At 40.6% G+C, this 223,060-nt stretch overlaps 2 protein-coding genes and 1 long non-coding RNA gene across 4 annotated transcripts; 1 reads left to right on the top strand and 2 right to left on the bottom strand.

Annotated features, from left to right (window-relative positions):
- Positions 1-7,635: 7,635 nt before the first annotated feature.
- Positions 7,636-29,579, bottom strand: LOC115653790. Its single transcript, XR_004001007.1, has 3 exons — positions 29,569-29,579; positions 23,433-23,439; positions 7,636-7,765 (listed from the first exon to the last, which is right to left on the bottom strand). It is a non-coding gene; the product is annotated as an uncharacterized LOC115653790 (long non-coding RNA).
- Positions 29,580-34,017: 4,438 nt separating this feature from the next.
- TTC39B (tetratricopeptide repeat domain 39B) lies at positions 34,018-146,944 on the top strand. 2 transcript variants are annotated; one of them, XM_030566475.1, is made up of 19 exons: positions 34,018-34,085; positions 71,472-71,506; positions 112,936-113,040; positions 117,061-117,192; positions 118,929-119,005; positions 121,404-121,471; positions 123,568-123,632; positions 123,771-123,876; positions 125,510-125,575; positions 127,468-127,576; positions 128,681-128,748; positions 128,843-128,902; positions 129,313-129,474; positions 130,327-130,418; positions 131,106-131,226; positions 132,190-132,301; positions 141,761-141,878; positions 145,403-145,519; positions 146,715-146,944. In XM_030566475.1, exons 1-19 carry the CDS (start codon positions 34,041-34,043, stop codon positions 146,809-146,811), a joined length of 1,755 nt encoding a protein of 584 aa, XP_030422335.1. In that variant the 5' UTR covers positions 34,018-34,040; the 3' UTR covers positions 146,812-146,944. The 2 variants fall into 2 exon arrangements, with proteins under 2 accessions (XP_030422335.1, XP_030422336.1); XM_030566476.1 differs by lacking the exons at positions 34,018-34,085; positions 71,472-71,506 and adding an exon at positions 87,405-87,625.
- Positions 146,945-161,090: 14,146 nt separating this feature from the next.
- LOC115654090 (bone morphogenetic protein 7-like) lies at positions 161,091-172,664 on the bottom strand. The gene is made up of 4 exons (XM_030568050.1): positions 172,397-172,664; positions 164,875-165,472; positions 163,093-163,173; positions 161,091-161,221 (listed from the first exon to the last, which is right to left on the bottom strand). Exons 1-4 carry the CDS (start codon positions 172,662-172,664, stop codon positions 161,095-161,097), a joined length of 1,074 nt encoding a protein of 357 aa, XP_030423910.1. The 3' UTR covers positions 161,091-161,094.
- Between the last annotated feature and the right edge of the window lie 50,396 nt (positions 172,665-223,060).

Here is a 223,060-nt window from a genome sequence, read left to right as displayed (position 1 = left end):
CTTTGTGAAAGACCCAAAGCAGAAGTTCTCTGGCTTCAATCTCCCACAAAGCTCATGGGCAGCTCTAAACCATATCCGCACAAACCCTGGCAGAGGTGGATACTTGCTGCATACATTAAAAATGTAAAAACTCTCCAATGTGTGACAGTGGCCACCCAGAACAGACTATGGAACATATAACAACTCAATGTCCAATTCACAAAACGGAAGGAGGCATCACAGTTATACACTCTGCTACTTCAGTTGCAATTATCTGGATTAATCATCTAAATATAAAGTTATAGTTGTTGCACTACATTTACATCAGCCACATGGAGAAGACTCTTTTCTTGCCTCAAATTAAAGCCTCTCATCTTCACTGTTGAGGCTTTGCAAAATTCTGTTTCCACTTACATCTTTTGCATCCTCGTTCTATATGCTGTGCTCATAGCTCATCATTTGCTTTTGACTGCTCCCTCTGCATCACTCCCCTGCTGTTGCATTTGTGCCACTCTTTAGGCTTGCAACAGCCTCTTGATTAAAGGTTACCTCTTTCTCCCCGTTTATAACGCTCCCCCCCAAAAAATATAGATGTTTCATGAGTCATTCATTCCAGTTTCAAAAACCACATCTCACTCTTTTTTCTTTATCATGTAGTAACCTCTCTTTGATGCAGATCATTTATCTCTGTTGGACACACATTACACATTGTGCATCACCAGCACTACATGAATAATAATACAATCTACATACTGAAAACACAGCACCATTGAAACATAGCCACCTTTGGGACTGAGGATGATGGCCTGGCATAAAACCAACACATAGCATGATATTGTGGTGAGCAGAGAGGGGAAATTTTGGCCAAGGAAATTGGGGTAAACTCCATGTCTTATAAAAAGTTCCCTGGATCTTTAAAGTCCATGCAGAGCAAACAGGATATTGGTTTTGAAGTTCTTCTCCAAAAGACCCAACACAATAAGAGGTATGGAAATCAATGGGTGTAATCTATCCTAAAGTGAAGAGAAAAGCCATCAAGGACTTTGCCAGCCCATGAGGGTTCCTCTGTTGGAACAGAGCTGTCCAGACATGAGGTCTGTGGCTGAAGCCTTCTGTTCTCTAGTATTCTTGCTGTTGAAATGCTCCCTTGAGGGTTGTTTCAGTCAAGTGTATTGTAATTAGGGTTGCCAACATTGTATTTAAAAAATAAGGGACTGTTTTCTTAGCACCCCCATCCCACCTCTCCTACAGATATTCTTATTCATCTTTATTATAATTATTGATTATCGTTGTTGTTGTTGTTGTTATTAATAATAAGCAGTACTCACCTACACTCGCCAGGGGTATTTTGTGCTGCTTTTTGTAGCACTCAGCAACTCTCCATCTTGTTATACAAAGATGAAAAAATATGGCACATCTCTTCTAATAAAGGACTGCTGGCAACCCTAACTGTAACCAAGTTATTGTGCTGACTGGGTCTGTGCATGTGGCATATCAATAGACTGCTCCTCCCAGATGGGAAGTTCTCAGGAAGTAACACTGGGAGGAAGATCAGGGGAGAGGGTGCTTCCTGCTCAGGGGAAGTGAATGAAAGTATTTTGGAGTCAACAGTCCCAGCAGCAGTTGGGAAGCTGCCTCTGTCCCCTCTTTGGTCGTTGTTGGGCTCATGCCTGCTTGTGCTAACCCACCAATAAAGAGACCATGAGGTCACACACTATGTTAGGAGCCGTCTCCATCCACACCTTGTTTTTATTGTGGAATTTCTTTGTGCCTCCGCCAAAGAAGTAACTGAGTTACAAAATACCAGTATTAACAGCAAAGAATAAAAACCAGGAGCAGTGGGAGGCAGTGAGAATGCACAGATGGAGGTGTAACCAAGCCAAATTTCAGTGAGTGGCATTGCAGCCTGGCTCATCCAGGGTTGCAACACCACCCAGATTTGACCTAAGGCAGCTGGCCCAAGTGGTATTGTGATCTGCCACACAGGGATTCTGTTCCTGTACAGCGGTGTATAAGGGAGCCAGCTGAGGACTCTACTCCTGGTGACACTAGCTTGTGCACCTGGTGAGTAAGAAAGAAGGAATACTTTCCAGCTGAAGGAGATCTGGGGTCCCTGGGGGCAGACCAAGTACCAGAATGGGATCCCAGTCAGGGGAGGAAGCTGAAATTCTCCTCCTTCCAAAGAAATATCTGATTTGGCACCACTGGTATTATCCCCATTTTCCAGATGGGAAGCTGAGGCATAGAGAAATTAAGGATCTGGTTTTTGGAGCTGTTACTTGTCCACCTGCAGTTAAGGAAAGCTGTGGGAGCTCAGACACTGATAAGCCAGGTCCCAAGTGACTGACCCAAGAACACTCAGGATGTTTATGGCAGAAACAGGAATTGAACTCCTCAGTTCCAGGCTAGTGCCTTAACCACAAAACCATCCTTCCACAGTTGATGCACAAGTCCTTAAAAATATAGACTCATAGACTTTAAGGCCAGAAGGGAACATGATGATCATCTAGTCTGGCCTCCTGCACATTGCAGGCCACAGAATCTCAGCCACCACTCCTGCAATAGACCCCTATCCTTTGGCTGAGTTACTGAAGTCCTCAAATCATGAATCCACCACTTACACTAGTTTAAACCTGCAAATGACCCATGCCCCATGCTGAAAAACTCCAGGATCTCTGCCAGTCTGACCTGGGGAAAAATTTCCTCCGTCCTGACCCCAAATATGGCGATCAGTTAGACGTGAGTATGGGCAAGACCCACCAGCCAGACACCTGGGAAAGAATTCTCTTTAGTATCTCAGAACCCTCTCCATCTAAAGTCCCATCTCTGGCCGTTGGAGATATTTGCCACTAGCAGTCATAGATCGGCTACTTGCCATTATGAGCAATCTCATCATACCATCACCTCCATAAACTTATTAAGTTCATTCTAGAAGCTAGTTAGGTTTTTGGAAGGCTGTTCCAGAACTTCACTCCTCTGATGGTTTGAAACCTTTGTGTAATTTCAAGCCAAAACTTGTTGATGGACAGCTTATATCCATTTGTTCTTGTGTCAACTTTGGTGCTTAACTTAAATAACTCCTCTTCCTCTCTGGTATTTAAGCCTCTGATGTACATATTTATTATGTTTCATCGCATTTCATGGTACTGCTTTAACATTAATCACAGTAACAGACACAGAGCCCCAGCACACTGTCATGTTACAGCTGGTGAAGGGATGGTAATGTAGTTAAGGTATAAGTCTGGAAATCATGTGACCTATAGTATATTTCCACTTCTATCTCTGAATCACATTGTTAAACTTGGGAAATGTTTAAGTACACTGTACCTGAACTTCCTCCTCTGTAACACTGGATTAAGAATACTTACATAGTTCACATAAGTGTTGTAAAACTAAGTTAGTTAATGTTTGTAACAAAGCATGTTAAGATTCTGTGGTGGAATACTATAGGAGTGCAAAGCATTGTTATTCATATGCAAGTTAACAACCAACTCCATCTTTGATCACTGGCTCAGTCCTGAGTCCTGTAATGTAAACAACTTTTTTTGGTATTTTGTTTGGCTTTTAGATGTCAAGGCAGGGATATGAATGATGACTCTCGACACAGTAATATACATGAAAGCTGATGGCAGCAGGTCTCACACTTTGTTCTTTTTTTGTTGAAAGCCCAAATGGTGGTATTTATAGCAGATTTATTAGCCCAAACACCTGTCTCAAATGTTTGCACCTTCTCTGTTTTCACATATGTGCAACACTCCAGCCTATTCTATCAGCACTCTGGAAAGTCCGTCATATACCCTGAGTGTGTCTTTTGTTGCAGTCTGTTCTGATATTCTCATAAGTTTCCGTGACCGGGGTCCTAGTGGGGGCTAGCTATGGTCATTCAATTAGGATGCACTGCAAAGAATGGAGCAGCCAAACCCCCGAAAGCTGGTGGATATTCCAATACTTAGATTCACTAATGCACCATAAAACATCTTTTTTATTATCTTACTGGTTACTCAAAAATCCAAACAACAGTTACCTTTAAGTGATCCAACCTCATCCATTCAAATATGGTGCAAATTTTTGTAAATCTTATTTCATCATATAAAAGAAAAGGTTCTACCAATCTCAAAGAATCAGACACATTACCTCCCAGGTTAACGAATGTTTCAGATCTTATCCAAATACACGCTACAGCCAATTCTTATTAACTAAAATCTAAAGGTTTATTTATAAAAAGAAAGAAAGATGAGAGTTAAAACTGGTTAAAGGAATCAATTACATACAGTAATGGCAAAGTTCTTGCCTCAGACTTGTAGCAGGGATGGAATAAACTGCTGGCTTAAGTCAAGTCTCTGGAGTACATCCACAGCTTGGATGGGTCATGCAGTCCATTGTTCAGATCTTCAGTTGGTAGCAAGGTTCCTCCAGAGGTAAGAAGCAAGATTGAAGACTAAATGGAGAAGATGCAGCTGCCTTTTATAGTCTTGCCATGCAGCCTGTGCTCCCTTTGTTTCAAACACATAATACAAAGGTGATACAAACATATAAACAAGATGATCATATCTGGCCAATTATGACATGGCATATCTGGATGATTACTTCGTGGGCATTACCCCAGGAGCAAATATTTGAAATCCAGTTACAGAGCCAATACTTATAACTTTAAATACAAAAATGATACACACATACAGCTAGCATAATCATAACCAGCAACTCATAACCTTTCCATAGACATCTTACTTGAGAACCTTTGTACAATATTTTCTGCAAATATATAACGGTGGTTTCAACAATGATCTATATGGTCATATTTTAATCAGATAACGTCAGTTTCATTAAAAGGCAGTGCAACGAAGGAAGGAAGGAGAAAGCTGAGGCATGGAGAAGTTAAATGGCTTTCCAAAGTTTAACTGTGAAATTTGTCATATGCAACCCCAGGGCCCAGCAGTGTTCTGATAATAACAGTGTATTTTGCTTTTGTTTGGATTCGATTTATATATTTTTCCTTAGTCTATATCACAAAGCCTTTGTTATGCTGTTGCCCAGTACTATATGTACACAGAGGTATTAGTGGTGATAACTTACATACACGTGGTTCTGTTTTCTTCATGATCTTCCACTGCACAAACTATATTGTTGCCCCTTTGGTCCAGGTAGTTACAATACAACATCCATTTGAAACTGTAGGGGAAAATAGGTAGGAAGTATGTAACCAAAATATAATTTAGACAGGATGCCAGGGTTAACATTGATCCTTGTGAAAAGTTGTATATGATTTTTAATAGCCACAAGTGGTCTGGACCTTTATCTTACATCTCCCCAAAAGACAACACTTCCAAAGCATAGCACTTTCTGTTCTGTTCTCACACAGCATATTCAGAAACGGTTAAATAAAATGAAGACAGTTTTTAATGTCCTTTATTAGATTACTTATTTTGATCTTGAATTATAGCATAGATGAAGAATGTTACCTGTGTTATCTGTCACAGATGAGAATATGGATGTGTTCAATCCAGTTTCCCTTAGTGGTTTGATAAATGTCTTATTGTTCATTCCAATATTGCTAGCAGTTTAAAAATATATATGTTGGTTAGGGGATTTGCAAGTAGGAGTATTTCAGAGTGTACAAGATTATTTTTTAACAGGAGGAAATAGTTTTATGGTTAAAGTATGCAGCTTAGTTACTCAGGAGCTATGTGTTTTATTCCCATCTCTACCACTGACTTAGTTACTCTGTGACTTTGAAAAAGTCACTTATCGATAAATTATGTATAATGATATTTTCCCACTCTAGAGTAGTGTTTTGAAGCTTAATTAATTATTGTAATCTGTTTCATGATTCTCAGGTGGCAGAAGTCCAAATAATTAAGTGTACAAGAATTTTAGTATAATAATTGTCATTGTTCACTTGTCCCTTAGCTTTCCCAATTTTTTTGTTATGATTTCACCAATCTTCTTCAACTGTTTTCCATATTTTTGTTTAATCTCTTCTTTTTGTGTCATGATATTTTACATTTACCAAATGTGTAAAAGTTATTTACATGGTTACGTTCCACATCGTCACAAGCTTAATTAATTGGCTGTGGAGAAAATATATTATTTTCCAAAATACTTTTATTTATGTTGTAGCTAATATAGTTTCTTTGAACTGTGAATAAGACCATTTTCAGTCTAAAGTTAAAGTGAGGACTCAGTTGGCGACAGCTCAAGAAGCCATATGAGTGTCTTGTTACTGTCTCTGATTTGTATTTTTCTTGTTAGATACGCTAATTGCTCTGTTTATATAATCACAAGACCCATTACAAACTAACAGTGCCAAGGAAATGAATTGAGATTATTTGAACTGGAGATGTAAGGGTAATGAACAAGTTCATTGTCATCTTTCCATGTTGTTGTGAGCAAGTAACATAAGACCTGATCCAAAACCCTTCGAGTAAGTGGAAGTACTCCCATGACCTTCAATGGGCTTCGAATCAGGTCCTTTATCTCCTTGAGTCTCGTATGTAAAAATGAGGGAATAAAAAGGAATTGCTGTACTGGATCAGACCCATTTTCCATCCAGTCTAATATCCTATCTCCAGCAATGGCCAGCATCAGCCACTTCAGAGGGAGAAGCAAGAAACCCTAGAGTAGAAAGATGTGGGATAGTCCTCCACAGGAGTCTCTTCCTAATTTCTATTAGTTAGAGATTGACTTGAATCCTGTCACAGATTGATCTGACTCAGTAAGGGGAGTTGGACTTGTTCTCATCTGTAAGTTATTTATCTAGATCATGACAGTAATGTGTTGGGGGATGGATTACTTAATGATTGCTTGTTCTGTTCATTCCCTCTGGGGCACCTGGCATTGGCCGCTGTTGGAAGATCGGATACTGAGCTAGATGGACCTTTGGTCTGACTCAGTATGGCTGTTCTTATGGGGTAGCATCCAGGATGGATGACTAGTCAGGAAGACTTGATTTAATCATGGATTTCTACATATAAGTGCATTCTTGTTGGTTGTTATAACCTTAATACATATTTTTACAATTCAGAGATAGATGTAGGTTTCTTTTTTAGAAGGTAGACACTACACATTTTTAAAGTAATTTATTTTGAAAACTTTTCAGAGTAGTTTTACAGCTATATCAGAAAATGAATGATTGGTTATTTCATTTACCAAAGGTAAGTGAAGCAGATATTTATTAAGCCATTGGGAGGTGAACTATCTCCAATTCAAAAGGTTAATCATTAATATTTGGAGGATTTTCTTGCCATGTTGTATTAGGAGGAGAATATCACCACTCAGACATTTAAATTGTTTTATTTAACTAAACCAACAACGTTACATATTCTGGACTTTTTTCTTATATAATATTTTAACAAAAGAAGCATATGAATTTTTGAATTTAGTTAAACATTCAAATTTTTTAAAATCAATTTTTAAAAAATTGTTTTAACTAAAATAGTTAAATATTAAAAAAAATAATTAAACTGACTATGTCAACATGAGAAGTTTAAAATATTAGCTTCTGCAGCTAACTCAGTCATCTTCACCTTTGTTTTCCTGTTTGTTCATAATCTGGGAAAGGAAAACAAGCTTTCCTGCTTTTTCAGGTTCCAAACAATTTCTCAAATTGGAATGAATTAGTCCAAAGGAAGAAAATATCCTTTCCCACTGGCAGAAAAAGCTACTGCTGTTAAAAGTGAGTTTATCACTTCAACAGTCTCTGAATCCAAGTGCTTAAGTGACTTCCACCAATTCACTGGGGTGACTTTCTTTAAAGCATCATCAGCAAACTTATATTTCTTGAATGGTTCTTATTCCCAAACTGGGTCTCTCTTACAGCCTGTTGCCATTATATGTTTTCCCTTCTAGTGAGAAAATGGTGTAGATCTCAAAACAAGAAGGCCACACTCAGAAAGACCTCAAGACTTCTGGAATATGCTGCTCAAACAGTTTCACTTTTGTTTCTACTGTCCCTCCCTTCTCACATTTATCTCCAGACTTCTTCTCCTTGCCCAGATCTATTCCGCCCCCCAACAATCTTCTATTCACTGAACTTTTTGAAACTTAGAGAGAGAGGTAAGGGATTGACTCTGTGTATGCAAATTTTCAGAGGGACAATAGGGTTCAGGTCTTTTATTTCTTACCAGTTATTTGTTGTTTGTTTAAAAACATTTTTGCTGCTAACAAGCATGTTATCTCTGGAGATACAAATCCACAGTTTGAGAACTGCAAAACTAAGCATCTTTGATGGTATCTTCTAGACTGAGCACTAAGTCCTACTAGGTAGATAGAAAGATTAACCTAAATAATCTATACAGAAGCCCCTCGAATCCCATACGATTGGGTCCCTAATCCAAGAACTATTGGAACTCATTTACAAAACTTTTCTTAAACATGACATGAATATATTGCCTATACTATAGAATTAGAATTTGTAATCCCTATTCCATGATGAGATATCTTTGAGCTATAATATATATTAATTAAAACTATCTTTAGATAGGTTTTTTCCCTCAAAAAGCAGTTTGTCAACAAAATTCAATTTAAATAAAAAAAATCTGATTTTTTTTTTTAATCATTGATTTTTATCCACCCTGGTAGCATCACAGAACCAAGGTCTGGGGAAGGATTGGCAGTGGCTTCCTGGCTGAGAGAGTTGGTGAAGGCTCCTAGGAAGGGTGGGTGCTTTCACACATGCATGCACATTTCAATTTAATTATAGGTTCTTGCTTTCCCCTAATCTTCTGTATCATAATTTAGAACTGGATATCTACTCATTGCACACTACAAAAGTCCCTTTGGACCGTTACATAAATAACAGACAGTCACAGAGGCAGGGCTCTAATCTGTGGCAAAAGTGGCTTAAAACATTAAGGGCCATGTCCTTAGCTGTGGCTGATGAGCACTTGGTGCAGCTGGGTATGAGGCACTAAAGTGTCCGTGCTGCCCAATTTTGAGTCTACTCTGAGTGGGCTGATCTCCTGACCAGATGTCCCAAAGGCCTGTTTTGGCAACTGGGTTGCAAAAATCCTTTATCAGATTTAACATTTTTAGAAAATGCTAAAAATGAGGAAGTATAAATGATTGTGCAGATTGTTAAAAGAAGAAACATAAGAGAAGAACAATAGTAAGAGACTCAGAAAGATAATAGGAGACCAAAGATAAGCAAGAGACAGAGAAGGCCGGGCGGAGGGGAGGGGGGGAACCTCATGAAAAAAGCCCTGTGCATCTCCCTGAGGATTAGAAGAGGCAATGGTAACAGTGAAGATGTCATCTTTCCCTAAAGAGATCGGAACTTGGAATAGGTCTAGTACAAGATATCCATGGAACTTAATGTGTAGGCCCTAATTATGTTCAGTGTTTTAAATCTAAGCAGGATGGGAACAATTTTCAGACGTGATTGCATAAATTATGCTTGCACATCCTATATTTGCATGTACAGATGGTCACATAGGCATGCAAAATAGGCAATTGTGTGTTTAAATTAGATTCTTCTTCTCTTCCACCAGAAAAAACCACTGTTTTAATGAAATGGAAATGGCACACACAAGTCGATACAGGCATATGGGCCAGGCCTTCAGTTGATGTAAGTCTTCAAAGCAGCTATATTGATTACACCAGTTGAGGATCTGGCCTTGTCTTTCCAGTATTGAGCCCCACATACACACAGATTGAGGCTCTTTACCCCGAAGTACAGAAAATAGTTTCATATCACAAATACTTGGGAGATAGAGGTTCAATTTTCTCTCTAGGTTCCTGTCTCACAGATATGTTTGCTCCCCCTGGATATTGGAACAGTAGATAGAGCTTCAGCAAGAACAGGAAAACATAAAAAGGCAATTAAAGGAAATAAGAAGATGAGAATATACATAATCCATACTAGTTTCAAATAAAGCATCAGATCAAGAGCAAGGGCCCCAATTGTTGATTTATTTGTGTTTTGTTCTTTCAGATGTGTGATAGTCCTAGTCAATCTGAAGAGTATGTTGAAATAGGTGTGCACAAACCTTACATTACTAAGGCCTGCACTGGTAACTTGCCAGAGTCCTGATTGCAACACCTAATTTATGCAGACTTGAATATTTAATTTAAAAAACAAAATAAAAAGATAACCATGATTATTGTTTGTACTTGAGCTCTGCTGTGCTGCTGATCATGTTTGCCCTCAATTTGTAGTGACCTGTAGAAAGAAACTGCTGGATAACATAGGACATATTTGGCTCCAATGTTGCATTGTGCGAACCCCCAAGTAGGACATATGTACTGTTTCTGAGATTCATAGATTAAAGATTTCCTTTCACTCAGGATGTGCTCTTATTAGGCAGACTACATTCTCCAGGTGTTAGGCACCCTTCAGTATTGATTCCCTAATACGTATTCAGTCAGGTCCTACTCAAATGTTTAATCCATTTTCTTTTTGCCAGACTGCCTTTTGATTTCCAGAACTTCAGTTTGAGGGAATGTTACTGTGACAGGTTGGACCTCCCCTTTCTGGGATGCCACCTGATTTATGAGGGTTTCACTGAGCCCCTCCTGCTCCACCAGTCTGGATTCCCTCTCCCTGTTTGGCTGCATTAGATTCTCCAGCCTCATGCAGCACACACACAGGTAGGGCCGCACCCAGCTACAGACAAACTGAAGTCATCTATATCTGTGTGAGAGGATTCACCCAGCACTCATATGCACACCCCTTTTGGAGAATAAATCCAAAATAATACTGTCTTGCACTATATAGAAAGATCTGCACAGCACAAACTCATAAAAATTCCCCCCTCCCTCAATGTAAAGAGAGATATGCACAACTTCTTGCCCCCCCAGTTAGAAATTGCACAAACTGGGTTTAATAATAAATTTATTAATTATAAAAGGTAGATTAAGTTATTATAAGAGCTAGCAAACAGAACAAAGCAAATTACTGAGCAAATAAAACAAAACACACAAACTAAGCTTGATTCACTAAAAAAACAGGTTGCAAAATGTAATTTCTCACCCTAAATGTTGAATTAGGCAGTATCAGGGCTGGCTCCAGGCCCCAGCATGGCAAGCGCATGCTTGGGGTGGCATGCCGCAGGGGGCGCTCTGCCGGTTGCTGGGAGGGCGGCAGGCAGCTCCAGTGGGAGGTCCACTGGAGCCGCGGGACCGGCGAGCGGCAGAGCGCCCCCCGTGGCGTGCCGCTGTGCTTGGGGTGGCGAAATGGCTACAGCCAGCTCTGGGCAGGATGTAGAGTTTCTGTAGCTCAGATTCCAGTTATTTCTTCTTACAGACTGGACCCCATCTCAGTCTGGACTCACCCTCACCTTTCCCTTCAGGTTGGTTCCTTTGTCCCTTCAGGTACTTTCAGCAGTCTTTCTTCTTGGGTAGGCAGTGGAGGAGAGTCCAGATTAACACCCTCCCCAGCCTTAAAAAGGATCTTCCTAAGGCAGGAAACCTTTGTTTGATCCCCATCCCCTACAAAGGAAAAGTACCAGCAGGTCCAAGGTGCTATTTTGTATGAAATGATCTTATCACCTGACCTGGTAGTGTCACAGCTATGTCTCAGGAAGCCTCTCAGGAAGAAGAGAGATCAGTAATCTTCACAGTTTTATTGTTTCTTCCGAACGGCCCATCAAGGCTGTGATGGCCGGTTTTCTGGCGGGTATCTTGCAAATATACACACATAGTCAATATTCCTAACTTTAGATACAGAAATGATACATGCATACAAATTGGATAATCACATTCAGTAAATCATAACCTTTCCAATGGTACCTTACATGAGCCATTTTGCATGAAATATATCCTAGTTATGCCAGATGCATATCATACCCATATTTCTATGAAAAATATGGGGTGTAACATCACAGTTCCCATAGACAATGGACAAAAAAATGAGAGGAGGAACATTTCAGACAACAGGGTAGGATATTGTTACAAAAACAGCTCATCATAGGAGAGTAGCATGGTATAATAATTGTGTATACAATCAGTTAATTTAGTTACTTATTCTTGGGGTTCAGAACCCCTGTTCTGCCCTTGGGATGTCTGGATCCTGTTTGTCTCCCATGAACAGATGAGCCACCATGGTGTAGATCCTGTGATTTTTGTGCAGGTCTGTCACACACTGCTATTCAACAGAGTAGTAGTATATAATAAAAACATATCATGGTCACTCTGGTGCTGGTCGTGTCAGTAGAGAATTTCTCCCCTGAACCCAGCTACATGTACCCTTTTGATCACAAACATATTAAATTAATTTATTGTCTTAAATTTCTCAGCTGGTTGATTTTCAACATTTTCTTTATGTTTAAACAAATTCCAACTTTGGGCCAAATTAATCAAAACTAGTGAAGAGAAGTGCAAAGCACCTCCCAGGGTTGCCCTTGCACTAGCCAAGTCATTGTGTATGTACTCTTTTTTTGTTACTACCTGTAGTGGGCAGGACAACAAACACAGCTTACTCATTTCCCATATTTAAAATGCAAAGGTTAGAGTCCCTGGACAACACACTATTGTGGACAGTATTTCACACTAAATATTAATGATGGGTCATAGTCATAAAAAACACACACAGAATTAAGAATTCATCAGGTCCTTAGCTGAGACAGTCATTACAAATGAATGAGGAGTACTTGTGGCACCTTAGAGACTAACAAATTTATTTGGACATAAGCTTTCATGGGCTAAAACCCACTTCACTGGATGCATGCAGTGGAAAATACGGTAGAAAGATATCTATATATAGATATAGATATAGATATATACACATATATATATACACATATATATATATATACATATATATATATATCCCATCTACTATATAGAGAACATGAAAAAATGGGTGTTGCCATACCAACTATACCGAGACTAATCAATTAAGGTGGGCTATTATCAGCAGGAGAAAAAAACTTTTGTAGTGATAATCAGGATGGCCCATTTCCAACAGTTGACAAGAAAGTGTGAGTAACAGTAAGGGAAAAAATTAGAATGGGAAAATAGTTTTACTTTGTGTAATGTTACAAATGATGCACATATATAGACAGTGCTCTTTATATCCTAACTTTCATAGGCTATATTATTGACTTCTATAAGCTTGAGAAAAATTCCCACACTTAAGCAGTGTTAAATGTCATTATATTTCCTTAGAGGAGTACACTTGGAATTTCACACCTCATTAATGTGCCTGCTAAATCTAAGTGTCTCAATAAATAAAATAGTGGAACAATGGTAGAACCATACAATTCTGATGAAGAAAAGTCAGTTCTTTTCTGGGCTGAATTCCTGGAAGATGTCTTCGTGCCACTGGCTGTTCTGCTAAAAACCCATCCTTAGTGCTTGGAGGGCTAGAGTAAGGCTCTGGGGGTCTGCAGATGGATTTGTTCCCTTGATGGTAGATGGGTTTGTGTCCTCAGGGAACTGCTCTGTGCCCTCGGAATCCTGGACTCCTTGGCTGAATCATTATAGTGTTGTCTGTAACTCCCAGGATGTCTGGATCTTCCTAGCTCTCTAGTTACTTCCATTCTGGAATCTGTCCTGCTGTTCCAAATAGCAACATGCTCTGTGTACAGCAGTTAGCTGCCTGACTGGTTCTGCGTCACCAAAGGCTCCTTATATAATGATGCCTCCTCTGAGTCAGTGCCCAAATTCAGAAAGGGAAGGGGAGGAAACAATTGAGCAGCTGCTGCATTGCGAGCTGTCTCCCTGCTTCCTTAACTTCCCATCATCTAACAACACAGCTTTGGTGTATGGGAAATAATGCTTTTCTTTTAGGTGGGCTATCCACAGATATGTCACCTCTTTGGAAAGTAGCAGTTGTTTCCATCTCTGTGTCTCAATTTTTTTCCTGGGTGGTAGAGGGGGCAGCTTTAATCTCTTCTGGGATTTAGGGCTTGTCTACATGTAGAGCACTGCTGAGGTGCAGCTGCACCGCTCTAGCGCTTAGTGAAGACACTACCTACGATACAGCAGTGTAGAGCTGCGTCCATTGGCATAGATACTCCACCTCCGCGAGAGGCAGTAGCTATGTTCCCAGGAGAAGCCCTCCCATCGATATAGCACTGTCTAAGCCAAGGATTAGGTCAGTATAACTGTGTCACTCAGGGGTATGGAAAATCCACATTCTTGAGCAACATAGTTATACTGACTTAAGTTTGTGGTATAGACCAGGGCTCAGTAGGAGTTCCAGCTGCAGGAACCACAGCACAGAACAGAATGACTACATCTACTCTCTGGCCGAACCCACTGCTGCTAAGACCTCCCACTTTTCAGCCTCTGCTGTCCCCTTACAGCTGCCATATAAGTAGTTTCTATATCTCTTAGGTATTACATAGCCCCCATCACCATACTAACGGAGCACATCACAGCCTTTAATATATTTATCCTCACAACACTCCTGTGAGGTGGGGAAGTTCTGTGGTCCTCATTTTACAGATAGGGAATTGAAATACAGAGGCTAAGCAGGGAATCAAAGCAAGATCTCTCAAGCCCCAAGCTAGCATCCTAACCACCAACCATCCTTCCCCTCTAGAGTCAATTTGTCCTGCTGCAGTGTAGTTCTCTGCCTTATTTTCTGCCATAGATGACCTATCTTATGCTGGCCCACACAGGCATAAAATCTTCCACCAAGATGTGCACATACACTAATCTGGCCTTTTGTCTCTATCATAATGTTCTTCATTTAAATACAAGATTTAAATTGAGTAACCAGATAGCAAGTGTGGAAAAATTGGGACAGGCGATGGCGCATAATAAGTGCCGATATAAGATTAAAGCCCCAAATACTGGGACTGTCCCTTAAAATCAGGACATCTGATCACCCTAGCTTTACAGGATGCAGATCCTGCAACTCTTGTGACTGGAGTGAGTAAGGGATACAGGATCAGACATAGTTTCACTCTTAAGATTTGCCTTGCTGGGCCTAAAATTCAATCTATTTTTTAAAATGTTCCAGTCCAAAAGGTCTTATTTTAAGGACTATAAGCATATATTTCTCCTCTTGCTAATCCTTGCTTCAGTGGGAAATAAAAAACCAGCACATAAGTGCTTGACTTTTCACTGTGACCTATTGTGTCTCACAGCCATCTGTGTTTACAGTAAGAACTCACCCACATGTGTTGGTCTGTAAGCTGTACTGAAAAATCAAAGCATTTTATCTGTTTCCCACTCCAGCGGCAGAGATCGGTTGCATCTTAGGTATAAATGTCTATGTAGCTCACATTTTGAGTCTAATGAACTTGGCAGTATCCTCTGAGCAAACATTTCAAACCCTTCTTTGCATTATTTGTAGTGGAAAGTATGCTACTAAGGGAGTATTAATTAGCTGATTCAAATACCTTTTGTTGCACCAGCAAGATTACATAATCAAACTATGAATAGCCAGGCAAAAAGCAAGTGTAAAAATAAGCAAAATCATGAATTCCTTTAATGTATAAAGTGATATGTTCCTATACTGGCGATCAGTGCCTCTCTATTTCTCTATTTTTGTCTCTTTCTCTGCTGATTCCCAAGTTATCAGAAGATAGCCTTTGTGACTGTGGAAAATAAATCCTCTAAGCTTGTTCCAAGTACAAATAATATTTTTGCTGGACCATCAATCTGTATGAATTTATAGCTAATATAAAATAAACAAAATAAGGCATTCTCTTTGGCATAATATGAAATTGGAATTCATCATTTAAAAAAAAAGAGGACATGAAAAGGAAGAAAAACAGGAGTACATTAGCGAAGCATATTTGACTCAGCTACTCATACCAAGATCTAGGTCTCTATGACAATTAAAGACCTAGTTGAGCATCCATGTATGTAGAAAATGTATAGGGAAGAACTGTTATAGAGGCTGTGCAAGAAAAGAACATTAAAGACAGACCCAGCAGAAAAATTTCATAAGTGTCTCAACAGAAACTAGGACATTGATACTTGCTTTAGCTAATACGTAGAACAAATACAATCACCTTTAAAGTTCTAATTCTATTTATCTAGGACTCGGACAGCTTCTAACACATTTCTGGTTAAGTTCCAATTAGGAATGTGGGAAAACTTCCATTTTGAAACATGATGCTGGCAAAACTTCCCCAAACTTGTCAAGATTCAGTGAACTGGGACAAGACTTGGGGCTTGTCTACACTACTGCATGGGGTAGATCTAGAGTGATCAGATAGCAAGTGTAAAAAATCGGGACAGGGGGTGGGGGGTAATAGGCACCTATATAAGAAAAAGCCCCAAATATCAGGACTGTCCCTATAAAATCGGGACATCTGGTCACCCTAGTTCGATCTAAGATATGCAATTTCAACTACTTAAATAGCATACCTGAAGTCAACGTACTTAGATCTACTTACTGCGATGTCTTCACTGCGGTAAGTCAGCAGCTCCTCTCCATGGATCACCACCTTGTAGTGGTGGAGAGGCTTGCGTGTCTCAATGATCCCGAGAGCGATGCTGCCTGGAGTCATGTACTCCCTTAGGGTCACCCATGGCAGAACAGTCAAGGGTGACGTTCCAGACAAAGTGTAATCCAAGAAGTCCCTAACAGCAGAGCAGACAGAGAATAACTGCACAATGGAGGTGAAACTGTTGCATAATTATACAACGGCTGTGAAGGTGGATGAAGGCTGCAGCAAATAGAGGATTTCCAGTCATGGTGTCCATGCCATTGTTAAAGTCCTCTATCTATCAAGGGTGCTGTGGTGACTGTTGTGCACCAGTCTCCCCACTTTAAAAGATGTCCTGCACAGGCATCTTCCGGTTTTCAGGACAATAACATTTGCACAAGTCAAAAGTCGGGTGATGATCAGTGAGTGGTAATGAGAACAGGACAGTGAAATCCAGAAGTTCCTAGTCACAAACCTACACACAGGCAGTGAGTGTGTGATACAGTCATCTTGCTCGAGGATTGAGGTGGGTCGAGCATCTCGGCAGTTGCACCCACGACCGAGCAGTCCTTTTTAAGATCCACTCTGCTCACCTCACATGGGGAGAAGGTCAGAAAAGGTACTCTAAAAATAGTCTTGCCTCTGTTTCTCCTGGCTGGATAGCCACATCCAGCGGGATGACCATCTTAGCGGTTGAAAATGTGAGAAACTTTTCAACTTTGGAACTTGGAACATACGTACCCTGATGGACAACTCAAACAGCAACCAACCAGAGTGGCGTACAGCCATTATTGCTTGTGAATTGAGTCGGTTTAACATCGATATTGCTGTTTTGTCTGAAACTAGAAGAGCTTATAAAGGACAGATGAGGGAGGAGAAAGGAAGATACACCTACTTCTGGAAGGGAAAATCTATAGATGAACCCTGATTGCTTGGAGTGGGCTTTGCTATTAAGAACAAGATCGTAAGGTGCCTCTCTGAGGAACCAGTTGGTATCAATGAGCGATTTATGACACTCCGAGTGAGGCTCAGCAAAAATCAACAGACAACTATTGTGAGTACCTATGCGCCAACACTGGATGCCAATCAGAATGTAAAGGAAGATTTTTATTCTTAGTTTGAAACCATTTTATCAGAGACCCCTGCAACAGACAAGATCATCCTTCTAGGGAATTTCAATGCATGCTTTGGATGAGACTCAGACCTGTGGAAAGGAACAATTGGGAAAGAAGGAGTTGGTAAAAGTAATTCAAATGGAATTCAGTTCCTGATCAAGTGTGCTGAACCTGAACTTATTATTACGAACACCCTTTTCCGACAAAAGGAAAAGTTCAAAACATCTTGGAAACGCCCATGGTCAATGCATCTCCTCGACTTACATCATAGTTCGTACCCGAGATCGTAGTGATGTACTTCTCACAAGAGCAATGACAAGTGCTGATAACTGTTGGACTGATCATCGCCTTATTCGGTCCATAATAAAAAGTAAGATCGCTCCCAAATGGAGGCTGCAAAAGAAGCAGATAAGACCCAAACTAAAGATTCAAAATTTGAGGGGCCCTATTAAGTGTGACCACTTCCAAGCAGTCTTAGAAGAAAAGCTCCCTTCAGAGTTTCCAGAAGAAATTGAGGAACATTGGAGCCAGTTGAAAGCAGTAATCATCAATGCCTTTGAGGAAACCATAGGCTACCACATTAGAAAAAATCAGGACTAGTTTGATGAGAATGATGCTGAAATTGAGTAACTCATCAATGAGAAGAGAATGGCATTTTATGCTTGGCAGAATGACATAAATTGTAATATAAAGAGAGAAGTCCATGCCAAGGTGAGGGTGGAAGTACAACTTACAACCAGAGAACTTAAGAACAAATGGTGGACTGAGAAAGTGCAAGAACTCCAACATCTCGCGGATATCCACAATACATGTGGTATCTTTAGTGCCATCAAGGCTGTTTATGGGCCAGTTTGTCATGGTCTGAATCCTCTTCGCTCTAAGGACGGAACCACACTTCTGAAGGACAACAAAGCCATCAATTCTCACTGGAAAGAACATTTTGAAGATCTCCTTAACTGTAATTCTGTGGTTGTAGATGAAGTCCTTGAGCAAATCCCTCAACAACCATTTAGGAACGAGCTCAGAAACCCTCCCAATTTGTATGAGGTGCACAATGCCACCATGCAGATGAGGAACAACAAGGCAGCAGGTCTAAATGGGATCCCCACTGAAATCTTCAAAAATGGTGGACTAGAGCTAATTTGGCAGCTTTACCTGCTTATCCTTAAAATCTGGATAAAGGAGAAGATACCCAGTGAAATGAGGGATTCCTTGATTGTCACCCTCTTCAAGAAAAGGGATAAAGTAGTTTATGGAAATTATTGTAATAGAACTTGTGGTTGAAAGATTGGGCTTATTAACCACCTGAGGACCCATAAATCCCATGGAAGATGATCATACTTGGTAACGAGTGATCGCCTATCATCATCAAGTTGACAGCTGACGCTCTTCGTTCTGGTGGAGTACTGGAGTTGATGGGAGGGCACTCAGAAGTCAATTTATCACGTCTATACTAGATTCGATAAATTGACCCCGCCGATCCGGCTGGTAGTGTAGACAAGCCCTTGGTCTAATCTGTCTCACCATCACCACAACAGTTGAAGCTGACAGGAAGATAAGTGGGGATAGAAGCAGCATGGAAGGTCTTAGAAGGTCTGAAGAGGAAAGTGGTTGTGTTTAAGAGGGAATGGAAGGGTCTCACAAGACACATGGGCACAGAGATACTGCTATAAGAAGGGGTTCGAAGTTCACTCAAGTTTCCATACAAAACAGACAAGTTTCACAGGTTAGCACCAGTTTCATTTGGAATTTTTGTTCACAAGAAGCTGAAATTGCAACTAGAACTCAAAGAACAGGAGAGTTTGTGATTTGTTAACTCTTGCCAGTTGAAGTCCCTCGTTTTGATTCATAGACGTAGACGTTGACTCCATGAGTACTCCGGGGCTGGAGCACCTCTTTGGTGCACAAGTGTAGAACTGATGAATGAAATTGTTTTTAATTGTTCACTTTATTAATGTAACTTCATAAATAAAGTTTTACGAATGAAACAACGTTCAATCATAAAACCGGTCACCCCAATAACTGGCTAATTGACAATAAAAATGCTTGTTCAGAGCCATAGCTGTTCAGTCAGCTGCCTTTGTAAGTTTCACTATCAGTCCAATTCCTGCTTAAATCACTGAGACTTGCAGTGTTTCAGTATTGTAACTTCTATTCACCATTTATTACACTTGCCTACCTTGTAACTTCTGTTTACTGTTCGCCATCCACTACACTTGTCTATACTGTAACTTCTGTTCACCATTTATTACATTTGTCTACGTTGTAACTTCTGTTTACTGTATGCCATCCACTACACTTGTCTATATTGTAACTTCTGTTCACTGTTTACCATATTGTAATTCAAACCCCATTTTAAAACGCTCACTCCATTTTGTAAAAGCTTCCTCCAACTTTCATTTTTGCAAATCCTGCTGTACTCTTATTAGTTTAGTTTAGATGTGTGACTGAGATATGTATGGATGATGGAATCAACCTCCAGCCCCAGCCTGTCCTGATGAAATAGACTTCGAACACCACTGGCTGAAGATGCAGACAAGAGCCCTAACAAAGTAAGAAGAGTCCACCCTAAAAAGAAAAGGTACAATAGAAGGAAGATCAAAGCCAGGACCCAGGCTGAAAGTCACACCTGCAATTGACGGGTGATCAATCACCAAACCCAGAGGCAGCGTGACACAGCAAGACCTATAGACTCCGGATTCAAACTAAAGCCTACAAAAAGGATGGGTGAAATGGAACACTTTGGAGGGTAACATTCTGCTGCCAACATGAAAGGGTATTGGTGCATGCCCAACAGAGACCCAGCTCATCCTTGTGCCCGGCTTTCCTGGCCAGGTAGCCACCACAAGCTACGAATACAAGCTGCAAAATCAAGCCATGAACTCAAGCTATGTTCAGGACTGGTAACTATGCAGCAGCTGCAGAATATCTAATGGATGTGTGTGTGTGTGAGAATGTGTGTGTGTGTGTGAATAGGTATTAGGTATAATGTGTGTGTATAAGGATTAAGATATTAGTTATTGGTCTTAAATCAAATTGTTATCATAATAAATGTGGCATCTTTGTCTTCCCCCCTGAAAAGATCCTGTGTAGTTTTGCCTGTATAACTCAAGGAGCCCTGGTGAAGCACAGCTCTGGGCAGGGCGGCTCCAGGTTGCCCACCACTGCCTTTAAGTATGTAAAGTGCTCAGATACTATGGTCACAAGGACCACAGGAAACCATATACATAAAATAAACAGTATTTAAGATACCCATGTGTCATAAACAGATAGCTAAGGGTTAATGTCTCTTTCACCTGAAAAAGTAACCTGAAGCACCTGACCAGAGGACCAATCAGGAAACAGGAGTTTTTTCAACTCTGGGTGGAGGGAAGTTTGTGTCTGAGTTCTTTGTTTTCTGCCTGTATGCTCTCTCGGATGAGGAGTGATTTCTATTTCCTGCTTTCTAATCTTCTGTTTCCCAGTTGTGAGTACAAAAGATCAGATAGGATTTATATGTTTTTTTTGTATTTACATGTCTATAGTTGCTGGAGTGCTTTGAATTGTATTCTTTTGAATAAGGCTGTTTATTCATATTTCTTTTAAGCAATTGACCCTATATTTGTCACCTTAATACAGAGAGACCATTTGTATGTATTTTTCTTTCTTTTTTATATAAAGCTTTCTTTTAAGAGCTGTTGGAGTTTTTCTTTAGTGAGGAACTCCAGGGAATTGGGTCTGCATCTCACCAGGGAATTGGTGGGAGGAAGAAGTCAGGGGAAAACCGGTGTATGTTAGATGTACTAGCCTGACTTTGCATTCACTCTGGGTGAGGGGGGAAGAGAGATTGACTCTCGGTAATTCTGTTCTCCAGGCTGGGAACGGGGAGGGTGGAATCCCTCTGTTTAGATTCATGTAGGTTGCTTCTGTGTATCTCTCCAGGAACACCTGGGGGGGGGGGGGAAGGGAAAAGTTTATTTCCCTTTGTTGTGAGACTCAAGGGATTTGGGTCTTGGGGTCCCCAGGGAAGGTTTTTTGGGGGACCAGAGTGCTCCAAAACACTCTAATTTTTTGGGTGGTGGCAGCAGTACCAGGTCCAAGCTGGTAACTAAGCTTGGAGGTTTTTCATGCTAACCCCCACATTTTGGACGCTAAGGTCCAAATCTGGGACTAGGTTATTGACACCATGGATTTGGGAGAGATGGGAGGGGGTGCAGTAGGGTTTTCCAAAAGAGTGCAGTTCTATGGAGGCTATATATTAAGGGTACTTCAGTTAGTGTAACTAAACTAATATATTTCTGAGTGTGAAATATCGTGTGCTGTTACTAATTTGTCCTAAATAATCACAAGATGTGAATGTCTTGTGGATGTTCATCCTGAGTTAATGCCATTTAAAAATTAAAGGAAGTTATTTAGTATAAATTGGAATGGAAATGCTCTCTGGCATGTGGAATTACTGGACTATTTCTGTCACAATACTTTCTTGAAAACTTTGAAAGAGAGCAGAAAATTAACATAGAAGTAACTTTGATAAGATGCTAAAATGCTTTCCATGTCTGTCAGCTGGATAACATTTCTGAGCATCCCTGACTGATTGATTTGCAAGGTACTAATAGGCAATATTATGCAAATATACATTCATTCCAGGCTCCCTTTGCCTCATCACAGCAGAGACTATGTGCCCTATCTTCTTACAAAGTCTGCTGTGCTCCATTAAGAACTTAAGAACATAAGAACAGCCATACTGGGTCAGACCAAAGGTCCATCTAGCCCAGTATTCTGTCTTCTGACAGTGGCCAATGCCAGGTGCCCAGAGGGAATGAACAGAACAGGTAATCATCAAGTGATCCCTGTTGCCCATTTCCAGCTTCTGGGAAACAGGGTAGGAACACCATCCTTTCTCATCTAATAGCCATTGATAGAGCTATCCTTCATGAACTTATCTAGTTCTTTTTTGTACCCTGTTATAGTCTTGGTCTTCACAACATCCTCTGGCAAGGAGTTCCACAGGTTGATTGTGCATTGTGTGAAAAAATACTTCCTTTTGTTTGTTTTAAACCTGCTGCCTATTAATTTCATTTGGTGACACGTAGTTCATGTGTTATGAGAAGAAGTAAATAACACTTCCTTATTTACTTTCTCCACATCAGTCATGATTTTATAGACCTCTATCATATCTCCCCTTCGTCATCTCTTTTCCAAGATGAAAAGTCCCAGTCTTATTAATCTCTCCTCATGCGGAAGCTCTTCCATACCCCTAATAATTTTTATTGCTCTTTTCTGAACCTTTTCCAATTCTAATATATCTTTTTTGGGCTGGGGCAACCACATCTGCATGCAGTATTCAAGATACCCCCCGACCGACATAAGTTTCACCAACAAAAATGTCGGTGTGGACAGTGCTGTTAGCGGAAGACGTTCTTCTACTGACATAGCTACTGCTACTTATTGGGGGTGGTTTAATTGTGCTGACAGGAGTTCAAAAAAGGAGCATAGGTCCATCAGTGGCTATTAGTCAAGATGGTGAGGAATGCAATCCCATGTTCTGGGTGTCCCTAAATCTGTGACTGCCAAATGCTTGGATGGCAGGGGATGGATCACTTGTTAATTGCCCTGTTCTGTTCATTCCTTCTGAAGTATCTGGCACTAACCACTGTCAGAAGACAGAATGCTGGGCTAGCTAGACCATGGTCTAACCCAGTATGGTCATTCTTATGTTCTCATTTAACTTTATTGAATTAAGTGAAACCTTATTGAATTAGGATTCATGTCTTTGTGGTAAAGTGTATTAAAAATGCAACTGTGTATGTGCTGTGGATTTGCATGCACCTTCTCTCGCATGGAAGGGGGACATTTATGAACCTCCTCTGTTTTCAGCCTTTGAAGCCACCCTTTTGGGGAGATATGCATGTACTAGTTCCAACTGGATTCTCCAGAGACCAACAGGCAAAGAAAATACTGTGGATGTTTTAAACTGACACAAGGCCTTCTTCCTGATACAGCAAATGGACAGGAATCCTGGTCCAGGGAGGACCACGCTTCTTATGGGGAAAGGGCTTGGGCTACTGAGGCCTCATAAGATTGTGTGCTTGTTCTGAGTTGAAGCTTGTAACCGCAAAAGAAACCACTTGGGTGGAGTGGTGCCTGGTAAGCTTATTAGAATGCATGTAGGTTCTTTTATGGTTTTTAATATGTTTAATATGTTTAGTGCTTTTTACCTTGCAGATAAAGTCAGCTTGCTTAGAAAGAACTGTGTGGTAACTTTAATCTGTAACAATCACACTGTTATCAGACTCTGAAAATTAAGAGAAAGCAAGCAGGTCTGTTTAGGCAGAGTATCTTTGCTGAGCAATACACAGTGAAGGCAGGGAACTGTTTAGCCTGGGAATACCCCAGTCAGAAGGGAGAGAAATGCATGTCTCTGTCCAGAAAGGCAACAGCTTAGAGGACATGGAAGCAGATAGTAGGCACCCTAGCTAAACCACAGAAGGGAAATACAAGTATAGTTGCCCTGAACTGTGTATTTTCAAAGAAATTAGTATTTGAGTCTCTTCCACACATCCCCCCTCGACCTTTCTAGCTAATAAAGGGCTGGATATTAGCCCAAAGTTTCTATATATTTAAAACTCATGGAAAATTATTTGAATAGGTGATTTTAAAATAGGTTGTAATTAAGCAAAGTTATCAATGATTGTTGTTTATAGCTGTTAGAATTAGTCAGGGCTGGTACAACAGCTCAAGCCATTCTTAAGTAGAATCATTAATTCTGATGAAAGATTGGCGTGTGGGGAAATGTACACGTGCACCAAGAGTTTTCATTGGCAGATGATGTTATCATTTGTACAGATAGAGAACATGCATTGGATTGGCTCCATACCCTGGGATCTAAGTCACTGGGCTGTATCCTGTTCCCCTGCTGCAGTCTTGTATTGATGAGTCTTGTCAGAGGCTTCAGAGCACATATACTGCTATATTTCTCCAGTGGCAGAGTTTTCACTCTCTCCCACAAGGAGCATGTGATGGTATCAGGCGTGTCACCTCTTGTGAAAATGGTAACAAAATGATCTGGTAAGAGATGCTCCCATACATCCATTCTGCAGGATTTTCTTTGTTTACAAGAAGCTTATGTTTAATATATGTAAAATTTGAACAGAGAATTTTGGAACACTTAAAAAATTAATAATATCCTTCTGAAAAGAAACAGGCTTCCTAAAATATGAATTAAGAACCTATGGCAACAAATTCTCCATTTGTATACTATTGCCACCTGACTGACAACATGGAAGTTATATCCATAGAGATTAATGGTAATTCCATTATGGAAAGTAGAGCATTTTTTCATTTATGTGCAATTTTGGGTCTGTTTATTGTCTTGTTTGCATTCAGGCATTTTCATTCCTTCGTGATGTGGGAAACTGCGCAACCATCTGCCCAGATTACTCTGTTCAAAACATATTATATGAGAGAGGACAAAACCAAACCAGGAGGCAGAGATGAAATAGTTGTTTCCTCTCAAACATTTTATTTTTATTATTTTTACTTTTTGGAAGTGCTATACAGAAAATTCCCATCAGGTGATGTCAGCCTAGTTTTCCTCTTCTTTATTTCATTTTCTGTGGATACAAACAGTACAACAAGACAAGCACCGAACATACCTGAAAAGGATTTAGTGAAATAAATATGCTGTTTTAAAGATCTTGTCAACTCCACTCACTAGACAATTTGCAGATACATTTCTTCCTTTTATGAAGCTAATAAAAACATCACATGAGAAAGGCCAGTATTAGTTTCTAGTGGGAATCAAAGGGATTCTCATTCTCTGCTGCCTTTCCCTTTATGTAGTCTTTCATTCCTGTGCAGAATGGCACTTTACAACACTGAAACTTTCTCACTCAGGGGTGTGAAACCCTCCCCACTGAGCAGAGCAAGTTTCAGTGCTATAACATTGCAGTGTAGACAGTGCACCAGCGCTAGGAGAGCTCTAAAAAACCCACCTCCACGAGAGGCTTTCTTCCCAGCCACGGCAGTGCTTTAATATTGCCAGTGAAGACGTGCCCTTAGTGTTACACCCACTTTGCACAGCTGTAAATGACTACATAAGGTACGCAATAGTGGATGGTTCCACCATGTTACTAATTACATATTATGTCATTAAGTGAGAATGTAAATATATACCTGCTTTTCAAGCTGAGGGAATTTTACAAAGGTTAAGAGTAATTACAGTGGTCCACTTCACATTTGTTCATAATTTGTTTTCAGATCTTTTCAATTTCACATTCTCATGCACTAGCACAGTGAGGCAATGTTTGTCTTCCACGTCCCTAATGTCATGTTGACTGGTTTTTAAAAAATGGTGTCCTTTTAAAAAGAACTGTAAAATCATGTTTACTTTTTATATTTGTAGTTTTTCAATAACTGGTTGAAACAAACACTCAGAACATATATTCTTCTGGAGGTGTAATACTTTGGTTTCATCTTGGTTGTTGAGTAAGTGTGCAAATGCTGGGTGGCCTGTACTTTATAGCAGGTTGTAGAACTGATAAATGAAATTGTTTTTAATTGCTCACTTTATTAATGTAACTTCTGTTCACCATTCACTACACTTGCCCACACTGTAACTTCTGTTCCATATTGTAATTCAAACCCCATTTTAAAACACTCACTCCATTTTGTAAAAGCTCCCTCCAATCTTCATTTTTGCAAACCCTGCTGTAATCTTATTAGTTTAGTTTAGATGTGTGAATGAGGTATGTATGAATGACAGAATCAACCTCCAGCCCCAGCCTGTCCTGATGAGATAAAGTTCAAATACCAACGGCTGAAGACCTAGACAACAGCCCTAAACAGAGTAAGAAGCATCCACCCTAAAAAGAAAAGGACAACAGAACAAGAGAAGGAAGATCAAAGCCAGGTTCAAGGCTGAAAGTCACGCCTGCAATTGATGGGTGATCAATCTAAACCCAGAGGTATCCTTCCCTGCGGTGTGCTCAGGTGTTCCCCGACCCCCACTCCAAGCAGGCATCCAGCCCCACGGTGTGCTCAGGTGTTCCCCGACCCCCCCTCCAAGCAGGTATCCTTCCCCGCGGTGTGCTCAGGTGTTCCCCAACCCCCCCTCCAAGCAGGCATCCTGCCCCGCGGTGTGCTCAGGTGTTCCCCGTCCCCCACTCCAAGCAGGCATCCTGCCCCGCGGTGTGCTCCGGTGTTCCCCGACCCCCCCTCCAAGCAGGTATCCTTCCCCGAGGTGTGCTCAGGTGTTCCCCGACCTCCCCTCCAAGCAGGCATCCGGCCCCGCGGTGTGCTCCTGTGTTTCCCACCCCCCCCAGCACGTAGGCAGCCCCACGGTGTGCTCAGGTGTTCCCCGTCCCCCACTCCAAGCAGGCATCCTGCCCTGCGGTGTGCTCCGGTGTTCCCCGACCCCCCCTCCAAGCAGGTATCCTTCCCCGCGGTATGCTCAGGTGTTCCCTGACCTCCCCTCCAAGCAGGCATCCGGCCCCGCGGTGTGCTCCTGTGTTTCCCACCCCCCCCCAGCACGCAGGCAGCCCCACGGTGTGCTCAGGTGTTCCCCGTCCCCCACTCCAAGCAGGCATCCTGCCCCGCGGTGTGCTCCGGTGTTCCCCGACCCCCCCTCCAAGCAGGTATCCTTCCCCGCGGTGTGCTCTGGTGTTCCCCACCCACCCTCCAAGCAGGCATCCTGCCCCGCGGTGTGCTCTGGTGTTCCCCAACCACCCTCCGAGCAGGCATCCAGCACCACGTTCCCCCCCCCCAGTCAATTCCCACTCCCAAGGGGAAATCGGGGCAAAACCACTCATCCCATTGCTCGCCATGACTTAGCTTGCCTGCCCTCCCTGTGTTATGTGAGGTATGTGAGAAGGATGCTACCAAAAGTCTAAAAAGTCCTTCAAACTGTGATAATAAACAATGATGCCTCTGTGTATTACATGGTTCTATCTCTCTGTTTTCTAGGGATCTTGACTACTGCAGCCGTATCACCGGCCTCACGTAGGTTGCAGAACTTGAGACGGAATCCTAGGAAATCAAAAGAGGAATTGATCAAGTCTGTAATGAGCCACTACAACAGAGAAAGTAGGAAGACAGAATGGAGAGAGAAGACCTATGAATGGAGAAGCAGAGTACATGAGTGGAGAAAGACTGTACATGAATGGAGAAAGAGTGTACATGAATGGAGGCAAACAGAAAGCAGGAGAAAGGAATTATCTGCCAAAAAAACCACAAAGCAGATGATAAGCCTCCTGTCTCACCAAACTGAGTCTTTCGAGTCTCTTGTAGCCATGCAGACAAATATGTACCGTGGTAACCCACAGCCCTCCCAAAGCCCTCTTCCTTGTTCCCCAGTATTTCCACAAAACAACTTTCTCCAGCAGCCAGTTCCATATTATCCCCAGCTGCCCCCAACCCCTATAAGATCACCTACCAGCCCTGACAACTATAATTCTTACCCTGTTCACTCCACCCCCATTATTCTGCAGCATAGTAATGCTGAAGTGCAGCAGACAGTGAATATTGATCAAAATAGGACATATTAAAACCTGTAAATGTACAGTCCACCACCCCTACCCCCTTGCCTGTTATGTATTGTATATTGAATAAAGTTTTTTTTTCTATTTCTTTCACTACGTTTTATTGTTGCTGGAAGTGGTAAATATTACACAGCAAGGTAAAGCAAAGCACATCAAATGCATCAAACATTACTGTTGGCTCTCAGCATCAAATTGCTCCCTTAAAGCATCCCTAATCCTTGAAGCCCTTTCCTGGGCCTCCCTATTAGCCCTGCTCTCTGGCTGAGCAAACTCATCCTCCAGGCGTCGAACCTCGGAGGTCCATTCCTCACTGAATCTTTCACCCTTCCCTTCACAAATATTATGGAGGGTGCAGCACGCGGATATAACAGCGGTGATGCTGCTTTCCATCAAATCTAGCTTCCCATAAAGACAGCGCCAGCGAGCTTTCAAACGGCCAAAAGCACACTCCACAGTCATTCTGCACCAGCTCAGCCTGTAGTTGAACCAGTCCTTGCTCCTGTCAAGCTTCCCTGTATATGGTTTCATGAGCCATGGCATTAAGGGGTAAGCGGGGTCTCCAAGGATCACAGTGGGCATTTCGACGTCCCCTACTGTGATCTTGCGGTCTGGGAAAAAAGTCCCGGCCCTCAGCCTCCTGAACAGGGCACTGTTCCGAAATATGCGTGCATCGTGCACCTTTCCAGGCCATCCTGAGTAAATGTCAGTGAAATGCCCACGGTGATCCACAAGCGCTTGCAGAACCACGGAGAAATACCCCTTGCAATTAACATACTCTGATGCCAGGTGGGGTGGTGACAGAATAGGAATATGCGTCCCATCTATTGCCCCTCCACAGTTAGGGAACCCCATTTCTGCAAAGCCATCTACAATGTCCTGCACGTTCCCAAGAGTCACGGTTCTTCTTAGCAGGGTGTGATTAATAGCCCTGCAAACTGGCATCAGCACCATTCCAACGGTAGACTTTCCCACTCCAAACTGGCTCGCCACCGATCTGAAGCAGTCTGGAGTTGCCAGCTTCCAGATTGCAATAGCCACCCGCTTCTCCACAGGCAGGGCAGCTCTAAATCTCGTGTCCCTGCGCCGCAGGGTAGGGGCGAGCTCAGCACACAGTCCCATGAAAGTGGCTTTTCTCATCCGAAAGTTCTGCAGCCACTGCTCATCATCCCAGGATTGCAGGACGATTTGATCCCACCACTGAGTGCTGGTTTCCCGAGCCCAAACGCACCGGTCCACGGAGCTGAGCACGTCTGTTACTGCCACAAGCAATTTACTGTCTTCACAGTGAGGCGATTCAATATCATCGTCTGACTCCTCACTCTCACTGTCGCTCTCACTCTCATTTTGCAGCTGAAGGAATAGCTCCACTGCCAAGCGCGATGTGCGGGCAACATTCATCAATAAGGTCGTCAGCTGCTCAGGATCCATTTTTAAAAAAAAACGCAGAAAAAGCGCTGTACAATCACAATGCTGCCACACTGCTCCGAATGTGTACCAAAGCACCACGGGGCATTGGAACAGGAACAGGAAGTGGAAAGACAATCACACTTCCTTCCCCTTCCCACAAGCCACAGCGCCGAAATGGGACGAGGTGCTCTGTGGGATAGCCGCCCACAATGCACCACTCCCAACAGCGCTGCAGTGTGGCCACATTTAACACCACTTGCAACGCCGGTTGCTGTAAGTTTGGCCACTCTGCAGCGCTGGCCCTATACAGCTGTACTAACTCAGCTGTAACAACCAGCGCTGCAAAATTGTAGATGTAGACATGGCCTTAGATTTCACCAACTAGCTGCAGCAAGTGCAAACTCCTCAGGCATTTTAACAGCCTTAACATGGAGTCACAGACAGTCCTCTTGGATACTCCAGTTCATCTTGATATGTGAGAGTATCTCTGTGACAGATGGCCCCTTAAGACAAAGAATCACAGCAATATTCAGGTTACTCCAAGCCTTAAAAGGTCGATTGTGCCTTAGATCTCACACCATGAATAAAGCTTGTAACCAATCCTATAATAAATTATATTAAGATTTATTAAATAGGAAGCAAAAATTACAGAATTATTTACAAGGCTAAAGCAAGTGAATGTAGACACATGAATGAGTTAGTCTTAGGATTTAAAAGGTAATGGAGGCTTTTATAACCAGCGAGTTTTGTTTGTCCTTTAGGGGTAACCCATGCTAACCAGAGCAATGAAAGCCCACCTTCCCAAAAAGCAGCTCATGGAAGCTGGGGAAAAGTCAGAGCTTCTGAACCAATAAAAAGCCAAGGATCTTTTCCCCAAAGGGAGATGGTGTAAAAGACTGAGGGGAAAAGTGTTGCTGACTCTTCCCATCTTCAGATGGAGGGAAATGGAGGGCTCAGCCAGAGCTCTCAGCTTATCCTCAGTAAATGACAGATTCTGCTCATACCAGGCACCCAAGACTCTGCATACTGCCTTGGAAACATTTGCGGGGCAGGAGAAAAGAAGTGAATGCTAGCCAGAGATGCTCCTTGCTTGAGCAGGAGCCAAGTTCGTAAGAAGAAAAGAAACAATGAGTGATCTGGATAATGTCGAGGCATCCTCATGTGTATACTTTTAATCCTCCCTTGTGCAGAAACCCAGTGGTTTTGAAAGGATCTCTATGCTTTTGTTTTCTGCACCCCTCTCTTCTTTTCCAAATGGGATAATTAAGTACTGCATTCCTAGCTACTATGTTGGCCTTTCTGTAGAGGGACTTATTCATTGGGGTGGGGAATGAGGGAAGGTGACCTTGTGGGATCCGGTATACTCCTTGTATTAATTACTTAGTCAGTCCTTCCTTAGACTTTTCTTCTTTTTCTTACTCCACGATAGTATTCTTACCCCAGAACTACGGGCCTTCTATGTCTAACTGTGTTTTGTTGGCCCTTTAGATTGTAACCACTATTCTCATTTGAGTAAGGGGGTTACTTGGGTTTCCATTAACGCTTCCTGCGGTGAACTAACATCTGCACAGAGTTCAGTGGAGTCCCACCAACGATGAAACAAGGGTTCTACTTGTCCATCTGAAAAAAGGGGATACAAATTGGTTAGTTATGAGAAGTAACTAATGTAAAGCCAAAAAGTATTCTGCATATGAAGTGTAACAAGTTTAGGTGGAGCTGGGAAAGGCCTGTCAATTTGCACATGATGCTGAAAAGTTTGTGTGCACTGACTCAACTGGAAGGCATGTATTGGCCTGCAAACTGCATCTATAGAGTAAAATAGCACTCTGTATTTTTCAGATCTGTCCTAGACTGCTATACTGGTATTGTTTAAAGATGGGTTTTCACTGGCAACTTGATGCAAAAGCTTTCTTGCAGAAGACTATATAAGAGCAGCTGGCAGTTTACTTATTCATCCATACTCTCACACCTGTGTATAGCTGAATCTAAGAAAAGATATCAGATTATTTTTTCCTTCATGGTTAGTTAAATCTGAAAGGCCTTGGGGGATGGGGAAGGGAGAAGGAGAAGATGACAGCCATGCTCTCCGCTGCTTATGAAAACAAAAGGTAACTCTTTGGAGCCCAGCTGGCAGGGATAGGGGGTCATGCAACAGGGAAGTGCTAGCTTTAGGGCTATACTTCTCTATCCACCCCTTCTCCCCCAACACTTTTTGTGAACTCCACTTTATCTAGCTTGGGATGGGCAAGGAGCAGACAGATCTCTTTTCTCTGGGATGCTGTCTGCCTACTTTTGACTGCTGAGGACCTGAGCCTTCTGGGTGGTGAATGGCTTTTCCATACGTCCTCTGCTCCCATTGACAGAGGGTTCAGGGAGGTCTGCTCTTGCAGTCTGCTCTGCAGGGAGTTGCAGACGCTCAGAACATGTTGAGATTTGGCCCCTGGGGTGGGGTTGGGGGTGGTGGGGGACCCAAGTAGTCCTGCTAATGAACCATTTTAGATGTGGTTTTGTTAACAGCAAGCATTCAGTCATGAGACAGGTGGCAACATGAAACTCAGAACAACTTAATCTTATTTGCCTTATGGTTATTGAACTGTAAGTTTTACAAGCTTTTCTCTGCAATCAAGAGAGCTAGATTTTTTTTTAAAGAGTCAAATTCTCATGAAATTACCTGGTTATAAGAAAATCACCAAATACTCCAAGACTCATGATTGCTATGAGTTGACAATACTAGCAGAGCCAGCGCTACCATTTAGGCACCCTAGGCAATCGCCTAGGGTGCCAGGATTATTGAGGGGGCGGCATTTTGCCGGGGCGGGGGGGGCAGCAGGCGGCTCCGGTTGACCTGCCACAGGCATGCCTGCGGAGGGTCCGTTGGTCCGCAGCTCCGGTGGAGCTGCCGCAGTCATGCCTGCGGCAGCTCCACCGGAGCCACAGGACCAGCATGGGGGGCGGCGAAATGGCCGTGTGACTAGGGCATGAGAAACCCTGGCACCAGTCCTGAATACTAGACTTACATATGCACAGCCCCATAGAGTTCACTGTATGATTGGGGTCTGAATAAGGACATTAGAATTTTGGACCATGGAAAGAGGGAGTTTTCAGTCCTCCAAACCAGTAATAAAAAAAACCACTTCCATTAGTTTGTCTCTCTCTCCACCCCCCTCATATTCTAATGGAAGCAGCAGTCATTGATTTATTTTAAACAAGCATCCCAAACATTTTATCATTGGACTAGTGAATAAGTGTCCAAAACTCTGGAAAGTGAATGATCATGAGTGAAACTGACTAGTCTATTTTAATTGTCCACAGCAGGGATACCAGGTTAAGCCCTCTAGCGGGCTGGTCTGGTTTGTTTACCTGTCATGTCCGCAGGTTCAGCGGATCACGGCTCTCACTGGCCACGGTTCACTGCTCCAGGCCAATGGAGGTGGTGGGAAGCGGAGGCCAGCACATCCCTCAGCCTTTGGCGCTTCCTGCAGCCCCCATTGGCTTGAGACGAAAACCGTGGCCAGCGAGAGCCACGACTGGCCAAACCTGTGGACATGGCAGGTGAACAAACCAGCCTGGCCCGCCAGGGGGCTTACCCTGTCCAGCCGAGTGCCAACGGTTGCTGATGCCTGATGCACAGGGAAGTCCCACCAGTAAACAAGGCAGACTTTAGAAATTCTTGTAGTTGTAAGAGCTCTGTGTAAGCTTGAAAGCTTGTCTCTCACCAACAGATGTTGGTCCGGTGAAAGATTACCTCACCCAATTATTCTTTCTAATATCCTGGGAGGGACACTGCTACAACACTGCATATGTTACTAATATGTAAACTAATTTTATCAGTGTGTAAATTGTAATATGTTAACATGTTATCCCCTTCTTGAACTGCTGCTGTTTTACCTCAGGGGGGACTGCTTTTTAAAATTGGCTTAAAAACAGAAGATTTTGTTCAATATGGTTTATCTTTCTTTGCTCCTGACCTTTCTGACCCTTTAGGATGCAGTGGGGGGTGGTGGTGGTGGTATGCCTGCTACAATCCTGAGAGCCAGCAACTTCATTTTCATTTTCAAACGAAAGCTACTTGGTGGGCAGCCAGTATCTTGCAAACTGAGGCTTAAAAAAGCGCCTCGACTTACCAGTCCAGTGGTGATAAAATTATGCGAGCTGGCAGCAATAGTTGCAGCAGGGGACAGAGCTGCAGCACGGGGAGACGAGGCGCTCGCCTCTGGCGCTGTCGCAGCTGTGATTTTGAGGCAGGCTGCTGGAGGGGGGACAGGGGTGGCTGTCCCAGGACAGGGGCTGGAGGGGCTGTGGGACGCCCTCGTGCCCTGAGGGGGAAAGCTCCATTCGCAGAGCAAAGTACCTAGAATGTCGGCGCCCGCCTGGGGGTGGGGGGGACTTGGCATGCAAATGAGGGGGGGGCGTGTCCCAAATGTAGGCAGTAGAGGGGCCAAGTCGCAGGAGGCTGCCCGGGGTTGGCTATGCAAATGAGGGGGCGGGACAGGGCCGTAGGAGCGGCTCCTCTTCCCTGCTGGACCGGCGAAGGGTGGCCGGAGACTCCGAGCCGACGACTGCAGGGGAGGGGGCGGTTGGTAGCTGGCAGCGCCTGGCGCGAGGGGGGCGCCGTCGCGGAGGGGCCCTGCCGGAGGGAGGCGCCGCCAGCCGGCCGTTGGGAGAAGCCGGCGGCCCCGTGCGCGGGCAGCGGGAACATGGCGAGCGCGGGCAGCGCAGCGGAGGAGGGCGCTGGCGAGGAGGTAACGCGGGCGGCGAGTCGGGTTCCCCGGGGCTCCGCGCCCCCCGAGCCGAGCTGCGGTCCGGCCCCGCGCCCCCAGCCGCTGCCCTGTCCTGTTCACCGGCGGGGCGGGGGCCGGGCCAGCGGCGGGCTCGCGGCCAACAGGTGGGGAGAGCGCGGGCAGGAGGTGCCCGGCGGCGGGGGGACGCGGGGAGGCCCGCCGACACAGCCGCCCCCTCTCCCCCGGCTATCCTCGGCAGGGAAGCCCCGAGCCGGCAGCCCCAGGGGGAGCGCAGGGCTGCCCCGGGACATGCCCCAGCACCAGAGGGGCTGCTAAGACGTTTGGTCTCCACCGTCCGCCTCCCTCCATCCCTGCTGCCGCTTCCCCTCTCCCCCGTTCGCCTGCGGTCTTCCCCCGAGGATGTAGCACTTCCCCCGGCTGCTCGGTAGGGCGCTGCTGGTAACCAGGCGGCTGGGTCAGCGCCTGTCAGTGGCTTTGGTCGGCGCTATAGAGTCGCCGTCAAGCGGGAGCGTAAACCTGAGAGAGTCGGGGAAAGGGAACTTGATGTTGAAACTGACGCCACCTGTATTTCACCGCCCCTGTCATTCTGTGTAGGCGGCTTAGAGGGGCGTGGGCAAACACTGCCACTTCTTTCTGAGTCACGCACCTAGGTTTGTTATAAGCAGTAACTTTTCTCCTCTGATATTTTTAGGCGTCTTGACTAGTGAAACTGACTCTCCAGAGTAATGATAATTTGCATAGACTTTCCTGTTCTCGCAGCATCTTTTGCTCAACAGAGAGAAACATTTAAAACCAAGAAATAAAGAAATACAGTAATTGGCAGGGCTACTCCATAACAGCTATAGTACCAGCTTTCAACTCTTTTGTCTCTTATAGTCTGTTTACTCTTTAAAGGTGGGTACAGGGAGAGTAAAAGGGGAGTGGGGATCCCCCCTATTAATCCTGACTGTTATGGCTTTCATCAGAGTGTTTACTGATTAAATGTTCATGCTATTTTTGGGAAAACATGAAGTGTGAAAATATAAGAATAGGCACTGAAAGAGCTGTTGGAGTCTCCTGATTCAGGGCAGCCCTGCGTTGGTTTTCATTTGGCTCTCATTTTGAGGGCTAGAAACCACGTCAAAACAAACACAAAACTGAGGTTCTGGAGCATGGTTCGGTAAGCAGGGGTGGATTTGGTGAGGTAAGGGGATGGACACTGAATTCTTGCCTTGGACTTCTCTGCTTTTAGCCTTTGCTTTAATTTTTTTTTTATTTCCTGTCTTGCTGTGGGTTGCTCCCTGTCTCCTTGGTTCTGTTATTCTCCCTTCTTTTTGCAGTACTAGTACTTAGGGCTCCCTTTCTCCTCCCTGTCAGTCAGAGGTTAGCTTATGCCCTGAAATAAGGAGGAGTTATCTTATCTTGTGTGACACTAGGTGTTCTCATCTATATAAATGTTTAACTCTTTGATTTCTGCTAAGCTCTTTGCTCCAATGATATTTCATGGTAGGCCAATTATGAGTTTTATTTTTAAACAAGCACTTTGTTCCATTAGTTTTAAACATATTGCCTTTCAATTTAATTGAATCCCCTACTCTGTTCCTATAGTTTATACTGTTCTTTGGATAGCCACCTCACTTAATCCCCTCTGAACTAAATTGTCCTGATTTTTTTCACACTCTTCAGACAGCCTCTCCATTCTTCTGATTACTTTATTTTCTGTTTCTGGACTTCTGTTTCTGCTGTATCTCCTTTTGAGATAATGGAACACTATTCCAGGTGAGAATGTACCATTTTCTTTTAATGTTTTTCTATTCCAGTCTTTAAACATTCCAATATTAACTCCTTTTTGTAATTCTCACCGACTTTCAGCTAAAACTTTACCTCGGGAGTTCTCAGACTGGGGGTTGTGACTCCTTATGGGGTTGTGAGGTTATTACTGGGGAGTCGCAAGCTGTGAGCCTCCTCCCCAAACCCCGCTTCACTTCCAGCATTTATAATAGTGTTAAATTTAAAACATTTTTTATATTTATGTGAGGGATCACACTCAGAGGCTTGCTGTGTGAAAGGGGTCAACAATACAAAAGTTTGAGAACTACTGTTTTAATTGAACTATTCACAAGGGTGCCCAAGTCAGCTTTCTGAGTGGTTAATTCTTTTTAGTCCTCCTGATTTCCAGCTTAAACTTTGATTTTCTTCATGTTCTTTTCTATTGGCTTCACTTTCATTTTCTGAAGGATGCCTATCTAGTGTAACCCCTTGACTTTTGCCATTCAACCATACTGTCTCCTCCCCCCAACCCCTTACCTGCTGTGTTACCAGCATACTTACTCATACCACAACGGTCACATGGATTTTAAGGCAGTCCTGACAGGGAAGCACAGATGAGCCTTTTTATAAAGGGGAAGAGAGCTCAGGTAAATGTGTACCTATATTGTTCCTTATAAGCATTTTTTTACTTTTTATTGCCCAAGATCTCCTCTCCCTCCTTTTCCCCATTTGAAAATGGCATCTGTCCCATCTGCAAGTTTAGAAAACAAAGGCATTGGTGTTTAACTTCTCACTTAAGTTCTAAAATATTAGAAAATCAGTATGATCAAGTGCATGAGGTAATATCTTTTATTGGACCAACTTCTGTTGGTGAGAGAGACAAGCTTTTGAAAGGTGTGTAAGCAGGGGTGAAAGTAATTTACAGGACTTACCTGTACTGCAGGAGTCCTGAAGGGGGCATGGCCTCATCTGGAAGAGGCGTAGCCTGAACCGGCAGAGGCAGTGCCTCTCAAGATTTAAAGGCCCTGAGGCACTGGCTGTGGCTGGGAAATCAACCTGGGACTCCCAGTTACAGAGATGGTGGGAACCCCTGGGGCTTAGGAGAAATTAAAGGGCCCAGGGCTCCGGCCGCCACAGAGCTCTGGGCCCTTTAAATCCCCACCACAGCTCTGGCAGCCGGAGCTGTGGGCGGGATTTAAAGGGCTCTGTATTGCCCGCAGCTGCGGGAGCTCTGAGCCCTTTACATCCCTGCCGTGGAAGCCGGTGCGGTCTAGCACAGTGTGCTGGCTTTTGCCAATATGCCATGCCATACCATACTGTACCGGCTTAGTTTCACCTCTGTATGTAAGTTCAAAAACTTCTCTCTCACCAACAGAAAGTGGTGCAATAAAAGATATTACCTCACTGGCTCTGTCTAATATCCTGGGACCAACACAGCTATAATGCACAACATAGAAAAATATTCGGATAGTCAGAATTACAGTCTATATAAGATCATTGTCCTCAGTTTTGATAGAGGTAGAAGAAAGGTGGCATCCACTTTTCCATTCTTTGGCTCATTGGATTAGGCTGCTGGGACCACTTGGAGTTCTTTGTTCCCCTGAATAGGGCTGTCCCTCTCATCCTTTTGAGCATCCTTGCTGAAACTTTCATGGAGGTACTCTGCAATCCTCTCCCAAACATTTCTGGGAATGGTGGCTTTGTTTCTCTCCTTATCACAGGGGAACTTTCCCCTACACAAGCTGCTGTGAACTGTGCTACCACTGGATTAGCCACAAGGCACAACATGTTTTGTAACATGAATGAAATGTTATATGAATATGTAAATGTGAATATTTATTTATTTGATGTTTTTAAAGTATGTCACCCGTTTAAAGTGCTGCTAAAATGTTTTAATCTGTTTCTTTGCATACATAGGGGCCACTCTGACCTGCTGAGTCAGGCAATAAACATTTAATTTGCACTCTAGCCCAGGCTTGGGTGGACAGTACTCTCAGTCAGTGGCTCTGGCCCTCCAGAGTAATAACCATCAGGTAGTCTTTAGCCCAGCTTTCTGGCTAAGGTGGACAGTGCACACAGTGTGAAGGCTTTTTATTTCATTTTTTTAATGTGAAGATATACCTATCTCAGAGCTGGAAGGGACCCCGAAAGGTTATTGAGTCCAGCCCCATGCCTTTACTAGCAGGACCAAGTACTGATTTTTGCCGTAGAGCCTGAAGTGACCCCCTCAAGAACTGAACTCACAACCCTAGGATTAGCAGACCAATGCTCAAAACCACTAAGCTATTTCTGCCCCTAAGGCTTGCAGCCTTCTGGCTAGGGCAAGCCACAGACAAGGCAAGGCCTTCTGGCCTAGAGTAAGTAGATCACCACCCAAGGATTGGGGTTAGCAGGAGGAATAGGGGGATCCAAGCCCACCTTACTTCACAGGGTCCCAGCCCAGGGCCCCTATCAGTGGTAGGGGATCCCACCATTGGGTCAGCAAGGATCCTGCCAAAACACACTGTCTCCTACTGCACCAGCACAATCTGACCAAGGTCTGGTTCCCCTAGGCTACTTCCTGCCCTAGTCCATTGGTAGGTGGCTCTGTGGCTTGCAGGTCCTCAGTCTCCTTGGGGTAAGTGGAGTACAGCAGTCCCGGAAGCTCCTCTCCACTCTCAACCTCCTCCAAGGGCAGAGTGTCTTACAGCTCAGGGTCTAGTCCACAGTCCTACAGCAGGCTAAAGACTGCCTCATTCATTAGCTCCAGGCCAACTGAGTTGAAGGGCTCTTATACTTCTTGTCACTCCCCTCTGCCTCCAGCACAGGGGGTGGCTGGATTAGCTCCACCCACAAAGGAGAGCATAGTGGTCCCTGTGTCTCAGGCTTGGAGGAGGCCACTCCACCTCACTAAAGCACATAAAGTTTTATTTTTGGAAATTCAGAGTATATTTATTAGTTTACACCAAGCATAATTGCTGCATTACATAATTCATAATGGGAGTCAATAAACTCATCCACATTTAAATTCTGTACGTACAAAAGCACACTATTTCAATATACAATGCTACTGTTACTGACTATTAATGCTTTTTTTAAAGCACAACCTCTCTCAGCCATATAGCTCCATGGTTCGCTGTTCTAAAAGCCCTTGTGTCTGGCTGTTCAGAATTAGCAGGCAGCCAGTCCACCTCACCCTCTGCCTCCTGTCGTCTTTTGCCTCACACATACTGTGTAATACACAACATGCAGGTATGACAATGAGGATGTTTGCCTCACTGAGATCCAATCTAGTCTGTTACCACTGCCAGTGACCCTTTAATCTACCGAAAGCACTTTCAACAGTCATCCTGCACCTGCTGAACTGCTAGCTGAATCTTTCTTTAGTGCTTACAGGATGGGGAGTATACAGCTTCAGGAGCTAGGAAAGCAAAGGGTAGGCTGGGTTCCCTGAATCACCATTTCAACCTTTCAACTTTGTCAGTGGGAATGCACCAGTTGGGGAAGAATAGTATCTCTGCTTGCAGCTTTTGGAAAAGTTCTGCATTCTAAAAGTTGTGAGCATCATGTACCTTCCCTGACTAGCCCACATTGTCATTGAAGTACCCTCACTGATTCACTAGGACTTGCATAACTGTGAAAAATACCCCCTTCTGTCTATGTTCTTGCTAGCAAGGTGGGATGGTGTCAAAATAGGGTTGTGTGTGTGCTGTTTATGCCTGAATTTGGGCACCCCATTGCTGCAAATCTTCTACTCTTTTCTGCACGTTGCCTAAAGTTTCAGTCATGGGCAGCAGGATATGCTTAATGGCGATGCACACTTGGGGGACTGTGGATTTTTGAGCTCAAAGTGAGTAGCCTCTGACCAGGGGCAATCCAGCATTGCATGACTGCCAGTTACTTCTCCACTGTCAAGGCAGTTTTCAGTTTGGTTTCCTTGCTCTGAATGGCTGAGGTGGGCACAGAATACGGATCCAGGAATGTGGCCTTTCTCATCTGAAAGTTCTTCACTATTGCTATCATCCCTATGATACAATCCCATCTATCGGTGCTTGCATCTTGGGCTCAGAAGTGACATGAATAGCCAGCAGCAACTATGTCCATTAGTATCCAGTTATTGTGATTGAACATCACCGCTTCATCCTCCTCGCATTTACTGTTGTAGTAATATTCATTGAAGGTATGCAAGTACAGTAGAATTACACATACTGTATTACCAATGGTTATTAGAATTGTGCTGAGCTCTGCAAGGTCCATGCTTCTGATAGAGAGATGGCAGAGACCAAAAAGCACTATACAGTACTATGGGAGTTTTAAAAAAGATGCAAAAATTATGGCATACAACAAGCACTATGCTATGTTGAAAGTAGTATGGTGGGAACTTGGTCCCCTAGTTTCCAGGAATCCATGGGCAAATTGCTGGCTTTCCAGAAAACAATGTGAAAATATCCTATAAGACTTTGTGCCAGATGAGCTTGCACAGCATGCTGGGATACCTCCCCATTGGCTCTGCAGTTTTCATCAACCTAACCCAGGGGTCGGCAACCTTTCAGAAGTGGTGTGCTGAGTCTTCATTTATTCACTCTAATTTAAAGTTTCACATGCCGGGAATACATTTTAATGTTTTTTAGAAGGTCTTTCTCTATAAGTCTATATATTATATAACTAAACTAGTGTTGCATTGTAAAATAAACAAGGTCTTCAAAATGTTTAAGAAGCTTCATTTAAAATTAAATTAAAATGTCGATCTTACGCCGCCAGTCCGCTGCTGGTCTGGAGTTCTGTTCCACTAGGCCGGCAGTGGGCTGAGCAGGGCCTGTGGCTGGGACCCCCTCTGGCAAGGGTCCGGCAGCCAGAACCCCAGACTGGCAGCAGGCTGTGCAGAGCTGGCATCCAGGACCCCAGACTGGCAGTGGGCTGAGCGGCTCAGCCCACTGCCGCTCAGGGGTTCCATCCACCAGCTCCTCTTCAGCCCATTGCCAGTCTGGGGTCCCGGCCCTGCCCACATACACTGGGTACCTACCTTCTCCCTGGTTCTGGCCCATTCTCCTCCTCTCTCTGCACTGAGCTGAGGGTGGGAGTGCACTGAGCACAGGGCTGGGGGTGAAGGGTCTGACCAGGAGCTAGAATGAGGGAGGGGGTTCAGGGTTGGGGCAGGAGGTTTGGGTGTGGGGCACTTACCTGGGCAGCTCCCATTTGATGCGAGGGGTGCAGGTGGGAATGTGGGTGTGTGTGTGCAGGAGCTCCCGTTTGGTGCTCAGCGTGGGGGTGGGTTTGTGGGGGGGTGCAAGAGTCAGCTCAGGGTCACATTTTCTCATCCTTGCATATGAAAAGTATCTAAAGTATACATGCCAACATTCGTGAAAGAGATTATTATTATTATTATTATTACTATTATTTTTTAAAGGATGCAAAAGCACCTATCAATCACTGAGAGGTTTTAAACCTTAAAGAAAAAAAAGCTTGCAAAAATTCACTCAAGGTTACAAAGAATCAACTGCAAACTTTAAAAATGGAGTTATGTTGATATTAGAATTACTTTCCCCACTTGCATATTCTTTATTCTAAATCCCTCTCCACAACTTCTGCTGCTTTCTGTAAATAAGTATCTGGAATTTATTTTATAGTTGTCAAGATAGGCTGATAGCAACATAAACAGTTGTGTTGCTGTCCTATAAACCCAGTACTGAAGAAAGTCTATCATATAGATAATAACAGCAAAAGTTTGTGGATTTTTCTCTTGCCCACTCTGCTTCACCTCTGTGTTTAACAGGGTGGGTGAAGATGTCCCCTTCTCAGAAGTAAGAAGAAAGACATGCAGGAATTGAGTACTTGCTAGCTAGAAGGGAATGAAGTGCAGCCTTCCTAAATTTAAATACACTATGGCCACCTTAGATATGTTTGCAGCTATTTCCCAAATGCAAATACAGTGGAACGTGTATTTACACGTGACCTTTGGGGTCCAAAAAATTCTATCATGCTAAATGCGGGGTTGTGGTATAGTGGGGTTTCAAACCAGTCAGTTTTTCAGTGGTCCCCAAAAGCAGTGCATTGATGTGTGCCGCCTAGTGCCCCTAGTGCCTAGCAGGGGAGCGGAGCCGCGGCCCCCCCGCCTGCCAGGGACAGAGAACTCCGGGGCTGCGGGTGCTGGTGCTCTCTGTCCCCAGCAGGTGCAGGGTCGCGGCTTCTTTCCGGCTTCAAGAGAAGTGGGAGAGAAGCTGTGGCCCTGCGCCTGCCGGGGACAGAGAGCACTGGTGCCTGCAGCCCCGGAGTTCTCTGTCCTTGGCAGGCGGGGAGCCGTGGCTCCTCTTGAAGCAGGAAAGAAGCCACAGCCCCGCACCTGCCAGGGTCAGAGAGCAGTGGCCCCAGCAGCTTCAGAGAAGCTGGAGAGAAGCTTCGGCCTTGTGCCTGCTGGGGACAGAGAGCACCAGCGCCAGCAGCCTCGGAATTCTCTGTCCCCGGCAGGTGCAGGGCTGCAGCTTCTCCCCCCTGCCATGGTGTTGGGGGCCATTGGTACAGTACTGTACTGTATTATACCTTAAAGGGGAGCCAACCTGTGATTGCATTATATGCAATTTCGCATTATGGTGGGACGTGTTATTGCGAGGTTTGACTCTAGATAATTTCCAGAGAAGTGTCTTGGAAAGTCTTTGGGGTGTGAACTATAATTATTTGTGGAATGTGACAGACTTGTATTGCTAGAGGAATCAGAAGTCGTTTTATAATAAACTGTGTATCATTAATAGTGTGTGAACATAACTTGTTGCTTTTAATTTCCTAGTAACTTGAGGATGCTCTTTTGTATCTCTAAATTATTAGCCCAGGATATGGTGTCTTTATAACCAACAGGAAGCATCCTCAGGTTCTAACTTAAATAGACTTTGACAAAAGAATGTTCTACTTCTCTAAGGACTAGGACCAGATGTCTTCTCCCTACTCTAGTCCAGGGTAAATCTAATGCAAGGGTTTCTTCAAGTGCTTAGTATTTTAGTTATCTCAAAAACATAGTAATTATATGTTCTTGAAGCTGATTATGGTTTTGAAGCCTGTCGTTTAGAGGCTTTCAAGAAGCAAGATGGCTGGATTAAAGATTTGTAGATACATTAATATTGGAAAGTATGGTTAGCACTCCAAAACTCAAGTGTAAGACTTCTGGACACAGCAGCTGGTGCTTGGAAGTCCAAGCATTTGGAATTTGGTCTTCTTTTAGGTAGTGATTTCACCGGTGTAACAACTTGGAAAACAGATCTGTAGATGGAAGTATACATCTCTATAAGACATATCTATGTACTGTATGTGAACTTGTAAGAGAACATACTGTATATTGTCTTCCACTAAAACATAGAATCATAGGACTGCAAGGGACCTTAACATTGGACACTTCTATATGGAAAATGTAATATTGAAGGGATACTTTAAGCACTTCTCTGAGAAGAATAGTTGGATAATCTTTAGACAGACTTTCATTTTAAAAAAAATCTCTAGTTATCTCACTTGGAAAGATGCACTTAAACCTTGACGTGATTGTTCTATTGCCTGGGCAGAGCTTAGAACATTGGGCCAGATTTGCCTACCATTAAGTTTACTCTGTGCTGCCCTGGCATTGTAAAGAAGACTTAAAGACAGCTTAACTAGTTACTTGGGGATTCCCTTTCTATAGAGGGATCTGTGGGCACCTATGCCATTTCCCATTGGCCTTTATGTAGATGTGCCCATCCAAAAAGGAGTGTGGTCAAGAAGTGTCTGGCTGCTGTAATGACCTTTTATGGTCATAGCATTCAGTTTTAAGGACTGAGTGGTGAGCTGTAAAAAGTGGCTTATGGATATGTCTCTTAGGCCCCAGACTTGTGCTAAACACAGCCTGTTCAATGAATCCATGCCTCTAGTTCTAAGAATTCATCTACATAGCAAATTTTGCCTTTTTCAGGGGATGTTGATGTAACATGTCCAAGTGGAGGAGGGTAAGAGCATGTTGGTTTGTGATCAAAGATGCTATATGGACTGGCTCTGAGAGGTGGCATCTACACTTTGAGCTAGGGGTGTGATTCCATTGCTCATGTACACTTATTTGCTCCTGAATCAGGTGGATATGTACTCGGCATGGCTCACCCATGCCTATCCTGCCACTATCCATGCTACCACGGCTACACTGCTACTTACACTTATGCTAGGTCTTAGCGTGAATGTGCGTACACGAGCAAGGGAACTGCAACTCTAACTCGTAGTGCAGACATAGCTAAAGGGTGAACAGCTCCATTTGTGGTGTTGATGTGACCACCAAAGCACAATGATAACTTAAGTGTGGACAACTATTGCATTTAGCTAAACAATTCAGCAAAAGCCTTGCCAATTTATCCATTAGCTGGAGGAGTAACAGATACTTTAGGGTCCAGTTACAGTCATTGTCCTCTGCAATAATTTAAAGTGTAGTGGTGGAATCCTACATGCTAGGCTTTCTCTTCTTTACTCATAAGAAGACAGGCACAAGGAACTTGCTTGCTTAGCCCTAATCCAGAGAAGTGATGGGAAGGAAACTAACCACTGCTGGGATTCCCTCTCCAGTCGGTTGGAGAACTGAGAAACAGGCCACTGTGGATCTCCCTTATCTAGGGAAAGAGAGGTTTTTAGGGTCTGGATGCCAAGAGAGAAACAAGTGCCACTTGAGCTTTTTCCCATGAGGGGAAGTATGTTTGCTAATGCTCCTGACTTGGCTTGGACTGGTCCAGAATTTTTTTGTACTGAGTTTCAGGCCCTGCTTAACTGGAGAAACTTGGACTCTTTCACTTGTAGTTCTGAACTCATATCAGCCGAGGCTGCTATCAAGGTTGTGCTTTTTTTAGCCCAGTGGTTCTTAACCATAGGTATGCATATCTTTGTGGGTACGCAGATCTTCCAGAGGTTACATCAAGTCATGTAGAGACTTGCTTAGTTTTATAAGAGGCTACATAAAAGCATTACCAAAGTCAGTACAAACTAACATTTCACAGAGACAATGATTTGTTTATACTGCTCTATATACTATACATTAAATGTAAGTACAATATTTATATTCCAATAGATTTATTTTATAATTATATGGTAAAATGAGAAAGTAAGCAATTTTTCAGTAATGGTGTGCTGTCACACTTTTGTATTTTTATGTCTGATTTTGTAAGCAAGTAGTTTTTAAGTGAGGAGAAACTTGGGGATATGTACGCTAGAAATCAGACTCTGAAAAGGGGTACAGTAGTCTGGAAAGATTTGAGAACTGCTGCTTTAGCCTATCTATCCTGCTGCTTGTTTTGTTTGGCCCCTTCTCAAGTCTCCCTGTCTCACTGCAGCACAAAAGTGGAGAGCAGTAGAAGGGAGAGTGTGCACCATATCTCCAGCTATCCATGGGAAGAAAGTTGGGGAGGAGTGGAGAAGAAAGATAAATTCTGTAGGGTTGGAGCAGAGTGACAAAAGTAAAATTTATTTACACCTATGTAACTTTTCTATCTTGGAAGTGGGCATGTGGTGCTTCGTGAGACAGTATAACTCGATTATTCCTCCTCATTTTCAAAGTACAGAGGCTCCTCTATCTCTTTTTAAAAAACAAAACAAAACAAAAAAACCTCTTTAGCTTCACAATATATGGTCAGAAGGTGGAGCTGTTCTGAGGTCTGACTCGCTCCCTAACTCCAGCCAAGTACCCAAGCTGAGAAGACACCATAAATTCTAATGAATGAACATTACAGAAGATTAGCCATCCCCAGGCAGGATACTTTATCTACATATATATTTTTATACCAAAAAATGACCAGACACAAGGTATCCTCAATATTTGAAAGGAGTAACATTTGCAAGTGTGCATGGCTCAGCATAAGGATATCCAAAGAAGCAATCATCTGAGAGACTCAGCATAATCTGAGCAAGGCTCCCCACTCCCCTCTTTTTTTCTTTTTAAACTGGAGGGGGGGATGGCACATACAATATGGATATTCCTTTTTGTATTGCAGCAGAGTTACAAATAAATATTTGTATCATGCCCCAGCCTGAGGATTACAACACACTGCAGAAACCTTAAGGAATATGATCAATAGCACTACTCTCCCCCAGAAAAAAGATAATTTGAAGGCTTTACAGTAATTGTGAACTTTAGTAAAAATAACACACTTTTAAACTTCAGAATCATGCTTTGCCTTAAGGTTGCATCAGATTTTTCAGGGACGTTTAGAAACTACATTTTAAAACCACACGTGAGAAGTCAAGCAGAAGTTTACATAACTGCAGTGTTATAGTAATTCAATGTTATGAGCTACAAAATTATTGTTAAGAAAACTTAAACCTTATCTTGAGTCTAATAAAAGACCCTCCCCCACACACCTGTCAAAACAATTTGTTGTATACTATGTTTAACTATCCATTGTCCAGATGAAAGGTCTCCAGTGTGAAGAACTCGTGCAACCCTGAAAAATCCAGTTAAACATATTTGCCTGTGTGCTGCTAATTGACACTTAACACTGAAGTAGCTGGCACTATTAAGCTGTGTTCTACTGAGCTTAACCAAAGTCTGTCTAAAACCTTGAGAAAGAGAGAGATTCAATAGCAGCTCAGTGTCTGTGGTGTTTTTTTTTTTTTTTTTAAATGTAATTTGGATTAAAGAGCTATTTATGGCCACAGCTTGCTTTTATCAGTAGAAAATACAGGATGGCTGTTGGCCAGTCTATTTTAGAAGAGACATAGGGCTGTTAATTTGACAGTCTGGCAGAAGTAGTAGCAGGATGGCATATCTAAAATAATATGGCTGTAATGAAATGAAAGACTTGCTGAATACATGGATACTGTACACCGTGACATGTATCTACAGAACTCATTTAATTCTAAAAATTTCATATAGAAAACTTTTTTCAAAATTCTAACTGAACTCCACGGTAGGACAGTTAGCTCTTGCCTCAGAGCTTATGTTGGATTTTTGTTCAACTGTAAAAATACTTTTTGTAAGTCTTTTTTTGCTCTGTACAATGTTCTTTTAAGCCTAAGAATTTTATTATAGTTCTGAATTGCCTTACTGTCTTTGAGTGTAAGGGCAGGACAAAAATGGTAAATAAAATCCAGTTGTTATAAAATCACTCTGAAGTTTCTGTCTAATCCATTTTCTACCTCTGCCTCAGCTTACCATAGTGTTGTGTGCTGGGAAACAGTTCAATAACTAGTCTTCCAGGCTAATAAACTTGATCAGCATTATCAGTATGTTGAGCAGTTCATTTCTAAGCTACAGTTACATTATTAGTACACATAAATGTCTGTATGATAATCACATCTGAAAACAATTCATCAAGGTGAGAGAGAGGAAGGAGTAAACTTATATTTGCCAGGCAGGCATTTGACAAATATATTGCTTCTTGTAGACATATTGCTGCAGATGAAATAAAAATTACTGCACAAATACTGCATCTTTAATTGTTCAACTATTTGATGCTTAAATACTGTAGTGTTAGGCACACTAGAAATGCTTGTGATAGACGTTAAGAAGTGGTGTCTGACTCTTGGTTTCCTTTTTACATCCAGTCAGCCTTTAAACTTAAGGTTACTTCTCCTTCCTGTTTTAAGGACTGTGCTTGTTTGCATATACCAATTTCTTCTGTGTTACATTGTATTGTTTCTCTGGTCTGTAACAGGTCCTGGTTACTCAGGAAGAGCCAAAGATGACTTCAGAAGTGCTCCCTCCCTTTTCTATTGTCAACATGAGGCCCAGCTGGCTTGGCTGATGGACATATCAGTCTTCCCCCTAAACCACCTAGTTCTCTTTTGCCCAAAGGGGCAGGGGCTTCATGAGGTTTTGCATTGGCTATTATTATGACCCAGATAGGAGTGATGATATGGCACTCCTAAAAGGATTGATATGATGCAGGCTATTGGTGGTGGTTAGAATCTCCTGTTGCTGTCAGTGTCATGAAGTCCGTAAATTTCAGCTTCAGACTTAAAACCCTTCTATTTTTTAGAAGGTCTGCTGGTTGTTTCCTACCTCCACTGGGCCAGATCTGCTCTGTCCACTCTCTTCTTCAACTAGAGAAAAACATAGAGCATTTAGGCAGCAGTTCTGTGAGGATATTCTGGCATCTTTAAAATATGGCAGTCACAGAAGTCTTAATCTGTTGTTGCAGTAAAAGCACAAAGAAAGCAATCTTCCAAACAGTTATATTTTCTATTTTAGTAATCACATAGCCCTAATCATGTTATCAGAGCACCAGACTAGTTTTGAGTATGGCAAGGATATAATGAAGAATCTAATGGCAACTAATTTTGTATATCTTTTGGTTTTGTTCATTGTACTTCAAACAAGGATTCTAAAGCTCACATGAATTGCCCATTACATGGATGGAGAAGCAAAAGGGCATGGGAGCAAATGCATTAAAAACCTGCCAAAAGAAAATACATCAGATTGTTTCACAGACCCCTAACTTTACCAGAACTCAATGCACAGAGTTGATGAAATCAAAGCAGATACATAATCTGAACATTTTACAGAATTTATTTCTGATGTTTTGATCTTTACTATAGCAGGAATTGCTATCAGTGACAGTTTAATGAAAGGTATTTTTCCGGGAGTGGGGGGCATCATCATGTATTATGCTGTTTGGGGGCATGGTTGGTGAAGAATTGAAGTGAAGGGGACAGGAATAACAAATCAGGAATTCATAAAAATTACATTACAAAAATCTGTTAAATAGGTTGATAACATAAGTTATTAAACACTATCTGATTACATATGCCTCTGGAATGATTCTGATTGAAACTACATGCCACTTGATGGAAAAACACTTCTGTGATGGATGCGTGCAGGACCTACAAAGGTTTTTATTCTCTCCATGCTTCTGCTCAAAAGTTTTTGCCTGGACTGATTGCTTCTGTTGCTCAAGGGTTGGTTCTTCTCTTAAGTTCTATTAACCAACTATGTATTCTAAATGGGGCACCAGTACCTTTTGATATTAGGCATTATTCTCTAATAGCTTATTGAAAAGACACCACTCTAAAAAGTGTAGATATAGATTATAAAATCATTGTTTTCCTTACTACTATGAAAATTGGCTGTGTCAATTTGATTTTTAAATGGGTTTTGCACCCCACCAATAAAATTTTTAGTGTCCAGTGGCATTGTGGAAGTTACTTATGCATTCCTAGGAGAGTTATTGTAGGGTTTTATTTGCTGTCTTCATTTTGTTGTAAACAGGTTGGCTCAGGACAAATGTCATGTTAATTAATCCCTTATCAGAAGGAGCTTCTGTAATTGTACAGAACTTGAGCTACTAAGCATGTTGCTGTTTCAATATTGCAGGCAATACTGTTGACTGGTCAGAAAAACGTAGTCTACAGAGACTCTTTAAAACTCCATAATGGCGACATCATTATCGCATAATAAGATTGCAGCAAGAATTACATCATGACAAGCCTTTCTTTTAAAGGAAATTAAAATTATGGGGATGGAAAAACGTTTAAACCATTGACCACCATGAACTGGAATTTCCCACTGCTAAGTGGTACTAAATATGTGGTGAATAATATAACTAGTGCATTTTTGTGGATACATGTATAAAAAAAAATGGCTTAGTTTTCTATTTCTGCCTACCGTGTTTGACAGAAGGCAGCCAATACCTAAGCTGGTAATATTAATGTTCTTTTCATACTTGATATTTTTAAATTTGTTTCTGCCAGTCATGAGCAAAGGCAGCCTTTCTGAATCACTCTTGTAGCATATTAAGTCAGTTTATCCTCTTGTTTGGCAGTTTCCTCTGAAAAGTATTAATAAAAATTATAAACTGATATTTTTTTACTCAAATGTCTTTTCATATGTACACTTAAAAAGGAAACCTGACTTTCTAATGACAGCTGGTTGCACTGTAAGAGATTTGTGGGTTCAAACACATCACATGAAGGAGAACTAAAATCGTGGGTGAATGGCATTTGTATTGCTATAGATTTAGCCCAAGATGCATATGTACATCTGTTTAAGTATTTTGTACTGTTTTTCTTGGTAGCTTTAGAAATCTATAGAAACTGTGAGCATCTTTACTTGTAATTGGTTTAAATGGTATAAAGTTCAGGATAGGCAATGAGCTCCTCACCTCAGCTATTGATATTCTACCCTCCTTTAATTTTGCCAGGAAGCAGTCTGTCAGCTTGACCCACTCCCTCCTTTGTAGTCATGCTACAAATCAGGTTTTCAATTCATAATTGCAGAAGATAACTCAAACCACCATTTCCTTATCCCTCCTTGTGTGTCTGGGTGACATGTTTCTTGAAATCATTCTCACATAATGTGATGTAGTAGCTTTCTTTTATACGTAACTTGCTTCTGTATATGTTAATTGTTACAGTGCACTGCCTGATACAACCACCAGGAATTAACAATTAAATATTAAAACTCCTTTTTTTTGTACCTGGTGATTTTACCTGTGACCAAGTTAACATTAGTAGTTAGTAACAGAAGCACAGCAGTATTTTGGGGGACTACGAAGCAGTGATTAACAAGCAATGCTTAAAAAAATCAGATGTTTAATGTACTATATATGTTTTAAAAAAAACTCTACCAACAAGTGCTTCCTTAGCACAGATGGGAGGATTGAAAGTGATAAACCTTGCCCTGATTACTAATTGTAATTATGTCAGACTAGTTGAACCTGGTGCCTTATTACTTATTAAACTAAAGGCTGAAGAGCAAGTTCTAATAAGCTGGTTCTCCAGCTGTTTCATTCTCTATACCATGCCATATGAGTGATCTTTCATGAAACTCCTTTACACAATTACCTAGGGTTAGGTAGAACTCCTGTTCTAATAGAGAGAAATTGAATGGGGCAGTAATTTGGAAAAATATTTGCCTGATTAGCTACTTTCTCCCCTAGTAAATGCAAATACAAATAGCCTATTTAAACAGCCAGGTTTTATACTAGGGATGGATGAAGTGATTCGGTATATAGCCACCTTTGCCCTCTACCTCCTTGTAGATTGGATGCAGCTCAGAATCAAGGCTGTAGTATGGAGAGGGTGTGGTACAGTGGATTCATGTACAGCAGAACCTCACAGTTACACACATGTTGGAGATGGAGGTGATTCATAACTCAGAAATAATAACAACTTTCAACAAAACATTATGGTTGTATCAAAAGTTTACAATTGAACATTGACTTAATACAACTTTAAAACTTTACTGTGCAGAAGAAGAATGCTGCTTTCCCTTTATTTTTTTTAGTAGGCTATGTTTAACCCAGTACTGTATTTGCTTTTCTTATTTTTGTCTCTGCTGCCTCCTGATTGCATGCTTCTGGTTCCAAATGAGGTGTGTGGTTGACTTGTCAGTTCATAACTCTGAGGTTCTACTATACTACGATTACAAGACACTCTAGTTCCTATCAAGCACTGGTCTGGTCTTCAAATAATCAGTTTATTACCACAATAAAATTGGTGGTTCCTCTGCTAGCAAGGCTGTGCAGACAAGTACTGCATATCAGTCTTGAAGTTCCTTAGGAAGTCTCTAGGGGAAGACTGCAGAGAGGAAATCTCTTGGCTTAGTAGTTATGACCTGTATATCTTCTAGTATTGGTCTAGTTCATTCATCAGCATACATATTTTGATTTGGACTGTTTGGGTATGCAGTTACAGGGCAATCAGTCCTGGTTCTGATTGATTAAAACATGCCAATTTTATGAGGAGCTGGGCTGAATCCTGAAGACTTGCCCTTTCGTGCACTCTAATGTGCTGTTAGATAACATGGTAGTGCCTTGTGGTGTGTAACTTGGAGTGACGATGATTAGGAAACCTCTGTCTGTGAGCTGGGCAGATCAGGGGATGAGGAACTTCACCAGGAGATAAATTGCTGGGTTTGGAAGATCTCTCTAGGAGAACTGATTCAGTATTCCAACACTGCTGTGCAGTCAGCAGTTGAGCTGATTTAGGAGGAGGAATCTGCTGGTGAGGAACACTTTTTTTTTTTTCTTCAGGAAATAGCATGTTTTTATTGTAAAATGTAATGATAGGGGCTAACCCCTGTAGGGTTAAGGTTTGGGGAATAAATTCTCTGTTCTTAGCATTTTTAAAAGGGAGATACATCTCTTGCCCCTTGGTCTGCTCTCAGTCCCTTCTGTGTCTGGCATTTTCCTTCCTCTTTCCACCATTACAGCATGAGCAGCAACAGTTGCTGATTGCATTCCTGTCACCTCTTGGTTTGGTTTTCTTGCTGTTCTCAAGTCTTGGCATTTCCCCTTGGGTGGGTAGGAGGGGCCTTTTGGCTTGCTCCTGTTCTTGATCCAGATGAAAGTGCCTGACTAGGCAGACAGAGTAGCTGTTCTGATCCATGCTATGTATCGTAGAATTGGAAGGGACCTCAGAAGGTCATCTAGTCCAGCCCCCTGCTTAAAGGCAGAACCAATCCCCAGACAGATTTTTGCTCCAGATCCCTAATTAGTGCTCTCCAGGATAGAACTCACAACCCTGGGTTTAGCAAGCCAATACTCAAACCACTGAGCTATCCCCTCCTCCCAGTCAAACTCAAAATAAGGGACAAGCAGGAGCAGAGGGTAGACTTCATAACACAATGTAAATAACTTAATCGCGAGAAACTTAAAGGATTCTAACCAAAGTATTTGTTATATTGTCTCTGCTGACTAGATTGTAGCGCTGAAGTAATAATTCTACTTCAGTCTGTTTGGTTAATGTATGTAAATATCCTGACCAGATCCATTCTGTTCTGTGAAATCCCTCTAAGCAATGTAAAGCGAAGTATGTGCAAATAGTAAAAGGATAAGGGAAGAAAAGTGATATGCGTGGGAAGGACAGACTGTTCCTGTGGGAACTGTTGTGTTTTTTTTTATTTTTTTTTATTTTACAGAATAAGAACTGACTGCACTTACATTGTATAGTATCTATCAGGAAAATAGTTAAGTGGATTGACTCTTACTTTGTGTCAGGAGTCATGTATCTCCAACCCTGGTCCACAGGCTCCGAGGATGCAGTATGTTCAAAACTGCTGCCCAGTGACGTGTTAATAGTCACCAGAACTCAAAGCACAACTCTGACAGAGAAGTGCAGTCCTGGGATCTGACTGGTGGAATTCCAGGGGTCTTGATTTGTTCCCTGGGTCTATTTAAACCAAGCAGAGGAACAGGGAGTCATTCATGCAGCTGGGTTTCCCCTGCTTAGGACTACTTCCTCTGCGCTACCTGCACCTGCTGCCTGACTCTGACCTCATGGTAATCTGACCCTGCCAGCCTCCTGGCTGCCAACTCTTGTTCTAGCCACTAGGCATGACCACCCATGTCCCATTCATGATAGTTTGCATGGACCACATAGGCCAAAGGAGTGGTCCTGGTGGTGGCAGAAGGATCCAGCTCCCCAACTGCAGCTTTCAGGTCGACAACCAACCCTGCAGGCCCATGTCATCCAACTATTGCAGGAGCAAGTAAGACAGCTATGTGCAGAAAATGCTGCACTCCATTCACTGCCCATGGAGCCCTGTTCCCCAGTACATCTGCCTAAATGATTTAACAATGATTGCCAGGTATTCTGGTCTTATATTAACCCATTGTTGCCTCCTGTTCATCTCCTCAGTCCTGTACTACTGATTGTCCCTCCCACTTCCTGGAGTGCGAGAGCCTGGTGCTGTCAAACTGAGAGGCCTTTCTCCAAGCCATGTCAGTTCTGTTTGATCTGAACCAAACTTGAACAGTGGAGGCTGCTTTAAGAAAGCTCTGACCACAGCCTATGCAGCATGTTTCTGCTGCCTCACCATTGATACAGATTGAAACTAGGTGGGACAGCTGTATCAGTTCCAGTGGGGTCTTTGAGAAGAAATTAAAGATGAATTGGCCTGGATAGAAACACATGCGAGTCTGAATACCCTTCTGGATCTCACCATCTGTATAGGCAGTTGGTTATAGGAATGAAGGGAGGAGAAGAGGGGGATCCTGCAACTCTCCAATCCATGTACTGTTACTGTTCACCAATACCTTTCACGGAACCAATGCAGGTGGCTGTCGATGGCTCACTCCCATAAAGGAGGAATTACATTGCCAGCACCATCTCTGCTTTTAGCGTTGGGTCACTGCTTCTCTGTATGAAACAAGCTGGCCAAGCTATATTAAGGGGGATCAACCTGGGTCCTGGAAAAAGAGAGCTGCCCCACACATTGGTCTTGACCAGAACACACCCTGAGCTCTGTTTGGGGCTCCCTGCTTATGGGTGCAAGTCCAGTTGTACATATCTGGGATGACCTCGAATATTCCTGTCCTACTGGCCCTCAGGCCATGTCTACATCTAAAACTTTGCAGCGCTGGTTCTTATAGCTGTATTAGTACAGCTGTATAGGGCCAGCGCTGCAGAGTGTCCACACTTACTGCTAGCAGCGCTGCAAGTGCTGTTAGATGTGGCCACACTGCAGCGCTGTTGGGAGTGATGCATTGTGGGCGGCTATCCCACAGGGCACCTCGTCCCACAGCGGCGCTGGGGCTTGTGGGAAGGGGAAGGAAGTGTGATTGTCCTTCTGCTTCCTGTTCCTGTTCCAACGGCCAGCGTTGCTTTGGTACACATGCGGAGCACTGTGGCAGCATTGTGACTCTAAAGCGGTTTTTCTGCATTATCTTTCAAGAATGGATGCCCAGGTACTGAATACCTTACTAATGACTATTGCCAGCACATCTCGCCTTACTGTGGATCTAATCCTTAGGCTGCTAAATGTGCGTGTGACTGACATTGAGGAGTCGGACGATGGTACTGAATCGCATCAATATGCAGACAGTACAATGCTAGTGGCAATAACAGACGTGCTCTGCTCCGTGGATCGGCGCGTTTGGGCTCGGGAAACCAGCACTGAGTGGTGGGATCACATCGTCCTGGAATCATGGGATGACGAGCAGTGGCTGCAGAACTTTCGTATGAGGAAAGCCACTTTCATGGGACTTTGTGATGATCTCGCCCCCAACCTGCGGCGCATGAACACGAGATTCAGCGATGCCCTTTCTGTGGAGAAGCGGGTGGCTATTGCAATCTGGAAGCTGGCAACTCCAGACTGTTTCCGATCGGTGGCGAACCAGTTCGGAGTGGGAAAGTCCACCGTTGGAATGGTGCTGATGCAAGTTTGCAGGGCCATTAATCGAACACTGACAAGAAGAACCGTGACTCTTGGGAACGTTCAGGACATTTTAGATGGCTTTGCAGAAATGGGGTTCCCTAACTGTGGAGGGGCAGTAGATGGGACGCATATTCCTATTATCTCTCCACCCCACCTGGCATCGGAGTATATTAATCGCAAGGGGTACTTCTCCGTGGTTCTGCAAGCGCTTGTGGATCACCGTGGGCATTTCACTGACATTTACTCTGGATGGCCTGGAAAGGTGCACGATGCACGCATATTTAGGAACAGTGCCCTGTTCAGGAGGCTTAGGGCCGGGACCTTTTTCCCAGATCACAAGATAACAGTAGGGGACGTGGAAATGCCCATCGTGATTCTGGGAGACCCCGCTTACCCATTAATGCCATGGCTCATGAAACCATATACAGGGAAGCTTGACAGGAGCAAGGAACGGTTCAACTACAGGTTGAGCCGCTGTAGAATGACTGTGGAGCGTGCTTTTGGCCGTTTGAAAGCTCGCTGGCGCAGTCTGTTCGGGAAGCTAGATTTGATGGAAAGCAGCATTACCGCAGTTATATCCGCGTGCTGCACCCTCCATGATATTTGTGAAGGGAAGGGTGAAAGGTTCAGTGAGGAATGGACCTCCGAGGTTAGACGTTTGGAGAATGAGTTTGCTCAGCCAGAGAGCAGGGCTAATAGGGAGGCCCAGGAAAGGGCTTCAAGGATTAGGGATGCTATAAGGGAGCAATTTGATGCTGAGAGCCAGCAGTAATGTTTGGTGCATGTGTTGTGCTTTGCTTTACCTTGCTGTGTATAATTAACCATTTCTATCACCAATAAAACATATGGAAAGAAATACAAACCAAAACCTTTTATTTGTCATACAGTAAAAAACAGGTAAGGGGGTATGGTTGGTTCACAGTACATTCAGAGGTTTTACTATTTCCTATTTTACTCAATTGTGACCGTCTGATGCAACTCACCATTACTTTGCTGCAGAATGATGGGGGTGGAGTGCACTGGGTAAGAATTAAACATATCTTGGTTACTAGGTGATGTTATAGGTGTTGGGGGCAGCTGATGATAATAAGGAACTGGGTGCTGCATAAAGCTATTTTGAGGATACACAGGGGGACAAGGAACAGTGCTTTGGGAAGCCTGTGGGTTATCACGGTATATATTTGCCTGCATGGCAACAAGAGACTCAAAAGACTTGGTTTGGCGAGACAAGAGTCTCATCATCTGCCTGGCTATTCTTTTGGCAGACAATTCCTGTCTCCTGCTTTCAGTCAGTCTCCATTCCTGTACAGTTTTTCTCCACTCCTCAGTCTTCCTATTTTTCCTGTGTAGTGGTTCAGAACGGTCTTGATCAGCTCCTCTTTTGATTTCCTAGGATTGCGCCTCAAATTCTGCAATCTACGTGAGGCTGGTGACACAGCTGCATTACTCGAGTTGTCTAGAAAAAATAGAGATAAAGACATGTAATACACAGGGGCATCATTGTTTATTATCAACTTTTGAAGGACATTTGAAACTGTAGGTAGCATCCCTCTCACATACCTCACATAACACTGTAGAGTTCAAGAAAGCTAAGACATGTCTAGCAATGGGGTGAGTACTTTTGCTTAAAATTCTCCCATGTTACTGGGATGCCTTGGTTCCTGCTTGGAAGGGGGGCCGGGTGAGGAAAAAGCACCCCGCAGGACAGGGTTCCCGCTTGGAAGGGGGGGTGGGGGACGGACAGAGCACACCGCAGGGCAGGTTTCACCCTTGGAAGGGGGGGTGGGGGACGGACAGAGCACACCGCAGGGCAGGTTTCACGCTTGGAAGGGGGGATCGGTGAGGAAGAAGCACCCCGCAGGACACGGTTCCCGCTTGGAAGAGGGGGTGGGGGACGGACAGAGCACACCGCAGGGCAGGTTTCACGCTTGGAAGGGGGGGTGGGGGACGGACAGAGCACACCGCAGGGCAGGTTTCACGCTTGGAAGGGGGGATCGGTGAGGAAGAAGCACCTCGCCTGGATGCCTACGTGCTGGGAAGGGCGGGGGGGGTGGATTGGGGCAGAGGAAACAGACCGCCTTGCGCTGGGGAGCCGTGCTTCTAGCCACCTGCCCTCAATTATCCCTAAACTATCCACAGGCTTTCATAATGCCAGACATATCACTGCTGCGTGTTACCAAGGAAGAGCGGGAGGGTCTTCTACAGGAATGCGGATACCGCCCTGGCCCCTATGCAGCTCGCCTGTGTGCGGCCATGGTCCCCCCACCCCTCGCTGCACAGTGGATCGGACGAGTTAGCCTGACCGGGACAGGGACCACGGTGGCTCTACCTATAAACTTGCTAAAGCACATTGCCCAAGATCTAGCTGCAACTTTTCAAGAGATTACTCAGGCAGATTACACAGATGTCATAGATCACATCAATGGGCTATTCCAGGTTTAGGCATGCATGCAGTCAGCCATAACGAAAATTCTGCTATCACAAAGCATTGCAATCTACTTACCATGAGCACGATCCTCAGCTTCCTCATCAACGTCCGCTTCCAGGTGCTGCGACTGGCTAGTCTCATCAGGGCTGGAGAAGAGCTCCTGGCTGCCAGTGTCCTGAGACTCCGGGGTGTCCCCCTCAACGCCAGTAGCATCACTGTATTCATCCTCTACACCATCCCCCACTTCTCCCTGCTCTGAACTCTCCATCGTGCTCCTAGGATTCACGGTGGGGTCACACCCAAGAATGGCATCCAGCTCCTTGTAAAACCTGCAGGTTGTGGGGGCTGCTCCTGAGCGTCGGTTTCCCTTATGGGCTTTGCAGTATGCACTCCTCAACTCCTTAATTTTTACTCTGCATTGCAAGGCGTCCCGTTCGTGGCCCCTTCTCATCATGGACTGCGATATCTGACCATAGGTATCGTAGTTTCTCCTTCTGGAGCACAGCTGTGTTTGAACAGCCCCATCTCCCCACACACTAATTAGATCCTGCAGCTCTGCATTGGTCCATGCTGGGGCTCGTTTGTTGCATGGAGGCATGGTCGCTGAATGATTGATTGATTAATTGCACTCCACGCCTGACTGAGCAAACAGGAAGGTGATTTTTGAAATTTCCCGGGGCATTTAAAGGAGGGGTCAGGTGAGCACAGGGCAGAGGATTTTTCTTGATTACCAGAGAGGTATCCTCAGGTATACTGGGATACCTGCTTATTCCACGGAGGTCAAGAAAAGCGCTGGTAAGTGTCTACATTGCATTACCAGCGCTGGATCACCAGCGCTGGATCCTCTACACCCGAGACAAAACGGGAGTACGGCCAGCGCTGCAAACAGGGAGTTGCAGCACTGGTGATGCCCTGCAGATGTGTACACCTTCAAAGTTGCAGCGCTGTAACTCCCTCACCAGCGCTGCAACTTTCTGATGTAGACAAGCCCTCATTGACTCGGGCATAGCTGACTGCTTTATAAATGCAGTGGTGGCCTGGATCCTTCAGGTTCCCCTGCAACACAGAGCCACTTCTAACCTTGTAGAGACTATTGATGGCTCCCCTTTATCCTCTGCTCCAGTAACAGAAGAAACAACTCTCCTGGAGGCTGTGATTCAGGGACACTGAGAAACATTACAATTCAGTGTGATTCATTGATTCAGCTTGATTCACATTTCCCCCTGATTCATTGTAGAACTGATAAATGAAATTGTTTTTAATTGTTCACTTTATTAATGTAACTTCTGTTCACCATTCACTACACTTGCCTACACTGTAACTTCTGTTCCATATTGTAATTCAAACCCCATTTTAAAACACTCACTCCATTTTGTAAAAGCTTCCTCCAGCCTTCATTTTTGCAAACCCTGCTGTAATCTTATTAGTTTAGTTTAGATGTGTGAATGAGGTATGTGTGGATGACGGAATCAACCTCCAGCCCCAGCCTGTCCTGATGAGATAAAGTTCAAATACCAACGGCTGAAGACCTAGACAACAGCCCTAAACAAAGTAAGAAGCATCCACCCTAAAAAGAGAAGGACGACAGAAGGAAGCTCAAAGCCAGGTTCAAGGCTGAAAGTCACGCCTGCAATTGATGGGTGATCAGTCTAAACCCAGAGGCAGCATGACACAGCAAGACCTATAGACTTTGAATCCAAACTAAAAGCCTATAAAAAAGAAGGGTGAGATGGGTAACATTCTGCTTCCAACATGGAAGGACATCAGTGCCTGCGCAACAGAGATCCAGCTTGTCCTTGTGCCCGGCTTTCCTGGCCAGTTAGCTGCCACAAGCTACGAACCCAAGCTACAAAATCAAGCTATGAACTTAAGCTATCTTCAGGACTGGTAACTATGCAGCAGCTGCAGAACATCTGATTGTGTGTGTGTGTATGTGTGTATTAGGTATAAGGTGTGTGTCTATAAGAATTAAGATATTAGTTATTAGTCATAAATCAAATTATCATAATAAATGTGGCATCTTTGTCTTGTCCCCTTTAATAAGATCCTGCTGGCTTTTACTGGTCTAATATAATTGGTATAACATCATTCCCCACATTTCCCCCTGATCCTTTGTTTTTCCTGGCTGACCTTCCACAACACACTCATTCGATGGCAAGTGCAGAAAGTCTGTTTTCCCTCAGAGTTTTGTCAACTGCACTGTTGGGGACTCGTAGATCCTGCCTGAATGTCCAAATCCCAAGAGGCACAGGTGTGGGCAGCCATCTAGGCAGAACCTTCCATTGAAGTTACATCAGAACTTTTCTTGAAATACCAAGACTACTTTGATGTTTTTGAGAAAAGGAAGGCAGAAACTATGTCTCCACGCCAGGACTATGACTGACCAGTGGAACTGCAGCCAGGAGCAAAAATACATTTTAGATGAATTTATGCTATGTCAGAACCCAAGTTGACAAGTGCTCTGAGAATACCTCCAGGAGAACCTGGTCCAAGGGTTCATCCACAAGTCGACCTCACTGGCCAGTGCACCAGTTCTTTTCATCAGGAAGAAAGATGGTAGTTTCTGGCTCTGCATTGACTATCATAGATTGAATCAGATAACTATCAGGAACCACTACCCCTGGGGGCTGCCTGTGTACTCACTAAGTTGGACCTCTGGGGGTGTACAACCTTGTTGGGGATGAGTGGAAAACTGCCTTCCAAACCTGATATGGTCACAATGAATATCTGGTAATGTGCTTCAAGATGACCAATTCCTTGGCCACGTGCCAACATTTTATAAATGTGTTCTAAGACACTTTAGACCAGTATGTAGTTATTTATCTGGATGGCACATTAGTCTTCTCCAACTACTCTGGACAGCATGTTCATGTTCAGAAGCTCCTGGAATTATTGTGGCAGCATGACCATTAAGCTCGAAGTGTTCCTCTGATCAAGCCTCCGTAGAATTCTTACCCCGGAAAGGATACAGATGGACCCATGCAAAGTCCAAGCCATCCAAGAGTGGTTGAATCTGCACTTGGTGTATGACTTGTGATGCTTGTTCAGGTTCACTAATTTTTATCAACGATTCATCCGAAATATTTTTAAACAAATCAAGCCCCTCACCACTTTCCTTTGGGAAAATGTCCAGTTCCACTAGTCTCCTGAGGCCCAGCATGCATTCAACTAGCTAAAATGTGCCTTCACCACCACGCCCATATTGGCCCATCAAATTCATGCAAGCCTTCATTATAGAAGCTGATGCCTCCAGTATGGAGATCAGGGCTCTCCTCTCCCAACGACTGGTCCTGAACAAGTATTACACTTGTGTGCTTATTATTTGAGGAAGCTTACCCCCTCGGATCTAAACTAAGAAATACTGAATAAGGAACTTCTGGCAATAAAGACTGCCTTTGCATAATGGTGGCTCTACCTGGAAGGAGCTCACCATCTAGTCCACATATTCATTGATCGTAAAAATCTGGAGTACCTGTATAGGGCAAAAGCCTTAAATGAATGGCAGTTCTGATGGGTCCTATTTTTCTCATTATTTGATTTAATCATCGCATATCTCCTTGGAACCAAAAACAGCAAGGCCAAAGTCTTGTCCTGAAGATATGGTACCAATCCACGAGTCCTCAGCCAGGAACCAACCCTCATTCTCAAATCCTGTAACCTTCTCAGCACAGCTCTTCACCAGGATATACTCCCATAGATACATTCTTCCTCCCCCTGGGGAGTTCCGCCCGATGAGCAAGCCATTGTCAATAAACAACCACATGACTCCTGGGAAGGTATCAGATATGTAAAGGATTGCGTCTGTTCCTCTAGATCATGCCAAACTCGCAGTCCTGCAACTATGCTATGACTACTATCAGAACACCTAGGGCACTTTAAGACCCAACAATTAAAATCCCAGTAAAATCAGCTTGAAAACGTCTGCATAGAGCATTGCTAATTTGACTGCAAGCTGTGTTAGTAAATGTAGGGACAAATATTTGCTCTGCTGCATGTTGATTAATATCAATCTGATTCCCTTGCCACGCTACTATTAACTGAAAAATTTGCCTTTGGTTTCACATATTCAGAATGCTGTCTGCAGATACGATTTTTATTCACTGAAGGGTTGCTGCTGTCCAACTAACCTCTTCATGTTGCTTTCAGTCCTCCAAATAGTCATTCCACCTCCTGCCCCTGTGGATTATATTACTCAATCTGCTTATCTCAAGATTTGGGTAGTAAGGAAAAGGCTTTATCACCCAGGGCAAAAATGCCCAGAGTCACATTTCATAGATTCCAAGGCCAGAAGGGACCATTGTGATCATCTAGTTTGACCTCCTGCATAACACAGAACTTCCCAAAAATACTTCCTACAGCATATCTTTTAAAAATTGTCAGAGATAGAAAAGCCGTTGCTACGAAAGGAGTAACACTTCGTGACTGAGTCATAGGGCACTTGGCCAAAGCGCATTTGACCTTGGTAGCTTTTGTGGGACATGTCCATTATTGGGACATCTGTAGAGCAGCAACATGGTCTTTGAATCCTACTTTTTCACAGATAGTTCATAATGTCTGGCAATCAAGAGAGGATGCATATGTAGGTAAGGCTGTCCTACAGTTCTTGTAGGATTGTAGGACAGCAAATCCCTCTTCCAATGAAACTCTGAGCCTTGCCCCCGGACATAACAGCTTGGTACTCACCTACAGTGTAAAGGACACATGCAACCTCTCAAAGGGAAAAACGATTGCTTGCTGCCTTGTAACTATTTGAGAAGTGTTGCATGTGTCCATTTCATGATCCCCTCTCCTTCCCTGATTCATTGGAGTCTATCATGTTTTCTGGTGCAAAGAAAACAAAGGATGAGCAGGGTGACTGTCATTTTATGCCCTTGCTTCAGAGCTTGAGGAGCTCTTGATGGTGGGCCGTGCTACCCCAACAGGTACTGCTACGAAAAACTTTCTAGCACTGGTGCATGAGAAGGTAAGTAACATTTTTTTTGCCCTTACCTATTCTAAATCTCTAGTACAGCCTTGTCCTACTAGTCTTGTGTTAGTCCAGACTCAAAAGTGGTGTTCCACTTGTTAAAGATCCCAGTTCAACGCACAAGTCTACTTTAGTGGTTGTGTATGACTCCTATACGATCAACTCTGTGAGCTGCTCATCTCCATCTTTGGCTCTCCACATGAGCTGTTGGAATATTTTTCACTGCCTCAGATGCATCTTGCAAAGGCTCCAGGGGGAAACTTGAATTCTAAAAGATATCAATGCTCTGGTAATGGTAATTCTAAACTCCTGAAAAAATGAATGCAAGGTCTACTAGTTAAGTAGCTTTGGGGTATGGGAGATGGTATGATTTCTCAGTTAAAATCAGGGCCGGCTGCAGGCATCAGCACAGGAAGCAGGTGCTTGGGGTGGCCAATGGAAAGGGGCAGCACGTTTGGGTCTTTGGTGGCAATTTTGGTAGCGGGTCTGTCAGTCCCTCTCAGCAAAAAAGCTGGAGCCAGCCCTGGTTACAACTCAGTGAGTTGGAGTAGTGCTAATGTGCTAGTCTGCTTATGTCTCTCTGCTGGTTTTCCCATACCAGTTAAATTGTTAGGGCTGTTCAGTTAAAGCATTTTCTATTTCATGGGCCCTGTGGTGAAGTCTCTGACCAACTCTGTAGAGCAGCTGTGTTCTTGCTGAGCTATTGCATCTGATATAATTGCACTGGGTGAAACAGTATTTGGGCGGAGAGTGCTCAGAATAGTCCTAAGAGTTTTAGGGCTGCTGCTATTTTTGGGAGGAGGGAATAGTTCCCTTCCTGTTTAGCATCCAGATAAACCTACTCACTTTTGCCTGATAAACTTTTACTGGCTATATATTCATCCAAATGAAGTAAAACAGCCCTTCAAAATACATTTCAGTTCTTATCTTGGATACTTTGCAACAGAAGTATTGGAGCCTGATATTCTGAGTGATATTCAGAAAAATGGCATAGCACAAACATTTTTTTTGGAACAAATGAAAATTAGGATGCAAACTGTTCCATTCCAGAGTAAAATGGGACATTTGAGAATCATGGTCATATGAATCACACTCTTTCTTAACACTTGTTTTTAATATGTAAACAAGTAAAACTAGCCAGCAAGGGTAGCTGTGTTTTCCTGTCACTGCCCATTTAAGTAACCGTTGAATTCTGTCCTTGTGTGACACGATCATTAGATTGTTAGCACATAGAGGAAAGGTGTCCATAATTGTTTCATAGCTCAAGTTCTTAAAATTTGCTTTTCTTTTTTTAGTTGGTAACAGCTTCCATCCTATGCTCATAAGAAGTTAATTAGCGTCCCAGTAATCTGTAGACACATTATCCTATTTCTCTCATTAAAATTGAAAACCAATCTCAGTTTAGGCCTGTATGCTTATCTTCGTATTTCTTTGCCAAGCAGTATTAAACCTTCCTTCTCCAACATCAAACATCCAATAAACTACAAGCACATCTCTTCTAAACCATTTCCTTTGATTTCACTAAAGAATTGGCTAAAAGTAAAGAATAATTAGTTCATTTTACTATAGCAATTGGAAGTAAGGTATGGTATGTAAGTGCAGGGTGTTAATTTGACCACTTGTGTCCTTTTGGTGTCCATGGAAGTCTATGCCTCCCTTTCACAGAAAGGAAGTCACTTTTAGTGCAACATGAAAGCATCTTTGACACTCTCTCTTTAAGCATCAAATATATAAAAATATAACTGTGTAGAACATAATACAGACTTTTTCCTCACATTTTTAATCCTCCTTATACAAAAGATGTGCTGTCTGCTTAGTCATTTTCTGTTAAGGAATCGTGATACAAACTACCTGAAGGCTCTCTTGTTGCTTTTTTTTAATATCACAGTAAGCTAGTTTTAAAAATGACTAATTTTATAGATTTCTCTAATATCTTCAGTTTTGGCTTAAACAATAAAAATTGATGCTGAAATATAGGGTGCTAATAAAATAATATACAAAACTGTGTGGAGCAGTTAGGGTAACTATATGCACAACACCTGACCCAAACCCACAAAAGCAAGGGAATGAAAAGAAAGTCATCTAACAGAACAGGACATAACATCTTCAAACACAGGCACACACCTTAACATTAACTACTGTATATGCCATAGACACCACAACCATAACGCCCTCCTTTTCAGCATTCCTTTCTCTGTATACTTATTTCCCAAATTACACTTTCCTATTGCTTTGGATGTGGTGGTGTTCTGTGAAGGGATAGTTTTGTAAAGGGGTTTGATGGAAGACTGGCATGCCTAGGAGGGCACAGTTGAGGTTATCAGTTTGAGTCACAATAGAGTTTTGTTTTTTGTGGGTTTGTGTTGGGTATGTTAGGTGTGTAGTAACCAAAAGTGCTTCACAGTTAAGATAATCATATATTAATTTCCTAGTTTTTTAATACTTAAGTTAGGGTTTGACACTGCACAAAGGTGGGGGTAGGGGTAGTTCTGTAGGGTGGATGTAAGTGTAACTGCTGATGAAGATGACTTTATGTACTAACAGCTGTTGCACAACTTATGTTTCAGAATCAAGAGCTGTAATAAAAACATTCTCTCATATAGAGCAGGTGCACATAAAAAACCTTATGCATCAGCAACTACAGATCTCAAACAACTGGCAAAAATGATCTGAAATCCAATTTAAAAAAATACAAACTCCTTGTTTGCACCAAATCTACTTTTTCTAGATAAACAATCAGCTTTGAGCAGGGGGTTGGACTAGATGACCTCCGGAGGTCTCTTTCAGCACTAATCTTCTGTGATTCAACAGAAGGATGGCCTCCAAAGGAAAAATGTTTATTCAGAGTCAAAATTCAATATATTTCTATTAAAAATATAAGAACAGAAACCAAACTGAAACTCTACAGAAAATTTAAAAGGCTGTGTGTAAAAAATCACACCAAATGAAAATGTATTTTTAAAGACAACTAAGATTATGTGCCCCCTTTTAAGTTCATATTTAGAATTCAGCCCTAACTTAAGTCACTAGTAGGGTACTTCCATAATTATATAATTTACACTTTTACTTCAGTACAGATTCCCACTCTCATGATGTATGAAAGGGTACCACATCCCAGAGCCCTCTTGAAAGATTTTGGGCTTTTGGAGTGGTTTGGACTGTATCTCAAGCATCCACTCTGACACTTTCGACTGCTGGAGCGGCAAGTTGAAATCCCATGCATTTTCTTGACCTTCCTGCCTGTCAGCCATTTTCTTGTTTGTTTTTTCCTTTCTTTGTCAGGAGGCTTTTTATTGTAATTGAAAACTTAACTTCTCCCCTAAATTAAATTTTAGGGATAAAATGTTTATTGGTTCTATAGGGAATCATTCCTCGTCCCAGTAACAGTGATTTGTTTTCTACTGTGCTAGCAGAGCCCTGGAAGAAAGCTGGATTTCAGACCTGCCCTTCGTGTTGTGGGTAACATGTCTAACAGACCTCTATAGCTGATTTATTTGCTGCTTAGATGAAAAGCATTTGCCCAGTAAATGTTGTTTAATCTGCAGTTTACTAAAATTTACTACTATTACCCATGACTTTTCCCATCATCCCTGGACAGAGTCAAGCTCTTGAAGCTTCTAGAACAGATTTAGAGCCTGCTTAGGCTCTTCTTTGAAGTCCCTTCCTTGGGATAAATACTTTACATTAGGGCTGTCAAGCGATTAAAAAATTAATCGTGCTGCTAAACAATAGTAGAATACCATTTATTTATATTTTTTGGATGTTTTTCTACATTTTCAAATATATTGATTTCAGTTACAACACAGAATGCAAAGTGTACAGTGCTCACTTTATATTTATTTTTTATTAAAAATATTTGCACTGTAAAAAAGAAAAGAAATAGTATTTTTCAGTTCGCCTAATAAAAGTACCGTAGTGCAATCTCTTTATCGTGAACGTTGAATTTACAAATGTAGAATTATGTACAAAAAATAATTTCATTCAAAAATAAAACAATGTAAAACTTTAAAGCCTACAAGTCCACTCAGTCTTACTTCTTGTTCAGTCAATTATTCAGACAGACAAGTTTGGTTACAATTTGCAGGAGATAATGGTGCCCGCTTCTTGTTTACAATATCATCTGAAAGTGAAAACAGGCATTCGCATGGCGCTGATGTAGCCAGCGTCGCAAGATATTTATGTGCCAGATGTGCTAAAGATTCATATGTCCCTTCATGCTTCAGCCTCCATTCCAGAGGACATATGTCCATGCTTATAACGGGTTTTGCTTGATAACGATCCAAAGCAGAACGGACTGACACATGTTGATTTTCATCATCTGTGTCAGATGCAACCAGCAGAAGGTTGATTTTGTTTTTTGGTAGTTTGGCTTCTGTAGTTTCGACATCGGAGTGTTTCTCTTTTAAGACTCCCAAAATCATGCTCCACACCTCGTCCCAGATTTTGAATGGCACTTCAGATTCTTAAACCTTGTGTCAAGTGCTGTAGTTTTTTTAGAAAATCTCACATTGGTACCTTTTGCGTTTTGTCAAATCTGCTGTGAAAGTGTTCTTAAAAAGAACATGTGCTGACTCATTATCTGAGACTGCTATAACATGAAATATATGGCAGAATGTAATACAGAACAGGTGACATGCAATTCTACCCCAAGGAGTTCAGTCACAAATTTAATTAATGCATGATTTTTTTTTTTAATGAGCATCATCGGCATGGAAGCACGTCCTCTGGAATGGTGGCTGAAGCATGAAGAGGTATACAAATGTTAAGTTTATCTGGCAGGTAAATACCTTGCAACACCAACTACAAAAGTGCCATGCGAACACCTGTTCTCACTTACAGGTCACATTGTAAATAAGAAGCAGGCAGCAATATCTCCTGTAAATGTAAACAAACTTGTTTGTCTTAGCAATTGGCTAAACAAGAAATAGGATTGAGTGGATTTGTAGGCAATAAAGTTTTACATTGTTTTGGTTTTGAGTGCAGTTATGTAACAAAAAAAAATCTACATTTGTAAGTTACACTTTCACGATAAAGAGATTGAACTACAGTACCTATATGAGGTGAATTGAAAAATACTATTTCTTTTATTTATCATTTTTACAATGCAAATATTTGTAATAAAAATAATATAAACACTTTGTAATAGAAATCAATAAATTTGAAAATGTAGAAAAACATCCAAAAATATTCAATACATTTCAATTGGCATTCTGTTGTTTAACAGTGTGATTAATCACAATTCATTTTCTTGAGTTAATTGTGTGAGTTAACTGCGATTAATTGACAGCCCTTAAAACACTATATAAAGTAGATATAACTGCAGTCTACATTAAAGCTTTCTTGTGGTCTCGCATATTGATTCTTAGTGTACATTCTTAACTTCAAATGATTTGTCATGTTTGGGGTTTGGGTGAAACCTTGTTGAGGCTGGTGGGCATAACAGCTGTGCTTCATTCAGAATAGGTATAAGACGCTTGGAATAAGATAGCTAAAACAATAAGAGCCACTACACAAAACACAGGTCCACGTACACTGCTCAGGAATCCGAGCTTTGTGGGAGGAGGCTTCACAGGATGCAAATGTAGGCAAATAGCTATTGTTTGATGGAGAAGTGCAAATGTGAGAGGGAGACACAGCAGAAAACCCAGAGAAGCTGACTGAGAAGGCAGCAAGAAGGCACCAGTGACAGAAAAGCACTTGTAGCATGACCCTGCGAAAAACTCAGAGAGCTTTTGGGCAGTGTTGGCTGGAAGGGGACTTGGAATTTCGAGGAAAAACTGTCTCTAGTTGTCTAATTTCTACTGTGTTCAGGGATACAAGACTTTGTGTAGATTCTTTGTAAATTAACAGGATTGCATTAAAAAAAAAAAAATCTGATTCCATTATCAGTTTCTCACTGTAACTGAAACAACGTGCCAGACCCAAATATTCGGTATTCTACTGAAACGTATTGTTGCATTCATTTATTCCCTCATTGGTGTCCGCTTTCTTACTTGGGAGAAATGGTAGTGAAGATGCATGTCAGGAGAATTTTCTCTTACTTATTTTATTTCTTTACTCTTCAGAACTGTTGTAAAAATACTTTCTCACCAGTCACAAAACCAGACTATCAGACAAACTTAGATTCACTTGAATGCGACTTTAAAAATACCTGTTTTGTGTTAGCCATTTTTATTACTGTTAAAACTGTGGTTATCTTATGCATCCAGGGCAAAATTTAAAATTCAGTTCATCTTATAGCACTAAGGGGATGTCTTATTGGCCCATTACTATGCAACTCTGGTGTTTTATGAGGCATAAGGCTCTATGCCATAGGCCTCCAGCTAATAAAGACCAGTAGTAATAGACCAATGAAACATGTTCTGCCATTCCTTCATATAGTTCTATGAAAATCAGATATTAAAAAAAATCAAAAAGGATTCTTTTAAATATATGTTGATAGTGGAAAATACAGTAGTGATGGAAGGAGAGAAGACAGTAGTACTAAAAATCAATAGATAACTAAGTGTTTAAAAAGTCACAAGAAACTACTTGATCTGTCTTTTAAGCTATTACTTATCCTGCTTTTATTTTTCCTCCTTTTTCTTCACTCTTGCCGCCTCTCATGTCCAGCAGTTTTTTTTACAGGCTCCTTGGATTTCTGTTGTTGGTCCATGTGAGCAACTTCTAGAGAGCCTGTAGATTAGGGATTTAAAGGCAACTTTCTTCCCTGTGTACAGGCAAGTCTCATCTTATGCAAGGGTTCTGTTCCGCAGTTAGCAGATAAAGCGAAAACCACGTATAGTCAAAATTACGTTGAGCTGAATAATGGGCGGAATCGCCCACACTACAGAAACAGTATTTAAATTGTAGTTTTTCTCTTTGTTTTTTTGTTTTTGCTGACAGCGTAAACCTGAAATCGCGCATGTTAAATGTGCGTAAGATGCGACAGACCTGTACTCATACCTACTTATTCCTTCCCTGCAATAGTGCTTTCTTGGTTCATGTATACTCTCTCTCCCTTCCTCTTCAGTCAGGATCTTAAAAAGGTAGACTCAAAAGCTGTTGATAAAAATGTGAAAGCACAAAGTATTTCATAGCTAGGAAAGCAATATTGAAAGTGGAATATTAAGTGGGAAGGAGGCAGCAAGCACCGCAACTGGGTACAGGTAGTGCTTTCTCCTTCAAAGGTAACATCCAACTGATTGCACGGTGTGTGGGTGGGGAAGCATTACAAGCAATGGAAACTCACCATTTTCTAATGTTTTCTGTAGTGCAAATAAAGGCTTATCCTACCCTTCACTAATCTGTAAATCTAAACTCTACAGTAAAATGTTACAAGTGTAGTCACTGAACACTAACAGCAGAAGAACAATGAAGAGTCCATCAAGAGCAGATTTTCTCCGCATAATCAATTTTTTGATAGATTTGCAAAATAAGTGGATGAAGGAACAGTTGATTGTAAAGCATTTGATAGTGTTTCACTAAATAATTTCAAACACTAGAAGGAACAAAGAACTAATACAAATATACCTATACAGAGTAGAAATTTGGCCAGAAAAAAACAAAACTGGAGGACTAGAAAGGGGCAAATATAGTGCCAATCTATAAAAAAGGGAAATAAGGACCACCCAGGGAATTAGAGGCCAGTCAGCTTAACTTGGAAAGATGATAGTGCAAATAACTGAGGAATCAATTTGCAAACACCAGGAAGATAATAAAGTGATAAGTAACAGTCAACATGGTTTGACACGATTTGGTCTTGACAAAACCAACCTAATAGTTTTCTTTGACAGGATAACAAACATTGTGGGTATTAAGGAAGCAGTAGATGTGGTATATCTTGACTTTAGTAAGTCTTTTGATATTGTCTCCTTCTCATAAACAAGTTAGGGAAATACAGCCTAGATGGAGCTACTATAAGATGGGTGCATAACTGGTTGGAAAACTATTCCCAGAGTAGTTATCAGTGGTTCACAGTCAAGTTGGAAGGGCATATCAAGTGGGGTCCCGCAGGGATCAGTTCTGGGTCCGGTTCTGTTCAATATCTTTATCAATGATTTAGATAATGACATAGAGAATACATTTATAAAGTTTGTGGATGATACCAAGATGGGAGGAGTTGTAAGTGCTTTGGAGGATAGGATTAAAATTCAAAATCATCTGGACAAACTGGAGAAATGGTCTGAAGTAAATAGGATGAAATTCAATAAGAACAAATATAAAGTACTCCATTTAGGAAGGAACAATCAATTGCACACATACAAAATGGGAAATGACTGCCGAGGAAGGAGTACTATCTAAAGGGATCTGGGAGTTATAGTGGATCACAAGCTAAATATGAGTCAACAATGTAACACTGTTGCAAAAAAAGCAAACATCATTCTGGGATGTATTAACAGGAGTGCTGTAAGCAAGAGGTAAGAAGTAATTCTTCTGCTCTACTCTGCCTTGATAAGGCCTCTGCCGGAGCATTGTGTCCAGTTCTGGCTCTACACTTCAGAAACAATGTTGACAAACTGGAGAACAGGTTAGCCAAACACCTGTCAGGCATGGTCTAATTATTACATAGTCCTGACTTGAATGCAGGGGACTAGACTAGATGACCTGCAGAGGTCCTTTCCAGTCCTACATTTCTATGACTGCTTGATTTAAAGGACTGGGGGAGAGGAGGAAGCAACCGTGGGAAAGAATGGAGAAAAGATTGATGGGGAGAGTAAAACTTTAAATGGCCTCTTCACTAGTTAACAAATCCAGTTGCCCTGTATGCACTTTTAGCTCCAATTTTCTATTAAGTATTTCCAGTGAAACTTTTATATTTATTATCTAAATATATTATTTATCCTAAGTATAGTTTTTATAATAGGAGGTGTGAGCCTAAGGTGACCACTGGACCATAAACTTCAGCTGAAAGGGCAGCTCTGCTTGTGGGGTGTGATGAAAATGGGAGGTCTCACTAGTTCAACTCCATATTCTAATGGCAATAAACCATGGTAGGGTATTGGTTAATTAGCTAAAATTGTAACCAAAGCATGCACCAGTAGCTTACTAATAAATACCCAATTGTGAGTTTTTTCTATAGTGGTAGAATAAAATCAATCTGATTTTGTAGCTGTGTGGCTTTGTCATCACTTTTATTAAAAAACAGCACACATGCACACTTTGTATTTATTGAAAGGTCATTCTTGGCTTATTATTTTGCAGGAAAACTTTGAAGATGCCTTTGAAAGTATCCCAGTGTAAGTACAATTTTACTATTTATATTTATTTTCCATTTTTAAATATAGAGTCATACAGAGTGCTAAATTATTGTTGCCTAATATGCACCACACATTTCTGTGTGTTCGTAAAATCAGCTATTTCACTTGTACACATGCACAGTGATCATTTATATTTCCAAACCAATGAAGCTCTTAAAGGTTGAGAGAGGCAGCATCAGCCATGGTGTGTATATGAATATAAAGCATTTGGTGTTTCCTTACACTCTTCCTTTATAATTTTCATATTTGTTGGCAAAGTAATTCAGTACCATACTGACAGCTCTGGGAATCTCATGAAGAGGTGCAGTATGAACAGTAGCAAATTTACCATTAAATAGCCTTTTGATGGAAATTACCTTCAGGCCCTATCATTCTTTATCATATCTGGCCAAGCAAGAGACCTTGAGCAGGGATTGTTTCACCTATGCCTGGCTGTGTGCAGACTTCCCTTCCCCATGCATTGATGGAAGTGGGGTTACATGCGCAATAGTGGCACAAGATTCCACATAAAGAGGAGTGATCAATTCCACTCCAACTGCCTGAGCACTACATAAGAGTTAATATTTCTTCTTGCTGTATTAAATAGTGTTGCAATAACATGTCTGATAATCTCTGTTACTATGCAGCTGCACACTCAACAGAATCAGACATAGCCATCCCTGAGAGGAGTATAGGTAGAACTTCTAGTGGTAAAGAGCTGGAGTTATGGCTTCTATACCACTCTCCAGTCCTGCTAGTAGTGTAGACGGTGAAGCTGGATGGTGGAAGAAGCATGGCCTAGACCAGTCTTAAGGCTGCTCTATATTATACTGGGAGAACAGCCCATCACAGAAAGGGATGAGGACTAGGGCAGTGCAGAGGCCAGCTTTACACTGGAGATGAGGCTAAAGAGGGCAAAGCTCTTACATTCTGATACCAGTCATGGAAGCCAGCATCGATGGTCTCAGGAGGATCAGATCTGAACTGGGCAGGTGCCTTGATCCTAAAGCCAATTTTGTTAGGCAATGCACAAATCTGAGAGCTCACAGGATGAGCCTCTGATCCCATCCTTTATGGGTCTGAGCTCTCTGAGAAGAGCATAATGCCTTCTAAGGCAAAGATGGGGAGGAGTGATAGATAAGGCTGCACTTCTCTGAACCAAGGAGGAAGAGCTACTATTACTAAGCTTAGGAGAATGCAGTTTGAGTAACTGTTGTACTGAGCTCTCTGACTTGTCCCACCATTGTCTAAATGAACAGACATGCATAGAATTTAGCAATCATCTATGCTGTCATTCCTCAGACTTGGTTTCCCATTTAACTACAGTTCACATCTAGATCCAGGACTTCTTGTGTTTCCTGGCATTCAAGCAGACTGAAGGATGCTCAGACTGCAGCTTCCTCAACATCAAAGACTCAGTGAGAGGATCCAGGTTCATAAATCCATTGACAGGCCTCATATGTGAGATGTCAGCTCTTCAGTTTAGAGAACTTCTACACCAGAGAAGTTACTGATCCCACAGGAGACAGTGTTTAAAAACTGCTGGTGTAGATGTGGAACTAGAGTTAGATACCCCATAAGGGAATGCTGCAAAAGTAGGAGTTTCAGGTGGCACTCTGGTCATATGATTTATAGCATGTAATCTTGGATTTTTTTTTTCTTTCAGGTTAATTTTACCAACTAGATGAGTGGCATATGACATAGACACATCCTAAGCATTAATTGAATTACAGACTAAGGTCCAGATCCCCAAAGGTATTTAGACAGCTAACTCCCATTGAGTTGAGTTAGTTGCCTAAATACCACTGGGTCTAACATGCTAATCTTGAAGGCCTGTATTACAGAACCAGCTGTTGGCACAAATGAGTATCAGGATGTTTCATTATCACAGGACTGTGGAAGCTATCTGTTTTTCACCAGTGACACCATTACTGCTATCTTGCTATCATTACTAGACTATTTCAGACAGTTCCAACTGGTAGGTGAATTTTGTATAGGCCTTAAATATCTTCATGTCAACCATACATGAGAAAGCCCATAAGCTCTACAATGTGTTGGAGGTGAGGCAGAATGGGAATGTGGTCCATTGATAAGTGTCTGCTAGGCCCTAAAAATTATTAGTGGTGTACTCTGTCCTTTTCCTGCTAGGATTCAGAGCCAATTGATTGTATTGAATGCTGTGGTGGGGGTCTGGGTATTTGAATAGCTATCCTTTTCTGGGTTCTTTATCGGCATTGACCATGGCTGATAAAGATTAAAAGATGGAAGCTATTTTGTTCAGTTTATGTGCAATAGAGCAATAAAAATAAATGGGGATCGTCTGAGTTGAAGGCATACTCGTTGGCAGCTTGCTCTCTGCTTAAACAACTACAAGGCCTGGGACAGTCTCTTTTTCATTTGTTCAACCATCTTCTGGAGAATTTGAGAGAGGAGGTGAGCCTGGATCCATGCAGCAAGAAGATGTCTAAGGCATGGTAGAGAGGTTCAAGATCCTTGGGCTTCTACAATCCATCTTCCAGGATGAGAAGTCCTTCAGACACTCTGGATGCATTTATCTGTTTAGAAGCAGTTGTACCCAAAGGAAGTCTTTGCTTAAGTCTTCAGTCTCAACTTCCCTAGTACTATCTTTGATTTCAGCGTTCAAACAGCAAATTTGATGGGGCACCAGCAGGGACCCTTCTCTTAATCTAATGACATGCTGCTGTTCTTTCCCTTCACACCGTAGGGATTGTCATTCTTTCCCTTTGCCCTATAGGGATTGTCATTCTTTAGACTCTTTTTATATACAAGGCACAAGGAATTTGAAACTGTGGTTTGCCTGAAATAGTAGAGTGGTTAAGCAGTTCAGTTTCATGCTGCTGCCAGTCCTCCCTCTCTCTTCTCATCCCATTTTGAGGGGCCCTCTTATGAAAAACTGATTTTTATTGTTGATATTTCCAGTGGCTAAAAAGAGAAGATTTTCAAGCCAATTTGCATATGAATTTTATGAAAGTTTTAAGCTCCATATGGTGAATTTGGAATCTGTCATTCCTCAATCTATAGGACTGGGTCAAAACTCTTGACCTGGAATGCAAAGAACAGCAACATGATCAAGTAGTGCACAAGAAATACTTGAAATTCTTGGTCATTAAGGAATCATTTGGAAGCCATACATGCATATCATCTTCCATATAGAACATAGGTGTTTAGTTTTTGAATATACTAACTGTAAACGATTCTTTTCAATGAATGACATGTCTACCCACATGTACTAGAGCCTCTCCCTTCCTAATAATTAAACCTAATATTAAGATTAGTAGGGGCACCCTTTGAGCTATTGTGTGTGTGTGTGTGTGTGTGTGTGTGTGTGTGTGTGTGTGTGTGTGTGTGTGTGTGTGTGTGTGTGTGTGTGTGTGTCTCTGAGAAATGTTTCCTATGTATCTAGTTCCTCAACTGTCACTGGTGTACAAGCCTGAAGAGAGTGAGTGAGATAGATCTAAATCTGGTGGTTTATCCTGCGTATACAGTGTTCTCTTAGGGTAAACTGCCTTGGTGTCCACACCACTAGTTTCTATCAGGAGAGTTTCCAACAAAACTAGTTCCTCTTTATCTGGCATTATTCACTAAACGTCAGGGCTTACTAGGAGAAACCAGGTTGCATATGTTAGATGCTAAATGGGTGATGAGTTATCTAAGAGGGTAAAATCCTTCCCTAAATCTCCAGGGCTCGCTGTGGTGTTTGAGGACAAGTCCAAGGGGAAGCCAATCTCTGTTCAGATTGGCTAAATGGATTAGATAGATTCTGTATCCAGATTCTTGTATAAGGATCTTTTACAGATGTTCAGTACCACAGAGGTGAAAGGTTTATTCAGTCAGACATAAAGCTGTATTTATGGCATGCCTGAAACATCTCCTTCATAGGTATTTTAAAGGGCTGTCATTATAGAACTCTCTCTAGATATATTTTAAAACCAGAAAGGACCATTATGATGATTTATAGTCTGATCTCCTGCGTAACTCAAGTTGTAGAATTTCTCTAAGTGACTCCTCCATCAAGCTCATTTCTTGTTACTTTGAGTGGAAAGACTGACACATTTCCTTATATAGCCATGAGGACTCAAACGTTCAAATTTGAAAGGGGGAAAAGGGGCATGTATGCGATCCTAACCATCACAACTTCACTTGTGGTAAACACAACTATCAAGAGTCAGCATGTTTCAAGAGTAACAGCAAAGATTACCAGTTACTTACTTGTGATAGGAGTTTAATCTTCCTTTTTCTTTGAAAATTCAAGCCTCTGACCGTTACTAAGTTCAGCATGAGCTCAGGACATTACAGACTACTTCTTCCCAATCCTTTGCCCCACTGAAGAAGACAACTCCCTGCTTGTGACTCCATCCAGTTAAGAGTCTCTGCCCCTTAGGGTGCAGTTTTCAAATGTCTTTTTTTCCACAGTTTGTTTAGTCAATTTAAGATCTTTGCACTTAACTTCTTGTATTCCAAAAACATAATGGGTGCTTTACAAACATAATGTTGTCCTCAATCCCAAAGAAATTTCAGTGTAAATAGACATAATTCAGACAAAAGACTGAAATAAAAGGATGTAACACATTTAACTTATGTCTATATTACTGATTCTTGACTGAAAGCTTCACTTTTCTTATAACTTTATGAAAACCTAGTCTATCGTCTGTTTTAATTATCTAGTAAAATTAACCTTTAACGTCTGCAGTTTTTGACCCTCATTTGTATGCTTTCCCATCTTCTTAGCTTTTCCTTGAGCTGAACAGTTCTTGAATCATTCGCAAACTTTTTTTCCCCGTTCTCTAGGGCAGTTAGAGATCCATGTCTTTTACTCCCAGATTCAAATGAATTTTCTCTGGAAGCTTGGAAGCTCTTGTTTTTTAATTATGAAAATTAGGTAAAATTAAAAATTGTGGAAAAGTCAAATCTCATGATCTCACCCAAATTTATGCCAAAGCCTGACATAGACTAGCACATACAGCTGGTCTTGCTCTCCCCACCTCATCCCTGAGTCCTTTGCCTTTAGAGCTTGTACAGAATTCTCTTTAATTATAGTAATATTATCTGTCTCTTATCCTGTGTACCATTCCCTCGCTTTCACCTAAATGTGTGGCCATAAAAATACCCTGTAGATTACCTTTAGATTGTCTTTGGAAGGAAGTACGGTAGCATGCATATGTAGAATCCAACCTCTTAGAAATAAACCATGACCATAGAGAGAGTTCCCTAATCATTTAGTTTTCTACAGCAATTTGTGATATGAAACACTGGATTGTGGTATAGATGAATGTCAATTGTAGGGTGGTTTAGTTTTTAAATACATTATCTGAAGCAATGATCAGAAAGGAAAAAGTGGGAAAGGAGGACTTAACTTGATATGAATTTTAGTAAAGGATTTTCAAAAGAATTCTTAAATTTGTCAGTAGCTCTTAATTTTAGAGGTGCCAGTAGGGAGGCACATAATTTACTGGTATCAGTTATTGTCCTTATTTTGCCTCTCCTTTCCCCACCCAAAGCTGGATATTACTAATCCATGATCCTACCAAAGCTGCTCTACATGGTATTACTGGGGTAATAGATTAAAGGCCAGAAGTGTTTAAAGAAGTTAGAAGGTTATCCTTGTAATCTCAGAAGTGTGGTTAATGTTTCAGTTATACCTGCATGTGTGTTTATCTGTCAGTGGATAAAGCACTGGTAAGCAGCTGCGGGTGAGGATGGGGAAGACCCTAAATACAGGTTTTGTCTAAGACACTTAGGAAAGTCCATGCCTGCTGGGAGGGGGAATCCTCAAACTTCCCCAAGCAGTGCTGTAAAAGTAGATATTCAAGCATACCTGTAAGCAGTCTAAGCTTTTTCTTATGTTTGGTACCTGGACTGTTAAGAGTCAAGTAGAAGACCAGTCATTAAAAAGACATTTTAAAACATTACAAGTCCATGAAAGTCAAGTTCAGAAGTAACATTTTAAAAGGAAGTGATATCTAACTAAATAGGCACATTAGAAAATGACAGCTGGCTTGGCCTTTTGTCCAATTCAGAGAAACCATATTTGGCTTATGAATCGTAAAAGAGGAACCAAGTTAATATAATTTGAAAAATAAGCAATGTAAGCTGGCCTTATTTATGTCTGAAGTTATACCATTTGAGCTTTATTGAGCAGAATCTGTCATCAGCATGGATGTTTGTCCCCTGGAATGGTAGTTGAAGAATGGAGGAACATATGAATCTTTAGCGCATCTGGCACGTAAATATCTTGCGACGTCAGCTACAACAGTGCCATGAGAATGCCTATTCTCACTTTCAGGTGAAATTGTAAACAAGAAGCAGGCAGCATTATCTCCTGCAAATGTAATCAAACTTGTTTGTCTGAGCAATTGGCTGAACAAGAAGTAGGACTGAATGGACTTGCAGGCTCTAAAATTTTACATTGTCTTATATTTGAATGCAATTTTTTTTTTACATAATTCTACATTTGTAAGTTCAGCTTTCATGATAGAGATTGCACTAGAGTATTTGTATTAGCTGAATTGAAAAATACTATTTCTTTTGTTTTTTACAATTCAAATACTTATAATCAAACATAAATATAAAGTGAGCACTGTACACGTTGTATTCTGTATTGTAATTGAAATCAATAGATTTGAAAATGTAGAAAACATCCAAAAATATTTAAATAAATGGTATTCTATTATTAACAGGTGTGATTAATCGCGCTTAATATTTTTAATCGCTTGACAGCCTTAAAATTTTCCTGTATCTTGGCTATAAACTTGCCCCTAAAATAGGTACCTATTTAAAAATTGTGTGTGTGTGTGTGTATGACTTGTGTAAAATAATGGTGAAATGTGCAGAAACACAAAGAGCAAAGTTTTATAGTCCCAGAGTTCACAATCTAAACTTTTATAAGACCTATGTTTTTATTCAGCATAGTATCATTTTGTGGTGTCAGATTGCCACAAGGAAAAGAAACCAATTCAAGAGAAGAAGTGTCTCTGAAAGGAAAGCATGCCCTGAGGCAGGCTCACAGTCAGACATAACACAGTACTTGTCCATATGCAAGTGAGGCGCTTTGTTCATCCTTGGCAGTGGCGAGCACCATTTATATAATTGGTTTTATTTAAACTTGATCAATATGAAGAATCTGTATAGGAGTGTAAACTATATGTGCCTGGGGGATCTTCCCTGGAAAATATCAAAATACCCCATGCGATTTCCTGAATGTTGGAAGATGAAGATCTTTGAGAAGAGCGGTTTAGACACTCACACAGGTATTAACTTATCTGCCATTTAACTTTTACTTGAGAGTAACAAGATTGGTCTGTCTTTCTCTTTGTTTTTGTTGCCCTCTCCTTTAAAAAAAAAAATGTGCACAAAAGCACCAACTACACTTGTAAATTTCCATCAGAGATGTACATCAAACATGCCAAATAACAAAACTACTAACTGGTTACATTTTAGGAATATCAAAGCTGGTTCCCCTTCCCTTGTGCCTAAGAATATGGAGACCTTGTGTTCATTTCCTTTCCAAAACTAGATGTCTCTAGATTTTCCTTTCACTATTTTATCCTCTGAATTTTAAATCAAACATTAGTGTGTGTTTCATTGTAATATTTTGACAATGAAATTTCTAAACAAATATATTTTTTTGCTATGTCTCCTGAGTTTTCTTGTTAATTCTTTAATTCGCTTCCCTATTTTCATTTCTCCTTCCATCTACCTTTCCGTTTCTCTTGGTGTTTCAATTTTTCCTTTAATTAATTAACTTTTTTATTTCCTTTTCTTTCCCATCTAAATTTCTCTGAAAGAGGGTCCTGGGTCCTTTGGCCATATATTCAGCCCAGCATGTCTGGACCTTATGTTATGAACCTTACCACTTCAAACCTGTGAATTTTGTGAGAAGTAGTCCAGAGTGGTGAATGGGGAGCAATCATTTTACCTATGAGATATAGGCAATAAAAGGTTTTTTATTTCAGAAAGGATTCAGCAGACTGGGAGACCTATAGGAAGCAGAAGGTGTTGGGGTAGGCTCTTCTTTCCCTGCCCTTTCACTTCCCCTAAGTTACTCCTCTTGAACTCATTCGTCCCCATCTGCTCTGGACTACCACAGAGGAGAAAGAGCTGATGGATGTTTTAGCTAGGCCTGTCTCTTCTCCCTGAGCAGAGACTGGAATTTTAATTATGAAAAGGGCAAACCAATGCATTGTTAAACTTCTAGAATCTGGAGACACGCTGAAAGAGGATGTCACACCTCAGTAAAGTGAATTTTCCTTATGGTGTTATCTCTAAAATCTAAAAATAGCCAGTATTAACATTTAAATTGTCAACTATTTCACTGTTGATCTTAAGGGGGGAAAAATCTATCTATTTGTGCAGCATTAAAGATGCCTCTGAACAGGAAGATTAAGAGGATTTAATTCTTCCTTGTCCTGATGACATTCCTTTCTTTTTGGAGGGAAATCATTTTTCCTCACAGTTAATAAAGTACAATTTCCAATAAAATCAAAGTTCTGATAATTATTTTGCAGGAAATCCTCAGCATTTCATTGGAGTGGTTTCAGAATGGAGTAATTTTTAGTAATTGGGGAAGAGATGGGAAATGAGTCAAGGGTAGGTGGTCCAGATGTGTTTGCAGAGTGTATGAATAAGGCCTTTGTAAGAAGGTTCTGGAGGCATATCTCCCTTACTAGTATTTTTTTTAAACACATGCCAATTGCTGCAATATGGAGGGAGCTAAAGGTTCATAAAAAGTTCTTCAGGAATATCTTTATGAACCAAGTTCTCTGTCCCCTGTTTCTCTCAAAATAAACTCAGGCTTGGTCTGTGCTAGGAATTCATGTCCATATAAATTGTCACTCCATATCCCTCAGCGATGTAGTTATAGCAGTCTAACTCCAGGTATAGACAGTGCTATGTCAACGGGAGGGCTTCTCCTGTTGACATAGCTACTGCCTCTCGGGAAGAAGCCCTCCTGTCAGCATAGATATTGTCTTCACTGGAGCACTACAGCAGTGCAGCTGCATCACTGTAAGTGTAGACAAGCCCTTAGTTTCTCCCCTTACCCAAAACATTAGATCACTCCTTTCCAAATCATTCTTCTCTCTTGTTTCCCCCAGCTGCTTTTGCCAGACTTCCACTTTGGGTTTTACCCAGCAATTCCATCTTGCATTTCTGGCTTCCCACCACAAGATTCCATGTCTGAGGGCGTTTCTTTTCTGACTTGAGATTGGATTGGAGTAGCGGGGTGGACTTCTGATAAGCGAAGAAGCATGGAAGGTTGGCAAATTGCTGCTGGCTTTTGGAGTGGAGCAGACTGTTACTCAACAAAACTTCCTCTTTACTCACTGCCTGTTGCAGGTCCATCCTGAGCTCAGGAGACTTGTGATCCCATGCTTTCCTTGCTGGTTGCTTGACTGGAGAAGAATCAAATCTGAGCTAGCAAGCAGGGCTGTAGTTTGGCTGGAGACCCTGGATTGTAGTGTAAAGCAGCTGACAGCAGATGGCTGCATTGTGTACTGCAGTCAGTCACATCACCATCAGCAGTCTAAAGCAGCCTTCACTTATCACTTCCAAACAGTGCATCAACGTGTAACCGGGGGAATGGTCCCGCTATTGTGGGGAACTTTCCTGGCTTCTGCACTATCCTGGTGAAGTGGGCTAGCGAAAGGATCCGAGTCCTCGCTCCCACTTCCTTTACCCAGAGGCCTCCCTGCCCTTGAGGACTCACTCTCCTGTCTGGCAGAGTCCTCGTAACCCCAGCAAGGCTGGGCCTAGGATTCCTGGGGGGCTCAACCCCCAACCCTGCTGTGGTCACCCAGGACAGGGGCTAGGGTGTCCCCACTCCAGGGTACTCTCTTTGCACTGCGCACCTCCCTGACCCACTGATCACATCGTACAATTCAAAGCAAATACAAGTTATTTAATTAACAGTTTTTAAAAAAAAGAATAAGGAAAAATGGGAAAGGTTAAAGGAAAACACATCACCCCGCTCTGTGGCAGGGACCATCACAAACAGTGTCTCTGGACATCAGGGCACTTCACAATCTGTTCCTTGTAGGTCCCAGGCCTCCTTCTCAGGCCCTGGCTGTGCTGCAGATCAGATAGTTGCTCCGGCAGTGGCCACACACTCTCAGGCTCTGGATGGCAGGACCCTTCTCCCCAGTGTCACCCCTGCTCTGTCAGGGTTACAATCCCCCTCCAAGTCTGGCCTGCAGGGCCTCTTGGCTGAGGCGTCTCCCTGTGCTGGGCCCACTGCCCAGGGTCCCCCTTGCTCTCCCGATCTGCTCACCGCACCCAGCTCCTGACTGCTCCAGCCCCAGCTCCACACTGCCTCAGCACGGCTGCTGCCACTGCTCTGCCTTCAGCTCTCTGGGCTGCTTCTCTGGCTTCCCTGGCTCCAGTTGCTACAGCTCTGCTCCCAGGACAGGTCTGCTCTGCAGGCTGCTTCTGTGTGTCTCTCTCTCAGCTCTCACCTGCTTCCTGGGCTGCTTGTCTGGCCCCGGTTGCTGCAGCTCTTCTCCCAGGGCAGGTCTGCTATCTCTGGGCTGTGCTCTGGCTCTTTGGGCTGCAGCTCTGCTCCCAGCAGCTTAGCTCAGCCCCACTCTGTCTGACCCAGGAAATTACAGCTCACACAGAGGACGGGACCCCCCTGGCCTCCTGACTCCTTGATTAGCCTGCCCGCCCTGTCAATCAGGCTGACCTGGAGCAGTGGCCTCTTGCCATTGTTCCTGGGGACTGTCAGTCTCAGGGTCCTGATTTGCCATCAATCCCTCCCCTTTTAGTGCTGGGAACTAGCAACCAAAACACCCCCACTGAATGTTAGTAAGAGGATAACAGTCCCCTTACAAATGCATTTGCACAGGGACAAGATGCTGAATGGCCCTGCAATCAGTCAGTCTTTGGAACCAGTTAGTCAGGGAAATGGTGAAGTGGCCCAGTTTGGACCTGGAGGCCGTTGTTTTGGGGAAAATTATACATAATATTTAGGGCTGTTGATTAATTGCAGTTAACTCACGTGATTAACTCAAAAAAATGAATTGTGATTTAAAAAAATGAATCGCAATTAATCACACTGTTGGATAATTGAATACCAATTGAAATGTATTAAATATTTTTGGATGTTTTTCTACATTTTCAAATATATTGATTTCTATTACAATATAGAATACAACGTGTACACTGCTCACTTTATATTATTATTTTTGGTTACAAATATTTGCACTGTAAAAAAGAAAAGAAATAGTATTTTTCACTTCACCGGATCCAAGTACTGTAGTGCAGTCTCTTTATCCTGAAGGTGTAACTTACAAATGTAGATTTTTTTTGTTTTGTTTTTTGTTACTAAACTCCACTCAAAAACAAAACAATGCAAAACTTTAGAGTCTACAGGTCCACTCAGTCCTACTTGTTTAGCCAATCGCTAAGACAAAACACAAGTTTGTTTACATTTACAGGAGATACTTCTGTCTGCTTCTTATTTACAGTGTCACCTGAAAGTGAGAACAGGTATTCGCATGGCACTTTTGTGGCCAGCATTGCAAGGTATTTACGTGCCATATATGCTAAACATTTGTATGCCCCTTCATGCTTTGGCCACCATTCCAGAGGACATGCTTCCATGCTGATAATGCTTATTAAAAAAATGCATTAATTAAATTTGTGACTAAATTGTATGTTTCCAGTTCTGTTTTGCCCACATTCTGCCATAATTCATGTTATAGCAGTCTTGGATGATGACCCAGCACATGTTGGTTTTAAGAACACTTTCACAGCAGATTTGACAAAACGCAAAGAAGGTACCAATGTGAGATTTCTAAAGTTAACTATAGCACTCGACCCAAGGTTTAAGAATCTGAAGTGTCGTCCAAAATCTGAGAGTTACAATGTACGGAGCATGCTTTCAGAACAACACTCCAATGCAGAAACTACCAAAAAAAGAAAATCTGCTGGTGGCTTCTGACTCAGATAATGAAAATGAACACGCATTGGTCCGCACTGCTTTGGATTGTTATCGAGCAGAACCCATTATCAGCATAGACACATGTCATCTGGAATGGTGGTTGAAGTATGAAGGGACATATTAATCTTTAGCGCATCTGGCATATAAATATCTTGCAACGCTGGCTACAACAGTGCTACGAGAATGCCTGCTTTCGTTTTCATTTGACATTGTAAACAAGAAGAGGACAGCATTATCTCCTGCGAATGTAAACAAACTTGTTTGAGCAATTGGCTGAAGTAGAACTGAATGGACTTGTAGGTGCTAAAATTTTACAATATTTTATTTTTGAATGTGTGTTTTTTACATAATTCTACATTTGTAAGTTCAACTTTTCACAACTTTTTACAGAACACTTTGCGTTCTGTGTTGTCATTGAAATCAATATATTTGAAAATGTAGAAAACATCCAAAAAAATTTAAATGAATGGTATTCTATTATTATTTAACAGTACAATTAATCGCACAATTAATTTTTTTAATTGCTTGATATCCCTAATAATATTATAATTATGTAAATTTTTATTTTTAGCATAAATATTTGGCCTGGTTCTACATTCCTCACTCAGACCAAACTGCTATTACTTGTAGTGGGAATTCTGCCTGAATAAGAATTCTAGATTCAGAATCTAGAAGCCAGTCAAATGACTTGAGGCCAGAGGAACTGTTTTGATCATCCAGTCTGACCTCTTGTATAACACAGGACATAGAACTTCCGCAAAATAACTCCTTTTGAACCAGACCATAATTAATGTTTTTTTAAAGTCCAATCTTGATTTTAAAATGGCAAATTATTGATGGCTTTCGCTAAGTAGTTGACCTGGCTCTGAAGGCAAGGTTAGGAAAATATTGTAAGGAAATATTCCTGAGATTGTTTATAGATGCTTTTCCCAAACTTTTAAAAGTTGAGTGTCCTCTTCAGGAAGATGAACCCAGTTGCTCATTCCCCTTTCTCTCTGTAGCGCTGCCATACGTTAAAGACTTACATGCCTTAATTCATACATTTTACACACTGCTCTGCCTGGCCTCTGACTTTTCCTATGAGCCCTCCACCACTTTGGGAAATGTTTGTGTAGACCTTTATAACTATGTTCTCTCTCTTCTTATGTGTTTTGAACAGCAAAATAATTAATTATTTACTTTTAAAATATTGTCACTGGCATTAAAGTTAGCACCCATTGAAATGAATGAGGAAGTTCACACCTCAGAGCTCTAGTGTCTGGTTGACTCTCTGCAAACTCAGAGAGCATTGGTGATACTCAGGCTATGTCTACACTGCAGTTTATGTCTGCATAATTTATGTTGCTCAGGGGTGTGAATAAACCACCCCTCAGAGTGATATAAATCACACCGACATAAGTGCTGGTGTGGACAGTGGTATGTCCTCTCTCCCACCAGCTTAGAGTGGTTACTGTAGGCTTTGTCTACACTAGCACTTTTGTTGGTAAAACTTTTGTTGGTCAGGGCTGTGAAAAAACCACATCCCTGACTGACAAAAGTTTCACCAAGACAGGTGCTGTGTAGACTGCTCTGTGTCGGCAGGAGACGCTCTCCTGCTGACATAGCAACTGCCTCTCGTTAGGGGTGATTTAATTATGCCAATGGGAGAGCTCTACACAGGAGACTTTACAATGGCACCGTTGCAGTGATACAGCTGTGCTGCTGTAAGGTCCATAGTATAGACATAGTCTTAAAGAACTCTAGTGTAAACTCTCTAATGTAGCTATGCCCTCAATTTATGTTTTCAAGTTTTCTTTGCAGCCATAACAGTTGAAGTCAGTCTCTTTTTTTAAAAATGAAAGCTGAGACTAGGGATAATGATTTGGAGATCTGTCCATGTCCCTTGGCTTGTGCTTTGTGTCCCACCATATGGACACTCTTCACAGTTTTGAGAAATACTGGTCTGTAGTTATGATGTGGTAGACAAACTGCACACTGGCTGTTTGCTGTGTGGGAGGTATCCCAGTCATCCATAAGCCTCTCCCCTTTTGAACTCTTGAAGCAACTGTGTGGGATTTTGATCCTAGTGTAGGGGATGTGGGAAGAAAAGGGACTGTCTTTCTGTTCTATATTTGTACAGCTCCTAGTACAGTGGGGTCCTGGTTCTTAACTGGGGCTCCTAGGTACTACAGAACAACTACTACTACTAGGGTCTCTGAGACTTGCTGAGCAAGAGTGGGTTAACAAGGGCTTATGGGCTCAATCAACCCACCCCAGTTGCAGTAGGCGTCAAGAGTGGAGAGAGTAGTTAGATTGATTGGTAGCTGATCCAGAAAAAGAGGAGACCTCTAGGCTTCTTTCACAGAGCTAAAAGTGATTGCAGCCAGGAACCCGAGACAGCTTGTTAGCTTGGTGAGCCTCCAGGTGGATGGAGAAACTGGGCGTAGGGAGACTGGCTGACTGACCATTTGTTTAAAGAGAGGCCCTGAAGGAAAGGACAAGGTCCTGCTGAAGGCTTGCTAGACAGCCCTCATTTTTTTTCTTGTGTTTTGGGACTTTGATACCCTAGAAGGAATGAACTGGAGAGTGTCTTAGCCAGAGAGCTAAGGCTCTCCAGCACCAGATTTAGCTGAAGGTAGTGGTCAACTATCAGAAACCCCAGGATAGAATGAATAGTGCCATGTTGGGCTGCAAGGGGACACCCCAGAGGCCCTTCCACAATAGTGTATTGTCTAAAGTCAGGAGCGCACTTTTTTTTTAATTGCCCTTATCCTTGAAGACGACAGTTGCTGAGAATTATGTTAATCTGTTAGATTTGTTTTTGCTTTCACTGCTAGAATCGTATTACTGTGTGAGGGAGAGCTCCGTGGCTTGTTTTCCTTTTTCAAAGAAATAGTCTTCGCAAGAAAGAGCGAGAGCACCAAAGCCCCTGTCTGGCAAGAGCAGTAGTTAAGAAGTGGATTGATCTCTGGGACTTAGCCTTTCCATGAGAAGCAGTCTTTCCTCCCTTATTGGCAGGAATTTGATTGGAGGAGGCTCCTGTGCCTTAAGAATGATTCTTTTGAAGAAAGTACGAAAGTTATTCACCTGTCACAAGAGTAGTGGTCTTCAGTGTGTACAGGGTTAGCCACACTCAGCCCAACTGGAGAGATTTCAGAGGACATGGGCAGACCATTGAGGGTTTTTTTTTCCCCCAGCTGGTACTGGTCTGCTCTTATTGGGAACCAGCCTCTTGAGATGAGCTCCCAAAGAGCTGCAGTTGGTTGTTCTTCCCCCACTCCCCCGCCCCCGCCTGCCCTGCTTTTCTGGCTTTCTTGCTGCTGACTGCTACTTCCTTTCATTGACCTTGTCAGGTTATCAGTAATGATGTCTGATGTAGTATATTTTACCCGTCTCTGTGTGTGTTGTTGTTTTTTTGTTTTGTTTTTGGCCATGTGAGGAGTTGTTGTTAGCATCAGATCAGATTTTTGAGAATTCACACGGTAATATATACTATATATTTTATTTAACAGTTTATAACCAAAGTGATTTTGTTCATTTTAGGGCCATGTAGAATAGGGCAAAATAAAATATGACTCCTGTTACTGTTACTCAAATTGTAAATTGTTACAAGCTGTGTTGTACATTTTTACTTTTGCATTGGTGTACTTCCTTTTTATCTGGTTCTTTTCTTAAGGTAGCCCTTTTAATGTGTTTTTTAAGGTCACTTTTTAAGGTACCTTGTTGTTCAAAGGAGAAACACTGAGGTAACTTTTTTTTGGTCCCTTTAAATGTAAATCTTTTTGTATTTCTCTTGTTTCCATGTTGTCCTTGCAGTTAGGCAGTGATAGATTAGAATTAGACTGCAGTACAGATTGGGAAAATCTCCCAGCATCCTCTGCCTGCAGAGGCATCAGCAACCAGCATTGACTGTAGCTGCTGCCACTCTAATTGACATTTCTTTTAAATTCTGATATGGAGAGCTCCTGTGATGCCAGCTGCTGTCCTGTGAACTTTGTCTTTTTTTTCTTTTTGCTTGATATCTAATTAATGAGAACCCCATGGGTATCGAGAAATAAAACAGAAAATTGAATATTCTCTGTGCTAGCTTTTCTGTGTCTGGTAGAAAAGAGAATAAGAGAGACTTATCCTTGCATTGAGAGGACTCCATTTATTCACCTGAAGTTATCTGCTGATTTCATCCTGTAAGTACCCTGACTCTGTATAGTAGTCCCTGAAATCATGATTGCAGTAATCATATGTGTAGATGTTTATCTAGGGAAACCTGCCTTTGTAGAAATGTGCTCTATTGAAAACATCTATAGCTTAGATGGAATTTGTTCTACATGCTTACAGTACGTTCAAAGGGGGAAAATGTATTCAGAATGATTTATGAAGTAATTGTTTTTTCTCCGTACTTAGCAGTGGTGAATAATGCTTCTAGTGAATATGAGTTTCTCTGCTGATGTCAATGATTAATCAGCTAGAATACTGTAGGTTGCAGAGTACTGCAAGATGTGCATTTTGGGATGCTCTTTTTGAAATTGGCAACATAAAAACACCATCAGTGTTATGGTGGCTTATTGCATTTGCTGATATTTTTCCCTGCCCTGGCAGCTGTTATAATTTAACCATTTATACTACTATATATGTTTGGCTTAACTATAACAATGTATAACAAACCTTATGCAGAATATTGTTAGATTTTAGAGGCTGCTCAGTAATCTAAGATTTTGCAATATTAAATATACAGTATCAGCTCTCAGTATAACACATCCTAGTAAACTGTTGTGAAGTTAGGAAAAATGGTTTTAGCAATAGGATCACTCAGTCCTAATTGTGTGTTTGGATTAGAGCCAGCATCTGTGTGACGCAGTCATAGTACCATAAACATCTGGCCTTATTTGCTGTCCTACATGCTGGATGATTGGATTTTTTTTCCTAGAGAAGTTTTAAAATGAATTGTGCTTTATTTTGTTAGAACTTTATCAGTGAACTACCATATTTTTAACTATGTACGGTTTAAACTGTAGTTTAACTTTATTTTAGAAGGATTCTTGTTTTCAACTTTATTGTTTTTCAGTACTCATCTTTTATTTATGCAAACTCTTTCTGCAAATACATATAAACAAATTTGTCTTATATATGTGAAAAGATTAGACAGTAATTTGGGATTGCTTATTGTTCTTGGCCAGATTCTGATACCCTTTCTTATATTGAGTAGCATCTAACATTGATTTCAGTTTGACTACGCATGGAGTAAGGTATTTCTCTGTGTAAGTAAGGGTATAAAAATCTGGACCTCAGCCTCTAGGATTACAGAAATTCTTATTTTAAACTGTAAAGACTGATTATTAAAATCTCTGTCTAAAAATAGTGTTAAATCAAATTACTGAACTTTCTGTTTACCAGACAAACCTGATAACACATTAGCCTTCTGTTATTTTGTACTGGAATATCATGCATCCTGACAGGTTTTTTGATGCCCTAGCATTTTCATTAGTTTCCAGCAGTGTAAAACAGATTTTCTCCCACCTGCAGATAAACAGCTGTCATGGGTTTTATTTTATTTTCTTCTCTTGAATATTGGGTCATTTTAAAGTGCTGCTGATCTGAATTTAGCTACTACATATGAAGCCTGAAATGCCTGATGTAACTTCTAGCTGTACCATTGAATTAAAGATTATGAGCCAAATTCATCCCTGGTGCAAGTGAATTGACTTCAATAAAATTACTCCACAACTTCCACTGGCTTACGTCAGGGATGAAATATTCATTTGGTGTTTTACATAAGTAAATAGTTATCCATATACTTGGCATTTTTTGATTTTTCTCACTATATGGCTGATTCATTAATGGAAAGTTTTTTGGATCTTGCTTACTGCGCATGTTGTGCAGTGCTATTGTGCCTATAAGACTTTTTGCACTTGACTTCTGCAGAAAGTGATGATAGTCTCAGTTAACACTGTTTTAGCACTCCTGACTCATGGAATGACTTCATTGTTGGCTCACTGAGCTCCTCTCCAGCCAATCAACAACCAAAGTGCTACAGCACTTCCATTTTGCTCAGAGAGCTGTCTTCCAGTTTCCAGAATGCTGGGAGAGTCTGATTATCTTGTGACGTTAGTTTCTCTCCTGAAGGAGGTTATTTTTGTTAAGGTACTTGGGAGACCTGGGTTTAATTCCCACCTCTTGTCACTAACTTCCTGTGTGACCTTATCACCTGTCTCTCTGTGCCTCAGTTTGCTATCTGTAAAATGAGGCTACTGATACACCCTTACTTTGCAGAGATTCTTACTCCTGGGGGGATTCTGAGCCACGCAGAATTTTGCAGAAATTAATGTTGTACACGCAGAATATCTTTTCTTCCCCGCAGAATATCTTTTCTTCCCCACAGAAATGGGCTGTCATGCTGCTGTCCACCATTATGGGCTCATGGACCCAGCTCACAAACAGCAGACAACGGTGGGGGAAGGGAAGGGAACTAGAGAGTTCCCAGCAGCATGCAGTTTCCAGGATGCCCTAAAAGGAGGCCGCAGTGGCACACAGGAAACTCCATGCAAGCCTAGGAACCAGCATCTGGCTGTTTCTGCCTCTGGAACCCTGGGCTCTGAGAGGGTAGAGGATGTGTGTGTCTGGGCTGCGGAGGCCCCACAGCTGGCCTAGGGGGTAGGGGATGCAAGTATGTGGGCTGGGGTGAGGAGGAGGAGTGTCTAGGCTGATCATTGCTAGGCTGTGTGTGTGTGTGGTGGGGGGTGTTTCTGGGCCAGGGGAGGCTCCCCAGTTGGCTTCTGGGGGGAGGGGATGTGAATATCTGGCCCTCCCAGCTGGAGTCTGTGGGGACGGAGATAGAGAAACAGGAACTGGTTTGTCATAGGGGTTTTTTTAATTCTTTACTCACAGGCAAATTTTTTGTGTGTCTGTATTGTTACAGACATACTTGCTGACAGATATTTAGAAATAAATTACCAAAATAATTGAAACTTGTTTGATTATATAATGTTATTTTGACAAATAAAATTTGCTAAATTTTAAAATATTGTGAGCAGAATTTTAATTTTTTGAGGGGCACAAAATGCCCCCAGAGTAAGAGAGGTTGTGCTGATAAATTCATTAATATTATGGAGATGTTCACATAATGTCGTGAGAGGGCCATAGAAGTAAGTAGATTCCCCTGCCTTGTCTTCATATGCAAAATAAATGTCCAAAGTTACATTTCAGCAAAGATATATTTTATAATAATTTTATATTAGAACAATTAGTACTTCTATTGGTATTTATAATACGTACTTCTGAAATGAAGACACCATCCTTGGCCTTCTGGATGGAAATCATGGTGCTTTTAGGTTAAAATACAGAAGAGAGAGAATTAGGATCTTAACAAAATAAAGGAGAGGGGTTGTCAAACTTTTGGATGTGAGGATGGAATATATTTCAGAGAAATTCTCTATTCTCTACTGTCCTGTGGATGGATTTTGGAAGGGTATTCCCAGCATAAGAGATAATGTGGGAGAAAGCACAGTGGGATTTGTGGGTGAAGAAATGAAGTTGGAGAGGGAGCACAAGAAAATGTCTGATGCAGACAGACTGGTCTCTTTGCTTTCTTACATATTGTAACAGCCGAACCTTCCCTAATATTGTTGATACTTTATCGTAAGGATTGAAGTTTGCAGGGGACAGAGAATGGTAATCTTCTCTCATTTTCCTATTTTCTAGGTGGTTCCCTCCCTTATTGCTGTAGCATTCTGCCCCGTTTTCCCTTCCTCTGTTCCTGGGCGGGTGCTATCCCTTCCTCTTCCTGCTCTATTTTTGTTCCTTTCTTGTTTCCTTTGATGGCTTCCGTTCCTTTCCTGCTCCCATTTTTCATGCTTCCATCTTCTTTTGAGGGATCCCGCTGTGCTATTCTTTTTTTTTTCTTTTTTTTTTTTTTCTTGATGGATGCTTCCTCTCTCCTTCTCTCCTCTGGTCGCTATTGGCCCTCTTTCGCCTTTTTCTCTGATGTCTGTCTTGCAGCAGTGGTAGATAGGTAAAGATAAAGGGGGGGGGGACAACTTTAAAAGAAGAAAATTAGTCCCAAAGATTTAGGAAAAACATCCTAATGATTAGATCTATTAGATTGTGAAATGTTCTCACCAGAGAAGCATTGAAAGTCCTATTGTATGAGACATTTAAAAAATGGACTGGCTAAAACACCTATGGGAAAACTCCTGCAAGAGCTCCAGAGGATGGATAGTATGATTTACCTTTGTGTTATCTAACCACAGAGGATGAAAACATTAGCGTGATATTTCTGCTAAAATAACCACTGAAATAGATAACAATGTTGAGACTTAAATTGTCATCGTTAGGCTTTGTAGATAATACTACACCCGAAGGGTCGAATGGGGCGCAATTTTATACTGTTTCAGATCTATTGTTTGCCTGTCTGCAGACTTGGAAAGAACGCACTGAGTTGGTTCACATTTGGAATATTATCTTCACAACTATGAGAGTTGGAATCTCATTTTTAATAAGTGAAAGCTTAAAATAGGGAGAAACTGCTGAGGCTACCAGTGAAGTGCTGAAACAGTGTGGGCTCACTCAAAGCCCTGCTTTTTCATATATTTAAGAGAAAAAAATTACTACATTTCAAAATCTGGTTTATGATTTGTTAATAAGGTCATGCATTGTGATTGCACCTTCCAGGACCAAAGCACTTAAATGATGGATAAACTTCCTCTTTTTGAATATGCACTGCAGACCTCTGTTTATATTTTCTACATTCATTTTGTGTCTGAAATCCCCATATACGTGAAAGGGAATTTACATATGCTGACTCAGTACAGAATTTGCAATGGAGAATAGATGTGCATGTAAGAGATGTATTCTGTGGGTAGGATATGTTCACACTACCATTCCCCCCGAATACAATAACCTGAGTTGAGGGTGGCAGCAGTGTAAAAGTGCTGAGCAATACTGCAGTTGAGAACAGGAAGTGAATTTTAGTGGAGAGGAGGTAAGTTTCTTATAGAGCATTTGTAGGGAAAGTGTCCAATGGCTAGGACTTAAATTTGATGTGTTCTTCTAAAGTCAGCACTTCAGAAGCACAATGCCAGCTGGAGTGACTAGAAGAAAAACTGCTGCTAAATCACAAATACACTTCTTGTAGTATCTTGTATTTTCTGTGGAGGTCTTTCATCTGTATACAACCAGGCCCATACTTGCTTAGCTTGTGAGCACTAAGTAAAATTTGAGGTTTATAGGGGAATATCTGTAAATGTTGTGGAAAACATGTTCTGAATAGAACTTGTGAAACCCTTGATTTTCTTCAGGTGAGCATCCAATGAGCATCTTGTCCCTGTGGACGAAATCTGTAAGATTCATAGTAATGATTCACAAATCAAAATATAGTTATGGGGCAGATTCCAGTATCTTTTAATTTTGTTGTATACTAGTCATTGATATGAAGTATCCAAAAACAATTTATAGTGTAGCGGTTCTCAGCTGGGGGTCTGTGGACCCATGGGGGGGGGCATGAGCCATTTCAGGGGTCCCTGAGCCCACCTGCCCCACGGGGCTAAAGCCAGGAACCCAGAGCCCCAAGCCTCAGTGCCCTGTGTGGTTAAAGCCTGGAGCCTCAACTCCTTGCGGGGCAGGAGCCCCAAGCCTGCTGCCTGCAGGGCTAAAGCTGGGAGCCTGGAGCCCTGAGCCCCAGTATCCAACAGCCCCCTTGTGCCCTGGGGCTAAAGTCCCGAGCTCCGCGCCCCCCCAGGGCTAAGGCCCTGAGCTCCCTAGCCCTGCAGGGTTGAAGCCCCAAGCCACCTATCCAGCCGCCGAAGCCTGGAGTCCCAAGCCCCTTGCTCATAGGGCTGAAGCCCTGAGTCTCCACCCCCCATCAGCAGCTGAAGCCTAGAGCCCCAAGGTCCCCCTGTGGTTGAAGCTTGGAGCCCCACCCCCGCTGCTGAGTTTTGGAATCTTTATAGCATGTATGGGGCCTCAGAAAAATGTTGAGAACCCCCTTAAGTGTACTATATAACCTCTCAGTTATGGAGCAGCACCTTAGCTAAGTTTGAGCAGAGCTTCCTAGTTAGAGCTAAAAACTATCAGTCACACACACATTTGTATTTTCAGTAGGACTAAGATTATATGTACTTAAATTGCTTGTTATATTCTCCCTTCCCCTTAATATTGGTGTAGAAAGAGCATATATAGGAGAAAAATAATTCATCCTTATGGATTCAGCCTCTTGGTGTTTTGCCCTATAACCGGGGATGCAGCATTGCAGATTTGCTGGATGAAATTCTGTGAATTTCTTCAAAAGTTTCTTGTTTAATATAGCACGTAAGAATTTTTGCTTGCAGTGTTTTTTTTTTTTTTTGGTTGTTGGGTTTTGACGCCTACTTGTTTGGAAGGACTAGCAATATAGAAATATAGATAAATGTAAATCATTAAAATCTCTTTATTCTAGACAGTGCAAGATAATGCTATCTATCTGCAAGAAACCACAAAAATATTGTGAGAGATTTTCTTTATCCTATTTCTGATTCACATTTCTGAGTTGATTGTGAAGGCCAAATTTGACCTTCTCAGTCAAATAAATTTTGGATAGTTTTGTTAGTTAATTGGTGCATCTGGATCTTCCTCAAGTTTAGTTCCAGTTGAGTTTTTGTATTAGGCATTTATACACAGCCTGTTTGAAATACTTGGTCTGGCTAAAGATTTTAGCATGGTGCAGAAAATCAGTGGAACTTGAGCATAAAATCAATGAAACAGTGTTTATTGAATGGCGATAATGATGGATAAAATGGGATAAGTCTCACTAATGAATTTAAAATATAAGATACTATAAAAGGTATTGGTACAATAATTTGATACTGATCCCTTTCTCTTCTATGTGTATTTAAAAATGAGACTTACTGTGCTATAAATCATGGCTTATACAGAGGCTCTATTTAAATGCTTAACCTCTTAATTTTACTTTTATATGAATAAGTTATCTTAATACAGCTCTTTTGTGGTACCCACCAGCAGCCACTGTTTCTAAGAATTTGACTCCTCTGTAATCGGGGCCGGCGCTTCCATTTAGGTGACCTAGGCAGTCGCCTAGGGCGCCAGGATTTGGAAGGGCGGCAGACTGCTCCGATGGGCCTCCCGCAGGCGTCCCTGCGGACGGTCCGCTGGTCCCGCGGCTCCGGTGGAGCATCCGCAGGCACGCCTGCGGGAGGTCCACCAGAGCCATAGGACCGGCGAGCTGGCCCTGTGCCTAGGGTGCCCAAAACCCTGGCGCCGCTTCTGGCTGTAATATTGTCCATTCCTGAGGATATCTGCTGTCTGAGTGTTAAATCAGTCAGTTTTAGGCTCTTTGTACTCCTCTATGCTGCTGGATTCCAAATAACTATGGTGGCAAAACATGGTCACTTATCCTAAAAGTCATAGCTCTAGCTCTGATGATCCATGCATTTGTGACCTCCAGGCTTGACAACTGCAACTCATTTTATCTAAGAATTAAATCACAGACCTTGTAAAAGTTCCAAAATACGCTACCCTGAGTATGTCATACTGGTGTTCTGTGTTCTCCACTCTCTTCCCACTGAAAACAGAGTCCAGTTCATAGTCTATCCTAATCTTTAAAGCTTTCCTTGGTATTTGCTCTAATTTCCTGGAATTTCTCAATGTAGACCTTGGAATCTGCTCTCATAAGGGATAAGAATGACCCCAAACCTAAATGTTTACAGAACTAAATCAAAATTTAATTTCTCCAACCTAGCAATTCTTTAAAAATTTCTCTATAGAGACACAAACAAAAAATCTTAAAAACCATTCAGAATCTTTCTATAATCTGGGAAGGAAGGAAAAAGAAAAGAGGTGTTGATATTTTTATTTTTATTTTAAAATACTTGGGAGTGATGAGATACTTCTGTGATGGGGTAGATTGTTTAGGCCACCTTTTAAATGAAAAATACACTTTCAATTACACTATTTGTATAGGTTACACATTTACACCTCTACCCTGATATAGTGCTGTCCTCGGGAACCAAAAAATCTTACTGCATTATAGGTGAATCCGCGTTATATCAAACTTGCTTTGATCCGCCGGAGTGCGCAGCCCTGCTCCCCCGAAGTGTTGCTTTATCGCGTTATATCCGAATTGGTGTTATAGCGGGTTGTGTAATATCGGGGTAGAGGTATATTCTGTGACAACTTTTCGCTGATGACAGATGCCCTCTTGACCGCTAAAGTTAAGTAAGCTAATTATCTGTGAACAGTGCATCTTGCTGCTCGGAGCTGTTCCCTTGAATCCTGAGTAAAGGAATAATATACTCATGGAGGTAAGGGACAAAACTACGAGTCAGATCTGGATTGTATTCCAGCTCTGCTGTAGATTTGTTGAGTAACCTTGAACAAGTAATTTATAGCTAAATTGCGTTATATGGAGATATGTCTGGCAGGTGGCCCGGAAAATGCAGTGAACTTGCCTTCTTTGGACTTTTCTTCAAATTGTCCCCTTCATTGGGAGGAATTTAGATGACCACCCAAACCCATAGATGACATGAATCTGTGAAGAAGGGAATTTTCAGCCTCATGGAGTATGGCCATTCCATTCCATTTTTCCACCCACCCCCCAAAAATCCTCTAAGATCCCTGCAAGAGCTGTGCTGCTGTTAGTCAGATACTTAGCATTTGTCTCTCTGAGTGGGATGCAGTTATGGAGAATAAACGTAACACTTCTTCAGTTGTTAACTTAGGTGCATATATTCACTGCCATGGGGGGAGAATGCTGCAGACTATCTCCTCATCACCTTGGTTCATCCAAACTATGTGATGAATTTCTGTGAGGCTGGGAGCTCCAGAAACTGCCACTGTGGTGCAGAGCTGTGGGGGCTACCCACTGCTCATTGAGCTCAAGGTGACCCTGCCACCTGCGGCCTAGCAGATCTCTGGGGCCCCCCAGCTGCTGTGTCTCTGGGAGCTCTGGGGGCCCATGCCACCTGCTGGAGCACAGGGGTCCCCCCCCCATCACAGCAGCTAGGATCTGGGGGGGCAACCTGCCACCAGCAGAGGTCCAGGAGCTGCCTGTCACCTGTGGCAGCTAGGAGCTTTGGGGGCCCCTGCAGCTGGGAGCTCTGAGGCCACCTACCACCTGCAACAGAATGCCAGGAGCCACCCATAGCAGCTCAGATTGGCAGAGACCCTGCTGTGGTTCAGAGCTCTGGTGGCTTGGAACTCTGGGCAAGTGCCTGGGAGCTGCAGGTCCCCCACCACCTGCAGGGACTGGGAGCTGTGGGAGGAGCCCCCTCCACAGCTCAAATCTACAGGGCCAGCAGCTGGGAGCTGTCGGGTCCCACAGCTGAGAGCTCTAGTGCCCATGCTGGCTGAAAGCTCCAGCCCTGGGGCTGAAGCAGAAAATGTCACAGAGGTCTCTGGAAATCATGGATTTCTTACTGACTTCTGTGACCTCCATGACATATTCGTAGCCTTAGTGATAAAGTCATAGGTAAGGATCTAGAGAGTAGCACAATGTCATAGAAACAATATACCTTCTTGGTAGATGGCCTTCTAAATAGTACCTCTGCATCTTCTTTTTTTTTTTTTTTTTTTTTTAAGTTTAGGAGTGTATTTTTACATCAGTTCTTCTTATTTTATTTAGATTTTTATGATGTTGCATGTGCTGTGAGTTCCTTGTACAGGAACCCGGGGATCAAGTGTAGTAAAGCTCCCATTCCCAGGTTGATCATGCATCCAGTGACTGGCTGGTAGGGCTTTTCCTAGCTGGAAAAGTAAAACTGTCAACCACCCACCACAAGGCAACTAAATGTTGTTGATCAGCATAGGTGGTAATTATGGTTATGAGGTAAAGCAGCTGATAGTTACTTTCTTAGAAAGTCTGTGTTCTAATAAAAGTATAATGGCTAAATTCTGTCATCCTCATGTTAGTTAGTACTTATGAGTCTCATTAACTTCAATGAATAAAGGTTGAAGAATCTGGCCTTTAAACTTCAGATTTAGCTTTACTCAGCATTTTAGCTGAGTAATGAATTAAAATAAAAGGAGATTTGTGCAAAATCTACCTACTTGAGTTCCCCTCTTCTCCAAATAGAATTGGTTGGTTGTGGGGGAAGGATAATTGCACTAGATGTTGCCTAAATTTTCCACAAACATCATTTAGTTTTGGTATGGCCTGGTGTCCTGTGATTATATTTAACAGTATTGAAGTACAACCTGCCATCTAACCATTTCCCCTGAAAAAAATTTCTAACAGTGTTCCAAGGCAGTGGTTTTCTTTCATTGCATTTCTGAAGCTAAACTTTTGCTAACAGTCTTCTGTTATTATTGTAGAGCAAGTCTTGTGTAAAAAGTAGAATGGGGTACCTTGCAAGTATTTTAATTTATCTCTCTTAATTCTCAATCTTTTTATATCATTGTCATTTTGTCATTTTACAGTAAGTCAATAATTGAATATTCTGCTACGTTAAGATATTAACATCAGACCAAACTCACCTTAACTTGTGATATAAAGACAGACTGAAAAGTACATGATTATAGCATCTTACTAAAAGTGCTACTTAAACTGATCTGAACCTCAGTGCTTTATTAATGAAAAAAAATCACTTACTTCTAAGGAAATTTACATGCGTCAGGCCCAAAACACATGATCAGTTGGCATAATTCAAAACACGTTTATTCTTTCTCAACAATATTAAGAAGTTTTTGAAATAATTGAAGGATTAAGCTATATTTTTATCATTAACTTTAGAAATGTGTGTGTCATCCTTTAAGTAACTAGACACTTGCATAGTAGCTTTTTATAGAAGGAATAAAAATGCCACCTATGTACTGAAAATCTGAATATAGTATATCTTTCTTTTTCTCTTTCCTTTTACTATTCAGGATTGAATTATGCTCTCATTTGTACTGGTGTAAATCCAGGATAATTCCACTGACACGAATAGTGTTAATTCAGATTTACACCACTAAAAATTAGAAAAGATTGGGAACTCACTTACTAGTGGTGATAAAATAAGTGGGAGGTTAATCAACTCTGGGACTCTTTTTGTGTGCATAACAAGAATGCCTAGATGGAGAAAATGACACTTCATATGTAGAGACTGTAGTCATTGTACAGTTGCTTGGATTTCTTTTGAAGTGCTAATTCATACATTGATTCCTTTTAAGATTCTGAGTAAGTCTTCATTGTTTTGGCATGCTCTTTCTCACAAAGACATATGTTTTAAAGTATTTGGTTTAGTTCTGCATATGGTATATTTATTTGGTATTGATCTGCAGTTGTGTGGTACTGTGAAAAATGGGAAGTTTTTCATATAAGGAAGAAAACCTGCCTTCCATTATACTCTTTCTACTTATTTTTCCAGTTCCTTTCTTTTTGTTCAGAACCATCAGAAGCTGAGGGCACTTCAGGGGTAGGAAAGAAGGAACTTTGTTGATGTAGACAAAGAACTGATGGGTGTACCAGTCTTCATTTAAAATTTACAAAGGAAAAGTGTTTTTGTTCAAAGGTGCAGATGTGAATCTGGACAGGAAGTTTTATCAAAAAATTCTGGAAAATTTAGCTTTTTCAAAATTTACTCTGTCTGCGCTGTTAATTTCTTTGCCTTTGGATTTTGTTTGTAAATATGACCAAATTGTGTTCCCATTGAAGTCAATGGGAGCTTTGCAGTCTTCTTCAATGGGAGAAGAATTGGGCCCTTCATTTTTGTGTATAGTAGTGTTGAAAATTAAAAAAAAAAAATGGGACAGTTGTGTTATGTAGAAATCAGTTTTGTTCTTGTCATCTGCAGAAAATGAGGATAAAGGGCTACGGTCAACTGGGAGTCTCAGTCAGAGTGAAAACAGTTACGTTAGACGAAACTCTTAAAAGAAATCTTCTAGATCTTATTGAGGAGCTTAACTTCACAAAAATTGTACCTCTTAAATACAAAGCGTAAAAGATGAAATTGTGCTTTTGTTACTAGATATAGCCAAATGAATGTGTTCATTTTTAACACGTTGACTCACATGTTTTAAATAAGTGGCGTGTGTCGTGGAAAATGTCTTTAAGTTGTTGAGTCTCAAGAACTTTATACTCCACATTTCTAAAATTTTATAGGCTAGAGAAACAACAAATGGTAGGCTAAATCTTAATTGTCTCTTCTAATGAAGTTCAGGGATGTGACTCCCATTATTTTAGCCATTTCTCAGGGGCTCTACAATTAAAGACAAGTAAAATATCACATTTATTGATTATTTTATTATTAAAGAAAGGAAAACAAAACAAAATGAAACAGAAAACAAGCAAGCAAAGAACAATGGTTACTTCAGTATGCCACACTCTTCTGTGGACACTGTTCAACAAAGATTACACATTAGAGTGGGCCTGCCTCTGGTGGGACCATTCTTCTCTAGATAAGTTAAGACCAAAGTATATTATTCTTCCAAGTTACTAGTGAGTCCTGCCTTGGTGTATCCTAGATAACTAAAACAGTTTATAGAAGTTGAAATTCTGCTTTAGATGAACCTAAACATGCTTATTTCCAAATAATGGTCTTCCTGCTCTCAAAATAATATTTTAAAACAAAAATTATTCTTAAAGGGACAAGGTAGGTAAAGTAATATCTTTCATTGGACCACTTCTGTTGATGGAAGGAACAGACGGTTAAGCATAAGGGGTTCACACATGCTGTACGAGAACACTTAAAATGAAGTGGGCAATTAAGGCTTTGCAAGCGATAGGGTGTGTTACAAATTTTTATAATAGCCATAAAACCAGTGTCTGTTTAGTCTGTGATTTTTAGCATCTAGCAGAGTTATGAAATTAAGTACTCAAGCTCATCTTTTGAAATAATTGTGCAGGTTTCCTTTGAGGACGAGGACTGAGATGTCAGATATAGTGTGATCACTTTGAGAAAAGTGTTTGCTCATGAGTCATATGTCTTCTTTCATTTTTCTTTGTGAGTTCATTCAAGAGTGTAGTGGTATCTGGTTTCACCCACATTGTTGATGTGGGGCATTTGGGACACTGGATAAGGTATTCCACACGTTGTGATAGGCACACATAGAACCCATGGATCTTAAGAGGTGTCTTGTGGGGAGTATTGATCATCATAAAAATGGAGATATGTCAGCATGTTTTGCATCTGTTGTTCTGGCAGGTTCTGGTGCTGCTTTGAGTTGGTGTGCCTTGATCTGTAGGGAGCTTGCTTCTGATGATGAGCTTGGCAAAGTTGGGGAGTTTTTTGAAAGCCAGAAGAGGGAGTTTGAGAGAGATTTCTTTCAGGATGTGGTCTCATGGGTTGTAATTGTTTCTTTGATATCCCACCTGAGTTTCAGTGTCGGTTGGTGAGTGACAAGTAGGGTCGTGCAATCAGTGGTGTTTTTGTCTTAATTGTCCACTTCATTTTAAATGGTCTTCTACAGCATATATGCTTATGCTTAACAATCAGTCTCAATTTGTATTTAGCTCAGACATTGTCGATATCTTTCCCAGATCTGAAGAAGAGCTCTGTGAAGCTTGAAAACTTATCATTTTCACAATTGAAATTTGTCCAATAAAAGATACTACCTCACCCATCTTTTCTCTTTTATGTCCTAGGACCAACATGGCTACAACAATACTGCAAACAATGTGATTCTTAGGGCACATCTTCACTGGCAACGTTCAAGTGCTGGCTTGCGTAGTTGTGGCAGAGCTCTAAAAAATCCACCTCCGTAAGGGGTGTAACTACCAGTGCTGGGAGCGTGGCTCCCTGTGCTCAGGGAGGTGTTTTTTTTATTGAACCAACTTCAGTCTTTTCCAGCCACACCAAGCTCTTCTTCAGTGTGGGAAAATCCTTGAATGGTTCCTTAGAATATGTGCTAATTTCTTATACTAAACAGTCTATTCCACCTTGCATTTAGCTGTGATGCTTGGAGTACCATTCCCAGATCTGAAGAAGAGCTCTGTGTGTCTTGAAAGCTTCTCTCTCACCCACAGAAATTGGTCCAATAAAAGATATTACCTCTTTGTGTCTCTGATTCTGGAAGACAGTCTTTAACTTGAATGGTTATTATAGAAGGCTCAGTCTCTTTCTCCTTTTTTGGAGAGGTATTACTATTCACATAATAATGGTATCAGACAGTAAAAGAATAAATGGACACAAATCAGACATCAGGAATGGTAACATACAAAAGCCAGTATGAGAATACTTCAGTCTTCCTAGACATTCAGTAACAGATTTAAAAGTAGCCATCTTGCAACAAAAGAAATTTCAAAAACAGACTTTAAAGACAAATTGCGAAGCTACAATTCGTTTGCAAACATAAAACCATTAATTTGGGCTTAAATAGGGACTGGGAGTAGCTGGTTCACTATAAAAGCAATTTTCCCTCTCTTGGTATTGACACCACCTCATCAATTATTGGGAGTGGACCCTATCCACCCTGACTGAATTGGCCTTGTCAGCACTGGTTCTCCACTTGTAAGGTAACTCCCTTCTCTTTATGTGACAGTATATTTATGCCTGAATCTGTAATTTTCACTCTCTGCATCTGAAGAAGTGAGTTTTTTTTTACCCATAAAAGCTTATGCCCAAATACATCTGTTAGTCTTTAAGGTGCCACCGGTCTCCTAATTGTTTTTGTGGATACAGATTAACATGGCTACCCATCTGATACCAGACAGTTAGAAGAAGCTTGTATTTAGATATAAAATATTTGCAAACATACATCTCAGAAAAACTTGTGCCATCTTAAATATTTAAGGAATAAACAAAGATTTTCACCTGCAAGTGGAAACATGGGGTTAGACGTGATCAAAACATTTCCCAACTATAAATGTTATAGTTAACATTAAATATATGAAGACTTTAGCGTGCCTAATAATATGTTTCTATCATTCTTTATGGCATGGGGAGGAGTTTGAAACGAGGTTTTTCTCTATGAAGAGCAGAAAGGGTGGAAAAGTCCATTTTTATAACTTAGGCCATGTATACACTAAAGTTTTATTATAACAAACTGGTATTTCATATTAGAGGGAGGGCCCTTGGTCTTTGATACAATAGTTTTGTTGGTTGGTTGCCTTTCTGACCAAAAGTTCTTCACTAATTGCAGTACATTTATGATTTTCAATTAGATTCCTATCATATTTTATGCAAAGCAGTAATCAGAATAACAGTTATGTACATTGTTCAAAATGTATTATAAAAGAAAATAGTTTAGAATATTAAAGTGAAATGAAAGTTATAAAGCTGCAGAGTTTATGTAAACACTCTTGGGGATAATAAACATGTTATCTTCCCTGACCCTTGGGAAGTCTGTCATGCTTACAGAAGACAGAATTCCTAAGGTTCATATAATTGAACAGTTCATATAATTAAGCAAAAATAAACACGTGAGCAACTTTACTCCAAGCTCCTGTGTATGAAAATAAAGGTAAATATCTACTGAAATTTAGCAAAAGTACAGGAAGGCATGTACTAACCTAACACTAGCATATATTATGATGATTTCATTATTTTTGCTTCAATATTGCGGTTTACGTCCTACAGGAGAATTTTTCAAAACCCCTCTATTCTTCTGTATTGAATGTATGAACACAGAGATAAGACAGTACATAAGATTTCTCCTTAGTGTAACCTTTTGTGTAAATACAAACCATAGCTTTTTAAAGGCAGTAAGAAAATAGCTCACAATGCAAAACCACTAAAATCCATAGAGAATAAATATATTTAACTTTACCCTTATAATTTGACAATGGCAGATGTCTTAAAGCATTTTTGGCCCAATATCTGCCTTTCAAGCCAAAAAAAGAAAGGAAGCTGCAAGTCTTTCTAAATACTAAGATATATTAAAATGATAAATAATGTATAGAAAGGATATTGGTTAGCATGTAAATTATGGGAAGGAAGTATAAAGGTTTAACCACTTCTACTTCAACTTTCCTCAGTGGGCTTTGCCTATGAATCAGTTTTCTTTCTGTAGTACTAGTTTTATTCCCGTGAAATGCACACACAAAGATAAGTTGCAATTCCATTACAAAGCAATAGTGCAGACAGTTCTAAGATGATTCTTTAGCACATTAAAACTATTTATTCGTATTCTTATGAGGATACTAGCAGCTGAAAGCCTATGCTATTGCATGGATATAATTTGTAAAGTCAAAATTGCTAAGAACTTAAAAATTGAATAGTGAGAAACCATGAATCATGGTGATGATTGAACTTGGTGATATTCTAAACAAAAAGCTATCATCCATGCTTGTAGCTGTTTCCACTGTTTCACATTCACTCAACAAACATTCTAGGCTTCACAGTGACACACAGAGTGATGATCCTGGAATCTTATTATACAGATAGAGAACTAATTTATCAGTTTTGTTGCTCACATGCACTCATACACACCACATTTTACAGGAAAACTGCTATAAAACTACTACAAACTCATGTTAAGAACATAAAGTCCATTTCTTCTCTGATTAAATCAAGTGACAAAACTTGTGGTCTTGAATTATGAAGGAATGAGCCCACTTCTGCTTAAGCGAAGTGGTCATGCAACAACTCTCCCTAGACATTTTTAAGGAAACTGAAAAAGATTTGGTAGTTTTAGGTTTAAAAAAAAAAGGCCATTCCAACAAAGTAGTGAAAGTAGATAATGAAATGAAAGAACATGATCTGATTCTGAGAACATGATAATCACGTATTAATAAAGGAGGTCAGAGATCAAGAGAAAGGGTAGTTGGATGAAAACTGGACATCATCTCTACTCCATTAGACACTAAAGTATAACTGGTTTTTCTAAAGAAAATCTTGACAGCATGAAAGCTTTTACACTTTTTAAAAGGTATTATAACAGGGAAACATACTGTTTGCTATGTGAAACTGGATTTAGGTAAAATAACTGACATATTAACAAGTATGGAAGAGAGTAGATGAAAAAACTAATCACATGAGCTATCAACAAAATCATTTTGTATCAATTTTGATTGTCTAAAATGATTTCTTCTCTCAAAAATCCACAGTTTTTGGTGTATATGCAATTAAGTAACTAGATGTATTTTAAATGTCTTTTTTTTCCCTTAAAAGGTAGTTGTAAGTATTTTCCAATAATATGGTCAACAAATATAAAGGTCAGTTAATAGGTATTGAAATTATTAGCAAGTTTTGTATGGAACTCACAATTAAATTTTAGAACCTAGTCCTTTCTTAGGGTCTGAGTCTCTTTTATATATGCATAAATGAGAAGTTACCCAAGTAAGAATTGCAGGGTTGGGCCCTATGTATAATTATTTCCCCCCCTTTAGTTAATGGATTATGGGTTTGTCATAGACTCATAGACTGGAAGGGACCTCGAGAGGTCATTGAGTCCAGTCCCCTGCCCTCATGGCAGGACCAAATACTGTCTAGACCATCCCTAATAGACATTTATCTAACCTACTCTTAAATATCTCCAGAGATGGAGATTCCACAACTTCCCTAGGCAATCTATTCCAGTGTTTAACTACCCTGACAGTTAGGAACTTTTTCCTAATGTCCAACCTAAATCTCCCTTGCTACAGTTTAAGCCCATTGCTTCTTATTCTATCATTGGAGGCTAAGGTGAACAAGTTTTCTCTTCCTCCTGATGACACCCTTTTAGATACCTGAAAACTGCTATCATGTCCCCTCTCAGTCTTCTCTTTTCCAAACTAAACAAACTCAATTCCTTCAGCCTTCCTTCATAGGTCATGTTCTCAAGACCTTTAATCATTCTCGTTGCTCTTCTCTGGACCCTCTCCAGTTTCTCCACATCTTTCTTGAAATGCGGTGCCCAGAACTGGACACAATAGTCCAGTTGAGGCCTGACCAGCGCAGAGTAAAGCGGAAGAATGACTTCTCGTGTCTTGTTTACAACACACCTGTTAATGCATCCCAGAATCACGTTTGCTTTTTTTGCAACAGTATCACACTGTTGACTCATATTAAGCTTGTGGTCCACTATGACCCCTAGATCTCTTTCTGCCATACTCCTTCCTAGACAGTCTCTTCCCATTCTGTATGTGTGAAACTGATTGTTCCTTCCTAAGTGAAGCATTTTGCATTTATCTTTATTGAACTTCATCCTGTTTACCTCAGACCATTTCTCCAATTTGTCCAGATCATTTTGAATTTTGACCCTGTCCTCCAAAGCAGTTGCAATCCCTCCCAGTTTGGTATCGTCCGCAAACTTAATAAGCGTACTTTCTATGCCAACATCTAAATCGTTGATGAAGATATTGAACAGAGCCGGTCCCAAAACAGACCCCTGCGGAACCCCACTTGTTATACCTTTCCAGCAGGATTGGGAGCCATTAATAACTACTTCTCTGAGTACAGTTATCCAGCCAGTTATGCACCCACCTTATAGTAGCCCCATCTAAATTGTACTATCCTAGTTTATCTATAAGAATATCATGTGAGACCGTATCAAATGCCTTACTAAAGTCTAGGTATATCACATCCACCGCTTCTCCCTTATCCACAAGGCTCGTTATCCTATCAAAGAATGCTATCAGATTAGTTTGACATGATTTGTTCTTTACAAATCCATGCTGGCTATTCCCTATCACCTTACCACCTTCCAAGTATTTGCAGATGATTTCTTTAATTATCTGCTCCATTATCTTCCCTGGCACAGAAGTTAAACTAACTGGTCTGCAGTTTCCTGAGTTGTTTTTATTTCCCTTTTTATAGATGGGCACTATATTTGCCCCCTTCCAGTCTTCTGGAATCTCCCCCGTCTCCCATGATTTCCCAAAGATAATAGCTAGAGGCTCAGATACCTCCTCTATTAACTCCTTGAGCATTCTAGGATGTATTTCATCAGGCCCTGGTGACTTGCAGGCATCTAACTTTTCTAAGTGATTTTTTACTTGCTCTTTTTTTATTTTATCTTCTAAACCTACCCTCTTCCCGTAAGCATTCACTATATTAGACATTCCTTCAGACTTCTCAGTGAAGACAGAAACAAAGAAGTCATTAAGCATCTCTGCCATTTCCAAGTCTCTCGTTACTGTTTTCCCCCTCCTCACTGAGCAAGGACAGGGTAGGCCCACTGGTCTTCCTCTTGCTTCTAATGTATTGATAAAAAGTCTTCTTGTTTCCCTTTATTCCCATAGCTAGTTTGAGCTCATTTAGTGCCTTTGCCTTTCTAATCTTGCCTCTGCATTCCTGTGTTATTTGCCTATTGCCTATTCGTCCTTTGTAATCTGACCTAGTTTCCATTTTTTAGATGACCCCTTTTTATTTTGTAGGTCACGCAAGATCTCGTGGTTAAGCCAAGGTGGTCTTTTGCCACATTTTCTATCTTTCCTAACCATCGGAATAGCTTGCTTTTGGGCCCTTAATAGCGTCCCTTTGAAAAACTGCCAACTCTCCTCAGTTGTTTTTCCCCTCAGTCTTGATTCCCATGGGAACTTACCTATCAGCTCTCTGAGCTTACCAAAATCCGCCTTCCTGAAATCCATTGTCTCTATTTTGCTGTACTCCCTTCTACCCTTCCTTAGAATTGCAAACTCTATTATTTCATGATCACTTTCACCCAAGCTTCCTTCTACTTTCAAATTCTCAACGAGTTCTTCCCTATTTGTTAAAATCAAGTCTAGAACAGCTTCCCCCCTAGTAGCTTTTTCAACTTTCTGAAATAAAAAGTTGTCTGCAATGCAGTCCAGGAACTTATTGGATAGTCTGTGCCTCGCGGTGTTATTTTCCCAACCTATATCTGGATAGTTGAAGTCCCCCATCACCACCAAATCTTGGGCTTTGGATGATTTTGTTAGTTGTTTGAAAAAAGCCTCATCCACCTCTTCCACCTGATTAGGTTGCCTGTAGTAGACTCCCAGCACGACATCACCCATGTTTTTTATCCCTTTTAGCCTAACCCAGAGACTCTCAACACTCCCATCTCCTATGTCCATCTCTACCTCAGTCCAAGTATGTACATTTTTAATATATAAGGCAACACCTCCTCCCTTTTTCCCCTGTCTATCCTTCCTGAGCAAACTATACCCATCCACACCAACATTCCAGTCATGTGTATTATCCCACCAAGTTTCAGTAATGCCAACAATGTCATAGTTGTATTTATTTATTAGCACTTCCAGTTCTTCCTGCTTATTACCCATACTTCTTGCATTTGTATATAGGCATCTAAGATACTGGTTTGATCTTGCCTCCCAGCTTTGCCCTGACCCTCCTTTCTCTCTGCCATTATAGCCCGTGCTCCCTCCTGTTTCTAACCCATCTCCCAGGTCTTGTTCCCCACTTACCTGTGGGCTTTGCTCACCTGTCCCCGTCGAACCTAGTTTAAAGCCCTCCTTACTAGGGTAGCCAGTCTGTGCGCAAATAAGGCCTTTTCCCTCCTCGAAAGGTGAACATCATCTGTGCCTAGCAGTCCTTCCTTGAATAGCATCCCGTGGTCGAGGAAGCCAAAGCCCTCCTGGCGACACCATCTTCGCAGCCAGGCATTCACCTCCACGATGCATCTTTCTCTGCCCGGGCCGCTACCTTCGACAGGAAGAATCGAAGAGAATACCGCCTGCGCTCCAGACTCCTTAACCCGTACTCCCAGAGCCCTGTAGTCACTCTTTATCTGCTCAGTGTCACACCTCACAGTATCATTTGTGCCCACATGGATGAGTAGCATGGGGTAGTAGTCAGAAGGCTGGATAATCTTCGACAATGCCTCTGTAACATCTCGGATACGGGCCCCTGGCAGGCAGCATACCTCCCGGGATGAATGGTCAGGGCGACAGATGGGTGTCTCCGCCCCCCTCAGCAGAGAGTCTCCAACCACCACTACCCTACGTTTCTTATTACCAGTGGTGGCAGCAGACCTCCCAGCCTTAGGGGTACGAGGCTTCGCCTCCTTAACTGTTGGGGGTGATTCCTTCTCTCCTGTATCAAGAAGAGCATAACGGTTATCTATTACCACAGCAGGAGGGTTCGCAGCAGGGGTGGAGCACTGCCTGCTGCCAGAAGTAACCAGCTGGCTGTGTCCACCCTGAGCCATCTCCTCCTCCACTGGTGTGTCAGTAGTCCTGTGATCTGGGACAGCTACATCAGCTGTCTCCACATGGATACTGTCCAGGAATTGCTCATGGATACGGATGTTCCTCAGCCTAGCCACCTCCTCCTGTAGCTCTCCCATCTGCTGCCTGAGAGATTCCACCAGCAGGCACCTTTCACATTGGATACCACCCCCAGCCTGGATATCAGTAAGTGGAAATTGCAAATTACAGTCTTTGCAAGCCCAAACCAGAATCTGGGTAAAAGCATCCATGCTTTGGTGCTCTGTCTGGCTACAGGCGCAGGTGGAGGAGACAGAAGCATTGCTGGCATAGGTGTTGCGGGTCCTCCTCACCATTGTAAGCCTCTCTCTGTCAAACTCTCTCAAATTCCCGTCTGCAGCTCCCGGTCCACTCTGCTCTGCTTTAAACAGAAAGGTTGATGATGGCTTGTTGCAATACTTACATTGTAAATTGAGTGAACAGTTAGGGAAACGAGGTCATATCTCTGATTGGACCAACTTCTGTTGGTGAGAGAAGCTTCTGAGCCACACAGAGCTCTTCCTCAGGTCTGGGAAAGGTACTATGTCACATCTAAATACAAGATCAAACAGATAGAATATGTGCTAACTACCTATACTAAACTAAGGGGCCATTCAAGGTGAAGTGGCCCATTCACAATCCTGTCATAGGATAAAAAGGGAGGTTAGTGGGTTACAGAGTCATAATAAACCATAAATCCTGTGTCTTTATTAAGACATTGATTTTTGGACTCTGCGTGGGAACCATTTCACCTTGACTGGTCCCTTTGAATATGTCATAACTACTTATACTAAATTATCTGTTTGTTTCTTGTATTTAGCTGTGACACTAACTGATTTGAAGAGTTTGTTTCCCCCCACCCCTGAGTCCAATGGCTATTCCCTTTGTCGTCTTAAGTGTAGAGAATATGATGGGCAGAGAGAGAGACAGGGAGTCCCTTGGCATGGTTGCCCCTCCTTTTTATAGTTTCAGTCCCCTTGAAAAACATTTCTAGCTGAGAACAAAGAGACAAATAGTCTATGTGGAAGGATGTTCCCTGCTGTTTTTTCTTCACCTGATTGAGCTTCCCTTGTTTTCTTTTCCTGCTTTATGCTTCTGTTTACTGCTTAAATGCAGATGATGGCAAGCCCACATTCCTTTGTTTAGGACAGACCTGTTTGCCGACTTCTGTATGGACGAGGCTGTGGGGTTTGAAATTTGAAATTTGTTAACAACATCATACAGGGAAATTTTATAACTTCACATACAGTGTTGCCACACACAATGTTGTGAGCAGTTCAGGTTGGAGTCAACAGCAGCAAGGCATTGCAAGGCACCCCAGGTCAGATGGCAAGGGTGACACAGCCTCTCACTAATCTGGATTGTACCCTGTTATGTCACAGAATGTAATGATTTTAAATACAAAAATCCTTCAGAATTCTTCAAAATATTATAATAGTATGAAAAAAATAGGAGCAGAAGTAGAAAGAAAAAATATTAGGGCTGTTTATTAATCACAGTTCAATCGCATTCTTAAACAGTATAATACCAATTGAAATGTATTAAATATTTTTGGATGTTTTTCTACATATATTGATTTCAGTTTCAACACAGAATAAAAAGTGTACACTGCTCACTTTGTATTATTTTTTTATTACAAATATTTGCACTGTGAAATGATAAACAATTCACTTCATATAAGTAGTGTAATACAATCTCTTACAAATGTCAATTTTTTTGTTACATAACTACACTCAAATATAATGCAAAACTTTACAGTAAGCATGTCCACTCAGTCCTACTTCTTATTCAGCTGATCACTAAGACCAACAAGTTTGTTTACATTTATGGGAGATAATACTGACAACTTCTTATTTACAATGTCACCAGAAAGTGAGAACAAGCATTCCCATGGGACTTTTGTAGCCGGCATTGCAAGCTATTTACATTCCAAATATGCTAAACATTTGGATGCCCCTTCATGCTTTGGCCACCATTCCAGAGGATATGCTTCCGTGCTGAGCATCAGCAGGAACTTCCTATGCTGTCCACGGCACCACAACGGCTTCTGTGCTCCCAGTGCTGCAGCTCAGCACCTATCAACATGACTATCTACTCCCTGTGCTGAAATGTGATAGTCTGTCTCCCTCCTCTTTTCTTTCTTCATAGGAAGGAGAAAGAGACGTGCCGAGGGACCATTCTGGTCTCAGCTCCCTCCCATTCTCTTCTTCCAGTGAGGATTAGGAAAATGATGATCATAATATATTAAAATAATCTGTATGATATTTGTCAACTGATGGGGGGGAACAGTAGTTATAGGATGCATCTGAGTAGTATGTAGCTGGAAGCTCAAAATTACAGTATTTTGAAAGAGGAAAGCATGATTAATGAAGAAAATTGTATCAATTTTCCTTTAAAGTCAAACGTACAGTTAAAGGTAGAGTGTTTAACATCACAGGTCTTCTTGGGAAATAATAATAATTTCAGAATTCGCGAACAATGTAATAGATGTCGCACGTTATTTGAAATGGGAATTTCTGAATCTGTGAGAGTAGCACCATATAATGTGTAAAAACACACAACATGTTGCCAAGGAGGTACCTTATGTAGCAATACAAGTTATTCCCCGAGAGCATAATGTCAAAGTGCCTGATTTAAAGTTCAGTTGAAGTCAATGGGAGTCTTGGACTACAGCAGGCTTTGATTCTTGAAACAGTTGAATCAGAGGAGTACTTAGGCTAAAGTACTTATAAATTATTTATACTATTTCTTATCTATTTGTTAGTTTAATTCACTCCTGTCAGTTCTCTGTATTTTAGTTTCTTTCGTAGATCTCTTAATTGTATTGGAGAATTATTAAATGTTCTACCAAATTATTAAATTTGAATTGAACAAGGTAAGTGCACACACATGAAGGGGATATTTATATAATAATAATTTCAGAGCCATATGGTAAATCATTTATCTTGTACCTTTTAACAACTTGATCTGTGCTCTCCCCATTAATCCATATCCCATGATTTATTCTAACATTCCAAATATTTGAACATCTTCAAATTGTAAATATTCTTTAAAACCTGTCAAAAAATTGTATGTTTCCTTCTTTTTTTCATAAACATAGAATTTCACTCTGAAAAATATAACACTGGCCACACTGTTCTTGTAAATTTTTGCACATAGCTGGGGCTCAAAAACTATAACACTTGGATATCACACTGGATCCAAGGCCCAGAATAGATAGGAATTGGGCCTTTAAGCAGATATAGGTTTTATTTTTATAAATATATCTCTGTTTTAAACTGTCTTGTGACCTTCCAGTAAAAGAAATGGGAGATTTATGTCAGCGGAAAGCGGAAACTTGCAACTTCCCAATGGGACCCATTACTTGGTTATAGCCCTAAAAGGGTATGGGATAAGACAATTAAAAACCATTAGATTCTTATCTATAGAAAAACTACTTTCATCCATTATTAGAGGTGAGTACATTTCCTTCCTTCACAGTTAGACTCGTGGTTAGTAAAGAGACCTGGATTTTCAGGCAGGGAGATATGTAAAAAAAAACCCAAACGTTTTACCTTTGTGTTCCCTTTGTCTTTCTCCTGATCCATACATTGTATGTCTATATTTATAACAGCTGCACAGTTTATGAGCACCAAGAAATCTCTTTTGAACTTCTCTGTAAGGTCCTCTTTTTCTGTTCATTGCTTGAATGTTAATCTCGCTGACATGATTGTTGCCTTCTCTTTTGCTTAATCTCTTTTACTCAGGTGAAGCCCCCATTGTAATGCCCAAACCTGGTGTCCTTACTCAGATCAAACTCCTTTAGACTTTGTCAGTTGATAGGGATTTCAGTCTAACACACAAAAATCATACCTTCATAGACATAGCCGTCAATAGAGTGTATTGTATTTCTTCTGAGTTAGACTGCAAACTCTTCAGAGCTCAGACTAGTTAAGTATTTTGTGTACTTGCAGTATTGTATAAATAGTAATTGATAAAAAGATTGCATTCCATGTTGACTGCTAATTCTAGGAAGATATGAAATGTGTCATGGTAAACAGAGAAGATAATCATCAGCTCCATTACAGTAAGAAAACAAACCCGCATAATAAAAGCAATGGCTGTTACAAATCTGTTTTGTTTCAGTGTTCTAAGAGTCAATTATTATAAATAAGTTTAAAAAACACACGATAAAATAACTACCTACATGGGTTTTGGAATATATACTGAAAATCTAAAGGAAAGAAGCCCTTAATTAGTTTCTGAAATTAACTAATTTCTATCCTTTGAATTATTTCTCATTTTAAAAAATGGTTATAGGGATCTGGAAATGCAAATAGTTTTGCAGCATCTTAGATTCCTAACCAGCTGTTTAGGATGTAAAGTAACAAACTAAGCAGAAAAGATTAGGGAACAGTTGGGCTGTGATACAGTTTGTGTTTAGCTCTGAAAGCTGAGATTACTATTGAATACAGTTTCAAATACTTACCCTTTCTCTTTTTTATATTTTTATGTTTTCATTAGGGCATCCAAGATGGATCTCAAGTGTGCGCTGGAAGAATGTTCAATGGCACTGAACTTATTTCTAAGTAATAAATTTTCTGAAGCCCTGGAATTACTTCGGCCATGGTGAGTTCATTTTGTTCGTTGGAATTAATGTGGGCAGATATTGTAAGGTGTGCTATTTGGTTGCTGAGTACTAATCTAAGACCTCTGAATAAGTAGCTTTCATTACTCCATTTTGTCTCTCCTGACCCAAGCGGTTCTGCATTGCTACCCCAGAGAGTATACTGTTTCTGTTTAAACATACTGAAGTCACAAACCCTGTCAGTCAGCCAATGGTCTTTGTTTTATTTTAGTTGTAATTCTAAGGCCTAAATCAAGTCCTTGCAGGCGCAGTGGAGGAAAGTTGTTTTTATTTATTTTTTTTGAGTGGTGTGGGGGGAGAGAAGAGCAGAAATTCTGTGATCTTGTATCTGCTACAAAAGGCTTGTTGCAAAATATGGCTGTTTTTCAAAAATAGGCTAGGATAGAGGAATGCTGTGGAGTGCACTTTGATATTTCCCTGATGGAGGTATATGTGCTACCTGGCAGTTGGAGATTAGCCGCTCTTCTCCCTTTACAGCACAGAAATGGGCAGGATTTCGCTTTAACTCTAACTTTTGAAAAAGTTACTTTCCTTCTGGTTCTCCCTGCCACCTCCTCCCATCAAGAAAATCAGCTTAAAAGTGCAATTAATAAGGCTTAATTTAGTAGAAAGATTTTCTCTATTAAATAAATATATTCCTGTAGTATGATGTTTGACCACATGGGTCCTTCTTTAATGATAATAGGAAAAATCTTTGGACTAGAAAGGAATATTTGAAAGAAATGAGGGATGCCTTTGTTTAGATGTGAGTGAGTGCATCCATGTAAAATATAGTTAAAAGTTGGAACTGCTTTCTGTTTAAAGGATGATTCTTGAGTGCTCTAAAAACCTAAGTAAGCACGCAGATATCTTGAAATTTGCTGCACCCCATGAAGATATGGATATGATTGGTGATCCAAATTTGGGGTCATCCTGAGATGGCAAAACCCAGCATTTTACAGAATCAACAAGTTCTTGTAAATTTTTGCACATGACTAGGGCTCAACCCACGACTCTGTCCTCCAACTGATCTCAGTTGCTTGACATTTATCTTAGTTAGTGCATGGCATCCATTGCCCCTTTTGGGAAAGCAATGTTTAAAACTTTAATAAAGAAAGAGTTTCGCTCTCTAGAATGGTATGTGCCAAACACTCTCACCCCAAAATGATTGGATGTACATGTGTAGCAAGGCTATACAAGAGGGTTTGCTGGCAGCCAGTTATCACAGTAATTTGGTGGTTCAGAGCGACATACTGTGGTCACTGAAGCTAAGTTGCCCCTGCACTGTAAATTTGAATCCTATCCTTAGCAGAAATCGGAGATTGAACTGTATGCATATGTCAACAGTTGTCTCTCAAGGGTTGTTTTGTTTTCTGGAAATGTGCCCTGCTAATTTGTACAACTAACAGGTACAGGTAACTGTTTTCTGAAAAATAATAAATTACACATGCTCTGTGCAGATATGAGTGATTCCTGGGCATGTTACTGCTTGAGTCCCTCTCCCTTTCCCTCTCCCCACAAGGAAGCCAGGTTCTGGGGGTGTTCTGGCTCTATGGGAGAGAATCTGAGCCAATCTCCTTGTATGTGTGCCAGGATCTGGGGGAATCTGAGCCCCACTCACCCTCTCCCCAGTGAACTGAGATCTGAGAGGCTCCTGAAAGTAACACAGATTTAAACATCCAAAAAACTAGAAAATACAAAGTGAAAGTACATGCTGCCCCTACATGTGGTGGAGTGGGTGGGGGTTGGCTTGGAATCAGGGAGGACTGGGTGGGCTGAGGGCATGACTGGGGAGGCCTGGCCAGAACAGGGGAAGGGCTCTGCTGAGGGAGTATAGTGAGGGCACAGGGCTTGGCTGAGTGTGTAGCTCAACCTTTATAACCAAAGAAGTGTGTGACTCGCTAATAAGCTGCCGCCCCTGCCTACTCTTGTGGTGTCTCACTCTCCATCACTGCTTCTCTTCCCTGGGCCACTTCTCCATAGCCCTAGCATCCACTCAGCCCTTGTTTCAAGGCCTGCAGTCTGGCAGAGTTGGCCAGAGCTCCCACCACCTTGCTACCCTCTCCAGCAACCCTGCCCAGCACTGCTCTATCCAGGGTGCCGCTCCTTGTACCAGCAGACAGTCCTCCTCCCTTGCTGGTCAGGGGGAGACTCCCCTCTTCTCTGTGCTGCAGCCTTTATATAGGGCTCAACCTGGCCCTTTCTGATTGACTTCCCACCTGCCCAGCCTCGCTGGCCTACTTTAACCTATTTTCTCCTGGAGTGGGATAGCCGCCCCACTACAGATACCAACATAGCCTTAACTGAGCCCTCTTTGAGCAATGCCCTAATATTCCTATACTTTCAGATAGTACACATCACTCAGGAAATAGGGTACATGACCACTATAGCACAGAATTTAATGTCCTTTCTTTGCTAAGGCAAATTTTTTGTTTAGGTGAGCTATTCTGTACAGGAGCTACGTACACCTGTCCTACTCTCAAACAGTGAGCCAGCCCACAGAAACTAACTTGCTATATATTACAACCTTTTCATCCCCTTTTACAGCCCCTTCATTCTTACCACAAAATTACATGTGACAATATACTTGGGTAAATCAAACATTAAACCCAGAGAGTACTCTCATATACCCCCTCACTGCTAATAATCTCCATTGCAAAGAGGTTCCTGTACAATGCTATTGATATAGCAGCACTCAGTGCTGAATTGAGGCATACTGGATCTCTCCAGGTATGCATACACCTCTTCCTTTTGCCCTCCCGTGTGTAATCAATGAGGCTCTCAGATCCCTCTCTTAGAGGAAGGGTCTCCCAGATATCACAATCTTAGCTCTGCCAAGCTTCTCCAAACTAATGCTTCTATTCAGTACAGCTATATTTAACACAATTACTGCAGGTAGAATGTATGCTAATAGTTCATAGTGGCTATTGATGTGGATACAGCAGTGAAATGAGGACAGACACATGCATGGACTGCAACTTTTATTAAATTTTAACACAGGAGAGGGATGCTACCTGTCCATCACCCATACTTTACTTTCCTATACCAGGTATTTAATTGGTTCCAATGCAGGAGTTATATGGCTACTTACCATATAACCCATAACTTCATAATGCAGGGTATGCTTTCCTTAGCCTTCCTCCCGGACTCAGCTCTCTCTGAGTCCTAGCACATACCCCTCCTCCATGAGGATCAGAGGGTGCATCAGGGTGGGGCCTGATGCACAAAGGCCACAAGGGCTCACCCTATCACATGAGCCTAAAGCCTATCATCAACATCCCAGGTCTTTTACCTCTGGGAACCATTCATTTGATTTTCTTAACTGCACTGGAAACTTGGCTGCAGTTGCGACAAAGAAACACCACCCAGCACGTTAGTTAGATACCATGTGCATTCCTACTTAACTTGCTGTGGCTTGAAGGTGCTGTGAGGAAGGCAAATAATTCCCTGGTCCTCTGCCATTTGACTCATGGGAGAAAAAATTCCTTTCTGATGCCCTAAATAGGTGATCTGTAGATCCTCAGCATCTGTCAGACTGGGTTCCCACTACTAGTTTAGGTGGGTAGGGTGGGCTGCTGGAACAGAGCCAAAAGAGGCTCCACATGGCCTCCACACTGAGCAAAATCTTGGGAGCTGAGGAATGCTGGCCAATCAATACCCTTCTGCCACAGCCAGCTGGTGGGTGCCAGAGACTCGCAAGGAAGGAGCTACCTATTATCCCCTTGTGAGTGTCTCTCTCCTTTGCTAATGGACTGTCCTCTTTCACTGCCCCATCAAGTTCCCCCACCAGTTGCTGCAGGTGGATGGCATTTGCCATCTCCAGATAGTTAATTTGCCATCTCCAGAGTTAAAGTAGTGTTTACTGTGTATTTTCTGGTTTTCAGAAGTTGTGTTTGCTGGTTACACTGTTCTGGAACACCACTGGGCAAACATAACTCTACTTTTTGGTGCTGAAGAATATGGATGTATTTTTTTAATTTTTTAGTTTGGCTAAAATGCATAAGATTGTATGTTTGCCCTAGGTCTAAAAACAGCATGTACCATGCCCTTGGCTATAGCACTATTTTAGTTATGCAGGCTGCTATGACCTTCGAGCACCAGGATATCCAAATGGGGATTTCTACAATGAAGGAAGCTTTACACACCTGCCAAAGGTAAGCCTGAGTAATTTACATTTTGACAGATATTAAATACAATAGGCATTCATATGTGTCAAGTTTCTACTTTGTCAGCACCAAATCAGTACTTGACCATCATTCCAAAATGGAGCTAGCATGATGGGAGATTAAGTTGGGTAGGACAGAACAAAGCATATTATGGAACTAGGTATTGTGGTAGATCCTGAAGACTCAATTGAGATGAGGTATTTATTTGTAAACTCAAATGTTAATTAAGTGTCTGTCTAGCCACGTAGACAAGCAAATAGGCAGCTTCTACATACAGTTATAGTAATTCTGTATGCAATTTGGGCATAGGATTTCATGCAGCTCTTGTTTTTAGATTGTTTGAAAATACGGTATTCAGTGCTTTTCTTGGCGTCATTGTGGATATCCTGTCCTCTTGTATTGTGTTCAAATATTTTGAAAAATTAAGAGGTGACCTGAACCTTCACCCAAAAATGAACCAACCTTTTTGGTCCTGAAATTTCAAACGTTTTGTTTGCTTTATAGTAACCATATGTGCACACTCCCCATCCAGTTAACCTATTTTGTGCTTTTCTTTGCTTCCTGGTTTTGACTGGAGGTGAGAGGACTGAAATAACCTGAGCAAAGCTGGCCTCTACTGGAATTTTTGCAAAGGAGGTGGATCTTGCAAAATATCTAGACAAGAGGTTGATACAGTTTCAGATTAAAATCTTCTGAATGTATGTTCTTTGCTGGCCCTACTGAGATATTGTGGCCCTATAGTTAGGGCATAGCACTAACAACCAGGAAATATAGCCTCTATTTCTGCCTTTGTCATGGACTTGATTTGTCAACTTGGTGTGTGACAGTGTTTAATCCTCTCAGCAATAGGGAAAAGAAAACTGAGAGAAACATATTAGGTTTACATTTACATTTACAACAGCTATTTGCAAAACATCCAGTCTAGGGCTGCAGCTTCTCATCTTTGCCAGATTTAAAGGGCAAACCCACAGAAAGGCATGATGAGAAACGTGTTCCCATAAGAAGTCAGTCTTCATTGGGGAAAAACAGTAGGAAGCAAGAATTACTAAGGAAGGAGTCTGCTTTTTGTGGTGTATGTCAGCACTTTATATTATGCAAATAGGCCTTAATTTTCAAAGGTTCTCAGTTTGGGGTTCCTAGCTTTAGATACCTAGTACCTGTTTTTCAAATGTGTTCAGTGTCCACCCCTCCAGCTGAATTCATTGGGGGCTACATGTGCTCAGCATGTCTGAAAATCAGGCCCCTATTGTTATCTCAGATTGGGCACTCAGAAACTGAGGCATGCAAAATTAAAATCCGTTTGTTGAAAATCTAGACCTTAACTACACCCTTCTCTATTACCACACCCTGACTCATCCCCAGAGCATTTTCCATTCTGTGCATTGAAGAAGGAGGCAGTCATGTGGAAAAAAATGTGTATGATCATGTAATTAAAGACTGTGTCATAATGCATGTACACCAAGGGTGGGGGGAGCGGAATTAAGGTTGCATAGGCTACTAGGCTTCTGTGTATGTCAAGAATGGGGATATATACTAAAACTGTAGTCCCTGTAGTAAGGACATGTCTTTTTTTAAAGAATGACTATAAATCTCTCTCTCTCTCTCTCTCTCTCTCTAAAGTTTGGGGGTGTTAATAATCGCAGTGTATTGAGATAAATGTGAAGGCCTGTTGAAATTCACTTGTCCTATGTTGCTTTTTTCTCTCCCATGGCTGGCCAACATAGATTCAGGAAAAGAAGCACAGTGGTAGAGTCTTTGTCTAGTCTGGTTTCTAAACAGTCAATGGATCAGCTGAGTGAAGGTAAGAGGAATAAGAGGCATTTTCTGAAAACCTATCTGAATAATGATTTTGTGAAAAACAACATACAGATAGATGCAGTTTTGTGATTTAAGTGACCTTCTAAATAAAGAAAAGATGGTATAGTGATGTTTCCCCCCTCGTATCCAAATACTGGGGACAGCTCTAATAAAAAAAAGTTACTCATTCAAGGTGGATATTTTGATGTACACATGTTCCTCTAATGCAGCATTTCACAAAATGGGGGGTGCTAATGATTATCCTGGAGAGGCCCTGGAGATGCATACATTGAGATGGATCTGCCTTTGACAATATATGATAGGGTTGAAGGGGAAGTGATGAGTTTTATTTTCCTGGAGTGGGGGTCAGTTTCCAAAAATTTTGAAATAACATCTGATAATCTTCAAGGGTTATGAGTTTGAGTTCTTTATATATGTGTGTATTATCAGCAGTTGTAATATTGTGTTTCTGTTGCTTTTCATCATCTCCAGAAGTAATGCCTTTGGAAGATGTTACTTCAGCAAATCATATGATGGCCCTGGAAATGTTTAACTGCATGAACTGTAACAACTCTCTTAATTGCTTTATCTCACACAGCACAAACTTAATTTAAGCTAAAAGCTGTGGCCCTCTGCTACAAAAGCTATATATGAAATAGCACAGTGATCCTCAAAACAGAAAGGAGTCAGGTTTTTTTCGCTGTTTTTTAATGGATATTTGTATCCTGTCCTTTGTTGGTTGCTACAGGTTTTTCATAGAAGTAAATGACATGCAACTCAACTTGTACAGCTCATTTTTCTGGTAGATGGTTTACATCTCAGCCTTTTAAATACATGTTATAGAAATTTTGTTGAATCAAATACCCCTGAACTTTCAGTAGGTTTGAGATTTACATCTGAAGTATGAATTTTGACTGTTAAGGGTAACAGATGGCCCTAAGTCTCCATAAACCAATAAAAAGTCCATGTTGAGTTTCATGCCTGGTGTATGTGTTTGAATATCACCAAAAGCCAAATTGTCACTTAATCTAAATAATAGTGTGTTGACTCAGTGTGTAGATTCAATACATTATTTAATTTTTCTCACTGTAATTGTGGTTTATATTCATAAATACCTAGTTTCTTGAAGTAGACCCTGTTTTGAGTTTTATGTTCCAAAGATTCAGCATATAATACAGCACTCACCATTTGATAGATGTTACCTTCAATTAAAATCCAGGCAGCCTTGTTTATTTCCCTGAACATATTAAAAATTGTATCATAAAAGGAGAAATTTATATTTGATCATAAATGTACAGGATTTACAAGGAATAGTATCTTAAAGAACAATTCTAACTTATGAAATATTCTGAGCTTCTGACACTTTCACTTACATTGTTTTTGTAATTTTTGACTGTATAACTTTGCAGTATAATTAAAATATTGGGAATAGAGACAAATAGAGATTTATTATTTTTCATTTATATAATAAGTGTAGTACACATACTGCAGTGATGTATCTCTATTTGTTACCTTTCTAAGGAATCTACTACCATGGGATCTAAGTGCATGTGTAAGAATTTTGCTTCTTTCAATTTCAATACTTCTGTACTGTTTAAAATTGTAGGAAATGTCCGTCTTGTAATCAGATTGTAGGTAACATAAGGGACTTCTAATTAATGAATCTTTCTTTATTTATGCGCACTTTTTTTTCATTTAATGAGCTAGTTGATGTAGTGATGATGGGGAAGCAGGCTGAAATGGTGATTGCTGGCAGACATTATATGTGAAAATGAACACAATGGTCTCCTAACTTTTAAGGATGCCATTTTTCTACAGCTCACTACTGCAGTACAAGTTGGCGATTTGCCACACAGGGCAAGTTAATGCTGAAATAGTGGGGCTAGCTCCATCCCCCCCCAGAGTCTGTCCCTCCACCTGTGGGGTCCGCTCAATCCTCCTCTCTCCTCCAGCCCCCCCTCAGTCCATCCTTGGGGCCCGTCAACCTCCTTCTCCTTCAGCACCTTGCCAGGAGGGAGTACAGGACTGTTTACTGAACAGTATCGAATGCTATCGGATGAGAATGAACATACATACCTTGCAGAGGTATCAGACCGTACCAGAACAACGAGTGATGTCTGAATACTGTATGCTGGACTGAAGCCTAATCGGAAGGGGTCTAGATTGTTGGCTGAAGAGAGGTGACATAAAGACTAATTTTAGCTAGCTTTTCATCTAATTTTCTTGACAGGTTTTTGAGTGGTTTGAAAGTTAACAACAAAACTAGTTATTTTGTTGTCAAAATTGTTTTAGTTCCATTGATTGACAAATACTGCATTTGAATGTAAACAAAAATACTGTGTCTCCAATAAATAATTTAAGGCTTCCTTTGTTCCTTTTCTTTTTTCTTTCTTTTTTAATAGAGGAAATGCATGCAGAAATCTGTTATGCTGAATGTTTGCTACAGAAAGCAGCACTCACATTTGTACAGGTAATGTCTGTTCTTCACTTCAGATCTCTCTGTGAATGTGCAGGTTAGCAGAAAGTGCTAGTAATCATCCAACAAGAGCACCTCACTCACAAAAGATGTAATGTGTTGCACACATAATTAAGGCTGTGCAATGAATAAATGTTTATTTAATAGGAAATAACTGAAATGGCAACATATGATATCCTACCCTACAATTTGTTTTCCATTTATATACGTTGTTTAAAATACATCTGCTCACCCTAATCTCTTTGTCCTGTGGTCTAAGACATGTTGTTGTTCCAGTTCATGACACTGCTGCACCGTAGTTTAAGTATACACCAGACACTGGTCACTAGTTCATGAGCATCAGGAGGGTGGAAGATTCCTGTGATTCACCTATCCAACAGTCCATTGCTGTACATAGATGAAGCAGATGGGAACTTCCTTTCTGACTAGCACTATTTCAGCTGATGCTGATCACATAGCAGCATCTCCTTTTTTGTTCTCTGGTCACTGTCCACATAGAGTTGAAACAGTGTTAGCCACCTTATAGGAATGCATTATAATCAGCTATTTGTGCTCACGCTGGGTTTATTGTGAGGCATGCAGCCTGAAACCAAGTGTCTTCACCAGCTGTGATTTGCATCAGTAGCCTACTAATACCCACCCTGAAGTGGTTTATTACTGTTAAAGAATGGCTCATAAATTTTACAAGCCTTTTGTAAAAACCACTTGTAGGTGAGTTTGTGAAAACCTAATCTATCTTTCCATAATGAAAAGCAGTTCCTAGTAAAATGAAGAGAAAATAATAGGGGCGAGGTTGTAAAATATTGAGGAGTGGGGAGGTGCAGTGCTCTTTTTTGTTTTTTTAACATCATCTGTCTATTTGACCCCTGCCCTTCTCCGAAAGCTCAGCAGCTATTTCAGAAGCAATTTTTTCACACACAAGCCAACATTAATTAGCGTTGTTTAATATAAATTAGTTTGTTCCACTGTAGTTTTTGCACTAGAAAAATGAGTTAAATTGGCTGAAAGAGCCACACCCTTTAAGGAGAGGGAGCAATTTCAAACTCTCACTTTTTCTTCTTCAGCCTATTCTCCCCATTTCCCCCTATTCTCCCCATTTCCCCCGACTCCGATGGAATTACTCGTGTGTAAAATTAAGCATGTGCCTAAAAGTTTGCAGGCTCAAAGTCTTAAAATAAATATTAATTAAGGAGAAAAAAATCAAACTAAAACAAAACACCCAGCAACCCATCAATGGATTTAACTGAAGAGAGAATCTTTAAAAGCTAAACGAATTTGGATGTTAAACCTTTGTAGAATGAAATTTTTCTGTGGGAAAATTCAAAATAAAAAGCAGGTATAGTTAAATTTCTATAGAAAGTAACATATAATGTAAATATCTGTTGTTTGCTGTCCTACAGCAACCCAAGGCAAGTTGGAGTTGCTACTGATCAACACGTGGAATTCATCTGGTTAGGGGACACTGTGGGATATCATCTGTACTGTTCTCTACTCATGTATACCTCTTTTAGAATGCACACTTTGGAAACTCTTTCTGGAAAGTTCCTATAGCACCATCTGGTGGAGAATTGCTTATTTCATTCAATCTGTTGCTGAAGAGCTTTCTTCTCTCTTAGCCCTATTTTTTTGTTGATTTTTCACTTCTTTTTAACTTGTGTTTTATTTAAAGCATGTCATTAAAAATACACAGAAGAATGTCTCCTGGACAATTCAGCATATACCATATAATAATTTATAAGACTAAAGTTAATTACTGTAAAAATATTTTTCTGTTTGTTACATTTTACATACACTTCTACTCTGATATAATGCTGTCCTAGGGAGCCCAAAAATCGTGCTGTGTTATAGGTGAAACTGCATTATATCAAACTTGCTATGATCCACTGGAGTGTGCAGTCCTGCCCCCCTGGAGCGCTGCTTTCCGCATTATATCCAAATTTGTGTTATATCAAGGTAGAGGTGTATTTATTAGAGTCATGGTCAAAAGAAAGATTTAGTTAAAAGGAATTAATTTCTTAGAAATATGTTATGCACAACTTCATAAAGGGAAACAAATTGCACATTTTTGCACACAAAAATTGTTTTTCCAGGATGAAAATATGATCAACTTTATCAAAGGTGGCCTCAAAATTAGGACAAGTTACCAAATATACAAGTAAGTTGTTACAGTACATGTGGTCACATTTAGCCCTGGGGTAAGCATATGCCATATTATTAAAAAAAATCACATTGTTCTAATTTTTGTTGTCATCACCTCTAACTTGTATTTTCTTTTTCCTTTCTGAATTAAAAGAGAATGCCATCAGGTGCTACAGATGACTCAGGGCAACAAAAATAAGAATGAAACCTTCCATCAGTTTGAAGGAGGAGTAAAACTTGGAATAGGAGCATTCAATTTGGTATGTTTTTAGTTTTTCAACCTATAAAGAGACTATTAGGTAGAATCTAATTTACTGGAGTTTATATGAACATAATGGTCTATATTAGGTTATTTACTTTACAGAAATGAAAGTTTAGTCTATAAAGTGCCATCACTTTAGAAATGAGACAGTCTTGTAGTGCAGAGTGGGTAGATTCTGCAGGCTCATGTGGTGACCTTGAGGAACCTTTATTTAAAATGGCAGTAGAAGTGGTGACTTCTTGCATGCCTGCTATTTTTTTTTTTTTACAACTTCCTAATCTATTTTTTTAAAAACATAGAAACTCCTGTGTCTGCATTGTGTGCTGAAGTTACTGTCAAAGAAAAAACTATTTCTAACAATATATAAAAGCAATATACCTCAGCCATCACTAGATAAGCTAGTATAGACATCTGTATTTTAATACTTTTATTATTGTAACCTGTCCTTACGTGCCCTCCTTTTGCAGCAGTGACATATTAGGGAATTTCTACGGCCTGAGTTAATCAGGAGGTCAAACTAAATGATCACAATGGTCCCTTCTGGCCTTACAGTCTATAAATCTAGGTATCTGCGCTAGTAATTTATTTCAAATTTTTGATCATTGCATTACCACTCATGGCAATAACAGTGAGAATACTAGTGTAGACTAGTTGCTCTCATGCTAATCACTATGTCATTTAATACTATTTAAAGCAGTATTAAACAGCGTAGTCCTAAAATACCAGCAGCTGGTGACAGCCTGATTATACTAGCATTCCATGTTGTTGCCATCAGTGGAGGTTCCCCAGTAGGAAATTTGAAGGGATAAAAAGTCTAATCTAGACAAACAGACCAATTATAAACTGAACTGATCCTTTCCAGCACTTGCCTTCAACCAGACCTTCCTTTGATATATTTACTAAAAAGTTGCTTGCTAACTTTAAAAGTTTTCCATTGTGTTCCATATGGGGCAAAGATAGATAAAAAGGAAGTGTGTGGGTGTGTGTGTGTGTGTGTGTGTGTGTGTGTGTGTGTGTATTTATGAACATAATGAAAAGTTACACTTACCTGCAGTGTTCTTTTTGTACAACTAGTTCCGCCCTTACAAAATAGGCACAAAGAGAACTTTCCAAGGTGACAGTGTTAAATCATCTGATTGGGAATGTTTTTTAAAGGAGGAATGAAAAAAGGAATATTTAGATGCTGGTGCTACCACAATAGAAATAATAATATAGGCACTATAGTCCATATAAAAATATTTCTCTGTCACCCAAAATAACACACAATTTATTGGCACTGCTAATCAGCCTGAAATAAGAAGTTGTCATCTTGAGAAAGCACGGAGGTGTAGTGCAGTCTTGTGCCTTCCATGATGCAAGACCAAGTGGGAGCTGAAATGATGTCACACATGTAAAGTGGTTGCACAATACCTGATCATGCATGTATACTTCAAGATTTTTTTAAAAGTGTAATTATATTTGTATTTTGATATTTTTCACTTTTTAATGCTAATTAAAATGGCATTTGGTGCTACTTACGTTGGTTGTAGATTTATAGCAGTTTTTAGAATTTGTTTTCTTTTGAATGTTGCATATAAGGTTTGTATATCTGATTAAACTCTCATTTTTTTTCTCTTTGTTTGATATTGCAGATGCTGTCCCTTTTACCAGGAAGGATTCTTCGACTTCTAGAATTTATTGGTTTTTCTGGCAATAGGGTATTAAATTTGTTTTTAAAATGTCAGTGCTTTCTCTGATGGAATGTGGAGGGGTTTAATTTTAAATGTGTAAAGTGAAAGGTTCAGTACATTTATGTCAGCTTTTTTACGTTTGGTCTTTTAAATGCCCATCAAAAATATTAATGATAGGTAAAAATTGTTCCTGAGCAAATGATGGTGCATAAGATCCACCACTCCAGGACTAGCCCTGGGAGACAGTACTTTTGGAGGGACAGTTTCCTTCCTACTTCCCCATGGCCCTCAAGGAGAGGGTAGTAATTTTCTGCTGGCCTAAACCAGCAGCAAATTCCTACATTCTCCACACCAGCCATTAAAAGTGTAGCCCAGGCCCTATCTATTTCCCACCCCTCCTGCTCTGAGAGGAAGGATTTGTGAGTGCACGGTACTACCTTACCATGTGTGCCCAGTCCCAAGAGTATGGGGCCTACTCAGAGGCATAAGGAGGGTTCATAATCCTCCTTTCCCCCCGAGGTGGGAGATTACTCCAAGTCTTCATCTAGCTCTTTATGTACATATCCTCTCCTCATGTACATTCTTTTTAAAACTCCCTTCTGCCTTGCTACCTACAATAAATGAGTTAAATAAACAATATAAAAATTAATGTTAGGTCGCTAAATTTCAAGATGTGCATGGGACACAACTGAGTCACTGTAGGATCGTATTACTGTTACCTTTCCTACAGCTATTGCTTGTCATATGTAAAATGAGACTGTAAGCTATTCATGACCGGGTAATTGTTTTTTACAACAACAGATAAAAAGACAAAGTACACCCTAGGGTCCTATCAGAATAATAATAATAATTAATAACCCAGAAGGAATCAAAGATGAACCCTTTTGAGAGATTATCATCACAACTTGTTAAGCTACAGAACCAATTTAGGCTCTGTACCAAGCATCTAAACATTAGACCTTGTTTCATACAAACACCTGTTGAAAAAGCAAAATTGTTCAACTCAAATTTGTGCACGTGGATGCTGAACTTCATAGTCTAAGAGCATTTATTGTACGGAGAAGCTCTGAGCTAGCCTGACTGCTCCCAAAGAGCGTCGAGCAGGCATGGCATGGGCAGGGAGCAGCTGCTCAGACTCTTCACAGTGGGAAGCTGTGGAAACTGCGGGTGGGGCAGAGACTTCATATAAATGAGCTTCCTACCTCCCTGACAGGGTCTCCATAGATTATAATACTTCTCTTCAGCATTCACAGGACCCTGGGAGCTGCTGCAAATGGGGCATAGAAGTGGGGATGGGATCTATCGGGGTAGCAGTTCAGTGAGGGTCTCTCAAATTACTAGCTGATGATGGAGGAGGGTTGAGTATTTCAGGGGTCTGTGGAGGATTTGCTGCAAAAGGGTGGAGAGGAGGAGGGTCCCTACCTGAGTGTCAATGAGAAAGGTGAACATGAGTGGAAGGTTTCTGTCTAGCGATAGAAGTGAGAAGCAGGAGTATTTCATTGTATGTTGGATTCCTGTCTGAGTGCATATGGGGTACTGGTGTGAAGGGGAATTTTGGGAAGGTCCCAGTCAGTGGATAGGGCTGAGAAGGGAAAAGGACACTTCGGGCTTGATCCTGCAAGGTGCTGAGTGCTCTGTTCCCATTCTGCTAGTGGATTTCAGCACATTCTTAAATTTAAGAAGGGGACTAGTCCCATTGATTAATCCCATTGCTCTTCCCAGGTTCTACTCTGGAAGAGTGGGTCATTCAGGATTTGGGCCAGGTAATAAATTAGGAGATCAGTATACCTAAAAGGAAAAATGAAGAAATGATTGAAATTTCTGTTAACATTTGACTGCTTAAAATTATAGCATTTTTATTAAATTACCACCTTAATCTATTCAATAGTTAAGTCTCTACATATTTGTGATTCCTATAGAAATTGGGCCTCCATCAGCTGCAGGAAGGTGCTTCTAGTAGCAGTTTGAGGGCCATACTGTGTACTTTTACCCTGCTGGTATATCATACTTACGTCTCTTTAATCCTTGGTAAGAACTGGAATATATTATTCCTGGATAATGTGACATTGTGAATATATTGTGAAATGTGAAATATTTCATATTCTTTTGTAAATTTCTATTGACCTGCGTTCAGAAAAATAAATGAAATATAGGGATTATTAAATTTATATTGGGACATTATGTAATTTAATGCTGAAAATATTGAAAATTGACTAGGGGAACAAATGTGTACTACTATATTAAACATTTATTTATCTGCTTGCCTCTTCCCGTGTGTGTGTGTGTGTGCGCACATATATACATACATATGTGTGTTTGTGTATACAGATCCATGTGTATACACACACACACACACACACACACACACACACACACACACACACACACACACACACACACACTTTTGTCTGTTTATAGGCCTCCCTAGTTCTGAAGGGAGAAGACAGGAGGGATGGAGAGAAAGAAACAAAAAGATGATCACCTTTTATTTTTATTTGCTCCCCCCATCTCCCATGAAGTATGTCGTCAAGCTCATACCAGTCAAACACACACATTTCACGAAGATTGCTGGGGCATACAAGCCAGATAGATGCTGAACCAAAAGGCAGAGCCTGATGAGGCCATAGACAGGGAATTTGGGATGGTACTCTGGTTAGAAGGTCAGGAATGTCTGTGGTATGAAGCCCTTGGAAGCTCAGGCACCTATAAAATTGCTCAGGTCACTTAGGCTTAAAGTCAAGATTAAGTTTACCTGTGCTCCTGATGTATATTTGCATCTTTTAATTTGTGAATATTCCTCCCATTTTTCTGGACTTGTCAGGAAATTTAGAAATTTGTCATTTCGCCCCAGTACCATCTACTGTTGATTATTGAGATGAAAATTAGGAAGTGAGGGGAATGAGGAAGTTTTTGTACCAGGGGCATTTATTACCCTAAAGGCTATTCATGGTTCCAGGATGTGATTTTGTTTTTTAATGAAACTCAATATTATAAAATCATTTAAGTTTCCCCTTTTATATAGCTGAAGACTGTTCACTAATCTTCTACTCAAACTGTAATGTAATTTGGAGATTAATCTGTAAAAATCTGCTTTGTTCTGGTGAGACTGAGGTTCTTTTGTGATGATTGTAGGTATAGGGGAAGCCAATCTTCAGGAAGCAGAGACTCTTCTTGAACCCTACCTCCAGAAGTTTCCAAATGTGCGTACTCTTGATAAATTTTACAAAAACAAGTAATAAATATGCCCGTGATTAAAGTTGGGATTATTTATTTGCTTTTTCTTTTCCTGTCAAGGGTTCCATCATTTTGTTTTATGATGCCAGAATAGATATACTGAAAGGAAATTTTGAAAAGGTAATGAACTGTTGTTCGTTTATTATTAATTTTTTATTTTCATAGATCTTGATTTGTGTACTGTGTAACACTTCGGGACAGATTCAGTGCTTGCCTTGCTCAATATAGGAGTCCCATTGATTTTAATTGGAAAGATCTCTGGTTTTCTCTCCATTTGGGTTTGGGAAATGATGATATAGTAGAGTTTACTCCAGCCCTTAAGGTGGAACAGTTTCACAGTCTGGGTGATGAATTAATTTGCCCTGCCTTGGTGAATTTCTCCAGTACCTAGCCCATTTATTTGCCCAAGGTGCTGGGGAGAGGCTTTGGCTCATTAGTTAGCAAGTAGCCATAGTTCTCATGTTGTATTGTAATTAGTAAAATTATCATTTTCCTATGTCATTATTCTGTTTTACTGAAATGAACTGTAGGCACAGTCAAAATTCCAAGAATGCATTGCTGCTCAGCAAGAGTGGAAACAGATTCATCATCTCTGTTATTGGGAACTGATGTGGTGCTATTCATTCCAGCAGAACTGGCTTCAAGCATATCGATATGCAGACCTGCTCTGCAAAGAGAGCAGGTGGTCTAAGGTAATTGGGCATGTGGACATTATGATGATATGGCAGTAGCCACTCCGTAGTTAAGGGTGCATTTCAGTTACCATAATGAGCCCAATTTAAATTCATAAACAAAAGAATATTGGCCTTAAAAATGTAAGTTCAGTCTGTGATGGAAATAGAATTTTGCTCTCAAATTTAAAGTAAACTAGTAAACAATGAGTTTGTGGATTTCAACACCATATAAATTGAGATGTTCACCAGAGTCCAAAAAAAGAAAGGAGGAGAGAGGGAAAAACAAAGTTTACTGGATTAATTTAATCAAAATCTAATGTACAAGAACAAAAGTTAGTTGATTAAACTCCTATTTTAAAAGTTACTAAAAAGTTAATCAAATAGTACCATCTGAACAGCTTGTCAGCTTCAATGAGCTTAAAATAGGAAGCTCTTTCCAGTGAAGTTTCTTAGGCAGACAACGTGCTAGGATATCGGTTCATGATGGTATGTTTATAAATGGGCCTAATAAAACCTTGAATCAAAACACCCCCAAACCATGGAATAGACTGGTCTGTCATCTCTGGAGTGAGTCTTTTCTCTTCAACTTAATACATAATACCTAATAAAATCTACATATTTAAAAGAATAAACTCTCAAAATATTTTATTTTAATTTGTCAATGTTAATAGTTGATGAATTTGATAAAAATGGAATTTGGTATAAACCTCAAGAAAAAGGAAACCTGAGGGGGGTGGGGATTGTTTACAATTGTTCACCTGCCTCACTGCTGAAGGAAGGATACCACGCTCAATAAACCGGTGCTCTGATCTAATATTGTAAATCATATACTAATATAATGTTGTGGTGGGATTTGTTTGTTTTGGGTAGGCAATATATGTATTCCAGAAAGCTGCAATTTTGTGTATGCTTCCAGATGAGGATGTGAAAACAACTGGAGAAGATATTGTGTCTTTGTTCAGGTAAACTTTTATATTCTTACTAAAATGGGTAGAGCAGATGAGCATATATAGCAACACTGAGTGCCATACTGCGATCCTACATGGATTCTCATTGTTAAGGTGTGGAAGGCCTAGAGAACCAGTGACAAGGCTGAAGCTCTGGGCTAATGTATTATTATGGGCTTAATCGGGATTCATTTATTTGGGAAATCAGTTTAACTGGAACACCTTCTGAGGAACTGATTTTTCTCAAACATAGTAAATACCAATGACAGCTGCATAATTGGGATGATATTAGCAAACATTTAACCAGCATCTGTTGGTTAAGTGGTGTTAAACTTGTTGTAAAGGTTTAAGCTTATAACTTTTAACACAAAAGTTAGCAAATCTAGTGAAAAGAAGTAAAGGTCAACTAAAGATTAAATGAAGAGATTATCACTCTTGTTTTTGCATTTTCATTTACATAGATTTTATTTTGTTTAATTTATGTTTTATAACTTTTTTTTTTTTTTATGTTGCTTTCTAGGTAAGAGGCTTTTACCATAATAATCCTGGTCATTGGCTGGGAACCACTTGTAAAAGGCACAGGAAACAAGGGATCTTAGGAAGAGAAACTACTTCATGTCTTGAATTGGAGTGTTTCTATTTTATAAATAGAGAAACATTATAATTATTACCTTGTTTATTATCTATTTTTTCCCCATACAGACAAGTGGATGGTCTAAGACAAAGAATTGCAGGAAAATCTATCCCAACAGAAAAGTTAGCAGTGAGGAAAGCTCGACGGTATAATGGTGCTCAGCCAGTGAAGCTTATACTACCTGCCCTGGTATTGAAAGCTGCCTTCTTTCAGTTTGGATTAAATAACAAAATAAGTACTTATATCAAATAGGAAAAAGAACAAACTTTCAGGAAAATATGTTGTTTTGCAGTGTTAAAAAATTCTGGTTACCTTTTCTCTTGAGAAACTTTTTAGCACCATCATGATATGGAGCAAGGATTTCAAATTTGGCTGCAGAGGTGGCCATTGCTATCCATGTGAAAATCCAGCAACAACTAGCCAAATTATAAACCTTTGAAAAATCTCAGTTCAAATATGCTCAGTAGTGACTTCTTAGAATTCAGCAGCTAGAATCTCTGAAGATTCCACCCTCACTGGGTATGATCTAGCCCCTCACAGCTTCCATGTCTGACTGGATTGAGAATGTTCCATCCCCACATAACTGCTCCAGGCTAGTCACTGGAACTGAGAGTGCAGACACTTGCTCTCAGTGACCCATTGCTGGTACCCAGTCACTGTGGAGGAGGAAGTTGACTGATCTAAATACAGAGGGAACAAGGGCCAGATTGAGGGGAAATCTGCACGGTGAATCTAAGAATTCTGACACTACTGGTAAATCATGTGGGTGTTCAAATGATGCCATTTCTGGGTTTTTTGTTTGCTTTTAAAAAAAAATCTAGGGAACTACACACATGAACTATGTTAAAATAACATTGTTACGGTTGCAACGTCAAGCACTCATAACTTCGGAAATGCAAGAATTAACATTGCCTGTGCAACCTTAATTCGCCTCTATTTTGCATATGCATTATGATAAAGTCTTTAATTACATGATCATGTACTATTTTTCCATATTTACGAGGTGGCCAGGAAACCCTAATTCTGGCACTTATTAACTTTACAATCATGTATAGTGTATGCTGGAAAAGACATAATTAGCAGCCATCCAAATTATACTGTTGGTTAAATGTAGCTATTGATCCAGGGGGTTGTTCTTGTTTCTTTTGGCAGGAAATGATGTACGTCTGGAATGGATTTGCAATCGTAGGCAAAAGGGCTGACCTCACAGAAAGTTTACTGATAACAATTGAGAAAGAAGAAACTGCTTTACAGAATCAAACTAGTAAGTAGTCATTTAGGCTAAGAATGTAAAAAGCTATTCAGAAACCTGGTCAGGTAAGTTTTTTGTACCATGTTAATGTGTCTTACAAGGAAAGAACTGGCTCTGGATATAAACTCCCTGGCTGATCTCATGGAATGTAATATTTGCTGTAATTATGGTTTGCAGTAGTATTTTTTACTTACTGGTACTTCTAAAATGTCTTTCAAAATCAGGTTGGCTCCAAAAGGAGAGCATGGAAAACTGAGGAACTTGGGTATATTTTGGTAAGATATTGTTGGGTCTCAGAGAGAGAATTCTATCTCTGAGGAGTGATCTCTAGGAAAGGAACCAAACTGATCTTCCTTGAGAAGTCTAAAAATATTTAACTCTCCTTCAAGTCATTCTTCCATAGTGTAACTGCATTGTGGAGGACACTGACCGATGATAAGTGGAACTTCTTGACTAATAGTAAATGACATAGCAATATCAATGGATTCACCTACCACACCCACAAGAAAGATAAAATTAGTAGTATTGCAATGAATACTAAAAGACAATAAAATTTAGCTATTGACTGTAGACAGAGTTTGGGGCTCTTGGAAGTGTGAGTATTCAAAATAAATACTTTCAGACTCAAACAGCTGGTTCATAAATTAATGATGATTTATATAAGATGAAAAGAAAGGCATATAAAAATAACATGCACTTCAAAAATTAATGGCTGTATTCACTTTCCCTGACCCAGGTTTCCTCCGAAGGACGCTTTTGCCTGTTAGGCAAGCAACACAGCTTCACCCGTTGCTGTTTTGCCTCAGCAGTACAGCTCTCTACTGAGTTCTAGTATTAAAATGAATTGTATAGACAATATAATTACCCCACATCAGTTTACTCATGAACCTTAGCTACTTAAACAAATAAAAAGTGTATTTCTTCATTAATGTTCTGCTTTAAAAAATGCTTGTTTAATACGAAGATTTTAACCACACTTTCCCCTGTAATTTATAACAGAAATCCCCCCCTCCACCTCCTGGTGAAAATGTCTGTGATTAAGTAATATATCAGTAGTTAATGTGTGTACAGTGTTTTGAAAATATAAAACACTATAGAAGTGCTAACTAATATTATTATTAGACAAAGACATAAGGTCACAACGTTTGGACCTGGGCCGTACAACCCTCAGAGTTCAGAGGTGTTCAGGATCCTCAGTTATACTATAAGCCCATTTCTAATTGCTGCTAGTAATAAAATCTCCTACATTGAAAAATGTACCTCAAGGTATAAAATTCCAGCCAGGCTTCAGTAAAGCCACCAAAAGCACTGAAGCCCCAACCTGGAGAACCTAACCTGGAGAACTGTAAACAGTTCTTTGAACTCTGGGCTACAAATAAGAACCAGAGAGAGATGGCAAAACAGTCTGAAAGCAGGAAATGGAAGGAATGGAATATCCTGGGTAGTAAAGAAAAACATAGAGGTAAGTAGACAGCATGTGAACCCAAATTCTGATTCTAATTATAATCTAAATAATGGTATCAATAATAATGGAAATTATACACCTCTTCCTATGAGATTTTAATCTCTAATGAATAGAGAAAAGACACCCAAACAAAAATCAATCTACAACAGGTCAGAAACCAATATTAAAGGCAAGTCCACTATCCCATCTCTAAATACTTCTTTCAGACAAAACAAACCCAAATATCTCTCTCTCTCTCTCTCTGAGTTTAACCAAAGTAAAGCACCACCTTTCTGCCTGAAAGTTGATTTTTTTCTAGTTTCCATCCCTAAATATCATACTCTATTTTCAACAAAATAACTCTAATGGAGTGGAGGAAGTACCCATCACCATGGCTATAAATCTGAAGGTGGAAGGCAATTTGAGGGAAAGTTATCATGACATTATTGATTTCATGATTCTAAGGAAAGGAAGAAGTGAGAGCAACAGAATAAGGACAGTAGACTTCAAAAGGCAGACTTCAGCAAACTCAGAGAAGTATTACACAAGTCCCATGGAAAGAAAATCTAAAGGATAAAGGAGTTCAAGACAGCTGGCAGTTTCTAGAGGAGACAATATTAAATGTACAAGTGCAGACTCTCCCAATGCAAAAGAAAAATAGGAAGAATATGGCTCCATCAGGCACTTTTTAATGACCTGAAAATCAAAAAGGAATCCCACAAAAAGTGGAAACATGAACAAATTGCTAAACAAGAGTACAAATAAATAGCAGAAGTATGTAAGGACAAAATCAGAAAGACTAAGGCACAGAATGAGTTATACCTAGCAAGGGACATAAAATGCAGTAAGAGGAAGCTCTTTAAATACATTAAGAGCAAGAGAAACACATGGGGAAATGTAAGTTATCTAGTGGGGAAGGAGAGATAACTGATGATTAATAAGGCTGAGGTGCTTAATGCCTGTTTTGCTTCAGTCTTTTCTAAATGGTTTAATGGTGACCAGATATTCAACACAATTAATATTAACAGCAAGGAGAAGTAATGGAACCCAAAATAGGGAAAGAACAGGTTAAAGAATATTTAGATAAGTTAGATGTATTCAAATAGGGCCTGATGAAATTCATCTTAGGGTAGTTAAGGAACTAGCTGAAGCAATCTCGGCACCATTAGCAATTATCTTTGAGACCTCATGGAAAACAGGTGAGGTCCCGGAGAAGAGCAAACTTAGTACCTGTCTTTAAAAAGGGGAACAAGAGGAACTGGAGAATTATAGAACAGTCAGCCTAACTTTGATACTTGGGAAGATACTGGAACAAATGATTAAACTTTAAACATGTAAACACCTAGAGGATAATAGGGTTATAAAGAATAGCTAGCATGCATTTCTCAAGGATAAATCATGCCCAACACAATTTAATTTCTTCTTTGATAGGGATAAAGATATGGGGGAAGTGGTAGATGTGATATATCTTCATTTTAGTAGGCTTTTTCATGCAGTCCCACATGACAGTCTCACAAGCAAGTTAGGAAAATGTGATCTAGATGGAATTACTGTAAGGTGGATGCAAAACTTGTTGAAAGACTATACTGAAAGAACAGTTATCAATGGTTTGCTCTCAAACTGGGAAGATGTATCTAGTGGGGTCCCACAAGGGTCAGTCCTGTATACGGTTGTATTGTATATTTTCATCAATGACTTGGATAATGGAGTGGAGAGTATGCTTCTAAAAATTTGCAGATGACACCAAGCTGGAAGAGGTTGCAAGCACTTTGGAGGACAGCGTTAGAATTCAAAATGACATTGATAAATTGGAGCACTGGTCTGAAATCAACAAGATGAAAGTCAATAAAGACAAATACAAATTGTTACACTTAGGAAGGAAAAATGAAATGCACAGCTAAAAAATGTGGAATAACTAGATAAGTGATAGTACTGCTGAAAAGGATTTGGCAGTTTATGGATCACAATCTGAATGAGTCAACAATGTGATGCAATTGCAAAAAAAGGCTAATATCATTCTAGGGTGCATTTACTGGAATGTAGTATGTAAGACACAGGAGGTAATTGTTTTGCTCTACTTGGCACTGGTAAGGCCTCAGCTGGAATACTGTATGCTATATTGGGCACCATACTTTAGGAAAGATGTGTATAAAGAAGCCAGAGGAGAGCAATAAAAATAACAGGTTTAGAAAACCTGATCTGTGGGGAAAGGATAAAAAAACTGGGCATGTTTAGTCTTGAGAAAAGAAGATTAAGGGGGGACCTAATAACAATCTTCAAATAAATTAGGGTCTGATTTAAAGAGGACTGTGATCTGTTGTTTTCCATGTTCACTGACAGTACGACAAGAAATAATGGGTTTAAACTGCAGCAAGGGAAATTTAGGTTATTTATTAGGAAAATCTTTCTAACGATAAGCATAGTTAAGCACTGAAATAGGCTTTCAAGGGAGGTTCTGGAATCCCTGTCATTGGAGATTTTTAAGAACAGGTTGGACAAACATCTGTCAGGGATGGTCTACAATTGAGATACAAGGTGCGGGATGAAATGTCTTTTATTGGGCCAACTTCTGTTGGTGAGAGAGACAAGTTTTCAGGCTTACAGAGCTCTTCTTCAGATCTGGGAAAAGTACTCAGAGAGTCACAGCTAAATACAAGGTGGACCAGATTGTAGCACCATTCAAGGTGAAGTGGCCTGTTAACACCCCTCCAGTCAGGGGAGAAAGGCAGCTGGGGTGGTTGTTAGTGAGTTATAGATTGTTATAATAACCAGTAAATCCAGTGTCTTTCTGTAGTCCATGATTGTTAGTGTCTCATAAAGTTATGAATTTAAGCTCAAAGGCTTGTCTTTTGAAAGTGTTGTGCAGGTTTCCTTTGGGGATGAGGACTGATATAGAATGATTACTTTGTGAAAAGTGGTCACCCACAGGTGATGAACTTGGGAGCTTAAATTCATAACTTTGCTAGACATTAAAAAACATGGACTTAACATGGATTTATGGGTTATGACTAGAGGGGTTTTAATGGGCCACTTCACCTTGAATGGTCCCTTGAAATACGTGTTAACTTCTTCTACTAAATGATCTGTTCCACCTTGTATTTTGGTATGGCACTCTGAGTACATTTCCCAGACCTGAAGAAGAGCTCTGTGTAAGCTCAAACACTTCTCTTTCTCACCAGTTGGTCCAATAAAATATATTACCTTACTCACCTTGTCGCTGTAATATCTGGGACTATCACAGCTACAGCAGCACTGCATACAGCAAGGAATGGTCTAGGTTTACTTGGTCCTGCCTCAATACAAGGGGCTGGACAGGATGGCTTCTCAAGGTCCCTTTCAGCTCTACTTTTCTATTATTCTGTGCTCCCAGTTTTTTTTTTCTTTTACTGACATAAAACCCTAAAATTTGGAATTATACCACAAACCTTTCAGATTTAGCATGGCACATACGAAACTATAATTTTATTTTTTGCTTCCCTAAAGTCTTTTAGAGTTGACTCCAAAATCTCCAGTTATGATTTGCCCATATTTGAAATGTAGATTGCATGTTCGTGTATAAAAGGACCTTGTCACCTTGAAATAGACAATTAAAGATTTAAAAGAAATTTCAAGTCTTAAACCAGCCCTTGAGTCCTCCTGCCAATTTTTGTGTTTTTTAATTCCATCTTACTATTTTAAAGTGTCTTTCTCTTCCTGAGCTGAGGTGAGCCTTCTCTCCAGGTAAACTGCCTCCTGTATTGCTTACTTTATAACATTATGCCTCAGTCTCTTCTCTTTCTCCTGGGAGCACTTAGCATGACACTCTTTACCCCTTGTCTTGGCTCAGCCTAGGATGTTATCTGTGAAGTAAGAGTTGTGTAGGTGAAAGGCAAGGGTTGGCATCCAGCTCTCAGCAGTGCTCTGACCAATAAGGAATGGGGTGAAGGACAAGTAGGCAAAGGACACAGGTAGCCTGGATTGTTTTATCTGTACAGTCACTTGAATCATTCAGTGGGTAAACTCCATATTGTAGACAAATGTGACACATTCCATGAATCTGCTAGAGTGACATTAAAGTTCCTAATTTGTAACAATTAGGAAATTAATGTAACTATTAAATTTATATAATGTAAAGATTAAAAATATACTTAGTAAGTTTTAACAATAAAATAGTAAATGTAGTCAGCCATTTTGACTTGCTTACACCCAGTCTGAATGTGGCCCAGTGTTAGGCTTTCATCCATTGTCAAAATGTTCATCTTCTGCCAAATTAGTCTTGCACCAGTCAGATCTTAAGTGATTTATTTACTGTTGCATGCTACTTTACAACCAAAATGCAAATACATTTAAGACAGACATTTGCAGATAAAATGATATTAATATGAGGAGTTCTTTTGTACAATCTTTTTGGACACTGAGCTATAAGACAAGATGTGTCCCTCCTAATCAACTGAATTAGAGAATGTGTCTCTTGAAAAGAAAAGCATTATTGGTCTGCCATGGTACTTTGTTTCATGAACACATATAAAAGTTTTATTTGGGTATTTGTATGCAGTTCTGTTTGCACAACAAAACTTTACTAAAATTCATAGGAAGGAGCAGACTGAGAAAAAGGAAAATATAATTTCTGACGTTCTGAAATGGCTTGCAGAGACATTCTACCAGTTCACCATCATTCCTGTGTATTCTTTCCCAAATGAAAATAATGTATTCATAATTTAAGAGAAAATCTGAAAAATTTGAGTGATGGTTTTGCAGCTTTATTATATACTCAGAATAGAATTCATGTAGATACAGTCAGGCTGCAAGAAGGTTCTGTCTACCATTTATTGCCAGACTGTCAGTATTAACTTCATGTAATCTTCAAGTGCTATTATAATGGTGGCACTTCGGCTTACTAGTTTTTATCTCTGGGAGGAAATCTCAGGAACACAGCAGGTTGAAATAGAAAACAGTGGTCAATATCTGCCCCCAGCAACTGCAAGAAATCAGTCCCTGTAGGAGACATCGACCTGATTTTGACATTTGATCACTACTCAGTTTTACAAAGACATGCAAAATAGCCATCTCACCCCACCTTACCTACGTGTACCTGCTAGTGAAAATTATGGACTTTTGCATCATTATATAAAGGGATCAAAACTAATATTTAAAAGCAGACAGAAAAAATCTTAGACAGTGAAAAATATTTCAAGTTGCTTTTGTGTTCCATGTTTTCAGAACTGTTTGTATAGTTTTATTTGGCAGACCATTTTAAAAAAATTGATGTAACCTCAGAGAATTGGTAATTAGTTGTAAACAAGATGATCTGAAAAGAGTGTGTTTTGCTTCCTGAATCATTAATGTATGTGCAGCCATCTGTTTGTCCATATGTGCGCTTTCTTTGCTTTTCTTCACTGCAGCCAACAAATATTATAACCAACACAACAAGAAAGGGGACTGCCCTTGTTATTACTTTACTTCTGAAACACTTCACAAAACTCCTTCATGTGATGTCTTTGGTCCTGTTGCATAGACGCTGTGTTTGCATATATCTTCTTTGTTAAATTCACTTGCTGTTGGAACTCTGCTAATGCAGCTCCTCCAGTGGTAGTAATGGTGGGAGCACTAATAATGGCTTCCAGCATTTTAACTACCATACCTTCTCCCCTGCTTAGAGTTCTAAAGGAGAGGGTGGTAAAAACAATGGCAGACAATATACACAAACGCTCCTATTGTTGGCTCCGGTAGAGTTGCACCAATGGTTTGGAATGGTGGGAGATTTTAAGAAAAAACGTATCCATGTGGTGATTACTGCACAGCAAGCCAGGGTGTGAATCTACAGGACACCAGCTTGCCACACAGTACCATCTCACGTGGACACAGCTATAGCACAGTGAATGTCCTGGAGTGTGGCTTAGCATTGCATGCTGTGCTTTGAAGTAGTAGTATGTTTCCGTTTTCACCAAAAAGGTTAATAGCAGTTGGTCGTCTAACATAGTGAATGGCAGTGAAAATGAGGTAGGATCAGAGGCTAAAATAGGGAAAGAACAAGTTAAAAATTACTTAGACAAGTTAGATGTCTTCAAGTCACCAGGGCCTGATTAAATACATCCTAGAATACTCAAGAAGTTGACCAAGAAAATATCTGAGCCATTAGCAATTATCTTTGAAAAGTCATGGAAGATGTGAGAGATTCCAGAGGACTAGAAAAGGGCAAAGATAGTGCCCATCTATAAAAAAGGGAAATGAGAACAACTTGGGGAATTACAGACCCATCATCCTAACTTCAGCACCCAGAAAGATAATGGAGCAAATAATTAAGCAATCAGTTTGCAAACACCTGGAAGATAATAAGGTGATAAGTAACAGTCAACATGAATTTATCAAGAACAAATCATGACAAACCAACTTAATAGCTTTCTTAGATAGGGAAACAAGCTTTATGGTAAAGAGGAAAGTGGTAGCTGTGATATATCTTGACTTTAGTAAGGCTTTTAATACTGTCTCACATGACCTTCTCGTAAACAAACTAAGGAAATACAACCTAGATGGAACTACTATAAGGTGGCTGCATAACTGGCTAGAAAACCATTCCCACAGAGTAGTTATCAGTGGTTCACAGTCAAGCTGGAAGGTATATCTAATACGGTCTTGCAGGGATCAGTTCTGGGTCTGGTTCTGTTCAGCATCTTAATGATTTTGATAATGGCATAAAGAGTACACTTATAAAGTTAGCAGACGATAGCAAGCTGGGAGAAATTTCAGGTGCTTTGGAGGAAAAGATTAAAATTAAAATGATCTGTACAAACTGGAGAAATGGTCTGAAGTAAATAAGATGAAATTCAATACGGACAAATGCAAAGTACTCCACTTAGGAAGGAACAGTCAATTGCACACATACAAAATGGGATATGGCTGCCTAGAAAAGCTTACTGCAGAAAGGGATCTGCGGGTCACAGTGGATCACAAGCTAAATATGAGTCAACAATGTAACACTGTTGCAAAAAACCTGAAACATTCTGAGATGTATTAGTAGGAGTATTGCATGCAAGATACGAAAAGTAATTCTTTCTCTCTACTCCGTGCTGATTAGGCATCAAATTGAGTATTGTGTCCAGTTCTAGGCACCACATTTCAGGAAAAATGTGGACAAATTGGAGAGAGTCCAAAGAAGAGAAACGAAACAATTAAAAGTCTAGGAAAACATGACCTATGAGAGAAGATTGAAACAATTGGTTTTTTTCAATCTGGAGAAGAGAAGACCGAGGAGGGACATAAGTTTTCAAATACATAAAAGGTTGTTACAAGGAGGGAGGAGAAAAATTGTTCTCCTTACCCTCTGAGGCTAGGACAAGAAGCAATGGGCTTAAATTGCAGCAAGGGCAGTTAAGATTGAACATTAGGCAAAACTTCCTGACTGTCAGGGTAGTTAAGCACTGGAATAAATTGCCTAGGGGCGTTGTGGAATCTCCATCATTGAAGATTGTTAAGAGCCGATTGGACGAATGCCTGTCAGAGATTGTCTAGATAATACTTTAGTCCTGCCATGAGTGTAGGGGACTGGACTAGATGACTTCTCGAGATCCCTTTCAGTCCTATGATTCTATGTTAGGCCACACCCAGGGACTTTCACTGCACTGTAGCAGTGTTCACGTTACAGTACATTACAGTGCACCAGCTTGCTGTTCAATAGATTGATACCTTGGATTGCTGCATAGTAACTTGCTGTGTGTGCAGAGTTTCAGACTTATTAATAGTGGGGCTGATTCTACAGTTTCTTGTACCTAGTATAAAGTGTATGTAAAGTGGAGAACCAGGTCCACTGTTTTTGATTTCTTATTTTCCAGAATCAGTGTATTGATATGCTTGGAAATTTGCTCTTCTGATCCTTATTAGGCATTATTCAAAAGTTGTACAGAGGTTTATGTATGTTCTTATGTGGCTGCAAAATTTGATAGGCAAAACTTCTGAAGTATGGCTATATCTCTTACTTCTAATCCCTTTAACCTTTTTTCTCTCTATTTCCATGTATATCTCTGAAATTTGTCTGTGTTTTTGTTTTAAAGGTCGCACTGAATATTTTATAGATGACTTGTGCTTGCTGCAGTTACTAAAAGGCCTTTGTTTGAAACACCTAGGAAGACTCTTGCAAGCTGAGCTGTGTTTTAATCAAGTTATCCAAAGGTAAAAAAATAAAATAAAGCTATAGTAACCTTATATTTTAGCTTTATATACTGTTAACAATAAAATACTGATGAGTTCGTAGTAACAAATGATAAACAGTTGATAATGTTATAAACAAAGAAAATCTGTCTGGATAAGCATTGAGGTGACATTTTTAGTAGCTAGTAAAATCAAGAAAACATTGGATTTTTAATTTTGCCAGTGAAAGTGGTAGCAACTTTAATTTAAGAAATCATAATCTACAGAATATCTCTAACTCCTGGTGTACGAAGACAAAACCCCAGTCAAATCCAATGGAGTTATACTCATTTACACCAGTAGCTGAATTTAGCCCACTGAATGCAAATGCACAAGTGCTAACTGCAAATTCAGTTAGAGTTTCAAATAACAATAAAACTCAAAAATAAATTTGTGGAATAGAAATAGGCTTTTAAAACAGTGTTATCTCTTTCCACAAGGCTAGGCAGGTGGGGAACTGTTAGTGCTGATTATGTAAAACAGACTCATGTTATTGTTACCTCATCTGCTCCCTCACACATCTTAGCCATTTGTCTGTTCCTTTCACCTTTTGTGTGTTATCATTGGGCTAGATTGCACGCTCCTTGGTACATATTGGTACGGCACCTGGAACATGTAGCACTAATTCTTAAGTGCCTATAGACTGACTCTACTGTAATGCAAATAATAACCAGAAGAATGAAAAGTCCAACAGGATATCAGATCATCTTATAAACTACATTAATTACTTTATTACCTCATCTAAAAGGCCTCAGGATGAAATTCACCCATGTGTACAGGGCCCACACAAGGGCTTTTACCCCACTTAAACTCTACTTTGATCCACTTCACCCCTTGTGTGGGATGGATGTGGGCTCTGTGTAGCTCCTGGATAGGGCAGTTGAAGGCAAGCCAGTGAGTGCCTACAAAGGTTCCTCTGATGCAGATCTAGTGTCCAAATGCTCCCCAAAAGGGCATGGGGGAGCACTGGCTGAAGCTATGGAATGGCTACACTTGTGACTCCATGGCCTACTTATTACTTGGGGAGATGAGTCAGTTCTGTCTCTTCAGAAAACTCATGTCTTTTCCTGCATGAAATAGAATTCCTCAAGGGGGTGTGTGGGATGGAGAGATTTCACTCAGTTTTATCATGCTGTAGAAGAGTAGTTTTGAAAACAGAAAATAACTTTGTTGTTCAATTCTAATTAATAAAGACCAAAAGATAATTGAAAAATAATCACATTTAAGAAAGAAGAAAGAATAAGTTTGCTTCTGATGTCTCTGCCACCTTTCTCTGTGACATCTGACCTTCTGCTACCATATCTCAGAATACAGACAGAGACTATGTAAGACATACTGTAATTGTCTCTAGGCTGTAACCAATTTCAAGGAATGTAGTCTTTAAAATTCCCTCTTGAGTACGGTGTTTGTGGCACACTGTCAGGATTTAGGACTAGGACTGGTTGAAAAATTTAAAACAGTTTTCCTTTGGAAAATGGGATTTCATTGAAATAAAATAATTTTCCGCAGGAAAAGATCGATATTGGTAGAATGGATTGCAAATACTGCTTCAAACTGGGTTTTCTCCCGACTAGGAGACAAAGAAAGGGCTTTTGGTATAAAAAGGTGATCTTGAACTGACTCTGGGCCTTCTTTCTAATCCAGCAAACAAACAGGGCCTCTCCGTGTTCCACTCTAAGTGCACTTCTCTTGATACTGTGATAGCAGTTGTCTCAGAAAAAGCTAGGTACAAAGTGTGATATTGAACTATTTGTAAATACAGTTCTCCCTCAAAATTTTTTGCTTTGAGTTAAGCCACTGATAACGCAATGAAGGTCAGTTCCAGGAAACTGGTAAGTTGGATAGGAACCACCCCCGTGTGCATTACATTAGTTATAAAGTGCAGACCTCTCTAATCGTCAGCAGTGGTTCTCAGCCAGGGATGTGTGTACACAGAGGTCTTCCAGAGAGTACATCAACTCATCTAGATATTTGCCTAGTTTTCCAACAGACTACATAAAAAGCACTAGCAAAGTTAGTACAAACTAAAATTTTATACAATGACTTGTTTATACTGTTCTATATACTGTACACTGAAATGCAAGTACATTATTTATATTCCAATTGATTTATTTTATAATTATATGGTAAAAATGAGAAAGTAAGCAATTTTTCAGCAATAGTGTGGCTGTGACACTTTTGTATTTTTTATGTCTGATTTTGTAAGCAAGTAATTTTTAAGTGAGGTGTGACTTGGGGGTACGCAAGACAAATCAGACTCCTGAAAGGGGTACAGTAGTCTGAAAAGGTTGAGAGCCACTGATCTACAGCATCTCTTAACAGTCTCCATAAAATAAAATTTGGTTAGTTAAAGGGGGATAAGAAATGTACATTTGATTTCCTTTTTTCATTTATGTTGCTTGTTTTGTAAAGACATACAAAAGAAATCAAAGCTGTGGAAAATGAATTTAGAATTTGTGTGGTAGTGGTGATTTTAGTGTGAACATATTGATAATATATAAAGTACAAAGAACAATTAGCAGCTATTTTTGAAATTATATTATTCTAGAAGGACTGTTTTAAAGACTTTTATAATTTTCTACGAATTAGTGAGCTAATCATAATAATTTGCACTTATCTGGTACCCTTTAGATATGTTAGATGCCTTAAAGGAGTGTTATGAAGATTAACTGATTTGTCTTTATCGATCATCTTTGTCCATTATGAAATATATTTTCTGAAATTTTGAATTACCCAGACAATAATATGTCTGATTCTGTGGTTAAGTTTACAACAGGAAGGACACTGGGTTTCTTCTCACTTGCTGATAACCAGTCACTGTCCAGGATTTTCCCATTCTTTAGAGCTCCCTACTTTGCTTCTTCCATTTGACTGGTGCCTTGCTCGTCTGGAGCCAGCAAGGTGCATCCTTCCTCCTTGGCGTCCAGCCAAGACTGAGCTAGGCTGTTCCCTTTTATATTGCAGCTGCTTTAACCCCTTCCACTCCAGTGCGGGGCCAGTACACCCAGTCACAGATGTGAAGAGGATATTGTGCCACTAAAGTTCTAGTTTTCTGCCTGTGTGTTTCAACTGATGTAATTTGCTGGTGAACCCTGGTGATCTTTGGATTGATCTGGTTGGAGGGATCAATCCACTGATTTTAGTCCTATGTGACAATTGATTGTCTTCTTGCCTATCAGATTGAGTGAGGAGGAATTTACTATCTATGCTGTCTTGACTAAGCCACAGAAAACATTTTAGCCACTAGGGCCTTGGTTTTCAAAACTAAAGCCTAAAGTTAGGTTTCTGAAACCATTATTAGGTGCTTGCCTGATATTAAAAACTAGTGAAACTCCCACTGAAGTCAATGGAAGCTATTCAATGCTTAGCACTTTTGGAAATCAGGCAAGTGCTCAAATATTAATTTAGGTGGGCGTATACTCTGTATTTAAATTAATAATCCTATAACTTCAGTACGACATATGTTTATTATATTTAACCAGTTTCTGATCTCTCTGGTTTCTTAGAGAGAAGCAGATAAAATATGATAACTATTTGGTGCCATTCACTCTGTATGAGTTGGGACTTCTATACAAACAGCAGGACCAGAGAGAGAGAGCAATAAGATATATAGAAACTGCAAAGTAAGTAGAGTTCATGTTTGTCTCTGTGCACTCTTTAAGACTCAGAGTAACTGAGGCACTCCAAGCACCAAAGGAATCTCTCACTCTTCCTCTGTCTCTTTTTAAATAAGTTTGCAAATTCAGCTGAAGTGACATTACATTTTCTGCAAAACTGCACTAGCAACTTGGCAAAATAAATTATTTATTATAACTCTGTATTCAAGACTTAGAAAATGTTTTTCAATAGAACTGAATTTTTAAAGTGTATCAATTCTTTGATATAGTACTTCTATTCTGCCATATGTTTCACACCTGGTATGCTGAATTGAACCAGACTGAATGGGGTATAGTATTAAGGGCAAATCCTGTCTCCTTCCCACTCAAACTTTTATAGGTGCCGAGGGCCCTAGACAAAGTAAAAAAATTAAAAAAAAAAGGTGTGGCTTTGCTGTATGAAGGGCAGGGAGAGTTGGAGAGCCAGTGTATGTGATGCATACCTCCTGTGTGACATAGAGAATAGCTTAGTGGGCCTCCCTATATGTTGCAGTGGAAGAGTCCATGAGCTGAGTGAGGATGGGGTGGAGCAGCGACAGGATCTGTGGCTTCATGTATCTACCCTCTGCCCATTTCCTCTCTTCTCCCCCTTACCTCCCCACTCCCCAGGAATCCCCCAGAGCAGGGAGGTAGAGAGCAGATCTTCTCAGAGCACAGCCCATTCACTCAGTCTGTATGCTGGAGGCAGCACTTGCCCCTTAATATTTTTATTAAAAAGTTAAGTGTCTACATGATATTGGAAGTACTGTATATGTCAATGGTGGCCTCCTAAAAACCTTTCAGACCTAGAGATCAATTTCACCATTAGCTAAAAAAGTTTTGGATCAGATAATGCCATTTCCTGTACCCTGCTGTGTACTTTGGATTGGTTTCTGTACAATTACACTGAACCTTTGAGTGCTGTGTTTTGAGGCTGGCCACACTTTTTTCAGCTGACAGAAGTGTACTAATATGCTATGTTCCCATATGGTTTTTTTGTTCACATCTTCATGTTGGGCATGACTCATCTTTTCTAAAGGGCTGAGAGCTGTTGAAAAGGACATATAAAGTGAAGGGAAGAGAACAGAGGATAGAGAGATTAAATGATTGGTGGGGTTTTACGGTGAGGTGGTGGTGGTGGTTGGTTTTTTTTTGGCTGATGAAGTAATTTTATTGTTTGCAGAAACAACTACAAGGAATACTCCATGGAGTCCAGGTTACACTTCAGGATTCATGCAGCACTTGACAGCCTGAAAATGACTCCAGCTTCTACGCCTTGACTTAGCTGAAGGGTGATCTTTTTCCATGAATTCAAGTGTCTATGTGATCTTGGTTGAATGTTTTTAAAAAAAATCATGTAAATGACAGAATGAAAAAGAAACAACTAATTATTATATTTTCTATCATCTGTGATTTGATGTTTGTCATCCTTTTAGGCTGTTTTTTCTTATGGTTAAAGCTATGATTATATCACAGAGGTTACGGAAGTCATGGACTCTGTGACTTCCATTGATCTCTGACATTTTCTGCCCTGGGTTGGAGCTCCCAGCCCCTCCCCCATGGCTCCTGAACTGGTGGGGGCACCCTGCAGCTGCCCAGGCCCAGCAGGGGACCCCCTGAAGTTGCCCAGCCATGGCAGTGAGTGGCAAGGGGATTCCCTGCTGCTGCCCAGCTGCAGTGGGTAGGCGGTGGACTCTGCAGCTGTCCAACCTTGGTGGGCGGCATGGGACCCCTCCAAAGCTGCCCAGCCACGTCTGGCTGTGGGGATTCCCCTCAGATACCCAGCCATGGCAAGTGGCTGGGGACCCTGCATCTCCCAGCCATGATGGGCGGCAAGAGACCCAGCGGTGAGGGGACCCCGCAGCTCCCACTCCCCACAGCAGCAGGGGATCCCAGAGCTCCCACTGACTGCAGCAGTCCCACATACCACTTTTGTCAGGGATATTTTTAGTGAAAATCAGGGACAGGTCATGGGCTTCCATGAATTTTTGTTTATTGCTGCTTGACCTGTACCTGACTTTTACTAAAAATATCTGTGACAAAAACTTAGCCTTACTTAAGGTGCATATACCATATATCTGTGTGATACTTTAAAGAAAGAACTTATATTTTGTTTCATAAAATAATTTAATATTTAATTTGAATGGGTATATTTTAAAAGCCAGTTGCTGGTGCAATAAAGTCTAATTCAAACACTTTATTTTTTTAATGTGAAAAACTAATATTGTTTCTGCAGTGAAGCAGATGATTTTATGTCATAGTTTCAGCATTCCATGGGAACTTGGTTTTCTGCAATGCACTTATTAGGACCTTAGTGCCCTTGGAAAAAATTTGTTGGCATGTTGGTAGCCTCAGTCACATATTGGGCAAACATCTGAAACAGAAATTTGTGTATCAAAGAAACAATAATTTTCAGCCAAATAACTATGAAGGACTTAAATTCATCTCAAGAACACTAATTTTGTCTTCAGTGAAATATTTTTACAAATCTTCTTCAAGACAAAATTAGGCACAGCCACAGTTATGGTTGCCTTGCAATACTGTGTTTCATTCCAAATAAGTGATTGCAGGGAGTCCTTCCCACTCTTGTTGGGTTTCAGTCAAAGTATATGAGTATACGAAGAGATGAAGTCACTATATGTGACTTACTGTCAGGGAGAGGGAAGAAAATAACCAAGGTAAAAAAAGCTTTGTTCAAATGTACACCTCTTCAGTTAGTGGTTTTTAATGGTAATGAAAGATTCATTTAGAAGTTTAAAAAAAAAGTAAGTATTTAATATAAATTTTATGATTAGTCTTTCTAGAAGATTTTTTCAAGATGTAATTTTCTCCTCGTAGATCTTCTTAAAAGAACTAAGGCTGTTAGTAAAGTTTTAGTTTAAACATAAATATATGTATTCTTGACAAAGGAATTTTCAGAGCTGCAGCAACAGTAAAGAATCCTCTATCTGAGAAAATAGTGTGGCTCTAAATGCTTGGCCTTAGATGTGAGGCCTGATCCAAAGCCTTTTGAAATCAATGAATGGAAAGACTTTCGTTGACTTTAGTGGGCCTTGGTTCAGAGCCTTAGAACCTGAACCTGCAAACATGAGTAACTTCACTTACATGTATGAATTCAGTAAAACTGTACATGTAGGTGTTTGCAGATCATACCCTAAAAATTATAGTGGAAGACTTTTCTTGAAATGTTTAGTATATAATGTGATATATCCTGGTCCAGAGCATCAGGCACACACATCGCATTAGTAATGATATCAGTTGCAGGAATACAAAACAGCTTCCCCAGTTTCTTCAGTGAAGCCTTCCCAAGTCAACAAGACCAAAAGTTTTTTTTTCCCCACTATAATTGTGTTTGTGATGTTTCTGATTAAAGTAGCTTCTTTTTTTAATAGCCTCTTGTTGGAGGCAGCCACATTGCATGCACAAGCAGAATAGGCATATAAAGACAATTTTGTACCTTTTGATGCCCTTAGTCCTCGAATATAACTCCCGTATAGATATTCTTCCTTGCTACATGCTTAGCTTGTTTGTTTTAGAATCTTGAGGGAGCAGGTCTTCCTAGCTTCATTCTTGGCAGTTAATTTTTACCCATTGATAGTAGAAAATGTAAATGCAAGCTCCAGCAAAGCTGGTGAGAAGGATGCCTTCCCTTCCAGGCCACTGAAGCAGGGGCTCAAAGCGCAGTAGCTTCCAGGTGAGTTGGCACAATGCAGCCCATTGAGATTCCATTGTTGTTTAGTACATTATCCCCAAGTTGGGCGATGAGGTTTATTGATAAGAGAATCATGATAAAAAGCCTATGCAGGGCCTTCATTATAATACTGTTTTAGTCTCATTTTTTTTTCAAGATCTTCACCTCAATTGCCCATGCCAATGATATTCTTGAATAGTGATTTGGGACCTTAATGTCTCTGAGCAAAGTTGAGCATGTACTCCAAAGACACAGCTTCCATTCACACTAGTAGGAGACATATACTCACATCCAAGAACACAATTAGGCTCAACATTAATGGTAGCATTGTGAATAAAATAATCTTCATCCTTAAAGCAGATGTGATTTTTTTTTTTTAAAGGGGAGAGAGTTAATCAGCATGAACAAAATAAGGTAAAATTTCACTTCAGTAGGGAACTTTCGGCATTGAAATTATTACTATGTTTACGCATACTGTTTGAGTGTTCATTCTGTTGGAGAAGGGTTGTTTATATATTGTATTAAAATTTTAAGCACTTTTAAAATGGAAACTATAAGAAGAGAAAATACATTTTAGCAGAAAACTTATTAAGGAATTATGTTTATATATGTTGCTCTAATGTATGTGAGCAGCAATTGTATTTATACCTTATGGCCAGAAGAATATATAAAAATTAGATTTTGTTGTATGTTTTAGAACATTTTGCCAACCCAAGCGTAAAGATAAAAATGATCACTTCCTATATATGTAACAGAAATCCAACTTATGCTGTGCATCTATTTTTCTACTGGTCTTGACTGTTAATGTACTTTGTTACTGTAAACTTTTATACTTCATAGTTCAACAAAGATTGTTTATATTTGCACGGGTGGTGCTATTTATTTGCTTTTGAAAATATTGGGGTTTGCACATGTTCAAGATGTTGGAACAAGAATGTTGAAAGACGGTGAAGTATCTTTGGTATTGAAAGTATATAGAAATAGACTAATTCACATTGACATAGTAGGTAAGATTCTGACTTCAGTGGAGTTATTCCAGATTCATATTGATGCAACTGAGAGCAGAATTTGGCCCAGGACATTACTTGTGCATTAGAAACTAACAGCTGAGCATTAGCAATATAGAAAATTGGTGAACAGAGACCGCACTGAAAAATTAAAATGCCAATTCAGGCTCACAACTCCTTCTTACCAACATCACCTACTAACGTGCATGTTCTAGAGAAAAAACCTGTTTAGGAGAAGAGAGATTGAATGTAAAAAAAAAAAAAAAAAAAAAAAGTGCTTCTTTAAAAAGAATCTGTCAGTTGCAGTAATTTAGATTTCAAAGAATATCTGTGAAACGTGCAATTAAGGGAAAACTTTACTGATTAATGATGATGGTTTAGATAGCTAAATAATTTAGGCTAGGATCTTCAAAGAAGCTTAAATTCAATGAGAATTAGGCACCTGACTCATTTAGGACCCTGCCTTATCAAACAATAGCCGAATTATATCTTTTTCACACATATGGAATCAGAATTTGGCTTCAACAATATATATTTTTAGAAAAATAAATGTTCAAAAGTTTTAAATTATACCTAGTGTGATTCATTATCTCCATAACTATGCAAAATGCTGGTGTTTCAGTGACAGTGATTTTAATGATACTTCTTATCAGGTAGTCCCCTGATGGCATGGTATGAGTCATAGAAATGTTACTCAGTATTTGGATGCAAGAGAGAGGCAGGAGACTTTCAGACCAGTAAGTTCTATTAGTTTTCAGAATTTTTGTTAATTAACTTAGCGAAGTGTCAAGATGGCAGCTACTGTTCCTTATTATGTTTAAGATATTTTTGTCATAATTTATTCCTTGTAATTACAATATTTTTTTTTATTACCATACATTGAAAGGAAGAGAGGAAGCATCGTAGAATGATTAAGGCATAAAAATTAGGAATCAGATCTGGGTTTACTTTCTAGCTTTTGCCACAAATGCAACTGATGTCATACGTATCTCTCTCATCTGTTTTCATTGACAGAGCATCAGTCATTACAGCATCTAAGGATACTGTACCTCAGTGGGAGGAAGGATGGTCCAATGGTTAGGGCACTAACCTGAGACTCTCAAACCTCCATTTGGGTCTGTATTTGGGGGAAAAAACAAATGTAGTCATATCCTATGATGATTATAAACACGCTTTCCAATACACTAGTATCTCAGGAGGATGTTAAACAGTAGCTACTAAAGTTAGACTTTTTAAAATCAACAGGTCCAAGACTGTTAAAAGAGCTGGCTGAGGATATTCTTTTTCAATAACTCTTAGAACACTGGGGAAGTTCCAGAAGACTGGAAGAAAGCTAATGTTGTGCCAAAACTTAAAGATAAACAGTATGATAGGGTAATTATAAGCCTGTTAATGTTACACTGATCCCTGGCAAGATAACAGTAGCTGATACAGGACTCAGTTAATAAAGAATTAAACTAGGGTAATATAATAAATGTCAATCAGCATGGACTTATGAAAATAGATCCTGCAAACCAACTTGCTATCTTTTTTGATTAGATGACAAGTTTGGTTGATAAAAATATTAATGTTGATGTAATATACTTAGACTTTTGGAAGGTGTTTAACTTGGTACTGCACAACATTTTGATTAAAAAACTAGAACTATAAAAAATTAAAATAGCACTAGGGCTGTTGATTAATTGTAGTTAACTCAGCTCAAAAAAATTAATCATGATTAAAAAAAATTAATTGTGATTAATCACAGTTTTAATCGCACTGTTAAACAATAGCATACCAACTGAAATTTATTAAATATTTTTGTATGTTCTTCTATATTTTCAAATATATTGTTTCAGTTACAATACAGAATAGAAAATGTACAGTGCTCACTTTACATTTTTTTATTACAAATATTTGCATTGTAAAAATGGTAAACAAAAGAAATTGTATTTTTCAATTCACCGCATACAAGTACTGTAGTGCAATCTTTTTATCCTGAAAGTGCAACTTAAAAATGTAGATTTTTTTACAACCAGAGTGTTACATGGTTGCACTCAAAAACAAAACAATATAAAACTTTAGAGCAAATTTCGTCCTGCTTCTTGTTCAGCCAATCACTAAGACAAACAAGTTTGATTATATTTATGGGAGATAATGCTACCATTTCTTATTTACAGTGTCTCCTGAAAGGGAGATTAGGCATTCGCATGGCACTTATATAGCTGGCATTGCAAGGTATTTACGTGCTAGATATGCTAAACATTTGTATGTCCTTTCATGCTTCGGCCTCCATTCCAGAGGACATGCTTCCATACTGATGATGCTCATTAAAAAAAAATTCCATTAATTAAATTTGTGACTGAATTCCTTGATGGAGAATTGTATGTCTTCTGCTCTGTTTTACCTGCATTCTGCCATATATTTCATGTTCTAGAAGTCTCGGATGATGACCCAGCACATATTCATTTTAAGAACACTTTCACGGCAGATTTGACAAAACTCAAAGAAGGTACCAATGTGAGATTTCCAAAGATAGCTACAGCAGTCAACCTAAGTTTTACGAATCTGAAATATCTTCCAAAATCTGAGAGGGACAAGGTGTGGAGCATGTTTTCAGAAATTTTAAAAGAGCAACACTCCGATGTGGAAACTACAGAACCTGAACCTCCCCAAAAGAAATCAACCATCTGCTAGTGGCATCTGACTCCGATAATGAAAAAGAACATGCATTGGTCTGCACTGCTTTGGATTGTTATCGAGCAGAACCTGTCATCAGCATGACCGCATGAACTCTGGAATAGTGATTAAAGCATGAAGGGACATATGAGTCTTTAGCGCATTGGGCACGCAAATATCTTGCAACACCAGCTATAACAGTGCCATGCAAACTCCTGTTCTCACTTTCAGATGACATTATAAACAGGAAGCGGGCAGTGTGATCTCCTGCAAATGTATACAAACTTGTTTGAGCGATTGACTGACCAAGAAATAGGACATAGTGGACTTGTAGGTTCTAAAGTTTTACATTGTTTTATTTTTGAGTGCAGTTATTTTTGTACATAAATCTACATTTGTAAAATCAATTTTCATGAAAGAGATTGCACTGCAGTACATATATTAGATGAACGGAAAAATACTATTTCTTGTTTCTTTTTTACAGTGCAAATATTTGTAATATAAAATACAAATTGAGCACTGTACACTTTGTATTCTGTGTTATTGAAATCTCAATATATTTGAACATGTAGAAAACATCCAAAAATATTTAAATGGTAATCTGTTATTAACAGTGAGATTAATCACCATTAATTTTTTAATTGTGCAATTAATAGCAACTAGTTTTTTAATTGCTTGACAGCCCTACATAGCACACATTAAAAGGACTAAAAGCTGGCTAACTGCTAGATCTCAACATGTAATCCTCAATGGGGAATTAGTGAACAGATGTGTTTCCAGTGGAGTACCACAGGGATTAGTTCTTGGCCCTGCACTTTTACAGTATTTATCAATGGCCTGGAAGAAAGCATAAAAACCATCACTAATATAGGTTGCAGATGACACAAAACTGGGAGATGGTAAATAATGAAGAGGACAGGTCATTGATTCTGAGCGAGGGATCTGGATCACTTGAGAAACTGGGCACAAGCAAACAATACAGCTAAATGTAATTAAATACATGTAGGCACAAAGAGTGTAGGCCATATTTACATGATGAGGAACTCTATCCTGGGAAACAGTGACTCTGAAAAAAGAGATGGCAGTTACGATGGATAATGTTTAGTTGATTAACTCCCAATGCAATGCTGTGGGCAAATGAGCAATGCTATTTTTGGATGCATAAATGGGATTCTTAAGAACAGATAGAGAGGTTATTTTACCTCTATATTTAGCACTGGTGCATCATTGCTGGAATACTGGTTCAAGATAGATGTTAATAAATTGGAGAGGGTTCAGAGAAGAGCCACAAGAATGTTTAAGTGATTAGATAACACAGCTTATAGTAATAGACTCAAGGAGCTCAATCAATTTAGCCTAACAAAGAGAAGGTTAAGGGGTGACTTGCTTAATAGTCTATAAACACCTACGTAGGGAACAAATATTTAATAATGAACTCTTCAATGTAGCAGAGAAAAGTAGGTTGGAGCTAGACAAATTCGGACTGGAAAAAAGGGATATATTTTTAACAGTGAGGGTTGTTAACCATTGGAACAATTTAGCAAGGTTTGGTTGGCTTCTCCATCACTGGCAATTTTAAAATCAAGATTGGATGTTTTTCTAAAAGATATACTGCAGGAATTATTCTCAGGAAGTTCTGTGGCCTGTGTTATACAGAAGGTCAGACTAGATCACAATGATCCCTCTTGGAAGCTATTTATTTATAAGTCATTGCTTTGCCACAGACTTCCTGTGTCACCTTGGCCAAATCACCGAGTCTCTCTGTGCCTCAGCTCCTCATCTGTAAAATAGGGATAATAGCATTTCCCTATTACACAGGGATGTTGTGTGAATAAATACATTAAAGATTGTAAGATGCTCAGATGCCTTGGGATGGGAGTCAGATAGTTCACTGTCTGTAAAAATGGGGTTGAATTTGCTTGTTGAGGCTTAATTGAGTGATGTTTTTAAAGCACTGTGAGATGCTAGGAATTAAAGGTGCTATAGAAGAGCAAAGAATTATGTTATTAGTCATACAATTGCAGTTTTCCTTTAACACATTCATATTTTTAAAAAGATGACTGCTGCATGTCTCCCCTAGCCAAAAAAGGTTTCAAAATTTTTTAAAGGCAATGTTCTCTTAAAAACAAGATAAACATTTCAGTGCAATGCTCATTCATTGGTATGTGCAGACCCCAGCTTCAATTAAAAATATGCTATTTTCTATGGATAACAGTCATCCTAGTGCAGAGGTGCCTACACGTGGTTTAAAGTAGATTATGTAAAAATTCCATATCCAGATTTATTTTTTTTGACAGAACAGTTGTTGCAAAAGGCCTTTTCCATACTTTTCATGGTCTTATTCAATTCCAGGTCATTTCAGATCAATTTGCATTATTTTTGTATGTGATAATATTAAAAACCTCCTTTTCCGCTTGCCATCCTTCACTTCAGATATAGATCTCAGGGGTTTTATTTTCCATGAAGTATCCATTATTCCATAGGTTTGGTCAGACAGGGAATTTGAAAATTATTTACATTTGATCTCTGTGCATAGAATACAAATTGGCATGCAAATAAAGTTCAAGTGCTGATTCCTGTGAAAGCCGTAGGGGAAAGTGTTTTCCCTTGTATTTTGCTGACAGCCTATTAAGTTTTCCATTTTCCAAGCAAGTTCTCTTTTCACTTTTCTGTTTCACAAGGATTCTGTAGTTTTGGGGTTTGCCTCTATATAAACATCACTTGCACAATTGTTGAATTAATAGTAATATAGCATCATGCTCATAAAATAAGGGGCTTTTGTTGCTAGCCTTCCATATAGTAGGCATTTTAAACTGGATTCTTAATCAGAGTTATGTGGAGAGAGGAAGGCTGAATGAAGTTACATTTGTGATGGGATTAATGGGGCAATATCTACAATTGTGAAACAGGGCACTATTTAATATACTAATAAAAGTATACTTTCTGACTTGATTCTTAATGGCAATTCAAATACTTCAACAGATTTTAGACAAAGTGGATGGAGAAACAAGCAATGAAAGACTGCATTATACAATTATCTAATACTTAGATTTTATAATCAACCTAATCAATTTACTTGGGGAGACAGGAAAATAAATTTGCTAAAAATCTATTTATTCATTGATGTTTATTTGTGAGCAGAAGAATTAATAACAGGTATAGTGAATATTATTGGTGAACAGCAGAGACTTTGGGGGTCTTCTCCTTGGAAGAGAAGTTAGTGACATAAAGACTGAGGATATTTCTAACAATAAATAGCCTGGCTTCACATCTCAGTTACATTTGTGTAAATGAGGAATAGCTGCATTGAAATCAGTGGCATTTCTGGATCCATGCCAATCTAATTTTGATCAGAATCTGGCCATGTGTCATCACACTTCATGCCCATACCAACTGTGATGCTTTAGGTAAATTTATTAGGTGAAAGTGTTCGTTTATTCTGATGTTTATATTTTTGTGTAAAGAATGCACTTTTTTCAGACCAACCTGAATTAAACCTATGATTTATTTTAAGAACTGTTTGATATATGTCTTGTAGCAGAGTATGTGATACTGATGTTAATGTTTTCATGTTCATTCTATAATAGACCTCAAGTCCTTTCTGCTCAGTGCTGACACCACAACAATTATGCCAATTACCTCTTCTGCCTTTGGATGTATGTACACAGCTCCCATTGATTTTGAAGGGACGCCTGCCTGCACATTTAAGTGATGCTTTAGATATATTTCAGATACAAAAGGAGAGTCTAAGGCTGCGTACAGGTGTTAACACCAGTTCAACTGCTACTAGTAATTTTGGGGGGGTAACATTTCCTCGTGCAGACAAAGCTTAAAAGGCTACCTTGCTCCATTCTGTGTTTGGTCCATGTTTGCCTGCCTCCTTCTTAAGTTGCATGATTAAGAGTCATTCACCTCTAGAGAATGGCCTGGTGTCCCAATACAAAGCCTGGGTCAATCATAGCCCGGTAGTTCTTTGTAGATTTTGAATGTATGCAAATATAATGTACTTATTTCCTTAAACTGACTCCAAATCCATTTAAAATTTCTTTGAGTTTCTTCCTCCACTCCTAAAATATATTCTTCTACTGGTTACCCACTGAATGCATGAGTTTAACCACTCTATTTACAAAAGCTGCTCTTGAGATACTTTTAATACTCCATTGAGAACAGTAGGGAATGCTCCAGACAGCTGTAGAGACCACCAGCGCATTCCTTGCTCTCCCTGATTCAGTACCTGAGTTCTACACCTGATGCCCAAGAAAAGAGGCGATGAGATAAACAACCCATTGTTGGCTCTCCCCAGGAGAGTTAAAAGTCAGTGGAAATAAATTAGCTGCCACTGAGCTTTTTGGCCAAGTGGCTCAGGGATAGCAAGGAAAGAAATGGCCATCACCTGAGTTCTCTTCGCCAGAGAAGCATATTTGCTACCTGCGTCAATTTGGCTGGAACTCTCCTAAGTTTTGACAGAGTCCCAGTTATCTGCCTCTTTGTTCTGAGTATTCAGAACTTCTGTGTCTGCTTAGAAGGCTGTATTGGAGGCGTTAGAAGATGTCTCATCCTCTTCCTAGCTCTCTGTCGGTTCATACACCTCACTGCAGTGGCAGACAGAACTGTCCATAGGCCCTTGCCAGCTGCAGCAGATAGCCCAATTTAGGAGGGAAGAAAGAGAACACCATGGAGGGGGAAAAAAAGAAAAAGGGAGAAAATGAGGACACAGTGATGAAAGGAAGTGGGGTGGAAGTAGAGAGAAATGAAGGGGCAGAAACAGAAGAGCGCAAATATTTGGGTAGATATTACTGTAACACCCAGGCACTGATGTCAGGAAGTGAGAGCTGGTAGAACCTCGGCACATGGGGCCAAAGGGAACAGTGACAAACGATGGAAAGACCTCAAAAGAGAAGGAGGAGAGGGACATAAAAGAACAATGAGAGAGGAGAGTAGTGGGTATCTCTGGGCAAGAGGAAAAGATGCAATTCAAAGAAGAAGCCCTTGACAACTGTGGGGAAAGGGTAGTGGGGCTTTTGATGGTGATAGAGAAGGGGCAGGCTTACCTATCTAGGGGCATTTCCAACTAGGGTGAGAACAAGGATTTAGGATTTACTGAAGGGCTATTTTATTGTTCTCTAAGGCCTGCAAGAAGTTCATCTTGAGAAGACCTCTATGCCTGTGTGGACCTGCTTGTAAAATCAGGGCTAAACGTGTGATGGTCCATTAAAGGTTCTATAAACTCATCTGAGCACACAGAACTCTAAAGACCTCCAAGTGAGGAGACCCAGAGCACAGAGAGGAAAAGCTTGGAAAAAGAGATGGTTCCTCTTTCAGAAAAATATTTTAAGAAAATTATAATTAGAAATGATCTTAGTTTTTCTCTATTAAATTCTTCACAATTTGTTGGTAACTTAATTATATTTTTGGCTGGAATTGGCATGTTTGTTTTTAAAAAGATGTCTCGTTTAGTTCAGGCTGTGGATTGGGACCTGTGCAGGCAGATTAATGTACACAGTAAGCCCCTCTCTATCACTTGCCTGCCACCCTCTCGGTAAAATTTAGATCTGCAAGTAGGGGTCATCTACAGTGGATAAAATTTCCCACTTGCTAACAATGGTTTAGCTTCACTGGTGTTAGATATACTGGAAGTCTTAATGTAGATAGGCTGCTGGCTGCAACTGGCATTTTTAACATTATCATGTAACCCTACTCAGAGCAGGCCTAATCAATGTGGTTTTTATAAACACCAGCTGCATTCAGTATACATCTCTCCAGTGTCAGTGGCCCCTTAGAAAGTGGCCTTTGTTAGACAGTCATGGAATGTTAAACATCTTATCCTGTGCTTTTCCCCTTTCTATGCTCCACTCTCTTCCCAAAAAATGAATATAGGTTTGCAGAATTAAACAGAATGGCTAGAAAAATTAAAGCCACTTAGGTATTTTAAAATACGTATGTGTTTTAGTATATTGATGTCACTAGCAGCAATTTAAATAGAAAAATCTCTTAATCCAGTAGCGAAAACTAGAGAGAGAATATCCTATCAGTTCAACAATCAAATAAGAGTCTCCTACAAATATTAGCATAAAACATTAGTCATGTTTTGCATTTATTATGCTGTTTATATTCACAATATTTCAGACTCATTTTGTGTTAAATTGTATGTGTCATCTGTAAAGAAATACTTCTTTGGGTCTTGACATTTAAAGTTATATTCAAGTCTCTAGTAGCTTTTATTTTTAACTTGAAAACACCTATACAAGGTGATGTAATTACAGTAAATTGTATTTTTAAAGTTTAACATATAATAAATTGTCTCCATCTCAAAAAGCAATATTTTGTTTGAATGTTGTTATTGTAAACCATATCTCTCTATCAATCTAAACATTCAGGTTTGTTCATTTGTACAGAACAAAGGAGTTATAATCTGCAGCAATATATTGGATAGCCAAAAGTTTAATAGCCAGGCATGCATTTTATTTATAGGCCAGTGTGAATGAGTTTTCTTGTTTTTTAAATTTGCTTACAGCATCTAACAAAGGAGGGGGACCCTTTTGTCTCTTCTATAAGATATTGGTTGTTTGGTCAATTGAACTCAATGATATTGCACATGTGAGTAAAATTACTTGTGTGTTTAAGACCTATAGTTTGTAAACTGTTAGTGGATCCTTCAGGATGAAAGGCACTATATTAATATAAAATTATTTTATTATGGCTCATTCATGATAACCATCTCCTTATACTCCTGAAAAAGATTAAAAAAAAAAAATTCAACTTGTAAACCAGAAGTTAGTCTGCCTGGGCTCTTCAGCATTCAGATCTCAAAAATATCTTTTGCAGTCTTGCACAGACACCAATCAGACTATATTTGTTTTCTAAATCAACCTTTAGTTTAAAAAATACCTTTCTATTTTCAGAGGAGCTACAGGTCTGACAAAGGAAAAACAACAGCCACATTGTCCCCAGGTTTCTTTCCTGTTTTTCTAAAAATATTCTATGTAATATGTAACTAGTTACAAAGGATTATAGTGAACTCTAGAATGAATAGGAACATTTTCCTGATATTGAGAGTTAAGTGACACCCCCCACCAAAAAAAATCCACTCCTTTTTCTTAACACCTTAAGGTATTTTGTCTAAACAAAGTCTGATACACAGTATACATTGTTAGCACATCTAGGACATGTCACAGTTTAATTATGAAAAGCAACCATGAGAAAAGCAGTGTTCCCAACTGAGTTAATAACTAGTTAGGTATCCTTAATTCCTAGGAAGAGTTCCCAGTGTGTTAAATGATGCAGTATCAGGCCCTATAATCTGGGGAATCTGTGCATGTAAATCACTGGACAGAATTAATGGGCTACTAAAGACTTAATCAGCCTAAATTGAGGCACCTGTAGCAAAGGTGAGTAGTTAGGGCTAGAAGATAGGAGGGAAGGGAGGTGGCTGCAGCTTTTGCTGTGGGAGAGAAGATGGGCTAGGGACAGGGGAGCAGATTCCCCTGGTGAAACAGGAAGAGTTTAAAAGTTTGGGTTGCCCATGCTTGTTTGCCAAAAGGGGAAGAACTGTAAGTGATCTTGCTTCAGGGCTAAACCTGTCTGACACAGAAGATGGTGTTGGCTGGGTGCAGCAGCAGCTCAGCTGGGAAACTGAAGCTAAGTGTCTGCTGTAAGGCACAGCACTGCAATGAGGGCCCTGTGGTAAGGATGTATTTTAACAATGACACTTGTATATTAAAACATACTGTACCCTGGCATCTTTCAGTTATTCATGGGATAGTGGTTACTTCCCCATACATAATGAGGTTTTCAAATGTAATGTGGAAAAACCCTGAACATTCTCCTTTTCTTCCACCTGGAAAAAAATACTGATGAAGGTGACCAGGAATATATTTATTCTCAATTGCATACCACAGTAATCCAGGCAATAGGTAATCTGAATATGATGTAGTGACAATGTTGTATTGTGAGTTTGAAGATCTCCTTGGTTAAACCATTTAGCTGTAACCTATATGCAACCTCAAGCCATTCTTGGATACATTTGTTTGTTGGTTATCATCTGCTGTACAGACTGTGATATTTACACATCTAACTGGCTCTTTACAGTGGAACAGGGCATCTCAAAGATTATAGGGTTACATTTTTGCACCCTGAATCTATAAAGTTCCAGTTCTGTTGTGACAAAGGCTTCAAATCTTTAGGGATGACTAGCGACCTAGACTTTATCAAAACATCTGATTACATGCACAACTTTCTACCTGCAGATCCTTCAGCCTTTCAATCACAAAATCTTCTGACTGAGATAAGTACATCACATTAATGGAGGATCGCTTCTGGGGCACACAGTGGGAACTGCAAGCGAAAAACCAAACAAATCTTTAATTAGTTTTATTTGGGGGAAAATAATCTCCAGGTACTATATTGATCTGAATTTGCCATATCAAATTATAGAGCTGAAACAAGCAATTACACCAGCTAAAAATCTGGCCTCTAAATTGGTGTAACTCCATCAGTGGCGCTATGCCGGTTACACCTGCTAAGGAACTGGCTGGGATTTCTGTTGTTCCTTCAGGTGCATATATTACTGTACAGGACCTATTCTTAAAAAAATAAGGTCTGCCAGTTGGAGAACCAAGGAAAGTTATGAATTGTTCCCTCGCTCCCTCCCACCCCCCAAAAACCCAAATCACAGCCTGGCGAGTCAGAAACCCCTCTCCCCCTGGCAGGTTTCTGGCTTGCTCAGCCGTGGTCCCCGGTAGCTGAGCCTGGGCAGGGAGTGAAAACCACCTCCCCATCCCGGATCTCTCAGGCTACGTCTTCACTACCCGCTGTATCGGCGGGTAGGAATCGATTGCTCGGGGATTGATACATCGCTTCTCATCTAGACGTGATATCGATCCCCGAACGTGCTTATATCGATTCCGGAACTCCACCAACCCAAACGGAGTTGCGGAGTCGACAAGGGGAGCTGCGGACATCGATACCGCGCTGTGAGGACCGTGAATAATTCGATCTTAGATACTTTGACTTCAGCTACGTTATTCATGTAGCTGAAGTTGCGTATCTGAGATCAATATTCCCCCGTAGTGTAGACCAGCCCTCAGGCAGCGTCCGGGAGGGGCCAGCATTAGAAATGGCTCTCCCCTGCCAGGCAGAGTGCAGGGCTGGGCAGGCACAGCGTGAGGACAGAGCGTGCCCCCCACCCCCTTTGCAAGTAACGTGGTGGGGAAAGCATGGTTACCCCTTCTGCCAGGGAGAGTGGTAGAATGTGGGGGGGGTAACATGACTTCCCCTTTAGATCATGCCCCTCCCAGTATGGGGAAGCACTAGTTTTCTATGGGGCACCCTCGGAAGAGGGGCGGGAAGAGGCGGGACGGGGTGGGGCGTTGGGGGAAAGGATGAAGTGGAGGGCGGGGTCTGGGTCAGAGCACCACCACTTCGGAAATCAGGAAGTCGCTTCCTATGTGTGAATTAGAACTGGACCTGAACAAACCCTCTAGATCCACACACCCCAAAATGTGGTCTGAGCCCGCCCCCAAACTTTCAGAAGTTTGTGCACATTTCTACTATGAATGGCACTTCACTTAAGGATAGCTCATATATGTTTCTCACTACTTTTTTAAAAAAAAATCCAGTTGCATTGCTCCTTCTTTCCTGCTCTCAGTAATGTTTTTCTGAACACATCAAGTATTTTCTGAATGATCAATATTGAAGCCTGGGTTTTTGAAAAGGAACTATGGGTGTTAGGTGTCCAACTTCAATTAACTTTCAATAGTTGGGCACTTGTCTGTCTTGGGCCCCTTTTGAATATCCCAGCTGGAGGTTAAAGCTATTTCTGGGACCAGTTAACACTTTTGCTCCCTGTGTTGTGCTACTATTATTCAAGCAGACTGGTATTTGTAAATGTCATAAGCCCAATCAGGGGCAGCGCTACCATTTAGGCAGCCTAGGCAATCGCCTAGGGCGCCAGGATTATTCGAGGGGCGGCCACCGGAGCCACGGACCAACGGACCCTCTGCAGGAATGACTGCAGAGCTCAACCGGAGCCGCGGGGTCAGCGTGGGGGGCGGCGAAATGGCCTAGGACGCGAGAAACCCTAGCGCCAGTCTTGAGCCCAATTCTTAATTTCAGTGAGACTTGCTTCCACACAGCAGCTGTAGAATTGGGCTCTGTGTTGTTTTTTATTAAGGATATAGGTATCTATGTCCTATTTAATATATTACCTCATCCAGTTTTCTGTTTTATTTATTACACCCCGCTGTGCTTCAGAGAGCTCTCCAAATTCTTCGTCAGAGCATTCTCCTCTTAAAGAAAAGAGTTAAACATTTTATTAAAGCTAATGTTTAAAAAAATTTATATAATATATAGGTTGGGAAAAAAGTGTCTGTACATCTGTGTATAGTGCTTAGATTATCCACAAATACATAGTTTTTTAAAAGTCGTATTAGATTCTGCTGCAGCTGAATGTATTTCTATAAAATGAGATTCAATAATATGATTCAAGGGTTTTAGCCAATATACCAAATGGAGGACATTACGCCTACTTCAGTAAGGCAATATAAATAGCATTTGTAAGTGCAAGAGAATAACTTTTTGAAAGTGTAGAGTAAAGGCTCAAGTACCATTCATCCCTAAAGTCAAATTCTTTCCACTGGACTGACCAGTGACTTGTACCTCCCTTTCTCCCTCCCTCTCCCCAGATGCCTTGAAGTGGAAGAATTTGCTTCACAAGAATATACATCAGCTGTGTGTCAGTTATGACAAACTATGCTACATTGCTCATATATTGGCCTAGGATTAGATACATAAAAACAGCTGAATCAGTCTGAGTTAACAGAGGTGAACCCACTTGGTCTTTTGAGTAAGGACAGATTAAAACGGGACATCTAACTACATTTTGGTGCTTAAGCATAGTCTGTGATACTCTTTTTAAATCTGAGAGACAGCTTCTGCTTTTCTTATCTTCCAATATACTTCCGAGAGTGCAATTAATAGGATTAGTATTAGGCCTCATTGATCCCTTTTGCTGCTGCAGGACAATGCATGTGCCTAGGTAAGAGTTTTAACAGATTTACTGCAGAAAAGCAAAGACAAGACTGGTATGTCCAGCCACTCTATAAAACATGTCACTTTGTGGATACTTTAATCAAAGTATATCTCAGAAATTATGCCTTTTGAATAAATCATACCACATACGGTATGTCTTTGTGTTTCAGCTGTATCGTAGGTAGATGCTTTTCTAAAGCCGTATCAGAACTTCACAGCTGTCAAACCCATGCTGTTACAGTGTTTGGTTTCTAAACACTGGCAACCCTACTAAATAGTGGGAGTGGATAGGTCATTATACAAAGTAAAACTATTTCCCCCCATGTTTATTTTTCCCCTCTACAGTTCCTCACACCTTCTTCTCAACTGCTGGAAATGGGCCATTTTGATTACCACTACAAAGTTTTTTTTCTCTCCTGCTGGTAATAGCTCACCTTAACAGATCACTCTCTTTATAGTGTGTATGGTAACACCCATTGTGTCATGTTCTCTCTGTGTGTGTGTGTGTGTGTGTGTGTGTGTGTATATATATATAATCTTCTTACTGTATTTTCCACTGCAGGCATCCGATGAAGTGGGTTTTAGCCCACGAAAGCTTATGCCCAAATAAATTTGTTAGTCTCTAAGATAGCATAAGTACTCCTGTTCTTTTTACTAAGTAGTGGGTTCATTAAGATATCTATATTTGCACATTTGGTACCACACTGAGAGCAAATTACTGAATAATTGTGACATAAACCAAATCTGAACCCAGTTCTCTCAAGGTGAAAAGATGTAGCATTTTCATCCCCAATTCCTACTCTAAATGCCAAAAGTAGCAGGTATATCCAGCAAATGTGCTGCTGGACATACCTGGTACAAACTGACTTTCCAGTCATTTGAATGGACTTCCCAGAGCCGACAGTTACTGGAACTTTTGCACATTCCTACGTCATGGAAGAGATTTAAAAAGTAGCTACTTGCAAAAACTTGTGAAGAAGCCGGGAGGCTCCACAATCCAGTGGCTCAGTTGCATTGTTTGAAAGTTCACATAGTGTTGGTGAAGGCTGCACTGTCGTAGCCTGGAATCTTCTGGCAAGTTTCTCCTTCTCTCTGTAGCGCAGTGTTTGCATTCTCTGATGACCTGCTGTTTACTTCCACCATATAGCTCAGTCACCAGGAAGCGATAAGCCACCAGTAAGGGCTCACTCTGGGTGCATCTGTTCAAACAGTAGAGGCTCTTAGTCAGAGCTTCATGGAGAACCAAGCTGCCACTGTCATCCGTGAATCGTAGCTGAAAGCCTATGACATCTGAGGTGGTAGTATTAAAAATGGCTGAGATGTTAAAGACATCATAACCAGATGGTGGTAGCTCATCTAATGTCAGCACTTTCTCATCTAAGGCTTCACTTTCTGTGAGATTGCCCTGGACCACAGAGATGCTGTGCACAGTAACATTTACTGTCAGCGATTCTGGGTGTAGAATCTTCCTGAGAAGAACTAATTCTGCAAGCCTCATGGAAGGTTTCAGGTAAGAAATATTAAACCACAGCCATCCTGGAATGCCAAAATCTGGATCTAGGAGAACAATTAATGTACAATTTTATTTCAGGCATGGAACATGTAGACAAGGAAGCTGAAGGGGAAACTGAGGCAGTGGTTGTCATAGCAGTTTCAGTGAAGCAGAGAGGGTGGGTAGATGGGAGGGCAAGGAGGAGGATGAAGGAGAGGATGAGAGCCGTTGGTTCTGGAATTTTCTTTCCTCAATAGTTCAACAGAACCCAAGTTTGTTGATATTCAGGGCATTGTGAAAGACCCATTTATGTTTTGCCTCAGTAGGAGGCTGATTTGCTGAAAGAGTTGCTTTTGGGAAAGAGCAGGGAGGGGAGATGAGTTTCCTGTTTAAGACAGAGAGGACCAAGTTTTGTTGTATCATGAGTTTTGGGGTTTTTTTGTTGACATTGTGTCAGTTCAGTTACTTTAAACTGTGATTTTCTTTCTGCGCATGTACCTAGAAGTTCTCAAAAAGTGCATTTTACAGAACCCATTAATTATTGAAGGGTGCTGGAACAGAGTAAAACTATATTATGAAATCCAAGGGCCAGGTACCCCAGTATACTCTGGTTGATTTGCACTGTTCTCACCACAAACCTGTTGTAAGGCACTGGAGTGGCTTAAAGTCAGGGTGTACCACTGAATCTGACCCTACCCTTGTAAAACTTTAAAAATATTGATGCAAAATGTAACTTGAAATAAGAAATCTGTATTTAGTCAGAAACATACTGTGACCTTGAAATCAGTAAATTTCCAGAGGATATTTTATTTCTTTTTAGTAACTTTAGTATGACCTTTGTGAATATTTGTAAACACATCTGTTAAAAGGATGGTTTCAAGACACAAATTTGTTTGCATGGGCTTAAGTTTCAACTTGGAGCATGTTTTGTTTGTGTTTAATGGCTGAATTGTACCTCCCTGACACTCAGTTGATAAAACAGAAATGTTTACAGGCCTTTAATGAAAGATGGCTTTGCTGTAGTGATCTTACCTTGTTAATGATCTGACTGGTTCAGCCCTTCTGGAGGGAGATGTGCAGCTGGGTTTTGCTGCCAGCTCAGATTTTAGCTTCTTTTATTATAATTTTTTAACAGAGATTTCCAACCATGTCAGTGTATAACTAATTTTTATTTCATTTAAGAGAGTACTTTGGATGTCAGCCAAGGTCGAAGGTCCCTAGTGGGTTTCACTAAACTCTTCTGTCTGTTTTCCCTGCAACTCTCTTGCTCGCTAATAGTTTTTCTTCTCTGTTTTATTTCATACACTTATTTGTTTAAGATAAGCTAAGACGGTCTTATTGCTTACAAACTGGATGTTATGGGATCTGTGCCTTAGGTTCCTAAGAACCAGATTCCACACTCGACTATGTGCACACCAGCTCCATCAAGATCAGTACAACTGGCACACACATCTGCAGGCTGAGTTTGGCACTAAATAAATCAACTAAATCATCCTAGATTGGGGAGAATATTTGTTTCTTATCTGATTGCCAATTAACATACATAACATAAGAATGGCCCTACAGGGTCAGACCAAAGGTCCATCTAGCCCAGTATCCTGTCTTCCGACAATACCCAGTGCCAGGTAAGGAACAGAACAGGTAATCATCAAGTGATCCATCCCCTGTTTCTCATTCCCAGCTTCTGGCAAACAGAGGCTAGGGAGACCATCTCTGCCCATCCTGGCTAATAGCCACTGATGGACCTATCCTCCATGAATTTATCTAGTTCTTTTTTGACCTTGTTATACTCTTAGCTTTCACAACATCCTATAGCAAGGAGTTCCACAGGTTAACTGTGCATTGTATGAAGAAATACTTCCTTGTATTTGTTTTAAACCAGCTGCCTATTAATTTCATTTGGTGACCCCTAGTTCTTGTGTTAGCCATCTCTTTTTCCAAGCTGAAGAGTCCCACTCTTATTAATCTCTCCTTTCCTGAACCTTTTCCAATTCCAATATATCTTTTTTGAGATGGAGCAACCACATCTGCACACGGTATTCAAGATGTGGGCATACCATGGATTTATATAAAGGCAACATATTTTCTGTCCTATTATCTATCCCTTTCTTAATTATTCACAGCATTCTGTTTGCTTTTTTGACTGCTGCTGCAGACTGAGTGGACATTTTCAGAGAACTATCCACAATGATGCCAAGATCTCTTTCTTCAGTGGTAACAGCTAATTTAGACCCCATCATTTTATATGTATAGTTGGGATTATGCTTTCCAGTGTGCATTACTTTGCATTTATCAACATTAAATAAGTAGGCAGCTTCTTGGTAGTTGGACATGGAAAGTCAAAAGACACATTGCTTAAAATTAGGGCTGTCAATTAATCACAGTTATCTCATGTGATTAACTAAAAAATTAATCACGATTAATTGCACTTAGAATAGAATAATAGAATACTAATTGAAATTTATTAAATATTTGTGGGTTTTTCTACATTTTCAATATTTATTTGAATGACAACACAGAATACAAAGTGCACAGTGTTCACTTTATATTATTATTTATTAGAAATATATGCACTGTAAAATGATAAACTGAAGTATTTGTCAGTTCACCTCACACAAGTACAGTAACTTCTCACTTAAAGTCATCCCGGTTAACGTGGCTTCGTTGTTATGTTGCTGATCAATTAGAGAACATGCTTATTAAAAGTTGTGCAATGCTCCCTTATAACATTGTTTGGCAGCCACCTGCTTTGTCCACTGCTTGCAGAAAGAGCACTCGTTGGAGCTAGCTGGTGGGGGCTTGGAACCAGGGTGAACCAGCAGCCCGCCATCAGCTCCCCACTCCCTAAGTTCCCTATGCAGCAGCCGCCCAGCAGGCTATCAATTGCCAGCAGTTCAGCTGGCCCTCCCCATACTGTCATGTGCTATTCCTGCCTTCTGCCTTGGAGCTGCTCCCAGGAGCCTCCTGCTTGCTGTGCAGCGGGGAGGGAAGAAGGGGGCTAATATCAGGGTGTCCTCTTCCCCCATGCTTCTGTCCCCCGCTTACCCCATCTCCATACAGCACGGTGTGGGGGAGGGTGGGGATGCGACAGGACTCAGGACGGAGGGAAATTGCTGGGAGCAGCTGCTGTCTCAACTTGCTGATCTACTTAAGAAGGCAATGTACTTAGAGTGAAGTCAGTGTTCTTAAAGGGGCAATGCACATCTCTCTTTCTCTCTCACACACACACATGGTATGTGTCTTTCTCTGTCTGCCATGCTGTCTCCGCTCCCTCCATTCGTGCTGCCTTGTAGAGTATGAGGCTACATTAATAATGCGTTAACCCTTGAGGGCTCAACTGAGTTCTAGTTCATCATTTAGCAGTAAAGCATTCCCTGGGAAATATCCCTCCCTCTGACTGCACCACCTCAACCAAGCTTCACAATCATCATTGTTGTGTACAGTATTAAATTGTTTGTTTAAAACTTATACTTATATTAGTCTTTTGTCTGGTGAAAAAAATTTCCCTGGAACCTAACCCTGTATTTACATTAATTCTTATGGGGAAATTGGATTTGCTTAACATCTTTTTGCTTGAAGTTGCATTTTTCAGGAACATAACTACAATTTAATAAAGGAGTTACTGTACTGAAGTGCAGTCTCTATATCATGAAAGTGTAACTTACAAATACAGTTTTTTTGGTTACATAACTGCACTTTAAAACAAAACAATGTAAAACTTTACAGCCTACAAGTCCACTCCATCCTACTTGTTGTTCTGCCAATCGCTAAGACAAAGAAGTTTGTTTACATTGACAGGAGATGGTGCTGCCTGCTTCTTATTTACAATGTCATTGAAAGTGAGAATAGGCATTCGCATGGCACTTTTGTAGATGGCGTTGCAAGGTATTTACATGCCAGATATGCTAAACATTTGTATGCTCCTTCCATGCTTTGGCCACCATTCCAGAGGACATTCTTCCATGCTGATGATGCTCGTTAAAAAGAGATTGTGTCAATTAAATTTGTGACTGTACTCCTTGGGGGCAGAATTGTGTGTCTCCTGCTCTGCTTTACCCACATTCTGCACATATTTCATGTTATAGCAGTCTCAGATGATGACCCAACGCATGTTCATTTTAAGAACTCTTTCACGGCAGATTTGACAAAACGCAAAGAAGGTACCAATGTGAGATTTCTAAAAATAGGTACAGCACGTGACCCAAAGTTTAAGAATCTGAAGTGCCATTCAAAATCTGAGAGGGACAGGTGTGGAGCATGCTTTCAGAAGTCTTAAAAGAGCAACACTCTGATGCGGAACCTACAGGACCCAAACCACCAAAAAAGAAAAGCAACCTTCTGCTGGTGGCACCTGTCTGAAATGATGAAAATGAGCATGCATCAGTCCACACTGCTCTGGATCGTTATCAAGCAGAACCCATCATCCGCATAGACGCATGTCCTCTGGAATTGTGGTTGAAGCGTGAAGGGACATATGAATCTTTAGCGCATTGGGCACGCACCAGCTACAACACCAGCTACAACAGTGCCATGCGAATGCCTGTTCTCACATTCAGGTGACACTGTAAACAAGAAGCAGGCAGCATTATCTCCTGCAAATTGTAACCAAGCTGGTTTGTCTGAGTGATTGGCTGAACAAGAAGTAGGACTAAGTGGACTTGTAGGCTCTGAAGTTTTACATTGTTTTATTTTTAATGTCATTTTTTTGTACATAATTCCACATTTGTAAGTTCAACTTTCATGATAAAGAGATTGCACTACAGTAATTGTATGAGGTGAATTGAAAAATACCTTTTTTTTGTTTTTTACAATGCAAATATTTGTAATAAAAACTAAAGATAAAATGAGCACTGTACACTTTGTATTCTTATTGTAATTGAAATTATTATATTTGAAAATCTAGTAAACATCAAAATATTTAAAATAAGTGGTATTCTATTGTTGTTTAACAATGCGATTAGTCACAATTAATTTTTTTAATCGCAATTAATTTTTTTAATCAATTGACAGCCCTACTTAGAATGCATTCTCCCAGGACTGACCCAGGGCACCCTCATCAGGATGGGGATGGACTGTTGGAGGGTTAGTTAACTTCAAGGATACAACAGCAGAAATGGAAGAGATTTTGTGGGAAATAAATAGCTTCAGAGCCCAGTTCTGCTCCTGGTGTGGACAGGACCTTAGCCTTACACTGTAGACACTATGTTCAGCCTCATCCAGCACAAAGGATGTCCTTTTATAGGTCATCAGGGCCCAGTCTAATACCACAGATTAGAAGAAACCCACCCAGTTTCTAGGACTGATGCACTATGTACCCACACTAGTCGGTTTGGCCAGGTCCAAAACTGAAGAGGGCCCACACCAATCACTATGTGGAAGACTGTGGATGATGTGCGACTCTCCTTGCCAGATAATGCACCTTTTGCTCTCATCCATGTCATTCACCTGTCCGTGTGGAGGCCGTGGCACTGTAAATATCCCATTTCTCCTTCCCCAGGTATGTAATGACTCAGGTTAAGTTCAGATGGTTCCCACCTGTCTTCGATTATTCACCCAGACCTCACCTAGGTAAATAAATGCTGCAGAGGGTGCCTGAGGACACTCACTGGTTCGGGGCACAATAAGACACAAGATGCTCAGCGGTGCTTTCAACAGCTGCTCTAAAATGAAGCAGTGCTTGCTGTATCCTGCCACCCACTGCTGACAACAACATGTGTGCAGGAGACCTGGAGCCTACCCCTACCTCCATGCTAGATGTCCATGCCCTTTTAGGACATTGGCACTTGTAGTGTGGGAGCTAGCCCCACTCCAGCCTACTCTTCAAGTTAGCGCTATGTTTTTGTTTAGCCCAGGAGGTCAATCCTAATTTAGAGACCCTAGGAGACACTCTCAGCCTGTAAACTGTAACAGGAAGCAGGAACCACAGCTGGGGCTTAAGCCACCCTCCACGCCCTATAGGTTGGAAATAAGGGACAGGAGCAGCCAGAGAGAGACTCAGCTAAGGGCCAGCATCCCAACCAGAGCATCCCCCAGTTGATGGCAAGAAACATCTAGTTCACCTTCCCAGCACAGGGCAAGCAGCAGCCAGTACCAAGGAGTAGTGGTAACCCCAACCATAGACCTTTACTTGGCCCAGGACAAGGAGCAGCCAAATAAGCCCCAGAATTATGTGTACATGGACCCAGGGAGATACTAGAACCACTCTGAAGCGATTCCTGTATTCCTGAAACTTTTTTTATGCTGCAACTTTGCCAGGCTTCTGTTTGGTAATCATGCCGTTTGCTGTCTTTCATGTAACAAGATTAGATACAGTCATCAAGTGTGCAAATTAGGGTGTTAAGTCACTTGCATGAAATCTCCAGACTTCTGAACCATCAGCCTTAATAGTTATATTATAAACATACACAGGCCATTCTGGTTTCACTGCCCAAGCAGCATGACAAGCACAATGTAAACAGACTGGATAAATGGTGAAAAGTAAATTTAAATTTCTTAAAACTCATTTTAAAAAATATCAGCTGTTATTAGTAATGTGAATAAGGACTTTTTTTGCTGTGGTTTGTCTTGGCGATAGTCTTCATAAGACTGACGTGCAGTAGTTTCAACTGGTGACTGAAGTTTAGTTGGTTGAGAGTTAAGGTAGCTTCTCATTTCTAAACTGCTCTGTCCTCAAAGCAGTCACTTGAAATAAACTGATCCTTTTTATTTAACTCTGGCCTAGGAGACTGCATAGAGATCTCTCAAAACACATGCTGTGTGTTATAAAAATGTATAAAGCAGATATTGAAATGGTAAAGTAATAGGTTTATAAAAGCAATGTCATTAATGATAAGAAAAAAAAAAGAAAATCTATTAGATAACCTGTTTTTAAAAGGAAAGCATTTCAAACTGGCAATAGTTTTTCCGCTTAGGAATTGTTTATCATGGTAATGCTTAAAGTTATTCAAGATATGATGTAAATCACAAATAAATAGTGGTCAGTTTCCTACCTTGGATGCTCCTGAAACTCTGCACAAGAGTCCCTTCGCTGTTTAAGGCCAGTGGGTTTCGTAGATGATAGACTAACTTCATGTAGTGGTGAGGCTTGGTCCTGAGAGGTATGGATAACTTACTGATATGTAGCATTTCCAGGATGGCCTTGCTTAACTGTTCATCTGTTCCCCAGATAAGCTGGCATTTCCCTGCCCCTGGGAAGTGAGAACAAAACATCAACAGCAATCCACAGATGAGTCCTAAAAACAGAGAAACAATGCTCATGGTGGGTCTGTGAGTAAACAAAATTTTAGAGGGAAAAAACAGAATGTAGCCTTTTGCTGGCTCCTGGTGTTTTGTCTTCTAGCTATAATTGCAGAGGGGTAAAAATACTGAGCCAGAAAACTGCTGTTAATTAGTTGCAAGGACTTGGTGCCATTGGCACTGTCCTGAAAACTAATTACTGGTAAACAGAAAGCCATAGAAGACTTCATTCGGAGGATGTGTATTTACTACATACACACATTACCTCTCTTTCTCCCTGGTTTGTTGTTGGGACAAAAGCATTTTGTATGTCATGAAGGTGATGTATAGAATTTTTGTTTTCTGTTTTTTTAAATACAGTTTTGTTCATTTAGATTAAGTGACTTGTTGTTATGGAAACAGAAGTCCCTTAATCTATTCACAGGCCGTTTGTGGCAATGGTAGCAGTAATGCATGCTTTCCCACACTCCCTGCACGAATGCCATTAACCTTGACTTGGGAAGACCACCCGCTGCACACATAAGAGGTGGTTTATTCTGCATTCCACCTCAGTCCCATGTCTTTAGTGAGCACAAACTGCCAGTTGTCCTAGATCCCTCCAGAATATTATGCATTGTTTGTACAGCTAGCTGCTACCCACTGGGGGTCAGAACCTCAGACCACTCAATCGATTTCACTTTGCACTAGAGCTGGGACTCAAATTATTGTCACAAGAGTAAGAGGCTCTTGACTTAGCCCCTGAGTCATTAAGTTCCTTATTTACTCTCCTCTAGTTTCAGTATAACATAACTTTTCTCTCAGGCTTTTTATTTTTTGGCGGGGGGGGGGGGGAAGTAGGGGGAATGGACGGGCCAAAGAATTTTGAACAATAAACTTCAAAAGTAGCAGTTGCACCATCAAACCACATGTATTTAACTGTTTTGCTAACAACCTAGATTAAACACTTAAGAGGATTTTTTAAATGAGAATTTCACTTTTCACAATTTGTGTGGCTTGTTCACAAACAGTAAGTCAGCACACACACCTTGGAACATCTCCTGGAGCTGGAATGATAAATCAAACAGATGCATTTTGTGACTTTTTCTATTTACAAATTGTCCATGATTTTCTTCATTATTTCAAAGTTATTTGCTCTTCTAAGTAATTTGCCAAATAATTTCTGAAACAAATTCTTGGTCTGTGGCTTGGTCGTAAATATTCCATATCAGAAATTCAAACTGAGCTATTTTGATTAGATGTCTAGGATATGTGATACACTTCTGCTCTTTGACTGGATGGCCATAATTTAGATTGGGACATCTGGTGCAAATATTTGCATCTACAAAACTAGCGTTAGCTTTTTATTAATAGTCTGCAACATTGACTTAAAATTGGCTGCTTGTGTGATCATTCCTGAATCTTTGTCAAAAGCAAAAATGGAAGAGAAGGGAACACAGTGAAAATCTCTGACTAAAAATTCAGGTTTCAATTTCACTGACTTTTTTTGAAGCATTCACCTTGCTCTTGTAGGTTAGCCATTTTAACAGTTGTAAAAATAAGGTTAAGTACTTTGCAAGCCTTTTGCAGAATCACCACAGGGTAGGAGTTCATACTATCTCAGGGGTCTAGTCATTGGCCATTTCTTCATGGCAGTAGAAGATTCTTCAGAGAGTATAGGTGTCACCCTCATGCCTATCCACTCATGTCTCTTCCTGAGTCTTTAGGCTTCTCTCTTGTATTCACCACCTGCAGCCCTTTGTGGTAAATTTTAATGAGAAAGAACACCTCAGCATGCCCCCTCTGACTGAGAAAATGGGGAGATGGAGGTCATGCTCCACAACTCTTAACCTTTTCTAGGCTTCTCATCTCTTTTGTAGATTTCTGCATGAAGTCACACAGTGCAACAGCAGTTGTCTTGAAAACAAGATGTATTACAAAAAGAGAGTAGTCGTAAAAACAAAATAAATGGTTTATGTAATATATCTTAACTAACTGTTTCCCAAAGACCGGTGAAGCAGGCTTCCCTTTTCTTAGGAATAGAGAAAGGAAAATCTCATATCTCTAGAAATGAAGTCCCTAATCTGACCCTTCCCTGGGTAGCCTGACAACTTCTTTTTGCTGTCCACAGAAGTATCCCTCTCGTGATCTGCTTATTTGTAACAAGTCCCATTGAGACCAATGAAACATGGCAGCAATTTTGCAAGAGGAGCAGTTCTTCATGGAATTCTCTGCTGAAGAACATTATTCTTTAGTCCTTTCAAGTTCATCTTTGAAGAAGAAACTTTCAACTACGAAGAATAACTGCAAAAAATTACCATTCATCCTAATTTTTTTTAAAGTGTTGTACTAAACAAGCATTCTGAATTCAAGACATTCAGAGTTGAAGTTAAAAGAAATCCAAACACAATAAGACTTGGAAATACACAGCAAGCAACTGGAGTGAAAGAGAAACAACGCAGGGGGAAAAAAATCTAATTTGTCTTCAAAAATAAATTGAATCTAATCTGGGACCAAAAGCACTCTCTTTTAAATGGAAGCTTAACTCTTAATTTCCAGCATGTGTACAGCTTGTTTTGGGGATAATTTACAACATCCTTGTAATGTTTTTGCCCTTAGATTGAGAACAAATCAATAATTTAACTCCAATTTAAGGTAGTTTTTAATCTGGGAATATACTGAGTTTTGAACGCTCATCGCTCAATTACTGAGAGTGATGTCTGCAGCCTTTTGAAAGACTTGAGAAATCTGGATGGATTGTAGGACATGAAGTTCTTTATAAAGTATGTGTATGTGCAGATAGCTAAGGGTTAATGTCTCTTTCACCTGAAGCACCTGACCAGAGGACCAATCAGGAAACCGGATTTTTTCAACTCTGGGTGGAGGGAAGTTTGTGTCTGAGTCTTTTGTTTCTGTCTGCCTGCTTTCTCTGAGCTTTGGAGAAGTAGTTTCTACTTTCTAGTCTTCTGTTTCTAAGTGTATGGACAAAGAGATCAGATAGTAAGTTATATGGTTTCTTTTCTTTGGTATTTGCATGAATATAAGTGCTGGAGTGCTTTGATTTGTATTCTTTTTGAATAAGGCTGTTTATTCAATATTCTTTTAAGCAATTGACCCTGTATTTTGTCACCTTAATACAGAGAGACCATTTGTATGTATTTTTTCTTTCTTTTTTATATAAAGCTTTCTTTTAAGACCTGTTGGAGTTTTTCTTTACTTCAGGGAAATTGAGTCTGTACTCACCAGGGAATTGGTGGGAGGAAGAAATCAGGGGGAAATCTGTGTGTGTTGGATTTGCTAGCCTGATTTTGCATTCCCTCTGGGTGAAGAGGAAAGTACTTTTTGTTTCCAGGACTGGGAACAGAGAGGGGGGGAGTCACTCTGTGTAGTTTCACAGAGCTTGTGTCTGTGTATCTCTCCAGGAGCACCTGGAGGGGGGAAGGGAAAAAGGATTATTTCCCTTTGTTGTGAGACTCAAGGGATTTGGGTCTTGGGGTCCCCAGGGAAGGTTTTTCAGGGGGACCAGAGTGCCCCAAAACACTCTAATTTTTTGGGTGGTGGCAGCAAGTACCAGGTCCAAGCTGGTAACTAAGCTTGGAGGTTTTCATGCTAACCCCCATATTTTGGACGCTAAAGTCCAAATCTGGGACTAAGGTTATGACAATACTGAGTTTTGAACGCTCATCGCTCAATTACTGAGAGTGATGTCTGCAGCCTTTTGAAAGACTTGAGAAATCTGGATGGATTGTAGGACATGAAGTTCTTTATAAAGTATGTGTATGTGTATAAAAATGTTAAAAGGCAAGGAAAGGAAAGTGTATAAAAATGTTAAAAGAAGGAAAGGAAAGAGAGGAGAACAATGCAGAAAACTCCACAATCAAAACAACATTTCATGGAAAAGAATGACTCCGCACTCCAGGGAATACATGTCAGTGCTACTGATAATACGTTCTGATTAACTGGGGAATCCAGAGTACTCCATGTTATATAGAAATTTTATCAATACAGAAAAGAGAAAATAACTGGTTGTGAAAGCTGTCCAGCTGCTAATTTTTTACTGTCTTTCTGGCTGCACATAGAAGGGATTTGGTGGGGAGAAATATGGTTGCCAACCCTCCAGGATTGCCCTGGCGTCTCCAGGAATTTAAAGATAAATCTTTAATTAAAGATTATGTCATGTGATGAAGCCTCCAGGAATACAGCCATCCAAAATTGGCAACCCTAGGGAGAAATAGGGAGGGTGGGATGGACAATAGTTAAAGAGACAGTGCCTCACATGAATGTTTAAGTCCAGAGGAGGCCAGGTTACCTGTTACAAGAGTTTTGGATCAGATAAGGACCCAGAGAATGGCAGAGGCAGATGATGTGAGAGCGGAAGTGGTCCTGGGGTAATAGTTAGTATCTGGGAAAACCCAGGTTACTGTTTTGTTTGTTTGTTTTGTTTTAGGACAGGGGAGGAGGGGCCTGGTGGTGCAGTGCACAATAGGACAAGACTCCCCTCTCTCTGCGCTCACTAGGACAAGATGTGGGATGGAGTGAAGCATATAAAGTAATCATCTAGTTTCTCTTCCTGTATAACACCATAGAGCTGCCCCCAAATAATTCCTTTTGAACTAATTAATTGAATATCTTAATTTTTTTTTAAATAAAAATCCAGTCTTGACTGAGGGGGTTTAACTTTTGCTTCCAGATGGTGGAGGAGAAGATTGATGGTACATCTACACTGTGATTTAAAAAATCATGGCACTGATCTCCGAGCCCAGGTCAGCCTGCTCAGGCTGCAGGGCTATAAAATGGTAGTGGAGGAGTTCAGCCTGAGGCTCGGCTCTGAGAGCCTGGGAAATGTATACGCGGCAATTTTATAGCCCCGCAAGTTCAAGTCAGTTGATCCAGGCCAGCGATGACTGTGCTGTAGGTCTTTTATTGCCATGTAGGTGAACCCTAAGAGACTGCACCCCAGCAGGGATGCCTGAGAGGAAAGGACTTTGTTATCCATGTGCGTTTGAGTTATGTCATGTTTGAAAGACTTTGCTGCTAGTTCGAGTACAGCTAATTTAAAGGGGCTAACTGAGAGAAGCTGGCTTGAGGGCTTCAGCCTGCTATAAGCAGCAACATTCAAAGTGAAGGCAGGATATTGTAGAACAGGGGTAGGCAACCTATGGCACATGTGCCAAAGGCGGCACGCGAGCTGATTTTCAGTGGCACTCACACTGCCCGCGTCCTGGCTCATAGTCCAAGGGGCTCTGCATTTTAATTTAATTTTAAATACGCTTCTTAAACATTTTAAAAACCTTATTTACTTTACATACAACAATAGTTTAGTTATATATTATAGACTTATAGAAAAAAGAACAGGAGTGCTTGTGGCACCTTAGAGATTAACGAATTTATTTGAGCATAAGCTTTCATGGGCTACAGCCCACTTCAGCGGATGCTTGTGCTCAAATAAATTCGTTAGTCTCTAAGGTGCCACATGTACTCCTGTTCTTTCTGGGGATACAGACTAACATGGCTGTGACTCAGACTTAAAGAAAGAGATCTTCTAAAAATGTTAAAATGTATTACTGGCACGCGAAACCTTAAATTAGAGTGAATAAATGAAGACACGGCACAGCACTTCTGAAAGGTTGCCAACCCCTTGTAGAAAATATTAGCAATTACATGAACGGAGAGCATTATATGTATGGTACAAAGATGCACATGAATGTAGAGACCATTAAAAGCAAACTAATCTCTAGTACATGGAGTGTTCTATGTATTAAGAGAGAGAGACTTGAGATGTCAAGATTGGGTCTGAACTTTCCACAAATTCAGATGTCGAATCCTGGTTCTGATTTTTATAGAAGCAGACCCAATGCACAAAACTCATATCTGGGTCTGGCTGAACTTCCCCAAAGGCTGGGAAGGCTGATGGGGAGGGGGGCAGAAGAGGCAGCGGAGGGAATGATTTCAAATATGGGTAGAGCTGGTTGAATAACGGCTGTGAAATAATTTCTGATGAAATTTGTGATATTTATTTTCAAAAAATATTCTGAATATTTTTTTCGTTATTCAGCAGCTCTAGATCTGGGATTCCAGTTCAGATCGATCTCTATTTAAAATATGGCCTTTTAGGAATAGTTTGAAGTGGGACACATAGAGTGTGAAATTCACCCCCTATGGAGAGGGTCTATACCATGTAAGTCCCACTCAAGCCCTCAAAATAGGGAGCTGAATGTGCAAGTACATCCGAAAATCAACCCTTAGGTGTTTTAAGTTGGGCACCCAAAAACAGGACTCAGAATTAGGGGCTACTTTGGAAAATTTGTCTTTTAAGTGACTTGACCACAGTGATAAAGTGAATCAATGGTAGGAGCAAGAATTTGGCTGTCTTGACTCGAGGACAACTACTATGTGCACTGCATCTGGCTGCCTCCTACAAGATTGAAGGGAACTAGAAAAGTTGTTTTAGAAAAAGGAAATAAAAAAATGGCCTGCAAAAAAATATGATGTAATGAAGCACTAGACCAGCAGGAGACGTGCCTGTTTTTGTAGAACATTCGGTGACAAATTCCTTCCAGTTTTAGATTGTTTGTTTGTTTGTTTGTTTGTAAATGCACTTTAGAAACATAATATATTTTTCCTTGATTTGATTTAGCCCACCAGGAAAAAAACCTAATAATTACACTGTGTACAAATCTATTTAATAACTTAGCACTGACTACAGTATTTTAAAGACCACTGCTATGAGATTAGGGTCTGATCTCAATAGGATTTCTCAGACAGGTTTTCAGTAAACAGGGCCTTAATAAACCATTGCAAACAGGGTACCAAGCAGTCAGTGTATCAGCTCTTACTGTAGGAGTAAATCTTGCGTGGCTGGGAGTAACTCAATAGTAACTTGGCTACAACCATTCTTCCAGTCTGTGCACTAGCCACTGTCCATTTGCACTTCCTGTGAGAGTGTTTTGGTCTGCTTGTTTCACATACATGCAGATCCTGTGGTCCCATTTGATTCTGACCCACATTATCCCTTCTGCACTGATCTATTCTGAGGTAACATGGAACCCTCCATCTATGTAGGGGGCATGAAGGACCTAGTCTGTAGCCTAGTAATATACCTACCACCCAGGCTCACCACAGGGTTCAGATGGAACAGGTGGCCTTGAGCAGGCGCTCTACAAATCCATCTGTAGATTTCACCCAGATCAAGGGTGCAATTTACAATTTCACTTTCAACATAGGAAAGGCCCATTCAATAAGCGTGGAATAAAGAGTTCCTTTAAGAACACTAACAGGAAGGGAGGCATATGAAAGGCCTTACAGCAAAGAAAGGAGAAGCAGGCACATGCTGAACTTTCACAAACTGGCTTGCTCCCAAACAGAACAGAATATGAATAGCTGCTGTACATGTGCTAATGGAATGTAAGGAGAACCAAAGCCACATTCTGTTTGCAACTTATACAGGCTGTTAACTGACAAAACTTATGAAGAAATTGGTAAATATTGTTTGAAGGGGAAAGAGAGAATTTGAAGGAAAGGTTTGGGGAAATAATAAGGCAGAAATAATACCGTGTGCATGGAAGGTGATGTAAAATTGCCATCAGATTCTGTGTGGCTAATCTTGTCAATTTGCTGAACTAAAAATATCAAGTAGTCCTAGTAACTTGGACTGAGTTCTGTATTCCATCCACAGCATCTTTTACTAAAGCGAATTATTTATTGTTAAAAACATTTCTATTTTTATTTTGCTTAAGTCAAATCTGGATTTTGTATCTGTCAAACATATAATGCACCTTCCTGTGCATTCACTTGGGTGGCCGTCTGGACAACACAGAGGTTCATGAATCTGCCTCTATACAGCCTTTGAGCTAATAAAGCTGGGACTTTCAGATCAGGCAGTAGAGAACCCCGTGTTTAGATCCAGAGGTCCCTGTCGTGGTATAAATCCCTACTCTGAACCTTAGCGTCCAAAAGATGGGGTACCAGCATGAATCCCCTTGAGCTTAATTGCCAGCTTAGAACTTGTGGTGCTGCCACCAACCAGCACTTGCAGTGCCTGGTAAACTCTGGTCCCCCCAGAACCTTCTCAGAGGACCCCAAGACCCAGACCCTCTGGATCTTACACAAGGAAAGTAAACCCTTTCCCCCTACCATTGCCTCTCCCAAGCTTTCCCTCCCTGGGTTACCCTGGAAAATCACTGTGATTCAAACTCCTTGAATCTAAAAACAGAGAGGAGTGCACCTGGCCCCCTCCTCTTTCCCCATCCCCAAGAGGTAATACAGATTCAAGCTCCGTGAATCTAAAACAAAGGGATTTCACCTTCCCCACTCCCTTCTCTCTTCCTGTCTCCCACCAATTCCCTGGTGAGTACAGACTCAATTCCCTTGAGCCTCAACAAGGGGAAAAAATCAATCAGGTCTTAGAAAGAAAACTTTTAATAAAAAGAAAGGAAAAAAAGTAAAAGTTGTCTCTGTAATTTAGATGGTAGATGTTACAGGGTCTTTCAGCTTATAGACACTAGAGAGGAGCCTTCCCCCCAGCACAAATACACATTAAAATCATTCCAGCAAAATACACATTTGCAAATAAAGAAAACAAATCAAAAAGACTAAACCGCCTTTGTACTTATATTCACTATTTGAATAGAAAATTAGAGAGCCTGTAGGTACGTCTGGTTACTCTCAGAATCCAGAGAAAACAACAGACAAAGAAAACACGCAAATAAAGACTTCCCTCCACCGAGATTTGAAAGTATCTTGTCTTCTGATTGGTCCTCTGGTCAGGTGGTCCAGGTTCACTGCTTGTAACCCTTTACAGGTAAAAGAGACATTAACCCTTAACTATCTGTTTATGACAGTCCCAGGTTCCATTCCATCCTGAAGCATCACTTTCACTTACAAAGGTGTGTTCTGCGTTCTTTATATGTAAATTTTATGGATAACAGATGTTGACCACTGCTAACAGAGTATATTACTAGGCAATAGACTTTTAAAAAACTAAGTGGCAGTCCAATGTCTGCTGCTGGGTGCTCATTGCTGGGGGTAGAAGCGAAAGGTGGTGATGCAAATAGTCTTTTGAACCAGCTCAGCAATACCACTGGGTTCTGAGCACAGTGCTAAATATTAGGTTCATCTTCACACATGCTGGTAATTTGGGAAAATGCTGAGTATTTGCCAGTGAACTGCTGCTGCCCAGCTATCTACTCCTGACTGGAAGCAGGAGAGGGAATGATGGACAATCACTCAGATGGACTTTAACATTTGAAAACTTTACTGATCCATGAAAATAAATGTATATTGATATTTTCAAGAAGATCTAGATATTTGTGTCTAGTGTATGTTTGTGTCCATATATAGAGAGAATATCTTCAGGTGCGGTATAAAGGTCAGATCAGCATGAGTTTAGGATGGATATAATGCTCCTGTGGTAAAGTCTCAAGTGAATTATGCAGGACAATCCCAAACACAGGCAAATCAAACTTTTATACAATGCAGTGTAGTTGTAGCTGTGTTGATCCCAGAATATTAGAGGGACAAGATGGGTGAGGAAATATATTTTATTGGACCAATTTCTGTTGGGAGAGAGACAAGCTTTCAAGCCACACAGAGCTCTTCTTCAAGTCTGGTAAAGTTACTCTGAGCATCATAGTTAAATACAAGATGGAACAGATTGTTTAGCATAAGTACTTAGGACATATTTCTAAGGGATCATTCAAGATAGAGTGGCCTTTTAACCTCTCTGCAGTTATAGGCCAGAAAGAGAGGGTTATTGTAAGGGTAGTCAGTAGATGGATCATGGGCCAAATCCAGACCACCAGACGCTTTTGAATGGATCCCAAAATTTTTTTATTTACGTATTATTTTATTATCACTATTATTATTATTTATTATTAATTTTATTTTCTCTGGAGTCCAGACTTCGACAATATCTTGACCAAGACCTTGACGAAAAAGAATTGACTACACCTGGATTAGTGGGTTACAGATTGTTGTAATAAACCGGAAATCCAGTGTCTGAGATCAGTGCATGATTTTTAGTGTCCAGCTGAGTTATGAATTTAAGCTCCCAGGCTCATCTTTTGAAAGTGTTATGCAGGTTTCCTTTGAGGATGAGGACTGATAGATCAGATATAGAAGGATTGGTGTATGAAAAGTGTTCACCCAGAATTAACATGGTGTTTTTGTCTTTTATAATTTTCCTGTGTGAGTTCATTTCAGACCATAGTGATTGTCTGGTTTTACTCATATAGTTGTTGGGGCATTTAGTACACTGATTGAGGTACACCAAATGTTGTAATAGCCATGTGTAGGATCCATGGATCTTGAAAAGTGTGTTGTGAGGAGTGTTGATCATTGTAGTAGTGGAGATATGTCTGCAGGTTTTGTATCTGTTCTGGCAGGGTCTCGTGCTGCTTTGAGTTGGTGTGTCCTAATCTGTGGGGAGCTTGCTTCTGATGATGAGCTTGAAGAGTCTTTGCAGTTGTTTGAAGGCCAGATGTGTGGTGTTAAGGAAATAACAGTGGGGTGTTAAGGAAATATTTCTTTCAGGATGTAGTCTCCATCAAGTATGAGTTGTCGTTATTTGATACTCCATATGGGTTCCGGTGTGGGGTGATAGATGACAACTGGGGGTGTGATGTCAGAGAGGGCTTTATTTCTGTATTGAAGCAGGTTGTCTTGGGGGTATTTGGATGGAATATTCCGTGATGTGATCTACTCCTCTGATGAAATGTCCTTGTTTGGTGAAGGCAGTTTTAAGCATGTTTAGGTGTATATCCGAGACTCTCTCCTTGGAGCATATTCTGTGGTGTCTTAGTTTCTGGCTGTAGATAACAGTTTTCTTGGTGTATTTGGGATGGTATGAAAGTATATGAGGCGATCCGTGGGTTTCTTGTATATGGTTGTCTGTATGGTTCTATTGTTGAAGGAAGTTGATGCTAGTGGGAATGTTCCAGAGAGAGTTTAAGGGATGGGTGGTGGAAATCTGTGAGGGAGTTTAAGCCATCTGTCCAGAGAATGAACTTATTGTCGATATATCTCAGGTATATCATTGGTTTAATGATGCAGTTGTTAAGAAATTCTTCTTCGGGTTTGCCCTTGAAGAATTTGGCATATTGGAGAGCCATCCTAGTACCCATGGCTGTTTCCATGGTTTGGACAAATTATGTGTTGTTGAACGTAAAATTGGTATAGTGAGAATAAAATGGGTGAGTTTGGCAAAGTGTTTGGGATGGATATCTGAGAGTTGTCCATTGCCTTGTCAATATTTGAGGCAGGCAGCTATGCTATCAGTGTGAGGGATATTGCTGTATAGGGAAGTGATGACCAAGATGGCAAGGACAATGTTCTGAGAGCGGTTGTTAAAATTGCAGAGTTTGTGGAGGAAGTCAGTTGTCTGCCTGGTTTCCCTTGTTTGTGTATCTTGGGAAGCAGGTAGAAGGTCCTTGGGATGGGTTCATGGGAAACAAGTTGTAGAGTTTCTCTTGGAGTTGTTTGAGGAAGGATTTGATGATAACTTAAATTCCTGGGTAAATTGTGGTGTGGGGTCGTCTTTGAGTTCTTCATACTAGGTGATGGCAGAGAGTTGTCAGTTGGCTTTGCTAATACAGTCATCATGCTTGGGGACTACAAAGGCATCACTTTTGTCTGCTGGTTTGATGGCTATCTGGTTGCTTATATTACCTCACCCACCTTGTCTTTCTTTGCCTGTCTATAATACTGCACAAATATATACCACACATTTTACAGAAAAGCTTGTTTAGAAATATTTTCAATTATTTTTAGTGATACTATTTTTCATATCATTCTAGCTGTAATGTCAGTATACAGTACAACCCGTAAAGGAAGAAGGGGGAAAATAACAACTGTAATTTTAGAAACCTCTATGTTTTGTACGTGATAATGTTATGATTTCAAGTTCTAAACTTGTCATCTAGCCTCCCACGGCTAGAAGTGAGTGTTGTATGTTCCACTGGGAGGTTGGGAATCTCCTATTCCAGTAATATAAAGTTAATCCTTACTGTACAGAAGCACAGGATATTGGTTTTGAAACCTGTCACTCATCCAGAATAAAATATTATCCATCCAGGCCAGTGTTATGTTGGAAGGAAGTTTTGCGTTTGGGGAGGCGGGGAAGGGGAGAGAGAAACATTTCTGTGGCTGGGTGATTTAAAAACAATTGGCAATTGTCTGACGCAGCTCAGAGGTTTGCATGGCCACAACCTCCAAAGAATCAATAGGGCTGTGGGGTAGGACACTCCCAATACGTTGGGACTTTTCCTGTTGTCTCAGATGTTTCTATGCTACGCTTTCCCCAGTAGATGGCAAGCTTCACAAGCTGTAGCTGGACTGTTTTTTTTTTTTTTTTTTTTTTTTTTTTTTTTGCAGAACCTCCATCCCCAGTTAAAACAGTGCATGCTCCAAGAACTCAATTTGGACGAGCTCCTAATACTGTTTGGTTTCTTTTGCTTACAAAAAGATCCATTATTGCATCTGATTCCATCCTTTTCTTTTCTATGCTGCCATATAAAACATGCCCTTTTAAAATAACCACACACTGGATTGTTTGTTTTTTCCTGTGCTGTGCTCTTTGAGGCTGTTAAGAAAATAACAGACAATATTTTGTTCTTTACTAATAAGCCAATGAGACCTGATTCCTGAAACTCTTCCATTCTTTGTGATATTACACAATAATTAAAACATAAACTAAGAAAACTCTATTTTTTTCTGTATAAAACTAGCTTCTGGAATATTTATTTATTTATGTTATCATTTGTTAAGTGCTGACAGTATTCTTGGCACTGGTCAAACCATGGAAAAATAGTCTTAAGATGCAGTCTAAAGGCCCACTCCTGCATGGACTCTTGCATGAGTAGAAGTGTCTGCAGAATCAAGCTCCAAGCAGAGAAGAAACATAAACATCAAAGTGAAAGGTTGTATCTTGGGAATTTTTTGTTTTCTTTTCACTTTCCTGGGTGGATGACAAAAATTTTCTTAAATTGAGTTAGTTTTTCTGTGAGGCCAATAAATGCTAACATTCCAGGCTTACGGGGATGTGGTAGGACGATAAAAATATAACCAGATATTCTGGAAATCTTTGTTGTGATACAGTATAATACACTGTAACTTTATTTTATATAGCACCTTTTATATATGCTGTATTCTGAAATACTTCTCACAGTTTAAAAAATAATAGGAGGAGAGGGAAATGAAGTGGCAGAGGCAAATGGGAAGAGAGGTATTTTAAGATGAGAGTTTAAAGGAAGTGGTGAGCTACAGAAGTGGGGAGGAGAGCTCAGCTGCTATTACAGTTGTTGCAGCTGTTAGGCTTAATTTTGCATTTATTTAATTTTAAGCAAAGGTCAAAGCCTCTCTAGGCAGTGTAAGTAAATCCTGTGAGGGAACATTCCTGGGTGTGTGAGAGAAGAATTGCTTACTTACTAGTGTGGTGTAAGCAGACCAAGAGAGAAAGTTTTAAGGATAGTTTGACTTCCAAGGCAGCGTGGTCTATACGTTAGAACAATGATTGGGAATTACAATTCGAGGCACGTTCTATTTCTGACATGCTGTATGTCCAAAGGAAAATCATTAATTACTCTGTGCCTCATTTTACCAGTATTGCCAACCCTTAAGAGTCCAAAAATCATGAGATATTAACAAAATAAGATGTGGAATCTTGTTTTCTGAGTTTTGAGCTATAATGAGGATATCTGCTTCCTCCCGCCCCATATGTATCTGAACATCTCAGGTTCTAAATTCCACCTTAAATGCTCATGCAAAATTCAAACTTCCCAATGGTCTGTTCAGAGGGGGACTCTCCTTATCTCGTCCTAGCCTCTGGGCTGGGGGAAGTTATTCTACCCCTTTCCATCACTATCCTGTCTCTTTCCCTTGCCGATCTCCTTCTCCACTCACGGTCCATGATCCCCAAAAGATATTTCTCCCCACCCTACTCCCTTTGATCACCTGAACACCACATTTTCCCTCCTTTTCCCTGTACCGTATCCTATCCTCATATTCTCCCTCTGCCAGTCCCTATTCGCTTGCCCCACCTGTCTCCTGCACCTCTTCAGCTTCTTTTCTACTCCGCACATTTCCCTACAATCCCGACTCCTTATGTTCCTCTTAATCATTTCCTATCTCACATGTTACCCTTAACCTCAAAGACCCCCTCTCTGTGCCCAACTCCCTTGTATCCCCCACATCTGGCACTTCCTCAGGCAGTACCACCCCACCTCAGTGTTCTCCTGTGCCTCTACAGCCTTCCTGCTGTTCCCCACGGTCTCCTGCCACCTCCGTTTCCTGCTAGGATAGCTGCTAACAGGTGCAAGTGAGAGCTGAAACAGTCAGGGGGTGTGGGTGAAGCAGCCAGTAAGGCCACAAGGGCTGAAGAAAGGCTATAGGGAAGAAAACTGCAAGGAAGGGTGGAAGGGGTTGTCAAGGTTCCTTCTCCACTCTGAACTTTAGGGTACAAATGTGGGGACCTGCACGGATACTTCTAAGCTTAATTACTAGCTTAGATCTGGTAACTCTGCCACCATCCAGAAATTTCAGTGTCTGGATCATTTCTTGTCCCCCACAAAACCTTCCCCTCCCTGGGCAGCCTTGAGAGGCTTCACCAATTCCCTGGTGAACACAGATCCAAACCCCTTGGATCTTAAAACAAGGAGAAATTAACCATCCCTCCTCCTATCCCGCCATCAATCCCTGGTGAGTCCAGATCCAATCCCCTTGGATATTAAAACAAGGAAAAATCAATCAGGTTCTTAAAAAGAAAGCTTTTAATTAAAGAAAGAAAAGTAGAAAAATCATCTCTGTAAAATCAGGATAGAAAAATACTGAACCCCCTTAGGTTCTCTGTTACCCTTATATATAGCCTAGAGTAACCTTAGGGTAACCTTAGGTTCAAAGTTACAGCAAGCAGAGGTAAAATCCTCTCAGCAAAAAAGGACATTTACAAGTTGAGAAAACAAAAATAAAACTAATCCGTCTTGCCTGGGTGTTACTTACAATTTTGAAACATGTGAGACTGGTTTAGAAAGATTTGGAGAGCCTGGATGGACGTCTGGTTCCTCTTAGTCCCAAGAGCGAACAACACCCAAAACAAAGAACACAAACAAATACTTCCCTCCACCAAGATTTGAAAGTATCTTGTCCCCTTATTGGTCCTCTGGTCAGGTGTCAGCCAGGTTTACTGAGTTGCTTAACCCTTTACAGGTAAAAGAGGAATTAACCCTTAACTATCTGTTTCTGATAGGGGTTGTCACGGTTCAGGGCAGTTGCACAAGTATTCCTGTAACCGTGCTTTAGTGGGTCACAACTGAGGATGCCAAATTCAGGACAAATGGCTGAGAAATAGGACAAACACAACCCAAAAATGGTGGTTATTCTTTTATAAGATATACCAAACTGGCCACAAAAGTTCACTCCTGTTTCATCACACTGGCTAACAAGAAGTCATAAAAACAGTTTCCTTGGGCATTCCAGTTCTTATATCAAAACCAAAAACATTGGATTCAGAGACGAGTGGTTCTTTACAATCAGTCTCCTCAAATGAAAGGTTCTTCTGATCCCAAAGGACCAGTCACACACCCAGGTCAGTATTTAACTTAGCTCTTACCCAAAAATTGCGCTGATGCCAATCCTTTAGTATCTAAAATCTAAAGATTTATTCCTAGAAGGAAATAAAAGTGAGAATTAAAATTGGTTAAAAGAATCAAATACGTACAGTAATTGCAAAGTTCTTGGTTCAGACTTGTAGCAGTGATGGAATAAACTGCTGGCTTAAGTCAAGTCTCTGGAATACAGCCACAGCTTGGATGGGTCATTCAGTCCTTTGTTCAGAGCTTCAATTTGTAGCAAAGTTTCTCCAGAGGTAAGAAGCAGGATTGAAGACAAAATGGAGGTGTTTCCAGGGCCTTTTATACCTTTTGCCATATGGAGGGCATCCCATTGTTCTTACTGTGGAAAATCACAGCAACAAGATTGAGTTTGGAGTGACATGGGCAAGTCCCATGTCCATGCATTTCACCTAGTCATAGCAGGAAATTCCATTAAGTATAGATGTGCATCTCCCATGGTCCATTATCAGTTAAATGTTCTCTTGATGGGTCACTCAATTTGAATAGTCCCTCCAAGATGTGCTGGCTAGCTACCCTGTGGGCATTACCCCAGGAGCAAACATTTGAAATCCAAGTATAGAGCCAATACTTATAATTTCAAATACAAAAATGATACATGCATACAGATTGCATAATCATAACCTTTTCATAGACACTTCACTTGACAACCTTTGTGCAAGATTTGCTGCAAATATATAGCAGTGGTTGCAACAATGATCTATATGGTCATATTTTAATCCGATAATGTCACAATACCCCTCCATGATTCCCCAAGGGCTCTCACTTTAGAATTCTGGCTCCCAGCTGCTGCTTCTCTTAGGCAGAGACCAACATCTCACTCCATCTTAACCAGGGTTTTTAAAGCTGGACAGCTCCCTGCTTTAAACTTTGATATCCCCAGCAAGCCAGACTGCCTAAGTCTACAATAAAACATCTCTACTGCAACAAAAAAAACCTGTGGCAGCAAGCCTCAGAGCCTGGATCAATGGACTCATACTCGTGGGGCTAAAAATTGAAGTGTAGATATTCTGGCTTGGGCTGGGGCCTGCACTCTGAGACCCTGCAAAAGGGGAAGTCAGCCAACCTGGGCCACCTGCAGCTGTGCTGTGGGTCTTCTACTGAAGTGCACATGTACCCTGAAAGGACATTGTCTGTGCTTTGCTTTCTCTCTGAGGGCTATGACTAGTATATTGCCAGTTATAAGTTACCACCAGCTCCTTCTAAGCAAGCACATTTATTCTTAAAGTAGATGCATTACAGAGAAAACATATAGAAAACAATAAAAGTTCTTACACTCATTGTAGAATGCTTACCAGAGGTTACCCTCAACTACAACCTGGGGCTCTGGTAGGCTTTGTTCTTCAAAACCCACAACTACGCATTCCCTGTGATTACAAGTTCATGACTGTCTAAGATCCAGAACCAGAACAATAAGTGGGCATATCAGTCACTTTTTTATACAACTCGTGCCCTTGATCTTGGCCTTCTGTAACAGATAATCAGCAGACAACGACTTTTTCCTTAGAACATAGCTTCAAAAGGCTGGGGTTTTGCATAACTGTCACAGGGGAGCTTGCATTAACTTTTCCCTAGATATTCCCTGGGAAATCCATTTAACACTCATTATCCCAAAAGAACGTATTGTCTGGCACATTTTCAGTATAGTCTTTTAAACTCACAGGTCTTACATCTGTCACATCACCCTCCCAGAGAGATTACATACAATGCTGGCCCACAATAATACATAAACTTAATACAATAAGGTCTTTCAAGGATACTACAGGAAATTACCATATCTGACACGGGGAAGAGGGTATGAGAGTGGGTGGAGAAACAAGAAAAGTGGCACTGCAAATATGTGGCTGAAGGATGAGGACTTTGGCAACTCCAAGGGAGGAACGGCTAGCTGAAGGAACTGGGGTTAGAGTCAGATGTCTGGTGCTGAGGTCAGAGGGTCAGCGTTGGGTGCCAAGCCAAAGGTCAGAGCCAGGGGAAGATGCCAAGCCAGGGGCTGAAGCCAGGCTCAGCATCAGGAGTAGGGCATAGGAGCTGAGACCTGGAGTGAGGCAGAAAAGAAGGAACTGGGAACAGGCAGGGGTCTGGGATAAGGAGGACAGGAGGAACAGGCAGGAATGCAGTGCTCAGGAGGCAGGCAGGTCTGTATTATCAGCCATCCAAGGATTCCTCTGCTTGCTTGGACAAGTTTCTGTGCCTCTTTCTGGTTTAAGCAGAACTTCCCAGCCAACCGGTGGGGCCGGACACTTTCTCCAGTCAGAATCTTTGTAGATGGGTCCTTTGCAAGTTAGACCTTTGCGGGGCACCTTCTATAGTTATTCAGGTGAGCTGCTGGCTGTGGTCTGAGCACCCAGGTCCAAGACCTATGGTCCCTCCCATTAGCATGCATTAGCGATACAGTGCGATTGAAGGGGAAAAGGTGGAGTGAGAGACGAGAGAGATGGAAACTAGTGCACTTTGAAGGGGAGAGAGGGCACACACATATTTGTCTGAGTGTACACCCAGATACTGTTACATAAGTATGCACATTCAACAGAAAGTGCCTGCAACTTGTTTCTTTCCTTTTGCTCATCAAGAACAAGGTCTGCCCACTCACTACTGGTGCCGTTACCTCTGACAGACATTGCCACCTCTGATGGATTGCAGTGCTGCACTAGCTTGTCCATCATTCTCACATTCTCCCGCATTATGCTGCACAGTTGGTGCTGAAGCTATTCAGCTTTGTACCCCTACAAAATGGAAATATTAGGGCACAAAGTAACTGCAAGACTTGCCTATGGTCATAGAGTGAAGTTAGTGGCACTCAGGAATAGAACCCAGGAATCCTGGGTCCCTGCTTTAATTGCTATTACATAACACTGCCTCCCAAACAGGGGTAGAGAAATGTCTGTGCCAGGTGTTTAGAGTCCAGAGCTGGCTCTAAAATTCTCCAGACTGTGGGAGTATTTGAAAATCTAGGTTTTTAATTCAGTCCCATCCCTTAATGGAAGCTGTTCTAAAAGAACTTCAAAGGAAAAGTCTCGGAGGGGGGAAGAAGAGAGTAGAAATCCATCTTTGAGATTATTTGTCTTATTGTAAAAGTATTCTGTTATGAAGCTGATGACTCACAGCCTTTGCTGAACGAAGGATGGGCTGTTCTTTGTCTGCACAAAAGTCTGAGCCCAGATCTGAGTTCATTATAATAGCTTCTGCATTGTTCAGTTGTTTGAGTAATACAGTACACACATTCTGGAGGATCAAGGAAACAATCAGTGTGTCTTCCTGAGAGGGAAGGGGTCACTGAAGATGCCTAGGAGGGGGCAGGTTGGTACTGAAATACATAGCAGGATGTGAAAACAAGATTGTTGTTTAAAAAAGGGAGTGGGAGCTGGGAATCAACCAAGGTTAACTATTTGAGAGATGCCTAAAGTACTGGAGAGATCTGAGAGATATGTTTCACAGGGATATAAAAAACAGGAAGGAGAGAGTAAGGGTTTAAAAAATTCTTAATAAGGAAGAAATCTTAAAATTGTGTAGAAATTTGGATATTAAGGGTTAAACATTTGCTATGCTTTTATTATTAATTTTATTTCCTTAGTTTTAAGTAATAGAAAATGTTTAGATACGCTCCCTAGGCTTGCTGACACTTAACCTTCCAATGGTATAATACACTCAGGAGCATTAAAAACAAACAAACATTCAACAGGCACACATTAATTCAGCTCAGTCCAGCTGATCAGTGAATCAACTACAAAAAAAGCTCTTTTAACCATGAGGTCATGACCTCCAGAAAAATGCCTTCAATCTTTTCCAAAAACCCTATTAATTGTATGGTTTATTGACATAAAAGTCAGGCAAATTATTTTATATTTCAATATTATGTACAACAAAATAAAGAGGCTGCATTGTCTTAATGTGAACTTCATCATCTTCCCTTGCATATGACTGTATGATTTTGTCTGTCAATCATGTCTTGTCTAATCTGACCAACCATTTTAATGAAATGAGCAGGTTAAGACTATTGAGTTAATTCTCTTTTATAGCAATAACATGATCTACTGGTTTAACTTGCTCTAAAATTCAGCCATTGAAACATTTATTGCATCAAAAATGTAATTGCTACATAAGGGCAAAGTTCTAATAGTGTCAGTTTATGGAAGATAATCTTGTGGTTACAGCACTGGACTGGGATACAGGAGCTCTGGGTACAATTCCTTGGTCTGACACAGGGTACCTGTGTGACCTTGGGCACATAATTTCATCCCCCTATTTCCTCCTTTTGTAAAATGGGAATGATGATAATACTTCCTTTATCCAACCCTTTCTCTGTCTCGTCTACTTAGACTTCAAGGCAGGGACTGTTTCTTAGTGTGTTTATACAGTGCCTAGCACAGTGAGGTCCTAAGCTCAGTTAGGACTTCTCGGCACCAATATAATACTTTAGAAATAATACGAATTTATGAATTAACAGGTTTTTATTGGTTTTATATATAGCAGATGGATATTTTATACATTTCTAAAGGCAACAGCCAGGGTTTAGAGCTGTGTCAGTGAGATCTGCTTTATTGCCCAGATCTGCAGCATGAATGTAAGAATGGCCATACCGGGTCTGAACAAAGGTCCATCCAGCCCAGTATCCTGTCTTCCGATAGCAGCCAGTGCCAGGTGCCCCAGAGGAAATGAACAGAGTAATCATCAAGTGATCCATTTCCCTGTCACCCATTCCCAGCTTCTGCCAAACAGAGGATAGGGACACCATCCCTGCCCATCCTGGCTAATAGCCATTGATAACCCACCCTCCAAGAAGCTGATGAAGACCTGTACTTTGCTAAGGGTCCTCACTTACTACAGCAATACCTTTCTATGGCTGCCTTTAAAAAAATACATTTGTGTCTGTAACTGCAACGAATTGAGGTAATCTGCATTATCCTCGTACACTAAGGAATCTCTTTGTGAGTTGCATGTGAACTCAGATAAGCCACATTGGTTTGTAATTGCAAACCCTAGTTTTTGGCTTAGATTAAAGAAAGTTTGAGTTTAACAAATTGCAGTTACATATGTTGCCTACAATCCAATTGGATCTCGCCTTTCAGATCTTTGACAGTTTATAAAGACCATCAAGCTTAACCTGGGATGAACAGAAACTGGAAACAGGAAATTGTGGTAGTGGCACAGTGGGACTTTTTATGGTCTTTGATTCTATCCATGTGTAATATGAAACATGTCTGAAAAGAATCCCATGTAATCCATACTGAGAATCTCTGCACATTTTTCTTTAATTTGGTAAGTGCATATTTTTCTGGAACAGGTGGTGAGGCTGAATTTGTTTGGTACATTTGAAACACTTGCATCATAGTGTTACAAGAATTTGAAGGCCGTAATAAGTGGTTTTGTGCTTGTGTATCAAGGCCAACTGTTTTGTTTTTATTTTAGGTTTTTATTTTACTGGCAAGGCAAAATGGAAAAAATCTGCCTGCGGTTGGACTCAAAATAAAGTCATTAATGATTTTTGTTACTCCTAATATTTTTCTGTCTGAATGCAGCCACCTGTTCATCTGTCTGAATGTTAGTCAGGTTAGAAAGAGATCCCATTAAATCTATGAAGAAAAAATCTCTTTACTAATATAAATCATGATGAACTGCTGTTCAATCTGTAAAGAGCAACTCTACATAAAACTTGTACCACTCATTCCTTCATTTGTGCCTTTATACAGTGACAGGCGTGATGCTCCGCTGGTTTTATATCAGTGTAACTTCACTGGAGTAAATGGACCTACATCAGCATAAACAACAGTGTAATGGAGAATTGGGCTTCATGTCTTTATTTAATCACTTCTTTACACTATTTACTCATTCTTCCGAATAGGTTTGGAAGTTTTGTGTCTAAAGCTCCAGGATTCACAGTAACTGAAAGGATCAAAAGTCTCTGAACTAGAAGAGCTTTTGGGGACAAAATTCACCACCACTACCACCACCTTAACTGATATTAATTGGGAACCTTAGAGAGAAACTAAAGATTTTGAATCGACATGGAGATTGAACTACGCTTTTGTCCTTTCATGTGAGGGTTGAGGTATATTGAAATGAGGTCATTCTTCTCTCACCAACACTAACTCTTTTTTAAAACAAAAACGAAACAACCCCTCCAGCCAAGAAATGTGTTTCTTAAAAAAAGTTCTACTAGATCATCAACTTTGCTGATATTTTCTGGCTTCATTGATTATAACAATTATAAGAAAGCAGGCTATAATTGCAACTGACAGTAAGGCTGGGATGACCCTGATGTCCATCCCTTATAATCTCCAGTCGTGTCGTCATTGTTTCTTGGCATAGTTTAGGGTTTGTGGAATGTGCCTGCAGATGTCTCTGTCAAGCTCATGGCCTCATTGCTTGCAAAAATAAGATAAAGTTCTTTATATGAGAAGTGTATGTTTCTTGTGTATTGACTTTTTTCTTGTATTTTTATAGGTAATATTAGTTGGGTTTATGTTGAAATTGTATTTGACATATTTCATTGTATTAGTACTTGGCTGCACAGATGTATCTGTAGAATCAACTATAGGCACAGAGTAAATACATAAAGACAGTTCCCCCAAGTGTTGTTCCGCTGCATTTAGCCCTTGATGTTTGTATAAGCTGTAAAGCAAAAGAGAAGCAATGATTTAATGTAAGAACTTTATCAATTGGTTGAATTTGAGATGGATCTCTGAAGTTTAGAACTGTAGGATTTATTTAGTAATGATCTGCCCAGGACTATTCATAGTTAATTGTGTCAATCTCCTAACAAAGGTCTAGTATCAAATGTTGTTTGCAAAGTAATTAGATGGTACAGTATAAATTACTAACTAGAATTGGGTAGATTGGGGTCCCAGGCAAAGAAAAACCTTTTAAGGTGATTGTCCCAGGTCTACCTAGATCTCATATTTGGTTTTCTGTCAAGAAAACATGGCTGTTGGGGGTGGGGACACATTAACATATTTAACCAGGTGCATTCCTCCTGACCGGCTATATGAGCTGGACCTAACATGGTGGAATGAAAAGGAGGAATATTGAGGCAAATCATTAATTTCTTTTGCAATTTTACAAAGGGAGGAAACTAGTTCTCATTTTCAGTCGCAAATGGGGCTTTCCAGGTCAAGTCAAGGTATTCAGGATTTTTATGGGCATGTCAGCAGGCAGAAAGTAATGAAAGTTCCCCTGTCTGGCTGGGCTTTAGTCGTCCAAGAGTGCTTGCCCTCATTTGTACGCATGGTGCACATTGCGCCAGAGCATCATCGCAACAGTTCCAATGTTCTTGTATGCATGGTGCATGTTACACTGGAGAAACCTGGTGCAGGTTCTTGGGGTTTTGCTCTCCCAGCCAAAATGGAAAATAGCTGCTCCTTACATGCAAAGTCGTAAAAGTTCACCATGGTTTCCCTGTATGGTGCCCTATATGTGGTACCCATGTTTTAAATAGGATTGTATGAAATTCAGAGGTTCCACTTCACAATATTTAAACATTTACTTCAAGGCATATGGATTTGCAACCATGGTTTCACCCCTACTTTTCAAATCCAGAAACTCAGAGTGAAACTCAATTGAAGCCACTAATTTTGCCCAATTTTAATGCAGAACCATAAATAGTTTTGGATGCCCTTGAACCTGGGTCCAGGTTTGATTGAGCCTTTTGAAGAATCTCCTGAAGTTTGAGTTAATAACTTAGCCCACCAAGCATGCAACTTTCACTTCATGAACTGTAATGAGAGTTCCACAGAACTTTGATCTGAACACTGAAATTCTAGAGACATGCAAACAATTTGGTTGTCTGTAAACATCTGCTAGGTTCAGGCAAAATGTCAGTAACTTCTTCTGATGTTTAACTCATTAGTTCTTCCAGATGGTCCATATAAACATGGCAGGAGCTGCAAATCATGTATGAAAACTAGTGAAAGGAGTGGGCAAAAAAAGAATTCATTCTGATTTGTATGAAAAATGGATATAGGGTAAAATGAAATGGTGCCCAGCTCACCCCATCACAGTGCAACACTCATGTATTAGACTACGGACTGTTTTCCAAACTACACCTTGACTTCAGTGGAGTTTACACCAGGAATGAATTTGACTCATCATGATTATTTTTTAAAAGATCCTCTTCATTGCTCTGATATGTTTTGTGGAATAGCAGCAGTGGTGCTTCTGCTCTTAACAAGAAATATAGGCTTATCTCAGTCCTTCAGGAAGTGAGGCAGAGAAGGATAGAGTATATAATCTCATTTATAAAATGAAAGAATTGTAGTTGGCAAGAGGCACACAGGTTTTGCCAGAGATTAAATGCTGTCCAGTGATTCTGTGACATACAACCACCCAATCCATATTTCACCTGATGTTTCCTGCTGTTTTTATTCATCCTGCCGTTTTGCTGGAAGACAAAAATCTGAAGTTTTGCAGTGGAGCAGAGGTCTAAGTACTAAAGTACAGAGATTCAAACGACTGGAATAGAAAGGTAGTAAAATAAAATATGGGAGTTAAAGACCACATGATTGATTGAAGACTGATTCTTTTTCTCCCTGATTCAAAATGTGACCTTGGACAAATTGTTTAATCTCTGTGCTGTAGTCCACTAACTGCAAAGTAGGAATAATGATTATCCATCTTTGTAACGCACTTTGAGATCCTTTGAAAGTGCTAGATACTTGCAAAATAATACTTCATTTTATTAACTTGAGTCAAAAGAGTCAGTCATACCAGCATTTCCAAATCCACTCCCCACAAGCCATCAGGATGAACTGCTTACAGGGGTAGGCTACAGCTGCATGCTCCAAAACAGTCTTAATGGAATACAACTTAAAAAACCCACACATAAAGCCAGTTGGCAGTGGATTCTCTTCCTTGCAGGAAGGAGATCATCTTGCTTTATTCTCTGGTAATTGCTCAGGCTTATTTAGGATAAATATTGACAAATATGTCCATTCCCTCCTGTCATAGCATTCCTTCTCAGATCTGAACCTTAGAGTTCAGAAAATGAGATACTAGCACCTGAATCCTCTAAGCTTAATTACCAGCTTAGATCTGATAGCGCTGCCACCACCCAAAAATATAGTGTTTTGGGGTACTCTGACCTCCCCAACCTTCCCTGGGGACCCCAAGAACCCAGATCCCTTGGGTTCTTAAAACAAGGAGAAATAAACCATTCCCCCACCTTTGCCCCTCCCAGAATTTCCCTCCCTGGGCTATCCTGAGAGATACTGATCCAACCTCTTAAATCACCATACAGAGAAGCGTCTCCCTTCCCTTCCACAAAGAAGCAAACAGATTCAAAGAAAACAAAGAGAGATTCTATCTCTCCCCCTCCCGTCTCCCCCACCCATCCTAGTGAGTTATCCCAATCCCCTGGAATAAAACAAGGGAGACAAGAAAAAAAATCAATCAGGTTCTCTAAAAATAAACCTTTTAATAAAAGAAAGGAAAAAGTAAAGAATTATCTCTGTAACTTCAAGATGTAAATATTACAGGGTCCTATAGCTTACAGACACCAGAAAGAGACTTTCCCCCCAGTACCAATACAAATCAAAATATTCCCAGCAACTACACATATAAAAGTTAACCAGCCAGATCCACAACTGCAAATAGAGTAAAACAATCAAAAAGCCTAAACTGCCTATTTTTACTTACTATTTGAAAAGAAACTTAGAGAGCCTGTAGTAATGTCTGGTCTCTCTCAGACCCTCCGAGAGAGGAACACACAACGGACAAAGAACACACACAAAAACTTCCCTGCACCCAAATTTAAAAGTATCTTGTCTTCTGATTGGTCTTCTGGTCAGGTGTCCAGTTCCCTGCTTGTAACCCTTTACAGGTACAAGAGACGTTAATCCTTAACTATCTGTTTATGACACCTCCCCTCCCCCCTAATCAATTAGGATGGTTCTTGGATGCATGATTCGTTAAATGTGGGAATATTTTTGGAGTTTGGAAGACTAATCCCAGGAATTTTGGTTAGTAATTGATATAATACATAATCATGTATGTGCATTTATGCTCCTTTACTCACAGTTCTTTACCTTTTCTTTTTGGGTCGAATTCTCCCCTGACTACATACAATCCCTTTTTAATGACAGATCTGGGTCTGTTGACTGTGTTACCTGTGGCTGAAAATGTAAGCTCTCTCCTAGTTTACAGAGTGTGTCTTCCTACCATGCCTGCCCTGTTCAATGCTTATCACAATGTGATCCTGCTCCTGGTTTGCTTCACAATATAAATGCATAATTGATTGGGAACCCTGTTGTTTAAGTATTTAATTTCAAATCTAAGCAGTTTCACCATCCTCTGAATTCAGAGTTCTCCTCCTCTTTCTCCAGTCACACTTGGCACCAGAAAGATCGGTGAGAAAATCACCTGCATTGCTCACGTCTGCAACTGGCTTCTCAGGTTCCTGAAGTCATTATTGATTATAATAGACCTTCCTTTGCTTAAGTCGTTGGTCTCCACATGAGCAGTGAGTGGATTTTCCTTATCTTCTGGTCACATGTCTGATTCTGACACCTGGGAGGCAGAAGCCCCTCTCTTGTTCTCTTTTGATATGCACAGTTTCCTAACTGTTAAGTTACACATCAGCACAACATGGCAGTTTTTCTCCCCTCTTCCTTTTGATAATTTATCTTGCAATCATTGCCTGCTCTGTGTTTGATCTCCTAGTATCAGTTTCTGGTGATACAAGTGAACGGGGTTTGTACAAATTTTGAACCTGCTCCTGCTGCCACTGAAGTTAGCAAAACCACCATTGACTTCAATGGAAGGAGCATCAGGCACTATTTCCCTTCATAGTATTGTCAGGCTCCTCGGCATACATGTCTTTGCTGTTCAGAGAATCATGGGCATTAGAAATGTAAAAGTCCCATTACCACTGTATTATTTGGTCCCTGGATTGCTCCCTGCAGCCCATTCTCCAGTGCTCTTCGTTTTTTTGATTTTAGAGGGATTTGTCTGGAGTTCCTCTTTGACTGTTGTCTTCCTTGCTGCACACATCCTGCCTGTGACTCTGGTAAACCAAGTGTCAGCTCTGGCCAAGGCTGTAGGTGTTAGCTGAGAACTGACACACTCCTAGCTGGAGACTGAACTAACTCACCTGTATGTTAGTTTTGTTCAAAATAAGTTTTTGTCTTATAAGAATGTATTTAGTATTCAGGCTCTATGAAATGCTTGTAAATTGCTGCATGCATTAACCACACTTGCAAGGTCTGTATTCCATGCTATAAGGAAATATGTAAGTTTTGCTTTATAACTTTGACAATGTTTGCTCTGAACTTGTGAACCCAGGCATGGGAATTGTTCATTCCCCCCGCCCCCCACAGTCTATCCAGGAGAACTATCAAAAATTAAGTGGGCCATCAGAGGACAAAAGCTTTAATTGCTACTTCCACCAGCCCATGGAGAAGTACATGCAGAAGGCCTCATCCCATCGATTTGAATGCTGGAAATGCGAAATAAAAATAGATGGCATGAAAATTTTTCATCTCTTTGCTGTTTGAACTCTCACAGGGCCAGAGAATCTAAACTAAAGCAAAAGAATCCCCCAGGGTTATCCCAGGTTCTACATTTCGAATTGACAGATCACTACAACTCTGTAATTCTTAGGATTTAGATTACAATTCATTTGTGTGTATGTGTTTGCTTGCTTTAACCTGTAAATAATTCTCCTATTTCCTTTTCCTAGTTATTAAACCTTTAGATAGTTTATTACAGGATTGGCTACAGTCCTTGTCTATGGTGTATGATCTGGGGTAAGTAACTGGTTTCTTGGTGTAAGTGACCAAGTGCTTTCATGGGTGCCAAGATAGACTGGAGAGCCTAACGGGACTGCCTGTAACTCCATGCTATGACTAATAGAGTGATCCAGGAGTTTACATTTGTTACTGGCTTGGTGAAATCTTCTTATAGAACTTACCAGCAGTTTGGGGCATCTGCCCTCTTTTTGACAGTCTGCCCTGAGGTAGGCACTCAGTTTTGAGCCACTCCAGACAGCGTGATGCTGCCATATCTTTCTTCTTTCGCAACATGTTGAAACTCTGACCCTACCTCCCTATCCTGACATTTAAACTCGTCCATGACCTAGTATCTCCATCTTGTTTACTCCAACCTCCTCTTCTCTGGCCTCCCCGATAGCTACATCAGACTTTTGCAGTCCATCCAAATGTGACTGCTAAAGTTATCTTCCTAGATGCCCTCCCATTCTCATCTCCACCTCCTCTCTTTGAATCTTTCCAATGGCTTTTCCTTTTCCACAGCATCAAATTTAAACTCTTGTCCTCACCTTCAAGACCCTGCATAACTCTGCTCCTCCTTACTTATCTCTGATTACATCAGCCTTTATGCTCCACCAGTAGTGCCAGCTTTGGTACCCCCTTTGTCCGTTTCTTAGTGTCTCTGTGCCTTTTTCATATGAGCCTGATGCATAGAAAGCTCTTCCTGCTCTGCTTTGCCAAACCTCTGTCCTCTCTTCAGCCAAACAGCTCATGAAAACTCACCTCTGCTACTGTGCCCATGTTAAGTATGTCAAGATAATCACTATTTTATAAAATTTTCTTTGCTTTGTGTACTTATTAAAACACACCAACAAAATTTTAACGGAACCACCACAATGTTCACATGCTTAACGTGGGTGACCTCGTTATTGAATTTCTGTAAGCTTTGTCAGCCCTTGCTCTTTGTCACTACCACTCTACTGTCTTAGGTCTATTTGGATAGCAAGCTCTTAAGGGAAGGGTCCATGTTTTTCTTGGTCTCCTGTAAAATAGCCAGTACAATTTTGGGTGCTATCGAAGGAATCAACAATAAAGTGATGGGTCTTGTCCCACTTTCTGTGAGAGACTATTTGACATGTCAAATAGTTTGGCCTGGCAGATTTTTTTTTTAACAATTTCAGCTGATAATATGAATGTTCAAGCATTTTTTATATTTTATTTAAATTTTCACAGATAGTGAGAAATTGGGAGTGAGAGGAGACAATAAGTATTTAATGACAATAGACGTTCAGATTCAAAAATTTCAAGTTTTATAACTGTTGAAATACAATTTTGTCAACATCACATGCCCAACTATATAAAGTAAATATCCTTAAATGAAACCCTAAGGAGTTCTCAAGCAGCCTTTTTTCTTACTTTGCCTTTCTGTAAATTTTGATGATTATGGATGGAAATTTGTTGTTGGTTTGTGTGTATTGGATGAAATTGACGTTTAACCAACATTTACTGATAAAAATCTAATAAATTCCAAGCCTACTAATCGTGAGATAGAGATTTTTCTTTGGACCTTATTTTTGTTAGGTTTTTAAGGGCAAGGAAGACCTCAGAGCTTGTCTGGAGTGAGAAGTAGTTCAGATATAATTTGCAGAGCCGATCAAAAAATGACTAGCACTTTTTGTGTGGGTGTGGAGTTTTTTTAAGTTGACATTTAGAATGTTGGAGAAAACATATTTATTTGTTGCATCGTCTGTTTTCTTGAGATGCTTTGGCTTAATGCTGTGATTTAGCTTTGCAACATTCTGAGGCTTGATGAAAGTTGCTGAGTGCTCTGACCCTGCTCCAGAGAAGCATTAAGTATAATTTATTTTTTCATTTAACTTCTATGTAGCAATTTAAGTACACACATGGATATGATTATTCACTTCTATTGTTGTGAAATCCTGATGTTTTTTTTTCTTTGTATTATTTTAGGGGGTGGGGGAGCTGGAGATTTTCTGTGTGATCTTTTGTAAAATGTATTATTTATTTGCAATAACTTAGTCATATGTTTTATTTGCTGCTTTTTCAAAGGATATGTATTAAATTAGTGGAGTAATGTTAATTGAATGGAAAACACTTGTATATTTACTTTGCTCTATAGTATACAATAGTCAGACTATGTATTTGATGCCATATTTAACAGCAAAAATTGTTGGCTAAGTGCTCGAGGCACTCAGACTGCAGTAAGGGCTCAGTCCTGTGAGGTGCTCAGCACCCCCATTTGAACCTGAATTCAATGGAAGTTGAAGGCATAGAATACCTTGCAAGATTGGGCCCTACTGTATTTATTTCACATGCTTTTTACTTCACATTTCATTTTGTTGCACTGTTGACAGTCCTGTCCTTTGATATGCACCACCCAGTTCCAGCTGAAAATGCTTTCCTTTCACCTAGGAACTACTTAAAAAACATTCCCCTTCTCTCCAAACCTAGCAGAGTGGTTTATGTGGGTCTTCAGAAGAGTCACTCATTGGAAAACAAATCCTAGCTTACCTCTTACACAGACCTCGTTCTGCAATTCCTGAGAACAAGGACAGTTAGCCTTTAGTGGTGAGTGAAGCAATACCATAGCTGTGTTTGTAGTGGGAGTTACCTGTTTTTTAAAGTCTGACTTAGGAGTCCAAGAAGACTAACTTTTCCTTTTCTTCTGCCTTCAGTATTCTTGTTCATATTAATTTATATTCATTTCAAAAGGAAATAGAAGAAAGAGAGAGAGAGGCGTCAATATACCTGCTGTGAACTCTGGCCCACGTTTTCAATCTGGGATAGCTACATAGACCCTGAAACATGCTTCTCTGAAAAGGGACCCTGTAAATAGCATTGTGAAATATTTTTCTTTATTGTCTCTCAATGACTTCAAGATCGCATTGAGTGGTATCCCCTGGCTAACATATCCTCAACAGTAACAAATATCCTTCATTTGGATTTTAATGAAGACGCACCAGCTGCAGTAGAATGTAGCCTATTCTCCAAGAACTTTACTGACTGGTGTGCCAAACAAGAGCACAACATACTGACAATAAAGTAACAACAATAATAATACCTAACTGTTCCATGTGTAGCTCTCAAAGTGCTTTACAAAGTAGGTAATTTCTTGTGTTGGAAACCTGATGCACAGAGAGATTAAAGCCACCTGCCCAAAGATACCTAGCAGGCTAGTGACTGATACAATTTCGAATACACGCTTCAATAAGAAGACATAATTTTCATACAGTCACGTTTCTGATCATATCTGCAGTTTGAAACCCACCACTGCAATAGAATCTGGAAGAAGTCAACATCATGCAGTGACAATAAAATGTAAAAGATAGTGATTTAAGCCCAACCAGCCAAAGCTAAATTGCCTTTGGATTTTTAGTTTCTCCTTGCACCATAAAATTTAATTGCTCTATAAACCTTCAACCTTACTCAAGAAACAACATGGCATTCCAGCTTCAGTAACAGTAATAAACACTGTTGCACTTCTTACTGCTATTGGCATCACTTTAAATAAGAGAGAAGTGGAATGCATGTCCTTCACTACAGAGCTATCCTAGTACTCTGTTAAAACCCTTAAAATCAACGTCAGGCCACATCTTACATTGTCATTTGCACCAGTGTAAGGTGAATGCATTTTACATCAACTTTGCATTAGTGTAAATACCTATACCAGGTGCTGCACAATGGAAAATCTGGCCCTTTGTATTGAAAAGGAAGAAGAAAATGATTGGCTCTTAAACACAGAGTGCCAGAGTTTGCCCTATGTTAAGGTAACTGCAATACCAGAACAGCACAAAGTGACCCTGTAGCTGCTCTAAATGAGCAGCTGGGGATTCCCTAGCAAACTCCATCCATTTAAACAGACTATGTAGGTGTAATGGAGAGCTTACATCAGTGGCAGACAAATTTAAATGTAAACACATGCACAACGAGGTTGATGCAAGGGAGCTTACATTGGCCAAACTTTGTAGTGTAGAGCAATACGATCAACATTTATTGAATTTCGTCTTGTTGATTTCAGGCCAATTTTCTAGTTTTCTCAAGGTAAATTTTTATTTGAATCCTGTTCTCCAAAGTACTAGCAAGCCTCCCAATTTGGAGTCATCATTCCTTTATCCAAGTCATTGAAGAAAGTATTGAATAATACTGAACCTAGGACAGACCATCGCAGTTTGACAGCAAACCATTGATAACTACTCTTTGAGTATGGTCTTTCAACCACTTTTGCATCCACCTTATAGTAATTTCATGTAGACCACATTTTCCTATTTTGCTATGAGAGTGTCGTGTGATGTCTCAAAAGTCTTATTAAGATCAAGATATGTCCATGGCTTCCCTCCTGTCAATTAAACCAGTAATGCCATCAAAGGAGGAAATGAGGTTGGTTTGGCATGATTTATTCTTGACAAATCTATGTTGACTATTACTTATAATCCTGTTATCCTTTAAGTGCTTACAAACTAATTTTTTAATAATTTGCTCCAGTATCTTTCCAAGTATCAAAGTTATAAATGATAATATTAAGATGACTGATAATTTTTACTTCAATGCAAGTTTTGCTTAAATAAGAACTGCTGGATTATGCAAAAAGTTAGGAAAACTGTAGCCACTTAAATGACCGATGTTAAGAAAAAATTAGGGCTAAGAGGGACTTTTCATGTTGTTCCTAAGCTCACGAGAGCTGTAAGTAAGTGTGGCACAATTTGTATAGTTACCTTTTTGTCCACCACTGCCCAGATTTGTGAATCTTCTGAGCCTACTGCAAAGCTTATCTTTTCACCCTCTCTATTAAGGTTGTTTAGGAGGGTTTGGACTGAGGTGGATATAGTTATGTGCAGTCTCTGTTTGTGCTGTCATTGCAATGTATGGGATAGGTATCCTGAGCGCTGGATGGGCTGCTAGAGATGTATGTTAAAAAGGTAAAGAAATTAATAGTAAAATAAAAATAAATATTTCATTGTTTCATTTTCCTGGGGGAAAGAAGGAATGAGCCATACATCTCTTAACTGCATAATGAGGAAGGGGTTACTGGCATGATTATGAGCCATGGTTTGAGGTCATGTGTGCCTTCCCCATAGCCCCTTTTTCAAAATATTTTTCAAACTCTATATCACATTGTTCTCGGATGACAAATGTCTCATGTTTTAAAAGGAAATTAAAGAACTAGCGTTAATCAGGGGTAATATAACTAATGAGCTAGCACCAAATGAAGGTTGGGAGTGGCCTCCTCACAGGACAGATCATTGAGGTTTGTGTCTAACTCTGATCTTTTGGGGGACTTTAATGGGTGGCTGGCCTCAAGGACACGCCTTTCTTGTCCCCTTTTCTACTTCAGAATGGTTTTGAGGCTGTTTTGTTGCTCTAATGTCTTCCTTTTGTGCTAGGCTCTTCTATTTTTCCTGTGGGAAAGTGTAGTACACATCCTCCAGTGTATTTTGATTATTAAACCAGCCTAGGAAGTAACATCCCACTGAAATGGGGATTCTCTGGTAGTGTAGAGTCAACATAGTGGCTCTTATGCCACATGACCTATATGCTTCTGGCATAGTAGGGGGAAAGTGGCATGGCTGAAGGAAAAGGGACATGGCCAGGATGCCCCTGGATTACACTGATCATCAGCTTTCACTGGCTGTTGCAACTTTCAGGTGCTCTAACCCAGAGGGACCAGCCTGCGTAATCAAAGGGAAAGGTCAGATTAAGCCATTTTTGTGATGCTCCACCCCTGACTTGTGCTCTGTGTACCTCCCAGGATCTGAGTGAATAAATTGACATTGTTACTGGTTGTATTTGGCCAGCGTTTGCCTTGCTCATCCACCAGTGTTCAGTTTCCTCATGTCTCAATTTCATTTCCAATCATACTTGAGTCAGTAAGCAAGACATGAGGTGCTCTCTTGCAGCTCTCACTCCCTTTGCCCTCACTTACAGGGTGACCAGACAGCAAGTGTGAAAAATTAGGACAGGGTGTGGGGGGTAATAGGCACCTATAGAAGACAAAGTCCCAAATATAAAATCTGGACATCTGTTCATCCTACTCACTGAGGTCCTGCCAGTTAGTTAAAATGTATGGTCTGGTTTGCGTAGGGAGGGGAAGAGGGTCACAGAAGTATTAACTTTTCATTAGAGCATGTGAATATAATTTTCTCTTACATATTTTGCCAATACACTTCTACCCTGCTATAATGCAGTTGTGGGGAGCCAAAAATCCCTACCATGTTATAGCTGAAACCCCATTATATTGGGGTACGGGTGGCAGGACTCCACGGGTGATTTAAAGAGCTCTGGGCTTCAACAGCTGCAGGGCACCCCAGGCCCTTTAAATCGCCACCTGAGCCCGCTGCCACAGCCCTGGGGTAGTGACAGCAGGGCTCCAGCAGTGATTTAAAGGACATGGGGCCCCCTGAAGTCGCTGGAGCCCAGACCCTTAAAGCGCCACCCCGCTGCTACCATGCTATATGCAAACCCGTGTTATATGGGTCACATTATAGTGGGGTAGAGGTGTGTCATTATTACAAGAAACATATATGATAGGAGTTCTCTCTTTGGTTGAGTATTTTAAATCTTATTGCATTATGTTGATCTCTCTCTCTAGGTATAATGCTTCAGTTGAACTGGGCTTATTTTTTTTATTTGAGTAATATCTTCGTTAAGGAGATCTGAATAGAGCATAGTTTATGCTCTGTATATTAGCTTCTAGATACAGATATTTTTGCAGAAACTGTTACCATGCATCTCAAAATTCATGGGATCTGCAAACCAAGACAAGCATTTTAATAATCCATCCCACATAAAATATAATTTTTATTAGTGATAAGGGAACCTCAAACATTTCAGTGTACAGAAAGCATCCCAAAGGTCCTGAGACAATTAAAAATATCCCAGAGTCTTATGTCTTCAAAATCAGGCTCAAATTCTCATGAGAACAGGATATTTAGCAAAATTTCCAGTTGCTCATACTTCCTGCTGTGCAAGTAATACGCTGAGAATAGACTCTTTCTGGAGGCATTTAGTTCTTACTATTATTCATGTCCTCGCTGGTACTAGCCTTGTGGAAAAGTCCTGTAGAAATTAATAGAAAGTGAGAATGTTTCTATATCACTGCTATAGAATGCCAGGTTTGTTTAAAATTTAATAGAAAGGATGTACTCTCTACTAAATTCAACAGGTTTTTAGAGCAATTATTCTCAAACCTATTTAAGGTTTTGACAGACCCATACCTAAGTGAGCAGGTAGTGGTGAGTGTATAAAGGACCTTTCCTTTCCCCTTGTGTGAGAACCTCACAATTGCTGTCCTTGTGTTTGGTGACACACTGTAATAATAGTAGGAGTACTTCATCTGTAGATACATTTTATATAAGTTTATACTGTATCACCTCACTTTATTTATAACTGTGTTATTCTGGCAAGTGTTATGGTGCTAATAGGACCCAGAAATATAGTCATTAACCATAAAGGCAAACAGACCCATTAAAAGAAAAGGAGAAAAGAAGAGAGGAAAGGAAAAAAGAAAAAATTGTTTGTCTCCAGATCCTGCCACTATCTAATAGCTATCAGAACATGAGTGAGTGGAAGATCACTGCCAAAGGCAGCTGCACTTTACATAGTTCTGCTGTGATTTGTTTGTGTTAAGTGTTTCGTTTCAGAGTTTAGGGGAGGAGGATTGGTTTCTGATTGTTGTGGTGGGGATTTCATTGCAGCTGCTATGCTTTGTTTATGTTGCATGAGTTCTATTGCTTTCCTTCTGGAGACCGATTTCCGAAGTGACAAGGTAAAATGTCTGCATGAAACTTGAAACATTAACTTAGGGAAAAGGCTGGCATATTGACTGTAGTTGGTAACACATCTTTTCTGGAGTATAAGAATGCCTGGCTTCCTTTTAATAAAAGAAAGCTAAATCCTTTTCACTAAACGCTTCTTTTTTGCTATATCACTTGAGAGCTCCTTTGGTGAGGAAATTCAGACTTTATGCTCTCTTTGTAAATAAATTAGATTGTATCAAAGGTACCAGACTCCATCATCAATTTTTCCTCCCAGTCAGCACAACCTACAAGACCCCAGATCTTGGCTAGCTGCTTGGGTCAAAAGGGGTAACAATACAAAGATAAATAACAATCCTGGGGTCCTAGCAAACCATTTGTTCTCTTTTAAAGGTTGTGCATGTGGAATTGCCAAGTCACATCATGGCTGCTGCATTTACTTCTGCTCTCATTGCCTTACTAGTGTCTAACTAATCATTGTTATGTCATGTGCTCTGGGAAACCTGGAGTACAAAAGGCCCTATGTAAAATCAAGTTTTAATTTTAGATTTACAGCACAGCTGCCAGAGTGAGGCAACAAGAAAAAACTACTAATGTGAACCAGGGCTTGTGGTGCACCTCAGGATATAAGTTCTGTACAGCATCATAACTCATTGCAAATGATTTAATGTTTTGCACCTCACTTTATCAGAAAGCTGCACTGACTTTAAAGCATGGCTAAGTTTACTTTTTGGTTAATGTAATTGCTTTCACATGGTCACTGTAAAACCATTCAGTATGGCCTAAAGAGCATAAGAAGGAACAAGGAATTTTAACCCAACTGGAGACAATTTTAGAACTGTTATGATTTCACTTGAGATTATCTTGGGGCAGCAGGCTCCCAGAGAGCAGCATGAATGGGTAGATCCCTGTCACTGGTGCCCCAAGATTACTGAAGCTGGAGTTTGATTTCTGCCTCAATCCTCTGACTCTGGGCTGATGGCCATGACATGCCCCTCACAAGGCTGAAAACCTCTTGCCATATGAGGGAAACTCTATGGAGGTTTTACTTTTTAAACAGTTTTCCTCTTGTGGGGTTTCCCATAGAAGAAGTGTATGCAGCCCATTACAGTTACATTACTTCCTGTTTCATCTGATCAAGTAACAGCTTTTGGGTGATTTTAACTGTTGCCATTTAAGATATTCCCTTTCTCCCACTCAACCTTTCAGTTTCTGAAATTGCTTGAGCTTTAGCATATTCTCAATCATGTAGAAGCAGCTAGCCAGACTAAGCAATTGCCACAAATGCCCTGGGGTATAGCTCTGTGAGGTGCTGTCAGCTCTGTGTCTGACAAAATTTTCCTTTTTCTTGTTCTCTACACCTCCACTGCCTTTCCTGAGACTATTTTGGAGGGATTAGAAGGGGGTCTGATTTTATAATTTACAGATGAGTCCATGAAAAAGATATAACAGAGCTGGTATTTCATCTTAAACTGCCCAAGAAATAAATCAAGTCCCAGACTCGCCTTATCGGTGAGATGTCATGCATGCTATTACTGACACAGAACAAATTGCTTTACCACTGAACCAGATAAACTGTGGGCCGTGATGTGAACCTGACATGCCCTTCCACCGTTCATGCTTGAACTCTCTTGTGACTCTTTTGTGTACAGAAATTCATCTGGTTGCAGAAGAAAAGAGAACAAAGTGTCTCATGATATTTATATGGTTAGGTTCCTTTCTGTGTTTGATTTGTATTTAGAGATTTGGAAAAAAACAAGAGTGGAGAATGAAATGCATCAGTTCACATGATTTCTTCACTGATCTTTATAATCTTCTGAAATAATAGTGATAATAAATAATTACTTACATTTATAGAGAAGGGTCCCAAAATACTTTGCAAAATATGGCTGTGATCCTGCAGTGCAATCCACTAGTATTCACCACTGTGGACACCTAGGGTATGTCTACACTTGAATGCAAGCCCAGGGTTAGTGAGACTTGAATCTGTGGACCCTGGGTTTTTGAGCCCAGAGCTTAAGTGACCACATTTGTTGTTGACCTGAGGACCCCAAACCTGAGCAGCAGCATCCACACTTCAGTACGCAAACCCAGGTCAAACCACCCTATCCCGGGCTTCCTAGTCCCCTTGCCAGCTGTGGCTGCTCTAGCGCTCTGTTTGTGGTGCAGTGTGGGAAAACTTGACTGTCCACCCTGCACATTAAAGGAAGTTGTTGCAGCCCGCTAACAGCCTTTTGGATTTGCTGCTCCCGGCATTCAGAGCCCGCAACATGGAGGTGTTGCCATTTGAAGAGCTCCTCTTGCTTGGACTTTCGCTCTTATTTCAGGAAATGGGCAGAGCCTCTGGGACCTGCTGCTGGACATTCTGGCAGCATTTTCTGACCTACCACCTGTTGGAGGAAGAGGATGAGACAGACATGCAAAACTTGAGCTAACTGGCTGCTTTTCATGACTCTCGGTATAGCTGCTGATGCCCTTATATGTACTCTGATGCTTCTGGAGCAGGCCCTCAAGCACTGCCTGATGGGATCACATCATCATGCGGACCTGGGATCACCAACAGTGAGTCCAGAACTTTCTCATGAAGAAAGCTGCATGTTTTGGAGTTTTCTGAGCAGCTTGCCCCAACCGTCCAGTGTCACAACCCATTCATGAGGACAGCTATACTGGTCCAGAAGAGAGTTAGCATAACTGTCTGTCTGTAAGCTGACTACTCCAGACTGTTACAGGTCTGTTGCTAACCAGTCTGGCATTGGGAAGTCCACTGTGGGTAAGGCAATGGCAATCAAGCATGTGATTTACCCTAAACTGATGGGCATTCACAATATCCCTGAAGTAATTGCTGCTTTTGAAAGAATGAGGTTTCCAGACTGCATTGGAGCTATTGATGGGACTCATGTGTCCATAGTTTGCCCTCCTCAAGGAGTACATGAATATATAAACTGCAAAAGGTTCTACTCATTGTTAGGCAGACTCTTTTGTGTACCACAGAGGCCAGCTTATGGACTTAATGTGGTCTGCACTGGAAAAGTTCACGATGTCAAACTTTTTCACCTGTTAGGAGTCTATATTCATGGCCAGGCTGGGACACCGTTCCCAACTAATGACATTGTCATAAATAGACCTATTGTCTGTACTGTTATTCTAGGGGGCCCTATATCCCTTTTTGCCTTGGCTTATGAAATCATATCTTGATCTCAGAGGCTGTGGAAAAAGAAGGTTTAATTACCCTCTCAGCAGGCATAGAATGGCAGTTGATGTGCATTTTGCACACTGAAATACCGCTGGTGCTGTCTACACATCCGTTTGGATTCCAGTGTCATCAGTGCTTTCTGCATTATTATGGCTTGCTATGCTCTTTACAGTTTTTATGAAATCAAAGGCGAGCCATTTCCCCCTGAATAGACCTATGATAGGAATGTTTCCAGCAATGAAACCAATACATTTAAGTAGAAAGTGCACTTATCACAGTGGGAGCAGGATGCACCTGGGCAAAACAAATCAGGGATGCTCTATGCTCCCCCATTTTGGACTTGACAAGCCAATGCAAGATAAAGAATTGTATTATAGTGTGTGTACGATATTTTCAATATATGAGGTACTGTCAGATCATGCAATCTAATGGGGGTGGCTGGAAGGTATTTATAGGTGACATGACTGCTTATGAAATGGGGAAGGGAGTGTGTGGCAGGAATGGTGGGTTTACAATATGGATTGATGTTGATAAAAGTATTGAGAACTTGTGTTTGTATACAACTGTGACGGTTTGGACCCCTTGGAAGTCACCTGATGTGCTGAGATACCAAGAAGTCTACCTGTTCTGCCAGCCTGGGCCCACTTTAACCTGTCTTGCTGAGCCAGGCTGTTAAAACATCCTCTAACACACACACAGAAAGAGCCACATCTAGCTGCAGATCAGCTCTGGGAAGACTCAGCTTTAGGGACTTGCTCCAGCACTCAGATGTCCACCTCCCTTGGCCCTGGTCTGCACTACGAATTTAGGTCAAATTTGGCAGCCTTAGATTGTTTTAACCCTGGACCTATCCACACAACAAAGCTAGTTTTGTCGACTTAAAGGGATCTTAAAATTGATTTCTGTACTCCTCACCCACAAGGCGATTAGCACTGAAATCGACATCGCCAGGTCAACTTTGGGGTAGTGTGGATGCAATTCAACGGTATTCAATGTCCTCTGGGAGCTATCCCAGAATGCTCCATTGTGACCCCTCTGGACAGCACTCTTAACTCGGATTCACTGGTCAGGTAGACAGGAAAAAGTCCCGGGAACTTTTGAATTTCATTTCCTGTTTGGCCAGTGTGGCGAGCTAATCAGCACAGGTGACCATGCAGTCCCAGAATCGCAAAGGAGCTCCAGCATGGATCGAACAGTTTTGAGTGCAGACCCAATGATTTATTATATTTGCCTCTTTCCTTGATCTGGAAGAGGGAATGCACTATTTCTCACCCCCTCCATTAGAAATCACATAAACTGGGTTATATTATAAAGCAGAAATAAATTTATTAACTATAACAGGTGTATTTTGAGCAGTACAGAAGAAGGCTGATTACTAAGAAAACAAAAACAGAGCACACAAACTAAGCTTAACACTAAAGAAACTGGTTACATGTGAGTTCTCACCCTAAATGTGGTTCTAATAATCTTCTTCGCAGGCCAAATGCCCTTCCAGCTTGGGCCCAGTTCTTTCCTCCACACTTTCAGTTACAGGCCTTTTTGTTTCCAGGTGTTTTCAAGTATCTCTCTGGGGTGGGGAGCAGAGGTGAAGCAAGATGAAGACAATCATTGTTTTCCTCCTCTGCCTTATACTGAATTTCCATAAGGCAGGAATCCTTTGTTTGATTCCCCACACCTCCATGGAAAAGTACATCCGTTGGTTAGTATCAGGTGACCAGATCACCTGGCTCTGTTGTCCATGAGTCAGTAGCATTATGGAATGTTCACAGGAAGGCCAAGCCTGTTCACAGTCCATTGTCGTCCTCGCTGATGGCCCATTAGCCCTGTCTGGCTTTTTCATTGTAATCCCTGAAGTATCAGGCGTAGGAGTGAACCAAAGCAGCAAATATGAAATACAGATACACAATATTCCTAATTTCAGATTAAAAAAAAGATACATGCATACAAATTGGATAATCATATTCAGTAAATCATAACCTTTCCAATGATACCTTACACGAGCCATCTTGCATAAAGTATATCTCACTTATGACATATTCTTATCATAAGCATATTTTCATAAAGCATATGGAATGCCACATCACAACAACTTTTTCCGGTTGTACCTTGTCACGTGTTTATCTTTATTATTTGAAATCCACATTATATGATGTAATGGTAATAAACACTCTTAATAAAATAAACCTTTATTTGTGAACATGGATGAATTATCCCTCCCCCCAAAAGAGAAAAAAAGTAAAAGAAAAAATATTAGACCATTGCCAGGTAGGCCAGCTACAATTAGCACACAAAACACCAGAAATAAACCAACATCAAAACTATTAATAAAACAAAGTGCATAAACCAAACACTGAACAGTGCAAACAGTGAAAGCAGTGCCAACAACTAAATCCCCTAATGTTGTGTGTCCTGTGTTCCTCCTTCCCTTCCCAAGAGTTTAGCATGCACTTGATGCTGCTGCATATGGGTGGGGTCTGCACGGATGTGGAGGACTGCCTGGGGTAGATTTTCCCTGTCCAGATGCTAAATCCTGGTTGCAAGGGCCACCCAACTATGGAATTGCACAAAGTGTTCCTGGTCTGGAGCATTTAGTTTTAGCCCTGGGCTGTGAGGGTCAGGTTTCAGCTTTGGCCCCGGGCAGTGGGGCTTGGGCTTTGGCTCCAGGCCTAAGTCTAACACTAGCCCTTTAAAATGGGGAGGACTCACTTTGGAGTCTCAATCCACAGTTTGAGAACTGCTTATCTGTGGTATTTCTAATGAGTTTACCATAGGTATCTGAACACCAACACTATTATAAGATGTAGTACTTTGGAATATTACTGTATTATATTGTATTTTGTTTCTAAGGAAGGGCCTGGTGTGTGAGTGTGAACATCAGCTGTCAGTTATGGCAGGAGCAATTGCAAGCTTGCAGTTTTCTCTTTTATTGCGTATGGCTTGTTTTTAACAAAGTAGTTTGACATTAACATCAATCTGTCACTGATGTTATTTTACAAGTCAATCAAATATTTACTTATGTTCATTTTAATCAGTATTGGCTCTGCAATTTCATTAATGTTGGATTAAAGATCAAACTAATCTCAGCCATTTAATGATCAATTGGTAGAGCAGTATGTATTTTATTTTAGTAACCGTTGGCCCTTTGTTAAACTTCATCTTCTGTGTAAAACTCAAAATAAATGGCATTAGGACTTGTGAAAAACACAGTGTTCTTTAAAGCACTTAAATGTGTTGCCTGTCAAATGTAGACCTTTAATTAAAGTGCAGTGCACTGGAAATGATTAATGTTTTCTGTGGCCTTGCTCAATATACATTTTTGGGGTATTTCAGGAGATTATGTAGTTGTGAAGGAAAATAAAATTAATCTATTTCCGTAGTCTTTTCATCCACATATATTGAAATTTTATTCAAAAGTGGGTAAGAGATTTCTGAGGGGTGGAATTTCACTGTTACTGAATGCATATTTTTGAGGCTGTGAAGAGTAGTACCATAGGTGAAAGTGGTGACTGTGTACAGCAATCAGAAATCAATGAGAGATAAGCGCCTGTCACAGACTGGCTGGCCCTTGTGAGGAAGCTGGGCTCAATCTGGCCTGTGACCTAGCAGCCCTGTGATAATTGGCGATCCCAGCTGAAAATGTCAGGGAGGTTTAATTATAATGACTGACCTCAGCAGTGAGGAAGGAATCAGGAAGGACTATATAAACAGGACTGAACACCTACAGAGTCATGGAAGGTCAAGTATGAGGGGGTGCAACTGAAGGTAGCTGGAACCAGTTAGAGAGCTGGTTGAGCTTGGCCTGTGCTCTTGAGAAAAGCAGTCTGGTAAGCCATTAAGGAATGGCTGAAAATCTAGAGAGAAACTGCAGCCCTAGAAAAATGGTCCTGGGAACCCTGTGACTTTAAGTGGGAGAGAGCTGAGGGGGCAGTCAGAGGTCTCTGGTTTATGTTTGGCTGAGGACAATTGAAGACAGATCTCAGGGAGGAGGAACTGTTTGCCTGATGGGAGGCTGGGAAAAGAAAGACAAGGACTGAAATGGCAAAGACCCAGACCTCAGAAAGGAAGAACTGTGACCCAGTAAGAGATGAGAAAGAGAGATTGTGTTTGTTATTATATGGCAGTAAGCCATCCCTTGAGAAGGTGTGTACTATAGGACTCCAGTCTTGGTCAAGTATTGAAGATCACTGACTCTGGGAAGGGAAACAGAGATCAGATGTTCCCAAGCTGCCTGAGACCAGTAGGAGGTATAGAAGCAGGTGTATGTATTTACAGTGTCTACCTCTCTTGAGTGCTTTGGAAAATTCCACCCCATTTAATCTATATAAAAATTAAGTTCTTTATAGGGCTTTTGTCTTCACTGGAAAATTGGGCCATATTAAAACACAGCTGTGAGGAGTTGTGCTAGCTAGCATGTTGTTAAACCTGACTTAGCAGTCAGGGTAGACAGGGAGAGATGATGGTTAACATCCTGTCAGCTGGTTGTGGCTAACCCATATTTCTAATAGGGTTTGCTCATGACGAGCTCTCCTTGTCTGTGCTGACCACAGAATCATGTTTAACATAGTGTTTAGGAAACATGATTCCTCAGGTGGTTGTGACACTGCACACCATATTCTTCACAGTGATATTAGTATGATATGATTATATCATAATTATGATGTATTTTATTGCAAGATAAGTTGTGTGAGTGTCATTGGAAAAGTTATGAGTTGCTGAATATGATTATCCTATTTGTATGCATGTTTTGTTTTTGTATCTGAAGTTATGAATATTGGCTATGTCTCTGTTTCACATGTAGCTATTCCTGGGCGATGTCCTCTAGGCAAAATGCTCTGTGTAGATGGCTGGCTAGGAAGGGCCGATTCAGGTTAATGAGGCATTAAGAAGAAACAATAGGCCTTAGGAGAAGCTTAGCTCCGACCTGGTGAGCCTTCCTGTGAACGCTACTAACAACCTGTGAGGGATGGTTCTGGACTCCATCTTGGAATGTCAGTATTTTTCCACTCACTGGCGTGGGAACCAAGCTTTGAAACAAAGGGTTCCCGCCATATGCAAAAGCTGTATAAGGCAGGGGAGTGACATCATCTTGGTTCTTCACTTCCCGCACAAGAAGACTCCTGGAAACACCTCAGGAACAAAGACTGAAGGGGGGGAGTGCTGGAACCAGGCTAAAGGGATGTTTAGCCTGTGAATGGACTATCTGGGGCTTCCAAATTGTAAACAAGTGCAGCTTGCCCTTAAGAATCTGCAGCCTGCTTCTATCATCACTTATGGTGAGAATCTGGTATTCATAGTCAGTCTTTTTAGTATATTAAGCTTAGTTTGCATTTTTTGTTTATTTGCTAAGTAACCTGCTTTGATCTCTTATCATTTAAAATCTGTCTTTTGTAGTTAATTTTGTTTTTGTTTTTGTTTTATCTAAACCAGTGCATGGAAATCCTAACTCGGGCAGAAAACTGTTGCATATTCCTCTCCACATCGAGGTAGGAGGGGGAATTTTATGAGCTTAAGCTGTGCAGTTCCCTGTGCAGTGCATGACGGTATAATATTCAGTTTATACTCCAGAGGGGTGGGTGCCTGAGGAGCTGGGAGGTGTTCTAGCTGAAGCCTTCCCATTCAAGGGCTAGTCAAAGAGCCTGCCTGCATATAACTGCAGCCTGCCTGTATGCATGTTTGTGGAAGTGCAGGGTGAAGCCTGGAAGGCTTGGCAGCTTGTCACAGCAGTACGGTGTAAACGGGAGCCCAGGCTGGTGGGTCAGAGGGACTCAGTGGTACCCCAGTTCCAGATGGCTCCCTGTGGGGAACCTGCCACAGTTGTATTATAACACAACCTAATTGTCTAGTGAAGACAACCCCTGTTACATGTTTACGTATCTTTCTAAGCTAGAGATGTTGAAGCAAAGACTTCAGAGGCCTAGACATGGACATCATCCCAACGAGCTTGAGCTCTTGAGCCAGCAGTCCTGTAGACGCCTGTCTTTTTGACATCTGATTAGCAAGCTATGATGTTACACTGCAAAACTGGGAATTTTCTTTTTCATTATAGGAATCTTATGTTGTGGTCACATCTGACATGGCCGATGAAGTGGAAAACACAAGAATGAATGATGTCTCGACAGATGAAATACAAACAGTAACACATGCTCTCTCTCCTCTGAATGTACAGAGTTTCCTTGCCTGTTGGATTCTGAACTCCAGAACTATTCTAGGAATTTGTTTAATGAACCTGACGACCTGCTCCAGTTGCAAGACATTATACAATTTTCTTTAGAGGATTTTTATTTACAATTAATAAACATACAACTCTTTGAATTTAGTAGAATGTCCAGGAATTGCAGGGTTGGGAGGCTTAGCCCACTTCATGCTCTGTGACCTGTTGCCAAGCTCCACCGCATGCCTCTCTCACAGGACACTGTATAGGAAACTATGTGAATCTTAGTTTTTTCCCACTCCTTGTTCCATGAGAGGGGCAATCTGGCCCTTGGTCAGGGATAGAGAGGGGATACTTTAGGACACAATGTTCATCACCCAAGGAAAACAATTATAAAGAGTTGCTGAGCTCTGTGCCTTTATCCTCACACACAACTATTTCAAATTTGATGACAATATATATCTCCAGATCAGTGGCACCCTATGGGCACCTGCATGGGCCCACAATATGCCAATATTTTTATGGCTGACCTGGAACAACGCTTCCTCAGCTCTCGTCCACTCACGCCCCTTCTCTACCTATGCTACATTGATTACATCTTCATTATCTGGACCCATGGGAAGGAGACTCTGGAAAAATTCCACCTTGATTTCAATAGCTTCCACCCCACCATCAGCCTCAGCCTGGACCAATCTACACGGGAGGTCCACTTCCTAGATATCACGGTGCAAATAAGTGATGGTCACATTAACACCATCCTATACCGAAAACCTACCGACCGCTATGCCTACCTTCATGCCTCCAGCTTCCATGCCAGGCACACCACATGAACCATTGTCTACAGCCAAGCACTGAGGTACAACCACATCTGCTCTAACTCCTCAGACAGAGACCAACACCTACAAAATCTCCACCAAGCATTCTCAAAACTACAATACCTGCACGATGAAATAAGGAAACAGATCAACAGAGCCAGACGTGTACCCAGAAGCCTCCTACTGCAAGACAAACCCAAGAAAGAAACCAATAAGACTCCACTGGCCATCATATACAGTCCCCAGCTAAAACCCCTCCAACGCATCATCAGGGATCTACAACCCATCCTGGACAATGATTCCACACTTTCACAGGCCATGGGTGGCAGGCCAGTCCTCGCCCACAGACAACCTGCCAACCTGAAGCATATTCTCACCAATAACTGCACACCACACCATAGTAACTCTAGCTCAGGAACCAATCCATGTAACAAACCTCGATGCCAACTCTGCCCACATATCTACACCAGCGACACCATCACAGGACCTAACCAGATCAGCCACACCATCACCGGTTCATTCACCTACACGTCCACCAATGTAAAATATGCCATCGTATGCCAGCAATGCACCTCTGCTATGTACATCGGCCAAACTGAACAGTCTCTGTGGAAAAGGATAAATGGACACAAATCAGATATTAGGAATGGCAATATACAAAAACCTGTAGGAGAATACTTCAAGCTCCCTGGCCACACTATAGCAGACCTTAAGGTGGCCATCTTGCAGCAAAAAAAACTTCAGGACCAGACTTCAAAGAGAAACTGCTGAGCTTCAGTTCATCTGCAAATTTGACGCCATAGGCTCAGGTTTAAACAAAGATTGAGAATGGCTTGCCAACTACAAAACCAGTTTCTCCTGCCTTGGTTTTCACACCTCAACTGCTAGAACAGGTGCTAGAACTGCTCTCTGATTGAACTAACCTCATTATCTCTAGCTCGCTTCTTGCTTGCATAGATATACCTGCTCCTGGAAATTTCCACTACATGCATCCGACGAAGTGGGTATTCACCCACGAAAGCTCATGCTCCAAAATGTCTGTTAATCTACAAGGTGCCACAGGATTCTTTGCTGCTTTTACAGATCCAGACTAACACGGCTACCCCTCTGATATTTGGAATCAAAATGTCACATCATTAGTCTATAGCCTCACTGCTCTTAATCATCACAAACAGCTCCAAATTCTGTAAGCTAATTGTATATTGATGATTGGAGCAAGACTGTTCCTGTCACACACTAGTGAATGGACTTTACATGGAGAAATTTGAGTTGTAAATAATTATCCTTTCATTCTGTTTGTAGATTACAAGCTTTCGTCCTGTCAGCACAGAAATATTTTGAGAAGGAATTTAAGTGACCCATAAAGGATGTTTTTAAAAATTGGGTTTGTCCTTTTATTTATTTATTTATTTTTAAAGTTTCGTTATGATATAAAGAAGTCCTGAAAGGTCTGTGTCAATTTTTGTTTGTATTTTCCTCCTCATTTAAAAAGCTTCTGCTTGTTGTTGCTTAAGGAATATCAGGAATGTCAAGTCTGGTCTGCTCTTGTTGGGGTGGGGAGAACAAACATTTATTGTAAACTCTTACACTGTAATTGACAGAAAGGTGTGTTAACAAAGATATCCTTTCAACCAGTGTTTACTGGGGGAAAGCCAAAGAATTTTAAACAGTCTGATTCAAAATTCCTTCCCCTCTGAGTTGCTAAGGTTGCAGTCTTAATGTTGTGAAAGTATAACTTCACTAGTCTTCCACTTGTCATAAAATCTTCCAGAGTAGACAAGACCTCAAGGAAGACCTAGAATGAAGCAGAAAAAACTCCCCCTACACACAAATTCTTTTAGGCTTTTTTTTGTTTGTTTAAGGAAGAAAAAAGGTAAAAATCCCACTATCTTTCCTTTTTCCATGTCACTCTAAGGAAATGAAGAACAAAGAAAAATATTTTTTTAAACTTTGGAAAAGTCAGTATTTCCAGCTTGGCTATCAATCCTATAATTGAGAGAGGACTTGTGCCACGAAGCAGCGTATAAACATTCCAATAACAAAAAATCTCTGGGTCTGATCCTCAGCCCTTTGTCTGGGTGCTTTGCATTGCAAAGGCAGTGCCCTTTCGTAAAGGGGCAGCCAAGAGTTCCCCAATGCAGGTTAATTCTTGAGTGGCATAGAGCCAACAAAAGGATTGTCAGAGTTGGGGCCACCTACCCCGCAGTGTCTAATCCACAGCTGGTGTAGCACCAAGTGTCATATATCCAGTTTGTGCTTGTGTTTCAAAAGAGGTCTATTTGAAATTACTAAGGAATGGTATTGATTTTTGGGTCAGAGTTGAGGTTATATGTTATGAAGGCATATGTGTTTCTTTACCTTCACTATTAATATGTAATGAGGTTCTAAAATAACTTCCTTGCTGTTGTTGTACTTGGTTCTTGTCAATGATGTGTTAGATAATTATACTGCTGTCACTCAGCAATATTAGATGTTTATTTGCAAGGAGTTTTGCTTTTGAAATGGTAAACTATCTTTTTTTCATATTTTAGCAAGGCTGAAAATGGCACAGCAAATGGCCATACAGATCTAATTCAATAAGGCCTCTTAAACTTTATTGATTACATGCTTGCTGTATGGGGAGGAGAAGCTCCTATTTATAGATATAAAATATATAGTCAACCAGTTAGACAGACTGAATGCTGTCTATTGTTTTGTTGCGAGCAATGTACACACAGATGCTATCTTGCTCACTGTGCTTAGTTCTGTTATCAGGATTTAGTTTGGTTAATCCATCAGAATTAAAACTAGAGGCCCCAAACCAATTAACTCTGAGTGTAACTGCTTGAACACTCAACTTCAGGAGAGGAACTCTGAAAGAATCACTGATCCTTTAAGGAATATTTAAAAAGATCTCTTATAAGCACTTTACTTGTGTTTACAGGTGATATTATCCAGTGTATGTTAAGAATGTAAACATTGGTGTTCGTTTGTGCTTAAGAGCATGATTATAACAATCTGCTGCTCTCTCTGGCTTTGAGACTTCTGTCTGAGCTCGGTTTAACAAAACTTGCAAGTCCTGGAAGTGTTATGTTGCTGTGAGTTCTTGATATCATTGACTTCTAAACATGACATACAATATAAATGTAGATATTTCTGCCCAGCAGAGGATATAGCTACAATGTTGCACCATTATACCTATTTACTTTAACAAGACAAAAAATCCTTTGGAGGGAATTTTTTGCATCAGTAGTATTTCCAATCTGCTTTCAAGTCCCATGATGACCTCCACACAGGCAGGGCCCTAGTGACTTCCAAGGGGCTCAGTGGGAGTGCAAGGATCTGCCCGGTGAACTAACTCCATGTGGGCAGATTCTTGGGATGGGCAAGGCCCCCTGGCTCTCCCCTATTCTGGTGCCAATGACTTGTACCAGCAGCAGGCTGTTTAAGGCATTGCTTTTTAACTGCTTTCTGTTAACAGGCTTACAGCAGTGTTGCAAAATGTTGTCTTGGCCAGCTAAGCCAGACTCTCATTAAGCACAAATAAAGGAGAGGGATAAGAAGAAATAAGGTGGAAAAGGGCTGCCTGTTCTATAGATTATAAAATCATAGGACTGGAAGGGACCTTGAGAGGTCGTCTAGTCCAGTCCCCTGCACTCATGGCAGGACTAAGTATTATCTAGACTATCTCTGACCGGTGTTTGGAGATTTTTAAAAGCAGGTTAAACAATGACAGACTCCACAACCTACCTCGGCAATTTATTCCAGTTTTTAACTACCCTGACAGGAGGTTTTTCCTCATGTCCAACCTAACCCTTCCTTGCTGCAATTTAAGCCCATTGCTTCTTGTCCTGTCCTCACAGGTTAAGGAGAACAACTTTTCTCACTCCTTCTTGTAACAACCTTCTATGTACTTGAAAAATGTTATCATGTCCCCGCTTTGTCTTTTGCAGACTAAACAAACCCATTTTTTTCAATCTCTCCTGCATAGGTCATGTTTTCTAGACCTTTAGCATTTTTGTTGCTCTTCTCTGGACTTACTCCAATTTGTCCACATCTTCCTGAAATGTGGCGCCCAGATCTGGACACAATACTTCAGCTGAGGCCTAATTAACACAGAGTAGAGTGGAAGAATGACTTCTCGTGTTCTGCTTACAGCGCTCGTCCTAATACATCCCAGAAGGATGTTTGCTTGTTTTGCAACAGCGTTACACTGATGATTCACGTTTAGCTTGTGATCCACTATAACCCCCAGAGCACTTTCCACAGTACTGCTTCCTAGGCAGTCATTACCCATTTTGTATGTGTGCAACTGATTGTTCCTTCCTAAGTGAAATACTTTGCATTTGTTCTTATTGAATTTCATCCTATTTACTTCAGACCATTTCTCTAGTTTGCCCAAATCATAGTGAATTTTAATTGTATCCTCCAAAGCACTTGCAACCCCTTCCTGCTTGGTATCGTCCACAAACCTTGTAAGTGTACTCTCTATGCCATTCTCTAAATCATCAGTGAAGGCATTGAACAAATTCAGACCCAGAACTGATCGCTTTTGGACCCACTTGACTTGACTCGACTCCCTGTTCCAGCTTGACTGTGAACCACTGAGAACTACTCTATAGGAACAGTTTTCCAGCTAGTTATGCATCCACCTTATAGTAGCTCCATCTAGGTTGTATTTCCCTAGTTTGTTTGAAAAGGTCATCTGAGAATATATCAAAAGTCTTACTGAAGTCAAGATATACCACATCCACTGCTTCCTCCCTATCCACAAGGATCGTTACCCTGTCAATGAAAGCTGTGAGGTTGGTTTGGCATGATTCATTCTTGACAAATACATGCGGACTGTTACTTATCACCTTCTAGGTCTCTGCCAATTATTTGCTCGATTATGTTTCTGGATACTGAAATTGAAATGACTGGTCTGTAATTCCCTGGATAGTCCTTATTCCCCTTTTAATAGATTGACACTATATTTCCCCTTTTCTAGTCCTCTGGAGTCTCTCTTGTCTTCTGCAATTTTTCAAAAATAATTGCTAATGGCTCAGATATCTCCTCAGCCAGCTCCTTGAGTATACGAGGATGTATTTCATCATGTCCTGGTGACTTGAAGATATGTAACTTGTATAAGTAATATTTAACTTTTTCTTTCCCTATTTTAGCCTCTGATCCTACCTCATTTTCCCTGGAATTCACTGTTAGACATCCAGTG

This window comes from Gopherus evgoodei, chromosome 6, assembly GCF_007399415.2.
Source record: "Gopherus evgoodei ecotype Sinaloan lineage chromosome 6, rGopEvg1_v1.p, whole genome shotgun sequence".
Taxonomy (NCBI): domain Eukaryota; kingdom Metazoa; phylum Chordata; order Testudines; family Testudinidae; genus Gopherus; species Gopherus evgoodei.
The sequence above is the reverse complement of the archived record's forward strand: the minus strand, read 5'-3'. Positions and strand labels throughout refer to the sequence as shown.

What these genes read in the sequence shown, in the direction of transcription:
- TTC39B (XM_030566475.1), top strand. Translation starts at nt 34,041, where the DNA reads ATGGCGAGCGCGGGCAGCGCAGCGGAGGAGGGCGCTGGCGAGGAG. An exon ending in AGGAGGGCGCTGGCGAGGAG is followed by an intron (nt 34,086 to 71,471) that starts GTAACGCGGGCG and finishes ATTATTTTGCAG; the next exon opens with GAAAACTTTGAAGATGCCTT. An exon ending in TGCTTTACAGAATCAAACTA is followed by an intron (nt 132,302 to 141,760) that starts GTAAGTAGTCAT and finishes TTTGTTTTAAAG; the next exon opens with GTCGCACTGAATATTTTATA.
- LOC115654090 (XM_030568050.1), bottom strand. Translation starts at nt 172,664, where the DNA reads ATGAGCATTGTTTCTCTGTTTTTAGGACTCATCTGTGGATTGCTGTTG. An exon ending in GAGTTTCAGGAGCATCCAAG is followed by an intron (nt 165,473 to 172,396) that starts GTAGGAAACTGA and finishes TTGTTCTCCTAG; the next exon opens with ATCCAGATTTTGGCATTCCA. An exon ending in TTCTTCACAAGTTTTTGCAA is followed by an intron (nt 163,174 to 164,874) that starts GTAGCTACTTTT and finishes CTTTTCTTTAAG; the next exon opens with AGGAGAATGCTCTGACGAAG.